This window comes from Bos javanicus, chromosome 10 (genome assembly GCF_032452875.1).
Source record: "Bos javanicus breed banteng chromosome 10, ARS-OSU_banteng_1.0, whole genome shotgun sequence".
NCBI classification, from domain to species: Eukaryota; Metazoa; Chordata; class Mammalia; order Artiodactyla; family Bovidae; genus Bos; species Bos javanicus.
The window spans coordinates 16,137,122-16,425,479 of record NC_083877.1 but is presented as its reverse complement, the minus strand read 5'-3'; the positions used below and the strand labels follow the sequence as shown (position 1 = coordinate 16,425,479).

The window sequence follows — 288,358 nt, the reverse complement described above, 5'->3', positions numbered from 1 at the left end:
TGTTAGTTTTTTGTAGGTCTTAGTTCTTTTTTGCTTAGCCATTTGATATCATTTGAATTGGCTTATGCTCCAAACTGGCTACCCAGGTTGTGCTAGGGGTAAAGAACCCACCTGCCAATGCAGGAGACAAAAGAGAAGTGGGTTCGACCCCTGGGTTGGGAAGATCCCCTAGAGGAAGGCATAGCAACCCACTCCATATTCTTGCCTGGAGAATCCCATGGACAGCGGAGCCTGGCAGGCTACAGTCCACAGGGTCACAAAGAGTCTGACACAACTGAAACGACTTATCATGCACCAAACTGGCCAAGTGATTAAATATGGACGTTTTTAAAATATATTTATTTATTTGGCTGCATTGTGTCTTAGTTGAGGCCTGTGGGATCTTTAGTTGCAGCTTACGAGATCTTGCCGCATGGGAACTCTTATTTGCAGCATGGGATCTAGTTCCCTGACCAGGTATAGACCTTGGGCACCCTGCATTGGGAGCGTGGACTCTTAGCCATTGGACCACCAGGGAAGTACCTCAATATGGGAATTATGGGATATTCCTCTCCTTCTCGGGTAAATTAGCAAACCATGCCCCCAAATACAGGCGACACTAAGGCCATGGGGTCAGCCTCACCCTACTGTTCTGGAGACCAAGCCTAAAATATGTAACACTATGCACAGCGGAGGCAGCTCCCACCTTCCCCCCCTTCTCCTGCCACAGCCCCACCTGGAATCTTTGTTCATACATTTCCACCTGCCCAATAGGCCCTTTCCCTGGCTAAATCCCCTTCAGACTCAGGACAGTTTCATTACACCTTGTCTTTGGGCTTCTACCACGCCTTGCACCTCCTTTTAGGACTAGTATTGATGGTCTTGCCTGTCTGTGTCTCCCACTAGACTTTGAACCTAGCTGGAAAGAACTGTGCCCTGTTCATCTTTTATCTTTGGTGCCAGCAAAATGCTTGACACACATAGAAGCTCAAAAAATATTAAAGTATAAGCAGATTAATACATGAAAAATAGGTGAGGAAGCTTCCATAAGTAAAGTCAGAAATTTTCCTGCAATTAATATATAAATTCAATGTAACTCTAACCTATATTCTAATGGGGTTTTAATTCCAAAGTTTGTCTAAAGAGTAAATTCATAAGAAAAAGCAAAATAAACTTGAAAACCTATTCTTCAAAACATCAAAATATGTTAAAAGGCTTTACCAATTAAAACAGTTGATTTTGGTAGAAGAGTGGGCAAGTGGATTGATGAACGTAACTCAAGAGTCCAGTTACTAATGTATGTTAGTTGCTCAGTTGTATCCGACTCTTTGCAACCCCATGAACTAGTGCCCACCAAGCTCTTCTGTCCATGGGATTACCCAGGCAAGAATACTGGAGTGGGTTGCCATTCCCTTCTCCAGGGGATCTTCCTGACCCAGGGATTGAACCTAGGTCTCCTGCATTGCAGGCAAATTCTTTACCAAGCCACCAGAGGGTTCATAGGTTCATGCTGCTGCTGCTAAGTCGCTTCAGTCATGTCCAACTCTGTGCGACCCCATAGATGGCAGCCCATCAGGCTCCCCTGTCCCTGGAGTTCTCCAGGCAAGAACACTGGAGTGGGTTCCCATTTCCTTCTCCAATGCATGAAAGTGAAAAGTGAAAGTGAAGTCGCTCAGTCGTGTCCGACTCTCAGCAACCCCATGGACTGCAGCCCACCAGGCTCCTCCGTCCATGGGATTTTCCAGACAAGAGTACTGGAGTGGGGTGCCATAGGTATATACTAAAATATATACCTATGAATATATGAGAATCGAGGAAGTGATAAGCATGGCATTTTATATCAGCAGGAAAAGATGGCCTATTTTTTAAAAATAGAAAATCAATAATCAGCTGTTCATATGAAAAAAAGCAAAGATATCAGCCACAATAGGCTATACTGCGTCATGGTAATACACTGCCTCAAAACCTCAATGACCTAACACACTGAAGGCTGAGGCATGGCTCGGGGCACATGTCTGTTCGCATGTTGGTAGGGTGGCTCTGCTCGTTAAAATAGCACAGGCACCAGCTGATGAAGCAGCCACCATCTCAAACGTTGCCATGGAAGGGCTGGGCATGGATTGGAAGGTCTTACATTAGCAATTAAGTGCTTGGTCCTGAAGTGACCCCATCGATTCTGCTCACAACTAGGGCTAGAGCTAGTCACACAGCCCCACCTGACCACAAGGAGTGCAGGAAGTGAAATCCTACCATATGCTGTGAAGAGAAGAGAACCGAAAGGGTGCTGTGGTGAAGAGCACAATGACTATGTACTGCCTTCCCCAGTTAATGCTTTGATCCCTCAAAAAAGTACTTTTAATTTTTTTAAAGCATTAGAAAAATACAGGATACTTTTTTTTTTCTTTTACTCTTGGAAAGGAAGATGACTTCCTATTCAAGGCATTAAATTCAGAAGCCATAAAAAAAAAAAAAAAACACTTTTGCATGTCAAAATATAAATGAAGATAAGGGATAAGTAATAGACCAGAGAAAATATTTGTACCATCATGCATAACTGACAAAGGGTATGTGTCCATAATATACAAAAAGTTCTTGAAAATCAATAAGAAGAATCAGTATGTAGAATAATAGGCACAGGGTAAATGGCCTTATTTAGAAGATTTGGAAAAATATACATGTTCATACACTTGTTAGAAGTAAAGTGATTTTTTTTTTCTTTTCCAAGAGTAGTTTGAAAGTACCTATGAACATGTCAAATGTACATACATTTCATGCAGTAATTCCTCCAAGTCCTCATACAAAATACTGTCTGTGAATGTGTAGTGCACAATGTTATCATACAAAATGTTATTTACAAATGTATTTAGACCCCGCTGATCATTACAGAATTACCAGCAATGGGAAAAAAGTATTAATTTTAAAACAAAATTTTTAAATTAATTCATGTATTGTTTTTGACTGTGCTGTGTCTTTGTTGTTGCATGGGCTTTTCTCTAGTTGCAGTGATCTGGGTCTACTCCTGAGTTGCGATGTGAGGGCTTCTCATTGCAGTGGCTTCTCTCGTTGCAGAGCACAGGCACTAGAGCTCACAGGCTTCAGTATTTGCAGCACATGGGCTCAGTAGCTGTGGAACATGGACTTAGTTGCTCCGAGACATATGGGATCTCCATGGACTTAGTTGTTCTGAGACATATGGGATCTCCCCAGACCTGGCAGCAAACCTGTGTCTCCTGCATTGACAGGTGGATTCTTCACCACTGAATCATCAGGGAAACCCCAAAAGCATTACCTTTAAAAGGACAAAAAGACAAATATACTGCTTTGAAACAAATGTGGTACCTGCATGCTTTGAAATACTATGCTGGCATTAAAAGTGTGAGGTAGTGTTATAAGTATGGGCATGAGAAAATGTTCATGATACACTTATCATGTGAGGTTTCTGGAACTCGCTGATCACCCCTCCTACCCTCCAATTTCTAGCATAGTTGTAAAGAATCCTAAGATCCAAGTAAGATCAGCTGTATCAACCATGATGTGGAGTGAGGGGACTCAGTGAAGTGTCCAGCCACATCCCATGAGCCCAGACCTGATTCTTTACAAATTAGAAATCAATTTTGGCTTTTTTCAAGAAGTCCCTATAATTACAATATTAGTTCTTCTGGAATTTTTAAACATAGAAAAGGGCTCCAGGGGCCACTTAGCCTTGGTGTAAAATGATATAATTAATTAGCCGACATAGGGTCACCCACCAGGTGAGGGGCAGACAGGGATTCAAATTCAGATCCGATCGTTGGACGCCTCAAAGCACTTTCTCATTTCTAGGTTCCTTGTGTTAAGACAAATCACCAGGAAGCTGCACTCCTGGGGTCAAGTCTTTGATATTCTTCCCCCAAACCAAATTCTGACCTTAACAGTGTGATTTGACCTTCATGACTATTACTTCTGCTTTTGCTCTAAAAACTGAATCCAAAGAGGTCCCTCCTGGTCAGCGTGCCCCTTGGGGAGATGGTGCTGGGCTCTTGGGTTGTCCCTTGCTCTAGCAGTGAGAACTGCCGTCCCCTGCTGGCGCCCCTCCCCTCCCCCACCAGCCTCCTCCCTTAGGAAGCACGGAATCATACGTTGCCTTTAACAGCAGAAGTCTCGTCAGAGTTACGGGATGCAGTTTTCTACACCCAACTACCTCCTTTTTCTCTGTATTTTGTTCTTCTGTCTGGTGAGCTCCAAGCCATGGTGCCTGTATTCTGTGACACTTCCATGTGGCCCAGATAGCCAGGAATGAAGCCCAGCTCCATGAGACCTAGGAAGGTTCAGTTCTTTTTGCCTCAGTTTCCCTGTCTGTGCAATAGGAGTGGTCGTCACAGTGTCTCCCATAGAGGTGAAAATCACTATTTTATTTTAAATGGTTGAATGTGGCAGTTTCATGTCACAAAAAAACCTAACTGCTTTTTTGACAAAAGTCAGCAGGCTATGAGGCTTCCCTGGTGGCTCAGCAGTAAGGACTCCACCCACCAGTGCAGGAGACATGGGTTCGGTCCCTGGGTCAGGAAGATCCCCTGGAGAAGGAAATGGCAACCCACTCCAGTATTCTTACCAGGGAAATCACATGGACAGAGGAGCCTGGTGGGCTATAGTCCACAGGGTCACAAGAGAGTCAGACAACTTAACGACTAAAAAACAACGAACCACAGCAGGCTGTAAATAAAGGCGGCGCACTTTCTCTTTTCTTGTGCAATTTTTATTTTCTATTGGAGTATAGTTGGTTTACAGTGTTGTATTAGTTTCGGGTGTACAGAAAATTGATTCAGTTATATCTGTGCTTTTTCAGTTTCTTTTCCTAGATGGTTATTAGCGTATTGAGCAGAGTTCCCTGTGCTATACGGTAGGTCCTTATTGATCATCTACTTTTATATATAGTAGTGTGGATATGTTAATCCCAACCTCCTAATTTGTGCCCCCTCCACTTTTCCCCTTGGGTAACTGCAAGTCTGTTCTCTAAGGCTATGAGTCTGTTTCTGTTTTGTGAATTTATCTGTATCATTTTTTAGATTTCATATGTTGGATACAATGCTATTTGTCTTTGGCTTACTTCACTTAGTATGAGCATCTCTAGGTCCGTCCATGTTGCTGCAAATGGCATTGTTTCATTATTTTTTATGTCTGAGTGATATTCCACTGTATTTGTGTACCATATCTTCTTAATCCATTCCTCTGTTGATGGACATTTAGCGTGTTTCCATGTCCTGGCTATTGTAAAGAGTACTGCAATAAACATCGGGGTGTATGGATGTTTTCGAATTTTCATTTTCCCCTGGGTATGTGCCCAGGCATGGGATTGCTGGGTCATGTAGTAGCTCTCCGTTTTTAGTTTTTTAAGGGTCATGCAGTATTGCTATTTTAGTTTTTTAAAGAGCTTCATACTGTTCTCCATAGTGGCTGTACTAATTTGTATTCCCATCAATAGTGTAGGAGGGTTCCCTTGTCTCCACGTCCTTTCCAATATTTATTGTTTATAGATTTTTTTAATGATGGCTCTTCTAACTGGTGTGAGATGATAGTTTGATATAGTTTTGATTTACATTTCTCTAATAATTAGCCATGTTAAGCATCTTTTCATGTGCTTTTTGGCCATCTGTAAGTCTTCTTTGGAGAAATGTCTATTTAGATGTTTTTTCTCCCATTCTGTGGGTTGTCTTTTCATTTTCCTTATGGTTTCCTTTGCTTGCAAAAGCTTTTGAATTTAATTCGTTTCCATTTGCTTATTTTTGTTTTTGTTTTCATTACTCTAGAAAGTGGATCCAAAAAGATATTCCTGTGACTTGCGTCTAAGAGTGTTCTGCCTAAGTACTCCTCTAAGACTTTTATAGTACCCAGTCTTACATTTAGGTCTTTAATCCATTTTGAGTTTATTTTTGTATATGGTGTTAGAAAAATGTTCTAATTTCATTCTTTTACATGTAGCTGTCCAGTTTTCCTAGCATCATGTATTGAAGAGACTCTTTTCTCCACTGTATATTCTTACCCGCTTTGTCACAGATTATTTGACCGTAACTGTGTGGGTTTATTTCTGGGCTTTCTGTCCCGTTCGTTGATCTCTAAGTCTGTCTTTGTGCCACGACCAGGCTGTTTTGTTTACTGTAGTTTTATAGCATGGTGTGAGGTCAGGGTGGAGAAGGCGATGGCACCCCACTCCAGTGCTCTTGCCTGGAAAACCCCATGGACGGAGGAGCCTGGTGGGCTGCAGTCCATGGGGTCACTAGGAGTCGGATGTGACTGAGCGACTTCACTTTCACTTTTCACTTTCATGCATTGGAGAAGGAAATGGCAACCCACTCCAGTGTTCTTGCCTGGAGAATCCCAGGGACAGGGGAGCCTGGTGAGCTGGCGTCTATGGGGTCGCACAGAGTCGAACACGACTGAAGCGACTTAGCAGCAGCAGCAGCAGTGAGGTCAGGGAGCCTGATTACTCCAGCTCCATTTTTCTTTCTCAAGATTGCTTCGGTTATTTGGCATCTCTTGTGTTTTCATTAAAACTTTAAGATTTTTTATTCTACATCTGCAAAACTTGCCATCGGTAATTTGTTAGGGATGGCATTGAATCTGTAGATTTCCTTGGGCAGTATAGTCATTTTAACAATATTGATTCTTTGAGTCTAAGGACACGGTATATCCTTCATCTATTTGTGTCATCTTTGATTTCTTTCATCAGCATCTTACAGTTTTCAGAGTATAGGTCTTTTGCTTGCTTAAATAGGTTTATTTCTAGGTATTTTATTCCTTTGAGGCAATGGTAAATGGGATTGTTTCCTTAATTTCTCTTTGTGATCTTTTGTGGTTAGTGTATGGAATTGCAACAGTTTTCTCTGTAGTGATTTTGTATCCTGCAACCTTGCTAAAGTCATTAATGAGCTCTAGTAGTTTTCCGCTGGCGTCTTTAGGATTCTTTATGTATAGTATAATGTCATCTGCAAACAGGGACAGTTTTACTTCTTTTCCCATTTGTATCCCTTTTGTTTTTCTTCTCTGATAACCATGGCTAGGACTTCTAAAACTATGTTGAATAAAAGTGGTGATTGTAGACATCCTTGCCTTATTCCTGATCTCAGAGGAAATGCTTTCAGCTTTTCACCATTGAGTATGATGTTATCTCTGGGCTTGTCATATATGGCCTTTATTATTTTAAGGTATGGTCCCTCTTTGTATAGTTTCTGGAGAGTTTTTTATCATAAACCAGTGTTGAACTTTGTCAAATGCTTTTTCTGCATCTGTTGAAATGATCAAAGGATTTTTATTCTTCAGTTTGCTAATGTGGAGTACCACACTGATTGATTTGAAGATACTGAAAAATCCATGTATCTCTAGCATGAATCCCACTTGATCATGGTGTATGACTCTTTTAATGTATTGTTGGATTCAGTTTGCTGGTATTTTGTTGAGAATTTTTGCATCTATGTTCATCAGTAATATTGGGCTGTAATTTTCTTTGTGTGTGTGTGGTATCTCTGCCTGGATTTGGTATTAGGGCGATAGTGGCCTCAAAGAACGAGTTTGGGAAGGTGATTCACCTCCTATCCCATCAGTCATTGTTGGACATAGATGGTTTTCTATTTGGTGACTTTGGAGGCCTGGCACACCTTGCAGTGACCTGGGGATAGGAAGGAGGGGCAGCCAGGGGGCAGTTGAGAACCTGAGGACAGGAGACAGGAGTCTCTGGAGGGACCCTGGGAAGCAGCAAAGGAAAACTTTCTCAGCTCGGATGTTGCCCCAGCACATCCTAAACCCTGAGCCTCTTCTGCTCCAGTTGTTCCCAAAGCCTGCCCAAATCCCAGCTGGTCTTCAAAAGGCAACTTACCAGGCCACATTCAGCCTTGCCACCCCCTGGATGTATGCCTCACTCCCCACACCCCCATAGCATGGCTTTGCAAGGGGCCAGGATCTCTACCCACTGACAAGTGTGCCCGCCTCCCCACGGATGGGGTACTAGGACGTGCAGACCCCTGTACCACCTGTGTAGCCCCCTAAGGCTTAGCTTGGTGACTGGAACAGAGCAAGGACTTAGAAAACAGTTGCTGAAATGAAACTTCACTGAGCTCACAGTTTTCCCTGGGGGCCAGTCCTATCGTCCTAGTGGGATACTGATCTTATAAAGCTGTTCCACTTGGGAGGAAGGGAGGGAGCAGGGAAGGGAGATAAAAGAACTCCTGTAGGCAGGCACCAGAGGCAGCTCAGAAATTTCTATCCAGAGAACTGAGGGGCACTCCCAGTTGGGAAGGGGTTTGCTTAGAACTTGTCTCAAAGCCACATGGACATAGCAAGCTGACTGCTTTAACTTAGATGGCATGTTTATTTGGGGTGGCTCAGAGGGCAGCTGGTAGAAACTGCAGCTGGAGCCAGCAACCCTTCCCCCAGCCATCCAGGCTCACAACCTGAAATGCATTCTTTAACGGCTAAATGTTAATGCAATCCTTTCCCTGGCAGGAACCCTCCAATGATTTTAGATAACAAGCGCCAGCCTCTGATGGTAAACCAGGCTTCATCTTGGCCTCATCCATGCCAGGTGACCTTGGCAAACCCACTTAACCCCTGGGACCTCAATTTCCCCAGCTGTAAATTGAGCTCAGCTTCTGTGGCCCTCCTTCTCTGCATCTTGAGCCAAGCCCAAGAATCCTGCAACCCACCTCCTTGGAAACCTCAGCACAAAAGGGAGCGATTTAGAACTGGAGCCCTGGTCTATGGTATCATGGATCTGAGACAGCATTCCACCCCTGTGAGAGGCATAGGCTGCAGCTGGGGGATTACAGAGCCGCCTCCGGAGGCCACCACCACCACCGGTGGCACCGCCAGCCCAAGAGGCCCCACTCTTGTCAGAATATTAACACCCTGGATGCATTTGTGTGTTACTCATGATTGCGACCACGGTTCCAAAAGGATTATGCAGCATGCATATTTATGAGACAAGCCCAGACAAAGACTACCACATTTTAAAAGATGCAATTATCTCTAAAAAGTTCAGCTTTATTTTCATGCTAATGAATACAATATTTTTAAGCAAACCTAATTGGTTTGCCTGGGCTCCCATAAAAGCTCTCAACTCATTAGAGCTCTGAGGTCCCCTTCAAAGGGGGCTTTAGAGGGAGCTGGGGGGCCAAGGAGGGGGCTGGCACCCAGGCAGCGTGTTTTCAGAACTTTTCAGCCCATGCATGCTGCAGACCCCCACCTCCTCCCCTTCCCAAACCCTCCCGCTGGGTGGATGGCTGGTGAGGCCTTTCAGGAGGGGCCACCCCAGGGGTCTGGACCCTGGGAATGTGGAGAGCCTGGGGGCAAAGGGAAATGTCCTCCCTTCTCTCTGCAGAGGGAGCCAGTGTCCCCATTTTTCCCCGCCACCCCCACAACACTCACCACTGTCACAAAACCTCTCGCTCCCTGGTGGATGCTGGAATTCCACCCAGAGATGGGGTCTTCCACCGGCCATTGGCTCAGTCCTCAGGCTCGGAGAGAGGCAGAAGGAGTGCTCCTCAGACCCTAAACCTCTGTCCCAGATACCCCTGTGCTGTGACATCAGATCATTAGTTTGTATTAGGTTGGCCAAAAAGCTCATTCGGGTTTTTCCATAAGATTGTACAAGAAACCAGAAGGATTTTTTGGCCAACCCAATACTTCTCGAGCACTTCCACACCTATTTTCTCATTACCTGCCCTTGTAAAGTACATGTTGTTTTCACCATCTTACAAATGAGGAACTTGAGCCCAGAAGTTGCAAGGTAAGTTTGTGCCCCCCTGCAGACTCCAGGTGCTCCCTATGACAAGCCGGATGCAGGGCTCTCTGAAAGAAAGGTTGTCTTGTCTTATTTCCTGCCTGAGTTCTTTCCAGCTTCTTTCCTTTTCTTAGCTACCTCCCTGCACTTGGGTTGGGTCTTTTCTTTACATGCGTATGTATCCCCACTGGTTTGCAAGGCACCATGTATAGCTGTGTGGGCTGTGCCGTGTGCAATGCCAGGGGACAGAATAGTCTATGAGTGGCGCCCCTTGGAGTTGTGTGGCACTGCTGCTGCTGCTAAGTCGCTTCAGTCGTGTCCGACTCTGTGTGAGCCCATAGACGGCAGCCCACCAGGCTGCTCCGTCTCTGGGATTCTCCAGGCAAGAACACTGGAGTGGGTTGCCATTTCCTTCTCCATGTGGCACTATGCCCTCCCTGAAATGCAGCCATGAAATTAAAAGACGGTTGCTCCTTTGAAGAAAAGCTATGACCAACCTAAACAACATATTTAAAAGCAGAGTCATTACTTTGCTGACAAAAGTCCATCTAGTCAAAGCTATAGTTTTTCCAGTAGTCATGTATGGATGTGAGAGTTGCACCATAAAGAAAGCTGAACACCGAAAAATTGATACTTTTGAACTGTGTTGGAGAAGACTCTTGAGAGTCCCTTGGACTGCCAGGAGATCCAACCAGTCAATCCTAAAGGAAATCAGTCCTGAATATTCACTGGAAAGGCTGGTGCTGAAGTTGAAGGTGCAACACTTTGGCCACCTGATGCAAAGAACTGATTCATTGGAAAAGACCCTGATGCTGGGAAAGATTGAAGGCAGGAGAAGGGGATGGCAGAGGATGAGATGGCTGGATGGCATCACCAACTCGATGGACATGAGTTTGAGCAAGCTCCGGGAGTTGGTGATGGACAGGGAAGCCTGGCATGCTGCAGTCCATGGGGTCTCAAAGAGTCAGACACGATTGAGCGACTGAACTGAACTGGACTGACTGTCCTCCTGTTGTAGCCATGTGTTCCAGGAAACAAACTCACTCAGAAGGACAATGCAGATAGTGGAGTGCAGTTTATTACACCGGCGGGCCCAAGGCAGAGTCTCCTCTTAGCCAAGGACCCCGACCAACATTTGTGAAAATCTTTTATACCCCATGTGTATGTGTCTGAGCCCACCACTCCAAATTCCTTGAGACTTACATAAACCAAGGAAAATACAATCCCAATAACCCATCATTCACGTGCTATGTGCTCATGTGCTCAAACAGTCAAACAATTAGCCAATAATCGATAAACCCGAGGTTACACTCCAATAGATACAGAAAAATTTATGGCCTGTCTAGAGAAAGGGGTGATTAGTGTATGTTTTCTCTTAGGCGATGAGTAACCTAGATACGATCTTCCAGGTTCCCCTGTCTTCAGGGGGTCTTATCCTTCTGTTGTTGTTTTCATAGGCACTAAACACAGAGTTCAGAGTCCATTGGAAAGGTGGCCGAGCATGATCAGCATGAACAGGCCTAAGATGGAGTCCAGGCCCTATGAATTCCTTCTTCACTCGCTACTCAGAGTCCTTACCTTCCACTGGCTTCCTGCTGGGCCATTTGGGGATCTTGGGCCTGTGAGTTGAACAGGAAATCCAGGCAGCTGGATTCCAGAGTATTGTTCAAGTAATGACAGGCTCAGGCTCAGGGGGCTCAGCAGGCTCAGCAAAGGGCAAAGAAGAATTGGAACAGAAGAGAAACAATGGAAAATACAGTCTGGGGTAAATTCTGGCCCAGAAGTGAAGAGATGAGGGAGTCAGGCCTGACCCCACCACTAAGTGGCTTCATGACTCCATTTCCCCCTCCGTGAATGAGAGTGTTGGGCCTGCTGATCTCTGAGAGCCCATCCAAGGGAAACATCTTTTTTTTTTAAATAATATTCATTTATTTATTTGGCTGTGTTGGGTTTTAGTTGAGCCACACAGGATCTTTCATTGCAGCCCAAAGGCTTACTTGCTCCATGCAATGTGAGATCTTAGTTCCCCAAACCAGGGATTGAACCCGCATCCCCTGCATTGGAAGACAAGTTCTTAACTACTGGACCACCAGGGAAGTCCCTAGAAGAGACATCTTCTGATTCTACAGCAGATTTTCCAGACAATCCCTGAAAGAAACAACAACATAAAACTAGAATGTTTTACGCCTTATAAATTAACCACGTGGAGTGTGATTCCATATACCCATCCCCACTCCTGGCTGGGAACACAATTCCAAGGTCAGGCTCAAGGTGCTCAGGGAGGTGGCCCAGGGGCCAGCAGAGCAAATAGGAGAAGCATCTAGAAAGGTGGGCATTGACTGAGCCTGAAAACCTAAGCCAGTTAACCCGAGAGGAGCAGGTAGGATGTTCCAGAGAGGGCTGCACGGCCCCAGCAACAAGGGGGATCCAGAAATGGTGGTAAGCTGAGTGGCCAGGCCGGGAAAGCTGACCAGCTGCTAAGCAAGGGGGCGAGAGCAGCAGGGAAGCCTCAGCGGGGGGCTGTGGTTTCCAAAGCCCCATAGTCATAATCTCCTGTGATGCTCACAACTGTCTGAGCAGGAAACTGCTGCTTCTTATTTTATAAGGGAGCACACGGAAGCCCACGGGGTCGAGAAGAGTCGGGCTTGGCTGATCTACCAACGCACACACGGATGGAAGGACAAAGAGGCAAAGGGGCCTGCGAGGATTCAGCACGGGCTGACCCCCAGTTTTGTGATCATTTGCCCTACATTACCAGGAGACCAGATTCGAAGGGTCTTGAATAATAAGATCAAGGTTTGGGATACAACAGAGGCTTATGGACAAATAGGGAGACCCTGAAAGTCTTTGAGGAGACAAATGCCCTGGTAACCCAGAGTTTAGGAATGAGCATGAATGGCTGGAAGGGTAGCAAGAAAAATGGAGGCAAGCCTGCTTAGGAGGAAAGTCGTTTGGGATTTAGTGAGAGATCTGTCCAAAGCCCTGTACGGTTTTGCCTTGGAGAAGCTGAGTTACGTGCTCTCCATTGGGCCTTCACGAGGTTCCCAGGGGCATGAAACTGAATTCTGGACCCAGGATGTCCCGTAGGGACCCAACCTAAGCTCAGAGCCAAACCCCACACCCTAGTTGCTATGCCGCCTAATTGGCTTAGATTTATCAAAGTAATTTTTAAGGGAGAATTTTATATGAAGGTAATTACGCTCAGCTGAACTAATTTTATTAAACAATGCTGCCTTAATGACAAACAAATCTGTTATTAATTTGTAACCAAGCAGCTATTTCATTCAATTTGTAGCCTCAGTAATGAGCCCTGTGGCCAGAACAGCCCATAAGCACCCGTTTCGAAACAAGGCAGCGTGGCCTGGAGGCCAGAGCCACAACCCAGCCCAGCTCGGCTGCGGACTGGGTGTAGCTCTCCCTGGCCCTCTCCTCTCTGGGCTGTCTCTCTGTAAAACCAGGGCTTGGAGAAGTTCCCAGAAGAAATTCCCACTTGCTGCTTCAGGGCCTGAGAGTCTGTTTGGATGGCCAGTACTTTCTGAGTGCCTCAGTCTCCTCATCTGTAAAGTGGGGAGAATGATAGTGCCCATCTCAGAGGCTAATTGTGAGGATTGATTTAGTCCATGTAAAGCGTTTCAGCCAGTGCCCAGGCATGTCGTTTTGTTGTTTAGTCGCTAAGTCGTGTCTGACTCTTTGCGACACCATAGACTGTAGTCCACCAGGCTCTTCTGTCCCTTAAATTCTCCAGGCAAGAATATTGGAGTGGGTTGCCATTTCCTTCTCCAGGGGATAATCCCGACCCAGGGATCAAAACTGCATATCTTGTGTCTCCTGCACTGGCAGGCAGATTCTTTACCCCTGAACCATTGGAAAGCCCAGACTCATTATATAAACATGTCTTATTTTTATTAATATTCCCAGAAGCGGGAATGTGGCCTGGGAAAGGCCCAGAGCCCACTGCCGTGGATGGCATGAGTGAGCGCTCCTGCTTCTCCTAATAGCTATCATCCCTTGATTCTGGGCTTCCTTAGCTCCAAGGCCTCCCACCTGCAGCTAGGAGGATGAGGACAGTGGAGACAGGTGAGGGAGTAAGGTTCCAGACTCTACCCTGCCTCAGGTGACCCTGGGCATTGCCTTGGCCTCTTTAGCTCTCTCATGTCAGTTGACTACCCTGCCTGCCCAATTGCTGAACCCTCCCAGGGCACAACAGGCTCTTCAGGTGGCACTTGAATGTGCAGAGTGTGTCAGGATAACCCAGAGCACTTATAGGAAAATGCGGATTCTTAGGCCTTGTCCCAAGAGTCTTGATGCCATGGATGTACCCCAGATCTATGCACCTGGTATGCCTTCTTGAGAACCACTTCTGACACCCTCCTGTAGGTCTGCAGGGCACTCCATACCCACTGCCTTGGGGTCTTACTGCCCACGTTCAGTTGAGGAAAGAGTAGCTTCTCGGAGTTAACTAACTTGCATAGATAAGGGTAAGTGGGGGGCAATACCCATCGCCAGATCCATGGGTTCCCCATCCTCCAGAAAGCACTGGAGTGGGAAATGGGCAGGAAGTTTGTGCAGATTTCAGTCACCTCGGGGCTATGCTAACATGACACCTCTGAGTCCACCTGCCTTACAGACCCACCGTCTTGGTGGCTGCAGAGCATGAACCACTTGAAAGTCAGCCTTTCAGTGAGTGGCTATTTCAGTACCATCCATGGACTGCCACAGTCTCCTATCCTGGGTCCCAAGAGCCCCCAGGCCATCACAGTGCCTGACCTTCTGCAGTTAGGGGAGGAATATTATCTCTATTCCATCCCAAGATATAAATGCACATATACCATTTAGCCCCGTAGCAATATCTGAATTTTGTCCAGAAACTTCTTCCTGAAGTTCATTGCCTAGAGCCGCACAGAGATGTAGAGCCAGCTTCACACAGCACCCTTTACCCAGATGGAAAGTGAACTCTGCTCAAGAGCATAGGCTGAGGTTGAGAGAGCAATAGAGACTCCCACTGACCCCTCTGCACTGGCGACAAGAAGCAGACCACGAGAGTTTGGGGGCATTTCACCTCAGCTGGGACCACTCTGTCATCAGAGAAGTTTCACACAAGGCCCTGGCAGTCTTTTCATCGGGTGCAATTGGCTGGAAATGAGGCAGGCAGATGCCTCCAGACCTTCCCTGGCAAAGGCAGACAGGAATTCTATGACTGGCTTGGACCAATCGTGCACCTTCCAAGCTCTGCCCTGAGAAAGGTGTTCGCTTACTTTGCTCTGATTTTGTCCCTTGGGGTGGCATGGTTTCAGATGCAGAGGGCCTGGCGTGGAGTCCCTGCTCTATTACATCAGCTACACGAGCCTGGACCACGGGGTTGCCTGTGCAACCCAGAGCAAGTTCAGTTATCCTCTTTGTGAGAATTCCAACTTCACAGCATTCTGAGGACTAGTTGAATGTGCTTTATAATCTGTTGAGTGCTAGTCCCATGTACATTCTGATCACTGCCATTTGCCCTGGGTTTTGGGTGAGGGGCCAGATACCACCAGAGGTTGTTTTGTCCCCTCTTTCTTCTCATCTCTAATTTCCAACACAGAGCACTCAGCCAAAAAGAGGAGAATTGGGCACAGAGGCCAAATCCCCAGCATAGAAACAGTAGTGCCATTGTAAATGCCTCCAGCAACGGCACCCCACCCAGCTGAGGGAGCCTCGTTCCCAACCCCGCTTAACAACGCACAGCCTGATTTAATACGAGCAGCTGATCTCATTGCTTCCATAGCAAGTTTAATTTGCTGGGAAAGCGAGTTGGTGAAGTTCTAATAATGCAGAGCTGCAAATAATACCGAAGAGAGTTTGCATTATGATAACTTTCCAATTAAAATGGATTAATGGAGGAGAAACGGCAGCAGTAGTGTCTAGACAACATATTACTAAATCCTTGGAGAGGGAGATGGAAAGGAGTTGGGGAAATGGGAGAAATAAACAGGGGAACTTCACGAGTTGGAGGCACCCTTGTGTGATGTGACAGGAGGTACCAGGAGTGGGTGCCTTGTCCCTGGTACCCTATCTGTTACAGAGCCTAGAGTTGCCATCAGATGGGAGAATCAGCCTTTCAGGAATCAAACAAAGGCCTTTGGTCTTTGGACATCCTTCATTAACATGCAAATAGCACCTAGTTTCCTTGGCTGGGCTGTCACTGGGATTAGACTGCTGCAGTGACCCGAGGGTGGTGTGTGACAGAGCAAAGGCGCTGACTGAGAGTCAGGGGGCCGGCCTAGACCAGAGGTGCACACCTGTGTCTGGGCTTCACCGTAGTAACTCCTCCTTGTGATGCTGACCCCTGACCACTGCTGAGTGACCCCAGAGGGTCCATTCAGGACCTCTCTCCCAGGGACCTGTATCTTAAACCTGAGAGATATGAGGCCTAGAAGGACCTGGAGGCAGGGCTTGGTCAGGTAGGGGCTTCCAGGAGATGAAGGGCCACAGCCAGCCACGTGTGGTTCTTGTGCAGCCTCGGGCCCCAGCCTTCTGGGCCAAGCCAGTCAACTCTCTTGCCATTCTGTAATATGCCCCAGGATTCACTTTCCTCCCCTTTGCTTAAGTTACCCAGTCATTTCTGTAGTCTGCAAACAAAAGAAATGTAACTTCTTATCTGTGGGACCTAGGGAAAGTCACTTAACCTCTCTGAGTCTCCATTTTCTCTTCTGTAAAATGGGGATACACACACACCTGCCTTACCAGCTTGCTTGCCCCCTGCTTTGGTTAAAATGTATTAGGGTTAGATCTCCATCTAGGTTCCTCTCAGGTCTGAAACTGGGAGGTTTTATAAGTGACTCCTTGAGGGACTGGAAAAGAGGTTGCCTGGAATCACAGGGACGAAGAAGCCCAGGAGCCCAGTTTAATCAGCATTACTACCTTACAGGGAAGAATCATGAGTGTCTCAACACTAGAACTGAGGTTCCTTCTAGAAATTTCCTTCCAGAAATCCTCACCCCTCCCCTGTGCCTGGGGAGTCTCTTGATTTCTTGCAAAGTCCATAGGCCCCTGAGCCAGTCCCTCATGGTGAAGGACTGGCCAGGTGCTGCCCTCTGCAGGCCTCCCTTTCTCATCAAATAAGCAAAGAAAAGGCCTATTGGATTAAACACAGTCGTGTGTGGAGGGTTTGGCATGCATTGTCATCCCCCATTTTATCTCATTCTCCCAAGTCCTTCACTGTCCACAGGTGGATATGAAACTACCACTGAAAACAAATAATTCTGAAGATAAGGGAAAATCAGTTCAGTCGCTCAGTCGTGTCCGACTCTTTGCGACCCCATGGACTGCAGCACACCAGGCTTCCCTGTCCCTCACCAACTCCTGGAGCTTGCCCAAACTCATGTCCATCGAGTCAGTCCATCTATCGATGCCATTCAACCATCTCATCCTCTGTCGTCCCCTTCTCCTCCTGCCTTCAATCTTTCCCAGCATCAGGGTGTTTTCCAATGAATCAGTTCTTTGCATCAGGTAGCCAAAGTACTGGAGTTTCAGCTTCAGCATCAGTCCTTCCAATGAATATTCAGGACTGATTTCCTTTAGGATTGACTGGTTGCATCTCCTTGCAGTCCAAGGGACTCTCAAGAGTCTTCTCCAACACCGCAGTTCAAAAACCTCAATTCTTCGGTGCTCAGCTTTCTTTATGGTGCAACTCTCACATCCATACATGACTACTGGAAAAGTCATAGCTTTGACTAAACGGACTTTTGTTAGCAAAGGTCTACTTTTTAATATGCTGTCTAGGTTGGTCATAGCTTTTGTTCCAAGGAGCAAGTGTCTTTTAATTTCATGGCTGCAGTCACCATCTGCAGTGATTTTGGAGCCCAAGAAAATAAAGTCTTTTACTGTTTCCATTGTTTCCCTGTTTGCCATGAAGTGATGGGATGGATGCCATGATCTTAGGTTTTTGAATGGTAAGATTTAAGCCAAATTTTTCACTCTCCTCTTTCACTTTCATCAAGAAGCTCTTTAGTTCTTCGGTTTCTGCCATAAGGGAGGTGTCATCTACATCTACATTTCTCCCGGCAATCTTGATTCCAGCTTGTGCTTCATCCAGCCTGGCACTTCGCCTGATATACTCTGCATTTAAGTTAAATAGGCAGGGTGACAATATACAGCCTTGACATACTCCTTTCCCAATTTGGAACCAGTCTGTTTTTCCATGTCCAGTTCTAACTATTGCTTCTTGACCTGCACACAGATTTCTGAGGAGGAAAGTAAGGTGGTGTGGTATTCCCATCTCTTTAAGAATTTTCCACAGTTTGTTGTGATCCACACAGTCAAGGGCTTTGGCTTTCTCATAAGGGAAAATATGAGACAAGAAATCCCGAGGGGACAAATATCACCACTTACTTCACATTTAAGTCACCCCACTATCCCACCTACACACACATACACACACTGAGTCAGAACTGGGTCCAGTGCAGCCTTGAGGGGGAGAGAGGGGTCACATTCATTGCACACCTGCTCTGAGTCATGCATGATATCCACCATCATCTCATTGTTGGCATGATTTTTCAAGACAGGTAACACCAATCCCCATTTTACAGATGTTGAAACTGAGGCTCAGAGCACTGAACTTGCCCTAGGTCAAGCAGTTCACAAACACATGATGTGTTTGAATTCAAAGACTTCCCTCTTCACCAAAGGTTTCCGACTTTTTAAATGTAGAGGCTGTGTTCTCAAATTAAATCTCAGGCCCAGTGCATAAAGAAATAATAAAAGCAGAACTCTCTAGTTGATTGGTTTGGTGGTTGTCTACAGAAGTGAAGAGGAGAGCTTATCCACCCCACCTGTCTCTCAGCCCTCCCCTCTCCTGTGTCCTTTGGGCTCATATGCTGGGTTCTGCTTCCCTTCCAGGCAGGTTTTGTTGGAGGTCCTAGATCAAACCAGCAAGGTTTTCCAATTAACCAAAAAGAAATCCAGCTTTGGGGATCTGGGTTGAAATTCTGGTTCTGCCACTTACTAGCTATGTAAGTTTCTCAGCTAACCTGAGTTTCCTCAGAATACTGTACTATCAATAGAAAGATAATATGAGCCATGTACATATAATATTAAATTTTCTAGTAGCTTCATTTTTTAAAAAGGCAAACAGGGATTTCCCTGACAGTCCAGTGGTTAGGGCTCTGTGCTCCCACTTTCCACTGGGGCACAGGTTTGATCCCTGGTCTAGAAACTAAGATCCCATAAGCTGTACTCCAAGGCCAAAAAAACAGCAAAAAGGTGAAATCAACATTAATAATATTTTTATTTAACCCAATATATTTAAAACATTATGTCAACATGTAACAGTACATAAAATTATGAGTGAGCTATTTCACACTTTCTCATACTAAGTCTTCAAAATTTGATACATGCTTTACCCAGTACATCTTAACTCACACTCTAAATCGGCATTGGAAGCCTTTGATCTGGACTTAGATTTTGTAAAATTTGTAGTGAAAGAAGTAAATTCAAGAAACCAAGTTGTTCCAAACATTTTTTAAAGTTTTCCAATAACTGGAGGAACTATTTGTTTTTAAATAGAAATTAAAATTTTTAAAAATTTGTTTGAGGCAAGAAACAGAGACCCTCTAAAAATGTCTTCCTACAATGGTCTGAGGGTGGGAAGGCTCCAGGAAGCTGCCATGGGGAACCAGGATAGGAGCTGAAGTCCAACTGAGCCTCCAATACCGCTGGTGAGGCCATGCTGAGTCAGCACTTCTGACTCTAGGGGCCCCGCCAGCTCCTCACATGTCTTTGACCCATCCCCAGAGGTCTCTAGACACTGCCTCCAGATTGCCCAGTTCCCCCAGTAAGTACTGCTGTCCTAGTCAACCAGTATGTTCACAATACCTGAAGAATATTGCAGAAAAGGCTCCACTTTTGAAGAATGGGCTCCTCTTCTGCTTGTTTTTTTTTTTTTCTCTCCAGTTTTTAAAAATTGTGGTAAAGTACACATAAAAGTCAGAGAAGGCAATGGCACCCCACTCCAGTACTCTTGCCTGGAAAATCCTGTGGACAGAGGAGCCTGGTAAGCTGCAGTCCATGGGATCGCTAAGAGTCGGACACGACTGAGCAACTTCGATTTCACTTTTCACTTTCATGCATTGGAGAAGGAAATGGCAACCCACTCCAGTATTCTTGCCTGGAGAATCCCAGGGACGGGGGAGCCTGGTGGGCTGCTGTCTATGGGGTCGCATGGAGTTGGACACAACTGAAGCGACTTAGCAGCGGCAGCAGCATACATAAAATTGGGCTTCCCCAGTGGCTCATCAGTAAAGAATCCGCAATGCAGGAGACACAGGAGATGTGGGTTCAATCCCTGCGTCAGGAAGACCCCCGGGAGGAGGGCATCTCAACCCACTCCAGTATTCTCGCCTGGAAAATCGCATGGACAGAGGAACCTGGAGGGCCATGGTCCATGGGTGGCAAAAAGTTGGACGTGACTGAAGTGACTGGGCACGCGTGGGCATGCATAAAATTGACCATTGCAACCGTTTTCAGGTGCACAGTTCTGTTTCATGAAGTACATTCACATTCTTGTGCAACCATCACCCTCTCCAAAATTCTTCCATCTTTCCCAATTGAAATGCCATATCCATTAAATTCAAATTCCCCTTCCTCCTCCTCCTAGCCCTTAGCAACCATCCATCTATTTCCTGTTTCTATGGATTTGACTCTTCTAAGTACCTCATACAATGGAATCATGCAATATTTGTCCTTATTTCACTTAGCATAATGTCTTGAAGATTCATCCATGGTGCATGGTGTAGTATGTGTCATAATTTCCTTCCTTTTAAAGGTTCAATAGTATTCCATTGTATGCATATGTTACAATTTGTATTTCCATTCATCCATCAGGGAATACTTGGATTTCTTCTACATTTTGACTAGTGTGATAGTGCTCCTATAAATATGTGTGTATAAATATCTCTTTGAGACCTTGTTTTCACTTCTTTGGGGTATATACCCAGAGTGAAATTGTTAGATCATGTGATAATTCTATGTTTAATTTATTGAGGACTTGCCATACTGCTTTTCACAATTGACACACCATTTTACATTCTCAAAAGCAATGCATGCTGCCGCTGCTAAGTCGCTTCAGTCGTGTCCAACTCTGTGTGACCCCATAGACGGCAGCCCACAAGGCTCCCCCGTCCCTGGGATTCTCCAGGCAAGAACACTGGAGTGGGTTGCCATTTCCTTGTCCAATGCATGAAAGTGAAAAGTGAAAGTGAAGTCGCTCAGTCATGTCCGATTCTTAGCCACCCCATGGACTGCAGCCTACCAGGCTCCTCCGTCCGTGGGATTTTCCAGGCAAGAGTACTGGAGTGGGGTGCCATTGCCTTCTCCAAAGCAATGCATCAGTTCAGTTCAGTCGCTCAGTCGTGTCTAACTCTTTGCAACCCCATGAATCACAGCACGCCAGGCCTCCCTGTCCATCACCAACTCCCGGAGTTCACTCAGACTCACATCCATCGAGTCAGTGATGCCATCCAGCCATCTCATCCTCTGTTGTCCCCTTCTCCTCCTGCCCCCAATCCCTCCCAGCATCAGAGCCTTTTCCAATGAGTCAACTCTTCGCATGAGGTGGCCAAAGTACTGGAGTTTCAGCTTTAGTACCATTCCTTCCAAAGAACACCCAGGGCTGATCTCCTTCAGAATGGTCTGGTTGGATCTCCTTGCAGTCCAAGGGACTCTCAAGAGTCTTCTCCAACACCACAGTTCAAAAGCATCAATTCAGTGCGAGCTCCGAGAGCGCGGGGCCGGGTCTGGGTCGTGGTCGCAGGCGGGCGGGTGTTCCCGGGCTGAAAAATTAAAAAAAAAAACAAAAACAAAAAAACAAAAGCATCAATTCTTCGGCGCTCAGCCTTCTTCACAGTCCAACTCTCACATCCATACGTGACCACAGGAAAAACCATAGCCTTGACTAGACGAACCTTTGTTGGCAAAGTAATGTCTCTGCTCTTGAATATGCTATCTAGGTTGGTCATAACTTTCCTTCCAAGGAGTAATCGTCTTTTAATTTCATGGCTACAGTCACCATCTTCAGTGATTTTTGGAGCCCAGAAAAATAAAGTCTGGCACTGTTTCCACTGTTTCCCCAACTATTTCCCATGAAGTGATGGGACCAGATGCCATGATCTTCATTTTCTGAATGTTGAGCTTTAAGCCAACTTTTTCACTCTCCATTTTCACTTTCATCAAGAGTCTTTTGAGTTCCTCTTCACTTTCTGCCATAAGGGTGGTGTCATCTGCATATCTGAGGTTATTGATATTTCTCCCAGCAATCTTGATTCCAGCTTGTGCTTCCTCCAGCCCAGCATTTCTCATGATGTACTCTGCATATAAGTTAAATAAGTAGGGTGACAATATACAGCCTTGATGTACTCCTTTTCCTATTTGGAACCAGTCTGTTGTTCCATGTCCAGTTCTAACTACTGCTTCCTGACCTGCCTACAAATTTCTCAAGAGGTAGATCAGGTGGTCTGGTATTCCCATGTCTTTCAGAATTTTCCACAGTTTATTGTGGTCCACACAGTCAAAGGCTTTGGCATAGTCAATAAAGCAGAAATAGATGTTTTTCTGGAACTCTCAAGGATTCCTATTTCCCCATATACTTGTCAACACTTATTTTCTCTCTCTCTCTCTCCTTTTTTTTTTTTTTAATAAAACTGCCATGGTCCACTGGAGAAGGGAATGGCAAACCACTTCAGTATTCTTGCCTTGAGAATCCCATGAAGAATATGAAAAGGCAGAAAGATATGACACTGAAAGATGAACTCCCCAGGTCAGTAGGTGGCCGATATGCTACTGGAGAACAGTGGAGAAATAGCTCCAGAAAGAATGAAGAGACAGAGAAAGAATGAAGAGACAGAGCCTAAGCGAAAACAACACCCAGTTGTGAATGTGACTGGTGATGGAAATAAAGTTCGATGCTATAAAAAACAATACTGCATAGGAACCTGGAATATTAGGTCCATGAATTAAGGTAAATTTAAAGTGATCAAACAGGAGATAGAAAGAGTGAACATCACCATTTTAGACATCAGTGCATGAAAATGGACTGGATGGGAGAATTGAATTCATATGACCATGATATCTACTACTGTGGGTAACGGTCTCTTAGAAGAAATGGAGTAGCCCTCATAGTCAACAAGAGTCCAAAATGCAGTACTTGGGTGCAATCTCAAAAATGACAGAATGATCTGTTTGTTTCCAAAGCAAATCATTCAGTATCACAGTAATCCAAGTCTATGCCCAGACAAGTAATGCCAAAGGGGCTGAAGTTGAATGTTTCTATGAAGACCTACAAGACATTCTAGAACTAACACCCCAAAAAGATGTCCTTTTCATCATAGGGGACTGGAATGCAAAAGTAGGAAGTCAAGAGATACCTGGAGTAACAGGCAAATTTGGCCTTGGAGTACAAAATGAAGCAGGGCAAAGGATAATAGAGTTTTGCCAAGAGAACACACTGGTCACAGCAAACATCCTATTCCTATATGTGGACATACACACAGACATCACCAGATGGTCGATACCGAAATCAGATTGATTATATTCTTGGCAGCCAAAGATGGAGAAGCTCTAAACGGTCAGCAAAAACAAGACCAAGAGCTGACTGTGGCTCAGATCATGAACTCCTTATTGCAAAATTTAGACTTACATTGAAGAAAGGGGGAAAACCATTAGACCATTCAGGGGTGACCTAAATCAAATCCCTTATGATTATACAGTGGAAGTGAGAAATAGATTTAAGGGACTAGATCTCATAGACAGAGTGCCTGATGAACTATGGTCGGAGGTTCATGACATTGTACAGGAGACAGGGATCAAGACCATCCCCAAGAAAAAGAATTGCAAAAAAAACAAAATGGCTGTCTGAGGAGGCCTTAAAAATAGCTGAGAAAAGAATAGAAGCTGATGGAAAGGAGAAAAGGAAAGATATACCAATCTGAATGCAAGAAGTCCAAAAAATGACAAGGAGAAGTAAGAAAGCCTTCCTCAGTGATCACTGCAAAGAAAAGAGGAAAACTATAAAATGGTAAAGACTAGAGATCTCTTCAAGAAAATTAGAGATACCAAGGGAACATTTCATGCAAAGATGGGCTCGATAAAGGACAGAAATGGTAGGGACCTAATAGAAGCAGAAGATATTAAGAGGAGGTGACAGGGATACACAGAACTATACAAAAAAGAGCTTCATGACCAAGATAATCATGATGGTGTGATCACTCACCTAGATTCAGACATCCTGGAGGGCGAAGTCAAGTGGGCCTTAGAAAGCATCACTATGAACAAAGCTAGTGGAGGTGATGGAATTCGAGTTGAACTATTTCAAATCCTGAAAGATGATGCTGTGAAAGTACTGCACTCAATATGCCAGCAAATTTGGAAAACTCAGCATTGGCCACAGGACTGGAAAAGTCAGTTTTCATCCCAATCCCAAAGAAAGACAATGCCAAAGAATGCTCAAACTACTGCACAGTTGCACTCATCTCACACGCTAGTCAAGTAATGCTCAAAATTCTCCAAGCCAGGCTTCAGCAATATATGAGCTATGAACTTCCAGATGTTCAAGCTGGTTTTAGAAAAGGTAGAGGAACCAGAGATCAAATTGCCTACATCCACTGGATCATGGAAAAAGCAAGAGAGTTCCAGAAATCATCTATTTCTGCTTTATTGACTATGCCAAAGCCTTTGACTGTGTGGATCACAATAAACTGTGGAAAATTCTTCAAGACATGGGAATACCAGACCACTTGACCTGCCTCTTGGGAAACCTATATGCAGGTCAGGAAGCAACAGTTAGAACTGGACATGGAACAACAGACTGGTTCCAAATAAGAAAAGGAGTACGTCAAGGCTGTATATTGTCACCCTACTTATTTAACTTATATGCAGAGTACATCATGAGAAACACTGGGCTGGAAGAAACACAAGCTGGAATCAAGATTGCCAGGAGAAATGTCAATAACCTCAGATATGCAGATGACACCACCCTTATGGCAGAAAGTGAAGAGGAACTCAAAAGACTCTTGATGAAAGTGAAAGTGGAGAGAGAAAAAGTTGGCTTAAAGCTCAACATTCAGAAAACTAGATCATGGCATCTTGTCCCATCACTTCATGGGAAATAGATGGGGAAACAGTGGAAACAATGTCAGACTTTATTTTTTTGGGCTCCAAAATCACTGCAGATGATGATTGCAGCTATGAAATTAAAAGACGATTACTCCTTGGAAGGAAAGTTATGACCAATCTAGATAGCATATTCAAGAGCAGAGACATTACTTTGCCAACAAAGGTCCATCTAGTCAAGGCTATGGTTTTTCCAGTGGTCATGTATGGATGTGAGAGTTGGATTACAAAGAAAGCTGAGTGCCGAAGAATTGATGCTTTTGAACTGCGGTGTTGGAGAAGACTCTTGAGAGTCCCTTGGACTGCAAGGCGATCCAACCAGTCCATTCTAAAGGAGATCAATTCTGGGTGTTCATTGGAAGGACTGATGTTGAAGCTGAAACTCCAATACCTTGGCCACCTCATGAGAAGAGTTGACTCATTGGAAAAAGCCCTAATGCTGGGAAGGATTGGGGACAGAAGGAGAAGGGGACGACAGAGGATTTGATGGCTGGATGGCATCACCGACTCGATGGACATGGGTTTGGGTAGACTCTGGGAGTTGGTGATGGACAGGGAGGCCTGGCGTGCTGCGATTCATGGGGTTGCAGAGTCGGACACAATTGAGCGACTGAACTGAACTGCACTAAGTTATTCCTGAGTAATTTTTATGCTTTCACTTTCAGTTTTTATGCTATTTTAAATAAATGGTTTTCTTGATTTTCTTTTCAGATTTTTCATTGTTAATGGGTAGAAATGCAAATGATTTTTGCATGTTAATTTTTATCCTGTAACTTTGCTGAATTTGTTTTTCCCTCTTTCTTTCTCATGCAGGGTGGTGGGTATATGGTTTTGCATGTCTGGAATATTTTATTAAAAAACAAATACCCTGAGCCCAAAATATGCTCCTGCTAATGTAACTTTCTTCCAACTACAATTGGAAGAGGGGTCAATCTTTGAGTTCTTATTGGCCCCATAGAGAGCCTATCACTTTTCTGTACCCTGGAAGATACCAACTTCCCAAAATGTAAAGAATGCTTCTTGAGGTTGAGCACCACCACCAGGGAACTGTCTAAAGAGGCAGAGGGGCCTCCTGACCAGAGTCAGATCTCTGAGTAGGAAGATGGGCTCCATCACTGATGGCTGTGGCGCCCTGACAAAGCCCTTACTGGGCCTTAGTTTCTGCCTCTGCCAAATAAGCAGTTAAGACTCAATGGTCTTTAGGGCCTTTTAACTATAAAGGAAGTTAGAGGTTGGGCAAATGGAGAGAGTGTGGGTGGAGTCACCAGGCTCTGGTGGCAGTGAGGTTCCTGTCCATAGCACTGCTCTGCAGGGTCCTCACTCACTGAAGGAAAATGCCCCACAATTTTCAGCAACTTGTCACTCCTTCATTCAATCTTTGTGGTTTTAAAACAACAATAAATTATTTGTACTATAATAATTATTATAAGATCCCCTTGCTGTGCAGTTTGTAAAGGACTTTCATATCCATTACTCATTTTACAAATGAGGAAACCAAATCCCAGAAAGGTGGTATCCCCTGCCCTAGCTGGACTGGTAAACAGCATACCTGACCTGGATCAAAACGAATCCTAGCTCAGCTGCCCAAAATGCTGTGTCAGTTCAGTCACTCAGTCATGTCTCTTTGCAACCCCATGGACTACAGCATACCAGGTTTCCCTGTCCATCACCAACACCCGGAGCTTGCTCAAACTCATGTCCATCGAGTTGATGATGCCATCCAACCACATCATCCTCTATCATCCCTTCTCCTGCCTTCAGTCTTTCCCAGCATCAGGGTCTTTTCTAAGGTGTCAGTTCTTCACATCAGGTGGCTAAAGTATTGGAGCTTCAGCTTCAGCATCAGTTCTTCCAACAAATATTCAGGACTGATTTCCTTTAGGATTGCCTGGTTTGATCTCCATGCAGTCCAAGGGACTCTCAAGAGTCTTCTCCAACACCACAGTTCATAAGTGTCAATTCTTTGGTGCTCAGCTTTCTTTATAGTCCAACCCTCACATCCATTCATGACTACTGGAAAAACCATAGCTTTGACTAGATGGACTTTTGTTAGCAAAGTAACATCTCTGCTTTTTAATATGCTGTCAGGGTTGGTCATAGCTTTTCCTCCAAGGAGCAAGTGTCTTTTAATTTCATGGCTACAGTCACCATCTGCAGTGATTTTGGAGCCCAAGAAAATAAAGTCCCCTACTGTTTCCATTGTTTCCCTCTCTATTTGCCATGAAGTGATGGGACTAGATGGGAATACCAGACCGCCTGACCTGCCTCTTGAGAAACCTATATGCAGGTCAGCAAGCAACAGTTAGAACTGGACATGGAACCATAGACTGGTTCCAAAGAGGAAAATGAGTACGTCAAGGCTGTATATAGTCACCCTGCTTATTGAACTTCCATGCAGAGTACATCACGAGAAACGCTGGGATGGAGGAAGCACAAGCTGGAATCAAGATTGCCGGGAGAAATGTCAATAACCTCAGATATGCAGATGACACCACCCTTATGGCAGAAACTGAAGAGGAACTAAAAAGTCTCTTGATGAAAGTGAAAGAAGAGAGTGAAAAGTTGGCTTAAAGCTCAACATTCAGAAAATGAAGATCATGGCATCTGGTCCCATCACTTCATGGGAAATAGATGGGGGAACAGTGGAGACAGTGTCAGATTTTATTTTTGGGGGCTCAAAAATCAATGCAGATGATGATGATAGCCATGAATTTAAAAGACGCTTACTCCTTGGAAGGAAAGTTATGACCAACCTAAATAGCATATTCAAAATCAGAGACATTACTTTGCCAACAAAGGTCCATCTAGTCAAGGCTATGGTTTTTCCAGTGGTCATGTATGGATGTGAGAGTTGGACTGTGAAGAAAGCTGAGCACTGAAGAATTGATGCTTTTGCATTGTGGTGTTGGAGAAAAGACTCTTGAGAGTCCCTTGGACTGCAAGGAGATCGAACCAGTCCATTCTGAAGGAGATCAGCCCTGGGATTTCTTTGGAAGGACTGATGCTAAAGCTGAAACTCCAATACTTTGGCCACCTCATGCGAAGAGTTGACTCATTGCAAAAGACTCTGATGCTGGGACAGATTGGGGGCAGGAGGAGAAGGGGACAACAGAGGATGAGATGGCTGGATGGCATCACTGACTCGATGGATGTGAGTCTGAGTGAACTCCGGGAGTTGGTGATGGACAGGGAGGCCTGGCGTGCTGCAATCCATGGGGTCGCAAAGAGTCGGACACGACTGAGCGACTGAACTGAACTGATGGGACTAGATGCCATGATCATACTTTTTGAATGTTGAGTTTTAAGCCAACTTTTTCACTCTCTTCTTTCACTTTCATCAAGAAGCTCTTTAGTTCTTCTTCACTTTCTGCCATAAGGCAGGTGTCATCTGTGTATCTGAGGTTATTGACATTTCTCCCGGCAATCTTGATTCCAGCTTGTGCTTCATCCAGCCCGACATTTTGCATGAGGTACTCTGCATATAAGTTAAATAAGCAGGATGACAATATACAGTCTTGAGGTACTCCTTTCCCAATTTGGAACCAGTCTGTTGTTCCATGTCCAGTTCTAACTGTTGCTTCTCGACCTGCATACAGATTTCTCAGGAGGCAGGTAAGGTGGTCTGGTATTCCCATCTCTTTAAGAATTTTCCAGTTTGTTGTGAAAGTCAAAGGCTTTGGCATAGTCAATAAAGAGAAATAGATGCTTTTCTGGAACTTTCTTGCTTTTTTGATGATCCAATGGATGTTGGCAATTTGATCTCTGGTTTCTCTGCCTTTTCTAAATCCAGCTTGAATATCTGGAAATTCATGGTTCACGAGCTATTGAAGCCTGGCTTGGAGAATTTTGAGCATTACTCTGCTAGCGGGTGAGAAGAGTGCAATTGTGCGGTAGTTTGAACATTCTTCAGCATTGCCTTTCTTTGAGATTGGAATGAAAACTGACCATTTCCAGTCCTGTGTCCACTGAGTTTTCCAAATTTGCTGGCATATTGAGTGTAGCACTTTCACAGTATCATCTTTTAGAATTTGAAATAGCTCAACTGAAATTCCATCACCTCCACTAGCTTTGTTCATAGTGATGCTTCCTAAGGCCCACTTGACTTCACCCTCCAGGATGTCTGAATCTAGGTGAGTGATCATTGCCATCATGGTTATCTGGGTCATGAAGATCTTTTTTGTATAGTTATTCTGTGTATCCTTGTCACCTCCTCTTAATATCTTCTGCTTCTATTAGGTCCATACCATTTCTGTCCTTTATTGTGCCCATCTTTGCCTGAAATGTTCCCTTGGTATCTCTAATTTTCTTGAAGAGATCTCTAGTCTTTCCCATTCTATAGTTTTCCTCTTTTCTTTTCAGTGATCACTGAGGAAGGCTTTCTTACTTCTCCTTGTCATTTTTTTGACCTTTCTGCATTCAGATTTGTATATCTTTCCTTTTCCCCTTTGCCATTAGCTTCTCTTCTTTTCTCATCTATTTGTAAGGCCTCTTCAGACAACCATTTTGCCTTTTTGCATTTCTTTTCCTTGAGGATGGTCTTGATCCCTGCCTTCTGTACAATGTCACAAACCTCTGTCCACAGTTCTTCAGGCACTCTGTCTATCAAATCTAATCCCTTGACTCTGTTTGTCACTTCCATTGTATAATCATAAGGGATTTGATTCGAGTCATACCTGAATGGTCTAATGGTTTTCCCCCTTTCTTCAATTTAAGTCTGAATTTTGCAATAAGGAGTTCATGATCTGAGCCACAGTCTGCTCCTGGTCTTGTTTTTGCTGACCGTTTAGAGCTTCTCCATCTTTGGCTGCCAAGAATATAATCAATCTGATTTCGGTATCGACCATCTGGTGATGTCCATGTATATATCCATGTATAGGAAGAGGATGTTTGCTGTGACCAGTGTGTTCTCTTGGAAAAACTCTATTATCCTTTGCTACTGCTGCTAAGTCGTTTCAGTCGTATCCGACTCTGTTCGAACCTATAGACGGCAGCCCACAAGGCTCCCCCATCCCTGGGATTCTCCAGGCAAGAACACTGGAGTGGGTTGCCATTTCCTTCTCCAATGCATGAAAGTGAAAAGTGAAAGTGAAGTCGCTCAGTCGTGTCCAACTCCTAGCGACCCCGTGGACTGCAGCCTACCAGGCCCCTCCGTCCATGGGATTTTCCAGGCAAGAGTACTGGAGTGGGGTGCCATTGCCTTCTCTGGCTGCTGACCTAACAAACCTATTATCCTTTGCCCTGCTTCATTTTGTACTCCAAGGCCAAATTTGCCTGTTACTTCAGGTATCTCTTGACTTCCTACTTTTGCATTCCAGTCCCCTATGATGAAAAGGACATCTTTTTGGGGTGTTAGTTCTAGAATGTCTTGTAGGTCTTCATAGAACCATTCAACTTCAGCCCCTTCAGCATTACTGGTCAGGGCATAGACTTGGATTACTGTGATACTGAATAGTGTGCCTTGGAAACAAACAGATCATTCTGTCATTTTTGAGATTGCACCCAAGTACTGCATTTCGGACTCTTGTTGACTATGAGGGCTACTCCATTTCTTCTAAGGGATTGTTACCCACAGCAGTAGATACAATGGTCATCTGAGTTAAATATACCCATTCCAGTCCATTTTCATTCACTGATTCCTAAAATGACGAATTTCACTCTTTCTATCTCCTGTTTGACCACTTTCAATTTACCTTAATTCATGGACCTAACATTCCAGGTTCCTATGCGGTATTGTTTTTCACAGCATCAGACTTTACTTCCATCACCAGTCACATCCACAACTGGGTGTTGTTTTTGATTTGGCTCTGTCTCTTCATTCTTTCTGAAGATACTTCTCCACTGTTCTCCAGTAGCATATTGGCCAACTACCGACCTGGGGAGTTCATCTTTCAGTGTCATATCTTTCTGCCTTTTCATACTGTTCATGGGATTCTCAAGGCAAGAATACTGAAGTGGTTTGCCACTCCCTTCTTCAGTGGACCACATTTTGTCAGAACTCTCCATCATGATCCACCCGTCTTTTGTGGCCCTACAAGGCATGGCTCATAGTTTCATTGAGTTAGACAAGGCTCTTATCCATGTGATCAGTTTGATTAGTTTTCTGTAATTGTGGTTTTCATTCTGTCTGTATGGCCATACCTGAATAATAGGTTGTTATAGGCAAGGGGAACAAGAGAGAATGAAGCAGGAAAGGAAAAAATTAAGAAACTCAAATCATCTATTGATTTAATACAGTTAATTTTCCATAGTGTATAAAAGAAATGGTAAATCAAGAGGTAGATTCAGAATGTAATGAAATAATACACATATATACACAGTAGTCCTGATCCAGTTTTAAAAGGAAAGACCAAGCCTACCCTCCTGTCCCACTCCAGCCCTGAGGCTGCTCCTCCTCTCTGTACCAGAGCACTTATCTGGTAAGGAATGGCAGGCCCCCTCCTTACATGGCATCTCTTCATTTGGCTGATCACTTCCCCCAGGGCACACCCCAATTCCATCACTTCCCTTCCACTTAAAATGCTAGAGTAGGAAGACAACAGGTAAGGAATGTAGGTAAGTAGACATATGTCTACAAGATAAGAGAACAGTGGAAACAGGGAGATCCTGTGAGAGAGACAGGGAGACAAAGAAGCACAAAGAGATTACTATTGACAGAATGTCTGACAAGCGTGCCAAGCTCGTTCAGTGGGGGAAAGAGCAGTCTCTTCAACAAAAGGTGCCAGGACAACTGGATATTCGTATGCAAAAGGGCGGAGTTAGAGCCTTACGTCACCATATTCATTGCTGCTGTTTAGTTGCTAAGTTGTGTCACACTCTGCGCAGTCCCATGCAGCCCGCCAGGCTCCTCTGTCCATGGGATTTCCCAGGCAAGAATACTGGAGTGGGGTTGCCACTTCCTTTTCCAGGGGTTCTTCCCCACCCAGGGATCAAACCCACGTCTCCTGCATTAGCAGGAGGATTCTTTACTGCTGAACCACAGGGCTTTCCACCTCACTCTATATTCAGAAATTAACTCAAATGGATGGACAACTTGAATATTAGAGTCAAAACTTTATAAAAAAAACAATTAGAAGAAAACGTAGGGGTAAATCTTTATGGAATTGGATTGGCAACAAATTTTAGACTTGACACTAAAAGCATGAATAGCAAAGTAAAAGATTGGTAAATTGGAGTCTCAAAATTTAAAAAATTTGTGCATAAAGGCATTATCAAAATGTGAAGAGACAACCCATAGGATGGGAGAAAGTATTTGTAAATCATATGCTTGATAAATATCCAGAATGTATAAAGAACACTTTGACACAAGGACAAGATAAGCAACCCAATTAATAAAAGAGCAAAAGGGACTTACCCAGTGGTCCAGTGGCTAGGACTCCATGCTCCCAATTCTGGAGGCCTGGGCTCTATCCCTCATCAGGGAACTAGATCCACATGCCAAAACGAAGATCCTGCATGCTGCAACTAAGACCTGGCACAGCCAAATAAATAATTTTTAAATGTGAAAACCATTACAAAATAAAAGGGCAAGATATTGGAATAGGCATTTTTCCAAAAAAGATATACAAATGGCCAACAATCACATGAAAAGATTTTTAACATCATTGGTCATTCAGAAAATGCAAATCAAAACCTCAATGAAATACCAAGTCAAACCCACTACTAGAATTTTTTTAAATGAGTATTTTTCAGTTAGTTAGGATGTGGAGAAATAGAAACCCTCACAACATCGCTTACACAGGGGGCTAGGGTTACAGAATGGCCCAGCTATTGCGGAAAACAGAATGGAATTTCCTTATAAAGTTAAACATAGAATTAATATGTGACCTAGCAATTCCACTCTTGTGTACCCAAGAAAAATGAAAACACATGTCCACATCTAACTTGTACATGAATGTTCACAGCAGCATTATTCATAATAACCCAAAAGTGGAAACGACCAAAGTATGCATCAGTAGATGAATTTAAACAAATTGTGGTACATCCATACAGTGGAATATTATTCAGCTATAAAGAGAAATGCAGTACTGACACGTTCTAAAATTTGGATGAACCTCAAAAACATGAGTGAAAGAAGCCAGACACAGAAGTTCCCAAGTTATATGATTCCTTTTATGGAAAATATCCAGAATAGGCAAATCCGTAGAGACAGAAAGTGGATTAGTGATCAACAGGAGATAGGAGAAGGAAGGAACAGGGTGTGATTACTTAATGGGCATGGGGTGTCCTACTGAGGGGGGGGGTGAAAATTTTTGAAACTAGAGAGAGCTGGGGTTACACAGCATGGTGAAGGCGTGAAGGCACTAAATGCCACTGAACTGCACACATTAAAATGTTTAAATGTAAGTTGTATGAATTTCACCACAGTTTTTCTAAGTGATGTAGAGATAGCTGGGCCAAGACAGAAGCAGGGATCTGGAGAGAGGGATGGAGAGAGAAGAGCTGGGGAAACCAGGACAAGCTGCGACCTGTTACAAGAAATTTATTAGTACCATTCTGTCAGCGGGTTGCCAGCTAAATTTAATATAGATCTATATACAAAGAAAATGCCTCTTTCTACATAATGAATATTTAATCATGCATGGGTCAGGCAATTCCACAGAAGTAATTAAAAGCAGTCTTTTGTTTATTGCTCAGAAATGATAGTGACCCGCTGACCGGAGCTGCAGACAGTGACATATTGAAAACGTTACCTACTGACACATGTTATTAAAGAGGAATTAAGGGTCACTTTCTTCCCCTCCCCTTAAAAGCTAATCTTTCCTAAGCCTTCTGTCTGCTTACATGGAGAGGACAGCTCCAAGGGGGCGTCCACCTCCCAGATGAGGCTGGAGAACTAGGCTGGCCCCCCTCCATCTACAACCTTCCCTCCACAACCATAAATTGAAACAGATGAGATGGTTATTGAGAAGACCATTGAGAGGAAATAGATGTGGAGTCTCTATGGAAAGTTCTCCCCACTGTCCTGCCATATCCAGCCAGTTGCAAAAACCTGTCAATCTGACCAATTCTCCTCCACTGATACTTTCTCACAGTGTCTCCTCTGTGCCCTTGAAGTTTTGTTCCTCCCTGTTCCAGTCTACTACTGACTCTTCCTGGATCTGTCAATCAAGGCACTACTTCACTCATGCACCTCCCATGGCTCCCCATTGTCCATACTCCTCCTCACCCTGGCATTAAAGGCCCCATGTCTGACCATGGCTCCAGCTGACCATTCTGCATCAGGGTTCTGGGTTGCCAACAGCAGAAAGTGACTGTGTCTGACTTAAGGCAGAAAGACCTTGTTTCCTGAGGACACTGGGGCACTCATAGAATCGATGGGAAACTGGGAGGTCAGCCAGCAAAGGGCAGAAATAAACTCACGTGGACCAGGGGGTGGTGCAACCAGGATGCCACTGCTGACACCACCCCTGCTGCCATCATCCAACATCCCTGCAGCCTCCATGACCACCCCTCAGCGTCTCCACCTCCTCATGTCAACCTCCAGACTCCCAGTCCTAGGTGGGAGTGTCCAACCAACAGAGCCTGGTCTCCTTCTGCAGCCTCATCACCACCATCCAGGGAGAAAGGAGCTGGTCCTCTTTGCTTCCACAGGGAGAGGCAAAGCCCTCACTTTCCAGACATCCTGCCTGTCCCGCAGCTAAATCAACATTTCCTTCCTACACCCCATCCTCTCAGTGCTCTCCCATCATCCCAACTCTGCTCTTGTCTTCTCTCCACATGGGATCCCTCAGCCTCACCTCCTCACAACCAGTTGGATCATTCTTCCAATAACATCAGCAAACATCACCTCCTTTAGGAAGCCTTCCCTGGTTGCCTCCACCATCCCCAATCCAGTTGTGATGCCATCTGGGTCTCTCCGGTGACACCGAAGTCTCTCCACTATGTTTTATAGCTTGTCACACTCCTGGGTGACCCTCACCTATGAGACTATATGTCCCCAGAAGGCAGGACTCATGACTTCTCTTAGCCCCAGAGCTCAGCACAGAGCCAGCCTGGTATGTGCTCAGATGCCTGGATGGGCCGAAATGAGGTCTGGCCCAGGATTTCTGTTGCATTCCTGGTCTGCAACAAATGCTTTGGATGTCCTTTATTTTCCAAGTGTGTTTTGGAAACTATACACTGTCAGGGCCCATGAGGATGGGGATAACATCTTTTCCTTAGATATCCCCTCAACTGATAGCACAGGGCTGGGTAGCACATAGTAGGTGCTTAATAAACACACGGTTCACTCTTCCCCTTTCTTGCCCCTAATGTGTTTTTTTGAGCTTTCTGAAGTGTGTCACCATTAAGTTGATACTGAATCAAATCAAACCTAGAAGAGCTTAATAGCAATCACGACCTTGCCAATTTTTTTTGCACATACCTTCTTCTAGCTCATGACAGAGAATGCCAGCTGTCAGTCAAAATCCATTTCCCCTCCTCCAGAGTATTAGCAGTATAGCCCAGCATACCATGACCTGGTTTCGACCACATTTCCCAGGCTCCTCTACACTTAGGTGTGACCATGTGTCCAAGTTCTTGACAAAGGAACATGAGAAAAAACTCCAAGTCTAGTACTCTCGCAGCCTGCCTTAAGGATTGCCCAAAACTATCTTAGTGAGAAATCCTATTAGAAGCCTGAGTCAAAATAGGAAGTTATATGACATTCAGCAAGTCACTTTGCCTCTCTGGGCCTCTGTTTCTCCATCAGACTCCCTTCCAGCTCTCACACTGGATGAGTCTAAGCTAAATCTGTAAGTTCCCTCCTCACCTTTTCCCTTTTCAACTGCCCCTACTCGCTGCCAGGCAGGTGGGCTAATATCGTGTTTGGGAAACAGCTGTCCCTGCATTCCCTTCTAAATCATCAAGTCCCAACTCTCTCTGACTTTTAAAGACCTACATGCCTCCCCTCATAATGTTTGAATTATAGTTCAGTTCTTTTGATTTCCTGGATAAATGTAGTTTTCTCATATAGTCTGCTGCAGACTGCCTCTCCCTAGAATAGAAAACCCCAGAAAGCCATCCCAGGTGAGCTCCCTCTCCATCACCTGTAGCCATGGCCAGTACCACCAAGCCTTCCACACAGAGCCCCACTGACCTACCTTTGGGCTAAGGGGAGGCCAATGTGGGAGCAAGGAGGAGCTATTCTTATATCCAGCATGAAGATGTGGCCCAAATATAGCAATGCAGCCATACCAGATAAAATATTGAGATGCTTCCCAGATGGTGCTAGTGGTGAAGAACCCACCTGCAATGCAGGAGACATAAGAGATACAGGTTCAATCCCTGGGTCGGGAAGATCCCCTGGAGGAGGGCATGGCAACCCACTCCAGTATCCTTGCGTGGAAAATTCCACGGACAGAGAGAGGAGCCTGGTGGGCTGCCGTCCATAGAGTCACAAAGAGTCAGACATGACTAAAGTGACTTAGCACACGTGCTAGGTTTGCCGTGGCTTTTGGGCTTCCCTGTAAAGAATTTGCCTGCAATGCAGGAAACGCAAGTTCAAGCCCTGGGTCAGGAAGATCCCTTGGAGAAGAAAATGGCAACCCACTCCAGTATCCTTGCCTGGGAAATCCCGTGGACAGAGGAGCCTGGTGGGCTGTAGTCCATGGGGTTGCAAAGAGTCATACACAACTGAATGACTAACACTTTCACTTTCCATGAATAACCACTGCCCCCAGGCCGCAATGAGTCCAAGGCATCACCAACTCAATGCACAGGAGTTTGAGCAAGCCCCAGGACATGGTGAAGGACAGGGAAGCCTGGTAGCATGTTGCAGTCCGTGGGGTCGCAAAGAGTTGGCCATAACTGAGCAACTGAACAACAATAGGCCTCCTCTGAATACCGCTAGGCTAGCCACCCCACCATCTCCCGTCCTCACCTGGTAAAGGACATCCGCACAGGGCAACAGTGTCCATATTAGTATTCTGGATTTTGTGATGCTTATGGTATTTGTCAACTTTTTTAGTTTTTGTTTTATTATAATTTATTCTCTTATTCTAAATAAACATTCGCTCTCGTATTCTTTTTATGAAACGGTCAGCCAGGTGTGGCCGCAAGATGAGACAGAGAAGAGGCTCAGGAAAACAGTTTATTGTTCTCCTGTGTCCTAGGGACAGGAGGCAGGGTTCACATGCAGGGCCACACGGGAAGCACCAGGCTCAGAAGACAGGAATGAGGGAGTGCTCACACCACGGCCTTTATTGAAGTTTCCATGGGAAAGGCGAGGCAGGGAAGGGTGAGCGGCTCAGGATTGGCAAGTGTAAGTAATTCTAGCAGGTTTGGGCCATAGATCTGTCCCTACCTACCTGACTGATTAAGGCAGAGAAATATCGCCTCTGGGATACAAGGGCCAGGCAGAGAAGGTCTGAGTCTGCATTGGTGAGTTCACATATCAAAGGCCTAAGAACTGGCTAGCCCCCAGGAATGGCAGTCTCTCCTCAGCCAGAAAGGTTTTGGAAGATGTCAAAACGTCATAAAATATAATAAACTATAGATAGATATAGGTACAGGTACAACTTTATACCTATTTTTGTATTCATAACTGTGTATTCTTTTTCTTAGAGAGAGCCCCCATGGGGAGGGAAGGATTGCAAGTTTGGGATGAGCAGATACAAACTGTTATATATGGGATGGATAAGCAACAAGGTGCTACTGTACAGAACACTGAGCTACATTCAATATCCGGTGATAAACCATAGTGGAAAAGTATGTAGAAGAGTGTGTATATGCATAACTGAATCACTTTGCTGCACGGTGGAAATTAACACATTATAAACCGATGGACGACAATAAAACTTAAAAAAAAAAAATACAGCCTCAAGCAGCATGGGCCTCAATCCCTACAAAATCCTGGCTACCCGCCCACCCCTCCACACACACCTTGGTGATCATTGGCCGCAGGGTGCAGATAATGGAGAGATACATACACCTGAGGGCAAAACATCCACCCACATTCCCTCCATCCATTTCGTGAGCTCCAACTGTTATGGGTCATAGATTAATCTATGTCCCCCCAAAAGATATGTTGAAGCTATACCTCAGAATGGGCTTCCCTGGTGATTCAGACGGTAAAGAATCTGTCTGCAACACAGGAGACCTGGGTTCAATCCCTGGGTCAGGAAAATTCCCTGGAGAAGGGAATGGCTACCACTCCAGTATTCTTGCCTGGAGAATCTCAGGGACAGAGGAGCCTGACGGGCTACAGTCCATAGGATCATAAAGAGTCCGACACGACTGAGTGAGTAACACTTTCACACCTCAGAATGGGACCTTATTTGGAAATAGAGTTGTTACACGGGCCACTGGTGGAGATGAAGTCATGCTGGAGTTGGGTGACCCTATTCCATAATCCAATACGATTGGTGTCCTTATAAGAAGAGGAAGGGAAACACAGGCCCAAGGGGAAAAGATAGTCAAGTGATGAGGGAGGCAGAGGTTGAAGGGCTGTAGCTGCAGGTCAAGGATCGCCTGCATCGCCAGAGCCTAAAGCAGATTAGGGACAGAATCTGGGACAGATTCTGCCTAGCTCTTCAAAGAAGTGGGGTCCTGCCGACACCTTGACCGTGAGAGAATCCGTTTGTTGTTGCAAGCCCTCTTGTTTGTGACGCTTTGTTACGGCAGCCCTAGAAAGCCAATACACTGCAACAGGAAGCCCCTTTCTAGGTGATATTCAGAGAACTTCTCTCTCCAACTATTACCAGCACAGATGACAAAACAGAACACAAAACAGATGGCAGACAGAACTAGGGCAGTGGGTTTGAGGAAGTAGCAAGGGGCTGGACAAGCCCTTTAGGCCCTCAGCTCAGAGCATGAGATGGGAGGAATCAGCAGAAGGGTTTGGCTGCAACAGGAGAGTGAACCCTGAAAATGGCCCACTGTACTCCGGGAGGCACCCAGTCCTTCCTCCAGACCAGGCTCCGAGGGGGTGCTGAGCCAAGTCCAAGGTCAAGTTGCTCCCGTTGGCAGCTGGAGCCACCTTTGTGAGCCCAAGATTTGAGTGATCTCTGCTTCCTAGGTGGCACAGTGGTAAAGAACCCATCTGCCACTGCAGGAGATGCAAGAGACCCAGGTTCAATCCCCAGGTTTGGAAGATATCCTGGAAAAGGGAAATGGCAACCCACTCAAGTATTCTTTCCTGGAGAATTCCATGGACAGGGGAGCCTCGTGGGCTACAGTTCATGGGGTCGCAAACAGTCAGACATGACTGAGCTTGCACACACATGTCACTAAGTGCCAGGAAGCACAGTGACCCAGGCAGCTGGAGCCCAGGGAGAAGCCCACACGCTGCTCATTCAGAGCCCACAGTCAGGGACCAGTGGATGGAGCGGCCGGGCCATTGAGTCAGAACTAACCAGGGGCACCACATGGCTGACCTTTCTGCTCACAGCTCTCCCAGCAGCCCAGCTGTACATAATTGAGGTCTGTGAACAAAGAAAGATGCCAGCTACATGAGCTGCAAAGGGACTTTAATACATGATACCAGAGTATTCAGGGTAGAGGAAGGGGTCACACTCACGACCGGCGGGACCTGCCCTTAGCCCAGTTGTCCTCAAGATGAAAATGAAAGAGATCAATTCAATTATCTCAAAGGTCCTTTCTGTTTCAGTTTTCTCAACTATGGTACCCCATGCCCTGCCAGGGGCCTTGCACCCTCATGCTCCCTCCTAGCTGCCCAGCCCTTCATCCATGTGTTGCAGATTTCATGTCCTTAAGCGCATCATTACAACCTGCCAGGCCCCCAGCCCAGCCCAGCCCAGGTTCTGCTCTGTTGCAGAAATTCTGCAACAGCCCAAAAGCCATTAAACTAATCAAGTCATGAAAGTGGGGTACAGGCAACCTCTCGATAAGGTTTTGCAATTAAAAAGGAGGCAGACTGGGGGACTTTCCTGGTGGTCCAGTGTTTAAGACTCCATGCTCCTATGCGGGGCACGGGTTCGATCCCTGTGGGGGATCCCATGGGACTTTCCAGGTAAGAGTACTGGAGTGGGTTGCCATTGCCTTCTCCGAGAGGCCTTCCTAGGACGCTTCAACTCAAACTGTTAAACACAGAGTCTTCTGTCTCCCCCAAAGTTGGAGATTAGTATTGAGCCCGTTAATGCTCCAGCCTCTCTCATCTCCCAAGCGGCCAAAAAGATGCTGCCCCAATGCCTGACATCAACCCAAAACAAGTGGTGAGGCTTGCGTGGTTGCACGCATTGCATATTTTCTCTACCATCTGGGGCTAGATACAAAACAATGAAAATGAAAAGAGGTGGGAAAGGTGACTTGTTGAAAGGAGAAATCAAAGAAGAACCAGCCATCAGCTTATGTTTAGCAATAAGCAGGATAATCACATAGGAAATTAAAAGCGAGTCTCCTTGAAGAAGAAGAAGGAGGGGGAAAAAAAAACTATAATTGGTTCCCTCTGTTCTGAAGTCACAGCACCTGCTCTCCATCTGCACCCAGAGAAGTGGCCAGAGGTCAAGGATTGGATCTGCCAAAACTCTTTCAGGCAGTCTCGAAATGCAAACACACACACATGCTGTCCATGTATGATTTAAAGTGCACAAAGCTGGACTTCTCTGGTGGTCCTGTGGTAGAGAATCCACCTGTCAGTGCAGGGGGCACGGGTTCAGTCTTTGGTCTGGGAAGATCCCACATATACTGTGGAGCCACCAAGCCCCGTGTACCACAGCAAGTGAGTCCCTGTGCCACGACCACTGAAGTCACGTGCCCTAGAGCCTGTGTGCCACGGCAAGAGAAGCCGCCACAATGAGAAGCCCACGCACCACAACAAAGGGTGGCTCCCACTGGCCGAAACTAGAGAAAGCTGGTGAACAGCAAAAAGACCCAGCACGACCAAAACACAAAATGTTTTCATTAAAAAATTAACTTTTGAAAAATGCACTAAGCTTCAGTACTTAGAGGCCAACATTAGGACCCATCCTCCCATCTTTTATTTTTTTCTAACCCTTCAATCACCTGGAAGGAGAATTTACAGGTTGAGGTATGGGGACTCTCTGATAGGCAGTTATGGGCTGTGAAGTATGGTGCAAATGATGTTACTGACAATTAGATGTCAAAGTTCAGGAATGACTTATTTAATTGCATAAATTGGAGAAGATTCGGAGTTAAAACTATAGCAACATCACTTTTTAAAATTTAAGTATAGTTGATTGCTGCATCATAAGGCAGTTCTATTTCACACTGAGGAAACCAGAATTGAAAGAGACACGTGTTCCCCAATGTTCATCGAAGCACTGTTTATAATAGCCAGGACATGGAAGCAACCTAGATGTCCATCGGCAGACGAATGGATAAGAAAGCTATGGTACATATACACAATGGAGTATTACTCAGCCATTAAAAAGAATACATTCAGTTCTAATGAGGTGGATGAAACTGGAAGAGTGAAGTAAGCCAGAAAGAAAAACACCAATATAGTATATTAACGCATATATATGGAATTTAGAAAGATGGTAACAATAACCCTGTATATGAGACAGCAAAAGAGACACTGATGTATAGAACAGTCTTTTGGACTCTGTGGGAGAGGGGGAAGGTGGAATGATTTGGGAAAATGGCATTGATTATATATAATATCATATACAAAATGAGTCACCAGTCCAGGTTTGATGCACGATACTGGATGCTTGGGGCTGGTGCACTGGGACGACCCAGAGGGATGGTATGCGGAGGGAGGAGGGAGGAGGGTTCAGGATGGGGAACACATGTATACCTGTGGCGGATTCATTTTGATATTTGGCAAAACCGATACAATATTGTAAAGATAAAAAAAAAAAGTATAGTTGGTTTACAACATTGTGTTAGTTTCAGGTATATAGAGAAGGCGATGGCACCCCACTCCACTGCTCTTGCCTGGAGAATCCCATGGATGGAGGAGCCTGGTGGGCTGTAGTCCATGGGGTCGCTAAGAGTCGGAACGACTGAGCAACTTCACTTTCACTTTTCACTTTCATGCATTGGAGAAGGAAATGGCAACCCCCTCCAGTGTTCTTGCCTGGAGAATCCCAGGGATGGGGGAGCCTGATGGGCTGCTGTCTATGGGGTCGCACAGAGTCGGACACGACTGAATCGACTTAGCAGCAGCAGCAGCAGCAGCAGCAGCAAAGTGAATCAGTTACATATAATTTTTTCAGATTATTTTTCCACCATAGGTTATTACAAGATATTGGATATAGTTCCCAACACAGTAAATCCTGTGGCTATTTATGTATAGTAGTTTATATCTGTTAATTCCATACTCTTATTTATCCCTCCCCCAAGCCTTCCCCCTTTGGTAACCATAACTTTGTTTTCTATGTCTGCAAGTCTGTCTCTTAATCACACATACGCCCTTCTGCTTTCTCCTAGGACAGGCAGGGGTGGAGTCGACAGGATGCCAAGAATGCGATTTACTGACAGGGGTGAGCAGTCCTCCTTGATGGTCTCAGCCATGGGTCTGTAGCGGGCAAAAGATGTATAGTCTCTAGTCCAGAATGTGGACCCCAGGAGGCAGGCAGAGTTGAAAACACTTCTGAGAGAGGGGAACTGGCCCATCAGCAACCAATTTTAATTAAGGACCTGGGGCCAGATGCCGGTGGAATCAGCTGATCTAAAAGTGAGCGAGGGCAGGTCAGAGGGAGATAGGGAGGGAGCCAGGTCCCTGTCGGCTACAGGCCTTTGTGAAGCTGTCCTGGCCTGCATTTCAACCCACCTTGCTTAAGCCAGTTCAGTAGAATCCTGTGACTTGCAAACAAAGGTGCCTCAGCCAAGGCCCATTCCTCCGCTCACCAGCTGCAGAGGGCTGGATAAGAGGGCTCTGTGGATCTCCCAGGGCCACAAGAAGTTAGGAGAACACGTGGAACCCCCTGGGCTGTGCAACTGAGCTCCCTTCTGGAGAATCCCAGGGTCGGGGGAGTCTGGTGGGCTGCCGTCTCTGGGGTCGCACAGAGTCGGACACGACTGAAGCGACTTAGCAGCAGCAGCAGCCACATCATGCGTGGCTGGTGATGCCAGTGCCGTATCTCTGCAGAAGGTGGCCCTGCTAGGCCCTCGCCCACAGCAGAGGAGGCCACTGGGATCCTTCGCAAGTGGAACCCCCAGGAGCAGCAGAACCACATTATCAGCCTCAGACTCAGAGAGCGACCCAGAACAAACGCTCCTTACAGAGAGGAGAGCCCTGTCATGGAGACCCATGCTGGGTGCCCCGAGGACACTGTGGACAGGGCAGAGTCTCAGGGCTTCTGTTGAGGAGGAACTTTCAAAGACCTGCTAAGCCAGCGCCCGTCTCACAGAATTAGAGGCCGGAGGCCCAGGGAGGGAAGGACTTGCCTAAGACCACACTGTGAGTAACTTGTCACCTGCCCCTCCTTCGGGATAGTGTCTCCTAAAGAGCCAGCTGGGTCTTTCTCTAGGTCACTGAGCCAAGTGTCCAAAGACTCAATTTCCTTCTTCCAAAAAGTTGCCGGTGAGATGTGGACGGAGGTGGGAGGGAGGTTTAAGATGGAGGGGACATATGTATACCTAAGGCTGATTCATGTTGATGCATGGTAGAAGCCATCACAATATTGTAATTATCCTCCAATTAAAATTAAATTTAAAAAAAACCACAAAGGGTTGACGAGCACTGTCAGCCCCCTTCCCCTCTAGCTTTGGGAATCTGTGATGTGAGGCCAGAGCCTGGTCCAGGATTGGCAGCTGGTCTGTCTCTACAGGACATCATGGGACAGTAGAAGGAATACGAGGATTGGTGTCCCAGACTGTCTTTTACGGGACTCTTCTGTGTAACCCCAAAGGCGTCACTTAGCCTCTGGTTTCCAGTCACCTTGTTTGTACAGTGGGTTGTACAGTCTGTTGCGCTGGTGTTGCAGGCCATGAAGATTAAGTAGGATGGAGTCTGCAGGCCAGCCACACCAGTGTCAAGGACGGGTGGTTACTCTCTCTCCCCAAGCAGAGCCCACAGCTCACCTGCCTGATGAGGCATTCCTGGTACCATACCCATCTCTTACAGAAATCACGTAAAGCAAATGCCTTCCCACATTGCCTGGCATAGGCCCTATACACCAATATTCAAAACAGCCCTATCTTGTTCTTATGGGATATGGGGACCAGGAACCATCTCAGCTGAGGCTTCTAAATATGGGATCCCATGCTGCCAGGGACCCATAAAACATGGCCCTGGTACCTCCAGCCTATTATCAAGTTTTCAAAGTCTTACAGAAGATACTTCCCTAGGTAAACTCAAGGGCAATTTACTTTGCTTTGAGCTAGACTTCCCTGGTGGCTCAGATGGTAAAGCGTCTGCCTACAATGCGGGAGACCTGGGTTCGATCCCTGGGTTGGGAAGATCCTCTGGAGAAGGAAATGGCAACCCACTCCAGTACTCTTGCCTGGGAAATCCTATGGATGGAAGAGCCTGGTAGGCTACAGTCCGTGGGGTCGCAAATTCAGACACGACTGAGCGACTTCACCTCACCCTTAGAATGTTCTTTCAAAGTGTAGTAATAACATCATTATCTCATGTTAGCCAGAAGCTCAGCTTGGTAATACAGATGTTTCCGATTAATGTAAATGTGCACCATTAACTAACTGTTATATGATACATGAGGTTTGTTTGGTAGGAAGACCTTTTTTTCAAAAAATTTACAATCCCCAGCAGTTCCACTTTCAGGTATTTCTACTAAGAAATAACTACAAATACATGCAATGATTTATGAACAAGGCTATCTGTTGATATATGGTGTACAAATATTTTTTAATTCAACAATTGATTAAAATTTATGGTGTCTTCAAATGATGGGACTATATGCAGTCACTAAAAATCACCTTATAGAAGAATATTTAATAACCCTGATGATTATAATTTGAATATTGTTGAGCAGAGGAGAAAAGCTTACAAAACAGTACATATAGTCTGATTTCAAATTTGTACATTAAAATGAAAGATTATACAAACCAATGTTAAAAACAGTTATGTGATCAAAAGTGACTTTTATTGTACTTTTCAAGTTTTTTACAAAACATATGAATGATTTTTATAATTTGGAAGGAAAGGCAGTAAATGTCCTTTTGAAAATCTCTGCAAAAATAAAGTCTCTAAAAGGGTCTTGAGAGCTGAGAGTTCAAGGAGACCCCAAGGGCAGGCACTGGGAAGCCTCCTCCCCAACTTGTAACATAACAGCTGGTTTTCAAAGCTTTCATACCACCATTTGTCAACATCACAAGCTTGAAACACCAAGCGTTAGTGAGGATGTGGATCTGTGATATCCTTTACACGTTGCACTGGAGTGTAAACTGGGGCAACCACTTTGCAAAACCCTTGACTTTTATCTCCTAAAGCTGAACACTCACATGCTTAACACTCGACAGGGAACGCGTGTTTGTCAGTAGACATTACAATAGTAACCCTGGAAAGACCCTTGTTCATCAACACACAAATGAATAATCTGCGGTGTGTTCCCACAATGTGCAGTGGTGTAAAATCAAGTTAACTGGTGTTTGAGAAAACAAGAAAGTTCTGGATTTGGATGGTGGTGATGGTTGTACTGCACCATGAATATACTTAAATGCCACTGAATTTGACATTTAAAATAGTTAAAAATAGTAAGTTTTACATTATATGTATTACCATAATAAAAAACAAATTATTATACATAGCTAACTTAATCATGATAGCCCACCAGGCTCCTCTGTCCAGGCAAGAATACTGGAGTGGGTTGCCATTTCCTCTTCCAGGGGATCTTCCTGACCCAGGGATTGAACCCACGTCTCCCACATTGCAGGCGGATTCTTTACTGCCAACCCACAGAGGAATCCCCCCCACAAAAAAATTACCATATATAATTAATCATGATGATACCAAGTAAAAAGTTGAAATTGCCAAAAATGACATACAACATGATGTCCTCTGTGCTCAGTCGCTCAGTTGTGTCTGACTCTTTGCGACCCTATGGACTGTAGCCCGCCAGACTCCTCTGTTCATTGGGATTCTTCGGGCAAGAATACTGGGGTGGGTTGCCATGCCCTCCTCCAGGGGATCTTCCCAAACCAGAGATCAAACCCAGGTCTCCCGCATTGCTGGCAGATTCTTTACCAGCTGAGCCACCAGGGAAGTCCTTTATAACATTAAAACAACTAAAATTTAAAATAGGCTTTTTGAGAAAGCAAATAAAACACAGTACAACAAAATAAGCAAAGCAAGAGAATGATGACACTTTTAAAAGTGGGCATTTAATTTCCATGGGGTTTTTTAAGTATCCTTGATATTAATTTCTCAGTTTGATATTAATTTCTCATTTAAATATTTTCTTCTCTGCAATCACCCTCTGTGTTTTTTCAGTCTTTTTACATTTGAGGCTTTCAGTGGCTGACTCAAATATCCCTCTTGGTAAATAACACATTGCACTTGAAAACATGTGGGTTGTTTTCAAATCTTTTGATATTGATTTCTAACATAATTTTACAGCGCTAAGAGAACAGATTCTATGATTTCAATACCTATAGACCATGAAATTTTTGCACCTTATTTTATATCCCTGGATATGTTCCAGTGTCTCCTAGTTTATAGTCTATGGGAATTTGAATAGAATTTCGTACCTTGCTGTGGTGTGAAAATTGTGTAAATCTTAATTATGTTGAATTGGTTCATAGTGCTTTTCAGGTCTACTATCCCCTTCTCAGATCAGATCAGATCAGCCGCTCAGTCGTGTCCGACTCTGCGACCCCATGAATCGCAGCACGCCAGGCCTCCCTGTCCATCACCAACTCCTGGAGTTCACCCAGACTCACGTCCATCGAGTCAGTGATGCCATCCAGCCATCTCATCCTCTGTCGTCCCCTTCTCCTCCTGCCCCCAATCCCTCCCAGCATCAGAGTCTTTTCCAATGAGTCAACTCTTCGCATGAGGTGGCCAAAGTACTGGAGTTTCAGCTTTAGCATCATTCCTTCCTCCCCTTCTACTTTCTATTAATTCTATTAATTTTTGAGAGCTTGACATTGAAACTCCAACTAAAAATCTTTATCTACTTAAAAAACAATTATAATATATAGTGGAACTATGAAACTTTGTTCTGTATTTTCCAAGTCTCCTGTAAATGTGTTATCATACTTTCATAATTTAAAAATTTAAAATAACAGAATCACAAACCTGGAAGTCCGGGTGGTTGTTATCTGGATTAGGGAGGGCAGCCTGATACAGGTTATTATTAAGATCCTGACATTTGCTGGGTAGTGGAGCCACAGGCGCTTTTTACATTAGAAGAAAGAAAATGAAGCTGTGTAGAGGAAGAGAGGATGGGAGGGAGGGAGGAGAGGAGGAGAGAAAAGTGTTGTACATGGGCCAGAGGTGAGGGTATGCCACGAAGCAAAGATTATGATTCATCCAATTCTGAGCACCTAGGGTCCTTTTAAAAAGCTAAATGAAAAACAGAACTATCATATGACCCAGTAATCCCACTACTGGACACATACCCAGAGAAAATCATAAGTCACAAAGTTACGTGTACCCTAATGTTCACCAGAGCACTATTTACAATAGTCAGGACATGGAAGCAACCTAAACATCCATCAACAGATGAATGGATCAAGAAGATGTGGTACATATATACAGTACAATATTACTCAGCCATAAAAAAGAATGAAATGGGGTCATTTGTAGAGATATGGATGGACCTAGAGTCTGTCATACAGAGTGAAGTAAGTCAGAGAGAGGAAAAATAAATATTGTCTATTGATGCGTATAATGGTACAGATGCACCTATTTTCAGGGCAGGAGTAGAGATGCAGATGTAGAGAATGGCCTTGTAGATGGGAGCTGGGAGAAGCGGGGACAGACTGAGACAGTGGCATTGGCATATGTACCCGTGCGTGTGCCTGCTAAGCTGCTTCAGTCGTGTCTGACTCTTTGCTACCCTGTGGACTGTAGCCCACCAGGTTCCTCTCTCCATGTGATTCTCTAAGCAAAAACACTCCATGTGTAAAACAGATAGCTAGTGGAAAGCTGCTGCATAGCACCGGGAGCTCAGTTTGGGGTGGGATAAGGAGGAAGTGAGAAGGAGGTCCAAGAGCGAGGGGATATATATACGCATACAGCTGATTTACGTTGTTGTACAGTAGAAATTAACACAACATTATAAAGCAGTTGTACTCCAACAAAAACAAAAATGCTAAACAGAGCATATCATGTACTGTTTAGTAATATATAAGTGAAAAGCATTTGTAAAAATTAAATGCATAACTTTGGGGGAAGGTGTTCTAGAATAGTGCCTGTGCACATAATAGGTGCTCAATAAATATTTGCTGTTTGTTGGAGAGGGAAAAAGTAAATGGTTGTTTAATACAACATTTAGCATAGTGATTGCTCTGAGATGAAGAGGAGGATATGTTTGGGGCTTCCCTGATCCTGGCATTCAGTATCTTAAACCCAGTCATGGATACACAATTGTTCATTATCATTCCTAAAACATACATAAGACTTTATATGCACTTTTTGTATGTATGATTTATTTCACAATTTAAAAAGTGAAAAAGGAGAAAGGAAGCATAAATTAATTAAATAGAATGCAAAGAAACAAGAGAATTTTTAGTGCTCTCTGAAAACACCAATAAATAATCAAAGCTCTGGAAAAATGGATCAAAAAAGAAATAGAGAAGGCACAGATATTCAGAATGAAAAAGAGGATAAAACTCCAGATACAGTACAGTTTTGTTTTTTTTTTTAAACTATTTAAAGTATACTAGGACCACTTCTGGGCTTCTAAAGAATCCACCTGCCAATGCAGGAGATGCAGGCTCAATACCTAAAGAAGGAAGACATCCCAGAAAAGGAAATGGCAACCTACTCCAGTATTCTTGCCCAGGAAATCCCATGGACACAGGAGCCTAGCGGGCTACAGTTCGTGGGGTCACAAAAGAGTCGGACATAACTTAGCAACCAAACAACAATTTATCTATGGGCAATAAGTTTTCAGTTCAGTTCAGTTGCTCAGTCATGTCCAACTCTTTGTGACCCCATGAGTCGCAGCACGCCAGGCCTCCCTGTCCATCACCAACTCCCGGAGTTCACCCAAACTCATGTCCATCCAGTCAGTGATGCCATCCAGCCATCTCATCCTCTGTCCCCTTCTCCTCCTGCCCCCAATCCCTCCCAGCATCAGAGTCTTTTCCAATGAGTCAACTCTTCGCATGAGGTGGCCAAAGTATTGGAGTTTCAGCTTTAGCATCAGTCCTTCCAAAGAACACCCAGGAATGGTCTCCTTTAGAATGGACTGGTTCGATCTCCTTGCAGTCCAAGGGACTCTTAAGAGTCTTCTCCAACACCACAGTTCAAAAGCATCAATTTCTTCGGCACTCAGCTTTCTTCACAGTCCAACTCTCACATCCATACATGACCACTGGAAAAACCATAGCCTTGACTAGACGGACTTTTGTTGGCAAAGTAATATCTCTGCTTTTCAATATGTTATCTAGGTTGGTCATAACTTTGCTTCCAAGGAGTAAGTGTCTTTTAATTTCATGGCAGCAATCACCATCTGCAGTGATTTGGGAGCCCCCAAAAATAAAGTCTGACATTGTTTCCACTGTTTCCCCATCTATTTCTCATGAAGTGATGGGACCAGATGCCATGATCTTCGTTTTCTGAATGTTGAGCTTTAAGCCAACTTTTCACTCTCCTCTCTCACTTTCATCAAGAGGCTTTTGAGTTCCTCTTCACTTTCTGCCATAAGGGTGGTGTCATCTGCACATCTGAGGTTATTGACATTTCTCCCGGCAATCTTGATTCCAGCTTGTGCTTCCTCCAGCCCAGCATTTCTCATGATGTACTCTGCATATAAGTTAAATAAGCAGGGTGACAATATACAGCCTTGACGTACTCCTTTTCCTATTTGGAACCAGTCTGTTGTTCCATGTCCAGTTCTAACTGTTGCTTCCTGACCTGCATATAGGTTTCCCAAGAGGCAGGTCAAGTGGTCTGGTATTCCCATGTCTTGAAGAATTTTCCACAGTTTATTGTGGTCCACACAGTCAAAGGCTTTGGCATAGTCAATAAAGCAGAAATAGATGTTTTTCTGGAACTCTCTTGCTTTTTCCATGATCCAGCGGATGTTGGCAATTTGATCTCTGGTTCCTCTGCCTTTTCTAAAACCAGCTTGAACATCAATAAGTTTTAAAACAGACTAAGCCATGCTCTAGAAAAGTGTAACAAGATATCAAAATGGGACTTTCTCCATCTCACCTTCAGCTGAGGGTCCTGGGACCAAGAACCAGATGCAGTTGCAAAATGCTTTCTCATTTCTAAACAAGATGCCAAACCACCTCACCTCTGTAGGGTGAGCAAAGGTTCTGTGAAACCAGTTCTGCCAGTACTGGTCTTCACCAGGTAGAGCTGTTTGTTGTTGTCGTTCAGTTACTCGGTCACTCAGTCACGTCCCTTCTTTGCAACCCCAGGGACTGCAGCACGCCAGCCTTCCTTGTCATTCACCATCTCCTGGAGCTTGCTCAAACTCGTGTCCATTGAGTCAGTAATGTGATCTGCTAAAAGGGTACAAATTGGAAAGGCCTGGCAGAAAGGAGGGTGTCTTTGGTGATGGGTGGGTAGGAGCTTCCTCTTAACCTCAAACCAAGTGAGCTTGACCAGGACCACTCAGAGGGCTTGAGGGGCTCCCAGGACGAAGAGTCATAAAGGCTTCTGTGTACCTGAAAATCCTAAAGCCAGCCATGGTGAGCTAGCATCAGAGGGAGTGTGAGGAGCAAGGACTGACTTGGGGAGCTGCACTCTGCCAACAGTGGGCAAGGAAGCAAAGGGTCAGAGGGGAGGACATGAAGGGAATGGAGTCTGTCCTCTGGGGGACAGGCTCAAACAAATAGGGTCTGGCAGAGAAAACCAGAGAGCCAGCTGGAGTCAAGATGTCACCATGCCATGGGCATCGCACCTGGAGGCCCAGTGGAGTAGATGGGGCTCCGAGACAATCCAAATAAAGAGCCTGCTTTAGACATCAGCAAGCCTAGAAAGTGCCAACCCCTCATAAAAGTACCTGTATGAGGTTCTTACAACAGTGCCCTTTCCCCCGTGGCCGCCCCCCAGGCAGTCCCACAGATTGAACGTAGTAACCTATCCATCCGCCTATTTATACGTCTATCATCTATCTATCCTGGCCAAGGGACGCTTATCCCGGAAATGCAAGGAAGGTTCAACTTCAGGAAAATATTTAACATAATTCACCATATTACTAGAAAGAGAGAAGAAAAGCTATATGAAAAAAACTTTGATGAAACTCAAACCTGTAAAGCAACTATACACAAATAAAAATTAAATGAAAAACAAAAAAGAAGAAAAGCTCTTAGGAGGCCATGTGAATCAGCTCCAGTACAACACTGGAAGGGTGCCTTCCTTATAACAATTTATTGAGCTGTACATTTATATATTTTTTGAATATTTTGAAGTTAAAAAGATAAATAAATTGCCCTGGATAAATGGCTGATTTTGGATTGGAATGGGAAATGTATAAAATGAGCCTAGAACATCTTTAATGTCAGAAAGTAAAGAAAAAAATTCAAACATACTTATACTTTAATTCAAAGCTTCATGTTAAAAACAAACTCCTAGAGCATTAGGGCCAGTGAGATCTTCCCTAACTTCCCAAAAAGGTATCCTTGGAAAACACGCAGCAGATATCTCAGTGGTGAAACATCAGATGTATTTTCTTTACAATGACAAATCATGTTATCTGGTGCTAAATCTAACAAATAAATGCTCAAGACCTATAAGGAGAAAAATGTAAAACTGTATTGAAGGAAAGAAATAAACAACAGAAATGACACTTGCGTGTGAAGTCGTTTCAGTCGTGTCCGACTCTTTACAACGCTACGGACTGTAGCCCACCAGGCTCCTCTGTCCATGGGATTCTCCAGGCAAGAACACTGGAGTGGGCTGCCATGTCCTTCTCCAGCAGAAAAGATAGAGCACCTCTATGGATGGAGGGACTCTACATCTTAAAAATAGTGCACTTCCCTACTTCTGTCTATAAATTCAATGCCATTCCCACTAAACTCTCAAAGGGTTTTATCACAGAACTTGATAAGATTATCTTAAAGTTAATGTGGAAGGAAAGAGAGCCAAGAAAATTTTGAAAGAACAAAATTGAGAGACTTACCTTGCCAGATATAAGGAATTATTATAAAGCTATTACAATTTAAAGTGGTGGTATTGCTCCAGGAATAAATAAATAAACCATGGAATAGAAGATAAAGCCCAGAAATAAACCCATAAATGTAGCTTATATGTAACAGAATTACAAATCAGAGTAATGAATTATTCTATAAATAATAGATGATTAGATGAATTATTCTATTAATGGTACTGGGAAAATTGGCCATTTGGAAAAAAGTAAAATTAGGCCTTTTCCTCACATTGTATACACACACACACACACACACACATGACAGGAACACACAATCCAAGGAGATTAAAGATCGAAATGTGAAAAAAAAATCTTTTTTTAAGTTTCAGAAAAGAAAAATATAGAAGGATATTTTATACCATCAGCATAAGATTTTTAATCAAATTTTTATCAAGATATATTAACTACAACTATAAAGGAAAGTTTTGTAATGTTGAAATACATTGAAATTTAAAACTTCTGTCTGACAAAGACTTTTGTAAATGATATTTGAAAGATAAGTTGCAGACTGAGAAAAGATTTTTTTTATTTTATTGAAGTACAGTTGATTTATAATGTATTCATTTCTACTGTACAACAAATGGACTCAGTTATACACACATGTATTCTTTCTTATTCTTTTCCATTATGATTTATCACAGAATACTGAATATAGTTCCTTGTGCTATACAGTTCAGCTCAATTCAGTCTCTTAGTCATGTCCGACTCTTTGTGACCCCATGAATCGCAGCACGCCAGGCCTCCCTGTCCACCACCAACTCCTGGAGTCCACCCAAACCCATGTCCATCAAGTCGGTGATGCCATCCAGACATCTCAGTAGGACATTGTTATTTATCCACCCAATACACACTAGTTTGCAGCTGCTAATCCTAAACCCCCTATCCTTCCCTCCCCTCCCCACTCCCCTGCTCTTAGCAACCACAAGTCTGTTCTCTATGTCTGTGAGTCTGTTTCTATTTCATAGGTAAGTCTGTGTCATATTTTAGATTCCACACATAAGGGATACCATATGGCATTGTCTTTCTCTTTCTGACTTACTTTGCTTAGTATGATCATCTCTAGGTCCATCCATGTTGCTGCAAATGGCATTGTTCATTCTTTTTGATGGCTGAGTAATATTCCATTGTGTATATATCACATCTTCTTCATTCATTCATCTGTCAATGGCTATTTAGGCTGTTTCCATATTCCAGCTATTGTGAATAGTGCTGCTATGAACACAGAGGTGCCTATATCTTATCAAATTATAGTTTTGTCTGGGTATATGCCCAGGAGGGTGACTGCTGGATCATGTGGTAGCTCTATTTTTAGTTTTTTGAGGAACCTCCATGCTGTTCTCCATGGTGGCTGTATCAATTAACATTCCCACCAACAGTGTAGAAGGGTTCACTTTGTTCCATACCCTCTCCAACATTCCTTATTTGCAGACTTTTTGATGACAGCCATTCTGACCAGTGTGCGGTGCTACTTCATTGTAGTTTTGATTTGCATTTCTTTAACAATTAGCAATGTTGAGCATCTTTTCATGTGCCTATTAATCATCTGTATGTCATCTTTGAGAAATGTCTATTTAGGCCTTCTGTCCATTTTTTGATTAGGTAGTTTGTTATTAAGTTGTACAAACTGTTTATATATTTTGGAAATTAAGCCCTTGTTGATCACATCATTTGCAAATAATTTCTCCCAGTCCATAGGTTGTCTTTCATTTTGCTTATGGTTTCTTTTATTGTACAAAAGCTTATAAGTTTAATTAGGTCCCATTTATTTTTGCTTTTAGAGAAAAGATATTTGCCCACCAAAAGATTAGTATCCAGAAAATATAAAGAATTCCAACAAATCAGTAAGCAAAAAACAACGTAGCAGAAGTGGGCCAAACATATGAACAGATAATTCACAGAAGAAACAGGGAGGTGAATAATCATATAAAAATATGCCTAACCTCACCAGGATTCACGAGAGCAAATTGCAACAACAGAGAGATTTTATTTCATACTGATTAGATTAGCCAAGTTATGCAAGTCTGATAACAGAGTTATAAGCAATGTGGGAAAGGAACTCCTATACTTGTTGATGGGAGAGTGTGTTGGTACAGTCACTTTGTGGAGGAATGTGAGACTATCTAGGGCTTCCCTGGTGGCTCAGAGGTTAAAGCGTCTGCCTCCAATGTGGTTTGATCCCTGGGTTGGGAAGATCCCCTGGAGAAGGAAATGGTAACCCACTCCAGTATTCTTGCCTGGAGAATCCCATGGACAGAGAAGCCTGGTAGGCTACAGTCCATGGGGTCGCAAAGAGGCAGACAAGACTGAGTGACTTCACTATCGTAGATCTTAAGATCATCAAGCCTAACAACACAGCAAAACCAAATCTGAGTAACCACTCTGAAGAGAATTTCAGACGCACAGAGAGACAGGTGTGAAAATGTTCACTGCAGACCTATTTGTAATAATGAGAAAGCAGAAATAACCATTAGGAAAATGGAAATCTAAAAATGTGGTTAATTCACTCAATGAAATATCATACAACAGTTAAAATGAAACTAGATGTATGTATATTACCTCTCACATTTGCTCCTTTCACTTTATAGATTCCACCTCTTTGATGTCTGTAAGATCTATTTCCTCGCTTCCACCACTCTGACAATCCCCTGCCTCTATTTTTGCTTAGATGATGCAACAGACACCTAACTGACCCCCATTCCCCACTGGCCCGGGGCAGCCATCCAGCAGCCAAGAGCATCTTTCTTAGGTGCCCATCTGACATTGTCATTTACCTGCTTTAAAACCTTCCAATGACTGTGGCCTAGATGACAAATGCAGATGCCTTAGCAGAGCTTACAAAAACCTCAACTTCCATCTCATCTACCCTTCTAATTCAGCCTCACAGGACTGTTTGTGGTTCACCAGACAGGCCAGCTGTTCTGCCACCTTGCCTGGATCACATGACATGCTCCGTCCACCAGAAGGGAGGTTTCCTTTAACTCAACACCTTCCTACCTGCACTGGTCCACTCAGCCTGCAAGCATCCATCTTCAAAATTCAGCTCAAGTATCTATGTGAAGAATTTGTCCACATATGCCCACAGACCCCTCTCCCCACTTTTTGTTCCCCCAGTGATCCCCTCAGCCACACTTGAAGGCATAAGACTGAACTCTCCTCACTGGGAACCAAGGCAAGTCATTTTCCACTCTGAGTCATCCATCATTCCTTCTAGCCTCTCTGTAGGCCAGTGCCTGCTAGAGAGCAGGGTGAGAGGCCAGTTCTCACCTGGATGCCGGGGTTCCTCCCCAGTCTTGTCAAATGACATCACTTTTCACTTTCCCTGGCTGTTTCCCTGTTTCCTTCTTTCTCATCCCTGCATCAAGTTCATAGTCTAGGACCCAACCTGAAGACCCAAAAGCTGAGCCCAAAGATCCAGGTGCTCATCACAGGAGAGCTTCAGTAGGGGCGAACCCCTGAGCCCCACCCCAGGAGGATTCCTGTGAGCAGATGCTCAAAGCTAAACTCCATGTCCTCCTCCACTTCCCACAAACATGGCCCAGAGAATTGGCTGAGGAGGAGGAGGAGGAGGAGAAGGAGCCTGGCTCAGAAGAAAGGAGGATAGCCAGCAGAGTAAAGTTGGACACGGCTAAGCTGGAAGGAACAGTGTCACATCCTAGCGCATGTTCTCCTAGACATCTGCCTGAAAGCACAGGCTCCAGCTGATGGACAAGGAATCAGAAGTATGTAGTATTGTCACCCCAGTCCTGCCCAAGCGGTGTTAGACTGTGGCCTTGTACAGTAAGCCCTTTAAATTTTATTTACTTAGTTTTGGTTGTGTTGGGTCTTTGTTGCTGTGCATGGGCTTTTTCTAGTTAGTGAGCAAGTGGGGGGCTACTTTTCGTGGTGGTGCACGGGCTTCTCATTGAAGGGGCTTCTGCTGCTGCACAGGCTCCAGAGCACAAGCTCAGTAGTCGTGGTGCGTGGGGCTCAGTTGCCTGGCAGCAGGTGGGATCTTCATGGACCAGGGATCAAACCCATGTCCCCTGCATTGGTGGGCAGATTTTAAACCACTGGACCACCAGGGAAGTACAGTAAAAACCTTTTTTAAAATCCTGTTGATGACACCTTCTGTCTATAGAAGGTTGGTCCTATTAAGTAGTTTTTTGCCTGGCAAGTACCCTGACAGGATTGATGCATACACTCTTGGCTGGAGCAGCTAAGTGCTAGAACTGCTCTGCAGAATAGAAGGAAATGAATTTGGACATCTAGGGAATGGAAGGGAGAAGGCAATGGCAACCCACTCCAGTACTCTTGCCTGGAAAATCCCATGGATAGAGGAGCCTGGCGGACCGCAGTCCATGGGGTCTCGAAGAGTCAGACACATCTGAGCGACTTCACTTTCACTTTTCACTTTTATGCATTGGAGAAGGAAATGGCAACCCACTCCAGTGTTCTTGCCTGGAGAATCCCAGGGATGGGGGATCCTGGTGGGCTGCCGTCTATGGGGTCGCATAGAGTTGGACACGACTGAAGCGACTTAGCAGCAGCAGCAATGGGGAATGGAGGGGAGGAGTGTCAGAAAAGGAGAGGAAGAAAACAGTAAGTGGGGGAGGTTGGGCAGTTGGGGTGAGAAGGTGAATCAGCATTTTAAAATAAGAAAGATCAGGGTGAAAAGATTCTAAACCCCCTGCTGTGGGATGCTCTGTGGGACCCCTCTCTGGAGGTGGGAGAGATCTGGAGGTATCACGTTCAAAGATCTTGGTGCAGGGATGGAGTGATGGATCATGTGGGGTGAAAGAGAGGGGTCTTGGATCTGTACCTTAAGAGCCTGGGGTCCGTTGGGGATCTGTAGAATTCTTCAGAGAGGTGGAAGGGGCTTCAGAATCAGATTTCAAGACAGTCTCATCTCAATCCTAAGTGCCTTCAGCTGACATCTGGATCACTCATTAATTGCACAGCATCTAATAAATTTAGAAAACACTATTCACCTTTCCCAAGTCCATCAGAGCCCTCTAACCCATCATTTCCTCAAGAATAAATGGATATAAATAAGAAGGATTTCCTTGATGGTACAGTGGATAAGAATCCACCTGCCAGTGCAGAGTACACAGGGTCAACCCCTGGTCTAGGAAGATTCCACATGCTGTGGAGCAGCTGAGGCCGTGTGCCTAGAGCCTGTGCTCTGCCACAAGAGAAGCCACCAGAATGAGAAGCCCACACACCGCACAAAGAGTAGGCCCTCCTTGCCGCAACTAGACAAAGCCCATGTACAGCCACCAAAGCCCAGTGCAGCCATAAATAAATAAATATATTTTTGAAAAATAAAGACAAAATAAAAGAATAAATGGATGTGTGCACATCTACCACGCCTGGTGTTTAACCCTCCTTCCTTGCACTTAGCCACAGATCACAAGTCATTCAGAGTTGTGGAGGCAGGAGAAATAAGCCTGGTGAAAGCCTGTTTAAAGACTGAGTACTGGAGACCCAGAGAGGAAGAGCAACTTTCTCAAGACCACACAGCTAATGGGGGAAGAGCTAGGGCTTAATTTTTTCTGCCCCCAGGTTTGAGCTCCCCACTCCCCTCCCTGAGGACTGCAGCTGCTGTGAGTTAGGATGGAGCCAATTTGGGTCTGAGAGCAATTCATTAGAATGTGTCCTGAGAGTCAGAGGCGGAGACAAGGAGGCCTTGTTTTCTAAGGGATTCTTCCCAGGGCTCCAAGCTCCAAGCAAACACATTCCTGAATCTTTGCCACCACATTTAAAACCAGAGGAGAAAAGTTATAAATGGGCTTTTTCTCTCTGTAGATAAGAGAACCACAGGATATCAGGTCTGTGAGAGACAGGATAGCGAGATGTCTCCCTGCCCAGACTCCCTTTGGCCTAAGAATCTGAATTCTCTCCGTGCACCTTTAGAGTTCCGTGGGCAGAGAGGTGTGTGTTTAGTAGCTTCTTCAATAAACACTGTAAATATACTTTTAATTTTTACTTCTTTTATCATAGAAAAACTATATATATTGAATAAATTACATTGAATATTTTTTCAAAATTCTGATTTACTTATCCTGGCAAATTTCTTGGGACCTGGATACACTGGAGGGAGGGTTATTGTACTATTCTCTTTATTTTTATGCATGTTTTCAAAATTTTGTAATAAAAAGTTAAAACTGCATGTGTATATTTTTTAAATCTGCTTCTTAAATGTCAGAAGTAAGAACTTCCATTGTAAATATTTTGCATGTTGGTTTAAAAAAAACACACACCAATTTGCTATCGACAAACTCCAGTCTGTCGACCTGTGCTTATATCGAAGTTCTCATTTTAAAGTTACAATTAAAGAAATTCCCCGGCAGTCCAGCAGTTAGGACTCTGCGCTCTCACTGCTGAGGGCCCGGGTTCAATCCCTGGGCGGGGAACTAAGATCCCACAAACCACGCAGCACAGCCAAATAAATAAAGGTACAATTAAAAGTGTTTCCTTTAAAGTGGCAATTTGGGGCACTATATAACCTATACCGTGAGGTGAGGCAGCAACTAAGTCTCATTTCTCCTGTCACAATCATTTCACACTTGTGGGCACACACACATGAAACATCGGCAGTGTGTGGATGGAGTCCACGTTGATCACTCACACTGCTGGGCTCTGTGTCTCCCAACAGAAGCAGGTACCCCTACAGCCCTGCATCTATCCTGCTAACCTGTACCTGCCACACGCACTTAGAATTCTTTATCGCTCATCTGCTCCCCAGCTACCTGCTGAGCTACATGAAGGCATGGATGAGGCTGGCCCCACTGTGGGTCCTGGGCTGGGACCCTGCCCCACACAGAGTGGGGACTCAATAAATAAATGTTAGATGATATAAAAGTCAAGCTGTGTATGATTCTGGGCTTGGACTAGAGAGTTGGGAGAAAAACAAGAGGGAGGTGACCTGGGACATGGAGCAAGATCGGGGCTCCTCATTTCACCTGATTATCTGTGGGGCCTCTGTCTTTCCATCAGCAAAATGGGAAAAAAATTATCTTTACTTTGCAGAGTCATGGTGAGGAAGAAAGATGATGGCTATGCGGTACCTGACACACAGTAGGTGCTACAGAAAAGGCTGCTGTACCTACAGTGATAATCCTGGGATGAAGATGACATCTGATGCAGAGCTTGGGACAGTGGTGAGTGCTTTAAGCACAGTCAATGAAGGGTTACCTGCACGCTCAGTCACTTCATGCACGTCTGACTCTTTACAACCCATGGACTGTAGCCTGCCAGGTTCCTCTGTCCATGGGATTCTCCAGGCAAGAATACTGGAGTGGGGTGCCATGCCCTTCTCCAGGGGATCTTCCCAACCCAGGGATTGAACCCTTGTCTCCTGTGTCTCTTGCACTGCAGCCAGATTCTTTACCCACGGAGCTACCTGGGAAGCCCTACTGAAGAGTTACCAGGCTGTAGTTAGCCAAAAACTCAAGATCTTTGAATAAAAGTCAGGGAGGAGAGAGCGAGTTCGCAGGTATTTATTGGTTTATATGCCATGACTTTGACTAATCCTCATATCAACCTGTGCAGTGTGTGGCTTGTGCCCAAGGCCGCGGGAGGGGAAGAGGAAGCATGAACACAGGCAGGTGCAGCCTCCCAGGGCGGGCAGGGCTGGAATTCCTGGCATTTGGAGCAGGAAGTGTTTCTGGGCTCCTAGTACTCTCCCTATTCTTTTTAAATCAAATCAAGTCCTGGAAGCAGCTCAAGGTTTACCCCCTTTGGGGCCCAGTCCCTGTACCTTTGTTTAACAACAAACACGGATTCATTCCAGGCTGGCCTAGTTTACGTTGACCTGGGCAGGGCTTTGCCTGAGAAGTAGACAGAGCCTCCCAGGCAACAGTCCAGTCCCCAGTCAGAGGACATGACCTGCTGTCTTCTCCATCTTTGGAACCCTGCTCGCCCTGGGTTCACCTCTGAGCACCTGACCCTGGGAAACCTCTTACCCCTTGAAACATGGAGTACAGAGCTTCCAGGGGCTCCAGCGACAGAGGGGGCCTAGCAGACACACCTTGAGCCAGGGATAGGACAAACCTGGGTGGACATCTGGTCCTCTACTCCCTGGCGTTGTGACATCTGGTTGAGTGACTTCACCCCTCTGTGCCTCAGGTACCTGCAAAATGGGTACAGCGTCGCCTGCCTCAAAGGTTGCTGTCAGTCTTTAAGATGACAGCGTGTAGAACACGCCTGGTGCACAGTAGGGACTCGATAAACGTCCATTTCCTGGTTTGTCATCCTGGAATAGCCCACGCTTCCATCATGGTGGCCTTTGCCATTTTTGTGCAACACCAATATGAGTCTCACTTTTTTCTATATTGATTCACTTTTTAAATATTTTTGTTTATTTGGCCGCCCTGGGTCTTAGTAGCAGCATGTAAGATCTTTGGTCTCTGTTGCAACATGCCGGATCTTAAGTTGCTGCACACAAACTCAGTTGCAGCATATGGGATCTAGTTCCCCGACCAGGGATCTAACCTGGGTCCCCAGCATTGGGACTGCAGAGTCTCAGCCACTGGACCACCAGGGAAGTCCAATGCATTGATTCACTTTGAAAACTCAGTCTCACCTCTGCAAATAGGAAACCAGCAGCACTTGGAAAGCATTCCTTCCTTTGTTTAGTCAATATTTGTTGAGGGCCAGTCATGTACCAGGTATTGTTCTGGATGCTCGGGGTGTCATAGTGAACCAGCCACTCCTCACCCTGATAGAGTGTGCATTCCAGTGGGGAAGACAGAAAATAAACAGAGATAGAGGGTGACAACTGGTAGCATTGCCCCATCAAGAAAAAGAAACCAAGGCACAGGGCTAGACTAGAGAGAAATGAGGGGAGAGGGAAGGGGGAACCCTATTTCATTTAATAGGGCTGGCAGAAATAGATTCACCTCGAAGCTAATAAAGCTTAAGCTTCAGGCTCTTGGTGTGCTCAGGTCCCCTCTTGTTCCCAATTCCAGAACTTCCCTACCAAACTTTGTATCCACAGTACTAAATTCTTTTTTCTAAAGAGCATTCTCAAAAATTAGGTAAGCTTCAGGCCCCACAACGTCTGGTCTGCCCCTGGTGATCAGGACAGGCCTCCCTGAGAAGGTGACATCTGAGGAGAGACCACAATAAATAGAAAGTTGCCATTAACATGAGCACAACAAAATCATTGGCCCTGTGGGAGCCAGTGATTCTAAAAAGGCCCCTAGTTTATCTGCTCCGCTGAGTTGAAAGGCTGCATTTGAAATTCCATCTCAGGCCAGGTCTCCAGAATAAGTTGAGCCTAAAAGTTTCCATGTCTCCCCAGATGCCACCCAGGCTACTGGCCTACACCAGGCGAGAGAAGCAGGGCAGAGTGGGTGGGAGAGTCTGGGAGAACGGGAGGCATTGACCGGCAGGCTTTCGGTCTCTGGGAATGACAGGGAATTGAGGCCAGTAGGAGGAGAAAGGAACCCAGACAGACAATATCAAGTGCTGATAAAACTATGGAGCAACTGAACCCTCGGACGCTCCTGGTGGGAATGAAGAGTGGTCCAACTACTCTGGAAAGCAGTGTCGCAGTTTCTTACAAAGTTAAACACCTACAGTTGACCTCTGAACAACTCGGGTTTAAAATACGTGCAGGGGTCCACTTATATGTGGATTTTTTCAATAGTAAATAATAAGTACTACACGATCCATGATCTATTTGTTGAATCCCTAAATGCAGAGGAACCTTGAGGTGCTGGCGCCCCAACCTCAACATTGTTCAAGAGTCAACTGTATACTTAGCATAATGACTCAGCAATACCCTCCTTGGTATTCACCCTAAAGAAATGAAAACTTCGGCTCACGCAAAACCCTGTACACGGACGTCATAGGAGCTTCATTCGGAATAGCCCAAAAGTCGAGAAAGGCCCCAAACAGCCCAAATGTCTGACAGGTAAAGGGATGTACCAATTGTAGTGAATTCATGCGATGGAATAGTCCTCAGCATCACAAAGGCACAGGCCACGGACACATCCAGCAATGTGCATGAACCTAACAGGCGTGCTGACTTCTGGAAGAAACGAGACGTGAAGGAGTCTATCTGTGGGGTTCCATTATATGCCATTCTAGACATAGGAACACAAAGCAGGGGAGATTAAAAGAATCTTGTGATCTATGCATTTGTCAAAATCACTGAACTGTGTGCTTAGAATGGGCACATTTTATCATACATAAGTTACAGCATAACTCAGATATAGCTTAGTAAAACTGCTTTAAAAATAAAAAATCATATCCCAGGCTGGTAAAGAATCCACCTGCAATGTGGGAAACCTGGGTTTGATCCCTGGGTTGGGAAGTTCTCCTGGAGAAGGGAAAGGCTACCCACTCCAGTATTCTGGCCTGGAGAATTCCACAGACTGTATAGTCAATGGGGTTGCAAAGAGTCAGACACGACTGAGCGACTTAAAAAAAAAAAAAAAATCACATTTCTACACGTTGTCCACTGGAAAAACCTTCCTTGAGGTCAACCATCCACTCCTTTCATTTTGCACGTCAGGAAACAGAGGCCTGGAGAGGAGGGTGACTCTTCTAAGTCACTTTCTAAGTGTCACATTGTGAGTCAGGACTATTGACAACACACGAGGGAATGAGTAACTGAGGCTCACAAGGTGCTTTCTCAGCCTCTGACCTAGCGCTCACTACGCTTTGTGAGGCAGCAGCTGTGCCATTATGCCCAGGTTACAGAGGAGCACAGTAAGCCCAGAAGGGTTGGAAGACTCGCCTGAGGTCACACAGCCAGCTTTACCATGACCTAGGTTATCAGGGCAGCTGCCAGCGCAAACTCAGGTCCTCAGCGCAGATCTACCCTCTTCCCCACACATCCGCCTCCTCGCATTGGGGGTGTGAGCTGGAGACCCTTCACTGCCCGGGGCCGGCAGAGGAGGGAAAAGAGAGCGTGGAGCACTTATGAGCTTTCCGTGGTGAGGCTGTGGGCTGGGCAACGGGAGCCACTTCTGTTCCCGGTGGGGCACACCCAGTGAGGCCATGGAGTAGGTGAGGAGACAGCCCTGGCTGTGCTCAGAAAAATCCAGTTTCCCCTGGATACTTTTTCCAGTGTGGTCTGCCAGGAGAGATTTCGATCGCAGAGAGCAACACGATGCTCTGGAGAAAGAGATTAGTGGGTTCCGGGGTGTTTGTGTCTCCAAGAAAGGCAGTTCGTTTGGGAATCGACTCCAAGTCACAGATGAAACTGTGCTAGGCCCCACTGGAGCTGACATAAGGGACGAGAAGGCCCCTTAGGCAAGGAGGCCAAGCACAACGGGCTGGGGCCTTCCCGAGAGATCCATGGAGGGGGCTCTGGGGTCTCCGATAAGCCTCGCTCCAGCGCCTCCTAAGGAGGAAGGGCTCCATCACAGCGGACCCCTGGGTTTGCCGAGAACATAGATGCCTTCACCCTGCAGAGCTAGCTTGAACCAGGAGGAACCTAGCTTGTTTTCTCCAGAGTGGGAGGGTCAAGACCCAGAGGGTGGGGAAGGGCTGGTCTCAAGAGAGAGAGAGGGAAGAATAGCCAATTAGCTTGGAAGCTGGCAGAACTTTTGAAAAACTGAAATGTGTAACATGAAACATTACTGAGGCTACCATCATATAGGGCACAATGAGATACTTCCTGGTGATCCAAGAACCTTCAGTAAGGTTTCTACTGCTTGAGTGACTTTAGAGTGAAAGATATAGGAGAATGACCCAGGCTCTGTGTTGGGGTAACTCCGGACAGAGAGAGAGAACAGCTGCAGGAAAATTAGATCCCGTGGAGGCAGGTGCTGGAGGCAGAGTGGATGGTGACAATTTGTAGGAATTTGCATCTTAGAGGGCTTTGGGTTCCCCAGGGGCTGGAATGAGGTTTCAGTCTGTCTCATTCAGACCTCCAGGAGCTGGGGACTCTGGGTGCCATCTGAGTTACACGCGCTCCTGCCAGCCACACAGGGCGGTGGGGGCGGGAGGAGACAGGAAAATGGAAGTGGCTTGCCTCGTGCCCTCAAGAGGCCCAGTGGAATTCAGCAGATAAGACAAAGCACACAGCCAGGGTATGGGAGTAGAAGAGGGCGCACACGGCGAGCAGAGAACGGTGGTGGAAGACAGGGTGGGGTGAGGAAGAGCCAGGGAGGCAGACTGACGCTTTTCTGGCCGAGACACGGTAACATAAGGAAGCCTTCTGGAGGACATCACATTTAGGCCAAACTGTTGAAAGGGTAGGATATGGCCCCGGGGATATGTGGCAGGGGCACTCCCTGCAAAGAGCACTGCCTAAGCAAAGGCCCAGAGGGACGAAAGCTGGGCGTTTGCAGAGCGCAGAGCAGCTGAAGCCGTGGCAGCACAACCGGGGACCGCTTGTCCCTGCTGGTCATGCCAGGAGCTTGCTTGAGGCTTGCAGTCTAGGGAAGTCAACACATATTAAATAACCTCACAAATAAATACAAGGTTATAAATAATGGTAGTGTTACAAAGACACAGTCTAAGGAGGCATTTCAGAGCCAATAACAGAGACTGCTGATTTACCCAGGCCCTGATGTCTGTGTTCAAAGTTGATGGATGAGCAGAGAGTTAAGGGGGTGAGAAGGCAGGTGGAGAAGAACACTCCAGGCCGAGGGAACAGCCCATTCAAAGACCTCAGAGGCAGGTGGGAGAATGCCCCACCCATCACCTGCAGTCCAGAGACTCCAAAGGAGTTTTCTCCTCCTACCTCCCGCTAGGCGCACAGAGAATGTTCTGGAATTCACACAACCCACCCCCCACCCCACCCCACCCCCGCCACGTTTATCCCTCCCAGCCACCTGTACTGATTGCTACCTGACACCAGTTTCCCATCCCCTTGACTTCATTCCTTACCCCTCTGGCCCCAAGGTCACCAGCTCCCCACAAGATTTGCTCCATTCTGTGAAGGTGCTGCCAGCCTGAGTCTGGCTTGGGTCCCCCTCACGCTCCCTCCTCATTCCTCCTGCCCCAGCCCTTCCCAGGATGCCTGGGGAGCTGAGTGGCATGAACATGCCATGGTAACCCCGGATCAATGGGGGATGAATAGATGGCATCCCTCCTTCCCCAACAGGATGTTCTGAGACTTGTTCTGTGGATTTTGCAGACGGCCCCGTGATACAGGGCAGAGGCAACACCAACTTACATTCAGTACTGGTTACCCCTGCCCTGCTCCACTCGCCCACCCTGCACTCTGCTTCCTGGGCATCACATTCCGAAAAAAAAACTCCTCCAATACAAGCTTCTAACTTGGGCTGTACTTTAGGGTGCCCAAGCTTAGACCCCTCCCCATCAGGATGAACCTGCATCTCTAAAGTGGAGTGGGAACATGACTGTCCCCATTTCCAGCAACATGTGCATTAGTAGGCATTTCAGATCCCTGGGTCCCAAGCCCCCAGCCTCTCTGCTCAGCTGCCACATCCCTGACTTGACCATGTTCAAATGCCCAGTCTCATCCGCATGCTGATTTCTCTAAATAGCCAGGCAGCATGTTTACCAAGAACACTTTGACACTTACTTTCCAGTGGCAGGGACAGCATGGTAGATTGCTTGTTGTCTGGAGGTTGCTTGCTCAAAGGCACAGTGACCAATTCCCCAAACTTATCTGGTGGCCTGTGTTTCCACAGGCTGCTCCAAAGCAAGCCTGAAGTCTTGCGGTAGAGCCCCGAGTCACTGCTTGGATGCCAGCAGCCTGGGCTGCCAGCCAGATTCTGCCACAGGCTCTCTGTGATCTCAGACAAGCCCTGAGTTCCTTTGTCTCTTCCTTGTGAACTACAGGAGAGACTTTCTCCAAGGTCCGTTGAGCTCCAACCAGAGAATCATGCTCCCTGCAGTGCCCAAAGAAGCTCAAGTTCAGGTCTGCCCTACACACCACGGCCCTGGTTACCATTTTTCCTGTAGATCATTCCTTTATAGAACCTGTGCGTCTTCAATACGATCCTTTCTGGCTGATAATTTTACATGGGAGGGAAAAAAGTAACTGTACATCGCCAAAATTTAATATAACTTTTTTTTTGGCCATGCCACATGGCTTGCAGGATCTCAGTTCCCTAACTAGGGATTGAACCCAGACCATGCCAGTAAAAGTGCCAAATCTAACCCATAGACCACCAGAGAACGCCCTAACACATTTTTTTAATGAGATAGGGTTCAAGAAAAGAATCAAGGTGCATTCCAAGTACAACTAGTAGAAGATTCGAATCAAGCTGTGTTTTGAAAAACATGAAAGTATCGAAGTGGATGGTGTCACTTGGCTGGCACTGGCACCGAGGCCAGATTCCTATGTACAGAGCAACTGCTTAGTTTTTCTTCTTGTTGTTTGCTTTTATTTTTAAAAAGGATTCTATAGTTCTGTTGGAAAGAAAATACATAAACACAAATAACAGCATATCAAGCCACGTGGTCTGGTTGAATGAAGATTGGATTTATCTGACAAAGCTTGTAGGGGGCACATTCTTTTTTTGTTGTTGAAGCACAGTTGATTTACAATGTGTTAGTTTCAGATGTACAGCAAGTAGTTCAGTTATTTATATATATAATATATATTATGCTTATATATGTTCTTTTTCAGATTATTTTCCATTATAGATTACAAGATATTGAATTTAGTTCCCTGTGCTATACAGTATATCCTTGTTGTCTATCTATTTTATAGAATAACTGCTTGTTAATGTCCCTACTGGAGAAGGCAATGGCACCCCACTCCAGCACTCTTGCTGGAAAATCCCATGGACGGAGGAGCCTGGCGGGCTGCAATCCATGGGGTTGCTAAGAGTCGGACATGACTGGGCGACTTCACTTTCACTTTTCACTTTCATGCATTGGACAAGGAAATGGCAACCCACTCCAGTGTTCTTGCCTGGAGAATCCCAGGGATGGCGGAGCCTGATGGGCTGCCGTCTAGCGGGTCGCACAGAGTCGGACATGACTGAAGTGACTTAGCAGCAGCAGCAGCAGCAGTGTCCCTATTAATTCTAGGTGACCAGGAAGCAGAGCTTTAAGCATCTTACAACCTAACCTGATCCTTTGTTACATATATAAGCATTTTGCAGCATTATAGTTAGACCTAGGAAATCAGTTAAGGGATTGGGGTTGACAGATAACAATATAATTTTCTCCTTTAAAAAAGAAAGGAAAGAAAATGAAAGGAAAGATGTTCCCAGAAGCCTTTCGCACAGAAGCTCTCATTTTCGGGACTAGATAACTGACATTAAACAGGAGATGACATACCGTCTTCCCAGTTCACACAGTAGTTGTATTCCTGGGAAACTCAGTGGACATTAAAATCTTGAAAATATACTTGGTGTTTATTATGTAAAGCCGAGTTTAGTTTTGACCTCAGATAATCATCTACATCAATGTCCTGAGAGACATTCAGAAGTCTTATAGAGGGTATATTTAAAAAAAAAAAAAAAAGGCAGCCTCCCTGGTGATCCAATGGCTAAGACTCCACACTCCCAATGCAGGGGGCCTAGGTTCGATCCCAGGGGGAACTAGATCATGCCACATGCCATAAGTAAGACCCAGTGCAGCCAAATAAATAAAAATAAATAAATATTAAAAAAAAAAAAAAGTCTTATGGAGGGGAAAGCAATTCTTCACCATGAGCTGGCCCAGGCATTGCAAAATGTCTAGCATCCCTGGCTCCTCATAGCCCCTCCCCTACCCAGCAGTGCTCTCCTCGACAGTGGAACCACCAGAAATACTCCCATTGTTTTCAGTGCCCCTCTGGGGCATTCCTGCTTGCAGGGAGAAATTAACCTTAAAAAAAAGGATAAGTGGTAATTTTAGTGTATTCACAAAGGTGTGCAGCTATCACCACTATCTAATTCCAGAGCACATTTATCAGCCCAAAAAAGAAACCCATCAGCTGTTGCTCTTCATCCTCTCCTCCCCAAGTCCTAGCAACAGCCAGTCCGCTTTCCATCTCTGTATATGCCTAGTCTGGACATGCCATACACATGGAATCATATAATATGTGGCTTTTTGTGTTTGGCTTTTTCACTTAATGTTTCAAGCTCATGTATGTCATAGCATGTATCAGTACATCATTCCTTTCAGTGGCGGAGTAATATTCCATTATATGGATAGACAACAATTTATTGATTCATCAGTTGAGTGGTTTCCTCCTTTTGGCTCTTATGGATGTTTAACTGTATGTTTTTTCCCTCTATTTTTACTGAGACATAAATGATACACACCACTGCATAGGTTTAAAGTATACAGCAGAATGATTTGACTTACGTACTTGAAGCGATTACCACAATAAGTTTAGTGAACATCCATCATCTCATAGAGACACCAAACTAAAGAAATAGAAAAAAATATTTTTCCTTGTGATGAGAACTCTTAGGACTTACTCTTTTAACAACTTTCATGAATACAATAAAGCCGTGTTAATTATATTTATCCTGTTGTACATTACATCCCTAGTATTAACTGGAATTTTGTATTTTTGACTGCCTTTATCCAATTCGCTCTCCTCCCATCCCTCATCATGTAAGTTTTTGAGTAGATATGTGTATTAAATTCTTTGGGGTATATATCTAGAAATTGCTGGGTCAAACGCTGGGCTGGAAGAAATACAAGCTGGAATCAAGATTGCCGGGAGAAATATCAATAACCTCAGATATGCAAATGACACCACCCTTATGGCAGAAAGTGAAGAGGAACTAAAAAGCCTCTTAATGAAGGTGAAAGAGGAGAGTGAAAAAGTTGGCTTAAAACTCAACATTCAGAAAACGAAGATCATGGCATCCGGTCCCATCACTTCATGGGAAATAGATGGGGAAACAGTGGACACAGTGTCAGACTTTATTTTTCTGGGCTCCAAAATCACTGCAGATGGTGACTACAGCCATGAAATTAAAAGACGCTTACTCCTTGGAAGAAAAGTTATGACCAACCTAGATAGCATATTGAAAAGCAGAGACATTACTTTGCCAACAAAGTTTCGTCTAGTCAAGGCTATGGTTTTTCCAGTGGTCATGTATGGATGTGAGAGTTGGACTGTGAAGAAAGCTGAGTGCCGAAGAATTGACGCTTTTGAACTGTAGTGTTGGAGAAGACTCTTGAGAGTCCCTTGGACTGCAAGGAGATCCAACCAGTCCATTCTAAAGGAGATCAGCCCTGGGATTTCTTTGGAAGGAATGATGCTAAAGCTGAAACTCCAGTACTTTGGCCACCTCATGCGAAGAGTTGACTCATTGGAAAAGACTCTGATGCTGGGAGGGATTGGGGGCAGGAGGAGAAGGGGAAGACAGAGGATGAGATGGCTGGATGGCATCACTGACTCGATGGACATGAGTCTGAGTGAACTCCGGGAGTTGGTGATGGACAGGGAGGCCTGGTGTGCTGCGATTCATGGCGTCGTAAAGAGTCAGACACGACTGAGCAACTGAACTGAACTGACGGTTAGAAAGTTAAGTCGCTCAGTCGTGTCTAACTCTTTGCGACCCCATGGACTGTAGCCTACCAGGCTCCTCTGTCCATGGGATTTTCCAGGCAAGAGTACTGGCGTGGGTTGCCATTGCCTTCTCCAATGGGTCATATGGTAGGATATGTGTTTTCAATTCTCTTGGGTGTATACCTAGAAATTGCTCGGTCATATGGTAACTCTATGCCTAACTTTTTTGAGGAACTGCCACACTTTTTCCAAACAGTGATTACACTATTTTAAGATTCCACCAATAATTCCACCAATTTCTCCACGTCCTCACCAGCACTCGCTATTATCTGCCTTCTTGGTAACAGCTGTCCTAGTGGCTGTAAGCCTCTCATTAAGGTTTTCATTTGCATTTTCCTAATGACCAATGACGTGGAGCATCTTTTCATGTGCTTACTGGTAATTTACACGTCTTCTTTGGAGAAATGTCTATTCAAGTCTTTTGTTCATTTTTGCTCGTATTAAATTGGGTCATTTGACTTTTTGTTGTTGAGCTGTAAAAGTTCTTTATATATTCTGGATACAAGTCCTTTATCAGACATATAATTTACAAAATTTCTCTCCCACTGTGTGGAATGTCTTCCCACTTTCTTGATGATGTCTTTTGAAACACAAAAGTTTTAAATTGTGATGAAATGTAGCTCACCTATTTTCCTTTGATTGCTGTATGCTTTAAACCTGTTGTCTTAGCCCCAACTCAAGGCCAAGGCCAGGAAATGGAGGCTGCTGTGACTGAGTGGAGGCAACATCCTTCCAGCTTCAAATGCTCCTCATGGGATTCCATAAATAATTTCTCTAGATTAAAGGCTCTATCTCTGCCAAGTTCAGCGCCCTCCAAATGGGTAGCACCAGCCCTCCTAGTCATGCATATCCTAGAGATATGAGTCCTAGAGTCTATCAGATGCTTTTCTAAGAGCAGACCATGCTAGTGGTGGAGAGAGAGTATGGAGACCTTGAACTCCACCACGTGGGTAGAGGAACACAGGAGAGGCAAGCTGGATGTGAAACCAAGGTCGCCTCTTGGGTGAGGGAAGTCACCACCCAGTGTCTCCTCCATAAGCATCAGCTAGGAGCCTCCCCATTCCCTAACCCGGGCCCATACTTTGGGTTTTGCAGCAAAGGACCCTGCTCCAACATCAGTGTTCGCAGGATGAGGACACAGTCCTAGATGGCTGGTGCTAGACTGGAAGGATCCTCCATGCTTATCTCCTGCAGCCCCTTCAACTGTGCATGGAGAAGTGGAGGCCCAGAGAGGGCAAGGGGCTTGCAGCAACTCCAGGGCAGGGCAGGGACCCCATTGCCCCTCAAGCTCCCAACTGCCCTCCGGCTAGCATGTTGGCCCAAATGGGATTCACAAGCCTCTGGGAAAAAGCAGTTCCCAGACACAAGCAGTATCCTTGGGGCACAGGTAGTTTACTTGGGCAGGAGGAGGCCCAGATAGGTCAGTGTCCCAGGGGTGTGAGCCCATGAGGGGCCACAGTAGGGGCACAGAGCAGCAGAGGACCTTGCGGGCCAGGGGTCTCACCTCTTTGGGACTACCCCATCAATTGTGTATCTCTTAGTAATAGCTGCAAAGCCCTGGATGCTCATGAGGTACCAGGTGCCATGCTAAGAAATGTACCCACCTCATTACTTTGATAGCCCCATGAAATAGGTTTTTTGTTTTTGATGAGGCCACTGAGGCTCCAAAGAGGTGAAGAGACTTGCCCAGGATCACATAACTAGAAAGAGCTGAGCAGACTTTCAAATCCAAGGCTGCCAGCATCAAAGTGAGTGCTCTCAATGCCCATTCTGACTGATTTCTGGAGACCCCTCGTGTTCTCAGTTCTCAGGTAGAAGATCCTCCCGGAGCCTAATGCAGCTGAGCTTTGCCCTGGGTCTGTTCCCAGGGAAGCTGCAGCCCTCTTTCTGTGTCACAGCACCCCCTGCTGCTCACTCCCACTCTCTTCTGAAGACCATTTAATGCCAAGGGGCTGCTGGTTAATAGACTCTGGTGCATTCGTATGTGTTCAGTCGTTCGTGTCCAACTCTTTGCGACCCCATAGACTGTAGCCCGCCAGGCTCCTCTGTCCATGGAATTTTCCAGGCAAGAATACCGGAGCGGGTAGCAATTCCTTCCTCCAGGGGATCTTCCTGACCCAGGGATCAAACCCAGTTCTCCTGCATTGCAGGCAGATTCTCTATCGTCTGAGCCAGCAAGGAAGCCTGGGGATTCCCCCAGAGAGGAACCCCAGTCTCTCATGAACTGTCTTCTTGAAAGTTCTTTAGGTTTGGGGCAAATCAGAGAGAAAAGTATGATGTTATTTCTGGGCTTTTAGGTCTGTACCTAAGGGGTCCAAAAAGCCCCATGTAGTCCTATCTTCCTGTTACATAGTAGGCAGAGAACTCTGGACATTGTGTTAGACCCTGGAAGTCAGAAACCCAACTCTTTATAGTCCTACAGATGTGTATAAACTGCGTGTCAGTTCCCAGATCTGCCAGTTGGTGACGAAAGTGCCCGCCTCTCTGCTGGGGGATGTCTAGAGTCTAATACACGGCAAGGCATCTCCTTTCTAAGCCTCGGTTTCCTCATCTGCTGATGTTTACTGGTCACCTGGCCTTCACCCACAATGCCTCACTCGATTATCGCAGCAATACATAAGGTAGAATAAGGAGAGCTCAGAGCAGTCAAGCAAGTTGTCCAAAGTCACACAGCTGGCAAGACATGAAACCAGCATCCCAACTCAAACAGCCTGGCTCCAGGTTCAAGGTTCGTAACTGCCTTGTTGCAGGGCCTTCCAGTAGTGGGATGCCTTATATACTATGAAATGTGCAGAGTCTGTGCAAAACTGCAGAGACGTGAAGCAGGAAAAAGTTAGAAAAAAAATAGTACTTAGAAAAACAAAGCCACAAAGGGAAGAGTCCAGCGGTTTGCATCTATCTTCCCCAGGAAAAAAGTCCCTGGCCTGGATATAAACTTTCCTGCCATTTCCCTTTGGCCAGCCCTACTGGATGTTCTTTCTGGTAACTCTTCTCTCAGCTGGGGCAAAGAGAAAGAAGAAAGACTTCCTTTCTCCCCACGTCCCAGCATCCAGAAGTGGTCAAATGGAGGTTACTTGGGGAATGAACCGGCCTTGCTTGGGGAAAAGGTGGATTATCTATGTCTCTGTCGCCCCCTCCTGCCCCAAAGGAGAACTTCACCAGACCACAGCCCTTGGGGAACACCCCAGGGCAGGGGGGAAAAGGGGTCCGAAGACATCCGTGAAGAAGGACAAAACTGTCATTTTCTTTCCGCTTTAAATCTGTCGTGGATCAATACTTCTTATTAAAATTCAATAAAAACAAATTACTTTTTAAAAATAAAATGCTGCTTGAATGATGTGGCAATGTCAAATTGCTATAAAAGTTTCTAAATGCTTCCTCTCAAGTTCTCAGTGAGTACCTCTGGTTCCTGTCTTCAAGTAACAACAGTCTGTGAGCCAGCAGAGTTCAGGGACCACACTTTGAGTGGCACTGGTCCAAATGGCCACTGGGCAAAAAGGTCTGCCTGAGGTCCTATGGCCAGGTATAAAGGAATCCATTCCCTGGGGCACTGACTCAGCAGAGGCGAGGACTCTGTCATGCTAAGACTTGGGTCCTGATGCTGACTCACGGTGTATCCTTGGATGGGCAGCTGGAGCAAAGGGATAGCTTAGGCCTTAGGGATCCCCGGGGCAGACCCCAAAGACAGTGCTTAGAAAGCAGATCTCTCCATCTGCAGGAGACCTGAGGCTGTCGGAGCCAAGGAGGCCAGTGGGGACACAGATCCTTCCCCTGGCAAGCTGGGAGGCATGGGGTGGGGGTCTTAATCTGATGTAGGGCAAAGGGGAGTTTGAGTCCAAAATTACATGGTCTATGACACACAGCGCAACCAAAAGAAAAAAAAAATGGCCTTACTCTTTGGGACTTCCATGGTGGTCCAGTGGTTAAGACTCCTCGGGTCACAAGGAGTCAGACATGGCTGAGCACACACGCACAGGAAAAACACTTCCAGTGCTGGGGGCACAGGTTCGTTCCCTGGTGGGGGAGACCACCAGTGAATGCTGTACACGAGGCCAAAAGCTAACTAGATGGTCACATCACCCTGCCACTCTGAGCTTCCTCTTCCACAAATGCTCTCTGAGATCCCTCCTAAACCTAACGTGCTGCTGGTCTGGGGAGACGGGCAGCAAGGCTATTCTGCTGCCAAGAGGAGAAACCAGACCGAGAGGAATGAAAACGGACAGTAGTCGTGCCTGGCAGGCTGACCCCAGAGGGCAAGGAGGATCCAGGGCTGGCGAGGCCAGGCAAGGCCTCTAGGCAGGGGATGCCCAGGGGATGCCTCGGAAGGGAAAGGTGCTTCAGATCAGCTGGGAAAGGCACTTGGTGGAACTGAAGGAGCACTCGAGGGAAGCAAGGCCAGCCCTCTCCACCTTAGCAGCAGTCGCCTACACACGGCCACACTCAGCTGGCCCCACTGTCTCTGGCCCCACCCCCACCTCTAAGGAAAGCAAACTCAACAGCTCGAAAGAAAGCAAACAGCTGCGGAGCGGAGCAGGGAGCAAGCTTCCCGCCCCTTCCCAGTCAAGGTGAACAGGCTGCGAGTTTGTTGACAGAGAAAAAAAGTCATCAATTTTTCATGAGCCAGCACAGGCAACAGAATGTCTCGGGATGTCAACAGTTTCCAGGCAACAAAGACAAACCAAATACACAGTCCCCTCGCCTGAAAAGATGTTTCCTTTACAAGCATCAGCTTGGATGGGGAACCGGAGAAGACGGGAGGTGGAGGCAGGTGAAACCCCTTGGCAGCAGCCCCAGCCCGCTCAGACGTTGGGGGTTTGTGGCTGTCTGCAATGACCCCATTAGCAGATCTTGTCAGACGATGACTCAAGGCCACACCAGTCTTCAGGGAGGATTCGGGCACTAGAGCAAGGCAAGAGGGATCAGGTGGCATGTCTTATTCATTCGTTTATTCAACAAACATTGTTGAGCGCTCTTAGGACCTATGCGTGGGCCCAGGGCCCAGTCTAGCTGGGGAGATGAGAGAGGAAACCACTTCCCCTCAACGACGGGTGGGAAAACCAAGAGCCAGAGAAAGGAAGCAACTGTCTCAGAATCACAGGGCCACCTAGACACCAAGCTGTACTTGAACCCCCAGCTCAGGTTCTTTGCAGCTGTGCCCAGAAGGAGGCTGGTACAGACATGGTCCCATCGAGAATGAACACGGCAAGCTTCCGAGAGCCCCTTAGCCTGAATTCAGTCGTTAAGTCGTGTCTGACTCTTTGAGACCCCATGGACTGCAGCACGGCAGGCTTCCCTGTCCTTCATTGTCTCCCAGAGTTTGCTCAAACTCATGTCCATTGAGTTGGTGATGCCATCCAACCATCTCATCTTCTGTAGCCCCCTTTTCCTTTTGCCTTCAATCTTTCCCAGCATCAGGGTCTTTTCCAATGACTCGGCTCTTGGCTTCAGGTGGCCAAAGTATTGGAGCTTCAGCTTTAGCATTAGTCTTTCCAATGAATATTCAGGATTGATTTCCTTTCGGAAGTGTCCAGATACTGAATCTAATAATGAAAAGGGGCGGAGTTCTTCCCTGGTGGTCCAGTGGTAAAGAATTTGCCTTCCAAGACAGGGATGCAGGTTCAAACCCTAATCAGGGAATAAGATTCCATGTGCCTCGGAACTAAGCCCACGTGCTGCAAATACTGAGCCCATGCACCATATGCCACAACGAAGATCCCACATGCCTCGACTAAGACCTGAGGCAATCAAAATAAAAAAATAATATTTTTTTTTAAAGGGAGATCATTAGAATGTCGTGGTGCAGTACATGATTGTTGTTTTTAACTCTCGAGATGGTTTTAACCAACACAGAAAGGATGGCCTTTTCCAGAGCACTCTGTCAGGCCTGGAGCTCCCAAGATGTCTCCTGTGTTTGCATTAACGTTTCCCAGTGAATGTCAACGGAGACTCAAGAATAAGTCAACACAGGTCCTCACAGTAAATGGCAAGGCTTGTTAGCAGAGTAAACCGTGTGCTTAGCCTGTCTTAAAAGAATCTTTGCTGAGTAAACAAAAGGAAGGCTTTACTTGAGAGTAAACAGAGCCAGGAGCTGAGGTGCGCCCGAGGGCTGGAAGGCAACTCTGCTGGCATAGGCTGCTCTGTGGGGCCCTGGGAAGGAGCTGGGATTGGCCGCTTGTGAGGCAGAAGCGTCTTTGCAAGCAATTGATGCAAGCTGTTCATGCCGGAGGGGCGTGGGGTGGGAGGATCAGAGAGGTCATGGGATTTACCGATTATCACACAGTCAGATGAAGCAGAAATAGACCACTCTTGCCCAACAGCCTCTGCTCCCCCACGGAGCCGGTGCTCTTGGTGAGGAGGCAAAAACCCAGACTCTGAAAGGACGCTTAGAAAGGAGAATCTGGAAGTCCATCTCATTTGCTGCTGCTGCTGCTAAGTCGCTTCAGTCGTGTCCAACTCTGTGCGACCCCATAGACGGAAGCCCACCAGGGTCCCCCATCCCTGGGATTCTCCAGGCAAGAACACTGGAGTCGGTTGCCATTTCCTTCTCCAATGCATGAAAGTGAAAAGTGAAAGTGAAGTCGCTCAGTCGTGTCCAACTCCTAGCGACCCCATGGACTGCAGCCCACCAGGCTCCTCCAGCCATGGGATTTTCCAGGCAAGAGTACTGGAGTGGGGTGCCATTGCCTTCTCCGTCTCATTTGCTCTGACATGTCAAAGAGCTGATGTCTTAACCTTCCCAGGACAATTTTTATACTTAGACACAACTTCAAGGAAGTGAAGCCCTAATGAAGACAGAAGTGGGAAAATACTTTTGGTCCAAATAGGTGACCAACTTTCTGTCTCCAAATATTAACACTGACTCAATATTATCCTTAATGGCAGTGGCTAAGGAAACAAACCTTAATAGCTTCTGGTCCTTTGCCCACACCTTATAACTTCCTTGACAGCCTTGTTTACATGAGCTTCTCATTTTCCCAAGTGGAAAAAAAAGAAATTGGGGTATGAAATCTTTGACCCATAAACTTGTCAGTCTCCAAAACCCAAGTGCAACCACTGACTTAAAATCGTCTCAAATAACTTTTCACACACACACATACACAAACCTCAACCAACTTGAATCATTCCACTTTTTGTTTAATTTTTTGACTCCTTTCCTTGTTCTTGAAAGGGTATGAGAACAGAGATCAAAGTATGCTGTGAAGTCATTACAAGAGCCACACAGACACACACAAAGTTTTTTTAATCAATACCAAGAAGAGGATGAGGAAGCAAGTCCATTATCCATTTAGGTCAATTCAATGGCCGAGGTTGGGCATCAAGCCTGGTGTGGTTTCTCAGGCACAGAAGTGAGTGTGATAAGTCACAGGGCTCTTTTATTATAAAGGAGGCATGGCTACCAATTCCCTGGAGGGTACAAACTTCCTCCTGGCCCTAAATGTAAAAGAATTCTTCACACAAGACCCTATTTGGGAGACAGTAACAGCACAACAGCCTCCATAAGTTTTATGGCAAAAGCAGAAGCTGTTTTCAAAAGGCTGTTTCTTCCAAGAACCTTGGAGGAAAGCCAAGCCTACACCAGCTTGCACAGCAGCTCAGTAATGTTCTTCCTTGTTTTTAGACAAGAAATGAACTTAAGCACACTAAGAGGAAAAGTCAAATGTGCTAGGGAAATTACACAGGAGGCAAAACCATATGAAAATGTGAGTGGTTTCCTCTTAACTGGGTCACTGGTGGGTACACAAGCATGCCTTTCCTTTCAGATGTGTGGACTGACTCAGTCCCCCTGGGCCAACAGCCCGAACCCCTACCTGCCTGCCTCATACCCCCCAGCCCACCCAAGCTCTCCTATCAAAGAGGCAAACTTATCCGTGTAGTTATTCCTATGATTGACCACATGGTAGCAGCAATGAGCAAGCATCTGGAAGAAAAAACTTCCAAAATTGCCTTTGTAAGCAAAGGCATCCAGCATGAATGCAATTCTACCCATCTTCTAATCCCATTAATCCTGATAATCCAATATACGACTGTTTCCATAAATATTTAAAGGGTGTAAAACTAAAACAGCCGCTTCAATATGAGGAATTATTTCTCAGATGCTCTTTTTAATTTTTTAAGTGTCAGCCCATCATATGAGATAGCAAAGAAATGCTAATATTTTTAAAACAGGAACTATGCTAAGTGTTGGACATGTGCCATCTCACTGAACCCCTCAAGAACTCTATGAGGTCGGTATCACCATCAACCCCATCAAGCATATGAAGAAACAGAGGCACAGAGAGGCTAGATGACTCACCTAAGGTCACACAGCACTGTTGAGAGGCAGAGTGGGATTTGAGTTAACACAAGTAGTCTGACATCGGAGCACTTAAGCTTGTATCCCAAAAGACCAATGGGATCTCATGGCTGGAAGAGGTATCAATCCACACTCATTCCCTAAACAGAGGTTGTCTTCTTTATATCAGCCTCAGACTAAATGCCCAGCAAAGTTTTTCCTTATTTTGATCTAAAACTCTCTCAAAATTGGTCACAGTTCTTCCCTCCAGGGCTCTTTGGAATAACATGAGTTTCTCTTCCATACTAAAGCCTCTTTAATTTTTGAAGAATTATTAATAGCATTCACTGTTGCTCCCTAGCCCTCAACCAGCCCTACAGCAAGAACAGGGTCATTATTTCCCATTTACAAATACATCCTAACCTGCTGGCTAATGAAAAGTGCTGGACAATCCTGACATAGAGGTTTCACAACAGATTAGCTGCCTTAAGCCACTCACTAGCACCATCGACCACATTACCGTTACTAAACCAGACTTGCTGCTGCTGCTGCTGCTGCTGCTAAGTCACCTCAGTCGTGTCCGACTCTGTGCGACCCCGTAGACGGCAGCCCACCAGGCTCTGCCGTTACTGGGATTCTCCAGGCAAGAACACTGGAGTGGGTTGCCATTTCCTTCTCCAATGCATGAAAGTGAAAAGAGCTATTAAAAGTAAAAGCAAGTAAAAGTAAGAGCTATTAAAAGTAAAGCTCTTTTTTAAAAGGCATTTTTAAATGCTCATGTTTTTTTAAATGCAAGCAATATGGAAAAGGATAAATTGAAATGGAAAAAAATCTCTCTCCTGCCCCATCCAATCTATCCTCTCAGAGGTAATCACTCCAGTTACTTTTGAATCTTTCCAGAAATTTTCTTTACACACATAAACATATGCATATGAAATTTTAGGGTCATATTATGTATAACACTCTGCAACTTGCCTTTTTTCACTTCAGGTATCATAGATATCTTTCAATAGCAGCTCTCCTGTTAATGACTACATAAAAACCTCCTCTTGTGCCCTTAAAAAAAAGCCTCCTCTTGCAAATAATGCTCCAGTGAGACTGTACATATGTTTTTGGATGGATTCCTGTAAGTGAAATTCCTGAGTGGAAGGTAAGGACACTTATTAACTCTGTGAGAGAGAACCCAATTACACTCCTTAAAAAGTTGTAGTCATTTTCACTTACAGCAACAGTCCGTTTTCCAAGTGCTGACAACATGGTTTATATTGTTAAATCTTCCTTCAGTGTCTGAAGATAGTTATTATTTGTCACTCTTTATTAATTTAATTTTTACTTTATATTGATTTACAATGTGTTAGTTTCAGGTGTACAGTCATTCCTTTAAACAAGGCTTATTACTAACCGTTTTCATGGCAGGCACTGCGTAGGAGCTGGGTTTGCCCTAATCCAGGAATTCCCAACCCTACTCGGGAAGCTGTTTAGTTGTTTGTTTCATTCAGGTTTTTTGTTTGGGGTCGTTTTAACAGCTTCCCAGATGACTCAGCGAATGATAAGCAGCCAAAAGTGGAGCAAATCTCGCTTCTTTCTCTGGCCAAAAAATGGAAACCATTTTCCTTGGTTTTCCTTGGTTTCCCTTCCTCTGGAAACCAAGGTGCTGGGAACAGTCAGGATTCACTTCCCCCAAAATAACAGAACAGGGAACTAACTCCGTTATGTTAACTAGTAATAACCAAACGCCAATATCTATTATTGCTCTGCTGCTGCTGCTGCTGCTGCTGCTAAGTCGCTTCAGTCGTGTCCGACTCTGTGCGACCCCATAGACAGCAGCCCACCAGGCTCTGCCGTCCCTGGGATTCTCCAGGCAAGAACACTGGAGTGGGTTGCCATTTCCTTCTCCTTTGCGTGAAAGTGAAGTCGCTCAGTCGCGACCGACTCGTGGCGACCCCATGGACTGTAGCCCACCAGGCTCCTCCATCCATGGGATTTTCTAGGCAAGAGTACTGGAGTGGCTTGCCATTACTCCCAACCCCTCAAAAATACAGCCTTTGGGCAGGAACAGGCTCATTGTTCCCATTTTACAAATATGCCCCATCCCATTCCTATTGGTTGGTGAAAGTGTAGGAATCTCCTGTTTCACAACAGATTACTTGCCTCGATCCAGTAACCAGAGCCCGCTACAGCGATACTGTCCTCAATCCAGGCTTTAAAAATTGTTCGTGGAATTGATGCTAATGGCCATGGGTCCCTTGTGGCTCAGCTGGTTAAGAATCCGCTTGCGATCCGGAACACCTGGGTTCGATCCCTGGATTGGGAAGATCCCCTGGAGAAGGGAAAGGCTATCCACTCCAGTATTCTGGCCTGGAGAATTCCACGGACTGTATATAGTCCACGGGGTCGCAAAGAGTCCGACACGACTGAGCGACTTTCAGACAGATCAGAAAAGCCCAGAGGAGGCATGCGCGCCCCTAGCGGTCAATAGGTCCCAGTGCAACTGAGGAGTTCGGCTTGCCTGGGCCACAAGCGGCTCCTATCCCCGCCTCCCGTCCCGCCCCTTCCTCCCAGCGCGAAGGTTGATTGGCAAGAGGCGAACTACAAGACCCTGAGCGCGGGTGTTCCAAGCCCAGCATCAGTTCCAGTTGAGGGAAAGGGATTTCTACCGAATATAAGGCTGAAGTGGGCTGAGAACACTTCACCCGGCCGCCTGGTCTCAGTCCGCAAGCTTTCCTGAATATTCTCCTTCATCGTAGGCGATGTGAACGCGACGGGGGAAGTGACAGGTCACCGTGTTCAGAAGGAAGTTTGAGGGCTGCCCGGCGCCACGCCTTGCTTCCGCTGTCCTACCTACTGAGAATTCCACGTTCATCAATGTGGGCTGGCCGGGCATCACCTGGGGGAATGACGAGATGCTCCCGCTTGAGTGGGAGAAACCGGGTCCTGCAGGTAAGGAATGTGTAAAGCCAGACCTGGCGTTAGCATCATCTGGGTCCCTGGGTTCCCACCTCAGGGCGTGAACATCCACACCTATACGTGGCAACCTGGAAGCTGAGCACTGAGTTGAGAATTGAATGAGGTTGGTGGTAGGGAGTAGGCCTGCTGCCGTGGAAAGGGCATTCACGGATCCAGAGACGGGTTCCAGTTCCAGTCACTGCTGCCGAGCAAGGTCCTTCTCCTGCCTGGGCCCTGATTACCTTCCGTGTGAAAGGAGAGAGCTGGGCTGTGATAAATAGTAAATGCCAACAATAAGCCAGGCGGCGTGATAAGTACTGGGGGTGCTGGTGAGCAACACAGACAGCCTGATCCTGGAACTCACTATGGGGGTAAGAAGATATTGAAGTCATAAATGCACAACACATTTACTTTTAAGAACTGGTATACAGGGAACTTAGAACAGGGATTTAATATAGCCTAGGGTGGGCTTCCTGAGTCTGGAAGGAGTAGAATTAACTGGGGTAGGCAGTGGATGGCCCAGGGAGATGGGGGACCCAGCAAGTACAAAGATCTGGAAGGTGAAAAACGTATTTTTTACCTTAATTGGACATCATAATAACCCTCAAAGTATACAAGTAAAGGGAGTAGAAGTTTCAGTGAGCTAAACTGAGTAGAACTTGACTTTTTGGAAGCCCATAACTATTTGAGCAATCCTGTACAACCATGGGATGGCCCCTGAGCCTGTGGACATGATGTGACAGGGGAGGTGACAGGTCACTATGTCCAGAAGGAAGCTTCAGTTCAGTCACTCAGTCGTGTCCAACTCTGCAACCCCATGGACTGCAGCACGCCAGGCCTCCCTGTTCATCAACTCGCAGAGTTTACTCAAACTCATGTCCATTGAGTCGGTGATGCCATCCAACCATCTCATCCTCTGTCGTCCTCTTCTCCTCCTGCCTTCAATCGTACCCAGCATCAGGGTCTCTTCCAATAAGTCAGTTCTTCCAATCAGGTGGCCAAAGCATTGAAGTTTCAGCTTCAACATCAGTTCTTCCAATGAATATTCAGGATTGATCTCCTTTAGGATGGACTGGTTGGATCTCCTTGCAGTCCAAGGGACTCTCAAGAGTCTTCTCCAACACCACAGTTCAAAAGCATCAATTCTTTGGTGCTCAGCTTTCTTTGTTGTCCAACTCTCACATCCATACATCTCACATACATACTACTGGAACACAGTAATATTCCAGAAGATTGTTGAATCTGGTGACAGCCCAAGTTCCATGAAGCATTCTCTGTGGTGTCTTTACAGGTTCTGACTTTGGGGGGCATCTTCTGGCTATTTCAGAACTAAAAACATCAATCTTCTCTTAAAAACAGCTCCCATCTCAAGCTTATGTGTCCAGGCTTGATTGCAAAGATAAGGAAATGAAAGAGAAGTGGCTTGTAAACTGACAGAGAAAAAAATCAAGTTGATTGCTGTACCTTGCAAAAGCACACGTGTGGAAGGGACACCAGGTCTGGTAGAACGGCTTATTTGAGACAATGAGGTGGCAGGCCCTGTATTAGCTGTGTGAACTTGACCAGGCACGCAAACTCTCCCAGGAACTGGTTCTTGATATATGAAAGTGAAAGTGAAGTCACTCAGTCGTGTAACTGACTCTTTGCAACCCCTTAGACTGTAGCCTACCAGGCTCCTCTGTCCATGGGATTTTCCAGGCAATAGTACTGGAGTGGATTGCCATTTCTTTCTCCAGGGTATCTTCCCAACCCAGGGCTCGAACCTGGGTCTCCCACATTGTAGACAGACACTTTACCGTCTGAGGGAAGTCCAATTTTTCATATGTATAGATCCTTGTAAGTATCGTAAGCAAGGCTAATTAAGTTCTTCTGACATGCAAAGTTCAGAATGGGAGAATGTGTGAATTATTTATAAAGTCCTACCCAACCAAATCAGCAATCACCTGGTCACAATGCTACCTCAGAATTTTACTGTATATACTCCTTCAAATTATGAGGAAGAAAGGATTTGATACATAATATTTAAATTTAGAGTAATATACCAAGTTGTTTTGTTGTATTTTTTGAATTCTTTCCTTTTTCCCTTTCCAAAAGGTGGTTTTAAAATCTCACATTTTACACATGAATCCTTTCCTCATCAATTTTTGTTGAGAAGACCACCACCACCAACAAAACATTATTAACAGCTGACAGAAAGGACCTTTAGATTTTTTTTTAAACCTATCCCATTGTGCAACACATTCAGTGAAAACATGGATTTTTTGTTTGTTTTCTTAGATGGTTTGTCAATGACCACGTTCGTTCCTAAAATTCTTCTAAACATGAGAATTACAGCCATATTGCTCCTTGGAAGAAAAGCTATGACAGACAGCATATTAAAAAGCAGAGACATTACTTTGCCAACCAAGGTCCATCTAGTCAAAGCTATGGTTTTTCCTGTAGTCATATACGGATGTGAGAGTTGGATCATAAAGAAAGCTGAGCGCCGAAGAATTGATGCTTTTGAACTGTGGTGTTGGAGAAAACTCTTGAGTCCCTTGGACTGCAAGACCAAACCTGTCAATCCTGAAGGAAATCAGTCCTAAATATTCATTAGAAGGACTGATGCTGAAGCTGAAACTCCAATACCTTGGCTACCTGATTGGAAGAACTGACTCATCAGCAGAGACCCTGATGCTGGAAAAGATTTAAAGCAGGAGAAGGGGACGACAGAGGATGAGATGTCTGGATGGCATCACCAACTCAACGGACATGAGTTTGAGCAAGCTCTGGGAGTTGGTGATGGACAGGGAGGCCTGGCATGCTGCAGTCCAGACTGAACAGTTCAGTTCAGTTCAGTAGCTCAGTCACGTCCAACTCTTTTTAACCCTATGGACTGCAGCACGCCAGGCCCCTCTGTCCATCACCAACTCCTAGAGCTTGCTCAAACTCATGTCCATTGTTGGTGATGCCATCCAGCCAACCCATCCTCTGTCATCTCCAACACCACAGTTCAAAAGCATCAATTTTTCTGTACTCAGCTTTCTTTATGGTCCAACTCTCACATCCATACATGACTACTGGGAAAACCATAGCTTTGACTAAACGGACCTTTGTCAGCAAAGTAACGTCTCTGCTTTTCAATATGCTGTCTAGGTTGGTCATGGCTTTTCTTCCAAGGACAAGTGCTTTTTAATTTCATGGCTGCAGTCACCATCTGCAGTGATTTGGGAGCCCAAGAAAATAGTCTGTCAGTTTCCGTTGTTTCCCCATCTATTTGCCATGAAGTGATGGGACAGGATGCCATGATCTTAGTTTTTTGAATGTTGAGTTTTAAGCCAGCTTTTTCACTTTCTCACTTTCATCAAGAGGCTCTTTAGTTCTTCTTCACTTTCTGCCATAAGGGTGGTGTCATCTGCATATCTGAGGTTATTAATATGTCTCCGAGGAATCTTGATTCCAGCTTGTGCTTCCTCCAGCCCAGCGTTTCTCATGATGTACTCTGCATATAAGTTAAACAAGCAGGGTGACAATATACAGCCTAAACATACTCCTTTCCCAATTTGGAACCAATACATTGTTCCATGTGCGGTTCTGTCGCTTCTTGACCTACTTACAGGTTTCTCAAGAGGCAGGTAAGGTGGTCTGGTATTCCGATCTCTAAGGATTTTCCTGTTTGTTGTGATCCACACAGTCAAAGGCTTTGGCATAGTCAATAAAGCAGAAGTAGACGTTTTTCTGGAACTCTCTTGCTTTTTCTATTGGCTTCCTGCTAATGCAGCATTAGAGGGGTGAGCGAGCTGTCTATGGACCTACACTTTCAGTGGCCACAGAAGTGAATAGAATTTTAACAATGCAACTGTTTATAAACAAACAAGTATGCTTGGTGAACAAGTACGACGTGTGACACTAGCTGAGACACCAAAACTGCTGCAGGATCCAGCAGGATCAGCAGGAAAGGGACTTGGGGAGCACAAGGCTTGCCTAGATTCAGGAAACCTGGGAAGCCAGCTGTGTTCTTTATACCTTATGCAGAAGGGAAGTAACATGCATGTGCCAGCAAGTGGTACTTGGTTCACTTTCCAATATGAAGTAGGTGATTCTCACTTTGCAAGGAAGTCAAGGCTCAGGGAACTGGAAGGTGGGTGGAACTGGGCAGTTCTTACTCAAATGAATGACTGCTATGGCCTCCTAATTTGATTATCAGGACATTCTTTGGAAAAACCTTTTTTAGCTTTACTATTAATAGATTTTTACTATATTAAGATTTCTTTTGGGTCTTCCCAGGTGGTCCAGTGGTTAAGAATCCACCTGCCAGTGCAGGGGACACAGGTGTGATCCCTGGCCTGGGAAGATCCCACACATCTCCCATAAGGCACGCGCACTTAAAAGCCTGTGCTCCACAAAAGCAGCCACTGCAAGCAGAAGCCAGCACACAACAGAGTCCCCATCCCTGCTTGCAGCAATTAAAGCCTGGGCAAAGGCAGCACAAACCACAAGTAATACATTTTAAATGTACTACTTCCTTCACTACATGAGAAAGCTGAGGCAGGGGCAGCAGGGGCAGGAGCATGGGGAACGATGCAGTTAAAGCAGGCTTCGGAGTCACTGCTTCCAATAGCTCAGTTGGTAAAGAATCGGCCTGCAATGATTTGAGTCCCAGTTTAATTCCTGGGTAGGGAAGATCCCCTGAAGAAGGGAAAGGCTACCCACTCCAGTATTTTGGCCTGGAGAACCCGAGTTGGACACAACTGAGCAGACTTTTACTTGGAGTCATTTCGTGGTTTTAATCCATGAACTTACTGTGCTAATTACTTATTAGCACAATGCTGGCCTTCTTTTAGGTTAGCCGTTATGCATTTTGTACATCTCCAAAATTTGAATGACATTTTCATCATTTTTCTCATTGTACCCTACCTGCCTCAAGGTCCTAAATTATTTACACCTTACAGTCCTCATCTGTGGTTTCCATTGACAGTCTGGGGCCACTTATTTTGTTTGAATGTTGTTGTTCAATCAAAATTCAGTCCTAGTCTTCAATGGACCATTGAGACTTGGACACAGTAATGTATACAAAGTGGTCCTGCTTCCCTGTTGGCTCAGAGGTCTGCCTCCAATGCGGGAGACCTGGGTTCGATCCCTGGGTCAGGAAGATCCCCTGGAGAAGGAAATGGCAACCCACTCCAGTATTCTTGCCTGGAGAATCTCATGGACGGAGGAGCCTGGTGGGCTATAGTCCACGGGGTCGCAAAGAGTCGGACACAACTGAGCGACTTCACCTCACCTCACACTGCAGTGAAGATGTTCAGGGCCATGGGCCAGAAAGTCCTACAACCTCAACCTCATTTCCCTATCAAATGCACAGATGTCCCAAGTGCCTAGCACCTAACAGATGCTCTGAATATACCTTTTATGTGAATCCAAGTTCTAGGATGGCCCTGGCATTTTGAAAAGTGAACCAATTTACCCTTCATACCATTGTTCAGTCACCTCTCCCCAGAGCTACTTCATCTTTCAAGTATCTGAGATCTGGATCACACACCCCCATGCCCAACAGTGACTCTTATTCAGTCTAGAGAACAAATCCTGTAATCATGAAGTCATGTGAGTAATCTGGACAAGGTGTCTGCTCTGAGCCTTTCTCCTCCAGCCTCCCCATGCAGTTCTCAATGTTGCTCCCAGCTCGTGTCATGGCAGAAAACACTGAAAGCCAAAGTTCATTTTCACACAACACACCCCCCAGAACTATCAGTTAAGACCGACAGCAGCAAACAGCTCAGCTTTTTATTCAATGTGTTACTAAAGAGATTTAGTCAAAAAGACCAAAGCCCATGTCATCATCAGACTCTTCAGATTCTTCTTTCTTTGCTTCTACTTTCTTCTCCTCAGCTAAAAACAAAGCAAAAAACAAGTCAGTTACCTCACTAAAACTCCAAAGAGCTCCAGGCCCTACAACTCACACAGTCAAAAATATCCTAGCTTTCCCTCATCAGATGATGCCTCTTAAGATTTCTACACATCTACTCTTAGCAAATGAAGAGCAATTTTGCCCCTAGTACCTCTAATCTCCACCCTCCTCCCTCCAATACCAAGTTTCCTACCTGGGGCAGCAGCAGTGGATGGGGCAGGACCTCCTGCTGGTGCAGCACCGGCCGCTGGGGCGGGTCCACCAGCCCCCACATTGCAGATGAGGCTCCCGATGTTGACATTGGCCAAAGCCTGCAACACATGTGCATATTCAGGTAAATGCTTAGTTCTGGCCTTCTGTTATAGCACCGAAATGCTGGCTTAACTTACAAGTACAGTTCATGTCTCCTCTTAATAGTGAATTCTATTTTTTTAGACTGCTATGTAATTCTATGTAATTTTCCCAAGGGAATTCACTAACAGATCAGTGTTTTAGAGATCACTAACAGAGAACAGGGTACAGTGTTTCCAATCTTAAGACTGAAGAACAGGAGGTGAATAGAGGCTATTAGTTTCACTTGCCAGAGATTAAGTAACCTACACTGTGGAAGGTGGCCACTGCTAAATTCCTTGGTCTTTTATATTCTGATACAGAATAAGCGATCAATAAAATGTCACCACCATGCTGGCAAGATTTACTTGGAACAGCATAGATAGTATATCTTGGATGACCCTTTTATATAATGAATGAATGACCTGGTAATATATTTTCCTCATGATTTTAGAACAGAAGGAAAGAGAAAGCAGGCTATGAGACCATGAGAAAAATACACCACAGAACAAAACCATAATTAGCTCCTAGAGATGGAAATATGAGGAAATACCCCTTCTATTTGGACAAGTCCAGTGAAACACGGGGCCTTCCAGCACTTTTGGAGGTTAGCACGAGCACGTGATTTAATAAATCAGTAGGTCTTCCTAAATTTGCTTCTCCAAACAAATCACCTTTTCACCATCACCTTACCTTTGCAAACAAACCTGGCCAGAAAGGCTCAACATTTACACCGGCTGCTTTAATGAGGGCATTGATCTTATCCTCCTAAAACAAATAAAACGGGCACCCCATCAGACGGCACTTTCGTAAACGTCTTCAAAATACTGCAAACTGAAAGCAAATAACTGATAACCGGGGTACAAAAGTACCGTTTACCAATCCGAGTACTCTATTGACATTGCATGTATACTAATCTAAGACGACTGTTTCTTCCACTTTTAAGGCAAAATAAATGCTTCCGCTCCCGCGTGCCAGGTACTTGGCAAGGCCTCGAGTTCATCGCTGCCATTTCACAGGCTGAGACCTGCCCAAGTTACATTGCTATTTTAAGCTGTGAGGCAATGCCAGAGGTGGAGCAGAGCGCAGTGTTCCCCTCCGCACCACACAGCCAGGCCCCACAAGACCTACTCAGAGGACCAAGGAAATCACACCCAAAGGAGATATAGTCGTGGGACACGTTATAGCTGCGCATGAGGCTACCCACGGGTTTCACACGTTTCTCTAAATAAAAAAGTTCTCAAAGTCGGCGCGCTCCGCTGTAAGTGAAACTCACTCACTCTAGGGCGGGCACATGGCCGATGCCCCAGAGAGCTCGCACATGGGCCCATCCGATGGGTGCCCGTCCCGCCTGTCCGCCCCTCCGCCCGGTGTCGATGGCCGCCACTCCCGCCGGAAGGGCCTGCCCCTAACGCCTGCGAGGGTGGGGAACCGGCCGCCCACAGAGGCCGCCACGCCGCCAGCCCAGGCCCGCACTCACCGTGACCGTCACCTCATCGTCGTGCAGAATGAGGGCAGAGTAGATACAAGCGAGCTCGGAGACGGAGGCCATGGTGCGAGCGAGTGCTAGGTGGGGGCTGCCGAGCGCGGTGCTAGTCGCCGGATGAAGTGAGGGCCTCACCCCAAAACGGCCTTAGCTTCCTCGGAAGAACCGAGCACCTTAGCGGCAGCGGAGGAAAGAGAACCGCGCGCCTGCGCGCAGCCTCTTATACCGGTCACGCGAACCAATCGGCTCCCGGGATTTCAGGAAGAGGCGGGGCCGGAAGAAGCGAGGATAGATCATACCGCGACTTCCCGCAGAAGACGCCTGCGCAAACCTGTAAGTAGTTCGCAGGTTCAAGTTGTCAGGCAGCTGTGAATGCTAACTTCTTTGGTTCGGGTTAAACTCTCAGGGTTTGTGAACAGTAGCAATACTTTTACGGAAAAGTTACCTAGGGAAGTAGGCGTCACTCCCACCTACTGTAGCCCGTATGACACTTCTTAAGCAGTCATTTAATGACGTTGTCAGCCCACTCCCCAATCCCCACCTTCGGCGAGCAGCGACCTGCTGGAGGGCAGCAACTAGGGTTTAGCCGGGAGGTCCCGGTGCCTAGAACAGCGTCTCTGATAAAATACTGAATATAGGAGAAAATGGGAAATCTACAGCGTTGCAATAGCAGAGCATGTGAGCGCCTACTATGTCTCAGGCACTGGGCCACAGTCTACAAAGATTCAGTTAAGCCTCACCCAGTGTAAGAGATAAGTACTATTATCTCCATTTTGTAATGGCAAAATTAAAATGCAGTCCTGGTTTCCCGAGATTCCGCGTTACCGCGAGACGGAACCTGGATTCGAAATCTGGGAACCTAAATTCAGTGCTTCCTGCTTCTGTTTGCAGAGAGGGATGGGTTTGGGGGTTATGAGTAAATTTTGGCCTTTTTTTTTTTTTCCTTCCCAAAGCATAAAAGATAATATTAGGAACATAGGGGAACTTTCCACTTCAACTTCATTTTTTTTTAAAAGGACCTTCTGGTTCGGTGTAAAAGCTTTGAAATTGCACTTGTGATGTTAAAAGACCTCTTGATGTAGCTGCTGTCTCGCTAGGTGCTTTACTGCTGTTTTGTGTCCTTTGAAGCTAAGAATTCTGGTGTTGGATTCATACTGAGAGGTTTTCTTTACAATTTTTTAAGTTGAATTGTAATTGACATTTGTTTCAGGTATACAGCATAAAAGATACTTGTTTATACCCCACTCCAGTACTCTTGCCTGGAAAATCCCGTGGACGGCGCATGGGGTCGGGAAGAATCGGACACGACCGAGCGACTTCACTTTCATTTTTCACTTTCATGCATTGGAGAAGGAAATGGCAACCCACTCCAGTGTTCTTGCCTGGAGAATCCCAGGGACGGGGGAGCCTGGTGGGCTGCCGTCTATGGGGTCGCACAGAGTCGGACACGACTGAAGCGACTTAGCAGCAGTAGCAGACCATAAGTCTAGTTAACATCCATCACTATACATAGACAACAGTTTTTTTTTTTCTTGTGATAAGGTCTACTCTATTAGCAACTTTTAAATATGTGATACAACATTATTAACTCTAGTCACCATGCTGTACCTTACATCCCCATGACTGACTTATTTTATAATGGGAAGTTTGTAGTTTTTGACTCCCCTTCGCCAATTTCTCTCACTCCCCTCCCCCCATCCTCACCTGTCAACCACCTGTTTTCTGTATCTATGAGCTTGTTTGGGGTTTTTGGGGGGTGGTTTAAGATTACACGTATATTGAGATCATATGGCATTCCTCTCTCTCTGTCAGACATTTCATTTAGCATACTGCTCTCACGGTCCATTTATGTTGTCTCAAATGGCTAGAGTTTATTCTTTTTTATGCTGAATAGCGTCACATCACATTTTCTTTATCCATTTACCCATTGGTGGGCACTAAGGTTGTTTCCACGTGTTGGATGTTGTACATAATGCTGCAAGGAACATGAGGGTGCAGGTATGTTTTCAAGTTACTGTTTTTCATTGTCTTCAAGTAAAAACTCAGAAGTAGAATTTTTGGATCTTATACTAATTTTAATTTTTGGAGGAAATTCCATACTGTTTTCCATAGTGCCTGCACCAGTTTACCTTCCCACCAGCAGTACGTCAGGGTTCCCATTTCTCCATATCTTCACCAACATTTGTTAACACTTCTTAACGATAGACATTCCTAACAGGTGTGAGTTGTGGTTTTAATTTGTGTTTCTCTGATGATTAGTGATGGTGCGCACCTTTTCCAGTACCTGTTTGGCCATATGTATGTCTTCTTTGGGAAAAAAACCTCTATTCAGATCTGCCCATTTTTAAAATTCAGTTGTTTGGGGGCTTTTTTGTTACTGAGTTGTATGAATTTGTGGTATGTTTGGATATTAACTCTTTATTAGACACATGATTGCAAGTGTATTTTCCCACTCACTAGGTTGCCTTTTCATTTTGTTGATGGTTTCACTTTCTGTGCACAAGCTTTTTAGTTTGATGATGTTGTTCAGTTGCTAAGTTGTGTCCACCTCTTTGCTACCCCATGAACTGCAGCACTCCAGGATCCTCTGTCCTCCACTGTCTCCTGAAGTTGGCTCAAATTCATGTCCATTGAGTCAGTGATGCCATCTAACCATCTCATCCTCTGCCGCCCCCTTCCCTTTGCCTCCGGTCTACTTCTTCACCTGTAAATGACAAATAACACCTTTACAGGGTATCAGAGACTGAGCACCCAATTAACTACAGCTATTCTTCGTAACTATTTTGAACTGTTTAAGCAAAACATCAATTGCTGATGCATTTCCCTTTCAGAGACTTACTGGACTCAACATACCCTTACTTCAGACAAATTCTACTACCCCATGTTCCCATATCATAGTAAAAACTTCCCGTTAAGATCTATTTCATGGAAATTCTAGCGTTTCCACTGTTAGAGACCCGGGTTCAATCCCTGATGGGGGAACTAAGATCCTAAACAGTGTAGTGAGGCAAAAAAAAAAAAAAGTGTTTCAAAAGACTAAGCAACGTGACATTTTAGAAAATTAAAAATAGTCAAGAATAGAGTAACAGCTATTGAGAGAGGTACTCTGAAGCATTCTAGAAACAAACATATGACTTGCCTACAAATAAGTGGATTTTGTCTTTTCACCTAATGTTTGGATATGCTTTTTGCTAGGAATAATATTACACCTTCACTATTAATAATAATAAAAAAAAATATTGGGTGGGAGGGAGTTTCAAGAGAGAGGGGACATATGTAGACCTATGTCTGATTCATCTTGATATATGGCAGAAACCAACACGGTATTGTAAAACAGTTATCCTTCAATTAAAATTAAATAAAATTTTAAAAAACAGATAAACTGTCATTTTGTAAGGGAGCAAGATGAGCACAATCCTTAGGAGGCAGCCATTGCTGTGCTCTTTATTCTGCTCCCTGTTACTGGGCGACAGGTCTTGCTCAGCCACTGCTCTGGTGCCTCAGTGGGCCCTGCCCTCTAGCAACCAGCTGTCAGTGAGCGACTGTTAGTGTCCTGCTCAGCTCTTGGTCAGCACCGCAGTGGGCCCTGCTCACAAGTAACTGTTGATGGGGGACCATTAGGGAACCGAGTTAGCCAAGGGTTGGTAGTGTGGTGGTCATCAGGTGGAGAGTGAATTAAGAGGCAGGTTCAGGCCTTCTCCTAGAGGCCCTCCAGCTTACCCAGCCTTGGGCCAGCAGGAGAGCTGGAGGGCCCAGGGAACAGACTGGGGACTACGTCCTGCAGAGCTCCAGAGCCCTCACTAAGGGCCTCCATTAGCCGTGGCCCAGACCTGGAGGCAGTGGTGAGCCTCTCCCCCAACCCTGTCACTGTGACCTTCTAGCCGTGGCCGTCTGCCTGGGCTGCAGTCTGTGAGACCCAGTGTCCCCCATTTGGGCAGCCTGAGGAGACAGGGCCAGTGTGGGTTGGGTGAACTCAGGGATGACAGCTGGGCAGGATGTGGAAACCTGGCCCTGAAGGAGCTGCCAACTGAGCTCTGCCTCCTCTTAGGCAGGATGGGGACCTTGGAGGGTGAAAGCTGTGCCTTGGGACTTTGCCCTTTCTGGTCAGGACAGAGAATAACATTCATCTGGTAGAGGTTTACAGGAACATCATTACCTGACCATGACCAGACTTCAAGAACAAAGGATCGGACACCAGGAAGTTTGCAGCAACTCACCATGCCCCTCCCTCACCTTTTGCTTTGAAAGGGGCTTGCTGAATAAAGGAGCTTGCTGAAAGCTTTCAGTACCTTTGGGCTTCTTAGGGCATAAGGTACCCATCTCCTTGTATGAATCTGTAATAAACTTTTCTGTTCCAGACTCTAATTAGTTTTGGTGTTGGTTGGCCTCACTGTGTGTCGTGTACACAAACTTGTGGTTTGGTAAAAATTTTAGTAATTAAAAAATCGGACTAAAAAAAAAAAAAAAACAGAAAAATGTATGTTCAGCTAAGAACAGCTGTGTCATCATGATGTTCCATAGTACTATTTCTGATTTTGTCCCAAAACCATGTTTTTTGTTGAAATGTCCAGAAGAGCATAGTTAATACATAGATATTCCGGGCTTCCCAGGTGGCACTGGTGGTAGACAACCTGCCTACACTGCAGGAGACCTGGGTTCGATTCCTGGGTGGGAAAGATCCCCTGGAGGAGGCCGTTGCAACCCACTCCAGTACTCTTGCCTGGAGAATCCCATGGACAGAGGAGCCTGGCAGGCTGTGGTCCACAGGGTCACACACAGTCAGACATGACTGAAGTGCTTTAGCACATATGGTTATCATGGAAATTCACTGAATTTGTCGGTTCGTGGCAAATTATATTATCTAGTGCTTTCTTTTTTCTTTTTACAATTCCAAGAATCTACTTTTCATTTTTTATTGAAATACATTTGACATGTAACATTGTCTAAATTTAAGGTGTACAACATCTTGTAATGTATAATTAGATCATTTATGTATTGTAATGATTGCCATTGTAGTAATAATTGGGCTTCCCAGGTGGCGCAGTGATAAAACAATCTGCCTGCCAATGCAGGAGATGCAAGAGATACGGATTCGGTCCCTGGGTGGGGAAGATTTCCCTGGAGAAGGATAAGGCAACCCACTGTAGTATTCTTGCCTGGAGAATTCCATGGATAGCGGAGCCTGACGGGCTGCAGTCCGTGGGGCTGCAAAGAATCAGACACGAATGAGCACACGTGCACATAGTAATAATTAGCACCTGTATCACATTTCAGAATTATTTCTTCTCACTAGTTGGAATAATCAAATTCTAGTCTCTTAGCAAGTTTGACTTTTATGATACAGAGTGTGCACGCTGCGTGCTCAGTCATGTCTGACTCTTTACGACTCTATGAACTGTAGCCCACCAGACTCCTCTGTCCATGGGATTTCCCAGACAAGAATACTGGAATGGGCTGCCATTTCCTTCTCCAGGGCATCTTCCCGACCCAGGGATTGAAACTATGTCTCCTACGTCCCCCGCATTGGCAGGTAAATTCTTTACCACTGAGCCACAGTGGGAAAGCTCCTTACAGTACAGTACTGTTGTCTATATTCACTGTTCAGTTCAGTTCAGTCGCTCAGTCATGTCCGACTCTTTGCGACCCCATGAATCGCAGCACGCCAGGCCTCCCTGTCCATCACCAACTCCTGGAGTTCACCCAGACTCACGTCCATCGAGTCAGTGATGCCATCCAGCCATCTCATCCTCTGTTGTCCCCTTCTCCTCCTGCCCCCAATCCCTCCCAGCATCAGAGTCTTTTCCAATGAGTCAACTCTTCACATGAGTTGGCCAAAGTACTGGAGTTTCAGCTTTAGCATCATTCCTTCCAAAGAAATCCCAGGGCTGATCTCCTTTAGAATGGACTGGTTGGATCGCCTTGCAGTCCAAGGGACTCTCAAGAGTCTTCTCCAATACCACAGTTCAAAAGCATCAATTCTTCGGCACTCAGCTTTCTTCACAGTCCAACTCTCACATCCATACATGACCACTGGAAAAACCATAGCCTTGACTAGACGGACCTTTGTTAGCAAAGTAATGTCTCTACTTTTGAATATGCTATCTAGGTTGGTCATAACTTTTCTTCCAAGGAGTAAGCATCTTTTAATTTCATGGCTGCAATCATCATCTGCAGTGATTTTGGAGCCCCCAAAATAAAATCTGACACTGTGTCCACTGTTTCCCCATCTATTTCCCATGAAGTGATGGGACCAGATGCCATGATCTTCGTTTTCTGAATGTTGAGTTTTAAGCCAGCTTTTTCACTCTCCTCTTTCACCTTACTCAAGAGGCTTTTTAGTTCCCCTTCACTTTCTGCCTTAAGGGTGGTGTCATTTGCATATCTGAGGTTATTGATATTTCTCCCGGCAATCTTGATTCCAGCTTGTGCTTCTTCCAGCCCAGCATTTCTCATGATGTACTCTGCATATAAGTTAAATAAGCAGGGTGACAATATACAGCCTTGACATACTCCTTTTCCTATTTGGAACCAGTCTGTTGTTCCATGTCCAGTTCAAATTGTTGCTTCCTGACCTGCATACAGATTTCTCAAGAGGCAGGTCAGGTGGTCTGGTATTCCCATCTCTTGAAGAATTTTCCACGGTTTATTGTGATCCACACAGTCAAAGGCTTTGGCATAGTCAATAAAGCAGAAATAGATGTTTTTCTGGAACTCTCTTGCTTTTTCCATGATCCAGCAGATGTTGGCAATTTGATCTCTGGTTCCTCTGCCTTTTCTAAAACCAGCTTGAACATCTGTAAGTTCACGGTTCATGTATTGCTGAAGCCTGGCTTGGAGAATTTTGAGCATTACTTTACTAGCGTGTGAGATGAGTGCAATTGTGTGGTAGTTTGAGCATTCTTTGGCATTGCCTTTCTTTGGGATTGGAATGAAAACTGACCTTTTCCAGTCCTGTGGCCAGTGCTGAGTTGTCCAAATTTGCTGGCATATTGAGTGCAGCACTTTCACAGCATCATCTTTCAGGATTTGAAATAGCTCAACTTGATCTCCATCACCTCCACTAGCTTTGTTCGTAGTGATGCTTTCTAAGGCCCACTTGACTTCACATTCCAGAATGTCTGGCTCTAGATGAGTGATCACACCATCATGATTATCTGGGTCATGAAGATCTTTTTGTGTATAGTTCTTCTGTGTATTCTTGCCACCTCTTCTTAATATCTTCTGCTCCTGTTAGGTCCATACCATTTCTGTCCTTTATCGAGCCCATCTTTGCATGAAATGTTCCCTTGGTATCTCTCATTTTCTTGAAGAGATCTCTAGTCTTTCCCATTCTGTTGTTTTCCTCTATTTCTTTGCATTGATTGCTAAGGAAGGCTTTCTTATCTCTCCTTGCTATTCTTTGGAACTCTGCATTCAGATGCTTATATCTTTCCTTTTTTCCTTTGCTTTTCACTGCTCTTCTTTTCACAGCTATTTGTAAGACCTCCCCAGACAGCCATTTTGCTTTTTTGCATTTCTTTTCCATGGGGATGGTCTTGATCCCTGTCTCCTGTACAATGTCACGAACCTCAGTCCATAGTTCATCAGGCACTCTATCTATCAGGTCTAGGCCCTTAAATCTATTTCTCACTTCCACTGTATAATCATAAGGGATTTGATTTAGGTCATACCTGAGTGGTCTAGTGGTTTACCCTACTTTGTTCAATTTAAGTCTGAATTTGGCAATAAGGAGTTCATGATCTGAGCCACAGTCAGTTCCTGGTCTTGTTTTTGTTGACTGTATAGAGCTTCTCCATCTTTGGCTGTGAAGAATATAATCAATCTTGATTTTGGTGTTGACCATATGGTGATGTCCATGTGTAGAGTCTTCTCTTGTGTTGTTGGAAGAGGGTGTTTGCTAGGACCAGTGCATTTTCTCAGCAAAACTCTATTAATCTTTGCCCTGCTTCATTCTGTATTCTAAGGCCGAATTTGCCTGTTACTCCAGGTGTTTCTTGATTTCTACTTTTGCATTCCAGTCCCCTATAATGAAAAGGACATCTTTTTTGTCCTTCACCATACTGTGCATTATGTCTCTAGGGCTTATTTATACTTGTTGCATGTAGTAAACTTAACATCTGTCAGGTCTTCCCAACTCCTAGGCCCAAGTAACCACCATAATACTCTTGAGTTTTACAAGTTTGGATTCAGTCACTCAGTCACGCTCAACTCTTTGCAACCCTATGGACTGCAGGACGCCAGGTTTCCCTGTTCTTCACCAACTCCCAGAGCTTGCTCAAACTCATGTCCATTGAGTTGGTGATACCATCCAACCATCTCATCCTCCGTCATCCCTTTCTCCTCCTGCCTTCAACCTTCCCCAGCATCAGGGTGTTTTCTAGTGAGTCACTTCTTTGAATCAGTAGCCAAAGTATTGGAGCATCAGCATCAGTCCTTCCAGTGAGTATTCAGGACTGATTTTCTTTAGGATTGACTGGTTTGATCTTCTTTCAGTCCAGGAGACTCTCAAGAGTTTTCTCCAACACTACAGTTCAAAAGTATCAATTCTTCAATGCTCAGCTTTCTTTATGGTCCAACTCTCACATCCACATATGACTACTGGAAAAACCATAGCTTTGACTGTATAGACCTTTGTCAGCAAAGTAATGTCTCTGCTTTTTAATATGCTGTCTAGGTTAGTCACAGCTTTTCTTCAAAGGAGCAAGCATCTTTTAATTTCACGGCTGCAGTCAGCATCTGCAGTGATTTGGGAGCCCAAGAAAATAAAGTCTCACTGTTTCCATTGTTTCCCTATCTATTTGCCATGAAGTGATGGGACCAGATGCCATGATCTTAGTTTTTTGATCGTTGAGTTTTAAGCCAGCGTTTTCACTCTCCTCTTTCAGTCTCATCAAGAGGTTCTTTAGTTACTCTCCATTTTCTGCCATAAGGATGGTGTCACCTGCATATCTGAGGTTATTGGTATTTCTCCTGGCAGTCTTGAGTCCAGCTTGTGCTTCATCCATCCTGGCATTTCTCATGATGTACTCTGTATAGGGTTAGATTAGTAGGGTGACAATATACAGCCTTGATGTACCCCTTTCCCAATTTGGAACCAGTCCATTGTTCCATGTCCGGTTCTAACGATTGCTTCTTGACCTGCACTCAGATTTCTCAGGAGGCAGGTCAGGTGGTCTGGTATTTCCATCTCTCTAAGAGTTTTCCACAGTTAGTTGTGATCCACATAGTCAAAGGCTTTACCATAGTCAATGAAGCAGAAGTAGATGTTTTTCTGGAATTCTCATGCTTTTTCTATGATCCAACAGATGCTGGCAATTTGATCTCTGGTTCCTCTGCCTTTTCTAAATCCAGCTTGAACATCTGGAAGTTCCTGGTTCATGTACTGTTGAAGCCTGGCTTGGATAATTTTGAGCATTACTTTGCTAGCTTGTGAGATGAGTGCAACTGTGTGGTAGTTTTAACATTCTTTGGCATTGCCTTTCTTTGGGATTGAAATGAAAACTGACCGTTTCCAGTCCTGTGGCCACTGCTGAGTTTTCCAGATTTGCTGGCATATTGAGTGCAGCACTTTAACAACAACATCTTTTAGGATTTGAAATAGCTCAGCTGGAATTCCATCACCTTCACTAGCTTTGTTCATAGTGATGCTTCCTAAGGCCCACCTGACTTTGCACTCCAGGTTGTCTGGTTCTAGGTGAGTGATCACACCATCGTGGTTATCTGGGTCATTAAGATCTTTTTTGTATAGTTCTGTGTATTCTTGCCACCCCTTCTTAATATCTTCTGCTTCTGTGAGGTCCATACCTCACAGGTATGGACCTTTTGTCCTTTATTGTGCCCGTCTTTGCATGAAATGTTCCCTTGGTATCTCTAATTTCCTCGAAGAGATCGCTATAGTCTTTCCCATTCTGTTATTTTCTTCTCTTTCCTTGCATTGTTCACTTAGGAAGGCTTTCTTATCTCTCCTTGCTGCTATTTGGAACTCTGCATTCAGATGGGTATATAAGTTAAATCAGACAGTACTTGTCTAACTTACCTCACTTAACAAAATGTGCTCAAGGTTTATCCATGTTGTCTCAAATGGCAGGATTTTATTACTTGTTAATAGTTGAGTAGTATCTCAGTGTGATTACATATAACGTGTTTTCTTTGTCCGTTCATTGGTTGGTGGACTCATGTCTTGGCTATTGTAAATAATGCTGCAGTGAACATGGGGGTTAGATATCTTTTCAAGGTAGTGTTTTCATTGTGTTCAGATAGATTTCTTTGTCTTGCCTAATTATTCTAGCTAGGGCTTCCAATACTATATTGAATAAGAATAATGAGAATAGACATCCCTGTCTTATTCCTGATCTTAGAAGAAAAGCTTTCTTTCTCCAGTGAAAGTATGTTAACTGTTTGTTACTCATGAGCTTCATTATGTTTAGGTATGTTCCTTCTGCACCCAATCTGCTAAGGTTTTTTATTATGAAAGGATGTTGTATTTTGTCGAACAGTTTTTCTGCATCTATTGAGATGGTCATGTGATTTTTATGTTTTATTAATGTGTGTGACATTTATTGATTTACATATGTTGAACCATTCTTACATACAAGGCATAAATCCCACTTGGTCATGGTATACAATTCTTAAGTGTTCTTGAATGCAGTTTGCTGATACTTTATTGAGATTTTCTGTTCCTATATTCAGCAGGGATACTGATCTGTCATTTTCATTTCTTGTTATATCCTTATCTGGCTTTGGTTTCAGGTTAATGCTGGTCTCATAGAATGAGTATGGAAGTATTCCCTTCTCAAATTTTTCTAAGAGTTGACTGTGTGGATCACAATAAACTGTGGAAAATTCTTCAAGAGATGGGAATACCAGACCACCTGACCTGCCTCTTGAGAAATCTGTATGCAGGTCAGGAAGCAACAGTTAGAACTGGACATGGAACAACAGACTGGTTCCAAATAGGAAAAGGAGTATGTCAAGGCTGTATATTGTCACCCTGCTTATTTAACTTATATGCAGAGTACATCATGAGAAACGCTGGACTGGAAGAAACACAAGCTGGAATCAAGATTGCCAGGAGAAATATCAATAACCTCAGATATGCAGATGACACCACCTTTATGGCAGAAAGTGAAGGGGAACTAAAAAGCCTCTTGAGTAAGGTGAAAGAGGAGAGTGAAAAAGTTGGCTTAAAACTCAACATTCAGAAAACGAAGATCATGGCATCTGGTCCCATCACCTCATGGGAAATAGATGGGGAAACAGTGGAAACAGTGTCAGACTTTATTTTTGGGGGCTCCAAAATCACTGCAGATGATGATTGCAGCCATGAAATTAAAAGATGCTTACTCCTTGGAAGAAAAGTTATGACCAACCTAGATAGCATATTGAAAAGCAGAGACATTACTTTGCCAACAAAGGTCCGTCTAGTCAAGGCTATGGTTTTTCCTGTGGTCATGTATGGATGTGAGAGTTGTGACTGTGAAGAAAGCTGAGCGCCAAAGAATTGATGCTTTTGAACTGTGGTATTGGAGAAGACTCTTGAGAGTCCCTTGGACTGCAAGGAGATCCAACCAGTCCATTCTAAAGGAGATCAGCCCTGGGATTTCTTTGGAAGGAATGATGCTGAAGCTGAAACTCCAGTACTTTGGCCACCTCATGTGAAGAGTTGATTCATTGGAAAAGACTCTGATGCTGGGAGGGATTGGGGGCAGGAGGAGAAGGGGACGACAGAGGATGGGATGGCTGGATGGCATGGCATCACTGACTCGATGGATGTGAGTCTGAGTGAACTCTGCAAGTTGGTGATGGACAGGAGGCCTGGCATGCTGCGATTCATGGGGTCGCAAGGAGTCGGACACGACTAAGCAACTGAACTGAACTGAACTGAGGATTGATGATGATGATCCTTTGAATGGTAGAATTCTTCAGTGTCGCCATCTTGTCCTGTGGTTTTCTCTGTTAGGTTTATGATTACTAATTCAGTCTCTTTGGTTATGGCCTGCTCATATTCTCTATTTCTTCCTGATTCAGCCCTCTTTTAAAATTTCTGTTTTATGTTGGAGTGTAGGTGATTAAGAACGTCATGCTGGTTTCAGGTGTACCCCAAAGTGGTTCAGTTCTGCATATACATGTATCTAGTTTTCAAATTCTTTTCCCGTTTAGATTATTATAGAGTATTGACCAGATTTCCCTGTGCTATACACAGTAGGTCTTTGTTGGTTATCTGTTTTAAATATAGAAGTGCATATGTCAGTCCCAAACTCCCAATCTATCCCTCCCCTTTGGTAACCATAATTTTTTTTTTCTAGTCTATGAGTCTGTCTGTTTTGTAAATGGGTTCATTTCTATAACATTTTTTATATTTTTGCTTCTGCCTATAAGTAACATAATGTGTTTGGAGTGATTATTGATAAGGACTCACTATTGCTCTCTTATCATTTGCCTTGTTTTTTATCTTTTTCCTGTTTCTACCTTTGTAAAGTGGTAGTTTTCCTTAGTGATTTGCTCAGTCTGCTCCTCCTTATTTTTTCTTCAAGATGCCATGATCTTAGTTTTTTGGATGTTGAGCTTCAAGCCAGCTTTTTCACTCACCTCTTTGTAGCTTTCAGAATACATCTCATAAGTAAAGTAGTCCTTCTCATGCTGATAGCGTCTTGTTTTCATTCTCCTGTAATGGCTCAACCCTTTTTATTCCTCCCCTTTTATACTTCCGATGTCACAGTTTACCTCTTTTTATGTGTATTTTCATTTCTGTGTCACTAGTTAGCACCGTTTTATTTCAACTTAAGAACTCCTTGTAGCATTTCCTGTAAGGCAGGTTTTGTGTGTCTGAGAAAGCCTTTATTTCTCCTTCATAGCTGAAGGTCAGCTTTGCTGGATAAAGTATTCTTGGCCAGCCATATTTATCTTCCACACTTTGAATATGTCGTTCCACTTTGTCCTGGCCTGTAGAATTTCTGCTGGGAAATTGCTATAACTGTTCCACTTTGTCCTGTGTCCTGTAGAACTTTCTGGCTTGGGAATCTGCGGATATTAGTCTCTTCTCATCACAGAAGGTTTTCACATCAAGTTGCTAATTCTTTCCCAAATTTCATCTGCCTAATTCCCTAAGCTTTCTACATATTCTTGATCTCATTCATTGAATTCTTCAGCTGAAGAATTTGGTTCTTTTTGAAAACTCAATATATTTGGTAAATAACTGCCTAAGCTTTCTTGTACTTTCATCACAGCTGTTTCTAATTTTTATCAGATACAGTATTCTGTGCCTGTGGATTCAGTTGCTGAAGAATTATTGTTTTTCTCTTTGGGATTCCATATCACTGTGATTTTTTTGTTTGGTAAAATGTGCCTCTGCCCACTGAGTTTGAAGTAGCACACCTCTTTCTTTCTAGTTGTTAGATGTTCCAGTTCAGCACTGACCATTAGAAACCTTTTTTTTGTTCTCCACAAGGTGGCGGCATAGCTCAATTTTTGGTTTCTCTACCTCAGCTGGCTCTAGGGCCATGCTACGGAGAGCCGGTTTAAAAAAAAGTCCGCCTAGAAAAAGCTGGCAGCAGAGTGGGGCAATGTGGGCTTAGCACCCCCTTTCCACAACAGGCAGGGGGAACCCTCCACTGCGGTAAGCCCCCCGGAGGGCCATGCACAGACCTCCCGCTGAAATCCAAGGCAGGCAGCAGGATGTGAGATCCTTCAGTGCTCTTTGTTCTCGTCTCCGTCTCCCCACTCCCACTAGTCACTCCTGAGGAATTAGTGCTGCTGGAAAGAAGCAGGTTCCTCCAGCAGTGCCCAGCCAGGCAGCGAGGCAGTCACTTTAAGACCTCTGAGGGAGGTGGCTGTGGTCCCTGGCAGTGGAAGCCCAGTGTGTTGCTGCTCCTCTTCGGCCTCCAAACTGGTTTCTGTCCCCTCGCCGTTTGCCTGGTTCCCCACAGATGCCCTCTCCCGCACCGTCAGCCCACACTCTCCGGTCTCTACACTCTCCCGTCTGGCTTCCCGCCCCTCCCCCCAGCAGGTGGGGGTGAGGCAGGCTCACGAACTCTTGGGTCCGCAGTGCTGCTAAGGTCTCCCCACCTATGTTCTGAAGCACTTTTTGGTAGAAATCTTTCGCATGTTCCAGTGTAGTGTACAGAGAAACTTCTGTTATGAATGACTCAGGGATGGAACCCAGGTCTCCTGCATTGCAGGCAGTCGTTACTGTCTGAGCCACCAGGGAAGCCCATCAACAAGCAGATAGTTGTAAATAAAAGGAGAAGAAAAGGAACAACTCACACTGTCATGCTGCTGCCATCACTTGCTCCTCTACTTTTTATCTGCACCTGCAAGTTAGGTATAATACCAATAATTTAAAATTTTCATACCTGGAGATTGAGTGCTATTCGTGAAACCCTAAGTTGAATGAAGTAAAAGGATTCCAGGTCAAACACAGTTTATGTACGAAGGATGGCCTGTGGACTGCAGTACACCATCGGGTTGTGTGGACTGGGAGGGTATTCCTGGTTTTCAGCAGAGTAAATAGCCCCTTTCAAACCTGTTTCTTTGCGTGCAGAAACAGGTATCCTCAGCATGGTGACAGCAGTTTCTAGTGCTTTTGTTTCATTCCCCCCACAGATGATTGCCAGCTAAATGACAAGCACGATGCCAGGTTCTGGGAGTGTGTTAAATTACCATCTCGTAACCTTATATTTCTTAGTGCTTTTATTTCATTTCTTTTGGCATATCTAAATGTCAGAAAGTACATACATACAAAATTCCAAACACCTTCCTAAAATGGTTTTAGTATTGGCGAGTCTGATATCTCAGGTTGAATTGTCCAATATGTCTAAAGTGCATTCTCGCAGCTAATCAATAGCAGCATTTGTTCTGTTTATAAATCCTTAAGAAATATTCAGACAGCAGGTGGAAAATCACAATAAAAAGCAAAGCGTGATCTAGATATATTTTTCCTTAATTATCCAAGACAAACACATGCATGAATTAGTTTATAAGTATACAAGAAATATACAAAAAATAGCAATATAAAAAAGTTCATACAGCAATGAGAAAGAGGGGTCTTTCTCTGCTACTAATATTAAATATGGCAAGGTGTATAATATAAAAAGTTTGTAGAATCCTAGATATCTTTGGAGCCACAGGGGAATCCCTGATGGAGGCCAGTGTGTGATGACATGAGGTCTGTGATTTTCAACAAAGCTGGAGTTTTATAAGATGGTTTTCAGAAGGCACTGCTTTGGAGAAATCACCAACACAAATGATGAAAATGTTCTTTTGTTATTGAAACTGTCAATTCATGGCTTCTTGCGCCTAAAATGAAAGCCAGCATTTAGTGTTGAGTTTTGCAATGAATCTCTAGGAGAGCTTTGAGAGAATTCCTGTTTTATCATGGGAAAAGTTATTCTAAAAAAGCAAATAAAATATGCTTATCCAGTATTTAGACTTCCCATCTTTATCTGATTTTCCAAATTGCCTAAGGAGTACATACATGTGTCAGAAGTAGACACATGGACCTGTATAGTTAGATACTTGAAAAAAGGGGGCTTAAAATAGTAAAAGAATGGGCCAGACTCTTGGCTATGTCTTTAATATGTGATTCCTTTCCCTACCAGATTTCACCATTCCGTTTTATTTTAATGAACACTTCTTGCTATAACAAGAGGCAGGTTAGGAAAGAATGAATTATGTGAGGAGCTGTCACCCCGACCCCAGCCTCCCCTCCTTAGAGGTGATCTCCCTTAGGCCTCTGAAAGCTTTATGAGCACTCGCAAACTAGGAACAAGAAAGAGTGAGTGTTCTTACAGCTCTAATTGCTATTATCCAACCCCCCAGGGTTCTCAGCACTGTTACTGCCTCCTGTAGTCTGCCAGTAGGGCCCAGATATTCCAGAGGGTAACCAAAAAACACATAGATCCTCTTAGGGAAAAAAAAAGGTGGATGCAGGGAGAAGGGATGGTGGGGAGGGAAGACAGAGAGAAAGGCCACACTTGGTCAGTACTCACTTGGGTTGTGCATGGTGCTGGTACCCAGGCCCCAGCTGAGAGCCCGCTCTCATCTCCACAGCCACAGAGCACTGGGGAGAAAACCACAGAGAGGAAAACTGTGAGGTAGGAGGGTCTTCAGAGACCATCCAGGTAATCTCATTTTCTATCAGAAAGAGTTCTTGAGAAAGTGAGTGGCAAAGGCTGGAGCCTGGCCCCCACCTTCCCACACTCTTTATTCAAATCTGTCCCCAGGAATAACAGTTCTGCTCCTGAGAGGACTCCCATCAGCTTGATGGACATTCTTGCTCTTCTAGGTGATGCTCTCTTACTTGATTTTTGGGCATAGACCCACTACACTAAAGACAGGGGCTTCGAACTGAAGAGCTCCATCCAGTAAGACCAGAGCAGAAATGCACCCCTACAAATATTTCACTCCTACCCTTGTTTCTACATCAGTCCATTCAGACTCTGTTCCATCTGGCTGGGCAGGTGCTACTGTAGATGATCTTCGTTTTCGACTACAGAAAAAGGGAACAACGCAACAGTTATTTTTTACATCTAAGAACAGAAAAAATATTAGAGAAATACCATATATACTCCTTCAAAGAATTAATGACACGTTTTTACAGGCTAGTCTGTTCCTCAAGAACGAGCAGCTAAGAAAATTACAGCCCTCTAAATAAAGCAATTTGATGCTCACTCACCTAGTTGGTGATTCTTGTTTTAAAGTCTCTATTTCAGTAAACTGGACGGATTGTCCACCACCCCTTGTTTTATAAACATCACCCTACAGCCAGGAGAAAAGATCACCATTACACTTTTATACATCCAAATGATAAACATACATATATATTTCAAACTGATTTTTTAAGACTTTTATGAAAACTCCCATCCACAAAACCAGATGGTGCTTGGACTGCTGGGTCAGTACCTTAAAATACTTTAAAGATTTGTGTGCATATGTCTCTATAAAAAAAGTCCAATGCAGTATAATTAATAGCATTCTTACTTGCAGAAAATAACATTCCTTTTTATTCAACCAGTAATTTAAAAACTACAGTAAAGATCAAGCAATCTATCAAATTTCTAAATGTTCTAAGGCAATATACTGTCCTCTTTGGATGTTCCCCTTCTCTCATACACACGTGACAGGACAGTCTTTTTATTTTTTTGGCCGTTATGTACAGCTCGCAAGATCTTAGTTCCCAGACCAGGAATTGAACCTGGGTCCTTGGCAGTGACAGCAGTCTTAACCACTGGACTGCCAAGGAATTCCCTCCAATGATAGTACTCTTAAGCAAAGGCAGGAGTTCTTTGTTTGATTTAAAACAAAATGCACATTAATTAAAAGTATATATCTGGAGTTCCTCTAACAAACACATTTAGCAGATTTAGTTCCAATTTAGCAGATTCAAACCCAAGGAGTAACTTGAGTTTTCTAACAACAAAAAAAGTTTTATCAAATACCCATTTCTCTTCTAGTTGACACTGTCTATGTGTCAAAGGAACAGAAGAGTAAATGGTTTCTTGTTTTTTGAATATTTCCTTCTCTTGTGTAAATTTTTACCTTAATTAGCTTAGTTTCAATCTCCCCATCGGAGGCTAGTTCCTGGTGTGTCAGCATGTACTTCTCACACTTAGCTAGTGCCTTTTCATTTGCAACAGACACAGTGATGGCACGGGGGACATGTGGCTGCATGACTGTCTCAGTTTGCAGGTTAGTGGCAGGCTTATGATCTACCCATCTGTCTCCCGCAGAGCGTGATCGTCTGTGTCGCAGACGAATTGGTGGTGCGTTCTGATCAGATTGAGAGAGGAATCAAGAAACAAGCATAACCCAGAATTAATTTCAGGGTACTATTAGAAGTGCAGCAGTTTTGGCTACTTTAGTTGGTGACAGTATGAAAACAAATGCATGAATCTTTGTATGTAGACACAAAACCAACAAACATCTTTAAATACCAGTTTATGTATGTAGTATATATTCTACTAGAGATCTTCCCTTTCAACAAAGAGTAGAAGGGAAAGTTCTGGTAATGCTGCTAGTCTTTCCTGTGTAGGTGATGTTTAGGACAAATAATTCATTTTTTCATTCTTGATCAAAAACCAGTATTTGTTCCCGCTATTGTGAAGTAATCTGTTAGGTCCACAGCTATGTTAAAAGCTTCAAAAAGATCAGTAAAAGCCCTAAACACATCATAGGCCTCTAAACAAAAGAGAAAATACTCCTATTAAAAAAACAGACCTCTCCCCCCAGCAAAAGCTGATGGAGCTGTATAGTAAATACATGCTAAAAAACAAAGTATTTTAAGAACCCTGTGTATAAAATGATTAAAAGAATGTAAATAAAGTACTTCTGCAAACTTTTAAAAATCCCAGAACATAACTTTATGAAAAGTTCACAAACATTTCCTAAAGGTTCCAAGAACCAGATAAAGAATTCACTATCAAATCAGTCTCTTATCATGCAATAAAAAACTAGATACTTCCAGTAAAACGTTATATAAATTTAGGAAAGTTAAATTTAGCACAGTCAACCTAAGGGTGGGGGGAAAAATCACATACAGAACATAGTTAATAGTTTCTTTGTAACTTTGCAAAGTTTTTGTTTGCAAAACTGAAAGCAAATGAAAGGGTCTGTCACAGGCCAAATCCTTCAAAACCAGTCAAGTATGGACACCTAATTTAAAATGTGTATATGGAGAACTGAAGTATCTCCCCTGTACAATTATAAGAAACAATGCATCAGTGACAAAATCATGACACCAAAACATGGGCAACAGCATTTGCCACTAAGGATACCCAGGCCTCACAACAAGCAGGAAACGTCCCATTCTTAAATGGCTTAATGCTGAATGAGGAAGAAAGAGGTTCTCATGACCTACCATTTAGCAAAGGTGATAGTTTTCTCAAACACATTTAGCAACAGAGACACTGTGAAACAAACTTTGGAAAGATGACTGTCCTTACTTACACTCTACTGTCATTTATGAAATACAAAATATTTAAGCTTTCTTCCTCACTGAAGAATATAAATTGAGTTCGCCTTGACATAATTTTTGACCAACAAACCTAGATGTGTATTCTGCTGCACTTCTAAAGAGATTTTGATTTCAAAAGAAGTTAAAGGATCTCTAGTAAATTCTCTTAAAATACCTCATAGCCACATTAGATACTATGTTAATGTTGACCAGGCATAAGTAGGCCTTGAATAGTTTTCCAGTCTATAAATTTGCATGAAATAAGGAGGATTTATTAGAGTTGATCAGAAAGACCAGTCACCATATAATTTGCTCCCCAAAAAGGTTTAAAGCAAAATCTGCAAAGTAAAGAAGCTTAAGCGACTTTAGACTTATCTGTTGCCTTTGGTAAATACCTTGTAATTCATCATTATCCCTTAATAATCAGGAATGCAGGCCACCTAAATGAAATATGTTCTGTACCCTAAATTATACAATAACAAAATCTAAAGCAAATATTTACTATAAATTAAATTAAAGAAAAATTCTTAGATATATTAAAATTTTACTAAATGTAGATTCACAATATTAACTTTGCCAACTTACTCAGATTCAGAGGAAAATTTTACCTTAATCTTTAAAAAGAAAATATAAACATGAATTTGTTTAAACAACCTTGAATGAGGCAGAGCCCTTCTAAATTGAGACAAAGGCCTTGAGATTAAAAGCAATTTATTGGACATGTAAATCTTCCTTTGGCAGTTATAAAACAACTGGCCTGGGCTCCTCAAAAAATAGTATCATGAAAATTTAAAAAAGGGGGAGGATGGACTATTTTATATTAAAAAGATTAAAGAGATAATAACCACATATAATGTATTCACTTTGATAGGACCAAGGTTTGAAAAATGAAAAGCCATTATTGGGACACCACTAACTTTCTCAGGTGTGATGAAGACTGTGGTTATGTGTGTAAGACACAAAGTTTATGACTTACTGTCAAAGGCTGAAGAAAAAAAAATATTTACATACCTATTTTTTTTAAATAAAAGTCCGGGAAAGCAGTTTTAAAAATGGAAATTAAAAAAAACGTAAAAACTCCAATTTGAGGAAGAAAAGCCACAAGAAAAGAATGGAAAATGTGTTTTAAGACACTCACTGATTCTGTGGATTTTGCTTATCAGTTCATGCAGCTGAAGAGCACGTGTTCACTGAACACGAGGCACTTTCTATGCCAAATGCAGCTAGGCTTTTTCAGATGAAGAGCTAGGCCTCAGTTTCAGGGTGATCTGATCTTTCAAACTAACAGAAAAATCAGACCTTGCTTATATATTAGAGCTCACCCATCATTCCAGTGAACTTTCAGAACCAAGTTATAAAAACACACAACATTAAAATCTATTGCTACAATGCTTTAAAATGATAACTGGCACTAACCCTGCTGCAGTGATCCTCTTCTACTTCTATCTCATTTCTGAACGAAGGAACCACCTCCCTGCCTTCATTCCAGTACATCCCTCGCCTTCTGTCTGACACGATACAAGTTTTACTTTGTCCTGGCTCCTGCTGCCTACGCCTCGCAATAGATGTGACATTGAGAGGTGTGTTGTACGGAGGTATTTTCTGCTCCCATTCCGAAATACAGGAAGCTACAGAAATGCTGCTGCAAGAGTTAGAGCGCCTATGTAGCTGTTGACTCATGAGTTGCTGGCCGTTGGAAATCTGAGCAATATAGTTACTAGAAAGCTAAAAAAATTGAAGAGAAATTAATGAGCGAGAGTTGAAAAACTGAGAAACAATTCATTACTTTGCTATAATTTTAGCTCATGAAGACATAATTTATAACTTGTCTTTTTTTAAGACAATTTTTGTTCTGAATTACTAATTTTACACTAAATTTGTGTTTATACTAAATTTTTAAGTATAAATAGAAATTTGAGAAATATAATAAATTTAAAACAAAAAAATTGATTCTCATAGTAATAGTCAGCTAGTTGATTCTCATAGAAATAGTCAGCTAATCTGAACAAATCTTCTCCAGTACTATGAAGTTACTACACAACACAACTACAAACAACTTACAGGTATGGGTGATGGAGAAACAGATCTCTGAGTCACTTTTTCTCGATCGCGCTCCCGAGAGGGCCTCTCTGGCTTTTCGGTTTTGGGCTCAGTAACGATAGCCTTCAGTTGTTTCAGTTTCTCATCTTTCACCCAGAGTTTATTTTGCATCTCCAGCTGTTTGGCTGCCACTCGACGCTCCTGAAGGTTTATGAATGGCAATAAGTAGTCTAATTCAGTTACACCAAACCAACTGCATCAGTTCACCTGAACATTTTATTTCCTAAAGATGACAGTTCTTCAAAATGCTAATTAATTTGCTGTGACTTGTAAGGGCAGAGAAAAAAGGTAAAGGGGACGGAGTAGTGGCTGCTGTTGCCACCACTAAAACACTCTGTGTCATTCAGTCGTGTCTGACTCTTTGAGACCCCGTGGACTGTAGCCTGCCAGGCTCCTCTGTCCATGAAATTCTCCAGGCAAGAATACTGGAGTGGGCTACCATTCCCTTCTCCAGGAAATCTTCCTGATCCAGGGACTGAACCCAGGTCTCCCGCACTGCAGGCAGATTCTTTACCAGCTGAGCCACCAGGGACCCCAGTGCAAGCCGTTCAGAACCCTACAGTTAGAAATCAGTCACCCATGAGACCGGGGCTGTGGGAGTGGCACTCACGCATTCTTTCTCCCACTTCATGGTGGTTTCCGTCACCATGCCTTGCAGCCTGGCTTCCAGTCTACGTTTGTCAGAAAACTGTCGCTGAAGTTTTTCATTCTGGGTTTCAAGCTCCTGTTGCAGATTGCGCTTATCTTCCTCATAGATGGTCGTTGTTTTCTCTAGAATCTCAACCTGGGAATGTAGACCATTAAGTTCAACATTTGATGTGTAAACATTTCAAGTAGCTTTAAAATAATCTCTCTCACAATCTGCCTATGCAAGCACAGTTATGGAAAGAAGAATCATGGAGAAAACCTTTTCCTCTAAAATTTCATCTGAATGCCCATCTCTGTTCCTAGAAATGAGAACTTTTAAACAAGCTCCTCACTGAAAGATGAAGTTATAATTGATTTCATGTGAAAATTACTGTTCCCTAACACTAAGGCCTAAAATTTTGTTTTTATAAAGGCCACTTTCAGAATAGAGAAACTGTATTGGTTGAGATTAGCTTCTCTTTAGAATGAATCATGCATCCCCTAAATTATCCTCAGTAGTAAGTCAAAAAGCAATTTATAATCAAAACTAAAACACCAGAACATTCTCTTCAATTGGTAAGGTCTGTGTCATAAAGAGTATTCTACCCTTTTATTGCCTTTCACTAACAGTTCCTCTATGGGGGGAATGGGATGAAGATTAGTAAATAACCAAGTGATAACTCCCAAGGAAGCAGCAGCTGCAGGTCCGTACAGCAGAATAGCTAAATCAAAGGCCAGTGTTAAATGTCCAGCACATACATCCATTACAATAACCCCAAAACCAACCTTATATTCTAAAGTTTTGTTTTTCTTCTCAAGTCGTTCTATTTCCAGTTTCTGTCCTGAGATCACCTTTTCTTTTTCATTTAGTTTTCCTTGAATATAGTTTTCTTTATTTAAAACAGCATTGTCAAATTCTTGTAACAAAGCCTTAAAAGTAATAGCTGAAACAAAAGCATGCAGGCAAGTTTACTCCAATTCCAAAGCAACTGGTGAAGTCAACTTTTATAACTGTCATTTATAATAAAATGAAGCTCTTCAGCAAATACCCCTTTGAAAGTCTATAATCAGAAAACAAGTCTGGAAGGAAATCAAGAGTTCCTCAAATCCACAAAAGAGATACTTTTGTTACTGAAAAAACACTTAAGTCTTTGATTTTGCACTATAGCATAAATAATTTGTTTCAGAACAAATGCAGAAACAAACAGAAGTAACACTAGCTTTAGGGACAGTTAGTTCAAGTTGAAATCCCCATGTACCATTCACTAGTCAGTGACGTGGGCAAGTTGTTTCTGAGCATGTTTCTTCATTTCAAAATGGAGATTTAAGTACCATTTAATCTCACATTTGTCTTATGATGGTGATAAGAATACATACATTCAGTGAGCACTTCCTATGTACCAGGATGTCATATGTGATTTTCATATATCACCTCTTACCCTTATATTTAACACACTCCCCCTCTGAGGCAGGAACAATTATAATCCCATTTTGCAGTCAGAAACTAGAAATAAAGGATTAAGTAATTTTCTCAAAGATACAGTTATTATGATGTAATAATACATGTTAAATGCCTTGCATATAAATAACTAGTAGGAGCTAAGAAGTAGCTCTTATCCCTTTCATCATGACTGTTAATTTTTAAAAGGGAGACATTCACATCCACTTTGATCTTCTGCTTTACGTTCTTAGGATATAAAATGATGCCTTGGGGGCTACTAAAGTTCAGAGGCAACCCTTCCTTGAAAGATGCTGTCCCAACACAAAACTCCCTGCAAGTTTCTCCTGTTAAGATGACTATAAACAGCTTGCCCTTACACTGCCTGTTAAACTCCTCAATCATCATCTGTCGTAGGTGATGTCGTCTCTCTAGTGCTTCGATCAGCCTGGGAAGAGTCTGCTCATCATTGACATCCAGAAGTTCGCAGGATGGCAAAGGTGGGAAACTCTGTAAAACCACTTCTGAAACCAGCGGTTCTGTATGGAGTTGTTTAAAAAATAAAGTTACACAGGAGAGAAAGAGTTATTCAAACAAGTTTAACACTGGTAAGAGCCCCAGTCCAATTAACAGTGTACTTTGTTGGGTCATCATATTTCCTTAAAAATGAGTTATATGAGTTGTAAAGAAGAAAAAATGAAAAAAATGTCAGTATATAATAAAAGAAATGTGATTTATACTTTGGTTCAGACTTTTTTTTGCACTTGTTTGTTGAGGGGAAAGAAAGTGAACAGTTTTCTTAAGTGAAATAGATTTAAAAAAGAGAGAGACAGACTCAGCAGCAGGCAGATGACGCACAGCAGCTCATACCGTCTCCAACAGGACCTGCCCGGGCCTGGTTTCTGTATCGCCTCCCCGGTGTTAAACCACATATGGCCTTGTCTGTTGGTCTGGCTACTTCAACTTCTTGGGTCACTTCTGCAAATCTCATTACTTGCTAAGATACAAAACAGGGTTTGATTTTGTTTTTATATATAAGCGTTTGCAGTCTTTCTTCAGAAATCAGTAAGACAGTAATAGATTGGTCATTAGTTCACTTCTGTAACCAGTGGTTCTGTATCAGTTTTTAAAATGTTCAAAATGTTATTCTTCACATGTAAATGGTTTTCTCTACAGAAACTCAGATTTCATAAAGGCATTAAAATTACCAAGCTTTCTTCATAATCTTCAGCCTTTGGATTCACACACACGATCAGGCGTACTTTCCCTTCCCCATCAAAGTAGTTCTTGAACAGATGGGTTAACTTTGAATCTCGATATGGAACCATCTATAAATATATTCAAACCCAAATACATCAGGCAGAAACTGCACACAAACAAAACTACACAAAGTATACAAACAACCAAAGGCTGCTGCTCACCTTGTTAGTACCATAAGTTTGGTTCTCTCTCAGGACCTCCATACATGTTCTCAGTGTCATTAGTGACTGGTTAATGTTACCTGATAGAAAAATGTACACAGAAGTCATTTGAAGACACCAATGGAGTAGCTAGAGCATGGTCTGTTTGTCTGTGAAATATCTACTTCATGGAACTCTTAGATAGAAATTACAAATGACAGATTTTAGTGGGCTCAGCTTAAAGAACTGTCCATATATGGCAATGTTGCAGGAGAGTGTAAGTACCAGGATTCTTATGTAAAGACTCTCCACTGAATGTAACATTATACTTCATGACCCGTAAGGTTTGTTTCAAATCTTAAATGCCATGAAAGAGGATATTGAGTACAGATGTTTAATATCCTCTAAACCATGCCCCTGTTTCAGGCTACAGTTTGCTCCATCCAGACATCGATGTCTCCCTTGCACCAGAAGGAGCTCCTGTTTCTACCAGTCAGGTGTCTCAAGAGCCAACTAAATCTGTTCCCTCTATATCTAAAGAAGGTTTCTTAGGCAGCATGCTTGTTAGTCCTGGCCACTCGTTTGAATTTCTGAGTTAGGGCAAGTCTGACAGATCTATCAAGCCAACAATACAGGAGATCTCACCTGCAGAAACCCTAAAAGTATTACAACACAGAAAAGTTTTTTCATTTTGAAACCATGCTTTCATTCTTGGCCACCTTTCAAAATACAGAGCTCATCTGTGCCTCCAAGATATTCCATGATTCATGCTTTCTCCCCCTTGACCCCAGCTCGCACTGTCCTTCCTCCGTTCTTCCATGTGTTCTTCAAAACCCATATCGCTGCTAGCAGACTTGCCATACCCTCAGACCTCTCACAGAATGATCCATTCCATCTCTTTCTCCAATGGCCACCTGTGATCTGGATGTAGTCCATGGGTACACTTCAGGGAGTGTGCATACATGGTTGGGAAGTAAATGCATCTTTTTTCTTACTAACCTCTGAAATTTAGCTATTTCTTCAATTATGAATGTAGGCCAAACACCTACGGTAATGGTAATAGTAGTACTTGTGCTTTTTAATCAACAGAAGTCACAGATAACTTTTATAACAGTTTATTGCCTATCTCAAGATACTTACATTCATTGCTACTTTGAAATTATGTAGTTATAGACATGCTGTCAGGTTTAAGGCATTAATAAAGCACATAAATTACTGTATGACAAAGGTTTTAAGAAAACTTTTAAAAACACATTTAAGTCTAATTGGTTTCTTTGTAATCCTGTATTTTATGGTATACATTCTAAAATATTCTGAATCATATCCACAGGCTTCACCCCACCCATGATGCAAAACCGTACAACCTTATTTTTATTTCCCAGAAGAGTGGTGCTTCTCCTGCAGCCTTGTGAATAAAAGTTGCCTACTTTCTAAAAGCATGACATATTAAAAGGATGGTGAGCAGCAGGCGGCCAGCCGCATTTTCCTAGTCCCTTGCTGTTGTTCTTCAAACACATTCCCCTTACATGCCAGCTCCTGGGTCAACTTCAGCATCTAACAGGAAGGTCACTCTAACATGACATCAGAGGGCCCAGACGGCAAGTCCAGGAAATCTTTCTCTAGCATTATAGCCACGCCCTGAACCTTGTCACTCAGAACTCCGAAACCTCTAGAAACCTGAGGTTGTCATGTGCCCCAGCCACAAACCAGCCCCAGTCTACTTTTAACTCCCTAACCGTGTCACCTCTTCCCCATCATGTCAACACTGATAAGGTTTCTGTTCTTGTCCCCAAAGCATCAGAATCCTCAGGTTTCTTCTTTCCTTCCAATCCAGCTAAACCTGCTTTTCCAAGGTCAGTCCTTCCTCTTGTGATATGGATTCTGGATGCTTTGTCTTTTCATATAGACGTATATACTGCGTGTGTGCTGTTAGTCCTGGGCAACTAAGCCCAGAGCTTCCTAGGTGGCTCAGTGGTAAGGAATTTGCCTGCCAATGCAGGAGACACAAGAGATGCAGGTTCAATCCCTGGGTTGGGAAAATCCCCTGGAAAAGGAAATGGCAACCCACTCCAGTATTCTTACCTGGAAAATCCCATGTACAGAGGAGCCTGGTGGGCTACAGTCCACCAGGTCACAAAGAATCAGACACGACTGAACACTCATGCAGAACAGCTAAGCCAGTGCACCACAGCTGCTGAGCCCATGCCCTGCAACTACTGAAGCCCGTGCACTCTAGAGCCCCTGCTTCTCAGCAAGAGAAGCCACCACAATGAGAAGCCTGCATGCTGCAACTGGAGAGTAGACCCCCTCACTGCAACCAGAGAAAACACACGCAGCAACAAAGACTCGGAATAGCAAAAAATAAAAAATTTTTTAAAAAGTGTGTGTTGAGTCACTTCATAACTCCAAGCCACCTGGCTATTACCCGCTACTGTCCTTCCCAGACTCAAGGATCTATTGTCCTCGAGGCCCTGCCCTCAGTGTTCCTCCTTTTACTCCATGAATAATCTTATCTTCCCCATCGCTTCAATCATGTCTTCACTGGCAAAACCTAAACCTATAATCCTCAAGTCAAATCTCTCTCCTTCCATATCTACCTACCTCTGCATCCAGTTGCTAGGCACCTACACTTGAATAAATTGAGTATGTGCAACATACAACTCTTAGCTGCCCACACCTGCACCTCAAACTACTTCTCCTCAATCAAGGTTTTCTTTGATTTATCCTCCTCTCTTCCTTCCTCTCCACATCCAGTTGGGCCTGCTTCCAAACTAGCTCTTAGTTTTGGCTGACCTTTGCCTCCAGGTGACAGGACTGCTCATCTGAATTACTGCAAAAGGTTCCCAACTGGTTTTCATCTCTCCAGACTTGCCTCTGATAATTAATCTACTACACTGGGAAAATCTTTTTAAAACTGATCCTTCACTGGCTGTGTAACAGCAGAAAGATAACAAGTTTTGGAAGTTCAACCAACCTGGGTTTGAACCAGGCTCTAACCTTGGGAAAATTACTTAACCTCTTCCAGTCTGACACAATGGGTATGATCCAATCCTGTAAAGTCAGAATCAAGAAATCAAGCCCATATACAGTAGCTGCTACTGCTGCTGCTGCTAAGTTGCTTCAGTTGTGTCCAACTCTGTGCGACCCCATAGACGGCAGCCCACCAGGCTCCCCCGTCCCTGGGATTCTCCAGGCAAGAACACTGGAGTGGGGTATCATCGCCTTCTCCGATATACAGTAGATTCTATGATAAATACTCAGCCCTTAATAATTGGTAGTCACCGTTATTCCTACAACAAGAAATTCACACTAATGTGATAGTCCAGGGTCTTCATGAACTTGCCTTGCCCTCCTGCCTCAGGGGCCACAGTTCACCAACCCACACCCTCCACTCCAGCTGCCCTGACCATGCCATGTTCTCCCAGGGATGATGGCTTTAATCCCATTGCTCTTCTAAGAGCTCATGCCTCATCAGCTACACGCATTCTTCGCCAAAGCCCCATCTCACATACAGCCCCAGAATGGATGGAACAGCCTGGCTCTGTATTCCCATAGCACCTGCTGCTCACCTCCCTCACGCTCTACTAGCTGTTTGCCTCTCTTGTACTAGGTATGTCTTCAATTCCTGTAACACAGTAGGTACTCCATGAATGTTATTAGCATAAATCATATCATAAATGGCTGTACTAAATGAAAAATTAAAAAAGAAAAACAGATTTCAGATGGCTTTTGTGTTCAAAGATTTTTCCTATCTCCGGAAGCCGATTTTTACCACTGTGAATGTTGGAGGAACTATTAAATCACTTAATTTTATGGACCACTCTAGCCATAGATATAACACTTTCAACAGGAATATAACTTACTTTATATTTAGTCACTTTTCCTCACTCTTAGGCTTCCCTGGTGGCTTAGTAAAGAATCTGCGTGCAAGGTAGGAGACCACCTGCAGCATGGAGACGCAGGTTCAATCCCTGAGTTGGAAAGATCCTCTAGAGAAGGAATTGGCAACCCACTCCAGTATTCTTGCATGGAAAATCTCACAGACAGAGGAGCCTGGAGGGCTACAGTCCATGGGGTCCCAAGAGTCAGACATGACTTTGCGACTAAACCACCACATCATTCTTAGAGAAATTAGTGTAACCGATCAACATGAAACCAGCGTAACTAAAGAAGAAGCACTAGTCACTTAGCCTCTAAATTTTTAGTCAAATTTCAGACAGTTAGGCTTAAACCATCAATAAGCAGGCAATAAACTGGCACTGCGAGTTTTTGAAAGTTGTAGCAATAAGTAAATACTATGCTTTGCTCACCAGCTTCACGTAATCTGTTCCCTTCTGCTTTTGTCCGGTTAGTTCTTTCACTTCCAGCAAGATCTACCAAGGACAACTGGCTAATAGTGATTTGTTCTTTTTCCTGAAGGGAAGATAATGCCAATCACATGAGTTTACAGTGTTCTTTAAATATGTTCAAGTGAAATTAAGTCTTACGAATATAAGGTTTACATAATACAAAATGCATAATAAGGGGGAAGGATACATGTTTGGGGGGAACAGTTTACTAAAAGCATATGATAAATATCCTCATGACATTACTTGCAGACTATGTTACACTGTAAGCTCCATAAAAACAGGAACTCTGTCTTTTAGCCACTTCATCTCCAGTACCGCAGTTTCAAGTACTCAGTAGGAGCTCAATAAATGTCTGCTAAATAGTCTAGAGCAAGACTAAACATTTGTATAATGAGATATTTAATAATCTTACAGCGTAATAATTTCATGATACTCTAATAACTTTTATAAGAAAGTCAAGAGACACATAACTGATATTACTAATACATTAGATGTGATTCAGAGGAAAGCAAGTGTATAGAGACTGAGAAGCATTTTCTAGCTAACATTTATCAAGTGCTGACTGTAAGCCAAGCAATGGCTTTACATGCATCACCTCATTTAATCCTCACAGCATTACAACTGGAATTTTGTTGTGAAAAAGGTTTACAAATCTTTATAAATATCTAATAGAGGGGATTAAATATGTTATGATTCATTGTTTTTCTCTGAAGACTCATTTTGTATGCAGAAATTGTTTATCACATAGAAATTATTTATTATGTAGAGGAGTTTATAACAACTAGGTAATTACAGCTAGTAAATGCATACAAACCAGAATTCAAATCCTGGTGGTCTTTAGTACCATGCCGTACCATCTACTGCCATCTGAAAACCTTTGTGATATACCACAATTTCACAGTATGTTTTGAATGGGATTACATTTTAATACCTTAAACTCATTAAATGATTTTTACATTCAGGCTCAGATGCTGTTACTAATTAATATAAGCCTTGCAGCATAAAAGGCCCAGCTTTAAACAGTGACCAGCAGCTGCAGGCTCCACTGGCCTGTCACCAAGAGAGAACAGTCTAAAACTGACCACTCCTGAAAAGTTTGTTGGTAACATTTTAAAACCAGGAACAATTTCTACATACAAAATGAGTCTTCAGAGAAAAACAATGAATCATATTTTGTCTCCTCTATTAGATATTTATAAAGATTTGTAAATCTTTTTCACAACAAAATTCCAGGTTCTATGATTTAATAGCCGGTTTCCTAGAACAAGAGTTTCCCTGGTGGCTCAGATGGTAAAGAATCTGCCTATAATGCGGGAGACTCAGGTTCTATCCCTGGGTCCGGAAGATCCCCTGGAGAAGGGAATGGTAACCCACTCCAGTATTCTTGCCTGGCGAATCCCATGGACAGAGGAGCCTGGCAGGCTACAGTCCATGGGGTCTCAAACAGTCGGACGACTGAGTCATGAGCAACTAACACTTCCCAGAACTATACTACCTAATTAATGGAACATTTTTTAAAAATGTCATCAGCTACACATAAGATAATTCTAGCACAGTATTCAGTGTAATGAAACCTTCATGATTTAACCCTAATTCCTAAATTAAGGATTCAGAACAGGAAAAACTCCACACATTAAACCTTTACCTGTAAGACGTTGTCTCCATCTGCATCCAAGGGAGCCTGAACTAATTTAATGTTGAACACACTATGGGAACGGCTCGACTCATGATTCAAATGTGTGTTAGCAATTCGTCGCTTTTTCTGGCCTACAGTGACAGAGAAATCATTGCTCATTTCAGTGTATATACTTTCTACCCAACTAAAAAGTATTGTCAGTAGAGTAGCAACTTTCAGGATTATATTTATCACTTTATATATTTGTACTTCTAACTCTGCTTCTAACCTCTCCAGAAAACTTCAAAAGCCTCCTCAGTAGATTTCACTTCTACTTCTGTACATCCTGCAACGTACATGTTATGGTTCTTGTCTTCACGAAGCAGTTTAGATTGTGGAGGTCTAGGGGAAAGAAAAAAACATTCGTTTCCTAAACTATCCCAGGACTTAAGGACTAAAATGTCAGGCAACATGATATCCATTCTTACAATGGGAATAAGCCTAAGCAAGACTCCAGAAGAATATTACACTTGGATAAGAATAAGGATACACAGTTAAGATTAGTTACATAACAGGAATCTATTTTGTTATAAAAGCTTTGCTCTAATTGATTCCTACAAAGCACATGAAACAACACTTACTAATCAGAGATCACAGTAGTGGTAAGCACCATCACATGCAAAGGTTAAGCATCAAAATCTAGCATTTTCTTAATTTTAAAAGATCAACAGATTGAGCTGGTTCTGTCAACAACAAAACAAATTCAGAAGGAGTTTGGTATATACCAGGAGTGGCAATCCTTTCAAAGTGGCTGGTCAAGTTTTACTCTTAAGGTAGGATGAAGATGGGGAAGATGCTGCCTGTTTGGCCTCAGTCGTGTGAATAGTTGGGGCAGAAACAGTCACCAGCCACCATTATTCAGCCAATGGCAGATTTCTCAGGAAGAAGGGACTTAGATAAGGTAGCAGCCGGCCCAGGACCAATGAAAAATCACCTACATGCGAACATGCCACAAATGCCAACCACTAGTATAACTGCACCCTTCTCCTTAAGAAAAGAGTCAACACATCACATACACAAAATCTGTGTTCCTCATGGGTGTGCTGCAACTGTTCCACCTACCAAAGGAATAAGGCAGACGTTACTGTTTCTACAGCAGCCATCTCATAACAACACATTCAGTCTAGAGTATGTGACAGTTACAATGAGTCATATCTTTAAAATTCTCCTTCATTGCATCAAAAACTAAACCTTAAATCAGCTCAAAAAAAAAAAAACAAAACAGGTTAAACACCACCCTAACAAAATGAATTCACTGCCAAATAAGCACCCTGTGAGTTCATTCAAGGTGTTACCAGGAAGGTTACAAGGCATACAGTCACATTTGTCAGTCATTTACATAATATAAACAAGATAGGCTTCTTAGAAAACAATCTCATTTGGAACAGATCAAACAGAAACTTGGTACATGTGCAGAGTGAAAGTGATTGGTAGCAACAAATGACATCAAAAAAGTTTAGGAAACTGGTACACACAACTGACACTTTGAAACAAGTAATTAGTCTGTGGTGGTTTAGTTGACAAGTCATGTCAACTCTTAGGACCCCACGGACTATAGCCTGCCAGGCTCCTCTGTCCATAGGATTTCCCGGGCAAGAATACTGGAGTGGGTTGCTATTTCCTTCTCCAGGGGATCCGTCCAACCCAGGGATCGAACCCAGGTCTCCTGCATTGCAGGCGGATTCTTTACCAAGTGAGCCACCAGGGAAGCCTGATAATAATTTCGTCTATAAACACTAAGTATTTAATATAAATACTAAGTTAAAAAGTAATTCATCTATAAAATAGTCTATAAACTCTTTAATATAAATATTATATTTATAATATAAAGTGGATATACTGACACCTCAGTGTAATGGTTTTCCAAATCTAGCTGTTCCTTCAATAATATCTGACTGAGTCATATACGCAAATGTTAAATATATAATACAGGTCTTCACATTATTCACGTCTTAAGAGGCCCTAACAGATAGCATTGAAGACAAGCATTTAGCTGAAGACTATGAACAAGGTACTGTTATTAGACGTGAGACTCTGGAGTCCACTCTGGCACAGAGGTAACATGTAATGCAGACTGTAGCTGGCCTTCAGTCTCAGCAGGGCAAGACCCAAGGAAATCTAAGGCACAGTCTTTTAACTCTGGTGCAATGACAATACGGATGTCGCTTCTTATTAATCAATGATGGAAGGTATGTGACTATGAGCTGTGCAGACAGCAGCTTTAGGCTCCATTCTGTGGAGATCACCAGGACACAGATTACAGGCTGCAAATTCCCAACATTAAGTGTTAGGTTCTTGAAAGGTAGCCCCAAGGCACATCTATAGGGACACTTATTTATACAATTAAGATCTTTCTCAAAATATAGCCTAGGGCCAAGAGTTTTTAAAAGTAAAGTGAAAGTGAAGTCGCTCAGTCATGACTCTTTGCGACCCTCTGGACTATAGCCCACCAGGCTCCTCCATCCATGGGATTCTCCAGGCAAGAATACTGGAGTGGGTTGCCATTTCCTTCTCCAAAAGTAAAGTCTAAAGCAAATATTCTCCTTAGATGCTTTAACCACTGGTTTTCCTAATACAACTAACTATATATCAAGTAAATAACAGAACTATTCACCACACACCAACTGCATGATATATGAGTTATATTTCATTTTTAAAACAGAAGTAAGCTTTATCCCCATTTATAGCTGAGGAAACTAAGGTCACTGATGTGAAGTGACTTCGTCAAGGTTAGTCAGCTAAGAAGGGACTCTCTCCACTACTTACTTAGGCTTTATGGGATCAAATGGCACCTCTTCCAATAGATCATATATATAATTATTATATATTTCAATATAAGAGACAAATACACCATAGACACTATCTTCATCAACCTCTTCTGCTTTGCAAAATTCTTGTACATTTATCATATCTGCAAACTCTGGATCTACTTGTCGTCTGAAAAAAGAAAAAAAAAGTCTCAATCTCATCTTACACATTATGAGAAATGACCTCTATTACAAGCAAGAATGCACAGAGCAACTTTATTCATACTCATGGCTGGGCCAACGTTCTCCCATGTCTTCCCAGATACACGGCACAGACTTTTACACCTTCTTTCACCCCGAGTGGCACCTTTTCCCTACACAGTGATTCAAGAGCAGTGCATTCAAAACCAAATAGAACATCTGAGCAAAAATAATTAAGAACATCCCTCAACTTTTATCTCACTAAAGTCAATTGTCAGACCAACTTCTCCACTTCTGACCTGACCAGACAGGGTTCCCATGAGGCCAGAATTAAAACATATAATTACTTACTTGCTAGAGGGGGTCTTTGGATTGGGTGTGGCTTCTCTCTTCTGCCGTTCTAATAAAGCATCAACTTCACATTGTATATCCATACTATTCCTATCATTAGATTTAAAAACCTTGAAGTGAGGGCAAAAATCAGACCATAATTTTTAGACTTTGTCATAAATAGTAAGAAATATATTTAAGAAACAAGACAGTTAACATTTAAACACATTTAAGGTTTTAAAAGGTATTCAGCGCCTTAGCTCTCCCTTAATAATTATATTCACAGGTATTTTAGCACCTATGTCTTTTAGTGAGAGTCACAATACAATTTAAAAAAAACCACACACACTTACATATCGTTTAGCTTGAAATGACCCTATACTGTTAAAGAGCATGTCCAAACAGCGAGGAAGCAGCCCTCCTTCCCCTGGAGAACCAGTCATAGTGTGAGTTTTTCCGCTTCCCGTCACACCATATGTAAAAAGGAGACCTACAACATAACAAGCCACAATTATATAGTGAAAGTCACAATGGGTTGTATCTTAAAAGTTCTTCACTTATAATATTTCTAATACTGTATTAGAAAACACTTAATATTAACTACTCGATACCTCAATAAATAAGGTAAATGCTGACAACACAAATGGAGAAATCACAGTAAAACAGTAATAGGGAGCCTCTGACAGCCCACTTACATCAGTGGACAGACCATCCACACAGAAAATCAATAAGGAAACACAGGCCTTATATGACACTTCTCACCAGAGACTTAACTGATATTTATAGAACATCCTGTCCAAAAGCAACAGAATACACATTCGTCGCAGGTGCGCATGAAACATTTTCCAGGATAGATTATATGCTGGATAACAAAATAAGTCTCAGTAAATTTAAGAAAATTGAAATCATATCAGACATCTTTTCTGACCACAACACTAGAAGATTAGAAATCGATCACAAGAAAAAAAACTGTCAAAAAAACCCAAACAAGTGGAGGCTAAACGATGCTACTAAACAACTGATAGATCACTGAAGAAATCAGAAAATCAAAGAATACCTGAAGATAAATGACAACAAAAACATAATAATTAAAAACCTATGTGATGCAGGAAAAGCAGTTCTAACAGGGAAGTTTATAGCAATACAGTCTTACCTCAGAAAACAAGAAAAATCTCAAACAACTTACCCTTACACCTAAAGCAACTTTGTTGCTCAGTCGGTAAAGAATCTGCCTGCAATGCAGGAGACCCAGGTTCAATTCCTGGGTCGGGAAGATCCCCTGGAGAAGGAAATGGCAACCCACTCCAGTATTCTTGCCTGGAGAATCCCATGGACAGAGGAGCCTGACAGGCTACAGTCCATGCGGTCACAAGAGTCAGACACGACTTAGCAACTAAACCACCACCATCACCACCAAAACAACTAGAAAAAGAACAACCAAAACCCAAATCAAGTAGAACAAAAGAATTTATAAAGATTAGAGCAGAATTAAATAGAGATGAAGAAAACAACAGAAAGGAGCAATGAAACTAAAATCTGGTTTGCTGACCAATCACAAGTACTAAAATTGAAACTGACTGGAAAAATCCCAAACAAAAAAGTCCAGAAACAGATGGCTTCACAGGCAAATATCAAACATTTAAAGAAGAGTTTGTATCTATCCCTCTGAAACTATCCCAAAAAAATTGCAGAAGAAATAATCCCATTCTATTAGGCCATTATAATCCTGATAAAAAAGTCAAGAATACCTCAAAAAAAAAATTACACAGATGAATACGCTGCTCATCTCTTGATAAACAAAGACACAAAAATCCTCAGCAAAGTACTAGCAAAGCAAACCTAACAATACATTAAAAGCATCACACACCATGATCAAGAGGGATTTATCCCAGGTATGCAATGATTTTTCAATATCCGCAGATCAGTCAGTGTGATACACTACATTAACAAACTGAATAAAAGCCATATATATGATCATCTCAATAGGTGCAGAAATGCCTTTGAAAAAATTCAGCAAGCATTTGATAAACTGTCCAGAAAGTGGGTACTAAGGGAACACAATAAAGGCCATATGTGAAAAACCTACAGCTAACGTCACTTACTCAATGGTGAAAAGCGGAATGAATTCCCATTAAGAAGCTCAGGAACAAGAAAAGGATGTCCACTATCACCAGTTTTATTCAACATAGTTTTGGAAGTCCTAACCACAGAAAACAGGGAAGAAGAAGAAATAAAAGGAATCCAAACTGGAAAAGAAGATCCAGCAATCCCACTACTGGGAATACACCTGGAGAAAACTGTAACTCAAAAAGATACATGCCCCTCAGTGTTTACTGCAGGACTATTTACAATAGCCAGGATGTGGAAACAACCTAAATGTCCATCAACAGAGGAAGAGATAAAGAAATTGTGGTATACAAACACATGGAATATTACTCAGCCATTAAAATGCATGAAATAATGCCATGTGCATAATATTGATGGGCCTGTAGATTATCAGACTAAGTGAAGCTAAGTCAAATATCACATGATATTGCTTATATGCAGAATCTAAAAAAAAATAAAAATGATAAATGTACCTACTTACAAAACAAACAAACTCACAGGCTTAGAAAACAAACTTAACAAGGTTACCAAAGGGAAGGGGTAAATTGGTATTTTGGGATTGACATATAAACACTGCTTATTTAAAATAGATAACCAACAAGGACCTACTATATAGCACAGGGAACTCTAGTCAGTATTATGTAATAACCTAAACTGGGAAAGAACCTGAAAAAGAACAGATACAAGTATACGCAGAAGTGAACCACTTTGCTGTACACTAACATGACATTCTTAATCAACTACACTCCAATATAAAATATAAACTTTAAAAAGAGGACTGAATCAGGAAGAAATAGAAAATATAAACAGACCAATAATAACCAAATAGATTAAATCAGTAATCATAAACCTTCCAACAGAGAAAACCCGAGGACAAGATGGTTACACTGAAGAATTCTACCAAACATTTAAAGAGTCACCAACATCAGTCCTTCTCGAGCTCTTCACAAAAATTTGAGAAGGGAACTTTCAAACTCATTCTATGAGGCCAGCATTAACCTGAAACCAAAGCCCGGTAATGACACCGCAGGAAATGAGAACTACAGACCCGACATCCCTGATGAATATAGGAACAGGAAGTCTCGACAAAGTATCAGCAAACTGAATTCAAGAACAGTTAAAAATAATTATACATAACAACCAAGTGGGATTTATGCCTTGAATGTAAGGATGGTTCAATGTAAGGAATTCAATAAACATATTAATAAAAGATAAAATCACATGATCATCTCAATAGATGCAGAAAAACAATTTGACAAAATACAACATTCTTTCATGATAAAAACCCTAAGCAGATTGGGTACAGAAGAAACATACCTAAACACAATGAAGTTTCTGAATAAAATTTTAAAACTACCTTGAAAAGATATTTACACCCCCCATTCATTTCAGAATTATTTACAATAGCCAAGACGTGGAAACAACCTAAGCATCCACAAACCAATGGACAAAGAAATATGTTATATAAACACAATGGAATATTATTCAGCTGTAATAAGGAAAGGGCTTCCCTGGTGGCTCAGCTGGAAAGAATGTGTGTGCAATGTAGGAGACCTGGGTTCGATCCCTGGATTGGGAAGATACCCTGGAGAAGGGAACAGCTACCACTCCAGTATTTTGGCCTGGAGAATTCCATAGACTGTATAGTCCATGGGGTCACAAAGAGTCGGACACAAGTGAGTGACTTTCACTTTCATAATAAGGAATAAAATCTTGCCATTTGAGACAACCTGGATAAACCTTGAGCACATTATGCTAAGTGAGCTAAGTCAAACAAGTACTCTGATGTCACTTATTTGTGGAATTTTATAAAGCCAAACTTGTAAAAATCAAGTAAAACAGGGGTTACTTGGGAACAGTAAGTGGGAGGAGAGAAGAGATGTTAAGTTTACTACTTACAACAAGGGTAAATAAGACCTAGAGATATAATGCACAGTACAGTGAATATAGACAACAGTACTATATTATAATGGAGATAGAAATAGCAACCCACTCCAGTATTCTTGCCTGAGAAATCCTGGCAAGAGGAGCCTGGCAGGCTACAGCCCATGGGTCACAAAGAGTTGGACACGACTTAGTGACTGCTGCTGCTGCTGCTAAGTCACTTCAGTTGTGTCTGACTCTGTGCAACCCCAGAGATGGCAGCCCACCAGGCTCTCCCGTCCCTGGGATTCTCCAGGCAAGAACACCGGAGTGGGTTGCCATTCCCTTCTCCAGTGCATGAAAGTGAAAAGTGAAAGGGAAGTCACTCAGTCGTGTCCAACTCTTAGCGACCCCATGGACTGCAGCTTACCAGGCTCCTCCGTCCATGGGATTTTCCAGGCAAGAGTACTGGAGTGGGGTGCCACTGCCTTCTCCGTAGTGACTAAACAACTGTATTACAAATATCCAACTAGCTAAGAGACTAGAACTTAATTATTCCAACTACTAAAAAGAAAGAATAATTATGAAATATGATAGAGGTGCTAATTATTGGTACAATGGCAATCACATTACAATATATAAATGATCTAATTATACATATAAGGTGCTGTAACCTTATAAATATATACAAATTATATTATCATTTAATATATTTATATTAATATATTAAATATTAATATTAATATATTAATATATTATCATTATATTTCAATTAAAAAGATAAGTAGCTTTTTGCAATTGTTAAAAAAAAAAGCACTAGAAAATACAAGAATAATCTCAAGTAAAGAACATAACCTGATATCAAAAGCAACTAGAGAAAGAACAAACAGAACTCAGAGTAGAAAGAAAGAGAAATCATAAAGGTTGGAGCAGAAATAAATGAAACAGAGATGAAGAAAACAACAGAAAAGAACAATGAAACTAAAGGTGGTTATTTGAAAAGGTATACAAAATTCACAAACCTATGGCCAGACTCCTCATGAAAAAAAGGGAGAGGGATCAAATCAAGAAAATTACAATTGAAATAGGAGACTAGAGAAATATATACAATCAGAAGAGACTACCACAATTAAGTGTTTGCCAATAAAATGGGTAACATAGAAGAAATGGACAAATTCTTAGAAAGGCATAATCTCCCAAGACTAACCAGGAAGAAACAGAAAATATGAAAAAACCAATCATAAGTACTGAAATTGAAACTGTGATTAAAACCTCCAGCAAACAAAAGTCCAGAACCGCACGGCCTCACTGGAAAATTCTATCACACATTAAGGGAAGTGTTAACACCTATCCTTCTGAAAATATTCCAAAAAAACTGCAGTTAGGAACACTCCCAAACTCATTCAACAAGGCCACCACTCACCCTGACATCAAAACTAGACAAGGATACCACAGAAAAAGAGAAAATTACAGGCCATTATCTTTGATGAATAAGGTCACAAAAATTCTCAACAAAATACTAGCAAACTGAAATCCGACAACATATTAAAAAAGTCATAGAGCATGATCAAGTTGGATTCATCCCAGGATTCCAAGAATGATTCAACATACATAAAATCAATGTGATACACATTAATAAAAGAAAGGACCAAAGCCACATGATTATCTCAATAGCTGCAGAAAAAGCATTTGACAAAATTCAATATCCATTCATGATAAAAATCCTTCTGAAACTGGGTACAGAGGGAACATATCTCAATATAATAAAAACTATTTATGACAAACCCACAGAAAATGGTGAAAAGCTGAATGAAAGCCTTCCCACTAAAATCTGGAATAAGACAAGGATGTCCACTCTCACCACTTCTCTTCAACATAGGATTGGAAGTGCTAGTCAAAGCAATCAGACAAGAAAAAGAAATAAAAAGCAATTACATTGGTTAGAAAGAGGTAAATTGTCATTATACACAGATGACATGATAACATATACAGAAAACCCTAAAGTGGTTTTTCCACACAAAACCACTAGAACTGATAAACAAATTCAGTAAGGTAGCTGCTGCTGCTGCTGCTGCTGCTGCTGCTGCTGAGTCGCTTCAGTCATGTCCGACTCTGTGCGACCCCATAGACAGCAGCCCACCAGGCTCCGCCATTCCTGGGATTCTCCAGGCAAGAACACTGGAGTGGGTGGCCATTGCCTTCTCCAGTGCATGAAAGTGAAAAGTGAAAGGGAAGTCGCTCAGTCATGTCCGACTCTTCACGACCCCATGGACTACAGCCTACCAGGCTCCTCCATCCATGGGATTTTCTAGGCAAGAGTACTGGAGTGGGTGGCCATTGCCTTCTCCAGAGTAAGGTAGCAGGATACAAGATTAATCTTGTATCCATACAGATATCAGTTGCATTTCTTTACACTAACAATGAAATAGCAAAAAGTGAATGTAAATAAACAAGAAATGGAGGGACTGGGAAGCCTGGCATGCTGTATATAGTCCATGGGGTTGTGAAGAGTTGGACATGACTTGGCATCTGAACAACAACAAATAAACAATCCCTTTTAACTCACACCAAAAAACAAAATGCTTAGGAATGAATATCACCAAGGAGGTGAAAGACATATGCTGAGAGCTATAAAACATTAATAAAGAAAACTAAAGATGATTCAAAGAAATAGAAAGATATATCCCATGGTCTTGGATTGGAAAAACTAATTTTTCTAAAAGAGCCAGACTACCCAAAGCAATCTACAGATTTAATGTGACTTCTATTAAACTACCAATGGTACTTTTCACAAAAATAGAACAAATAATACTAAAATTAACATGAAACCAAAAGACCCAGAATTGCCAAAGCAATCCTGAGGAAAAAGAACAAAGCAAGAGACATAACTCTCTCAGACTTCAGACAATACTACAAGGCTACAGTAATCAAAACAACAGGATATTGGCACGAAAACAGATCGGTGGATCAATGGAACAAAATAGAGAACCCCAAAGCAAACCCACACACCTATAAACAATTAATCTTTTTTTACCAACTAATCTTTGATAAAGGAAGCAAGAATATACAATGGAGAAAAGACAGTGTCTGTGGCAAGTGGTGTTGGGAAAGAGGACAGCCACATGTAAACTGATGAAGAAAGAACATACCCTTACACCATACACAAAAATAAACTTGAAATGGCTTAATAATATAACTAATAGTAAGACACTGGGAGTTCCCTAGTGGTCTACTGATTAGGATTTGGAGCTTTCACTGTGGTGGCCCAGGTTCAATCCCTGGTTGGAAAACTCCTGCATGCCACATGGAATGGCCAGAAAGCAAACAAAATAAGAGGATATCATAAAACTTCTAGAAGAGAACATAGGCAAGATGTTTTTGACATAAACAGTAACAAATGTTTTCTTGGGTTAGTCTCCCAAGGCAATAAAAATAAAAGCAAAAAGAAACAAATGGGACCTAACCAAACTTACAAGTTTTGCACGGAAAAGGAAACCATCAACAAAATGAAAAGACAACCAACAGACTGGGAGAAAACATTTGCAAAAATTGTGACCAACAAGGGATATATCTCCAAAATACAAACAACCCATGCACCCTGTTTATTTAACTTATATGCAGAGTATATCATGTGACGTGACAGGCTGGATGAAGCACAAGCTGGAATCAAGATTGCAGGGAGAAATATCAATAACCTCAGATATGCAGGTGACACCATCCTTATAACAGAAAGCAAAAAGGAACTAAAGAGCCTCTTGAAGGTGAAAGAGGAGTGAAAAAGCTGGCTTAAAACACAACAATCAAAAAAACTAAGATCATGGAATCTGATCCCATCACTTCATGGCGAACAGATAGGGAAACAATGGAAACAGTGAGAGACTTAATTTTCTTGGGCTCCAAAATCACTGTAGATGGTGACTGCAGCCATGAAATTAAAAGACGCTTGCTCCTTGGAAGAAAAGCTGTGACAAACCTAGACAGTGCATTAAAAAGCAGACATTACTTTGCCAAGAAAAGTCCATATAGTCAAAGCTATGGTTTTTCCAGTAGTCATGTATGGATGTGAGAGATGGACCATAAAGAAGGCTGAGCGCCAAAGAACTGATGCTCTTGAACTGTGGTGTGGGAGAAGACTCTTGAGAGTCCCTTGGACAGTAAGGAGATCCAACCAGTCCATCCTAAAGGAAATCAGTCCTGAATATTCATTGGAAGGACTGATGCTGAAGCTCCAATACTTTGCCCACATGATGCAAAGAGCCAACTTCACTGGAAAAGACCCTGATGCTGGGAAAGATTGAAGGCAGGAGGAGAAGGGGACGACAGAGGATGAGATGGTTGGATGGCATCACTGACTCAATGGACATGAGTCTGAGCAAGCTCCGGGAGATGGTGAAGGACAGGGAGGCCTGGCGTGCGGCAGTCCGTGGGGTCACAGAGCAGACACAACAGAGCAACTGAACAACATGCATCTCTTTTACAAAAACAACCAACCCAATCACAGAACGGACAGAAGACCTAAGTAGACATCTCCCCGAAGACGACATACAGATGGCCAAGAGGCACATGAAAAGATCATCAGCATCACTAGTCATTAGAGAAATGCAATTCAGAACTACAATAAGGTACCACGTCACACCAGTCAGAATGGCCCTCATCAAGAAGTCTACAAACAACAAATGCTGGAGAGGGTCTGGAGAAAAGAGAACCCTTCTATATTGTTGGTGGGTTTGTAAACTGGTATACCACTAAGGAGAACAGTATGGAGGTTACTTAAAAGCCTAAATTAGAGCCATTATAGGATGCAGCAATCCCATTCCTGGACATATATCTAAAGAAAACCGTGTTTTGAAAGGATACATGCACCCCAGTGTTCATGGTTTACAATAGCCAAGACATGGAAACAACATAAATGTTCACTGACAGATGAATAGATAAAGACATGGTGTACACACATACATACACAGAGATACTGGAATATCACTCAGCCACACACACACACAAAAAAGAATGAAACAATGCCACTGCAGCAACAAGGATGGATTTAGAGATGACCATACTAAGTCAGAAAAAGACAAATAACATGATAAAACTTACATGTGGAATTGAAATATGACACAGATCAACATATCTACAAAACAGAAACAGACTCACAGATATAGAGAACAGATTAGGGAAGGAGGAGGAGTTTGGAGTTAGCAGAGGCAAATTATTATACATAGGATGGATGAACAAGGTCCTATTATATAGCACAAGGAAATACATTTACTATCCTGGGACAAACCATAACTGAAAATATAAAAAAGAATATATATGTGTATAACTGAGTCACTCTGCAGTACAGAAGAAATTAACATAACATTGTAAATCAACTATACGTCATTTAAAAAAAAAAAAAGGCACTCCCAACAAACAAAAGTCCAAGACCAGACAGTTTCACAGGAGAATTCTATCAAATGTTTAGAGAATAGTTAACATCTATTCTTCTGAAACTCTTCTAAAACAACTGCTGAGAAAGGAACTCTCCCAGACTCATTCTATAAGGCCACTATCATTCTGATACCAAAATCAGAGAAGAATTATCACAAAAAAGAAAATTACAGGCAAAGATGACTGAGGAGTATAGATGCAAAAATTCTCAACCAAATACTAGCAAAGCACAACCAACAATACGTTATCAACTACAAACTGGCACTTGCCAAGAGCATTTGCCGCCTGAACCCTATGCTGCTTCAGGTGCCAACCTTCAACACCCTCTGAGGGGAATTCAGGGTGGACAGTGAGTCACTCTGTGCTCTAGGGAAACTGGTGGAAAAGGTCTTTAGATAGTTAGATATTTTCAGGAACTGATTTCATGATCCAAATCCTTGCCTCTCTTCATATCTAGAAAATCACTAAATCCCTTCATAGTGACATCAGCTGACAACTAGCAGAAAAGCTTTTGTAAAGTAAGCGCTATATTGCACTGAACTTCCTCTTCACCAAAATCTTTATGTTGACTTTCCCCCACTACCTCTTTAAACCGGTCTCTCAGAGCTATCTGAGGTGCTGTCTCCCGGGCTACAGTCCTCATTTTGCCCCAAATAAAATTTAACTCACAACTTTGAAAACTCATCTTTTCAGTCAACACATAAAAAGGATCTTAAACTATTTTCAAGTGGGATTTATCTCAAGGATACAGCATTTTTCAGTTTCCACAAATCAATCAATGTGATTCACCACATTAGCAAACTGAGAAATAAAAATCCTTTGATCATCTCAATAAATGCAAAAAATGCTTTTGTCAAAAACCTCTCCAGAAAGTGGGCATAGAGGGAACACACCTCAACATAATAAAGGCCATATATGACAAACCTGCAGTTTACGCCCGTACTCAATGGTGAAAAGCTGAAAGCATTCCCTCAGGTTAGGAATAAGATGAGGATGTTTACTAACCATTTTTACTTAACATGTGTTAGAAGTCCTAGCCACAATCCAAGAAGAAACGAAAAAGAAGTCCAGAAGGAAAAGAAGTAAAACTGTCACTGTTTGAAGATGATATGATGACACAGAAAATCCTAAAGATGCTACCAGAAAACTACTATAGCTCCTCAATGAATCTGGTAAAGTTGCAGGATACAAAATTAATACACAGAAATCTCTTGCATTCCTATACACTAACAATGAAAGACTAGAAAGAGAAATTAAGGAAATAATCCCATTTACTATCACATCAAAAAGAATAAACCTAGGACTGAACCTACCTTGGTAGGCAAAAGATCTGTACTTTGAAAACTGTAAGACACTGAAGAAAGAAATTGAAGATGACACAAATGGCAAGTTATACCCTGTTCTTGGATTGGAAGAATCAATATTGTCAAAATGACTATACTACCCAAGGCAATCTACAGATTCAATGCAGTTTCTCTCAAATTTCCAACGGCATTTTTCATAAAACTAAAACAAAAATTTTCTTTACATTTATACAGAAACACAAAACACCCCAATAGTCAAAGCAATCCTTTGAAAGAAAAACAAAGTGGGAGCAATCAGGCTCCCTGACTTCAGACTATACTACAAACCTACAGAAATCAAAATGGTACAATACTCGCACACACAAAAAAACACAATTATAGGTCAAAGGAACAGGAAAGAAAGCCTAGAAACACACACCTATGGTCAATTTGCGACAAAGGAGGCAAGAATGTATAATGGAGAAAAGGGTCTCTTCAATAAGTGGTGCTGAGAAAACTTGACAGCTACATGTAAAAAAAAAAAAAAATGAAATTAGAATATTCTCCAACACCATACACAAAAATAAACTCAAAATAGATTAAAGACCTAAATGTAAGGCCAAATGCTATAAAGCTCTTAGAGGAAAACATAAGCAGCACACACTCTGACATAAATCAGTGAGATAACTTTTGGACCCACCTTCAAGGGTAATAAAAACAAAAATAAATGGGACCTAGTTAAAATGTAAATCTTTTGCACAGTAAAGGAAACCATTTACAAATTGAAAAAACAACCAACAGACTGGGAGAAAACATTTGTAAATGATGTGACCAACAAGAGATTAATCTCCAAGATACAGTTCATGCAGCTCTACATCCAAAACAATCAAATAAAAAACGGGCAGAAGACCTAAATAGACATTTCCCCAAAGAAGATATACAGATGGCCAAGAGGCACATGAAAAGATGCTCAGCATTGCTCGTTATTAGAGAAATGCAAATCAAAACTACAATGAGATATCCCCTCAAACTGGTCAGAATGGCCATCATCAAACAGTCTATACACAATAAATGCTGGAGAGGGCGTGGAGATAAGGGAACCCTCCTGCAGTGTTGGTGGGAATGTAAATTGGTACACCACTAGGAGAACAGTATGGAGATTCCTTAAAAAACTAAAAATAGAGCTACCATAGGATGCAGCAATGCCACTACTGGGGCATATATTCAGAGTAAACTATGGTTTGAAAGGATACATGCACCCCAGTGTTCGCTGCAGCACTGTTTACAATAGCCAGGACATGGAAACAACCTCAAATGTCCATCAACAGATGAATGGATAAAGGCATGGTACATGTATCAAACGGAATATTACTCAGCCATAAAAAGAATGAAATAATGTCATTTGCAGCAACATAGATGGGCCTGGAGATTATCATACTAAGTGAATAAGTAAGTAAATCAGACAGAGAAAGACAAATATCACATGATATCCCTTAGATGTAGAATCTAAAAAAAAAAAAGTATACCAATAAACCTATTTATAAAACAGAAACAGTCTCACAGACTTAGAAAACAAACTTATGATTACCAAAGGTTACCAAAGGAGAGGGATAAATTGGGAGTTTGAGACTGACATACACACACTACTATATTTAAAATAGATAACCAACAAGTACCTACTGTATAGCACAGGGAAATCTACTCAGTATTCTGTAATAATCTATATGGGAAAAGAATCTGAAAAGAATGGATATATGCACAACTGAATCATTTAGCTGTACACCTGAGACTAATACAACAATGCAAATCAACTATGCTGCTGCTGCTGCTAAGTCACTTAAGTCGTGTCCAACTCTGTGTGACCCCATAGACGGCAGCCCACCAGGCTCTGCCGTCCCTGGGATTCTCCAGGCAAGAACACCGGAGTGGGTTGCCATTTCCTCCTCCAATGCATGAAAGTGAAAAGTGAAAGTGAAGTCGCTCAGTCGTGTCTGACTCCCAGCGACCCCATGGACTGCAGCCTACCAGGTTCCTCCATCCATGGGATTTTCCAGGCCAGAGTACTGGAGTGGGGTGCCATCGCCTTCTCCGTAAATCAACTATACTCCAATATGAAATTTAAAAAAAATAAGTGAATTAAAAAATAAAATCAACTGCTCAAAAAAGTAGGTTTAACACAATCCTGATAAATTAACTGAGTTCAAGGCCAAACACAAAGTAAATATGTAAGTATCAAAAAAGTTTTACCAGAAGAGAAAAAGTAAAATTCAGCAAAACTCCAGAATCATACCATTTTTGCCATGAATGAGGTCATCTACCAAGGGATTAGCCACAACATCAAAGAGCTCCTTTTGGGTGGTATGAATGCCAAATACTTGTTTAAATGAATACTGAGTCTGCGGAGAAGGAAAAAATAAAAAGGACATAAATGGAATCGCACTATATCTAGGATAGAAATACATCTGCTTAAACACATTCAGATGTTTCCTTATGAACATGAAAATTAAATCTAGACATGAAAAGAATTAAATCTAGACATGAAAAGAAAAGATATCAATAGACTTTAAACTTGGAACCTTTAAAAAGTCATGACATACTTAAATTATACCAATTATAAACTGGTAAATATTTATGGTTATAGTACTGAAGTATAGTATGGTCACAACTACTGAAGTGTTTTATATACATATATGTATAAAAGTATATAAGGAGAAAAGTCTTAAGTCTACTTATGCTTCATACACTAAGGCTGATTTTGTTTTAATTAAGTGACAAAGAAGATCAAAAGGTATTATAACAATTCAGTCACAGATTTGTGAAAATCCTCAAGCATTACTTCATATACTACTTCACTGCTTTCTTTTTTTTTTTAATAAAGGTGTCATTCTAAAATAGCATAACAGTAAAAAATGAAGAGTTTTGATGTATTACTTTTTTAAAACTAGAAAATAACTGTCAATATAATCTCATCTGAGTTTGTTTTTTTTTTTTTTTTGCCACACTGCAAGGCATGCAGGATCCTAGTTCCCTGATCAGGAATGGAATCCATGCCCTCTGCAGTGGAAGGATTGAGTCTTAACCACTGGACCTGGAGGGAAATCTCTGATCTGTGTTCTAATGTAAAATAAATTTTAAATAATTGTGACCTTTAAAGTACAGTAATACTTCAATTCTCAGATCTTTCAACATATGACATAAAGTATAGCTATACTATCGAAAATATTACCAAACTCCAACTGGAAAATAAGACTAGGGACTCGGGTAAACAAATACATTTCAAGGTAAACTAAAATGACCTAACTGTCCAAAGACTGGAATTCTCTTCTATTTTTATTATTTCCTAGTTTTAGTAGCTTGTAGACATTGCAACTGTTCCTGTAGGTTTCTTGAATTTCTTTGTTTTTGCTCCATGAACATCAATGCTGTTATTTGGTGTGTGAGTATTCACTAGAACTTATTATGGATTATAGCCTTTATCACATGGCCCCTTTTCCCTGTTTTATACCTTTTATCTTAAATTCAACCTGCTCAGATATCAACATCATAACCCTTATGAAAACTATTAGCAGTTTTTTCCCCCAAAAGGAGACCGTATAGATTAGGACTGAAATACATCATCATTATCATAACAATAGCTCACACTTAATACTAATCATGTCTCAAACACTGTCTAGCGTGGACGGAGGAACCTGGTAGGCTGCAGTCCTTAGGGTTGCTAAGAGTCGGACACGACTGAGTGGCTTCACTTTCCCTTTTCACGTTCATGCATTGGAGAAGGAAATGGCAACCCACTCCAGTGTTCTTGCCTGGAGAATCCCAGGGACGGCAGAGCCTGGTGGGCTGCCGTCTATGGGGTCGCACAGAGTCGGACACGACTGAAGCGACAGCAGCAAGCAGCACATCACACACTTACTTCAGCTAACACTCACCTTTGTCCTTATTCCAATGCTATAGAACAGCTTTGAAAATGAAAGTCATTCGGTCGTGTCTGACTCTTTATGATCCCATGAACCTTATAGTCCACGGAATTCTCCAGGCCAGAATACTGGAGTGGGTAGCCTTTCCCTTCTCCAGGGGATCTTCCCAACTCAGGGACTGAACTCAGGTCTCCCACATTGCAGGTGGATTCTTTACCAGCTGAGCCACAAGGGAAGCCCAAGAACACTGGAGTGGGTAGCTTATCACTTCTCCAGCAGATCTTCCCGACCCAGGAATTGAACTGGGGTCTCCTGCATTGCAGGTGGATCCTTTACCAACTGAGCTATGAGGAAAGCCCTTTAGAAAACAGCTTTAGAGTTCACAGAAAGAACAAAGAATCCTGGAACTGAAAGGATACACACAGGATAGTGTGACAGGTCAATGAGATGACCTCCAAGTCTTCATGAACAATACACACTCTCTTCCAGGTGAAGAAAACTGAGGCCAAGAAGGAACTTGCCCAAGCCAATGAAGCTAATTGCTGTCAAAGCCATTTCCATTCTAACATTTTTTCCATTATCCAGTGTTGCCTTCTGTCACAAAACACTGAGAACTTTTAATCCCCACCGAAGCTTTTGTACCATTTACACATACATGAAATTAACTAATAAAAGTAAAATTCAATAAGTCACTTCTCAACTATTTTACATTCTCAAAGCCCTACTCTTCCATGAGCCTTCCCAAACCATTCCTTCATGCTTACTCCATGTTTACTGAGTATCTGGCCAACTGGACACATAAGGTGCATATCCCCTAGAAGTGCATATTTCACCTGAGGAGAGAGACCATAAACAAGTAAATAAGTCTACAGATTGTGATAAGTACTATTAAGGAAGTATAGAGTACAGACCAGGACAGAAGGAGGAATGGTACTACTTCTGATGGGGGTGGTCTGGACAAACTCTTGGAGAAGGTGGTTTAAGCTAAACCTGAGGATGAGGAGCCATCCTGCTAAGAGCTAAGGCAAAAGGCCTGAGGCAGGATTCTGGCTTATCCAAGCAATTCGGGATTGGATGAGTACTAACAGGTGAGGTTAAATAGGATTTTCCCATTTTAAAACTTTATCCTTTAGAAGGCTTTAAAAAGAAAAATGGTGGGAGAGGGTATAAATTAAGAGTTTGGGATTAGGAGATACAAAGTACTAAAACCCTGATGCTGGGAAAGATTGAAGGCAGGAGGAGAAGGGGGCAACAGAGGATGAGCTGGTTGGATGGCATCACTGACTGAATGGACATGAGTTTGAGCAAACCCTGGGAGATAGTAGAGGACAGGGAAGCCTAGTGTACTGCAGTCTATGGGGTCACAAAGAGTCAGACACAACTTAGTGACTGAACAGCAACATATATAAAATAGATAAACATCAACATCCTTCTGTATAGTACAGGCAGGTGTATTCAGTATCTTGTAGTAAACTATAAAGGAAAAGAATATGAAAAAGAATATGTACATATATGTATAACTGAATCACTTTGCTGTATACCAGAAGCTAATACAACATGTAACTTAACTGTACTTCAATTAAAAAAAAAAGGAAAATAGTGAGGTCTGACTTCTGCTTTGACTGGCTGCTCTGTGGCAATAGATCAGAGAAGATTCAGAATGGAAGCAGGTGGTCCAATTGGCTTCAACATAGTCTTGTCAATGCCACTCAAAGTGTGGTCAGCAGGCAGGCCAGTGCCCCTCTGAAGGCTATCTGTCTTCTGTCCAGAGGAAGTAATTACAGAGATGGAGAGTAATTGCTCAGAACCTCTATAGTCATTTCACATGGCTGCAACATCCCAGCATGTGATCAGTGAGCTTACTCTGAACAGATTATAAACCAGTTTTCCTTTGTCTAACTCTGCCTAACAATTGTGTAACAGTTTCTTGTGGCAAAGCTGCATAAAAGTATCAGTCACAATGCACTGAAAATAAAAAAGTTGCTTCTTCACCATAGACAGTTTGAGAAGCACTAGTCTCCATAATTAAAACAGGCCTCAGACAAGGGTAGCAGCAGTAGAGATAGAAATAAAAGGACAGTTTCAAGAGTAAACTGATACGATCTACTGAGGAACTAGATATGAGGGGGTATAACAGAAAAGTGAAAGTGAAAGTTAGTCAACAGTCGTGTCTGACTCTTTATGACCCCATGGACTGTAGCCCACCTGGCTCCTCTGTCCATGGAATTCTCCAGGCAAGAGTACTGAAGTGGGTTGCCATTTCCTTCTCCAGGGGATCTTCCCGACCCAGGTATCAAACCCAGGTCTCCTGCACTGCAGGCAGATTCTTTACCAACTGAGCTACTAGGGAAGCCCCCAAGAAAAAGGTAGGGACAAGGTTTCTGGTTTGAGCAAATAGATGGTGGTGGTGTTATTTACTGACAAGAAAAATCAAGAGAAGTACTGATCTAGAGGGGAAAAAGACTCAAGAGTTCTTTTGGACATGCCACAGCATCCAAACAGTGGACGTTCCAGTTTAGAGAAAAGATGTAGGCTGAAGGTAAAAATTCCAAAATTATTACCATGTAATCAGTGTGTAAAGCTATGGATAAAAGACAGAACATGGAAAGTTCGAGGGGGAAGACAGAACAGTGCTGTTGACAAACAGATCATGATGAAGACAAAGAGGTGTCCATCACATCACATCACCAGAGAGGCCACTGGTAGGCGTCTGACCAACAATCTCCCAGGAGTAGTGTACATAAAAGAGTAAAGGCATCTACAAGAGCTGACAGCCTGAATTAATCTTTTTATCTGCATTCCCAGAGTCCATTTCTTTAAGCACATCTCTGTCTTACCTATGAGCATTACCTGCTTAGCGTCTGTGCTCCCAACTAAGTTGTAAGCTTCATAAAAGCAAGAATCATGTCTTATTCATTTTTAAAAGTCTCCTTCCACCCTCCAGCTTAGCACATGTTTACTGAACTCAACTCTTTGCTTGTTTACAAAAATAAAAACACTTCATAAGAAATCGATACAAGTACACAATGCCTGTTAAATGTTACTTCAATCCCACACATGGAACTATATATTTATATGTAACTGCCTAGCACAGATATCATTCCACATTAAACTATCCCTAACATATGCTCTAAAGAGCAATAAATATCCAGTATAAGAAATTATCATCTAAAAACAATCTTTTAACTTCAGTATACCAAAGGTGTGTTTATACAACCCAGAAATTAGACACTTTTAATATGGTAGGTAGTTAGACTGAAGTAAATAAGTCTTTCAGTAAAGTGGGAACACAGGAATTTTGTCATATTTAAAAAGTAGAAAACCATTCAAGAAAGAACCTATCAATTAAAAACAGTTGGTTCCAATCAGAATTACCTCCTTATAGTCTCCATTTCTGTTGAGTCTGTTACCCTCAGGAGTATGAAGCTGAACTGTTGTATTATTGATTACTTCTATGCAACACTCTTGCTCAGGAAGGCTCAGTGGGCGTACCCTACAGTACACCTGAAAATACAAGAAGGTGCTTAAACAACAAAGGCTGACTTTTTACCTGACTTTTCCTTCACTCATCTATTCATTCATCAACCAACATTTGGCATCTAAACTTGAGAGCTATATAAACTTAAGAGCTACCAAAGCCAAAAATCTGCTACCCAATTTGCTGACTGTCAAATGCAAACATATATATTAGATATGAGAAAATTTTAAATGCACATAAAATCAAAACTCTAAAAATCAAGAACATATCACACAATGAAAAATATCTGAAAAGCTTTTAGGATTGTTTGGAATTGGATGTCAGGTAAAACTTGCCAGCTTAACACAATATACTAAAGTGAGACATTCAAAACGTCATCTTCTTAATCAGTAATAGGGTTGGGAGAAAACTGTTCAGCTGTATATGCAAAGCATCTGGTTCCCACAACTCAGATCAAGAGATAACACTCCAGTGCCAATGAAGGCAAAAATTAAAACAAAAAAAAAAAAAAACAGAGCAAGCCAATGTTATTTGCCATTTGCTTTTAAAAGTTCCCAAGCCTGAAACTAGTGAAGTTCATAAAGTAGTCACAAGATAAATGAAACTGTTCTAAACCAGAGTCTATGAAACTTGGTCCCCAAAAGCATGGAGTTTGGGGCTTTACTCTTGAAGTATGCCACAAGTTACTATATAACTGTCATAAAGATAGGAGAGGATGTTCATCCAAGCACAAAATTTCTCCCCATCCCAGAGACTATGAAGAATATCTCCAACATAGTTGAAGAATATTTTTTCATTATCTAGCTTTTCAAATATAAGTAGTTATAGGAAATATGCAACTGACAACCAAAGGCTTCATTTTACCGGACTAATAAATCCTACATAGAAACAAAATTTCAAAGCTGGAATCAGCCTTAAGCAATTTAGTACAGTCCTTTTAGCTAAATATTGTTTGTTTCCACTTCCACATCTCTGTCCCTTTCAAGCATACAAAACATAAAGGGACTGAAGGAAGAACACACAAATTCACAGGCAGACCTTACCCCAACTGGGTCTTTAAGACTCGTTTGGGATCCTTTTTTCACTGGTGGTTTCCTGGGTGTCTTAGTCCTCCTGGTCATAGAAACAAAAAACACTTCAGTTCAACACTAACATATAAAAACCTAACCTATAATTCATATAGAGACAATCTTCCTAAGGGTTATAAAATTATTCTTTAGCAATTCCAAAACACTATGCCCCAAATAATATGAATACATACAAACTACCTTAGTAGGAGAGTGTTTGTGACATGCGAAAATTAAAAGCAATTAAAATTTGGCTTAGGAGACATCTGTGGCACCAAAAACAGAAATAACAGGCCCAAAATGGAGTTATTTGTGCTAAGTTCCATGTCACCAAATTGTGACTTAATACCTAACTTACAGTTCCAACCACTCCCAATAGAAGAATCTTAAACCAGTCAATCTGGAATTATCTGGTCAGCACTGGTAAAGTGATCTGTCTGATAGACCCCTGCCATAGAGTAAAGGAAGCTCACCTAGCTACTAACAATCCACTCGTTGCTAATATAATTCCTTTGTTCCACAACCCCCCCATAAAAATCTTCCATTTTATACAGCTCTTAGGAACACCTTTTTGCTAGATAGGATGCTGTCTGATTCATGAATCATTGAATAAAACTTATAAGATCTTTACAATTTACTCAGTCAAATTCTGGTTTTTTAAATATCTTCTTATAGTTCTGTATGTTAAGTGGTTTGCTTTCTTGACCAAAAATTTTACAGGCATTACAAATTTGAAAATTCAACAGATAATTGAGCAAGCTTATCTCAAAAGGCATTTCATAAAGCACACATGTTGTGTTTAGCCCATTGCCAAGGCAGACCAAGTGATTAATTTCTAGATTATAAAAATGCAGATGGAGAAATCCACTCTTTGATCAAGATTTATGTCTTTATTTTTAAAGAACAAGTGACCATTGAATTCTCAAAACTACCATCCTTTGTTCCCAGACAAAATGTGGTCCCTAAACTGCAATTTTGTGCTCTCTTAAGTGGGGGCAGTAGAAACAGATATTTTGGTTTATTTCACCACTTCTCTAGTATGACACTCCCCCTTCCCCCGCATTTATCTATAGACGAGATAAACATCTAACACTAAGTGAAATTACTGGCTTGGACTATACAGGTTGTTAAAATACTTTCTCAGCACTTTCCCAATGAAACAAAACAAATTCGTGTTTTAAGTGCAAAATATTAGGGTAGGTTTACTTAACTCAATATTTTTCCCCCCAAAGATAAAAATTTTGACTTTAGCCTCTTAAGAAAACAAGCTGGTTTTTTTTTTTTTTTGCAAACCACTAGCTTGGCACCCCACTCCAGTACTCTTGCCTGGAAAATCCCGTGGATGGGAAGAGCCTGGTAGGCTGCAGTCTATGGGGTCGCTAAGAGTCTGACACGACTGAGCGACTTCACTTTCACTTTTCACTTTCATGCATTGGAGAAGAAAATGGCAACCCACTCCAGTGTTCTTGCCTGGAGAATCCCAGGGACCGGGGAACCTGGTGGGCTGCCGTCTATGGGGTCGCACAGAGTCGGACACGACTGAAGCGACTTAGCAGTAGCAGCAGCAGCTACATCATGATGATGATTATAAAGTTAACCTTCTCTGCACAAGTATTTCGTCACCGAGTAGCGGTCAAGGAATTAGGCTGCGGCGCAAATGTCACCAACTTCGTGAGGAATGTGGGCGTTTGTGGCCGGAGGCGGGGTTGTCTGAGACCAAAGAACAGAGCAAAAGGAACTGGCCTACACCCGAGGGTCGCGGCCCCGAAGCTACCGAATTGGACTAGGAAAGGCAGGCAGTGCGCCCGGATGCCAAGGGCTCTTCAGCGGATGAAACCACCTAACCAACCCCAAACCCAGGACACAACACCAGGCCCACCCGTGAGACGACCCCCGACCCTCACTAATTGGGCAAAATGCAACCCGCGGTTGCGGGCGGCCAGGGAAGGAAAGGGGAATTAGAGAAAGGATTGGAGGCGTCGGTCCCGGCCCAAATCTCCCGCCCCTCCCAACGTGGGGCCGGGCCTTCGCGGCCGAGTGTAGCCAGGGCGGGGACCCAGACGCCCGACTCCGCGAGGCAGGGAGCTAGATGGGGTGGACGAGGACGGGTCTTCACGCCCGTCTCCCCCTGGGCAGTCCTGGTGGGGGGCTTGGTGGTCCCGAGCGGCACAGGGCTTGGAGCCCGCGGCGCGGCCGGGGGCCTGCCGCGGCGGAGGGAGACGCTGGCCCCAGTTTCGTGGCCCAGTACTCACGCTGGCTTCATGGTAGTAAGCTCCGAACTGCCCAGACGCGCGCGCGGGGATGCCGGACTCGGTCGGGGGTTGACGAGAACGGCGGGCCTCAGGGACCGGCCACAGGGACCGCGACTCGGCGGCTCAAGCGCGGCGCTTGAGGAATCTGGGAAACGCCGCTGAGGAGCCAGGTGAGCTCGCGCCCGGCGCATTTCAAACGGGCCAATCAGCGCCCGCCCACGGAAAGGGGCGTGGCCTCAGAAAAGGCGCCTGCTCAGTAGGATGTTGTGCTCGTCTCCTAGGCGACCGACGCAGACAGTGCACCGGCAGCCTGGTGTCTGGGCTCTAGGGCTGGAGTGGGAAGCTAGGATCAGATATTAGGAAATAAACCCCATCCGTATTCTCTGAGGACACTGAGAGTTTCTTTTCCCATATCCCAGTAAGTCCAATGGAAGGGCAAGTCCAGGATTGATTCAGAGATCAGCAGTGTCGTTCCGACCCAGGAGTGTCCAGTCCTTGGTCTGTACCCTATGCAGAGACAGACTCACTTTCTGGCTCCCAGATCATCACATCACCTTGGCTTTCTTTCTCTCTCTCCTTTGTCCTTCCAGGAATCTCCCTCTCTGGTTTCTCTAGCTCTTCCCGAACCACTCTTTTCTAAGATGAACTGATTCTCACTTCGACCTTTGCCCCTAAACCAGTGACTATCAAATACGCACTTACATCTTTGCTCTCATGGAACTGTAGTCCCATTCTCCTCAACTTTCTACAGGAACAGACACCAGTAAGAATAGACATAATATCCTCAACCCATAATATCCCACATAAAGATGGTTCCTGTCTTTGCTGTTACATAGTTACAGTGAATAAACTTGGAAATTCATCATTTTACAGAGAAGTACTGTGTTAAAGAGTATACTTGTCTTACATAATGTTTCACAGATATTGCTAAATTGTCCTCCATAAAGGTCCAAATGCACAATCCCACAAGGCATGTATGAGAGGACCTGTTTTTCCACATTTCTCAGACAGCAAAGTGTTACCCAAATTTTATGTGGATGTTGAGCTAATAGATGAAAAAAAAATCACAAATTTAAATTTTCTTTTATGGTAAATGAGATCGGGTGTCTGTGCCTGTGTTCAACAGCCATTTGTATTTCCTTCTCTAAGAATCGTGTTCATATCCTTTGCCTCCTTGTTCTGTTGGGTTGTTAGTTTTTTGTTGATTTGTAAAAGTGCTTCACATATTAAGGAAATTAGTCCTCATCCAAAATATGAGTTCAAATTTTTTATAGTTCATAATTTTGCTTATGTTGCTTTGTGACAGCTTAGGGAAAACTCAGTAGTGGCCACAGGACTGGAAAAGGTCAGTTTTCATTCCAATCCCAAAGAAAGGCAATGCCAAAGAATGCTCAAACTACCGCACAATTACACCCATCTCACATGCTAGTAAAGTAATGCTCAAAATTCTCCAAGCCAGGCTTCAGCAATATGTGAACCATGAACTTCCTGATGTTCAAGCTGGTTTTCGAAAAGGCAGAGGAACCAGAGATCAAATTGCCAACATCCGCTGGATCATGGAAAAAGCAAGAGAGTTCCAGAAAAACATCTATTTCTGCTTTCTTGACTATGCCAAAGCCTTTGACGGTGTGGATCACAATAAACTATGGAAAATTCTTCAAGAGATGGGAATACGAGACCACCTGACCTGCCTCTTGAGAAATCTGTATGCAGGTCAGGAAGCAACAGTTAGAACTGGACATGGAACAACAGACTGGTTCCAAATAGGAAAAGGAGTATGTCAAGGCTGTATATTGTCACCCTGCTTATTTAATTTATATGCAGAGAAATGCTGCATATAATCATCATGAGAAACACTGGACTGGAAGAAGCACAAGATGGAATCAAGATTGCCAGGAGAAATATCAATAACCTCAGATATGCAGATGACACCACCCTTATGGCAGAAAGTGAAGAAGAACTAAAAAGCCTCTTGATGAAGGTGAAAGTGGAGAGTGAAAAAGTTGGCTTAAAACTCAACATTCAGAAAATGAAGATCATGGCATCCGGTCCCATCACTTCATGGGAAATAGATGGGGAAACAGTGGAAACAGTGTCAGACTTTTTTTGAGGGGGCTCCAAAATCACTGCAGATGGTGACTGCAGCCATGAAATTAAAAGACGCTTGCTCCTTGGAAGGAAAGTTATGACCAACCTAGATAGCATATTCAAAAGCAGAGACATTACTTTGCCAACAAAGGTCCGTATAGTCAAGGCTATGGTTTTTTCTGTGGTCATGTATGGATGTGAGAGTTGGACTGTGAAGAAGGCTGAGCGCCAAAGAATTGATGCTTTTGAACTGTGGTGTTGGAGAAGACTCTTGAGAGTCCCTTGGACTGCAAGGAGATCCAACCAGTCCATTCTGAAGGACATCAGCCCTGGGATTTCTTTGGAAGGAATGATGCTGAAGCTGAAACTCCAGTACTTTGGCCACCTCATGCGAAGAGTTGACTCATTGGAAAAGACTCTGATGCTGGGGGGATTGGGGGCAGTAGGAGAAGCAGACGACAGAGGATGAGATGGCTGGATGGCATCACTGACTTGATGGACGTGAGTCTGAGTGAACTCCAGGAGTTGGTGATGGACAGGGAGGCCTGGCATGCTGCGGTTCATGGGGTGGCAAAGAGTCAGACACGACTGAGCAACTGAACTGAACTGAACTAAGGGAAAATTTTAAGGTAGGCATATTTATCAGCCTTCTCTTTTGTGGCTTCTGTTTTGTGTCACACCAGAAAAAAGTCTTTTGTACTCTAACATTAAAGCAATGTTTTTCATCTTATATTTTGCCTATTGCTTTTTTATGTTTAAGTCTTTGAACCATTGAACTTTGTTGTCAAGTGTGAGGTTGAGAAGTAAGAAGTGAAGTCACTCAGTCGTGTCCAACTATTTGCAACTCCACAGACTGTAACCTATCAGGCTCCTCCATCCATGGGATTTTCCAGGCAAGAATACTGGAGTGGGTTGCCATTTCCTTCTCCAGGGGATCTTCCCAACCCAGGGATCGAATCTGGGTCTCCTGCACTGCAGGTAGACTCTACCGTCTGAATCACCAGGGAAGCCTGGTGTGAGGTTGGGATCTTCGTTATTTAGGAATTGGCCTGGGCTGCTGGCCAATTACCTCTTAATTACATTGTAGCCTGGCTTTGGCTTCAGTCTTTCCATTGGAATTTTTCTCACCAAGATCAATGTTTCATTGATGCCAAAACTATTTGACCCTTACCTTACTTGACCTCTTAACAGATTAAAAAATATTTCCTCTCTTCTCATGTCTTTGTTTTTACTCCTAGTTTTCTAGCCCCTCTTTCCCAGCCTCATTTGTGAGTTCTTTTTTCTGCCTTAAATACTGTGGCTTAAGGTTTTCACCTGGTGTTCACTAGCTGTGCCCTCTCTGTAGGCACTCCCAGCCATTCCTGTGGCCTCACATACCACTCATATTTGCTCCTCTGAGTTCCAGAGCCATATGTCCAACAGTCTGGTGAATTCACTTGGGTGCCTCACAGGCACCTCACATTGAACACCATCCTAATCTTTTCTCCTGAACCTGTTCTCCCTCAAGCATCATCATCTATCCACCCACCCAAGTGCAAGGTACCACCTTTGACTTTTGCCTCTCCTTCTATTCCAACAATCAGTCACCAAATCTTGAAATTTCTATCAACTAAATAGCTTTTAAAACCCTCCTCTCCATCCCCTCGACCACTACCATCTCTTGTCTGGATGACTGAAACAGTATCCTAACAGGCTTCCCTGCTGCCATCTTTCAAACTTGGTTCCATTTTGCAGCCAGCTCACCACTAATCACAGATCTGATCATGGCATTTCCCTATTTGTAATACTACAGTAGTTCCCACTGCTGGACACCCTCAACAGGCCAGGCCCTGGGGTTCTTCCTCTCCAAGCTCATCACCTATCATTTCCCCTTGCTTCCCTCCAGCCATGACGCCTGAATACACTGGGCTCACACAGCTTTCCCTCTGCTGTCAAGCTCTCCTCCCTCCCTTCCTCTGACAATGCCTCCTTACCCTCAGTTCTCAGCAGATCTTCTGCCCACGACCCTGCTCTGGATGCTGAATCCCTGCTCTCTATCCATAGTCCTCTGCACACTACCTCCAAGTCATTCCCTCTGATTTGCTTCAGAGCTCGAATTCCAATTTGTGATTGCTACTCCCTCAGTGGTAAAGAATCCACCTGCAAATGCAAGAGATGCAGGTTCAATCCCTGGGTGGGGAAGATCCCCCGGAGGAGGAAATGGCAACCCACTCCAGTATCCTTGCCTGGAGAATCCCATGGACAGAGGAGCCTGGGGGACTGCAGTCCATAGGGTCGCAAAGAGTCAGACACAACTGAGCAACTACACCACCACCACCAGCTTATCCCCACATCCTGACTAGATGACACAATCATGTCCCCCATGCCCAGCAATGAAGATGCTCCATATGTGTTTGAAGGAATGAATGAGCCCATCCCTTCACAGAACATCCCATGGAAGACCCAATTATAATTTAAAACCCCTAGCTTTTCTTCTGGAGGAGGAAATGGCAACCCACTCCAGTGTTCTTGCCTGGAGAATCCCAGGGATGGGGGAGCCTGGTGGGCTGCCGTCTGTGGGGTCGCACAGAGTCGGACACGACTGAAGCGACTTAGCAGCAGTAGCAGCAGCTTTTCTTCAGGCCAGTTTCTTCTTTCTCACTCATTTATATTCTTATCAAAGTTCACTGACAATGCTTTAATGCCAATTCATTATATTATTTTTCTGTTCAAAAATGGTCAGGCACTCCCCATAGCTGGTTAAAAATTTGCATTTCCCCCTAGAATTAGAGCGCCAAGCAGGGGCGGAGTTAGGGACAGGCAGATAGAAGAAGGCTAGAGGCTAGAACTGGGAGGCTTTTTTAAAGATCAGGTTTGAGCTTCCCTCAGAAGAAATGGAGTAGCCATCATAGTCAACAAAAGAGTCTGAAATGCAGTACTTGGATGCAATCTCAAAAATGACAGAATGATCTCTGTTCATTTCCAAGGCAAACCATTCAATATCACAATAATCCAAGTCTATGCCCCAACCAGTAACGCTAAAGAAGCTGAAGTTGAACAGTTCTGTGAAGACCTACAAGACCTTCTAGAACTAACACCCAAAAAAGATGTCCTTTTCATTATAGGGGACTGGAATGCAAAAGTAGGAAGCCAAGAAACACCTGGAGTAACAGGTAAATTTGGCCTTGGAATACGGAATGAAGCAGGGCAAAGACTAATAGAGTTTTGCCAAGAAAATGCACTGGTCATAGCAAACATCCTCTTGTGTCCTACACATGGACATCACCGGATGGTCAACACCGAAATCAGATTGATTATATTCTTTGCAGCCAAAGATGGAGAAGCTCTATACAGTCAACAAAAACAAGACCAGGAACTGACTGTGGCTCAGATCATGAACTCCTTATTGCCAAATTCAGACTGAAATTGAAGAAAGTAGGGAAAACCACTAGACCATTCAGGTATGCCCTAAATCAAATCCCTTATGATTATACAGTGGAAGTGAGAAATAGATTTAGGGGCCTAGATCTGATAGATAGAGTGCCTGATGAACTATGGACTGAGGTTCTTGACATTGTACAGGAGACAGGGATCAAGACCATCCCCATGGGAAAAAAATGCAAAAAAGCAAAATGGCTGTCTGGGGAGGCCTTACAAATAGCTGTGAAAATAAGAGAAGTGAAAAGCAAAGGAGAAAAGGAAAGATATACCCATTTGAATGCAGAGTTCCAAAGAATAGCAAGAAGAGATAAGAAAGCCTTCCTCAGCGACCAATGCAAAGAAATACAGGAAAACAACAGAATGGGAAAGACTACAGATCTCTTCAAGAAAATGAGAGATACCAAGGGAACATTTCATGCAAAGATGGGCACGATAAAGGACAGAAATGGTATGGACTAACAGAAGCAGAAGATATTAAGAAGAGGTGGCAAGAGTACATAGAAGAACTGTACAAAAAAGATCTTCACGACCCAGATAATCACGATGGTGTGATCACTCATCTAGAGCCAGACATCCTGGAATGTGAAGTCAAGTGGGCCTTAGAAAGCATCACTATGAACAAAGCTAGTGGAGGTGATGGAGATCAAGTTGAGCTATTTCAAATCCTAAAAGATGATGCTGTGAAAGTGCTGCACTCAATATGCCAGCAAATTTGGACAACTCAGCAGTGGCCACAGGACTGGAAAAGGTCAGTTTTCATTCCAATCCCAAAGAAAGGCAATGCCAAAGAATGCTCAAACTACCGCACAATTACACTCATCTCACACGCTAGTAAAAGTAATGCTCAAAATTCTCCAAGCCAGGCTTCTGCAATACGTGAACTGTGAAGTTCCAGATGTTCAAGCTGGTTTTCGAAAAGGCAGAGGAACCAGAGATCAAATTGCCAACATCCACTGGATCATGGAAAAAGCAAGAGAGTTCCAGAAAAACATCTATTTCTGCTTTATTGACTATGCCAAAGCCTTTGACTGTGTGGATCACAATAAACTATGGAAAATTCTTCAAGAGATGGGAATACCAGACCACCTGACCTGCCTCTTGAGAAATCTGTATGCAGGTCAGGAAGCAACAGTTAGAACTGGACATGGAACAACAGACTGGTTCCAAATAGGAAAAGGAGTACGTCAAGGCTGTATATTGTCACCCTGCTTATTTAACTTATATGCAGAGTACATCATGAGAAACGCTGGACTGGAAGAAACACAAGCTGGAATCAAGATTGCCAGGAGAAATATCAATAACCTCAGATATGCAGATGACACCACCCTTATGGCAGAAAGTGAAGAGGAACTCAAAAGCCTCTTGATGAAGGTGAAAGTGGAGAATGAAAAAGTTGGCTTAAAGCTCAACATTCAGAAAACGAAGATCATGGCATCTGGTCCCATCACTTCATGGGAAATAGATGGGGAAACAGTGGAAACAGTGTCAGACTTTAGTTTTGGGGGCTCCAAAATCACTGCAGATGGTAACTGCAGCCATGAAATTAAAAGATGCTTACTCCTTGGAAGAAAAGTTATGACCAACCTAGATAGCATATTCAAAAGCAGAGACATTACTTTGCCAACAAAGGTCCATATGGTCAAGGCTATGGTTTTTCCTGTGGTCATGTATGGATGTGAGAGTTGGACTGTGAAGAAGGCTGAGTGCCGAAGGATTGATGCTTTTGAACTGTGGTATTGGAGAAGACTCTTGAGAGTCTCTTGGACTGCAAGGAGATCCAACCAGTCCATTCTGAAGGAGATCAGCCCTGGGTGTTCTTTGGAAGGAATGATGCTGAAGCTGAAACTCCAGTACTTTGGCCACCTCATGCGAAGAGTTGACTCTTTGGAAAAGACTCTGATGCTGGGATGGATTGGGGGCAGTAGGAGAAGGGGACGACAGAGGATGAGATGGATGGATGGCATCACTAACTCGATGGACATGAGTCTGAGTGAACTCCGGGAGTTGGTGATGGACAGGGAGGCCTGGCATGCTGCTGTTCATGGGGTCGCAAAGAGTCAGACACGACTGAGCGACTGAACTGAACTGAACTGAACTGAACAGTGGCTCAGTGGTAAAGAATCCTCCTGGCATTGCAGGAGACATGGTTTTGATCCCCAATCTGGGAAGATCCCACATGCTGCAGAGCAACTAAGCCCTTGCAACAACTATTGAGTGTGTGCTTTAGAGCTCGGGAACTGTAACTACTGAGCCCACGTGCTGCAACTACAGAAGCCCACACGTCCTGGAGGCTGTGCTCACCAACAAGAGAAGCCACTACAAGGAGAAGCCCATGCACCACAACTAGAGAAAGCCCAAGCATGGCAACGAAGAGCCAGCACAGCCAAAAATAAAGATAAATAAATAAAAATGTAGAAGATCAGCTTTATTGCAGTATACTTTCCCTATAATAAAAGTCACCTTTTTATTTGTACCATCTACATATTTGACAAACATACACCATCCTCTAATGACTGGCACAGTCCAATGTATAATATTCCCATCACACCAAAAATTCCTTGTGCTGCCCCTTTGCAGTCACCTTTCCCTATGCTCAGCCCTTGGCAACCACTTTTCTGATTTCTTTCCTTAGATCTGTCTTTTCCTGAATGTCTCTTCTTTAACTCAGCATAACCTTTTTGAGATTCATCCATGTGTTGCATCTATCACGAATATTTTCCCTTTTTATTGCTGATGAGTATTCCATTGTATGACAATCTACCCATTCACTGGCTGATGAACATTTAAGCTGTTTTCACTTTTTGAAACTGGCATAATTATTTGTGTAAAGTTATTTATGTAGACATAGATATTTTCACTTCTCTTGGGTGGGATTGCTGGTCCACTTGATAGGAAACTGCCAAACCGGACTGGGAGGGTTTTATGTAAATCACTGAAAAGGGGTTGATACTACAGACATTTGAAACCATAATTAATCCAAGCTCCTAGCTACACAAGTTCAGCTGTGGGAACCTACTAACCAGTTGCTGCTGCTGCTGCTGCTGCTGCTGCTAAGTCGCTTCAGTTGTGTCCAACCCTGTGCGACCCCATAGACAGCAGCCTACCAGGCTCCCCTGTCCCTGGGATTCTCCAGGCAACAACACTGGAGTGGGTTGCCATTTCCTTCTCCAATGCATGAAAGTGAAAAGTGAAAGTGAAGTCACTCAGTCGTGTCCGACTCTTAGTGACCCCATGGACGGCAGGCTCCTCTGTCCATGGGATTTTCCAGGCAAGAGTACTGGAGTGGGGTGCCATTGCCTTCTCCGTACTAACCAGTAAGCACCAGAAAATACCAAAGCCTGGAGTGTTTGATGAAAGGTGGTAAGGTGGAGACCAGGTCCCCTGAGCACCCAACACACAGCACACCCAAGGGTTCAGTGGCCTTGGCAACATAATCTCACATCCCCAGGCCATCTGTAAAATGAATGAGCGGGATGTTAATGTCTTACCTACTCAAAAAACAATAAAATCAACAAACTTGGGGGAAGGTGTAACATTGATACAAAAAACACAGATGATCTGAGCAGAACCACATTTCAAATGAATAACATACTCACACAGAAAGGGAGCTATCACTTACCCAAGTTGGACTATTTAGACTACAGTATATGCCCTCAGGCTCAAGGCAAAAAGAACTTGAAACATTGAATTCTAATTAGTTGGCCTTTTTGAAGATGTGGATTAGCAGTTCTGAAACAACATTAAATACATTGCAGATAAAGGGAGCCAAGTTTCTCACTGTTAGAGAGTAATATAAACACCAAAAGGGAGCAAGTAAAAAGTACCTAGGAATTCTTTTTACTATTTGGCAACATGTTTCTTAAATATGAAATTATGTCCAAAAGAGGGAGGGATAGTTGGACTATATCAGTGCTTCTTAAACTCTCTTAGAGTATTAAAAATCACTGGAGTTTTTGATAAAAACTTCAAAACTCCAGAACCATGCTCACATCCAGCATGCACTCTGGGTCTTCTGCATCTGTGCATCTGGACTCTGGAAATGTGCATTTTACATCATCAAACATATTTTTTTAAGGCTGGGTTAAATTATCTTTGAGGTTAGTGGTTCCATACTCTAAAGGAGGCAAAATGTAAAGCGAGATTTAGAAACCTGTTTCTTGACATGGAGAGAATGAGTGTGACAACTATTTGTTGAAGAACATTTATTATAGAGTTAAAGAATTTGTACAAATACCAAGGGGCCATTGAAAAGCCCCTTCGGCAATCTCCCAGGAGGAATGTTGAGGAGAAATTTCAGAATTCAAGTCAAATCTTGCCAATGTCTTCTGGGGTTATCTCAGGAATGAATGGCCTGATTTCTATTCTGCCAAAAAAGACAAACACCTTCTGGCCTTAGGGCCTTTGCACTTATAGCTCTCTGGACTTGAAATCCTTTCCCCCACCTGCTGCCAAAGTCAGCATCTTATAACCCATCAAAGAAGTGAAGTGTTAGTCACTAAGTCATGTCCTACTCTTGCCATCCCATGGACTGTAGCCCGCCAGGCTGCTCTGACCATGGCTTTCACAGGCAGGAACACTGGAGGGGGTTGCCATTCCCTTCTCCAGGGGATCTTCCCAACCAGGGATCAAACTCTGGTCTCCTGCATTGCAGATAGATTCTATACCATCTGAGCTACCAGGTAAGGCCTTAGTTCATTAAACTCAGTTCAGTTGCTCAATCTTCAGTCCAACTCTTTGCAATCCCATGGACTGCAACATGCCAGGCCTCCATGTCATCACCAACTCTTGGACCTTGCTCAAACTCATGTGCATTGAGTTGGTGATGCCATCCAACCATCTTGTCCTCTGTCATCTCCATCTCCTCCTGCCTTCAATCTTTCCCAGCATCAGGGTCTTTTCCAATGAGTCAATTCTTCCCATCAAGTGGCCAAAGTATTGAAGCCTCAGCTTCAGCATCCAGTCCTTCCAGTGAGTATTCAGGACAGATTTCCTTTAGGATTGACTGGTTTGATCTCCTTGCAGTCCAAGGGACTCCCAAGAGTCTTCTCCAATACCACAGTTCAAAAGCATCAATCCTTCAGTGTTCAGCTTTCTTTGAGATCCAACTCTCACATCCATATATGACTATTGAAAAAACCATAGCTTTGGCTATATGGACCTATGTCAGCAAAGTTAGTTTTAATATGCTGTCTAGGTTTGTCACAGCTTTTCTTCCAAGGGGCAGGCACCTTTTAATTTCATGGCTGCAATGCCATCTGCAGTGAATTTAGAGCCCAAGAAAATAAAGTCTGTCACTGTTTCCACTGTTTCACCATCTACTTGCCGTGAGGTGATGGGACTGGATGCCATGATCTTAGTTTTTTGACTGTTGAGTTTTAAGCCAGCTTTTTCACTCTCCTCTTTCACTTTCATCAAGAGGCTCTTTAGTTCCTCTTTGCTTTCTGCCATAAGGGGTTCTCACCTGCATATCTGAGGTTATTGATATTTCTCCCTGCAATCTTGATTCCAGCTTGTGCTTCATCCAGTCTGGCATTCACATGATGTACTCAGCATATAAGTTAAATAAGCAAGGTGACAATATACAGCCTTGACATACTCCTTTCCCAATTTGGAACCAGTCCAGTGTTAGGACTTCCAGGACTTCCCTGTAGCTCAGACAGTAAAGAATCTGCCTGCAACACAGAAGTTGGAGAAGGAACAGGCAACCCACTCCAGTGTTCTTGCCTGGAGAATCCCAGGAACAGGGGAGCCTGGTGGGCTGCCATCTATGGGGCTGCACAGAGTCAGAGACGACTGAAGCGACTTAGCAGCAGCAACACAGAAGACCTGGGTTCAATCCCTGGGTTGGAAAGATCCTCTGGAGAAGGAAATGGTGACCCACTCCAGTATTCTTGCCTGGAGAATCCCAGGGACAGAGGAGCCGTGTGGTCTACAGTCTATGGGGTTGCAAAGAGTCAGACACAACTGAGCAACTAACACCGGTGTTCCATGTCCGGTTCTAACTGTTGCTTCTTGACCTGCATACAGATTTCTCAGTAGGCAGGTAAGGTGGTCTGCTATTCCAAACTCTTGAAGAATTTTCCACAGTGTTTTGTGACCCACATAGTCAAAGGCTTTAGCACAGTCAACGAAGCAGATGTTTTTCTGGAATTCTCTTGCTTTTTCTATGATCCAACGGATGTTGGCAATTTGATCTCTGGTTCCCCTGCCTTTTCTAAATCCAGCTTGAACATCTAGAAGTTCTCAGTTCACAGACTGTTGAAGCCTAGCTTGGAAATCTTTGAGAATTACTTTGCTAGCATGTGAGACAACTGCAACTGTGCAGTAGCTTGGACATTCTTTGGCATTGCCTTTCTTTGGGACTGGAACTAAAGCTGACCGTTTCCAGTTCCATGGCCACGGCTTAGTTTTCCAAATTTGCTGGCATACTGAGTGCAGCACTTTCACAGCATGATCTTTTAGGATTTGAAATAGCTCAGCTGGAATTACATCACTGCCACTAGCTTTGTTCCTAGTGATGCTTCGAAAGGCCCACTTGACTTCACACTCCAGGATGTGTGGTTCTAGGTGAGTGATCCTGGTTATCTGGGTCATTAAGATCTTTTTTGTATAGTTCTTCTGTGTATTCTTGCCACCTTTTCTTAATATTTTGTGCTTCTGCGCTTTGCTGGAGCAGCCGTGAAGAGAGACCCCACATTGAAAGTAAGAGAAACCCAAGTAAGAGGGAGGCACTGAGAGATGGCATCAGAGGGCAGACAGATGGAAACCAAATCACAGACCACAGGCCAATATGATCACCGGACCACAGCCTGGTCTAACTCAATGAAACCAAGCCATGCTGTGTGGGGCCACCCAAGACAGACAGGTCATGCTAGAGAGGTCTGACAGAATGTGGTCCACTGGAGAAGGGAATGGCAAACCACTTCAGTATTCTTGCCTTGAGAACCGCATGAACAGTATGAAAAGGCAAAAAGAGAGGACACTGAAAGATGAACTCCCCAAGTCGGTAGGTGCCCAATATGCTACTGGAGATGAGTGGAGAAGTAACTCCAGAAAGACGGAAGGGATGGAACCAAAGCAAAAACAACATCCAGCTGTGGATGGGACTGGTGATAGAAGCAGGGTCCAATGCTGTAAAGAGCAATATTGCATAGGAACCTGGAATGTTAAGTCCATGAATCAAGGCAAATTGGAAGTGGTCAAACAGGAGATGACAAGAGTGAACATCAACATTCTAGGAATCAGCGAACTAAGATGGACTGAAATGGGTGAATTTAACTCAGATGACCATTATATCTACTACTGTGGGCAGGAATCCCTTAGAAGAAATGGAGTAGCCATCATGGTCAATGAAAGAGTCCAAAATGCAGTACTTGAATGCAATCTCAAAAGTGACAGAATGATCTCTGTTCGTTTCCAAGGCAAACCATTCAATATCATGGTAATCCAAGTCTATGCCCCAACCAGTAACACTGACGAAGCTGAAGTTGAACAGTTCTGTGAAGACCTACAAGACCTTCTAGAACTAACACCCCAAAAAGATGTCCTTTTCATTACAGGGGACTGGAATGCAAAAGTAGGAAGTCAAGAAACACCTGGAGTAACAGGCAAATTTGGCCTTGGATTACAGAATGAAGCAGGGCAAAGGCTAATAGAGTTGTGCCAAGAGAACGCACTGGTTATAGCAAACACCCTCTTCCAACAACACAAGAGAAGACTCTACACATGGACATCACCAGATGGTCAACACTGAAATAAGATTGATTATATTCTTTGCAGCCAAAGATGGAGAAGCTCTATACAGTCAACAAAAACAAGACTGGGAGCTGACTGTGGCTCAGATCATGAACTCCTTATTGCCAAATTCAGACTGAAATTGAAGTGGAGAAAACCACTAGACCATTCAGGTATGACCTAAATCAAATCCCTTATGACTATACAGTGGAAGTGAGAAATAGATTTAAGGGATTAGATCTGATAGATAGAGTGCCTGATGAACTATGGATGGAGGTTCATGACATTGTACAGGAGCCAGAAATCAAGACCATCCCCAAGAAAAAGAAATACAAAAAAGCAAAATGGCGGTCTGAGGAGGCCTTACCAATAGCTGTGAAAATAAGCGAAGCAAAAAGCAAAGGAGAAAAGGAAAGATATAAGCATCTGAATGCAGAGTTCCAAAGAATAGCAAGGAGAGATAAGAAAGCCTTCCTCAGGGATCAATGCAAAGAAATAGAGGAAAACAATAGAATGGGAAAGACTAGAGATCTCTTCAAGAAAATTAGAGACACCAAGGGAACATTTCGTGCAAAGATGGGCACAATAAAGGACAGAAATGGTATGGACCTAACAGAAGCAGAAGATATTAAGAAGAGGTGGCAAGAATACACAGAAGAACTGTACAAAAAAGATCTTCATGACCCAGATAATCACGATGGTGTGATCACTGACCTAGAGCCAGACATCCTGGAATGTGAAGTCAAGTGGGCCTTAGGAAGCATCACTATGAACAAAGCTAGTGGAGGTGATGGGATACCAGTTGAGCTGTTTCGAATCCTGAAAAATGATGCTGTGAAAGTGCTGTACTCAATATGCCAGCAAATTTGGACAACGCAGCAGTGGCCACAGGACTGGAAAAGGTCAGTTTTCATTCCAATCCCAAAGAAAGGCAATGCCAAAGAATGGTCAAACTATTGCACAATTGCACTCATCTCAAACGCTAGTAAAAGTAATGCTTAAAATTCTCCAATCCAGGCTTCAGCAATACGTGAACCATGAACTTCCCGATGTTCAAGCTGGTTTTCGAAAAGGCAGAGGAACCAGAGATCAAATTGCCAACATCTGCTGGATCATGGAAAAAGCAAGAGAGTTCCAGAAAAACATCTATTTCTGCTTTATTGACTATGACAAAGCCTTTGACTGTGTGGATCACAATAAACTTTGTGAAAGAGAAAATTCTGAAAGAGATGGGAATACCAGACTACCTAACCTGCCTCTTGAGAAATCTGTACGCAGGTCAGGAAGCAACAGTTAGAACTGGACATGGAACAACAGACTGGTTCCAAACAGGAAAAGGAGTATGTCAAGGCTGTATATTGTCACCCTGCTTATTTAATTTATATGCAGAGGACATCATGAGAAACGCTGGGCTGGAAGAAGCACATGCTGAAATCAAGGTTGCCGGGAGAAATATCAATAACCTCAGATATGCAGATAACACCACCCTTATGGCAGAAAGTGAAGAAGAACGAAAGAGCATCTTGATGAAAGTGAAAGAGGAGAGCGAAAAAGTTGGCTTAAAGCTCAACATTCAGAAAATGAAGATCATGGCATCCTGTCCCATCACTTCATGGCAAATAGATGGGGTAACAGGGGAAACAGTGGCTGACTTTATTTTGGAGGGCTCCAAAATCACTGCAGATAGTGATTGCAGCCATGAAATTAAAAGACGCTTACTCCTTGGAAGGAAAGTTATGACCAACCTAGATAGCATATTGAAAAGCAGAGACATTACTTTGCCAACAAAGGTCCATCTAGTCAAGGCTATGGTTTTTCCAGTAGTCATGTATGGATGTGAGAGTTGGACTATAAAGAAAGCTGAGCACTGAAGAATTGATGCTTTTGAACTGTGGTGTTGAAGAAGACTCTTGAGAGTCCCTTGGACTGCAAGGAGATCCAACCAGTCCATCCTAAAGGAGATCAGTCCTGGGTATTCATTGGAAGGACTGATCTTGAAGCTGAACCTCCAATACTTTGGCCACCTGATATGAAGAGCTGATTCATTTGAAAAGACCCTGATGTTGGGAAAGATTGAAGGCAGGAGGAAAAGGGGATGACAGAGGATGAGATGGCTGGATGGCATCACCGACTCGATGGATATGGATTTGGGTGAACTCAGGTAGTTGGTGATAGACAGGGAGGCCTGACCTGCCACAGTTCATGGGGTCGCAAAGAGTTGGACACAACTGAGTGACTGAACTGAACTGTGGTTCTATTAGGTCCATACTGTTTCTATACTTTATTGTGCCCATCTTTGCATGAAATATTCCTTTAGTATCTCCAATTTTCTCAAAGAGATCGCTAGTCTTTCACATTCTATTGTTTTCTCTATTTCTTTGATCATTTAGGAAGCCTTTCGTATCTCTCTTTGGTATTCTTTGGAACTCTGCATTCAGATGGATATATCTTTCCCTTTCTCCTTTACCTTTCATTTCTCTTTTCTCAGTGATTTGTAAGGGCTCCTCAAACAACCATTGTGCCTGTTTGCGTTTCTTCTTCTTGAGGACGGTTTCACCGCCTCCTCTACAGTGTTAGGAACCTCCATCCATAGTTCTTCAGGTACTCTATCAGATCTAATCCCTTGAATCTATTTGTCTCTTACACCATATAATCAGAAAGGATTTGATTTAGGTCATACCTGAATGGTCTAGTGCTCCATTAAGTTTCTCCTCAAATGTAGGGTTATCAGAGTGGCTATCCAATCTCAGCTGCCTCACCCCACCCCTTCCTATTCCCTCACCAGCCTTCTTTTTTTTTTTTTGGCCACACCAAGTGGGAGCAGGATCTTAGTTCCCTGGACCAGGGATCAAACTCCTGCAGTGGAAGTTCAGTTCAGTCACTCAGTCATGTCCAACTCTTTGCGACCCCATGAACTGCAGCACGCCAGGCCTCCCTGTCTATCACCAACTCCTGGAGTCTACCCAAACTCATGTCCATTGAGTCAGTGATGCCATCCAACCATCTCATCCTCTGTCGTCCCTTTCTCCTCCTGCCCTCAATCTTTCCCAGCATCGGGGTCTTTTCAAATGAGTCAATTCTTCGCATGAGGTGGCCAAAGTATTGGAGTTTCAGCTTCAATATCAGTACTTCCAATGAACACCCAGGACTGATTTTTAGGATGGACTGGTTGGATCTCCTTGCAGTTCAAAGGACTCTCAAGTGGAAGCATGGAGTCTAAATCATTGGACCACCAGGGAAGTCCCCAGGCTTATTTTCCTGATGTGCTGTGCTTAGTCACTCAGTCGACTCTTCGCAACCCCATGGACTGTATCCCCACAGGCTTCTCTGTACATGGGGATTCACAGGCAACAATATTGGAGTGGGTTGCCATGTCCTCCTCCAGGGATCTTCCCAACCCAGGGATCGAACCCAGGTCTCCCACACTGGATGCGGATTCTTTACCATCTAAGCCACCAGCACTTACCATTATCTGAATTTATCTGTATCTCCTGTCCTACTGGCTGACCAGGGTATCTTTTCCATGAGGGAAGGACAGTTTGGGTTTTCTTCACTTCTATATTCCCAACTCTTAGGACAGTGTTTGTTTTATATATACCTGGCAGTAAATAAACATTCAGTGAATGATTTCACAATCTATACATATACAGGAATCTATTTTTCATGATGAGTGAACATGTTTTCGGCATAGTAGGTGAAACATAACTAAGTCAAAGGAGAAACAGGACTTTACTATAATAAATAAATTTTATTTTTCCTACCATAATTTAAGAAAACCAGACATTAGCATAAGCTGGAAGAACATCTCTGAGTCTGGAAATAGGTCTCTGCCTTTTCATTCATAATGGATTGTCGACTGGAAAATCAGAGGCTGGCATTCAACAACATGTTACAAAATGCTGATATACAGGGTTAAGAGCCGTTTCATATATAAAGGGTACCATGGCCAAGCCAAATTCAGGACAAAGCAGATGGGAATGAAAGGTTTCTCTGATGAACCTGACAAAAGCATTCTTTTCCAGAACAGCATCCTGCCTTCCTCAGAATATCTCCTGGGAACTGAGTTCCTTCTCCAAAAAACACTTTGCGAAAGATTGCTGCAGACCAAATATCTAAATCACTTGTATTCAAAAGCCTTCTAAACATCCCACTTCTAATTCTAATCACCAAGGACCTGTTCTTGTCTTTTTAAAAAATATACTTTATTTATTTTGGGCTGCGTTGCGTCTTTGTTGCTGCGTGCGGGCTACCCTCCGGTCGTAATGCGCAGGCTTCTCACAGCAGTGGCTTCTCTTACTGTGGAGAAAGGGCCCCAGGGCACTCAGGCTCAGCAGTCCAGTAGTTACTACTCCTGGGCTCTTAGAGCTCAGGCTCAGCAGTTGTGGTGCACGGGCTTAATTGTCTGAGGCATGTGGGATCTTCCTGGACCAGAGATCACACTGTGTCCCCTACTTTGGCAGTGGATTGTCAACCACTGGACCACCAGGGAAGTCTGACAAATTCATGTCTTTAGGAAAGGAGGAGCGTTCCTCTCCAAAGACTGCGCAAGAAAAATTAAACTCTCCATTTGTGACTGAAGGAAGAGGCAAGTGACCAAATGGCCTCATCCAAGCATACCTGAGTTTTATCACAATGAAAATGATCAGTAAATTCTAGAGTAGTGTTTCTTGAGCCCAGGGAGGGGGAAGAGGTACATCCCTTCAGGAGTGTGCCCTCTCCCCTTGCCCCTTAGGAGACAGGGCCTTGGTGAGCAATCGCTACCAGGGGGAATATGGTATATCTCCAAAGTGTACTGAGATGTTAAAAAAAAAAAAAAAAAAAATTGAGAACTGCTACCTTAAAAGACAAGGCTTCCCAAGTGGCTCAGTGGTAAAGAACCCGCCTGCCAATGCAGGAGCCACATAAGACCTGGGTTCGTTCCTGGGTTGGGTTGGGAAGATCCCCTGGAGAAGGAAATGGCAACCCACTCCAGTATTCTTGCCTGGAAAATTTCATGGAGAGGAGCCTGGTGGGCCATAGTCCGTGGGGTTGCAGAGTCGGACACAGCTGAGCACACACACACATTAAAAGACATCCTCCCAGTGAGGTTTTCACCTGACCCACTGCCAGTCTTTTTAATTTCTGGAATGGCTTAGCAAAACTATATTTACATTAGACTTCATAATACTTAATGAAAATGAATATATTTGAACACATTCTCATTCATCATTATAAGTTTCCAAATCAGCGTACTGCAAACTGTTATAAAATTTAATTGTAACACTGTCCAAAAGTATACAATGGGACTAAGTTTACCAAATGTATAAAAACATTATGAAACACTTGGCCTTATTTTGTTGATTTAACATTCCATTTTCATCATTAAGCAATGCTGAAAAAGCAATGTAACCAAAGACTAAATGTTCTAAAAGTCCTTCAGATTAGTCACCTGTGATCTTTCAACTACTTCTGAGCTAAACAAAGAACCTTATGTTACTTTCTATAAACAAGAGAATTAAGAAGACTTCATGCCTTTGGCATTACTAAAATGGAGTACTTAAAGTTAGTACCTCTGTCTACCATAAAACTGAAGTTACAGTAAGATGAAATGGAAGCCCAGAACCCCTGCTGGAGTACAATTCCAGTAATAGTGTCAACCTCTTGCCAAAAAAACAAATTTTGTCGTGCAGCTTGCAATTAATGTACCAAAAATTTACCAGCCTATATAATTTTATCAGTCTACCTTCCCCAGAGGAAGTAAACAGACAATAAAACTAATGAAATCATATTTGTTGACCACTCATATCCGATATAAATTGCTACTTGTCTTCAGAGTATTAGCTGATGAGCTACTTACAAGGTCATTCAAACGTCTGGGCCAGTTAACCATAGAGGCAGTGTTCTAAGAAACTGGGGTGTTCCTGAGTCAGCAGAAGAGGCTCCTGCATTGCGATGGATGGTCCCTTAAGTCGTCAGCAAGTGCATGTCAGGGAGTGATGGGCCTCAGCATTTCTGTACTCTATGAAAACACCACGAAATACTGAACTTTTAATGACTAATGCAACAGGTGAGAAAATACTCAGTGTTTCAGTACTCCACAGAGTGGAAAGCAGAGGACACAGCCTTAGGTGGTGAGCTGCTGAAAGTTAGACCAATCAAAACACAGCTGATGGGCCCTGGGCATTCAGGAATTCGTGACACCGGCATTTCTGCAAGTTTGGCCCATGGCCCTCCTGACAATCACCTGGGGAACTTGTCCCAGTACAGACCTTCTGCAGGAAACCAACATTTTAAACTGGTAAAGCAGCGTCTCCTGATTCGCCTGGGGAATCTACATTTATCACAAGCTCACCAAGCGTTTCCATTCCTTTGGCAAAGTCTGTAGTATCCTCTGCACGTGAACGTTAAATTCTGCAGCACATATGAAATGCTGAAGCAACATTAAATGTAACCTCCCCAAACATTGTGATGTCATTGGTTAAAGGGTGATGGATGAGTACAACCAATTGGGATTAATTCAGTTAGTGCCCTCTGGGTAACACACTTCACCTGTGCTGCATAATACTTCACAGCATCAAGCTGGCAATAAGAAAACAGAGCAAAACAGAGCATATGACACCCCAGCCACAGGCTGTGAACTTTTAACAAAATCCAAGTCCATGATGGCATGGGAACCTTGCATGGTGAAGCAGAATGGACTTTCGGGGAAAGAGGGAGCTCTTTCATTTCCTTCACTAGGTGGGGAAAGGAAGAAGGTCCCTCCCCAAACCAGGTTTCTTCATTCTGGAATGCTTTCCCAGTCCCCACAGCTCCCGCAGACTCAGTTTCCCTTTTCTCAGGTTCCCTGACTGACCTTCCCAACTCATCCTCCTCCACTGTGGTAGGAGAGGCTTTGCTACATGAAACTCATCAGATGAAGCGTGTTCCATTTTCCAAGAGTAATACTTCAAGGGTAGTAAGGCTTAATCCAACTATTTAATAGTAAAGCTACAAGGGTGGTACGCCTAATCCAGCTGTTTAAATAGAATTGGAGAACATACTTTAAATAAATTAAAGCTAAATGAAATAATGATTTGCATGAATGAGGACTGACTTGAACCCATGTCCCCCTTTTAAAATCGTACTTACAGAATCCAACGCACATCTAGAGAAGTGTCCCCAGTTAAATACCTTATGGACCTGAACCCGCTCAAAAATGCCAAGATATCAAGCATTCTAAATATTTTAGGCCACTGCAAACTGGGACCATGCCATTGGCTTATGGTAGTTAGAATGTCGTAGCTTAATGCAGACATTTGGTACGAAAAGCTTATGGTATGAATCAGGTTTCCTTTTTATGTAATTCCGGCTCGGGAATCCTATACAGAGCAGCTGAGAAATAAACTATGTTGCTGAGGCTGAAGATGAGGCACAGAAGTATGGCTCCGGCTATCTGGGCGAACACCAGGGGCCTGCAGTGGGTCAGCAGCCATTCCTTCCTCAGAGTCTTGTCCAGAAGGATGGCTTCCATCTGCATGTGTGTGGCCAGGATCACACACACGTGAAACAGCTGGTGGCTGTGACCTAAAGCAAACACACAAAAGGCCACCAAAATCAGCAATAAAAAGGGAATGGACTACTGATAACATCCTATGGCTTGTGTGCTAAAAACACTGTGGAGTAAAAGAAGCTAGATGCAAGATACCCACTGTCCAGAAAAGGCAAATCCCTGAGACAGGGAGCTGGGATTAATAGTACGTGGGCAGGAAGGATCTTACTGGGGTGATGAAAATGTTCTAAAACTCATATATGGTGATAGTTATACAATGTGGTAAATTTGCTAAAATAAAAAAAAAAAGATTGAATTGTGCACTTGAAATCAGGGTATTATGTTATATATAACGTGTGTGTGTGTGTGTGTGTGTGTTCAGTCGCTCAGTTGTGTCTGACTCCTTGCGACCCCACAGACTGCAGTCTGCCAGGCTCCTCTGTCCATGGAATTTTCCAGGCATGAATAATGGAGTGGGTTTCCGTGCCTTCCTCCAGGGGATCGTCCCAACTCAGGGATGAAACCCGTGACTCCTGTGTCTCCCACATTGGCAGGTGGATTCTTTACCACTAGCGCCACCGGGGAAGCCCATGTGTGATACATACTTTAAAGTTTTTATTTTTAAAATATCATATGAGAAAAATAAAAAGGCCATCAGAGAAAACCAAATCCATTTTTAAAACAGCTTATCCACCAGTCCCGCCTTTCACGTGAGAAAGTTCTACTAAAGTTTACCTCTCGAGAGCTGTCACCAGTCAGTTCTGATCCTGACTTCAATACCAAAGGGGAAGCCAGCCAGACTTTCTGCTGACCACTTGTGAGATGCTCCTCCCCCTACTGCTGGTTAGTCCCAGACACAATGAGGGGCTCCTTCTCTCTGATAACTCACAGGACCCTGGTCAGCATGTATGCATCCCCAGAGGGTGGGAGCCCAGTGGAGGGTGGCTGCAGTGTGCAGGGAGGTACTGACTTGGTAGTTGGTGAGAAAAGGAGTCCATTGCCCAGGGCTGGGGATTGCCTGGGGGGACAGAAACCAGGAGTAAGATAAGAAGCCTGCATGTTTCATGGGCTGATTGTATCTCCCCCTCCCAAATTCACATGTTGAAAGTCTTAAATCCCAGTACCTGAGAATGTGACCATATTTGGAGATAAGGTTTTTAAAAGACAATTAAGTTAAAATGAGTTCACTAGCTAGGGACCCGCTCTGGTATCTTTATAAGAAGAGGAGATTAGGATGTACACATACACAGAGGAGAGATCATGTGAAAAGAAATGGAGATGGCCCCTGGCAAGCCAAGGAGAGAGGACTTGGAAGAAACCAACCCTGCCATCCCCTTGATCTTGGGCTTCTAACCTCTGGATTATGAGAAAATAAACTTTTGTATCAGCCATGCAGTCTGTGGTTCTTTGTTATGGCAGCACTAGCAGACTAATACAAGAGTTAAATAAGGACCCTCCTTCAGTTCAAAAAAAAAAAAAAGAATTCAGTGTTGTACCCCCAAGATTTATCCTATAGCAAGTATTCAATAAATGTGTCCACAGAAGGGACCAGACTGGCCATCTGCCCTAATGAGCCAGAGCCAAGTCGTGAATGAAGATGCAGGAAAGTTGAATGAGTGATCAATGACTTCCTTAGGGCAAGGAGCTGCCAGCACCCCAGCCTGCATCCCCCAGGGAGATACTGTGCCTGGAGGGGCCGCCCCTTCCTCACTCAAGACATACTACTGGGCTGTGTACAATTTCCAAATCTGTGTGTTTTGCAGCAGAAGTGGTTCCTTATCCAGCTGAGAACCGTACTCTCCAAGGACATACGGCCAAGCAGTAGGAAGTGACCAGCTGCGCCCACCAACTGAGGCACAAACCTGTCTCCATTAGGGCAGGAGACAAACAGATGGAAGAGTCAAGAGCACTGGACAGATGTGAAATGTGCCTGCAGGAAAAGTCAACAATCCCGTCTGGAAGGAAGAGGGAGGAGCTTCTGTGGGCACTGGGGAGGAAGCTCAAAATCTGGCTGACTGTTATTTAAGGACAGAGATCTTTCCAAAGCCCTTGTTTAAGATGGTGTCATTATCTGCCATCTCTGCCATGTCCCCCCACTGGAGTGTCTTTCTGCTCTAGGCCTAAAGGGACAGGATAGAGGTGAGTAAATAAAATGTTATTAAGAAGCCAGAGTTGGCAAAATAAGGCCCAGTGTCTCTTTATGTTTTTCCTGCTGACCCCAGACTTTGTACACGATCAGCTCTATTTCCTCTGGCTGGGCTGGGGCTAGGGAGGTGGACATGCTGGGCAGGCTCCTTGGGCAGGTTCCAATCCCCTGGCCCTCTCATCTCCCTCCTTTTTTGAAATCTGCCCTCTAACCATTTTGCTCATGTGATCCCTTCTGGCAGAGGAGAAGGAATAAAGGAGATGAAACTCTTGTCAAGGCAAAATGTGGCCATGTTTCTTGGGTAGAAGATGGAAACTCATGGACAAAATGGGCCTGGGGAGAACCGAGGTTCCTGCTCGCCACCCGGGGATGAGGACCTAGATCTCCATGGTGGCTTATCTGAGGAGCTCCCATCCCAGGACCCCTTAGCCTCACCAGAAGTGGCCAAGGCTCCCTCCTCCAGCCAGTCCCAGAGCCAGGGTGGAGGAGACACGTTGCACAGCGCTACCCACGTCCCTCGACAGAGGGGAAGGAACTCTGCCAGCAGGTATAAACCCCTGTAGCTCTGACGCCTCCTCTTCACCACATGGCCTCTCTGGCTTGAGCACGTTCAGGCTCACCTGGAGAAGCACTCAGCTTCTGAGAGAGTGCTGGGCCCACCCCAGCAGGATGTCTTGGGGGTGGGGGCTGAGATCCACATGCTCCCAGCTGAGGCTGAGACTACTCGTCCAGACTGGGAACTGCTGAGTCTGGGAACCACTGCTCTACCACGATTCCTGGCACCATCACACCCACCTGAATGAGACCCTCTTTCCTCTCCTTGGCACTGCCCGCCCCTCACCGGCTGGTACCCTCAGAGCCTTCTGTACCCTGTCTTTCCTCTTCCTCTTTACAGCTGCCTTCCATGGTCACTTAATAATGGGATTTCACGTTCGAGGTAATAATGGGACTCTCCTGTCCCCACACCCTCCAGAAATACTTTAGAATCCTAGACCCGCCTTCTCTGCATCCTCCACCGCCCTCCCTGGGCATCCACGGTCTGTGCACATCCTGACGTCTGTCACCTGACAGTTTCACTCACCTTGGCCTGGGCCTGGACAACTTCCTGGGGATTTGCTTCCCGCCCTGCCCCTGCCTCCCCTTGGCAACTACAGCACTGCTGTCAGGGATGGGAGCGCCCCCTGGGCAGCGGGGTCACCACGCGCTCACCGATGTAGTCGAAGCGTCCAGGGGCCAGGCGCTCCGGCAGATGCGCAGAGTAGAAGAAAGAGGCCAGGAGGGTCATGGCCACGTGCTTCTGGTGGTACACGGTGGCTTCGTTCTCCGCGCTCTCCCCGGGGAGCAGGAATACCTGCAGGTATTGAAAGAAACGCCAAGCCTTAACGTGGATAGCCTACAGGGACCTACTGTATAGCACAGGGGACTCTGCTCAACATGCTGCAAAAACCGAAACGGGAAAAGAGCTTGAAAAGGAATAGATACCTGTTTATGTATCCCTGAATCACTTTACTGTACGCCTGAAACTAACACAACACTGTAAATCAACTATACTCCAGCGCAAAATGAAAAGCTTAAAGACAGAAAGAAACATTAGGGCTCGAGAGGAGGTCTGTAGACCTCCCCACGCACACGAGTGGACTCTGTGCGCCAAGGCCGTTCCCTCCCGGTGTCTGTGCTTGAAAAGGGACCTCACAGGGCCTGTGTGGGCAGGCTTCCTGTTCTGAGTGTGAGTAACTGAGACCTAAGGTAACTGTATTTTAACCCCCTACATGCTCATGAGAGCCTTTGGGTTATTTAGTTACAAAAAAAAAAAAAAAAAACAAAGAAAGGAAGGAAGGGAAGGAAAACAACAGAAGTGAAGAGAAAAGGAAAGGGAAAAAAAAGTCCTGCTAATATATCACTACTCTGCCCTACCCCCACCCCTGGGGCTAAAATGTAAGTAAAAAAAAAAAAAAAATGGCCCATTCACACTTGAACTCACTTTTAACCAGCACATCCCTTGAACTGATGCTCTTAATTAAGGCTTTAAGGCCTAGGAATTCCTGGAAGGCCTTCTGAGTCATTAAAAACTATTAATTACGGACATTATCCTGGTTTGGAGTTTGGTACGGTTTTTGTACGATCGTTAAAAATAGCGGCAGCCACCACCTCCGAGGGCACCAGGCCAGGCCTTCTGTGTGCATCACTTCATCGGAGCCTCAACAATGACCACACGGCAGACTCCATTTCTCCCATTTTGCAGATGAGAGTACTGGGCTGGAAGGTGACTTGCCAACCACTAATTAGTAGAGAAGTCAGGCTGATTTGCAGAGCCTGAGTGCTCAGCCACAGCACCGTACAGGCTAAGATCCCTCCTCCCCCTCTGCCCGGAGTCTGACGCAGCTGAGTGCCAGGAGCGTCCAGCACTCATCCTGACAAGAAGCGGTGCTGTTTGCAGGGGTGGCCTGCGGGGCTGGCTTGTTCTCTCTGCGCTGGTTTCCTGGGTGTGGTCTGTGTCCTCCAGGGAGGATTCAACGGAGTGGGCTGCATCCCCTCTTCTGGTCTCCCCAGACCCACACGGACTGAGCACGGGGCACAGGCTCAGTGTCTCAGCTGGTGGAGCCAGCCTGACCCCTCTCCTTCAGCCCTGGGCGCTGCCATCTCGGCCTCATGCACCAGACTTTTACGCTGCCTCCACCCTCGGGGCCTGGGCCTGGAACTGCTGGGCCCATCAGGTCTGTTCATTTGATGACTCCTCTTCTACCCCCCTGTGAAGGAGGGGATATCAGCCTCATTTAAAGATAAGGAAACTGAGGCTCAGAGAGGTTTTGTTCACTGCCTAATGTCACACAGCCAGTGAGTAGTGGGACTGGGATTTGAACGCACGGCCATCTGAGAATGCGTGAATTTTCCCTCTTCTTATCTTCCCTCCTATACCCTCTTCCTTTGTGTTCACCATCTAATTCCCATCTATCCTTTAAGACCTTCAGTTATACACTTTCCTTCCCTACTACGTCTATGTTAATTGATGATAATATATAATAATGCGTTTATGGGACTCTCACCACCAGCTAGCACTGTACACATTATCTCATGTAATCCTCCCCATAGCCTGACACAAGGAGGTGTTATTACCAGGCCATTTTCCAGATGAGGGAAGTCGAGACACAGAGATGGTAGAAAACCTGCCCAAAGTCTTGCAGTGAGTGAATATTAGAGATTTGCCTCCAGAGCCCACTCTCCTGCTCACTCTACTAAACCCCAGGCTGCCTCTCCTGCCCAGCCCTCCGAGACTGCTCCTGAGCCTCCGGGTAGCACTGGCCACTGATGCATCTCCTGGCGCCACCTACCTAGTGCCCATGGTAGGTGCTGGCTGCCTATGCCCATCAGGGCCTCTGTCCGTGCCACCTGATTGGTCTGTGAATGCCAATAAGGGAGCACGTGGGGCTCTGCGTCCATGTGTTCTCCTGTGACCAGGACAGCGTCTGACCCCCAGAGCTCAGGACACAATCGATTCCCTGGTGTTGCCAACAGACAGAGAGGGGTCAGAGCAGGGCCCTTACCCTGAATAAGACGGGAAGGGAGTCCCAGGTATAGGGAAAAGCAAAGGCCAGGACACGAAGCATCTTACAGATCCCAGGCTTCTGTATCTCAAAAAACCTAAATCAGGAAAGGAAATGGGGGAGAAATGAGAATGAAAGGGAGTTTCAGTCAATAACACACACACTAAAAATAACCAAGGCCGAGTAACCCACAGAAAACCATCTGCGCACAAACTCCTCCCTCAGCCAGCAGCTTCCCCACCAGCCCTCTCCACTTCTCCCACCAGCCCCCCTGGGAAGGGCTCCATCTCAAATGTGAAAAGAGTTTGGAGGCGCCATCTCCCGGCACCATAAGAAGCAATGGTATCCAAAATCAGGGAGGAGGCACGGAGCAAAAAACCTTCGAAGGACAAGTTATCTAACTGCCACAGGGCCTTCTAGAAGTCAGACCAGTAGCCACCAGGAGAGGCAAACTGTGGGGCATGGGCAGGCCCAAACGCACAGGCTCCTGAGGCCAGCACCTCTGCGAAGGTTGAGATGCTTAACTAGTCAGAGTCGCCAGGTGAATCCCCTGCAAAAGCCCTGGGTACTATTAGATGTTTAACGACAAGAGATTTCTGGAATATTTAATAACACACACAGGAATCCTGGGCTGGGGAAACTGACCAAGCATGGGCCTTCCTTCTTTGAGTTGAAGGAGAGGCTCCATACAAAACTGCAGCCCTGAGCTGGGGCTCGGGCAAGGGAGAGCTCACACTCCCAGGCTGGGCCGGGTGGCAGGGCAGGTACCCGCTTCAATACATCATACTGTGGGGGCTGGGTTCTTCTCCCTGGGGACCCACAGGACTGTGAGGCCAGAGCCTCCCCCGGCAAAGGTGATATGCAGAGCTAGGGTGTTGAGGCTTGTAGGGTGGCTGTTATGGGGCAGCCTGTACGATGATGGGGGCACTGGGGCCCTCCAGCCCTTCTTGACAGTTCTGCCCCTCATCATGCTCTCTGGTGGGGTCTGCTCCTCACTTCTGTTCCCCAGGTGCCCTGTCCCAGCCCACTCGCCTGCCCCTTCTCCACCAAACAGGGTCTGCTGTTCCCCTAGCCCAGGTCCATCTCTTCCAGCAGGATCTTCACATCCTCTATGAGCCAGTGCAGTCACCTAACTGTGAGCCCCACTGTGTCCACATCCTCTGGCATAGAATACGGCAGAGACACCCTCATCTGCCTCCAGGGTGGTCAGGGAACCCTCCTCAAGGGTGGAGCTGGGTCTGCTCAGCTCTCCATCTCCAGCATCCAGCTCAGAAGTGTGCCCGAGGATGTGGGCATCTGCTTGGCAGCCCAGCCTGGGGACCCCTGTTCACCATGGACCCTGAGAAGCCCCATAAACCCCAGAGATGAGCTTCAACTTCACTCAAGCCCATGGGCATGTCCCTTCTTCTTTTCTGACCCTGTGGACACTGGGCAGAGAAGGAAGAGGAGCTCAAAGAGGAGGAGGAGATATAAGGGACCTCAACTCATCATCCCCCAGAACAGAACCCCAGCCTTGGAGGAAACCACAAACCCTGGGATAGGCACAGGGTCACGATCTGACAACGTGTTTGTCTTGGACACTCTGAGTCTGGTCCAGTCCCTGACTTTTGTGACCCTCTCATCCAGGGCGTGATGTAACCCTCCTGTGCCCCAGAATCCTCGTGTGTACCACGGGGATGACTACAGAATCCCTTATGGGCTTGTTGCAAGGGTTTAATCAAATGATGCTCACTAGGAGCTTACAGCTGTGCAGAGCACAGAGTAACACTCACGAAATAGCAGCATTTTTTAAAAAAAAGTGTTGTAGGACCCATCCTTTCCCTCTCCCCATCTTGTAGCCACGTGGTACAGAAAATAGAACAGGAGGGAACAGACGGGTTCTGGGTGATTTGCCTAAAATCAGCTGAGCTAAAAAGAGGCAAAGCTAGGATTTACAGCCAGGATGTTTGGTTGGCTTCCCACCCTCTCCCCTTGGGCAGGTCTCAGACCACTCCCCAGACTCTGCTCTTACAGACACCCCTCTGCCCCAGGAGGCGAACAGAACACACTTCCACTGCTCCAAGTCAGAACCCATCTTTCGTAGGACCTTCTCAGTCTACGCCGGCCGACCCTGCCCGACCATGCAAGCCTGCTCCCTCCCTCCCCATGCTCTGCCACCGCCTATCACCTCTGGGTGCGAAGAGACTTGCTCTTAAAGCACGCTCTCTCTGTGGCCACTTACACAGGAAGAAAGCTGGCTCTGGTTGGCGAGGGCCATCCCCCAAAACACGGATTTCCTGCGACTTGAGACATGGCGCCCGGCCTGATAAAGTACTTCCCCAAGGGCAAACGAACCAGCCTCTCCAGCTGCCAAGCCGAGTCTACAGAGGGAAAAAGGAGATAAAGCAGAACAGAAGAGAGCAACAGAGAACAAGAGGCAGAAGGGCCAGCAGCTACAAAGACGGTGGGCCTCCCACCACCAAAGTGCAATTCCAGATCAGGCCACAGGGTGTCGCCACAACCAGAAGGAGGGGAAGGAGCCATGGCATTCTCCAAAGCACACCACGCCCGAGTCTCCAAAGCCTCGCCTGGTAAGGCAATGCCTGTCCCCCAAGGCTGGGAGTCAGGGAGTCAGGCCTCCTCTGCCTAGAACCAGGTGGGCAGGAAACATTGGATTTCGGGAGAAGCCTCCACCAAGAAAGCGCTGATATAATACCAGTCTATTCTAAAACCCGATAAATCCTGTTGCAACAAAGCTGGGCAGATGTGCAAGTGAATTCCAGAACTATGCTCAAAACAAGTGGGCCTTTGGAAACATCATTCTATTGCCGAGGTGCGTGTGTGTGCGCGCAGAGGGGGCAGGGGGGTGGTATTATGGCTGTTTTGTTGTTGTATGGATGACATAACAGGAATGTGGACATTTCCACGTGCTGACCATTGGCCCCAGCAGCAGTCTATCATCTGGCTGAGCCCTCTGACCTCTGGATGTGTCTGGGAACCACTGTCTGCTAAGCCTCCCATCTCCACGTCTGACCTCCAAACCCTCTTCAAGGCCTGCCCCAGGCCGCTCTGAGCTGCCGCAGCACCACTGCCAAGGCACGGTGCTCACAGCACAGCTCACATCCCACCAGGGATGAAAACCCATCTCTCCCTCACAGCACTGACCACACGGCATTCCACAGAGCGAGCATGTGTCTGAAAAACCAACTGCTGGATACCCTGGATGGATGACTGGAAAAGTACCCACAGGGACTCGTGATGCGCAGCAAACACGTGGAACTACCATTCCTGAGCGAGTGGCGATGCTTCCTGGGCTTGCAGGTGGTCAGTAGGTACGCGCAGGCAGGGTCTCTGTCACACCCATCTGGCTCCAAGAGCCACAGAGAGGTCATATGTTCTGCCATTTCCCCCATAAACACTATGGAACAAGAAGGCGGTTTTCTGGAATGTGTTCCTTTGAAGTAAATTCCACGATTGTTGTTGCTTAGTCACTAAGTCGTGTCCGACTCTATGCACCCCCATGGACTGTAGCCCGCCAGGCCCCTCTGTCCATGGGATTCTCCAGACAAAAATACTGCAGTGGGTTGCCATTCCTTCTCCAGGGGATCTTCCTGACCCAGGGATCAAACCCGAATCTCCTGCATTGCAGGTGGATTCTTTATCACTGAGCCACATGGGAAGCTCCCAGCTCTCATGTGGAATTTACCTAAAGGACATGTATTATGTGGGAATGAAGGCCATTCGGACCACACTACTCTGGGAAGCATGTGGATAACTAAAGCACAACTCATGAGCTCCATGGTCTCTTTTGCGCTCAGGAAAAGAGGTGGTTCTTGGCCTCCTAGCCATTCCACAGACTGATACAGCAGGTGGGAGAGGCAGTGGTGGGCCTGGGGGATGCAGGGGAGAAGGCACGGAGAGGAACCTTGGAAAAGGCACTGAAGCTGGTATCATAGATGCCTAAACAGAAGGAACCCAGGGAACTTCGTCTCAGGGGCCCCTGCTTAAGGGCCAAGACTGGCCCAAGGCCACACAGCAAGCCTGTGAAGCTGGGCCTCCAGACAGGCCTCGCCTGCCTCCACTGCTTCCCCTGCAGTTAATCAGGACCAAGTCTCTCCCCACACACGCATGAGCCCTCCTCCTCAGACACCGAAGACAAAGACAGAGAATGAAAACAGAGGGGACGGGTCTTGTAAGAGCAGGGATCCACTGGCACGTGGGAAGGAGAGAAGACAAGACGCGAAGGAAGCTGGACGGGCCCACAGGGGGACGTCCCACTCTATCCTTGGCTCCAAGCATGTGGCATTTGCTTCTTTTTCCCTTCCTGTTCCCCGAGCCCCCATTGAGCCCCACAGGACACAGTGGCTGAGCCCACAGAACTGTCTTCCTGTGAAGTTTACTGTCCTTCCTGAGCACAAGGCCAGTCCTCTGAAGGACACACGAGGAGCCTCTGATCCCCCACCTCTGGATGGCTCTTCCAGCCTCTGTCCCCCTCCCCTGCCAGCTGCACAGGCTCTGGCGACTCTGAAGCTCCTTGCTGTCTCCCAGTGCCGTCCATCCTCGCCAGGCCCTCACCCCTGTTCAGGCTCTCGGCTCTGTCCAAAACGCCCTTCCCTCTTCTCCAACTAAAGTGTTCAACCTTCCTCAATGCTTGATTCTAAGGCTGCTTCACAGAACCCTGGCTATCCAAGCAGGTGTCGTTTCGTATTATCATTATTTGCGATGTTATATGCTATGTTATATGTTATGTTATGTAGCATGTAATGCTACATGCCTTTTTAAAAAAAAAAAAAAAAAAACCCTTTCCTCTGGCCCTTAAAGGAAATGTTGACTCAGTCTAGACATTTTGGAGGTCTGCAGTCTGCTGCTCATACTCCACGGGGCACTCTATGAGGACAAGGGCTGAACCGCACTCATCTCCACATTCCCCCAGAGAGGGTTTACCCCCCCTCACACCCCAGGCCTTCCCACCAGATGAAGCAACACAAAACCCAGTCTTGAGACTGAGCCTGCAAACGAGACTCACCCCATGGAAAGCAGCTCCACGCTGCCCACCTGCCTCAGGACAGGTGAGGGCAAGGCAAGTTGGGGCAAGCATTCCCGATGCTGTTTAAGGCTCCACTCTCTGACTTTTAAATAAAAGCAGCTTGTCAAGTTTGGAAAATCTGCCTACCTCTGGGTCCCACAAAACCCAGTGTCCCCCAAAGAAAGCTGGAGCCAAAATCACTGTGGGGGAGTTGCAGAAGCGTACCTCGCCACCCCGACCCCTGTGGTTTTCTCCTGGGGAGGGAAGAGCTACGGCTGCCAGGAGTAAGAATGCTGCAAGGCCAGGGCTCAGGAGAGGCACAGGCTGGGGGCATGGGTGGCCAGGACCGCCAGCCTTCCTTGGCGCTCTTGCTAACCCACCATGGAAGGCCCCCAGCGCCTGGCACTGTCTCCACAGAAATGTTACCCCAACGCTGTCATTCGAGAGGTTTCCGAAGTCATTTTGGGTAGTTTGTTTTTTTACCAAGAGCTGAATAATCTAGAGTAGTTATCCTAAAAAATGCCCGTTGTACTCACACCCCAGTGAGCTTCCTTGAGTGAAAGGAAAAAAAAAAAAAAATAGAATTAGAGCCAGTGAGCTGGGCATGATTCATGGCCATCATGCTTCCCCTGGGGATGTGTCAGACATTTGAATGTCGTCTGTCGTGCATCACACACACGCATATCTTGTTGTACTTTGCTTTATTGTGGCTTTTTGCAAATTGAAGGTTTGTGGTAACTCTGTGTTGACAGATGATAGCATTTTTTTTAGCAGTAGCGTATTTTTAAATTAAGATGTGTACACTGTTTCCTTAGACATAATGCTCTTGCACACTGAATAGACTATAGTGTAAATTCCACTTTTACACGCACTGGGAAACCAGAAAGTTCAGTGACTTGCCTACTGCGAAGTTGGTATCTTTGCAGTATCTCTGAGGTGTGTCTGTGTCCAGAGGCAGGCCCCTCTCAGCTCCTATTAGCAGACCACCTGTTTATGGAGTGCCTCCTCCGGGCCAGGCTTGTGCCAAGTGTTCTGGATATATTATGCCCATTTCACAGGATAGCTGTGTTGACCCCATTTTTATTTTTCTTTTTGGCCAAAGCCACATGGCTTGTAGAATCTTAGTTCTGCAACCAGGAATTGAGCCCAGTCCACAGAAGTGAAAGGGCCATGTTTTAGCCACTGAACTGCCAAGGAACTCCCTTGACCCCATTTTATAGATAAGCAAACTGAAGTTCAAGGAGGGTAAGTGACTCGTTCAGCAACAGTTTGCAGGGCAGAGTATGGGACCCCCTTGTTCAAAAATCATTAAGTATTTCAAAACAACAACAGCAGGGCATTAGACAAGTTTGAAGCCCTCTTGATCATGGGGCCCTGAGCACCTGCGCAGGCTGTGTGCCTGTGAAGCTGGTCCCGCCCGGCCACTGGAAGTCCATCCGGAACTGAGCCCCAGGCTCCCAAGCACCTCTCCCCCCGTCCCCTCCAGCAGTCCAGGGAGCCACGTGCTCCACCACCATCCGTCCCCTCGCCCCATCCCATCCGTGGCAGAGCAGCCGGGTACCTGGAGTAGCAGGAGAGCCAGATGCTAATGATGGTGTTCAGCACAGCCAGGGTCAGGTAGTAGTCATGGAAGGTGGTGCTCACCAGCGTGTCCGGGAAAACATAGGCAGAGTAGGCGATGGCACAGCCTGGAGGAGCAAAACCAGCCTTGGGCAAGAAGCCAGGACTCAGCACTGTCTGGACTCCCTGGGAAGACCACCCCGCCCTGCATCTGGCTGAGCCCCATCACCACACAGACCATGAGCAGTCCTGCACCCCACCCTCGCTATGCCATCATCCCTCCCAGCCTGTATGTCCCCGTCTCTCTTCTCTGCCCACCCAGATCCCACCCTGAGAATTGTTCTGGGAGCCCAGTGCTGCTCCAAGGGCTTGACAGGTATTAACTCACATAATGTTTACAGCCACCCTCGGACATCAGTCCTGCACTGAACCTCATTTTACAGATGAGGAAACAGAAGCACAGAGAGGTTTGGTAACCCACCCAGGGGCACACAGCTGGAAAGTAGCAAAGCCAAGCTTCAAACACAGGCCGTGTAGCACCAGTCCCTGCTTTTAACCACATGCTGTGGTCCACGATGACACCCCCGTGTGCTCAGCTTTGCCCTGAGATGATGATACGGGTATTCCTTGCGGAATAATCAACGGTGTGGGGGAGAAAGTGCGGGGAGGGAGAGCCCTTGCTGAGCGGAGGGCTGCCACATCAGGGGGCTGAGGGACAGGTCGGCAAAGAGGCCGAGCACTTGAGGCTAGCCTCGGCGTTTTGTGTGGTTTTAGGTTTTGGAGTTTGTGAGAGAAGGGTTACTGAAGGACCTTTTGGACACCTGGCTGCTGCAGCTTTTACCTGAAAGAACAGGGACCAGCATTGTCCTTTTTAAAGGGGACAGGTGTGTCCAGGGGCCAGGACCAGAGGGCCTCTCCAGGCCGAGGTCCCTCTGGGAGAAGCAGCCACAGATCTGTCAGCTTAGGGCCTAAGGTTAGGGCTAAGGTCACCTGTTATCCAAAGATAAAAAGAACTTGGAATCCGAGTTCAAAGCTGAAGCAGGCCTCAAACCACACAAGCTCAGCCTCTGCCTTTGCTCCTATTTGACCACTGAAATCTAGGGAAGCTGAGGGATGTGCCCAGGGTCCCACAGGCAGATAGGGCCAAGGATCGCCACGTCCTGGGACAGCGCTCCCACCTCTGCAGGTTGCCTGTGCGATTCCAGCTGGGAACTGCCCCCCAGGAGAACAGCCAGACCCTTCTCTCAGCTTGATACCGTGGGAAGGCTCCCACGTGGCCCAGGAGGCACGTGGTCTGTGTCCTGACCGGGCCCTTGGGTGACACAAGAGCGGGGGAGCCCCAGCGCCTGCCAGAACTGCAGTGGGAAGCAGAACTGATGAGAGCCTCCAGGCTCCAGGGTGAGGTGGGAGCTGAGGATGGTGGGTGTGTGGCAAAGGCGCTGGCCCTTTGGAGGTTCCGACAGGTGCTTGAGGGCAGAGGGGGCTCTCCAGGGAACAGGAGCAGGACACAGCATAAGATGCCAGACCAACGAAAGTGAACATCTCCTTTCAGGCAACGGGGGCCACCAAAGGATTTTAAGCAGGGGATTAAAATGGCCGGAGCCTAGTAAAAGCACACGTGCACGGGAGGGCTGAGCAGGAGGGGAGCAGCTGGACACCAGGGAGGAAGCTGAGCAAACGCCACCCTCTAGGGATTGGGGGTTTCCAGCGGGGTCACAGAGGAGGAGAGGTGGCTGCAGATGAGGAGTCCCAGGTGGGCCCCCAGCCTCTCTCAGCTGACTAGACCTTCCTCTCAGGTTTACTGAACACCTCCAAGTCAGACTCTCAGCTACGGACTGGAAAACCAGATGAGGAAGATGCACGAACTGTCCCTAGGGAGCTGTTCCCAGTGCGGAGTGGAAATGAGGGAATCACTGAGGGAGCTCCAAGGAGGTGGATCCAGGCCTGGGGACTTGAGGAAGCCACAGGCAGGGGCCCTGAGGCTCCCAGGCCCTGGCTCTCCCATTACAAGCTGCGTGATCTGGGTAACTCACCTCTACTGTCCTCATCTATAGCATGGGTATAATGATACTCCACAGCCCAGGGCCCTGCTGTCAGGGTGGGTGGCTGGAAGCCAGCCATGGTGGGAGTACATATACCATAGCTATCTGCCATCACCACAGACTGGGACTTCTGTCCCCAGGGAGCTGGTTGTTCAGTATTCGCCAGCACACCTCTGGACAAGTTTCTTTTAAAACCCTCATCAGGCACCTGGGCAGGGGTGACCCTTCTGCAAGCGCACCAGAGCCTGGCGGTGACCCCAGATCCCAGAGGAAGGGGCAGGTGGCTTGGTCGTGGGGGACAGAAGGCGAGAGCAGGGCCTCACGTACCCAGGCTGAAGAGGTTGACGGCGCCATAGTCCAGGAAGTAGCAGATGTGGCGGGCGTTCCTGGACATGGAGCTGAAGGTGTGTGCACAGCTGGATGCCAAGGGGAACAAGCAGCTGGCGCCCATGTACACGAGCAGAGGCCAGGAGTAGCTGTCATTCAGGATGTCCGTCACTTGCAGGGTGCTCACAAACCTCCACGAGAAGAACCTGGAACACAGGGGTGTACCCTCAACCTTCAGGGTGACGGCTCCTCTTACAGTCCTCACCTGAAAGTCGCCTACCTTCCCTTTCCCTGGGATGACCAGCCCCTATATGGTCCCATTTTGCTGACATGCCAGGAGCAAGGAAGAGTGAGTGGGGTCCTTTATTGTTTGGACATATACAGGAAGGGCAATGGTCCAGTCTGCATACTCTGCATGTGGTGACAGATCCCTCTTACAGCTTCTTGCCCAGGTGACTCTCTACTTTTGGTTTGCATGCTTCCAGGGCCAGGGAGCTCACCACCTCCCAAGACAGTTCTGAGTGTTTGGAAGTTTCACTGAGCTGGCATCTATCTCCCTGGAATTGCTCTCCACTGGATCAGTCCTAGTTCTCCCTATCAGCACCACAGACAACAAACTCATCAAATATCTCACAGCTGTCTTCATAATCCCTCCCCACCTCTCTGAACTTCACATTAAAGAACCTCAGTGCATTCAACCATTCCTCATAGGATCCAGCTTTGGCCTTATTCTCTCCATGGTTGGTCAGGCTTCCCTTGTGGGAAGACCCCTCAAAGAGAAACAACTCCTCTGCTGGAAAGTCTAGAAGGCAACGGGACTATTTTCTCCCCCTTCTTCCATGCTACTCTTCCACTAATATCACCATCTCTTTCACTGAGGGGCCTGGTCCCAAGGCTTGGTCTCAGCCAAGCCTAGACGTCCAGATTCGTCTCTTACAGAAACACAAAACAGATCCACGTCAGATCTGCCCAATCTATAACCCAGGTGAGGGGATCTTCCCTGCAGAAGCTGTTCACTTCCACGAACCACTCTTAGAGAGTCAGGCCCCTTTCCCACGAACTCCCCCAGGGAAGGGACTAAAAGCTTTTCATGGGGGAACGGCGGGAGCATCGCTCAATCCTCTGGCTACACTTGTGATCTGTGCCCACACTTGTGATCTGTTCCCTATGCTGTTCTTCAAAACATATCCTTTTATCAGCTCGGGATTATTCCCGAGTCCCACTGCCCTGGGGCATCTTTCTGCTGCTCCCCCAAGCCCTTCCTGCTGCTCCGTGTTGTGCTCTCAGGGCCCTGGCAGTGCAGGGGTGTCGGGCCCCGTGGGGCGCTCCAGCCAGCGTGGCTCAGCTGTAGAATGGCTACGAAGGCACGTACATACAGCAACGAAAGCCCCACCAACAGGGACGGTCAGGCTGGTCCTTTGTAGTGACACAAACTTCAAAACAGCCCAAGTCACCTCTGGTTTATCCAGAAAATGGAACACCGCACAGCTATATGAAAGCCAGAGAGGCTTGCATGGAGGTCAGACAGAGATCAGGAGGCAGAAACAACGGAGGAGCAGAGGGAGGAGAGAAGCAGGCGCTGGGTGCACACACACGTCACAGATGCTCCAGTCTCTAGAAAAGCATCCTGGGAGAATTACAAGCAGCAGGTCACCCCAGCCACTCCAGAGAGGACAAGAGGGGCCTCGGGAAGACACCAACTTTATTCCCTTCTGCAGTGCTACAGTGTATTAGCATTTAGACTTTTTACTTAAATTTTGTTGGTGTTTAGTCACTTCAGTCATGTCTGACTCTGTGTGACCCTATGGACTGTAGTCCGCCAGGCTCCTCTGTCCATGATGGGATTTCCCAGGCAAGAATCCTGGAGTGGATTGCCACGTCCTATTCCAGGGGATTTTCCCGACCCAGGGATCGAAACAGTGCTTCCTACATTGGCAAGCAGATTTTACCACTGAGCCTCCAGGAAGCCCTTAACGTAAGTTTGCTGCTGCTGCTGCTAAGTTGCTTCAGTCGTGTCCAACACTGTGCGACCCCAGAGACGGCAGCCCACCAGGCTCCCCCATCCCTGGGATTCTCCAGGCAAGAACACTGGAGTGGGTTGTCATTTCCTTCTCCAATGCATGAAAGTGAAAAGTGAAAGTGAAGTCTCTCAGTCGTGGCAGACTCTTAGCGACCCCATGGACTGCAGCCCACCAGGCTCCTTCATCCATGGGATTTTCCAGGCAAGAGTACTGGAGTGGGGTGCCATTGCCTTTACTTAAATTTAAAATGACAAAGAGCCTCCTTGAGCAGATCTTGCTGCCTCCCTGGCCAGGCTGCAGGCCCTAGGGCTTCTTTGCAGGTGGTCCCATCCCACAGCAAGCCTGAGCTCTCCCTTCTCTGCCCTTGATGCATCTGGCTCAAGCAGCCTTCTGCACATTTTGGCCTGGGTCTGACTGCTGGCTGGGCAGGCCTCCTTCCTCGGGCCCTTCTCCACCTGCAGCACACCCTGGGGTCCCTCCTACTCTCTCTGGTCCTCCATACAATCGGAAGGGGGAATCCAGAAACTAGCCTGTGCTAGAACTTGCCAAGAGATATAAGCAAGCCACACCCTTCTCTGGGCCACATCTGTGTCAGCCGGTGGCGGTGTGAGGGGGCTGGTGGCCTGTGTGACCTCTGAGGTCCTTCCAACTCTCACATATTACGATCCCATCTCTACCCGCCACTCACTATGCCCAGGCACCGGGTGTGCGAAGCTGGTCTTCGGCCCCCATCTTTCTAAACCAGGTCCCTCCTCAGCTCCCTGGCAGTTCCCATCTGTGCGCACGTGCTTGCCAGAGCATTTATTCTCTTGGCTGGCTGTTAAAGTGCTGTCTGACCAAGTGCCTCACAGCGGCTGTGGCCCCAGAATGACTATGAGCATCCACAGCTCTGTGCCCGATGCTTTTTCTCACATCTCCTCTGATAATCCTCGGGGCAACCCTGGGAAAAGTGGTGCCTATCGCTCCTGCTCTGCAGATGGGAACATGCAAAGCCCAGAGAGGTGACTTGTTCAAGCTAGGGAGTGTCAGCCAGGGCTTCTAGAAGACCCAGACTGAATAAGACAATGCTCTCAAATCAGGCCCTGGAGCAGGGAGCAGGGAAAGACTGGGGAGTTGCAGGAGTCCCTCAAATTCTATGGCAATCCATGCCCTAGAGCTCACCCACAACCTCCGGCTCCACACTCGCACCACGGCAGGAGTCGCCCACATTCCAGCACAGAACCTCAGCTTGCCCCACCCCAGCTGTGTTTAATGAAGCCCGGGTTCCCAGGCTCTGTGTGAAACAGCTGGACCAGGGGGCCAGGAGGTACCAGAAGGGCAGCAAGTGCGTCCAGATGTTGAGGGTCTCATTGGTCATTTGAAAAAGGCTGAGGAGGCAGGCAGTGGCGGAACTCTGTGGGTGTCGGTAGCCGAAGAGGATGCCCTGTTCATGGAACACCTGCAAGGGGAGGAGAAAGGGATGCTGAGGTTACACAAGAGGGTGGCCGGAAGGTCTCAGGGGAATGTCCCTGGTAGCATCCACCTTTCTCCCAGGCTGGGCACTTGTCCACTGGAGCCTGGAACACCTGACCCCGGGTCCTTGATCTGTCACGCGGCTTCCCGCTTCCTTCCCATGGTTTCCAAAATCTCGTGTCCTCCCAGGAGCCTGCAGTCAGCTGGAGGAGCAGATTCAAGGCCCCGACTTCCTCTGGGAATCCAGCCTGTCTGTCCATTCCCAGAGGCACTTACTTCTGTCATGAATGTTGCTTAAGAATCTGGTTTTGCACCCTCTGGCTGGGGCCTACAGCCTGGTCTTCGGATGGTTGACATATATGCTGCCTGTCCGAGCCGACAAGCCCTGCATGTCAGGGGCTGGTGGGATGATCTCTGCAGGAGATCCCCCCGGGGCCCAGGGTACATTCACCAGAGCGCTTCACAAAGGCCTTTTGATGAAGACTATGATGGCATCAGCCTGGGCTGCAGGTGGAGGAGAAGGCCCACACAAACACCCCCTGCCTCAGGCAGCCCACCTGGCAAGGCTCTTGGCAACCACCTCACCCTGGATGAGAAACTTGGACTGGCCAGATAAAATACGGGGTGTCAACCTGCTTGGAGGACCGCATTACAGCCATTTAAAATGGTAATTGTGAGGCCTTCCCTGGCAGTCTAGTAGTTAACAATCCGTCTTCCATTGCAGGGGATACGGGTTCAATTCCTGGTCAGGGAACTAAGATCCCACATGCCTGCTAAAGTCACTTGTTGTGTCTGACTCTGTGTGACCCTACAAACCGTAGCCCACCAAGATCCTGTGTCCATGGGATTCTCCAGGCAAGAATACTGGAGTGGGTTACCAAGCTCTCCTCCAGGGGATACTCCCGAACCAGGGATCAAACCCGCATCTCTTATGTCTCCTGCACTGGCAGGTGGGGTCTTTACCACCACACGCTGCGGTGCAACTACGCCCGTGTTCTGCCACTACAGAGCCCACTGCTCTGGAGCCAGCGCCATGACTAGAAAGAAGCTTGTGTGCCGCAACTGAGACCTGACGAAGCCCAAAATAAGTAAATAAATTAATAAGAAAAAAAAAAGGTAATTGTGAAGATGATGAGGCATGAGGAACAAAAGCTCAGGATGTAACATTAAGTGAAACAAAAGTGGAATGTCAACTGTATGCCTGCCATGATGCTAAGAACTACAGCAATTTAAGTGCACATGGTGGGATGGAGGCTGGGGAAACATGGGAAAGGAAAGAACTTCATTTGTTGAAGTAGCAGGATTTGCGTTATCAGATCAGGGTGTGATCAGATCAGGGTTTCTCAGTCTTGACAATGCTGACATTTGGGGCCAATTCTTTGTTGTTGCGGGGGGCTGTCATATGCATTGTCAGTAGTATCTGTGGCCTCTCCCTATGAGATGCCAAGAGTACCCACCACGCCCCCCTTCCAAGCTGTGACAACCAAACATATCTCCCAAACTTGCCATGTCCCCTGGGGCAAAACCTCCCCTAGTTAAGAACCATTGATTTAGCTGAATGTTGCTATAATCCTTGAAAGGTAAATAAAAATGAGTAGATTAATTGAGAAAAATAATAATAATATTAGTAATCATTAGAAAAGGCAGAGGAACCAGAAATCAAATTGCCAACATCTGCTGGATCATGGAAAAAGCAAGAGAGTTCCAGAAAAACATCTATTTCTGCTTTATTGACTATGCCAAAGCCTTTGACGGTGTGGATCACAATAAACTGTGGAAAATTCTTCAAGAGATGGGAATACCAGACCACCTGATCTGCCTCTTGAGAAATATGTATGCAGGTCAGGAAGCAACAATTAGAACTGGGCATGGAACAACAGACTGGTTCTAAATAGGAAAAGGAGTATGTCAAGGCTGCATATTGTCACCCTGCTTATTTAACTTATATGCAGAGTACATCATGAGAAATGCTGGGCTGGAAGAAGCACAAGCTGGAATCAAGATTGCTGGGAGAAATATCAATAACCTCAGATATGCAGATGACACCACCCTTATGGCAGAAAGTGAAGAGGAACTCAAAAGCCTCTTGATGAAAGTGAAAGAGGAGAGTGAAAAAGTTGGCTTAAAGCTCAACATTCAGAAAACGAAGATCATGGCATCCGGTCCCATCACTTCATGGCAAATATATGGGGAAACAGTGTCAGACTTTATGTTTTTGGGCTCCAAAATCACTGCAGATGGTGATTGCAGCTGTGAAATTAAAAGATGCTTACTCCTTGGAAGAAAAGTTATGACCAACCTAGATAGCATATTCAAAAGCAGAGACATTACTTTGCCAACAAAGGTCCGTCTAGTCAAGGCTATGGTTTTTCCTGTGGTCATGTATGGATGTGAGAGTTGGACTGTGAAGAAAGCTAAGTGCTGAAGAACTGATGTTTTTGAACTGTGGTGTTGGAGAAGACTCTTGAGAGTTCCTTGGACTGCAAGGAGATCCAACCAGTCCATTCTAAAGGAGATTAGCCCTGGGATTTCTTTGGAAGGAATGATGCTAAAGCTGAAACTCCAGTACTTTGGCCACCTCATGCAAAGAGTTGACTCATTGGAAAATACCCTGATGCTGGGAGGGATTCGGGGCAGGATGAGAAGGGGACGACAGAGGATGAGATGGCTGGATTGCATCACTGACTCGATGGACATGAGTTTGGGTAAACTCCAGGAATTGGTGATGGACAGGGAGGCCTGGAGTGCTGCCATTCATGGGGTGACAAAGAGTCAGACACGACTGAGTGACTGAACTGAACTGACTGAATGTAAATCATTTATATGACCAACCTAGACAGCATATTAAAAAGTAGAAACATTACTTTGCCAACAAAGGTCTGTCTAGTCAAGGCTATGGTTTTTCCAGTGGTCATGTATGGATGTGAGAGTTGGAGTGTGAAGAAAGCTGAGCACTGAAGAATTGATGCTTTTGAACTGTGGTGTTGGAGAAGCCTCTTGAGAATCTCTTGGACTGCAAGGAGATCCAACCAGTCCATCCTAAAGGAAATCAGTCCTGAATATTCATTGGAAGGACTGATGCTGAAGCTGAAACTCCAATACTTTAGCCACCTGATGCAAAGAATTGACTCATTTGAAAAGACCCTGATACGGGGAAACATTGAAGGCAGGAAGAGAAGGGGACGACAGAGAATGAGATGGTTCGATGGCATCACCGACTCAATGGAGATGAGTTTGAGTTGACTCCGGGAGTTGGTGATGAACAGGGAGACCTGGTGTGCTGCAGTTCACGGGGTCTCAAAGAGTCAGACATAACTGAGCAACTGAACTGAACCAACTGTAAATCAAGTCATGATAAATTTTAAAGGTTTCCATCTGGTTTTCTAGGGCTGTGGGAGGAATGGAAGGCTGGGAGAATTCCAACCTAGATATTGATTTCCCATCTGGGTTACCAACTTCTTAGTTTAAGAGAGAACTTTGATTCAAAAATATACAATACTTGTAATGACCTATAGTGGAAAAGAATATGGAAAAGAATACACATGTATGTAAATATAGATGTATGTTTCAGGTGTTCAGCAAAGTGCACACCTTGCTTTATACTCTGTTGTATACCTTTGCTTTATACTTGCTTATACAATTTGCTATACACCTGAAACACGACAACGCTGTAAATCAACTATACTTCTATTTTCCAAAATGGCTTAAAAAATAATAAAGAATTTTTTAAAAAATACAAGAACAAACAATGTATCATAACCTATACTACCTCTTGAGATTCTGAGTCAAGTGGTCTCTTGGAGGAGTGGAGAAAGCAGGGAGATATCCGTAAAGAGTCGAATCTGGGCCAGTGAGGTGCTAAATGACTTTAAGCTGGGCCACAGCTCTCAGCGTTCAGTGTCCTCATCTATGAAATGGGTGACATTAGCTTACCAGATGGCGAGGGCATTCCCATCTTGGTTCACTTCTGGGTGAAACTGGTCAACTAGGGAGAAGGGACAAACGAAGTTGGTTCAAGGTCCAGTGAAGAAGTACTGTTTGAATTAGGCTTGGGTTTTAGCTTATTTTTTGATTAGCTAAAGTAAAAAACTTTAGGTTTTGATTCACCGTGGTTTCTGCCGACATTCCCAGATTACAGTGGACAGCCTTCTCTAATGGGCAGCAGGAGTCTCAGCTTGCAGCGGTCTGCCCACCAGGGCTGCTGTTCAGTTCAGTTCAGTTCAGTTGCTCAGTTGTGTCTGACTCTTCGTGACCCCACGGACCACAGCGTGCCAGGCCTCCCTGTCCGTCACCAACTCCCGGAGTCTACTCAAACTCATCTCCATTGAGTCAGTGATGCCATCCAACCATCTCATCCTCTGCTGTCCCCTTCTCCTCCTCCCTTCAATCTTTCCCAGCATCAGGGTCTTTTCAAATGAGTCAGCTCTTCACATCAGGTGGCCAGAGTATTGGAGTTTCAGCTTAACTATCAGTCCTTCCAGTGAACACTCAGGACTGATCTCCTTTAGGATGGACTGCTTGGATCTCCTTACAGCCCAAGGGACTCTCAAGAGTCTTCTCCAGCACCACAGTTCAAAAGCATCAATTCTTTGGCGCTCAGCTTTCTTCATAGTCCAACTCTCACATCCATACATGACTACTGGAAAAACCATAGCCTTGACAAGATGGACCTTTGTTAGTAATGTCTCTGCTTTTGAATATGCTATCTAGGTTGGTCATAACTTTCCTTCCAAGGAGTAAGCGTCTTTTAATTTCATGGCTGCAGTCACCATCTGCAGTGATTTTGGAGCCCAGAAAAATAAAGTCTGACACTGTTTCCACTGTTGCCCCATCTATTTCCCATGAAGTGATAGGACCAGATGCCATGATCTTCGTTTTCTGAATGTTGAGCTTTAAACCAACCTTTTCACTCTCCTATTTCACTTTCATCAAGAGGCTCTTTAGTTCTTCACTTTCTGCCATGCGGGTAGTGTCATCTGCATATCTGAGGTTATTGATATTTCTCCCGGCAATCTTGATTCCAGCTTGTGTTTCTTCCAGCCCAGCATTTCTCATGACGTACTCTGCATATAACTTAAATAAGCAGGGTGACAATATACAGCCTAGATGTACTCCTTTTCCTATTTGGAACCAGTCTGTTCCATGTCCAGTTCTAACTGTTGCTTCCTGACCTACATACAGATTTCTCAACAGGCAGGTCAGGTGGTCTGGTATTCCCATCTCTTGAAGAATTTTCCATGGTTTATTGTGATCCACACAGTCAAAGGCTTTGTCATAGTCAATAAAGCAGAAATAGATGTTTTTCTGGAACTCTCTTGCTTTTTCCATGATCCAGTGGATGTTGGCAATTTGATCTCTGGTTCCTCTGCCTTTTCGAAAACCAGCTTGAACATCTGGAAGTTCACAGTTCACGTATTGCTGAAGCCTGGCTTGGAGAATTTTGAGCATTACTTTACTAGCATGTGAGATGAGTGCAATTGTGAGGTATTTTGAGCATTCTTTGGCGTTGCCCTTCTTTGCAACTGGAATGAAAACTGATCTTTTCCAGTCCTGTGGCCACTGCTGAGTTTTCCAAATTTGCTGACATATTGAGTGCAGCACTTTCACAGCATCATCTTTTAGGATTTGAAATTGCTCAGCTGGAATTCCATCACCTCCACTAGCTTTGTTTGTAGTGAGGCTTCCTAAGGCCCACTTGACTTCACATGCCAGGATGTCTGGCTCTAGGTGAGTGATCACACCATTGTGAAGATCTTTTTTTGTACAGTTCTGTGTATTCTTGTCACCTCTTCTTAATATCTTCTGCTTCTGTTAGGTCCCTACCATTTCTGTCCTTTATTGAGACCATCTTTGCATGAAATGTTCCCTTGGTGTCTCTTATTTTCTTGAAGAGATCTCCAGTCTTTCCCATTCTATTGTTTTCCTCTATTTCTTTGCACTGATCACTGAGGAAAGCTTTGTTATCTCTCCTTGCTATCCTTTGGAACTCTGCATTCAAATAGGTATATCTTTCCTTTTTTCCGTTGCTTTTTGCTTCTCTTCTTTTCACAGCTGTTTGTAAGGCCTCCCCAGACAGCCATGTTGCTTTTTTGCATTTCTTTTTCTTGGGGATGGTCTTGGTCCCTGTCTCCTGTACAGTGTTACGAACCTCCGACCATAGTTCATCAGGCACTCTGTCTATCAGATCTAGTCCTTAAATCTATTTCTCACTTCCACTGTATAGTCATAAGGGATTTGATTTAGGTCATACCTGAACGGTCTAGTGGTTTTCCCCACTTTCTTCAATTTCAGTCTGAATTTGGCAATAAGGAGTTCATGATCTGAGCCACAGTCAGCTCCCAGGCTTGTTTTTGCCGACTGTATAGAGCTTCTCTGGGAGAAGGCAATGGCAACCCACTCCAGTATTCTTGCCTGGAGAATCCCAGGGACGGGGGAGCCTGGTGGACTGCCATCTATGGGGTTGCACAGAGTTGGACGTGACTGAAGTGACTTAGCAGCAGCAGCAGCAGCATAGAGCTTCTCCATATTTGGCTGTAAAGAATATAATCAATCTGATTTCAGTGTTGGCCATCTGGTGATGTCCATGCTGACAAGGAGGCAAATGGGCCAATGGCCTCAGCCTTTGATCCATGTGGGGATGGCGCCCGCGTGGTGGGCGTGGAACGCTCCCAACAGAAACTATGGGTCTACCATTCTACTTCTCATGTTTCTTGCTTTCTTCCTTAATTTTTTTTTTTTTTAATTAAAGCATTGGCCACTTGTTGAAATACAAGGGCTCCAGAAAGGAGCAATTGATACTCATTACTCACTCCTTCATATGAGTAAGTTTAGCAGATCTCACACAGCAGGAGATCTTATGACAAGGGGCCTGCGGAACCTTGGGCAAGCGGGGATGGCGCACGGGGAGGAAGCAAGGCCGGTCTGCGAGACAGCTTAGACACAGTGATGGCTGCAGCTGGACGGTGGCTACGAGACCCAGAGGGGGAGGAAGCAAGGCAGGTCTGCGGGACAGCTTAGACACAGTGATGGCTGCAGCTGGACGGTGGCTACGAGACCCAGAGGGGAGGTCACCTATACTTTGTCCACAGTGACTCAGGGTACACTATTGTCCTTCTCTCTTTGGACCCTGCATTCTAGGAGGCAAGAGAGGATGCTGACAGAGTCAAAAGCCAGAGAGGAACAGAGGGGCTGGGAAATTCACACACTGGGCAACTTGACCGCATTTAAGCATCTGGCCCCAGACCTGGAGAAGATGCCTTACAGCAAGGCTAGGATTAGGCCCAGATTAAAAGAACCTGCTTCCCACTACTCATAAAAGCCAAAACATGGAGACAAGCTACATGTCCACTGGCAGATGAATGGAGAGCAGATAAAGAAGATGTGGCACAGACACACAACAGAGTATCACTCAGCCATAAGAAAGAACAAAATAATGCCAGAACCAGAGATTACCATACTGAGTGAGAAGTCAGAAGGAGAAAGATAAATACCATGTGATATTACTTATATGTGAAATCTAAACTATGACACAACTGACTCACAGACAGGAACAGACTTGTGGTTGCAAAGGGGAAGGGATGGGGAGAGGGATGGACTGGGAATCTGGGGTTGGTGGTTACAAATTATTACATTTAGAATGGATAAACAAGGTCCTACTGTATAGGACAGAGAACTATAATCTCCTGGGATAAACCATAATGGAAAAGAATATAAAAAATACATAAATGTGTATAGCTGAGTCACTTAGCTGTATAGCAGAGATTAGTGCAACACAGCAAATCAACTACACTGCAATTTTTAAAAAAGAAAAGGAAAAAAGCCTGCTTCCCTCTTACCATTCATGTAACCATACATGGATGAAAAGCCCATTAACCACACCACAGGGGTGGGATTGAAAGCAGATCTCAAGAAAAGAAAAAAAAGAAGTCCAAATGGATACAGGATGAAAAAAAGAAAGGAAGGGAGCCACTCTGTCAAAAAACAGCAACATCTGACCTGCCCTTCTGAACGCAGAGTTAAAAAGAATAGCAAGGAGAGGTAAGAAAGCCTTCCTAAGTGAACAGTGAGAAGAAATAGAGGAAAACAACAGAATGAAAAAGACTAGAGATCTCTTCAAGAAAATTAGAGATACCAAGGGAACATTTCACGCAAAGATGGGCACAATAAAAGACAGAAATGGTATGGACCTAACAGAAGCAGAAGATATTAAGAAAAGGTCACGAGAATACACAGAAGAACTATACAGAAAAGATCTTAATGACCCAGATAATCACAATGGTGTCATCACTCACCTACAGCCAGACATTCTGGAAAGCAAAGTCAAGTGGGCCTTAGGAAGCACCACTATGAACAAAGCTAGTGGAGGCGATGGAATTCCAGCTGAGCAATTTCAAATCCTAAAAGATGATGCTGTGAAAGTGCTGCACTCAATATGTCAGCAAATTTGGAAAACTCAGCAGTGGCCACAGGACTGGAAAAGATCAGTTTTCATTCCAATTGCAAAGAAGGGCAATGCCAAAGAAAGTTCAAACTACTACACAATTGCACTCATTTCACAAGCTAGCAAGGTAGTGCTCAAAATACTTCAAGCTAACAGTATGTGAACCGAGAATGTCCAGATGTTCAAGCTGGATTTAGAAAAGGCAGAGAAACCAGAGATCAAATTGCTGACATCCATTGGCATGATCCATTGGATCACAGAAAAAGCAAGAGAATTCCAGAAAAACATCTACTTCTGCTTCACTGACTATGCTAAAGCCTTTGACTGGTCATAATAAACTATGGAAAATTCTTAAAGAGATGAGGATATTAGACCACCTTACCTGCCTCCTTAGAAACCTGTATGCAGGTCAATAAGCAACAGTTAGAACCGGACATAGAACAATGGACCGGTTCCAAACTGGGAAAGGAGTACATCAAGGCTGTATATGTTGTTACCCTGCTTATTTTACCTTCTATGCAAAGTAGATCATGCGAAATACCAGGCTGGATAAAGCACAAGCTGGAATCAGGATTGCTGGGAGAAATATCAACAACCTCAGATATGCCGATGATATCACCCTTATGGCAGAAAGCAAAGAGGAACTAAAGAGCCTCTTGATGAAGGTGAAAGAGGAGAGCGTAAAAGCTGCCTTAAAACTCAACAGTCAAAAAACTAAGATCATGGCATCTGGTCCAATCACTTCATGGCAAATAGATAGGGAAACAATGGAAACAACGAGAGACTTTATTTTCTTGGGCTCCCAAATCATTGCAGATGATGACTGTAGCCATGAAATTAAAAGATGCTTGCTCCTTGGAAGAAAAGCTGTGACAAACCTAGACAGTGTATTGAAAAGCAGAGCCATTACTTTGCTGACATAGGTCCATATAATGAAAGCTATGGTTTTTCCAGGAGTCATGTACGGATGTAAGAGTTAGACCATAAAAAGGCTGAGTGTCGAAGAACTGATGCTTTCGAACTATGGTGCTGGAGAAGACTCTTGAGAGTCCCTTGGACTGCAAGGAGATAAAACCAGTTAATCCTAAAGAAAATCAGTCCTAAATACTCATTGGAAGGACTGATGCTGAAGCTGCAATACTTTGGCCACCATCATGCAAAGATCTGACTCCTTGGAAAAGACAGTGATGCTGGGAAAGAGTGGGGGCAGGAAAAGAAGGGGACGACAGAGAACGAGATGGTTGGATGGCATCACCGACTCAATGGACATGAGTTTGAGCAGACTCCAGGAGATGGTGAAGGACAAGTAAGCCTGGCGTGCTGCAGTCCACGGAGTCTCAAAGAGTTGGACACAACTGAGTGACTGAACAACCTGCCTCTGCCTCCCCAATTTGACCTTCCACCCACTAGGTGGCGCTGTTAGGTCCACTCCAGCTCTGAACCCCTCCAAGCACAGGGAGACAAGTTCTCTCCATAATCTGGCTCCAGCCTCAGCAAAGCACTTTGCATAGAGTAGATCCTCACAGAACAGATATCAGAAAGTCACATCTAACTCTTGTGAGCCCATGGACTGTAGCCCACAAGGCTCCTCTGTCCCTAGGATTTACATGCTACATAAATCTGAACAACAAAACATTTGAAAACAATTTTGCATTCGTGCCTAGTTTGACCCCCAAAGGCAAACCACAGTCATTGCCTTAATGCTCTGTAATGGGCCTCATTTCTAAGCAGCCCCGAGTTAGCAGACGCTGGCTTATTTGCACAGCAGAATTGATTCGACTCCACCTTGCCTCCCTGGTTGCAGGCCAACCAACTTAGAGTGAAATGAAATCAAATTGTGTGCAGCCTATAATTTAGGAGTGAGAACCCCCAGGCAGCCAGGTGGAAGGGCACGTCAGTGGGTTTTCCGCTTAGTGCCTGCCACACATTGGGCTTCCAAGAAAGGCCCTGTGCACCTGCCAGCTGATGCCTGAAATTCCACTGTGACTATTTCAAACCCTTGGTGTTTCCAGCTATTAAACTGCAAATCACCTGGGGAAAATAATCGAACCTGGCTAGCGGTAAATAAGAGTGGATTTTGATGGCAAAGCGGAGAAGCTGCCAGAGTGGGGTTATCAGGCCACGGGCCTCTGTGTGGTAATCTGAATTTTTCGTCTAGATCTCACTGAATCCTCATGGCCTAGTGAGGGACAGTTTTTTCCTGTCCCCATTTCACAGAAAAGGAAACTAAGGTCCAGGGAGGTGAAGGCATTTAATCAAGATCCCAGAATTAGTGGGGGCAAAGCTGAGACATTAGACCTTGTGTCCTGGTCTTTCACATGATCCTCCCTGCCACTCTGGAGGACTCACTGGAGATGAAGCTTTCCCCTCTCAGCCTGCAGTGTGATTGTGGACAGTCACACACTTCTCTGAACCTTAGCTGTTTCTCTTTAAAGTGTTATTGTTCTGAACTGCATCTCCCATAACACTAGACAGTGTGTTGAAAAGCAGAAATATTACTCTGTCGACAAAGGTCCATATAGTTAAGGCTATGGTCTTCCCAGTGGTCACATACGGTTGTGATAGCTGGAACATAAAGAAGGCAGAGTGCCAAAGAATTGATGCCTTTGAACTGTAGTGCTGGAGAAGACTCCTGAAAGTCCCCTGAACGGCAAGGGGATCAAACCAGTCAATCTTAAAGGAAATAGACCCCGAATAGTCACTGGAAGGACTGATGCTGAAGCTGAAGCTCCAGTATTTTGGTCATCTGATGGGAATAGATGACTCATTAGAAAAGTCCTTGATGCTGGGAAAGATGGAGGGCAGAAGGAGAAGAGGGCATCAGAGGATGAGACGGCTGGATGGCTGCTCCAATGCAATGAACACGAACTTGAGCAAGTTTCAGGAGATGATGAGGGACAGGGAGGCCTGGTGTGCTGCAGTCCATGGGGTCGCAAAGAGTCAGACACGACTGGGTGACTGAGCAATAACAACAACAAAATTCATATATTGAAGCCCTAACCTCTAGCACCTCAGAATGTAACTGTATTTGGAGATAGTGTTTTAAAATACTTATTTATTTTTATTTATTTGGCTGTACCAGGTCTTAGTTGCAGAATACAAACTTATCTGTGGCATGTGGGATCTAGTTCCCTCCCCACCAGGTATCAAACCCGTGTCCCTGCATAGCAAGGCGGATTCTTAACCTGCTGGACCACCATGAAAGTTCCATGGGGATAGTTTTAAAAGAGGTGATTATGAGGTGATCAAAAGCTTTCCAGACAAGCAAAAGATAAGGGAATTCAGCATCATCAAACCAGCTTTACAACGAATGCTAAAGGAACTTCTCTAGATAGAAAACAAGAGAAGGAAAAGACCCATCTATAGAAAATACCCCAAACAATTAAGAAAACGGTAATAGGATCATGTCATTGTTGTTGTTGCTCAGTCACCCAGTCGTGTCTGACTCTTTGCGACCCCATGGACTGCAGCACGCCAGGTCTCCCTGTCCCTCACCATCTCCCGAAGCTTGCCCAAGTGTATGTTCATTGCATCGGAGATGCCATCCAGCCATCTCATCCTCTGATGCCTTCTTCTCCTTCTGCCCTCAATCTTTCCCAGCATCAGGGACTTTTCCAATGAGTCTGTTCCCATCAGATGATCAAAATACTGGAGCTTTAGCTTCAGCACCAGTCCTTCCAGTGATTATTCAAGGTTGATTTTCATTAAGATTGACTGGTTTGATTTCCTTGCTGTCCAAGAGACTTTCAGGAATCTTCTCCAGCACTACAGTTCGAAGGCATCGATTCTTTGGCACTCTGCCTTCTTTATGGTCCAGCTCTCCCAACCGTATGTGACCACTGGGAAGACCATAGCCTTGACTACATGGACCTTTGTTGACAGAGTGATGTCTCTGCTTTTCAACACACTAAGTTTGTCATCGCTTTCCTGCCAAGAAGCAATCGTCTTCTGATTTCATGGCTGCAGTCACCATCTGCAGTGATTTTAGAGCCCAAGAAGAGGAAATCTGTCACCACTTCCACCTTGTCCCCTTCTATTTGCCATGAAGTAATGGGGCCAGATACCATGATCTTAGTTTTTTTAATATTTACTTTTTTTCTTTTTCTTTTTTTAAATATAAATATATTTATTTTAATTGGAGACTAATTACTTTACAATATTGTATTGGTTTTGCCATACATCAACATGAATCCGCCACGGGTTTACACGTGTTCCCCATCCTGAACCCCCTTCCCACCTCCCTCCCCATACCATCCCTCTGGGTCATCCCAGTGCACCAGCCCCAAGCATCCTGTATCATGCATCAAACCTGGACTGGCAATTCATTTCATATATGATATTATACATGTTTCAATGCCGTTCCCCCAAATCATGCCCCCTCCCAGAGTCCAAAAGACTGTTCTATACATCTGTGCCTCTTTTGCTGTCTTGCATACAGGGTTATTGTTACCATCTTTCTAAATTCCATATATATGCGTTAGTATAGTGTATTGGTGTTTTTCTTTCTGGCTTACTTCACTCTGTATAATAGGCTCCAGTTTCATCCACCTCATTAGAACTGATTCAAATGTATTCTTTTTAATGGCTGAGTAATACTCCATTGTGTATATGTACCACTGCTTTCTTATCCATTCATCTGCTGATGGACATCTAGGTTGCTTCCATGTCCTGGCTATTATAAACAGTGCTTCGATGAACATTGGGGTACACGTGTCTCTTTCAATTCTGGTTTCCTCAGTGTGTATGCCCAGCAGTGGGATTGCTGGGTCATAAGGCAGTTCTATTTCCAGTTTTTTAAGGAATCTCCACACTGTTCTCCATAGTGGCTGTACTAGTTTGCATTCCCACCAACAGTGTAAGAGGGTTCCCTTTTCTCCACAGCCTCTCCAGCATTTATTGTTTGTAGACTTTTGGATCACAGCCATTCTTACTGGTGTGAAATGGTACTTCATTGTGGTTTTGATTTGCATTTCTCTGATAATGGGTGATGTTGAGCATCTTTTCATGTGTTTGTTAGCCATCTGTATGTCTTCTTTGGAGAAATGTCTGTTTAGTTCTTTGGCCCATTTTTTGATTGGGTCATTTATTTTTCTGGAGTTGAGCTGCAGGAGTTGCTTGTATATTTTTGAGATTAGTTCTTTGTCAGTTGCTTCATTTGCTATTATTTTCTCCCATTCTGAACGCTGTCTTTTCACCTTGCTTAGAGTTTCCTTTGTTGTCCAGAAGCTTTTAATTTTAATTAGGTCCCATTTGTTTATTTTTGCTTTTATTTCCAATATTCTGGGAGGTGGGTCATAGAGGATCCTGCTGTGATGTATGTCAGAGAGTGTTTTGCCTATGTTCTCCTCTAGGAGTTTTATAGTTTCTGGTCTTACATTTAGATTTTTAATCCATTTTGAGTTTATTTTTGTGTATGGTGTTAGAAAGTGTTCTAGTTTCATTCTTTTACAAGTGGTTGACCAGTTTTCCCAGTACCACTTGTTAAAGAGATTGTCTTTTCTCCATTGTATATTCTTGCCTGCTTTGTCAAAGATAAGGTGTCCATAGGTGCATGGATTTATCTCTGGGCTTTCTATTTTGTTCCATTGATCTATATTTCTGTCTTTGTGCCAGTACCATACTGTCTTGATGACTGTGGCTTTGTAGTAGACCCTGAAGTCAGGCAGGTTGATTCCTCCAGTTCCATTCTTCTTTCTCAAGATTGCTTTGGCTATTTGAGGTTTTTTTTATTTCCATACAAATTGTGAAATTATTTGTTCTAGCTCTGTGAAAAATACCGTTGGTAGCTTGATAGGGCAGAGAAGGCGATGGCACCCCTCTCCAGTACTCTTGCCTGGAAAATCCCATGGATGGAGGAGCCTGGTTGGCTGCAGTCCATGGGGTCACTAAGAGTCAGACACGACTGAGCGACTTCACTTTGACTTTTCACTTTCATGCATTGGAGAAGGAAATGACAACCCACTCCAGTGTTCTTGCCTGGAGAATCCCAGGGACGGGGGAGCCTGGTGGGCTGCCGTCTATGGGGTCACACAGAGTCGGACACGACTGAAGTGACTTAGCAGCAGCAGCAGCAGCTTGATAGGAATTGCACTGAATCTATAGATTGCTTTGGGGAGTATACTCATTTTTACTATATTGATTCTTCTGATCCGTGAACTTGGTATATTTCTCCATCTATTAGTGTCCTCTTTGATTTCTTTCACCAGTGTTTTATAGTTTTCTATATATAGGTCTTTAGTTTCTTTAGGTAGATATATTCCTAAGTATTTTATTTTTTTCGTTGCAATGGTGTATGGAATTGTTTCCTTAATTTCTCTATTTTCTCATTATTAGTATATAGGAATGCAAGGGATTTCTGTGTGTTGATTTTATATCCTGCAACTTTACTATATTCATTGATTAGTTCTAGTAATTTTTTGGTGGAGTCTTTAGGGTTTTCTATGTAGAGGATCATGTCATCTGCAAACAGTAAGAGTTTACTTCTTCTTTTCCAATTTGGATTCCTTTTATTTCTTTTTCTGCTCTGATTGCTGTGGCTAAAACTTCCAAAACTATGTTGAATAGTAGTGGTGAAAGTGGGCACCCTTGTCTTGTTCCTGACTTTAGGGGAAATGCTTTCAATTTTTTACCATTGAAGATAATGTTTACTGTGGGTTTGTCATATATAGCTTTTATTATGTTGAGGTATGTTCCTTCTATTCCTGCTTTCTGGAGAGTTTTTATCATAAATGGACGTTGAATTTTGTCAATGGCTTTCTCTGCATCTATTGAAATGATCATATGGCTTTTATTTTTCAATTTGTTAATGTGATGTATTACATTGATTGATTTGCAGATATTGAAGAATCCTTGCATCCCTGGGATAAAGCCCACTTGGTCATGGTGTATGACCTTTTTAATGTGTTGTTGGATTCTGATTGCTAGAATTTTGTTAAGGATTTTTGCATCTATGTTCATCAGTGATATTGGCCTGTAGTTTTCTTTTTTTGTGGCATCTTTGTCAGGTTTTGGTATTAGGGTGATGGTGGCCTCATAGAATGAGTTTGAGGGTTTACCTTCCTCTCCAATTTTCTGGAAGAGTTTGAGTAGGATAGGTGTTAGCTCTTCTCTAAATTTTTGGTAGAATTCAGCTGTGAAGCCATCTGGACCTGGGCTTTTGTTTGCTGGAAGATTTCTGATTACAGTTTCAATTTCTGTGCTTGTGATGGGTCTGTTAAGATTTTCTATTTTTTCCTGGTTCAGTTTTGGGAAGTTGTACTTTTCTAAGAATTTGTCCATTTCTTCCAAGTTGTCCATTTTATTGGCATATAGTTGCTGATAATAGTCTCTTATGAGTTTTGTAATTCTGTATTGTCTATTGTGATCTCTCCATTTTCATTTCTAATTTTATTGATTTGATTTTTCTCCCTTTGTTTCTTGATGAGTCTGGCTAATGGTTTGTCAATTTTATTCATCCTTTCAAAGAACCAGCTTTTGGCTTTGTTGATTTTTGCTATGGTCTCTTTTGTTTCTTTTGCATTTATTTCTGCCCTAATTTTAAAGATTTCTTTCCTTCTAACCCTGGGGTTCTTCATTTCTTCCTTTTCTAGTTGCTTTAGGTGTAGAGTTAGGTTATTTATTTGACTTTTTTCTTGTTTCTTGAGGTAAGCCTGTATTGCTATGAACCTTCCCCTTAGCACTGCTTTTACAGTGTCCCGCAGGTTTTGGGTTGTTGTGTTTTCATTTTCATTCATTTCTGTGCATATTTTGATTTCTTCTGTGATTTGTTGGTTATTCAGCAGAATGTTGTTCAGCCTCCATATGTTGGAATTTTTAATAGTTTTTCTCCTGTAATTGATATCTAATCTTACTGCATTGTGGTCAGAAAAGATGCTTGAAATGATTTCAATTTTTTTGAATTTACGAAGGCTAGATTTATGGCCCAGGATGTGGTCTATCCTGAAGAAGGTTCCATGTGCACTTGAGAAAAAGGTGAAATTCATTGTTTTGGGGTGAAATGTACTGTAGATATCAATTAGGTCTAACTGGTCTATTGTATTGTTTAAAGTTTGTGTTTCCTTGTTAATTTTCTGTTTAGTTGATCTATCCATAGGTGTGAGTGGGGTATTAAAGTCTCCTACTATTATTGTGTTATTGTTAATTTCCCCTTTCATACTTGTTAGCATTTGTCTTACATATTGTGGTGCTCCTATGTTGGGTGAATATATATTTATAATTGTTATATCTTCTTCTTGGATTGATCCTTTGATCATTATGTAGTGTCCTTCTTTGTCTCTTTTCACAGCCTTTGTTTTAAAGTCTATTTTATCCAATATGAGTATTGCTACTCCTGCTTTCTTTTGGTCTCTATTTGTGTGGAATATCTTTTTCCAGCCCTTCACTTTCAGTCTGTATGTGTCCCCTGTTTTGAGGTGGGTCTCTTGTAGAAAACATATATAGGAGTCTTGTTTTTGTATCCATTCAGCCAGTCTTTATCTTTTGTTGGGGCATTCAACCCATTTACATTTAAGGTAATTATTGATAAGTATGATCCCATTGCCATTTACTTTATTGTTTTGGGTTCAAGTTTATACATCCTTTTTGTGTTTCCTGTCTAGAGAAGATCCTTTAGCATTTGTTGGAGAGCTGGTTTGGTGGTGCTGAATTCTCTCAGCTTTTGCTTGTCTGTAACGCTTTTGATTTCTCCTTTGTATTTGAATGAGATCCTTGCTGGGTACAGTAATCTGGGCTGTAGGTTATTTTCTTTCATCACTTTAAGTATGCCCTGCCATTCCCTCCTGGCCTCAAGAGTTTCTATTGAAAGATCAGCTGTTATCCTTATGGGAATCCCCTTGTGTGTTATTTGTTGTTTTTCCCTTGCTGCTTTTAATATTTGTTCTTTGTGTTTGATCTTTGTTAATGTGATTAATATGTGTCTTGGGGTGTTTTGCCTTGGGTTTATCCTGTTTGGGACTCTCTGGGTTTCTTGGACTTGGGTGATTATTTCCTTCCCCATTTTAGGGAAGTTTTCAACTATTATCTCCTCAAGTATTTTCTCATGGTCTTTCTTTTTGTCTTCTTCTTCCGGGACTCCTATGATTCGAATGTTGGGGCATTTAACATTGTCCTGGAGGTCTCTGAGATTGTCCTCATTTCTTTTAATTCATTTTTCTTTTTCCTCTCTGATTCATTTATTTCTACTATTCTATCTTCTACTTCACTAATCCTATCTTCTGCCTCCATTATTCTATTATTTGTTCCCTCCAGAGTGTTTTTGATCTCATTTATTGCATTATTCATTATATACTGACTCTTTTGTACTTCTTCTAGGTCCTTGTTAAACCTTTCTTGCATTCTCTCAATCCTTGTCTCCAGGCTATTTATCTGTGATTCCATTTTGATTTTAAGATTTTGGATCATTTTCACTATCATTATTTGGAATTCTTTATCAGGTAGATTCCCTATCTCTTCCTCTTTTATTTGGTTTGGTGGGCATTTATCCTGTTCCTTTACCTGCTGGGTACTCCTCTGTCTCTTCATTTGTTTATATTGCTGTGTTTGGGGTGGCCTTTCTGTATTCTGGCAGTTTGTGGAGTTTCCTTGCTGTGGGTGGGGTTGTATGTGTGGCTTGTCAAGGTTTCCTGGTTAGGGAAGCTTGTGTTAGTGTTCTGGTGGGTGGACCTGGATTTCCTCTCTCTGGAGTGCAATGAAGTGTCCAGTAATGAGTTATGAGATGTCAATGGGTTTGGAGTGACTTTGGGCAGCCTGTATATTGTAGCTCAGGGCTCTGTTCCTGTGTTGCTAGAGAATTTTCATGGTATGTCTTGCTCTGGAACTTGTTGGCCCTTGGGTGGTGCTTGGTTTCAGTGTCGGTATGGAGGCATTTGATGAGCTCCTGTCAATTAATGTTCCCTGGAGTCAGGAGTTCTCTGGTGTTCTCAGGATTTGGAGTTAAGCCTTCTGCTTCTGGTTTTCAGTCTTATTTTTACAGTAGCCTCAAGACTTCTCCATCTATACAGCACCATTGATAAAACATCTCCTTTCGAAGACAATGGGCTGCTTTTCTGGGTGCCTGATGTCCTCTGCTGGCATTCAGAAGTTGTTTTGTGGAATTTACTCATCATTTAAATGTTCTTTTGATGAATTTCTTGGGGAGAAAGTGGTCTCCCCATCCTATTCCTCTGCCATCTTAGGGCCGCCTCCTTAATATTTAGTCTTAAGCTGGCTCTTTCACTCTCCTTCTTCACCCTCATCAAGAGGCTCTCTAGTTCCTCTTTGCTTTCTGCCATTAGAGTGATATCATCCACATATCTAAGGTTGTTGATGTTTTTCCTGCCTATCTTGATTCTAGCTTATAACTCATCCAGCCCAGCATTTCTCATGATGTGCTCAGGGTATAGGTTAAACAAACAGGGTGACAGGATCATACATATTGATAATTACCTTAAATGTAAGTGGATTAAAAACGTCAACCCAAAGACATGGACTGGCTGAGCAGATGAAATGTGCATATATGCACTTCCACTTACCACATCACTCTGCTTGTGTATGTAATTGTTTTATATTGTTAGGTTAATCATGCTTCTATTATGCTTGCAATTATAATTATTTTTTATTTTTTGCCTGGCTATTGATTGTAAAAACTGATAAACATCATTTACTATTGTGATTATGTAGCTATTACTCACTTAATACCATTGTATCAGGATTGTTCAACAGAAAAATAACATAATTCTGTATCACCAAAACTACCATTTAACAGAAAAACCTGCAATCACTTTTTAAAATACAGATGCATATCAGAATTATCTTCGAATTTTCTAAAAAATACAAATGCCCAGGTACTGTTTTTTTTTCCTCCAAAGCTCCAGATATGTTTCTAATGAGCAGCCATGTTTAAAAACAACTGGACTATATGAGGATCTCTTACTTTTATCTAGTTTGTTTCACTTTTTCTATTTCATATTCAGTCTCCCATTTCACTTAGTTTATGTTTTCCGATTTCTCCAGCTCCTTTTTTTTAATGTTCTTTCTCAAGTCTTTATCAAGTATAGTAGAAAAGCTTCTGTATACTATATAGAAATAATATATATAATATATATTTTTAGAAAACTTCAGAATTTTATCCTAACTAAAACATTTATGGCATTTTGATTCCATTTGTTTGACTTAGTATGAATAGAATGCTAGATCTCTAATTTAAAAAATAGATATGCAACAAGCTACAAAGGTTTACTGTATAGCACAGGGAACAATAATCAATATTTTATAATAACCTATAATTGCAAGTATTTTCAAAAATAATATATGTGTATATGTATAACTGAATCACACAAATAAACAACAACCCAGGATTCTACTTTTTGAAACTTTGTAAGGTTTATCATTTAGCCAGTTTTTCTAATGTCCTATGGAAATCTAATAACAATGTATGAGATATAAAATTTTAAATACATTTGTATAGGATATAAAATTAATATAAATATAAAACTATCACATATAAATTATTAATGACATCACTCAAGATGCTTCTATTCTTATTTTTTCCACACTTGATAAAATATTCTCAGAGACCTATTAATATGTCTCACTATGACTATATATTTTTTCTTTTCCCTTATATTTTTTCTGATTTTTGCTTTATGCATCTTTGTTTCTTTGCTGTTAGGTATCTAATCATTTATGATGTCTATCTTTTTTGTGAATTTTACCTTTTATCATTAAAAATATTCATATTTGTTTCATTTAAAAAAATTTTAAGGGGGAAAAAAAGAGGTGATAAAGTCAAAACAAGAGGGATACTCTAATCTAATTTGTGTCCCTCACAAGAGGAGGAAGTCTGGACATGCAGGGAGGCCCCAGGGATATGCAGGCAGAGGGATGGCCAAGGGAGGTCACCAGAGGAAGGTGGCCCTCTGCAAGCTAAAGAGGGACCTCAGAGAAATCCAACCCTGCTGGCACCTTGATCTTGCACTTCCAGCCTCCAGAACTGTGAGAAAATAAATTTCTACTCACCAGAAATTTAAGCCACCCAGTCTGTGCTACTTTCTATGGCAGCTCAAGCTGACCAAGACAAACTGCGAGTGGTGAGGCTGAGTGACAAAGTCTCTAAGCCAGCGCCTCTCCACTGTCCTTCTGCAGGTGTCTGAGATCACCGGGGTGGTAGGTGGGGCTGGGGCATCTGCGTTTCCAACATGCTCCCAGGGCATGCAGACATCACTGCTATCTCTGGCCTCCAGCCCAGGCTCCTGGCTCAGCATCGTGCTGTCACTTCCCTGCCTGGAATCTAGTTCATCACAGAAGAGGAGGTGCCCTTTAGGTAAGTTAAGATGAAACCAAAGGCAGAGGCATGAAAAGTCAGGGAGGGGACAGTGAGGCACCAGCAAGGAATCTGGTGAGGTGTTGGTGGGCAGAGGCCTGGAGGGAATGGGGAGGGAAGAGAGCAGGCCACAAATTGCTGTGTCAAGTATAACCTGTCATTTAGTGAGTACTGCAAGGTGCCTGACACTGGGTCTGACATCAAGCCACTGTCTCATGCAGAATAGACCGTGGCTGGTCCTGGTAAAAGAAAACACTTAAGTTCTCAACCTAAAGAGCATAAAACATCACTGGTACACAACCCATGCACAATTACTAGAACTGTAAATCGACCAAATTAATAGCCAACCATTATCGGTATTAAGCAATTACAGGTAAAGGTCAATTTAGAACATTGGGGGCAATGTTCTTTAAAAAATGTGTTCAGTATTCAGTCAAGAATAAAGATGCTTGTCAAACATTCAATGCCATATTTATATAAAATGATGGTAAATTTCTTCTGACCAAACATGTAAGATGGAAACAAAGTAGTGAAAAGAAATGATCATTGTATCTAGGATGGAGGACCCAAAGGATATTAATACTTTAATGAACAATAAAGTGAAAAAAAAAAAAAAGACATATAGTACATTCTTAAAAAGTAAATGTTACTCAGTGCAGGTAGGGTGTACCAGGGTGAGAAGTCCCACTGAATGATGGGCATAATACAGAGTGCTGATCTACAGAAGAAGTGATGAAGTAGAAACAGTGGAGCATTTCGCCAGTATAATAACATATACTATATATATAATAATAACAGTATAATGATACATTCTATCAGTATAATATATAGTCTTTGATCTAAGAGCTAGAAAACCAATTTTAAATTCTAGGCATTGATTTAAAAATCTGCCATGGGCAAGCTTGTGATAGGCAAAACAATGTCTTCTCAAGAATGTCCGTGTCCTAACTGCCAGAACCTGTAAGTATGTTAGGTTACATGGCAAAGGGGAGTTAAGGTCATGGGTGGCATTCAAGTTGCTAATCAGCTGACCTTAAAATAGGGAGATTATCTGGACTATCCAGGTAGGCCTAATGTAATCATGAGGGTCCTTAAAAGTGGAGGAAAGAAGGAGATGTGGCTATGGAAGAGTGGTTGACAACTGCAACACTGCTGGCTTTGAAGATGGAGGAAGTGGGCCGGGAGCCAAGGAATGTGGGTGGTCGCCAGAAGCTGGAAAAGGCAAGAAAACAGATTCTCCCCACCAGGCCTCCACTGACACTTTGGTTTTAGCCTAGTGAGACCCGTGTGAGACTTCTAACCAACAGAACTGTAAGATAATCTATCCTCTTTTTAAGCTATCAAATTTACAGTAATTTGTTATGGTGACAAGAGAAAACTAATACAAGGTCGAATTTGTCCCCAAATCCAAAAACATTCTTAGAACTGGAGATGGTAGCACATGGTTTCGATTTCTTACTATGACAACTGATGCCTTGCTTTGAAATAATTCAAAGATTATATATGACATCCTCTGAAGCTTCCCCAATATGGGACATCTTGCTGAAACATATCAAATCTGACCATAAACTACTCTTATGCATGCAATGGGAATGCCAAATAAATGTCATTAAACACTTAGATAAAAAGATGACAAAGAAATCAGTGAAACAACAGAAAGGTCCTCAAATAGAGCAAATCCCACCTTTTTTGGGGAAATGACGTTAGTTTTGAACCTGAGCTGTCCACAGATATTGCTATGGGATGTGTTTAGCAAAAGCCTCCAAAAAACAGGTTTGGCTATTTCACTTTTAAAGGGATTTAAAATGTATATTTATTATTTTAAATATCTCTAGAACTTTTCTAAAGGAACCACACATGAAATATTCAACAAAAATGATATTTCAATAAAATAAAATTCAAATAAGGACACGAGAATGTCTGTGGACTATGAAAGAGAAGATTCACAAACAATCCTGAAATTGATTCCCACAGAAATTATTTTTCTGGATATTGTTGACTGAAGTATAATGTTAACTGAGCAAGATACTACTTTCAGTTTTTTTATAATAATTTTTTCTTGAAAAAAAGAAAAATCAAGTAACTACTATATAGATACAGATACTGTTTTAAGACAGTGAAAACAGCAACATAATATGATGATGAAATTAAAATATTTAATAATTCTAGCACTCAGTTATAATCATATGAAACTGCATTACAATGTTTGAAACTGATATGCAAAATTTATAGTAATTTCTGATTCTAAAGGTGGCTTTAAGAATATTTTTTGATAATTCCAGTTCCTCTGCCTCAGCAGAGTTGAGTAAAAACTCAACAGAAATTTCTCGCAAATGAAAGTTATTAAAATTAAAAAAAAAATCTAAGAACTATGATTCATGAATAATGATTTAATTTGGCATCACTGTTAATAGAACACAAATTATGTGATAATGTTGATTACAAAGTTATCTCATAATTTTGCTGAAATGAAGGCAAGAAAAATAAATTTTATAGAATAAACATGCAAATTTATGAATTATGTGTATTCAATTCAGTTCAGTCGCTCAGTCATGTCTGATTCTTTGCAACTCCATGAACCGCAGCACGCCAGGCCTCCCTGTCCATCACCAACTCCTGGAGTCCACACAAATCCATGTCCATTGAGTCGGTGATGCCATCCAACCATCTCATCCTCTGTCGTCCACTTTTCCTCCTGCCCCCAATGTTTCCCAGCATCAGGGTCTTTTCAAATGAGTCAGCCCTTCGCATCAGGTGGCCAAAGTATGGAGTTTCAGCTTCAACATCAGTCCTTCCAATGAACACCCAGGATTGATCTCCTTTAGGATGGACTGGTTGGATCTCCTTGCAGTCCAAGGGACTGCCAAGAGTCTTCTCCAACACCACAGTTCAAAAGCATCAATTCTTTGGCACTCAGCTTTCTCTATAGTCCAACTCTCACATCCATACATGACCACTGGAAAAACCATAGCCTTGACTAGACAGACCTTTGTTGACAGAGTAATGTCTCTGCTTTTTAATATGCTATTATACTCATCCAAACATCACTAATTCATCAACATCATATCCAGACATGTACAATAATAATTAAGTTCAGTTGTCTTTGGCATTCTATTGGCATTGTGCTAAGTTGCTTCAGTTGTGTCCAACTCTTTGCAACCCCATGGACTGTAGCCCACAAAGCTCTTCTGTCCATGGATTTCCCAGGCAAGAATAGTGGTATGGGTTGTCACGTCCTCCTCCAGGGGATCTTCCTGACCCAGGGATCGAACTCACATCCTTTAGGTCTCTTGCATTGGCAGGCAGGTTCTTTACCACTAGCACCACCTGGGAATCACAGTTTTACATGTTGTTATTTGTCATTATGAAGGGATGTTTGTCAAGGTAGAATTTATGTAACTATGAGCTTCATTTCGACTTTTATATATTTAGACGTATAGTCTGTGACCTGTATTTATTCTCCTGATTTAGATCCAGCACATGGCAGGGGAAAACCCAGTTTTATTTGCTCATCATGAAAGCACTGAAAGGTAATGACTGTCAAGCCCATTTTACAGATGAGGAAAGTGAAGTTCTATGAGATGGAATTTCCAAAGTCAGAAGAAATAGTAGAAGCAATATGAAAACCCTTGCTAGTTAGACTGAAAAGCCCAGGATGCTTCACTACATCCAGCCTAGTGGAGTCAAGGATTGCTACAAACATTTCATGGATATGCTAGATGTTATAAAAGTTTTCAGAAAGAAGGGATGGCTGGACCCTTGTGATGCAGAAAGGGCCTGGAAGAATAGCTGGGGAACTTCTGGTTCTGGTATAATGGTGAGTTATATGTCATGAAGATCCTTCAAAGAAAACAATTAAAATGCTACATGAAGCCTGAATCATGTACTGGATAAATGTATTAGCAAGATGGCACAAAGGAAGGAAGCCATAAACCCCTCAAACAAAGGAAATCAGGAACTTATGAGGTAAGCTGCTTTCACCATCAGAGTTTCTGCTGCCAAACTTTGCAAATAAAAGATGAAATCCGGGGTACTCTTTCTACCCCCTTCTGATGCCTATGTCAGAAGCTTTCTCTATCTCCTTTATACTTTAATAAAACTTTATTACACAAAGCTCTGAGCAATCAAGCCTCGTCTCTGGCCCCGGATTGAATTCTTCTTCTCCGGGGGCCAAGAATCCCGGTTTATTTGCTTGATTCAACAACAACCTTCAGGTACACCCATCTCCCACACTCCTAGACTGTCACAGAGCCCTGTTTGAGTTCCTGAGTCATACAGCAAATTCCCATTGGCTATCTCTTTACATATGGTGTTGCAAACTGCCATGTTGCTCTCTCCATGCATCTCATCCTCTTCCTCCTCCCCACTCCCTGTTGTCCATAGGTCTGTTCTCTATTTTAAGTGTTTACAAGGCAGGAACATCTACCTTTTCACTGCAGAGTCAGCGCCTAGCACAGTGTCCTAACTATGTATGTGCCAAGTCACTTCAGTCATGTCTGACTCTGCAACCCCATGGACTGTAGCCCACCAGGCTCCTCTGTCCATGGGATTCTCAGGCAAGAATATTGGAGTGGGTTCCCATGCTCTCCTCAGGAATCTTCCCAACCCAGGGACTGAACCCACATCTCATGTCTCCTGCATTGACAGGTGGGTTTTTTACTACCTGGGAAGCCCACCTAACTATAGTGAGTATGCAACAAAAATATGTTAATGAAGAAATATTCAGCTGGAAAATAGCTTACTGAAAGGAAGAAATGCAGATGTTATATTATCTTTAAATATTTACAGAGTAGTTTATAGTTATTCATTATGGCAACTCTGTAAGGCAAAATTTTAAGTTGAAATTTAAACGTAAAGCTACAAACTTTCTGGGCTTCCTGGTGGCTCAGTTTGTAAGAACCTGCCCACAGTGCGGAGACCTCGCTTGATCCTGAGTTGGGAAGATCCCTGAGGAAGGCATGGCAACCCACTCTAGTATTCTTGCCTGGAGAATCCCCGTGGGCGGGGGAGCCTGGTGGGCTACAGTCCATGGAGTCACGAGGATTTGGACATGACTGAAGCAACTAAGCACAGCACGGCACACAAACATTCCACAAGAGTGTTAATTCTATTCCTCAGATGCATGAAAGCTATGAACGTGAAAATACTGCAGCTCAAACTTGATCACCAAAAGAAATTTTTTAAGCCACAATATATCTGCACTTTTCCTCTTTAATGGAAGTTCCATATACTGAATTTTAAGCACACGTGAATTCTATTTTGGTAACCTTAAAATTTGAATTTTATCTAACCAAATAACTCAATTGGTTGATAGTTATTTTAAAAGGGTTACATCAAGATCAGAGGAATATAATGTTTTGGAATTAAAGAAAACTATAGCTTTAACAAAGCTTTGATGAAGATGGAGACAAATGAAGGTATAACAGAAGATCCAGAAAGAGGAACTCAAATTTTCTTGACATTTGTAAACTTTTGGGCAGAGGACCAAAACATGAACACACACACACTAAACACATACACTTATTTACACACACACACTTGTTTACACACACCTCTTCTTCTCCTCATGGCTCAGTCAGTAAAGAATCCATCTGCAATGCAGGAAGCCGGGTTTGATCCTGGATTGGGAAGATCTCTGAAGAAGTGAATGGCTACCCACCCAGTATTCTTGCCTGGAGAACTGCATGGACAGAGGAGCCTGGCTTGTGACCATAGGGTCACAAAGTCAAACACAACTGAGCAACTAACACTTTCACTTTCACACACTCCTCTTGAGATGCACACAAACAAATGTATCAGCATCAAGTCAGAACTAAAGAAGAAGAAAATAAAGTATCTAATAAGCACTGTGAATGCTAATTGCAAATTAACAGTATTGGATATTTTGACAGCCAAGACTGAATATCAATGAGTAATTACATAATAGAACTACAAATTACATAATAGAACTACAAACACATTATTAATATTGTCATTATTTGGTGTACTACTCTTTAAGGAAAAAAAAAAAAAGATGAAATCCAAGACCCATCAAAAGCAGGGAATCTAACAGGTGACTTCATCAATAAAACTAGGACTTTAAAGATAAGTGAATGCTGCTGCTGCTGCTGCTGCTAAGTCACTTCAGTCGTGTCCGACTCTGTGCGACCCCATAGACGGCAGCCCACCAGGCTCCCCCGTCCCTGGGATTCTCCAGGCAAGAACACTGGAGTGGGTTGCCATTTCCTTCTCCAATGCATGAAAGGGAAAAGTGAAAGTGAAGACTCTAGCGACCCCATGGACTGCAGCCTACCAGGCTCCTCTGTCCATGGGATTTTCCAGGCAAAAGTACTGGAGTGGGGTGCCATTGCCTTCTCTATAAGTGAATGCAAAATAAATCTTACCAGACAGAACAAGACAGTTACAAAAGTTGTCTCTCTGAAAAAAAAAAAAATTTCTTCCAAGAATTCAGGACCATCAGCTCATCTTTACAGGGGGTCTGTGGTCCAAATCCATACCACCACTGTGGTCCAAGAACTCTCAAGTGGAAAACTTACCATAGTTACAAACAGAAATCAAAGTTTTGTAGTTTCCTCAGGCAAGTAACAAAACAAATGCAAATCCTCTCTGAAGAATTTCTATTTTAATACAAGCATGCACACTCCTGGAAACAAAATGCCATGAATGAGAAACAGCAAAAACAGGAGACAGCAGAAAGACCAAAGAACAGATACTGAAATATAAAATAATTATGTTCAAGTATGTGTAAAGAACTGTGGTGTTGGAGAAGACTCTTGAGAGTCTCTTGGACTGCAAGGAGATCCAACCAGTCCATTCTGAAGGAGATCAGCCCTGGGATTTCTTTGGAAGGAATGATGCTAAAGCTGAAACTCCAGTACTTTGGCCACCTCATGCGAAGAGTTGACTCATTGGAAAAGACTCTGATGCTGGGAGGGATTGGGGGCAAGAGGAGAAGGGAGGACAGAGGATGAGATGGCTGGATGGCATCGCTGACTCAATGGACATGAGTTTGAGTGAACTCCAGGAGTTGGTGATGGACAGGGAGGCCTGGCGTGCTGCGATTCATGGGGTCGCAAAGAGTCCGACACGACTGAGCGACTGATCTGATCTGATGTTTAAAGAAAGAGCTAAACATATAAACAATAAACAAGATTTGAAAAGAAGATAATGCAACTTTAAGAAATTAAAAACAAGAACTGAAATAAAAAGTCATTGAAAGGATACTACACCAAGTTGACAGGGAAATCAGCCAACTGAAAGTACATTCAAAGAAACTATCCAGGATGCAGTCAGAGAGATTAAGAAATAGAAGATGTGAAAAAGCAAATAAGAGACATAGCAAAAATTTCTCTGGAAGGAGAAAATACAATGATTCTGATATGATATTTGAAGAGATAACTGGTAAATGTCCATAGCTGTTGTTCAGTCGCTAAGTCGAGTCCGACTCTTTGCAACCCCATAGACTGAAGCACACCAGGCTACCTTGTCTTTCACTATCTCCCAGAGTGTGCTCAAATTCATGTCCACTGAGTAGGTGATGCTATCTAACCATTTCATCCTCTGCCACCCCCTTCTCCTTTGGCTTTCAATCTTACCCAGCATCAGGGGCTTTTCCAATGAGTTGGTTCTTTGCATAGGTGGCCAGAGTATTGGAGTTTCAGCTTCAGCACCAGTCCTTCCAATGAATATTCAGGGTTGAATTCCTTTAGGATGGACTGGTTTGATCTCCTTGAAGTCCAAGAGACTCTCAAGAGTCTTCTTCAGCACCACAATTCAAAAGCACCACATGTCTAGGACTGTAAATGTCTAGAATTGCTGAAAGCCACTAGTCCTCAGATCCACGAAGCGGTGCAGAGTAAAGACAGTTGGTGCTCACCACATACTCTAAGTGCTTTCTTACACGTCTCAGACCTTCTTGTCGTTAGGTTGGGGCCAAGTTGACTGTATCTGGTTGCAATTGATTCCAGGCCAGGGCAGTGAAAGAATGATGCCTTCTTGTCATGGACTTGGGATGCAACCCTTCCACTCTTAAGAACTGAGCCACTCATCCCCCAGTGGAAATCACTTTTGGCTGAAAATGGCTACATTGCCCACTTTATGCTCACTGCTAAGGGGCAGCACACCCCCCAAACTAAGGATGGATACAAAGTCCTGGCTTTCTTTTCTCCTTGGGGACAATCCTGAAGGATCAACCCCACTCCAGAGCTCCCTGGGGGATCAGCTGAGGCCTGTGATGCAACTTCTCCTTCTACCCAAGCCTGCCTCCCCCTCTTACTTAAGTATTGCTCCTCATGAATTCCCCACATGCAGGTCTTTTGCCTCAGAGCCTGTTTCTGAGAAATCCAACCTAAGACATCTCTCTCTCTTCTCCTTCTGTGGTGATGTAGGCGGCCACATGTTCCTGACGGAGCAGCTAGAAGGTGGCCAACCTTTTATTCTCCCGGACACTTCACAGTTCCTCACTGACCACTTAGCTGTGTAATGTTAGCAAGAAATCAACCTTTGCTCTGTTAACACATTATTGACCAGAGACATATTAATACCATGTAAAGACAGCTGGAGTAACCACTAAACTGATAAATTCAGAGAATATATCTAGCATATTAATTATAAAACAAGGGAAGGGAAAAGAGCATGTTCAAAAGGAAAAAAGAAAAGAATGTAAAACTTAAAGAATGCAGGAAAGGGAGGACAACAGAGAAAACAGGACAAATGCACATAAGATGATCAAAATAAATGCAAATATTTCAATACTCATTATAAATATGAACAGACTAAACCATCCCTCTAAATGACACACGTTGCCAAGCAAGATAAAATCCAACTGTACTGTTTGCATGAGACACAATTCAAATATAAGGACAGGGAGAGATTATTAGTCAAAGTCAGGAAAGAAGTTAATCAGACACATAACAAAAACAATAAAGATGGAGTTACTATAGGACTATCAGACAGATGCTAAGACAAAAAGCATTACTAGATATAAAGAGAACCACTTTTAAAAAATAATAAGAACTTTACTTCACCAGGAAGATAAAATTAAGAACTTAGATGGATCTAAAAAACACAGGCTCAAAATATATAAAGCAAAAATTGACTTATCTACATGGAGTAATTCACAAATATGACACCACTGTGGAAGATTTTAACACATTTCAATTTTGGATAGCTTAAGCAAGCATAAGTTGCATAAGAAATCAAAATGGAAGTTAGAAATTAATTAGAACTGCATATGTGGACTGCAGTTAAAGCAATACTCAGGGAGAAATATATATATATATATATTTAATCGTTTATATTACGAGGTAAAGTGATTAACTTAAGAAGTTAGAGCGATAATAGCAAAACAAACCCAAAGTAGAAGGAAAATAATAAAAATAACAGAGACATCAGAGATATAAAATACATTATAGAGAGGATCTACCAAGCCCAAATCATCTTCTTTTCAATATTTTTTTTAAAAAGACAGACTGGCAAGATTAACCAAGAAGAGAGCATTAAAACAAAGACCACATATTCATGTCACTTGACATAGAAAAAGCATTTCACAAGATCCGATACCCTTTTGTGATCAGAAAATACTCAGTAAAATAATACAGAACTCCTTTAAACCTAAAAGGCCATCTATGAGAAACCCAGAGCTAACATACAATGGAATGCTTTCCTCCCACCATCAGGATGTCCGCTCTCACCACTTCTATTCAATATTGTAGTGGAGCATCTAGGTAAGTCAACTGGACAAGAGAAAAATAAAAACCATCTAAATTAAAATGTAGAAGCAAATCTATCTCCATTTGCAGATGATATAATTTTGACATATAGAAATTTGGAAAGGAGTCACCAAAATACTGTTAGAACTGTAAATACTGTTAATAAATTAATTCAGCAAGCATGTAGGATACAATATATACAAAACTTGGTTTTACTTCTATATCCTAGCAAAGAAAATCTGAAATAAATTTAAGGAAACAATTCCACTTACAACAGTATCAAAAACCACAAAACACTAGACATGAACTTAACAAATCATTTTAATGGTACAATTTTACATACTGAAAACTACAAAACATTGCTGAAAGAAATTAAAGAATACCTAAACAAATGAGAAACGCTGGGCTGGAAGAAGCACAGGCTGGAATCAAGGTTGCCGGGAGAAATATCAATAGCCTCAGATATGCAGATGACACCACCCTTATGGCAGAAAGTGAAGAGGAACTAAAGAGCCTCTTGATGAAGGTGAAAGAGGAAAGTGAAAAATTTGGCTTAAACCTCAACATTCAGAAAACTAAGATCATGGCATCTGGTCCCATCACTTCATGGGAAATAGATGGGGCAACAGTGGAAACAGTGTCAGACTTTATCTTTTTGGGCTCCAAAATCACTGCGGATGGTGACTGCAGCCATGAAATTAAAAGACGCTTACGCCTTGGAAGGAAAGTTGTGACCAACCTAGACAGCATATTGAAAAGCAGAGACATTACTTTGCCAACAAAGGTCCATCTAGTCAAGGCTATGGTTTTTCCAGTGGTCATGTATGGATGTGAGAGTTGGACTGTGAAGAAAGCTGAGCGCCGAAGAATTGATGCTTTTGAACTGTGGTGTTGGAGAAGACTCTTGAGAGTCCCTTGGACTGCAAGGAGATCCAACCAGTCCATTCTAAAGGAGATCAGTCCTGGGTGTCCTTTGGAAGGAATGATGCTAAAGCTGAAACTCCAATACTTTGGCCACCTCATGCGAAGAGTTGACTCATTGGAAAAGACTCTGATGCTGGGAGGGATTGGGGGCAGGAGGAGAAGGGGACGACAGAGGATGAGATGGCTGGCATCACCGACTCGATGGACGTGAGTTTGGGTGAACTCCGGGAGTTGGTGATGGACAGGGAGGCCTGGTGTGCTACGATTCATGGGGTTGCAAAGAGTTGGACACGACTGAGTGACTGAACTGAACTGAACTGAAACAAATGGAAAGGCAGCCCATGTTCACGGATTTAATTTACTTAATAATATTAAGATGGTAATGCTTCCCAAATTGATCAACAGATTCAAAGGAACCCCTATTAAAATCCTGTGTTTTTTTTTGGCAGAAACTGACAAATAGATCCTAAAATTCATAAGGAAATGCAAGGGACCCTGAACAGTCAAAACAACCTTGAAAAAGAAGATCAGCGTTAAAGGACTCATACTTCCCAATTTCAAAACTCACAACAAAGCACAGTAATCAAGACAATGAGGTACTGACATAAGAATAGACAAACAGATCAATGGAATAAAACTGAGAATCCAGAAATAAACCTTCACATTTACAGTCAATCAATTTTCAATAAAGATGTTAAGATAATTCCTGAAGAAATAATGAACAGTCTTTTCAACAAATGCTGTTGGGACTGCTTGATATCCCATACTAAAAAAAAAAAAAAAAAAAGAATAAAGCTGGACCTACAATAAATAACGCGAGTGGTAAAGAACCCATCTGCCGATGAAGGAGACGTGGAGACATGAGAGACAAGGGTTCAATCCCTGGGTTGGGCAGATCCCCTGGAGGAGCACATGGCAACCTACTCCAGTATTCTTGACTGGCGAATCCCATGGACAGAAGAGCCTGGTGGGCTACAGTCCATAGCATCACACAGAATCGGACACGACTGATGCAATTTGGCATGCAAGCACGATAACTAACACACACACACAGAATGGATCATAGACTTAAATTTTAGGGATAAAACTCTTCAAAGAAAATGTAGGAGTAAATCTTCATGACCTTGGATAAACCAAACGTTTTTTAGATATAACACCCAAAACATAAGCGACAGATGAAAGATAATATTTAGATAATATTAAATTTTAAAACTTTCATGTTTCCAGGGATACCATGAATAACAAGAAAATGCAACACACAGAATGGGAGAAAACATTTTCAAACCATGTATCTGATAAGGGACTTGTGTTCAAAAAAGAACTCACACAACTCAGCAACAAGGACAAATGACCCCACTTAAACATTGGCCAGAGACTCGAATGGACGTTTTCCTGAGAAAGTATACAAATGGCCAATAAGCACGTGAAAAGAGGCTCAATATCACTAATCTTTAGGAAAATTCAAATCAAAACTACAGTGAGATCTCACTTCATATCCGTCAGGATGGCTACTATCAAAAAAAAAAAACCAGAAAATACCAGTCATCTAAATTTAGGGACAGTCTACAAAAAGAAGGAAATTCTGATATACACAGACATCGTATAACGTCGATAAACCTGAAGACATTATCTCAGTAAAATAAGACAGTCACAAAAAGACAGATACTGTATAATTTCACTTGCACAAAGTACTTAAAGTAGTCAAACCATAAAGACAAAAAGTATTAATGGTAGTAGTCAGAGACTGGCCAGGGGAAAACGGGGAGTTCTTATTTAATGGGTACAGAGTTTCAGTCTTACAAGATAAAAAGGATTATGGAGATGAATGGTAGTGATGGCTGCAAAATGAGGTGAATGTATTTATCACCACAGAACCGTGCACTTAAAAATAGTTAAGATGGTACATTTATATTAAGCATATTTTGCCACAATAAAAATAAAAGTTACTCCTAGATTTATCATGCGGCCCAGCAGTCCCACTCCTAGGTGTGTACCTAGAGAATTGAAAATATGTCCACGCAAAAACTTGTACACAAATAACTCGTACATAGCATTACTCATAATAACCAAAAAAAAAATGGGAACCACCTAAGTGTTCACCAAGTGATGAATGAATAAACAAACTGGTATATCCATAAATGGAATACTATTCAGCCACAAAAACACATAAAGTACTAATCCATGCCACAGCACATATGAACCTTGAAAACACTATGCTGAGTGAAGAAGGCATTCGCAGAAGGCCACCTACTGCATGGTCCCATTTACATGAAATATCCAGAACAGGCACATCCACAGAGACAAAGTACATTAGTGGTTGCCATCGGCCTAGGAGTGGGGGCAGAGGGAAATGCCTGCTAATTGTACAGATTTTCTTACTAGGGTGATGAAAACATTCTAAAATTGACCGTGGTGATGGTTTTGTACAACATACTTTGTGTGTGTCAACATATTAAAACTCATTGAGCTGTATACTCTTACAGGGAGTATTTTATGGTAGTAGTAGTGCTAGTCACTCAGTCGTGTCCAGTTCTCTGCAACCCCACGGCCCGGGCTCCTCTGTCCATTGGATTCTCAAGGCAAGAATACTGGAGTGGGTTGCCGTTTCCTTCTCCAGGGGATCTTCCTGACCCAGGGATCGAACCTGGGTCTCCCACATTGCAGGCAGATTCTTTACCATCCGAGCCACCAGGAAGCCCCATAAATTATATTTTAACAAAACTGTTCAAAAAAAACTTTCAACAGAGAAAATTCAGCTGTAGCATCAAATTGTCCCTTGCACAGTTCCACCGTGTCATTCACACAGAGTAAGAGATAAATGATGCTCCCTTGAGGTGAGCAACATGATGGCCCTGATCAAACAGCTTTAGAGGTAAAGCCTACCAGGCAGTCAGGAACGCATAATTCCAATATTATACAATTTTTTCTATAGAATAAAATTGCAACACTCTCCAACTCATCTGTGGTTGGCATCATCTTAATCCCCAGTGCAGGCAAGGGCAGTATAAGAAAGAACAATTACAGGCCAACTCAGTAAATAGATTGAAGGATCCTAGTCAAAAATATCAGCTGGTTACAGCAACAGATTAAAAACATACTCCATCATGACCAAGTAATATTTAAATGCAATGTTGGTTTAACATTAGTAAGTTAATCAATGTAATTAGCCACATTAACAACTTTCAAATGAGTCATATATGACCATCTCAAAAGATATATGATAGAAAAAAGAACTTATTACTGATTAGAGGGGGAAAAATCCTAGGAAATAAGGGATAGAAAGGTATATCCTTAACATGATAAAGGTTATTTAAATATACACACCCAGAGTAAGAGCTAACATTAAGTAACAAAATGCTGAAAGCACTTCTTTGGATTAAAATGAAGAACAATACAAAAGTGCCTGCAATCACAATTCACTTTAATAAAGCTTCTGATTCCCACAGTGGTGATCTAGGCACCCACTTTGAGAAATCCTGGGCTGGAGAAACCAGTTGCTATGAGCTGACCCCTTGCTTCCAGGCGCCCAAGCCCACCCACCCAGCACCACTGATCTGGCTCTGCTTCTGCTCCTTCATAATTAGCCCAACACTCTATTTCATTTTTCTTGGATCGTCACAGTATATCTGTGAGACAGATATTATCTCCATTTCACAGACAAGGACACTGAGTCTTGTCCAAATTCCCACCATAGGTGGCAGAGTACAGTGCGAGGCTGAGAAAAGGTTTGCTTTTCCTCTCTAGAGCCAGCACCTCAGGAACCCTCCTGCCTGTGCCCCTAAATTAAGGCGTCCCGGACAATGTGGTGAGTTTACCTGTAGCCTGGGGGCCAGGGCTATCATTAACAAAAGGTCCTCAATATGACCCAAAATACTCTTGTTTCCTGGCCAAGGGTCATGCCATGTTCCACATGAACTTGCTGTCTAGACTTCCCTGTTTGTCTCTAGGTTGGGTTTGGGTAGGAATCAACACCTAGACATTTATTCCACTCTGAGCTCTGTGTTCACGTCTTTCAGAGCTCCCTCATGTACCCAGGTCTGTTTTTAGGCACCAGGGAGACAAAATTATGAGGCATGCACCCGAGTCACATCTCCTACACGAAGGGAGAACTGTCCTTTCCTGTAAATAAGCCCTTAGCAGGACTGTGCCGGAATCAAGGAAGCCAAGAGGTGGTGCCCCACCCCACACTGATGGGTGAGGCTCAGAGAGGGTAGGGAAGTGGCCTAGGCCACACAGCTGGCTAATATATGAAGGGAGAGGCAGCTGTACAGAGCAGCATGCAGAGGTGTCAACCAACAGCTGAAGGGAGAGGGCATCAGCAGCTCCAAGGAGTCAGAAAGGAGGATGGATGAAATGGAGGGGAGGAGATGGAGTAACCCTCTTCAAACAGAGCTCAAGAAAAGAGAATGTCCAATCCAGTGGGGAGACTAGAGAGAGCACCAGTGTGCCTGGAGAAGTGGATTTATGGGTAAAAAACAGTGGAGGAGGTGGATAGGGGTACAGCCAGGGAATACCAGCCAGGGAGCTGGGGAGGGAGTCTATGGGAGGGGCAGCTCAATGCCTCCTCCCAACATACTCCACCCCTCCAAGTGCGGAGGGCACAGGAGAGTTGATAATAACAGCCAACATTACTGACTTCATCACATGCCACGTACCTCCCATAGGGTGCCTCACTTAATTTTCACCACTACCCTAGGAAGCAGATTCTAGCACCACCCCATTTTACAGATGCAGAAACTGAGGTTGGGAGATTAAGGTCACTCTGTGGACCAAGTATTGGAACCCAAAGAGCCCACCAAAAGTAAGTTTAACATTTCTATGAAGTCTCTTATTTTAAATATTCATGCAAATTATGCATTTTCTCCTTAATATGCTTGCATCTGAATATTTTTAAGATGTCATTTCTCCTCCCCAACTAAATCCTCAAATAAAACCACCCTCCAGACAGGTAGAGCCACTGTGTTCCCCCTGGGGCCGCATGAACCTTGCACATGATGCTGGGAAGCCAAGTAGTGGATGTGGGAGCCAAAGGAAAGTTTTGAAGGAAACAGATGTGAGACAGGGTGTTGGCTCTGCCTCTGACTAATGCCATTGTACTGAAAAGAAAACTGTCACCTCCATCATTTATGGAAAACTGGACAGAAGACAGATCATCTTCAACCTCAGGGGCCATCTGGGTCCTTATCCTCAGAACCCCCATACATTCAGAACCCCAGCAGGTGACCCAAGGTCTCCTATGAGAACACTTTCTCTCTTGCATTTCTTTCCTGGGCACAGTCTTGAACCCAGCCTTGACCAAAACTCCCAGGAAGACATCCAAGAAGATACCTATAACCTCTGCCCCAAGAATCCCCACACTAGCCTCATGGTTTCCCAGCTCCAGGTCTTCACTCATACCATTCCTTCCACCTGGACTGCTCTCCCCACCCTCCCCTACCCATCCTCAAAATGCATCTTACAGCTCATCCCCTTCACGGAGCCTTCCCTGATCCCCTCCTCCCCCAAGCGACCAACCCCTCCTCTGAACAAATCTGCCCCTCTCTGAGCATACACCCTAACCTACTTGGCCGCGGAAATGCTCCTGAGCGGTTTTAAATCTTCCCAACCAACACAGAGCCCCTTAAGGGTCGGCTTGGTATGTGATTCTTCTCGGGGCTCCACACACAGTAACGCCTTGCACGGAGTAGGCAGTCAATAAAAATGTCAAGTGCGTGGATCAAAGGATCACTCTGTTCCCCTACTCATCACAGCCACTAGTTCTCTGTGGGTAGAACCAGCCAGGGAAACGCACCAGGAAGACACCCACAGCCTCGTGAGAGTGCAGGCAGGACCCCTGCTCGACAGCACTGTGGGGACCCGGCTTCATTTCCAGCGTGTCTCTTACCTGCTGCATCCTCAACTCTACCCTCCAAAAGCTCCACATCCTTTTGATTTCACCCCAATGCCTGCTGGCATCACCTAGCCTTGCAGGCTTTTAGGGAGAGGGTCTAGTGGTCTGTCTCCTCTTATTCTTCCACTCATGGTGCCAAGATTGTTTGGGACTTTGTTTTTTTTTGGGGGGGCAGGGGAGTCATAAGGGCTGGACAGTCAGCTGGGTGGAAAGGAGCTCTCACCCACCTTTCCCGTGACATCTTCCAGGTGAAACGTCTCACCATGAAATAACAGTTATTCTTTTTCAGTCAAAAAGGAAAGAAACATGGACACTTCCCTGGTGGTCCAGTGGTTAAGACTCTGTGCAGGGGACACGGGTTCAATTCCTGGTTCAGGAACTAAGATCCCACATGCCTCATCACCAAAACAAAAAAAAAAAAGGAAGGAAAAATGACACCAAAACAAGGGTGTAATGAGATGACATTACTTCGCAAGGGCAGGAGGAGAGGCACCACTGGCCACAGCCCGCAGGCAGCATGGCCTCACCTAAGTCTCACTAAAAACACAGACTGTCACTGCATTCCGGGTGTTTCAGGGTAGCTGCCCCCGAGCACTCAGGCAAAGGAGGTGCAACGACTCTCCCTGATTGCCTCAACTCACACCTGGCTCAGGCCTCCTGCAAGGAGGAGCAGCAGCAAAGCCACACTCAGGAGACTCCGCCCCTCGCCTGCTTCCAAGCACCCATGAGAGACAATACTTAAAAAGCTGCCATTCAGCCGGTGCTGCTGGCTTCATCTCTGCAGCCTGACTCTGTAGTCTCAATAATGGCTCTGTTTCAGGATAAAATACAGATGTCACAGGCAAGCGCTACAACTCAAATACAGTTTCAGGATCACTTCCATTTTCAGGTTTGGTGCAGGTGAGGGAAACAGGCAGCCTGAATTCCCCAAGGGAATCCGTGAGGGACTCCTTGCAGAGGGTGGGTCTACACAGAGAAGACTGGGTGGAGACACAGCAGCCCGCATGTTGCAGAGGCCAAGCCCTGGTCGCAGCCTGGAACTCAATCACTGGAACGAGAGCACATACCTGGGGCACCTGCTCCATGCTCAGCAGCCTGGGTAGCTTCAGGCTCAGCATCTTGAAGTCAGGCTGGGAAGACCGGTGGGTGACAGCCGGTCCCTGTCACCAGGACTTGCTCAAAGTTCTTACATGGCTCCGGGCGCCTCTGGCCAGCCGGATCTGAGCCGCTTCACTGAAAGAGGACAGCGGGAAGAACTCCAGTGAGTGTCAGCCTAACTCCAGCTGGGTCAAGACTGTTTAACTACAGAACAGACCTTTGCTTGTGATGGCAAAATAACCAGGCTGCCTTAAAAACAACAGAGAAACAGACTGCTGAGTCATTCACTCTGAGAGTGATGGAGGAAGGTAATTAAATCACAATAGGGCAATCATAAAATTATAGCAATGAAAAGGGCCACAGAGGTTACCCAGCGCCCTTGTGTTACACAAGAGGGTCAGAGGCATAGCGCAACCTCCCCAAGGCTACACAGCTTAGTGAGAGCTTGGGGCTGCTCACTCTCCCTGCATCAGGTGCTACCCCTGGACAGACAGTGTGATCCAGGTCTGGGCCACCGAGAGCTGTCCTCCAAATCACCCAAAGAGAGGCAGCTTTTCCAGAAGGCTCACGGGGGCGGGGCTGCCCTGAGACGCACAGAAGGACCAGGCCAGGCCAATCTAAGACACTTGGAGTCAAAGCAACAGGACTGTTTAAATGCAGGATTAACAGGTATGAGTAATGTAAACTAGAGGAACCCAAAGCCAAGGAAAAGGCCCAAGAAACTGATAAGTACTATTAGTAGCTCGGTTCAGCAAAAGAATGAGCAGAGCTAGGAATTTGCCACAGTCAATGCCTCACCTACTCCCATAATCACTGCGCCAGAATCTGCCGCCTCTTTAGAGCTCCCACGGGGTTCTGTCCCTGCCTCCAAAAGGCCTGAAGACCTGGCTTGTACCTCTCTTGTAGCACCAACCACATCTGACTGCAGGCGGAGCTACCGGCCGAGGCCTTGTCTCCCCTGCACACACCCAGCCCCTAGCGACCTGGGAGGATGATCCCGAGATGGCCGGAGTCTCAGGGTGTGTGCCTGGCTCATCCTGGGCCTTCAGCAAACGCTTTTTTAATGATGCAAAGTTGTTCACCCTTTGAACCTAAGGTGTGCTTTTGCCTCTGCACTTTGTTTATACTTTTGCTTCTTATTATAGTTCCTTATTGTTCTATGTGTTATTATCTGAAACTATGTAGCAAAGTACAGTGTAGTTCAGTTCAGCTGCTCAGTCGTGTCCGACTCTTTGCGACCCCACGAATCGCAGCATGCCAGGCCTCCCTGTCCATCACCAACTCACGGAGTTCACTGAGACTCACGTCCATCGAGTTGGTGATGCCATCCAGCCATCTCATCCTCTGTCGTCCCCTTTTCCTCCTGCCCCCAATCCCTCCCAGCATCAGAGTCTTTTCCAATGAGTATGAGGTGGCCAAAGTACTGGAGTTTCAGCTTTAGCATCATTCCTTCCAAAGAACACCCAGGGCTGATCTCCTTTAGAATGGACTGGTTGGATCTCCTTGCAGTCCAAGGGACTCTCAAGTTATGTTTCATCATAAATATGCCTTTATTAAAAACACTGGGGTAAGTAAGTATTCACCACAGTCAAAAGGTGGCAGTGAAAGGGATAGAGAAGAATAATTAAAATAGTTGGTTTCGAAACCTCACTACGGGATTAAAGACAAAGAGGGAATTTTAAGGCTGTTTGGGAAACTGTTGTAAGCTAGTGACCACTCAAGAAAGGAATCCAGTAACCTAGCAACAATCTACACTACCTTGAAAGAAGACGAGGTGCATCCAAGCGCATCTGGGCACACTCAAGCCACAAACCCTGACAGTTAAAATACAGGGCAATATGGGGTCTGAGTCTTGTTATGCGAAGTCAGGGAGCTAATGGTCCTTGAAGAGCAGAATCTCTGACTGTAGTCAAGAGAGGAAAATAAGTGAAAGCGGAAAGAAAGTAGGTGAAAGGGGACATTACACCAAAGCCCGAGATGAATTACCATATGGAGAATCCCAGGGACAGGGAAGCCTGGTGGGCTGCCGTCTCTGGGGTCGCACAGAGTTGGACACAACTGAAGTGACTTAGCAGCAGCAGCAGCAGTAATGTTACCATCCTTTTGCTAATATACATATGATTTAACAGGGCCATCACAGTCCTGGTTAGACCACACAGGGTCAAAGGAGGAATTAATGATGTAAACCTTGATGTCTGCCCAAGAATGAGGAAGGAGGTGGTCTTCTCCCCTCCTCACTTTTTCTCTGATTCTAAGATGTAGCTCTCTTTGTTCTAGGGGCTGAGCTCCCTTGCCTGCCCACTGTATCTCTTATAAGCATCCTATACTAATAAACTCACTGTTTGCCTATGGCTTTGCCTCATGCTGAATTCTTTTTGCAGTGAGACAAAAGAACCTCAGCTTGATAAGCCCTGACACCAGGCAAGTGGTTTCAATTAAAAGAGTGGGTTTGAGTCCCCTCCTAAATCAGTGATCATGGGTTCAAATCCCATCCAAGGAGTGTGGCTTCAGAAACAACTCAAGCACCCATCAGCTCGTGGATAGATAAATTAGCAAATAAACAAGATGCAGTCTACACATGCAATAGAATATTACTCAGTTTTAAAAAGGAATGAAGTTTTAATGCATGGATGAAACTTGAAAAAATTATACCAGGTAAAATAAGCCAGTCTCAAAAGGCCAAATATTGTATGATTCCAGTTATATGAGGGGCCTGGCATAGGGGAATTTACAGAGCCAGAAAAGAGGTTGGAGCTGTTGTTTAAGGGGTACCGAGTTTCTGTTTGGGAGGATTAAAAGTTCTCAAAAGGGATAGTGGTGATGGTTGCTCAATACTATAAATGTAAAATGCACTTAAAAATGATAAATTTTATGTTGTGTCTATTTTACCACGTTAAAAAAGTAGTTACAGAACATTTCTGAATGACAAAATAATAGAGAAAATAATTTTTTTTAATTGTTACATTTTACCTGGGTACATTTTGGCCAGGTTAAAAAAGAAGAGTTGATACTTTGCAAACAAATGAGCAGCAGCTGCGTAAGTGGACCTGGCAGGTTTTGGTTCTCCGGGATTTCCAGCCTCAATTACCAAGCCACTTTCACCCCCAGACACACCACTACCTTCCCTGGCAGCAGGAAGAGAGCTGACAGGCTCAGCTTGAGTCTCCAGGGGAATATCGCAAAAACCCCTAGCAATAATGGGGCCAAGGCTGCGTCTCCATGGGCCGGCCTACCTTGGTCCCCTGGTTCTCCCTGAATTTCAATGTCATGAGCAAGAAAAAGGAAAGAAACGGTCCCTACCCTCACAGCACACACCATCCAGGAAGACTGACCCAACGAAACATACAACAGGAGGGTAATACTAAGTAGCATGTGATTCATCCTCTTCTTCATTCAGCCAAGGTGTCTGGCATTTTTATCACGTAATGAATAAGAGTAAGGGCTCAATGTAAAGATGATTACATCCTGTGAACTGCAGCAGCTGGAGGGAAAAAATGAGGATTTAGCTGAAATAAAAATTGCATGGGTTTGTGACACACAGAATGGAGGAAAATAGATGTCCAGGAAAAATGAAGATGAAAAGACTGTCCTTGTCTCCAAGAAACGCATAAAGAAAAAGATAAGACAGATATGAACTCAACTAACCAGGACAAGTCACCCTTGAAGGCGAGGCCCTCCCACCCACTCTGCGTCAGGCCTGTGCTGCTCACCTTGCCCGCCCATCTGGTCTCTTTCACCCTCACCACCCTGGCTCATATCGCCAGGCAGAGCAGTTCAGGGCCTCCGGACTGGATTAAAGCCACATCGGTTCTAAGACCAGTTCGCCATTTCCTGTGCAATTCCAGGCAAGCAACGTAACTCCTTGTGCCTCAGTTTCCCCATCTGTGAAATGGAAAAAACAGTGGGTACTTTCTTCCTAGCGTGGTGGTTATGATTAAATGAGAGAAGAACCCATGCAAAGGGCCTGCCCTCAGGGAAAGGGCCAATAAGCACTTGCTCCTGTTACTAATTTTCAGGTAGGAAAATTAATTTTCTATTTTACAGGCAGGAAAACTAAGGTGTTGAAAAGTGAGGGGGCTTGCAGATCTCACAGATAGTAGAGCTATCATCTGATTTCTGGTTTGTGTGGATGGAGGTAGAGGAGGGTTGGGGTGTGGATGGTGATGCTTCTGGAGTTGTGTTATTTGATCTGAGGGCCACAGGCTGCATAAAGACTGGGGGCTTTGAAACGACACTCTGTGGGCCCCTAAGCTGCACTTCAGGGACCACTTTTTTTTGGGGGGTAGGGGGTTGTACCAGTAACTAGGAGAACAAGGAAGTGACTTCTCCCCTATTTTAACCAGAAGATGTCTTAGTTTTTTTCCGAATTATAGTGGAAACGTAAGTCCTCTCTTTGAGAAGAAAACATTAAGAAGCATAAGTTTCCTTTTAAAAAGAGAACTGAAGGACTTTCAACTGTGATCCCGTGGTTAAGAATCTGCCTTCCAAGGCAGGGATCACAGGTTTGATCCCTGATTGGGAAACTAAGATCCCTCACACTGTAGGTCAACTAAACCCTTCAAAAAATAAAATAAAATAAAAAAAGAGAAATTTATTTTGATTAAAGAGAGTCAAGTTTGGGCTTCCCTGGTGGCTCAGACAGTAAAAGAATCTGCCTGCAATGCAGGAGATGGGGGTTTGATCCCTGGGTCAGGAAGATCCCCTGGAGAAGGGAATGGCAGCCCACTCCAGTATTCTTGTCTGGAGAATTCCATGGACAGAGGAGCCTGGCAGCCTACAGTCCATGGGGTCGCATAGAGTCAGATGCCACTAAGCAACTAACACTTTAACTATCTGTCTCAGGCTAGTGCTCCATCCATATTCCTGGTCTCCCCACTCGCGCTCCCTCACTGCCCCCCACCCAGTAAACATTAGCCTACACACTGTATCCCAGGCCTGAAAGGACATGGCCAGCTAAACATCACCTCCCAAATATGTTTACATATTAGGTAGCTGAATATAAACAGATGACCTACTTCTCACACGAGAGTCCAAAAAAAAAAACCCACCAGGTGCCTCTGTCCATGGAATTCTCCAGGCAAGAATAATGAAGTGGGTTGCCATTCCCTTCTTCAGGGGATCTTCCCAACCCAGGGACTGAACCCTGGGTCTCCCATATTGTAGGCAGATTCAGGTCCCTGGGTCTCCTGTATTGCAGGCAGATTCTTTGCTACCTGAGCCACCAGGGAAGACTGATAACTTCTAGGGATGCAAATGAACTAGTAGTACATACTCTCTTTATTTAATTTTTTTTCTTTGCCATTTTTTTTTATTTCAATTGAAGGCTAATTACTTTACAATATTGTATTGGTTTTGCCATACATTGACATGAATCAGCCATGGGTGTACATGTGTTCCCCATTCTAAACCCCTCTCCCCCCTCCCTCCCCATCCCATCCCTCTGGGTCATCCCAGTGCACCAGCCCTGAGCACCCTGTCTCATGCATCGAATCTGGACTGGCGATCTGTTTCACATATGATAATATACATGTTTCAATGGTATTCTCTCAAATCATCCCACCCTCGCCTTCTCCCACAGAATCCAAAAGTCTGTTCTTTACATCTTTGTCTCTTTTGCCATCTTGCATATAGGGTCATCGTCACCATCTTTCTAAATTCCATATATATGTGTTAGTATACTGTATTGGTGTTTTTCTTTCTGACTTACTTCACTCTGTGTAACAGGCTCCAATTTCATCTACCTCATTAGAATTGATTCAAATGCATTCTTTTTAGTGGCTGAGTAATACTCCATTGTGTATATGTACCACAGCTTTCTTTATCCATTCATCTGCCAATGGACATCTAGGTTGCTTCCATTTCCTGGCTATTGTAAACAGTGCTGCGATGAACATTGGGGTACACGTGTCTCTTTCAATTCTGGTTTCCTTGGTGTGTATGCCCAGCAGTGGGATTGCTGGATCATATGGCAGTTCTATTTCCAGTTTTTTAAGGAATCTCCACACTGTTCTCCATAGTGGCTGTACTAGTTTGCATTCCCACCTTAAAAGGGTTCCATTTTCTCTGCACCCTCTCCAGAATTTATTGTTTGTAGACTTTTTGATAGCAGCCATTCTGACTGGTGTGAGATGGTATACCTCATTGTGGTTTTGATTTGCATTTCTCTGATAATGAGTACACACTCTCTTTATTACATTAATTTATTAATTTAGTTAGACATGCCTATTTAGAATCCCTTACCATATCCACTGCTAACTGCTAAGTCGCTTCAGTCGTGTCCGACTCTGTGCAACCCCAGAGACGGCAGCCCACCAGGCTCCCCCATCCCTGGGATTCTCCAGGCAAGAACACTAGAGTGGGTTGCCATTTCCTTCTCCAATGCATGAAAGTGAGAAGTGAAAGGGAAGTCGCTCAGTCGTGTCCGACTCGTGGCAACCCTACGGACTGCAGCCTACCAGGCTCCTCCGTCCATTAATTTTAAAATATTGTTTTTCCACTTCTAGTTCATAGAAATAAGTGTATTCATAATCTCCATATGCATCTTTGACCAAAGGATCTTCATTTAACACTTTTTGGAGTCACCTAACACAGTTAAAGTGAAAAATATTCTTATTTCCCTCCAAGTTATTTGAAAGCTACACTTTCGGGGGCTTCCCTAGCAGTCCAGTGGTTAAGACTCTGCCTTCCAATGCATGGGGTGTGGGTTTGATCCCTGGTTGGGGAACTAAAGTCCCATATGCCACAGGATGCAGCTGAAAATTTTAAAAAAGAAAGGAAAAAAGCTGTATTTTTTGAAGTTGTGTTTAATGCTCTTGCTAAAAATGTATCCCAAGTCACAAGTATTCATTTACTATTATGGCACTCTATGGCAAATTGCTTTCAAACACTTCACACAGACAGTGTGATGTGAAAATGTTAGTTTTAACCCATATCCCTGGGGTTGTGGTTCATTAGCATTTGAAAGACAAACCTTAAGCTCAAACTCCAGAGGCCACAACTTTGGTTCAGTTGTGGTTACTTTTGATCAACACCAGAGCGTTTGCTAATTAGCCGGATGGATGCTATCTCACTGGAAAAATGAGTGGAATTAGAGATGTGTACACTGATGAGAAGTGCTGCATAGGCACCTCCCCTCCTGCATGAGCAGAGGGTGCCCCAGAGTGGCTGTGCCTCTGCATGAGCCCAAATGAGCCCTTTCAGGATAATTCTGGGCTTGAACCCACGAGTTCAACTGACACGTAGCAGCAGACAACTGTCATATTAGCCTCATACGAACTTTCAAGAAAGGTGCGTAAGAGCCCCTCAGAGGGTAAGTTGCAGAGACTTCACCTGCTAACGAAACAGGTCATCTTAATTGTTTTGTGGGCTTCTCTGGTGGCTCAGTCAGGAATGAATCTGCTTGCTGGAAGCTATCTGTATAGGGGCGAGGGGAGGGAGCGGACCGGACACAGGACTCAGCCTGACACACTTACTCTGCTGCGCCACCTGGTGGTGGGGCTGGGGTCCTCCAGCCCTCATGGACCTGAAAGTACTGTATTTCCTGAGCGCCTGAGACGGTATTTCCAGAAACTTCAGATGTGCTCAGCTGGAAGTCACACCACTACTTTGCATACCACTAAGATAACACACACACACAAAAACTACCAACTATAATCAGGAGACAGAGCTGATTGGAAATGAATCCTGATTTCAGAGCTGTTTTAATGGTGTTTTTTTTTTAAGTACACATAGTAATTGATAACAAGTGATTGGCCCTAGTCAGCTTGCATAGCTACTCTCTCCAGATCCACTACGACTTTACAGGGATCATTAAAAGCTCCTTTACAACAAAACCAGTACTTGTAAATGGGAGACCAGATTTCTGGGAATAAATCTCAATCTGTATCACATTTTTGTCCCTCTCTCTTTTTAAATTGATCGTGTATATCAGGTGCCTTCTGAAAGGATCCCAAACAAACACCGATGGGGAAAGATTCGGGTGATCATGTCTTCCCCCAAACAGCCCGTCCACTGCTCAAAATAAAGGAACAGAGGGACTCTGAATAGGAAGAAGTCTGGATGGGCCAAACTCCCTCTTTTCTGAAAAATATCATGTTGGAAAACATAAAATTTCTCATTGGGCATACATAGCAAAGGCAAAGAATGCTGTTTGGTAGGAAATTTCTCCATAGCTTGCTTTTAGAAAAATTGGAAAAATGAGATCGGAAAGCTCGGAGAGGTCATCTGTCCAAAGTACCATGGGATGCATGATCACATTCATTGATCAAAAGAAGCGAGATTAATAACAGGAGTTCAGTTACCATGAGAAACCAGTGCAGAGTACCTGGAGAGGGAACCAGAGTCACCTTTCCCCCCACTCATCAGCCTGTCCTAGGCTGGGTGGGGCTCAGAGGTGTCTGAACACAGGTTGGTCCAGGTAAGGCCCCACATTCATGGGCATGGCAGGAAGCTGCTGGCTAAGGGGCTGCCGCTGGTGAGGCTTGGGGCCTGAGCTGGCTGAGGACAGAAGAGCAGTGTCAGAGTCACCCTTCTGATCCTCTGCCTCCTCCAGGGCTCTTGTCTATATGTCCTTCATGGTAAAGAGAAAACAGCCCAGCATTTGCATCCCATCACTGTGCCAGAGGATCACCAAAGTGCCCACTACCACAGAGGACTGAATTTGCACTTGGGGAAGACGGTGTGAGGCAGAGTCTAGGCGCAGCCCCACGACACCTTCAGACATGAAAATTAAAATCTTTTGAGCATCAAAGGACACTATCAAGAAAACAATGATAGCCCACAGAATGAGAGAAAAATATTTGCAAAAAATATGACCGATAAGAGATTCAGTTCAGTTCAGTGGCTCAGTCATGTCTGACTCTTCGACCCCATGGACTGCAGCATGCCAGGCTTCCCTGTCCATCACCAACTCCTGTAGCTTGCTCAGACTCGTGTCCATCAAGTCTGTGTTGCCATCCAACCATCTCATCATCTGTCGTCCCCTTTTCCTCCTGCCCTTAATCTTTCCCAGCATCAGGGTCTTTTCCAATGAGTCAGCTCTTCATGTCAGGTGGCCAAAGTATTGGAGCTTCATCTTGGAACCAGTCTCTTGTTCCATGTCTGGTTCTAACTGTTGCTTCTTGACCTGCACGCATATTTCTCAGAAGGCAGGTAAGGTGGTCTGGTATTCCCATCTCTTTCAGAATTGCCCATAGTTTGTTGTGATCCACACAGTCAAAGGTTTTGGTATAATCAATAAAGCAGAAGTAGATGCTTTTCTGGAACTCTCTTGCTTTTTTGATAATTCAACGGATGTTGGCAATTTGATCTCTGGTTCCTCTGCCTTTTCTAAATCCAGGTTGAACATCTGGAAGTTCTCAGTTCAGCTGAAGCCTCGCTTGAAGAATTTTGAGCATTACTTTACTAGCATGTGAGATGAGTGCAATTGTGCGGTATTTGAACACTTTTAGCATTGCCTTTCTTTGGGATTGGAATGAAAACTGACCTTTCCAGTCCTGTGGCCAGTGCTGAGTTTTCCAAATTTGCTGGCATATTGCATGCAGCACTTTAACAACATCATCTTTTAAAAAGTGAAATAGTTCAGCTGAAATTCCATCACCTCCACTAGCTTTGTTCGCAGTGATGCTTCCTAAGGCCCACTTGACTTGGGACTCCAGGATGTTTGGCTTTAGGTGAGTGATCACAGCATCGTGGTTATCTGGGTCATTTAGATCTTTTTTGTGTAGTTTTCTGTGTATTCTTGCCACCTCTTCTTAATATCTTCTGCTTCTGTTAGGTCCATACCATTTCTGTCCTTATTGTGCCCATCTTTGCATGAAATGTTCCCTTTGTATCTCTAATTTTCTTGAAGAGATCTCTAGTCTTTTTCATTCTATTGTTTCCCTCTATTTCTTTGCACTGATCACTTAGGAAGGCTTTCTTATCTCTCCTTGCTATTCTTTGGAACTCTGCATTCAGATGGGTATATCTTTCCTTTTCTCCTTTGCCTTTAGCGTCTCCTCTTTTCTCAGCTATTTGTAAGGCCTCATCCAACAACCATTTTGCCTTTTTCTTGGGGATGGTCTTGATCACTGCCTCCTGTACAATGTCACGAACCTCTGTCCATAGTTCTTCAGGCACTCTATCAGATCTAATCCCTTGAATCTATTTGTCACTTCCACTGTATAATCGTAAGGGATTTGATTTAGGTCATACCTGAATGGTCTAGTGGTTTTCCCTACTTTCTTCAAGTTAAGTCTGAATTTTGCAATAAGGACAAAATGTGGTCCACTAGAGAAGGGAATGGCAAACCACTTCAGTATTCTGGCCTTGAGAACCCTATGAATGGTATGAAAGGCCAGTCCTCATATATATACCCAAAAGAATTGACTGTGCAACCCCAGAGACGGCAGCCCACCAGGCTCCCCGTCCCTGGGATTCACCGGGCAAGAACACTGGAGTGGGTTGCCATTGCCTTCTCCAAAAGAACCGAAAGCAGGGAGTAAACAGATGCATGCACACCCGTGTTCATAACATCATTAGTCACAACAGCTAAAAGGTGGAGATGATCCAACTGTCCATCAGCAGATGAATGGGTAAACAAAACATGGAACATACATACAATGGAATATGATTCAGCCTCAAAAAAGAGTGACATTCTGACACATACAACCACCTGGCTGAACCTTGAAAGCATGCTAAGGGAAGTGAGCCAGACACCAAAGGACAAACATTGTTGATTTCACTTGTATCAGGTACAAATTCAAATCTATACAGAGAGAAAGTAGAATGGCGGTTGCCAGAGGTTAGGGGGAGGAAGAGATGGGGGTTACTGTTTACTGGGTACAGAGTTCTGTTTGGGATGACGAAGGAGTTCTGGAAATGGACAGTGGTGATGGCTGCACAACACACTGTCAATGCACTGCATGTTACTGAATACACTTAACAAGGGTTAAGATGCTAAATTTTATGTAGTATATATTTTACCCCAACAGAAAGAAGTATATACTAAAAAAGCATTGTTGAGTTTTATAGTTTGCTCCGTAAGTTAGCTATTCTTGTATTAATATAAAATTTCATTTTCTCCAAATCTTCCAGAAAAAAAGTATAGATCATAAATATATATATACACTGTCTTAGCCCCTACAGGTTGCTGTAACAAAACACCATAAACTGGATAGCTTATAAACAACAAATATTTATTCCTCATGGCTCTAGAGGCTGCAAGTCCAAGACTAAGCACCAGTATGGCTGGACCCTGGGGGAGGCTCTCTTCTGGGCTGCAGGCTGCCAACTTCCTGCTGGGCCCTCACATGGCAGGAACGGCAAAGGGGTCTCTCAGGCCTCTTCTATACAAGGGCACTAGTCCCATTCATGAAGGTTCTGCCTGATTACGTCCCAAATGCCCACCTCCTAACACCAATGCACTGACTGGCATTAGGACTTCAACATATGAACTCTGGGGCCGGGGATGCAAACACTCAGATGACAGCATGCGCATGCACACATATACACGTCAATCACATGCCACTTATTGCTGCAAAATCCCTCTTTCTTTCAGAAGCAAGACTAGTTCAACCCACCCCTATTCCTATTCTGTAGATGAAGACCTCAGATAGGAAACGACTTGTCTGAGGTCACTTAGTGGTGGCTTGACACAGTCAGAATGAACGAGATCTGTACTGAACAGTGGAAATATATGAATAGATGGGCAACAGGATTGAAAGACCAGTAGTCCCAGTGCCAGTCTGTAAACTTACCACAGGGAGAGAAGAACCAAAGCCCAGGAGAGTGAATGGGTCTCTCCTTAGCTGAATGACTTGCATCTGAACTCCAGCCTGCCCATGGCCAGGGTCAAACACCTACCTCAGCAAAATACACGTAATTTCCAGATAGCTCACCAGTAATTAAAACCACGATTACTGTGTCTGTTAATGCAGTGTTTTCCAAACTGCAGTTCACAATCTGTCAGCAGATCACAAAGTCAAATAGTGGATCATGACTAGCATTTAAAAACTGAATAGTTTGCAAAAGAACAGAAGGTATCCGTGTATTGCATAGAGTCCAGATAAGTATTGTTTTGTGATACTTGTTATGTATGTTACATATATTTGTTTTGCTACTCATGACCATATGTGTGTACTTGGTCACAACATAAAACGTATTTCTTTTTAAAACTATTTTTCTAGTTTTACTGAGGCATAATTAACAATTAAAAATTATATCTATTCAAGGTGTAGAATTTGATGATTCTCTGTACCTGCATGCTTAATCGCTCAGCTGTCTCTGACTATTTGCGACCCCATGGACCCCGCCAGGCTCTTCTGTCCATGGAATTCTCCAGGCAAGAATACTGGAGTGGGTTGCCAGTTGCTTCTCCAGAGGATCTTCCCAGCCCAGGGACTGAACCCGGGTCTCTCACACTGCAGGCCGATTCTTTACCATCTGAGCCACTAGAGAAGCTCCCTGAGGTGAAGACTCCCCTTGGCCATTTCCAAGGACTTTGCTGGACTGAGTAATTCCCCCGACTCTCACTTGTTAATTCCCACGGGGCCAGGGCTATGGGAAGCTAAAATGAGATCACGGATGTGAACATACTTCCTAACCACAAATTATAAGTAAAGATTAGTGAGTTTATTACTATTAGTAGTACCAGGCTGCTACTATTTACTATAAATATCACCACATTCAGGAGAGCGCGAGCATCAGCTGCAATTGCTGCTGGATGGTGCTGTTTAACCTGAGGTCCAAGAACATCCCCCAGCCTTCGGAAGTTCATAAAATTACAGGTAAAAGTGTGTGTGTGCACGCGTGTGTGTGTACAGGAACATATGCATATGTAAAGCGCTGGGGATAGGGATTCCAAGGCGTTCCACAGAATTCCAGTGAGTCAAGAAGGTTCAGAGCCACCAGCACCTGGGTTAAAGCCACACCCCCAGGGAACATGGAGCCCAGAGGACACCTCCCCCTCGCCACCCCGCAACTGCAGGCCGGGAGCGGACTCCCAGCTGGGGGAAACAGCGGGACCCTCGGGATCCTCTGGCTGTGTCTACCAGTCTGGGGAACGAGGGCAGTGTACTTTTCAGAAACCTGTTTCTGTGCCCTGGAAACTGGTCCCACAGGCTGGGCGGGGCAGCCCTTCAGGAGCAGCCGGCTCTGCAGCCTCTGACCGCGACCATCCACACCCACAGCCCCACCCCACAGAGGTGCCAAGTGTGGTTCTCAGGCAGACTCATCAGCTCTCCGGGGGCAGGGGGAGGGCTACAGGGGCCCAACAGGAAAGAGCTATCTGTGGGACACCCAGAGTGCCCCAGGCAGGAGTGGCAGCCACCCCAATGCCAGGCCTTGGACCTCCCGGAGCCTCTCCACGCTGGCCAGGCTCTGAGACCCCCTAGTATCCTCATGCTCTGCCTGCCTTGCAGGCCCAGCAGCCCTCCTCCAGGAAGACGTCTTCCCCAGGTACACCCTCCGCCCCTCGTTCCTTTCCCGGAGCACCTCTGGACGCAGTGAGGGGGTGAGGATCGTGGACTCTGGAGTCAGACAGACCTGGTCTGCAGTCCCAGCCCCTCTGCTCACTAGCACCCCTGGGTCAGGTCCCCTAACCTCAGCACTGGTCCCAGCCCTCGCTCGTGAGGGGAGGAGTGAGCAGAGCAATGTGCATGGGCTCTTTACATGAAGCCAGGCCTGCCCCAGGCACCTCAGTAAATGGCAATTACTATACCTGTTGGGTTATGTATCGTTCTCTGATTGTTTTAGGTGCGGTTGTTTCGGCAGCCGCCACTAGATTCCTTGAAGACAGGCCCTGGATCTGTTTTTATATAAGAGACTCAATAAAAGAACGTTGACTGTTCTGCTCAGAGGTGGTTCACTCATTCACATGTCTACCTATCACCGGCAAAGTGAGGCTACCAGACGCTGGCACTCCACCGAGAGCTGGGCACGTGGTGTCACCACAAGCTGTGCCTTGGGGGAGCCACAAGCAGAACAAACTGTTGTTGTCTTGTCACTCAGTCGTTTCCGACCCTTTGTGGCCCCATGGAGTGCAGCACGCCAGGCTTCCCTGTCTCTCTGAGTCTGCTCAAACTCATGTCCATTGAGTCGGTGATGCCATCCAACCATCTCATCCTCTGTTGCCCCCTGCTCCTCCTGCTCTCAATCTTTCCCAGCATCAGGGAAAAACCATAGCTTTGACTATACAGGACAAGGGAGTCGCATAAACAGGGGGCCCAGTGGGTTAGATACTGTGTGGATGACAGAAACGGTTCTATGGTGGCATCTGTGGGAAGGGGGTGCCCTCGGGTTTGAGGGGAAAGTTTAGGTCAACTTTACAGAGAAGGTGACACGTATTCGTTGCATAAGAGGTCAGAGAGGATCTGTTTGGAGAGGGCATGCAAAGGCCCAGAGGCACGTTACAGGAAGTCACCGCTCTGGGCACCTTCAGAAAGAGTGTGAGGTAAGTGTCCTCTTCTGCCTAACTAGGGGCAGAGTTGGGTGTGCCAGGAGGGAGCCCAGGATTACCACGGGGACTGGGGATCAGGAGGAAGGTCAGCCCCACTAGGGAGGTGTTCCTAACTTTTTTCCCCACACTTGCTCACTCATCCACTTTCCCACAGGAGGCAGCTGCTTGGGCGAGAGGGAAAGGGAAGATGTGGGGAGCAGGGGGCATCCTCAGGGGGTGGCTCCGACCCTGGGCTCTGGTGACCTCCACTCACTCCTGCTAAGGAGTCAAGCATCACACCACCCAGAGCCGGGTCTGTTCTCATTGCTCCCTTCCCTAAAACTGGACTGGGACTCCCCCATGGTCCAGAGGTTAAGAAATTACCTTGCAACGCAGGGGACACAAGTTTGATCCCTGGTCGGGAAACTAAGATCCCATATGCTGCAGGGCAACAAAGCCTGAGCACCATAACTAGAGAGTTTCCACAGCGAAATGGAAGATCCTGCATGACGCAACGAAGATCCCACGTGCCACAACGAAGACCCAATGCCACTAAATGGAGAAAGAAATATTTTAAAATGAATAAATACAACCAGACTTACTGGGACACCCCTTCTCCTCCACTCCTCAAAGCCACTGAAACTTGAGATTTGCCTTGTCTCTGTCCCTTGCCACCTGCCCTCTCCCTGTTAACTACCCCCGAAGCATCTTCCGTGGAAGCCCAAGACCTGGTCCATAAGCAAGCACTAACACAGGCTACAGCGAGTCCCCAGAGAATTCAAGTCCCTGGTGCTGGGGGCCTCTTAGACTTCTGAGCCTTCTCGGAGGGCCTCAAGGAGCTGACACTCTGATGCAGAGGTGAGAGGGACAGGAAACGGACCATGACCAGAGACAGGGCGCTCCAATGAGTCCAGAGACGCGAGAAAACAGGCACACAGGCCAGGTAGGGACGGTGCAAAGGGGTGCAGCGGGAGAAGAGCGTGGGAAGCAGACTTGAGCATGACAGTGGCGTGGCGAGTGCACGAGGCCGGCAGAATATTCAACACAGAGAGTGAACCCTGACATTGATGATGTTAATCATGTGTGAATGTGGTTCATCAGTTGTAACAGATGTGCCACGCTGATGCAAGATATTAATCACAGGGGAAGCTGTGAAAGGAGGGAAGGGGCAATGGGAACACCTATTTCCTGCACATTTTTTCCTAAAAACCTAAAACTGGGGGGCTTCCCTGGGGACTTCCTCTGCGCTTCCACTGCAGGGGGCACTGGTTCCACCCCTGGTCTGCGAACTAAAATTCCACATGCCATGTGATGCAGCCAAAAAAGGATCAAGGGACTTCCCATACAAACCTGGGCTCCAGTTTCTCTTGACAAATCTGAATATCTACAGACCTAGGCCAAATTCGCTCACAGCAGCAGCTGCTTGCCCCTCTCCATGGGGAAAATGAGGGAAGCCTCTGAGGTTCACACCAGCCCCCTGTTCCAGTCAGGCCTGGTCAGAAACTCTGCATTTGGGGACCTGGTGATAAAGGTTAGGTTTCTGATCACAGGGGTCTCAGAGCATCATCTCCCAAGGGCTGGGAAATGGTGACACCTGTGAAGAGAGAGAGGAAGACCCGGGCTGTTTTTGGTCAAGTTGGATTTGCACAGATTGTAATTTAAAAGCGTGACCACATTTTGGAGGAGAAGTCAAGGCTAGAGATCAATTTAGGAGGCAGAGAGAGGTGACTTTCAAAGTATCTGAAGTTTCTCAAGGGAGAGGAGCACAGACTGAGGAGCCCAAGGAATGAGAAAAGGTCCCAGGACTAATGGGCCAAAACTGACCAAGTTGGGATGTGCAGGGCGGTGGGCCAGCCGCGGTGATATAAATGATTCTCTGGGACCTCAGTTCCCCTGGCAAGGCAAGGGTAGGAAAAGCGGTGCCTGGGGCTTGAGGAGGATGGAGGTTAGCAGCAGGTGCTGAGGGGCAATGGTGGGGAATTGTCAAGAGGCAGAGAACCAGAGCAGCTCCCGGTGGGCAAGGTGCTCATACAATCTGCTTGCATTAAAGTCGTCCCTGGGGCTGGGAGCAGAAATGGAGAGTGAACAGGAAGATGCCTCGTCACTTGTTCGTTCCCTCGGCATACACTTACTGAATACCCACTCTGTGTCCAAGGCTATGGTAGGATATGGGGCTGGAGAGAGGAATACGATGAGCTCATGGTTTAGGAGATCGGCACTGACGGCTGACACATCTGATGGCCAAACTGCAGTTAGAACCAGATGCTCCCAGAGGAGCACAGAGGAGACACACTGGGGAGTCAGGAAAGACTTCTTGAGGAAACAAAGCTTGAGCTAAACCCTGAGTAGCCCGTTAGCCATGGAGGAGCAGGCCCTCAGCTGAGGGTACAGCGGGAGCCAAGGCACGGAGGGAGGGAGAGTTCCCCGCAGTGGTGGCGTAGGATGTGCAGTGGCAGGTGGCCAGGGTGGAGTCTGGAGACGGCCCAGGTGAAGACTCAGTGTGGGCCCCGTCTGATGCGGTGGGAGTGAATGCCCTAGAGAGCTGGGAGTCAGGACTGCAAGTCTCAGGGATGGTGACAGGAGACAGGGCGGCTGGTGACCCTAGGTTGGGTGAGGAGAATCACAAGGAGTGGATGCAGACCAATTTCAAACCCTGGCTTCATCATCTGCTGTCTGCTTTTGGGGAGATTACTTAATCTCTTCAGTTTGAACTCTCTTGTCAGCTAAATGAGGACTTCCCTTGTGGCTCAGCAGTAAAGAATGTGCCTGCCAATGCAAGAGATATGGGTTCGATCCCTGGGTTGAGAAGATCCCCTGGAGAAGGAAATGGCAACCCACTCCTGCATATTCTTGTCTGGGAAATCCCATGGACAGAGGAGCCTGGTGACCACGGGGTCTCCAAGAGTATGACACGACTGAGAAACGCAGCACACACATCAGCTAAATGAGGATAAGAAAAGTATCATCGATGACTTGTAAGAATGAAAAGCTATGGCATCTACTAGAGAATACAACTGCATCTTAAACCATCTCAATTTTGCATTAATGTTCTTGCATGCTTCTTCCATCTTGGTTTATAATTTTGCTTGAAAACAGATGGTTTCCCCTTATCTCTGACCCACCTCCCTGGCTGGAGCTGAGGCTAATGGGCATGCCACAAGCGAGGCGGGGTTGCCATGGTGACTTCCCTGCTTGGCTTTAGGACTCTGAGTGAAAGGAACCTTTCCTTTGTTCCAGCTATTCTAGATATTTACCACTAGGCAATTACTGCACATCTTAAAAAAAAAAAAAAAAAAGGGCAAATGATACTCTTTAGTATCTTTGTAGAGAAAAATTGGAAACAATCCAAATTTCTGGCAATAGAGAACTGTCTGCATAAGTTACTGTACATCCATGTAAAATTGTACCGTGGGCTATAAAAATGTTACAGATCTACAGTTATGGACAGGAAACGGTGTCATGACATGCTGTTAAATGAAAAAAGCAGGTTATGGAACAGCATAAATCTTGTAACGGCATCTATATAAAACTGTGTTCCAGTTAACTGCTTGTATTTATGGACAGAAAAGTGTTTGAAAGGCTGTTTCTCAAAGTGTTCACAGTAGTTCTCTCTAGACGGTAGGGTTTACGTCTTGAGGTCTGCTTTATTCTCTTCTTTCTACTTTTCCATAACACTAGAGTTTGTGTATTACACTAGAGCATCTGTATTACTATTTATGTATTCATTCATTCATTTTTTTTAAACCAAAGCAACAATGCTATTATAAGGAAATAAATGAAGAATGCTCCAACTGTTGGCCAGTCTTGGAGGAATTAGCTATGTGGGCCAGCCCACGGGTAGTACACATTGGCATTTCCTCATACACCCACCTGAGAAGCTCTTGTATCAAGCTCTAGTATCAGCCTGCCTGCTGGCCCAGGGCAACACTGGCTTTGCGTCCCCCACTCACAGCACTGGCATTCAGTTTCCAAAACCACACATTTTGGAGACGCCACTGCCTTTCCCCAAGTGGAAGGCCTAAGGGGGCTCCCTGTGTTCCAGGTGCGGTGAACAGGGTGGGGGACAGGGGTGTCCTGCACTGGGAGCACAGTAAGCTCATGGGCAGTAGACACAGTGAATCTGCTCTGTGTGCTGGGCGCTGGGTATATACAGTTCCAGGCTGATACAGGCCTGTCCCAGTGGGACTCCAGTCTAGAGGAGGCAGGAACCCAGGAAGGGCTGGGAAATTCAAATAACTCCTCAGAGTTCCTGCAAGGCTCCCTGACTCACAGTGTACCCTTTATGTTCCTACAACAAAACTCTGGGGTCCCTTCTGGAAGGTCCCAGAGGACCCCGCTCCTTAAAGACACACCCTCAAGCCAGCAGCAGCCTCACCTCTCAGCAGCCTTGCCACACCCGCGATGCCCCAGCACCCACCACTGTCCTTGAACGCACTGGACTTCCACACTCCCATGTTTTTGCACTTGCGGTTTACTCCGGGAGAGACACCCCTTCCTCCACCTTCTCTTTTTGATGAAATCCAGTAATGGCTCCAGGCTACCCCCAGTATCACCTGCAAGGGTTGTAGCGCTCCCTTTATAAACCTCACACTGAAATGCTTGTGCTCTGGCTCCCCTGAGTCAAGGCTGGTGGGGCCTGGCTTATTCACTGCTGTGTCTGAGGTGCCCCGCCCAGCACCGGGCACAGTGCCACTGTGGAATGAACACATGTTTACCGAACAACTGAACAATTCTCCCATCTACCACACTCTGAAACCTACAAGCAGGGTCTGGTCCCTTTGCCTAGAAACTTTCACCCAGTTGGTTGCATGCTCTCTTCATGAATCCTGCACTTCCAGCCCAAATGGTCTATTTCACTTGGTCTAAAATTTTCATTTCAAAATTTTTAAGATCTGAAATCTCAAACCAACTGTAAAAAAAAAATACATGTGACAACTGGGAAAATCTGAATGCCGATAAAAGAAATTCTTGATAACAAGAAACGATCAATTATTAAGATGTAATAATAGTATGATGGTTACATTTTTTTACAGGGCCCTTTTAACTTAGAGATATACACTGCAGTAATCACAGAGATGAGATGACGTCTGAATCGGCTTCAAGAGAAGCTGCAGGCGCAGGGTGCGTGGGTGTGGGCACCAGAGAAACAAGACTGGCCATGAGCTGATCACTGTTGAGGCCAAGCATGATAGTTCATTATACCAATCTCTCAAAATCTATGTTTTTAAAAGGAGATAATTACAACATTAAAAAAAATCCTGCTGAAATGTGAAACACGTCTTGAGTCCTTCTCAGGCGTTGCATGGAAGCAGACAAAGCAAAATGCTGTTGCAAGAATAATTAGTACTCTGTTCACAGACTTTCCTCACATGTGGAATATCAACATGACAGTTTTGAAACTGATACAGGAAGTGTTGCGTCAGAATTGCCATCTGAACAAGATAAAACTGAAGAACTGAAGGACAAACCGGAAACGCTTTAGAAGCAAAAACTATGGCTCCTTGTAAATAAAGGACTGCAGTCCCAGGAAAAAAAGCCCAAAGGCCTTGTCAGCGGAAAATATTTGAAGATATCTCACAGATACATCTTCCTACCATTCCTCAACTAAGGGAGGGTCAGGAAAAGCTTTCTCTAGAAAATTTTATAGCAAAAGATACTTGTGACCTAATGAGTCTGCCAACTTTGATGTTAAGATTCTGCTCTAGAAGGAATAAAATAATAGCTCGTCTTCCATTTTCTCATGACTAGATTTTGTGTTTTTAACATATACAGATTTCAATGTTTTGAATATGTCATTTTCGTTACCTGACAGGGTCTGTTTTTCTCTTTACATTTACTTGAGGTTCCAAAATATTACACATTTCTTGTCTTTAAAATTATTACATGTTTGTTTTTACTGATTTAAATTTTTAAATACCTTCTTATAAAATACAAAGATGTACTCTAGTATTAGGTGATATATACAAGACAGCCTCGGCTGTTTTCCTCAAGTGTGACTATTTCAAGTGTAACCATGTGTAACACACGGTTGAGCTGGACAGGTGGGTCTCAGGCATCCAGCCCAATGGTCCTCAGCTCTGGATACACCTTAAAACTACCTGAGTGTGCGTGCGTGCTCAGTTGTGTCTGACTCTGCGACCCCATGAACTGCAGGCTCCTCCGTCCATGGGATTCTCCAGGCAAGAATCCTGGAGTGGATCGCCATCTCCTTCTCCAGGGGATCTTCCCGACTCAGGGAACAAACCCATGTCTCCTGCATTGGCAGGTAGATTCTTTACCACTGAGCCACCTGAGAAGCCCTAAAACTACCCAGGGAGTTTTATGATGCACTGATGCCTGGACCCACTGCTCACTTAAGCAAAGCCCTCCGAAGGTCAGGGAGAGGAGGAGGAGCCCAGCTGACCCTACAGCATGGCCAGGGTGAGAATGCTCAGATTCTAGGCCAAGGTGAGAGCTGAGCTGGTCCACCACTGTGCCCTGGAGAATCAGGACCAGGGTGCCTAGTCCACACAGCTTGTTGGCTTCCAGGGTGAGTGCAGCAGGCGGGTCCGTTCCCCGAGGGTGGAAAAGGGTGAGTCCCTGCCGACCTGATGGCAGGTGAACTAGGCCCTGACTGCTGGGCTTCCCCTCACCCCAACAGGAAGTGTCAGGCTTCTGGGGACAGCACGATCCTATCTGCACTCTCCTCCCAGGCTACTAATCTGATCAGAAACTTGAAGTCTAAGATAAGGCTGTCAGCCTGTGGGATGGAGCCCAGATCACAGGAGGAAGGAAAGCAGGGAGACCCAGGGAGGACTCGGGGTGAGGAGGGGGCAGCCCTGGAAGCCTGTAAGAGGCCATGCAGCCCGCAAGGGCAGAAGCAAGGCACCCTCCCCCTGCCCACGGAGATGGAGCTCCTGGGAGGCAGGTGTCAGCTCCAGCCACAGAGGCACTGCTCTCCAGCAAGGGGGCTGCTCCATGCACACTGAGCTCCCCACGGGAAAATGTCCAGGTGGGGCCTGGGGTGCTCACGCTGGAGACGGGGTGAAGTTAGAGGCAGGAGCCTGGAAAAGCACTCTAGCGGTAAGTCCCAAACTCACCCGTGCACTCAAATAACCCAGGGGCTGTGAACACATGAACCTACTGGGTCAGTCCATCTCACGCTTTTTCAATCAGATGCCCCAGTAGGGGAACCTGGGTGGCATTCCCAGTATCAAGCCCCAGTGCGGAAGCCACTGCCTTGAGCTTCTGAGATCAGTCACCTCTACACGGCCCAGAATTCACCGCACACTGCAAGACTTTAGGTTGGAATCCACATCGCTTGGTGAGCAGGTGGTACAGGAAAGCATGGCCACCCTCACAGAGAAGAATCCCTTCTTTCTGCCCAGTAGTGAAACTGTGAAGGAGCCACGGAGGGTGGGAGGCAGACTTCTCTGAGTGGCCGCCGGCCTCCTGGACACACCCACCTGGGTGATTCCCAGGTGACTCCCCTCCACAACTGAGACATCATCCAACCAAACCACTCTGTACTTTGTACACACTGGTCCCTCTGCTCTGAGATGCCTCTGCCCTCCCTCCATGTCTGCCTGGAAAATTCCACCGCACCTTCAGTGTCCGCCCGAGCCCCACTCCATCCGGCTCCAGTGCCCCTGACCTGCCCTCTGTTCCCAGGTCCTCTGGGCCTCCCTGCTGCACTTCAAGCTGCATGAGTGCTCCGGGACTACATCTGACCCCACCTTGCTCCATGATGGGTGTCCAGAACCAAGCACTGCATCTGACATGTAGCGGAGCACTCGGAAAAGACCTGTGCTGTGACCGAGGAGTCCTGAGAAGGAGCCCAGAGCAAGGATGTGGGAGCAGTGAGAGAAGGCTCCCGGGGGAGGCAGCCCTGGAAGTGGGCCGCAAATGAGGGGGAGCACTTGCTTTGGCAGAGAGGAGGGAAGGGAGAGGAGCTTGCGAGCAAAGGCCCAGAGAGGGGAAATGGGCCGGCCACAGCAGGGAGGTTTGCTGCTGCTGAACTCAGAGACAAGAGATGGGAGGACAGCTGGGGGCGGGGGCAGAGCACAGGGAGCCCCCGGGTGCATCCCTCCTCCTGGTCACGGAGCTCAGCATTCCCTCCTGCCTCCCTCCTCAGATGATTTGCATTCTGAGCAGCTTTCCTTGGCAATCATTAACTCTGAGCTTCACCCATTGGGACTGGGGGGGAATTATTTACTGATCAAGCTGGCAAGTGAGCCATTTCATGTAATTATTACCCAGAGAACACAGCCCACAAGCAAGGGGAAACTGTCATGGGCAGCCAGGGAGGTGTAACTGGCAGGAGGAAGTCACATGGACCAGGCAGGGGACTGGCATGTGCCCAGACCTTCAACGGAGACTAGAGGACACTGGGGATCAGAGAAGGATATGGGGCCCAGGGGGGAGGGGAAGAACAGAGGGCCCATGTGACTTTACAGGTGGCCCCACAGACAATGAGAAGCTTAGATGGCAGGAACCTCTATAATATGCAATTATTCCCATCAGTGATGAAAGAGTCTGGGCCTTGGAGTCAGGGGGACCTGGCTTTGAGTCCTGAGATCTCTCTAGGCCCCACTTTCCTCCTCTGTAAATGGGGATGACGATGGTGATTTGAAATTCTACTTACTGAGTACTTGGTCTATTCCAAGACTTTTATGGGCATTTTACACTCCAATGAATTTTCACAATCAGCCTCCAGGTGTGTGTGTGTTAGTCACTCAGTTGTATCCAACTTTTATAGACTCCATGGACTGTCAACCACAAGGCTCTATCTGTGGAATTTTCCAGGCAAGAATATTAAAGCAGGGATCAGAAAGTCCCCTGGGGATTTCCTTCTCCAGGAGATCTTCCTGATCCAGCGATCGAACTTGGCTCTCCTACATTGCATAGGCTCTTTATAATCCTCAGAGTGATTATGTCATTGGCCTGTTTCAAGCATTAACAAGAGCCTGTGTTAAGGCCAAGGTGCACAGTAAGCGTCCATAAAGTCGCCTGCCTGTATGACATTATTATGACGGACGATGTTCCTGGCTGGGCTGTCGCAGGCTACAAGGGAAACCACAAAACAGATCCTCCTTCCTCCTCACAAGGACACTATTCTTCCTGCTAACCCAATGTCAAAAGCAACACATTTCACAATATTTGAATACAGCAGTAGATTAAGAGCCCCAGTGGCAAAATGTGACACAAGGTCATTATTCTAGTATTATTAAGCACAGGTTTTTTTTTTTTTTTTTAAGGACTGAGGAAAAATGAATTATTCAAAATACCAGGAAGAATGAAAACAATAATAGGTGCCTTCAAATCAGCCCCCAAGAAGGTGCAGCCAGAGCTGGGAAGGTGTAAATAGTTAAGCCTTGCCCTGCCTGACCTCTGCTGCCAGAGGCCCCCGCGGCTGCAGCCTGGCCTTGAGCCCTGTCTGGAGGCCGGCCTAGAACCCGGCAGGATCTGCTAGAGGCCAGTAGTGCTGGATCAGCCAGCTGGCGACAGTGGGTGCAGGTTCTGGCTGCAGCCATCCCCGGCCATCCCTGCCTGCCCCCAGAGTCCCGACAGCCTCTGCTTATTGTGGGCAGTGATGCACTTTGCCCAGGGGTGGAAAGCTGGGAAAGCCAAAGTCACTCAGCCATTCAGTCATGTCTAACCCTTTGCGACCCCATGGACTGTCGCCCACCAGGTTCCTCTGTTCATGGAATTCTCTAAGCAAGAATACTGGAGTGAGTAGCCATTCCCTTCTCCAGGGGATTTTCCCGACCCAGGGATTGAACCCAGGTCTCCTGCACTTCAAGCAGACTGAATGAAAAGTGAGAAAGGGAAAATCATGTCCAGGGTTAACATGCCTCTTCCTATCACATATCCCCACAGTGTCCCACAGAGTACTGGGAAGCAGGAAGGACCATCGAGGCGGAAACATGCCTGAAGATAGGTCCCTTATTTCTTGGCCTAGGAACGTCACACAGGGCTGGTATCTGTATAAGAAGGTGGTCACCTCTGCAGTGTGAATCAGGGGCTCCCTTCCATACTGCGAGGCTAGAAATTTCACCATTAGAGATTCACTTCTTTGAGCCTTTAAAGAAGGCCCTAAGGAACATGCTGATACTTTGGAGAGAGGAGAGGTGTCATGGGAGTAGCGGAAACCATTGGAGAAATTCTTTTCCCTCTTACTTTTCATGCCGAGTCCCAGGTCTTCCTTTCAGCACATAGAGAATTCATTTCCACAATAACTTATGTTGGCTGGGGGATACATCTGAGCAGGAGGGGTGGAGCACAGGGCAGGGAACCCAGCTCTGTTAAGGCCCATCATAAACAAAGGCCCATCTTTGTGGGAAGAGAGCACTGGGCAAGGAATCAGGGGACCTGGTCACGGCTGACTGAGTGGCCCTGCGAGGCCCGGGTGACCCCACGAGCTGCGTGACCATCTGCACCTCAGTCTGCACATCCTAGAGTGAGAACGCCGAGGAGGTGAGGCTTGCCGGCACCAGGAGGCGCTCAGAGACCAGCGCGGACACACGCTGGGCACCACTGGGTGTGCAAAACACTTCGGCCCTCTCAAAGCAGGGATCGTCTGCTTTGATCAACCCCCCAGAGACCCTGCCCAGCCTCTGTCCTCCCCACACCAGCAGGACACAGGAACTGAGCCCAGGAGCCTGAACAAAGCCAACTGGAATGGAACAAGGCCCACTTTATCAGGACAGGTGTTTTCTCTTTGAAAGTCAAATCTGAGGCCTTTGCACAAGGAAGGATGGTCACAGTACACCCAGGCTGGTAGGGTGGAGGCCCAGGCAGGGCAGAGACTGTGTCCCCCGACCCCTCCCTCCATTGACCGGCTGCCCCTGAGAGCTTGACCACTGGACTTCACTTCTTCAGACTCCCCTTCTGTTCTTTTCAGGCCCTGAAAGAAATCTGGAGGGTGATAAGCAGACTTGATCATTAACAGGAGACCATAAAGTACCCAAGGGGCTTCCCAAGAGGCATTAGTGTCTGGCTTGTCTCTTACATCTGCCTGCCAATGCAAGAGATGTAAGAGACACAGGTTCAATCCCGGGGTCGGGAAGATCTTCTGAAGGAGGGCATGGCAACCCGCTCCAGTATTCTTGTCTGGAGAATCCAGACAAGAGGAGCCTGGCTGGCTGTAGTCCATGTGGTCACATAGAGTTGGCTACGACTGAAGCTACTTAACAAGTGCGTGCACACACACACACACACACACACACACAAAACCCAAAGGACAAAACTGATGCTTCCAGAAGAGAATAAGGTATAAGCCAGAGATGTCAGGAGGCCTGCTCAAGGTCACCCAGCAAGCTGGTCTTAGGGTAAGCCCAGAAGCCCCCAGTCTTGCTAAGGGACAGCCTAGAAGTAAGATTCCAGCAACTGGGCATCTGCTGGACTCAAAGAACTGTCTCTGGGAGGACAGTGAAGATTAAAGCAAACCAGTCCCAGAGGGAGGAGGGACAAAGACAACAGCCACTTTCCCTTCCTCCCAAGTCCTCCCCCAGCCTCACGTTTAAGCCAAATGTTTCATCCTCCTTCACACAATTTCCTTTTTTTTAAAATTATTTACAATTTTTTTTTTCCAACCATTGAAAAAAATGGTGGTTTCAAACCATTGAAAATCTCTCAGGTTCTAGAAAGGATGCATACCAAAACTGTCAAAGAACTCAACTGCTGATGCCCCATATTTCAGAAACAGATGCCCTCCCTTCTTGGTGCCCTTCTCAGAGCCACTGCTCCCCAGCAATGCCCGTCATAAGAAAGGACCCCAGAGAGAAGCATTATTGGGCCCTGATCTGGGGAAACAAACACTTGTTTCCTGCCCCGAGGGCCAGTGAAGGATACTCGAGGGACAACAACTGCTCAATTGGAAGCATTTTCAAAGCCTCATCATCCCTCACAGAAGTGCAAAGCCACAGTTCATCCAGCTAGCAGCCCCCCAAGGCTCCCCTGCCTGTCAAAGAGGCTGAAACACTGTTGAGAGAGCCCACAGGGGCTCCCTGTCTCCTGCCCCAACCCTTGCCAACAGCTCACCTGTCACCGCCAAAGCAGCCATCACCATCTTCCTGCACCCCGGGGGGACCTGATGCACAAGCTCCCTTGGGACACCTGGTCTTGTGGGGCTCCCGCCCCTTCTTTCCCCTTTGAGGAGACCCACAGTCTGCTCGAGCTCTTCCTGTTTCTAGAAGTCGTCTCTGCCAACCACAGCCCAGCTGGCTTCCCTTCATTCTCTGCACTGGCGTCTAGGACGATCGAGCCTACTGGAGAAGGGGCACATGGTATCTTTGCTGGGGAAGCAGAACAGACGCGACAGACTTGTAAGACCTACGACACCCAGCCCAGGTCAGAGTTCAGGGCAGCAAGGTAAACATGAGCTGAAAGTGAGGTTATTTCCCCACAAATTCCACTCTCAAAAGGTCAATAACTCTCAAGGCAACAATAAGAGAAAAATTGCCAGGTAGCTTGAGTGATGGCCAAGTGTGAGCATGTGTTTGTGAACTTCCAGTGGATATACTGACTTGAAGCCCAGGTCTGGGAGGTGGACCAGCATGACTAGAATGGGCAAGTCCTCCCCCTGGTGCACACGCACACACACACACTCTGTGTGATCCGAGACACTGTGGACTGCAGCCCCCAGCTCCAATACAGCAGTGCTCTTCCTAATCCTTCTACCATTATTCCTCTCTTCTCCATGTTGTAAAGCCTTCTGGTCTTCAAGAATTCTTCTCTCAAATCCAATGCCCCTGGAAGAACCGGATGGGCTTCTGATCCCAGTGGAGGGAGGCTCTGGCAAGGATGAGGGGGCCTTCATGGGGTAGGCAGAAAGCACCAAGAGGGTGGGGGGACGAGAGACAGGAGGGTACACCTCTGCAGTGCAACAGGCAGAAAGGCAGGAGGAGGAGGGTGCCGGTGCCAGGAGGTGGTGGCAGCAAGTCTCAGGAGCGAAGGCGGATAGTTGAGTCCATCCAGGGACAGGCGTTTGCTAGCCTAGCACTAAAAGGCCAGAGGTGGACTCATGTCATGTCCAGGTCTCTCCTCATCCGCAGCTCCAGAGCCCTCCCCTGAACTCACAAAGGGAATCAACGTAAAGTCAGACTGCTCCTGGGAATTTAAAGACTGTCTTCCAAGAAGTAGCCTCAGGACTCAGCCTGCCTCTTTGGCTCCATGTCTCCCTCCTTCCCCACATGCATTCAGATTCACCTTCTCTATATATTGCCCTCAAGCCTCCTGGTTCTGATCACCCCCCACCCACCTGCACCTACACGGTTCCCTGTGCCTCCCTGTCTGTGTTCCTGCCCTTCCATGACGGCTATCCTCATCTCGAGACACCTCCTTTAGGAAGACCACACCGAGAGCCTGTTTGTTTAAGCACTCACACTGACGGCTCTGCAGGCTCCCCGGGACCTGCAGTTCACCCACCCTCAGACTCTGTCCTTCCAAGGGTCCCTCTTAACTGTACCCACAGGATTTTAATTTATGGTGTCTGCATGGCACATAGGGAGGCTAATGACATCAAAAGAACGCTCTACTTACATTTCCCAGCACATGGAACCACAGTGGAGCACCAGGCTTTGGTCAAGAGGCAGAAGCAGAAGCGAGGGGAAGGCCTGCCGCCAGAGCCTCTACTGGGGTTTCCATGGGAAAGGCAGGCAAGGCAGCTCAGGATTGGCTGGTTTGAATAGTTTCAGCAGACGTGGGGGCACTGGGGCTGTCTCTACTTGCCTGGGACCTGGCACTGGGTTGGTTTAGGGCAGGGGAAATATATGGTGCATGTGAGAGTAAGATAAGTAGGGGATTCAGAGTATGGAGTCTGATCACAGGGAAAACGCAACCTTGTTGGCCATCAGCTCGGCCCACTGATTAGCATGTGCCAAACAGAAAAGACACTATCTAAGGAAACACAGAATACCCATCCCCTCACTTCCCCTCATCCAGCTCAGGTTCCAGCATTTGTTCATCCACTCTTTGCTAATACAGTAGTTCTTCTGTTCTTTAATTTTTGGATACCTTGTTAACACAATCCCATGCCTCGGTGGACTCAAGACATCTGCCTTCTCTCTCCAAATTTGCTGCCACCAAGTTCCTGGCATCAGCACCCTCATCCCACCTGCCCTTCTGCCTGTTACACAGCAGAGATGTTTCCAGTCCTGGTCCTAATGTGGAACCTACTCCAACACTTCCTCAGGGACCCCTGAGCCAGGGACCACCCCCCCCCACCCCAGTGAACATCATAATTCTGAAAACATAGCAGCAAAAACAAAAAAACTTCCCTGATCAACTGTGTGTGTGTGTGTGGGGGGGGGGGCGGGTGGGAGGGTAGCGGAATGCTTGTATTTTATATTCCAGACAAAAGACTAGTTTCTCCAATACACAAGGATCACCTCTAATTCCATGAGAAGAGGACCAATAACCTCACAGAAAATGGGTAAAACATGCAAATAGACAGTTCATAGAAATGGAAATGCACATGGCTCTCATCTATGAAAACATGTTCAGCCTTATTCAGAGCAAGAAAAATGCAAATTAAAACGATGTCAAGAAACTATCTTTGTCTTCCAGATTGGCAAATATCAGTAAGCTGGTAACACTATGTTGGAGAGTATAGAAAAATGAGCATCCTCGTGTTCTACCGATAAGAGCGAACATTCTTATAAATTCTATGGATAGCAATCTGCTGATGGCTTTCAAAACACAAACCACACAAAGCTTCTGACTCATCAGTGCCACTTCTGAGACTTTTTCCCACATGTACCCACTAACACGGCAGAATGACTAAAGCACAAGAAGATTCAGAGGGACATTGTGATGTCCCCAAACAGGAGATTTGTTAACTAAACTACATGCCATTCATATCATGGAACATTACCTAGCTGTATAGGGGGATGACAAGCTCTCTATGAACTTATCTGGAAGCTTCTCAAAAGAGCTAAGTGGAGGATTTCCATAGTGGTAGTGGCTAAGAATCTGCCTACCAATGCAGGGGACTCGGGTTCAATCCCTGGTCCAGGAAGATCCCACAGGCCGGGGGATAACTAAGCCTGCAAGCTACAACTACTGAGCCCAAGCTCCTCGAGCCTGTGCTCTGCAATAAGAGAAGCCCACGCACCACAACGATGAGGAGCCTCCACTCACTGCAACTAGAGAAAGCCCATGTGCTGCATCAAAGACCCAGTGCAGCCAAAATTAAGAAATAAATAAGAAATAAATTTGTTTAAAAAACAGAGAGCAAGCTAAGTGGAAAAAGATCAAGGGACAGGAGAATGCACACAGTGTTGCTTCCCTTTTTAGGGACAGATCATGCATGCATTTACTGATCTGCGCATGAAATGTCTCTGGAAGAATATGTAAGAAACTGGTAGAGTTGCCTCTGAGGAGCAGAGGGAGCTGGGAAGCCAAAGGAGATGGGTGTGGAGACTTTTTCACTGTGAAATCTTTACAATTTTTGAATTCTGAACCATATACATTTTTCTTCTAAAAAAAAAAAAAAGGTGGGTATGGGGGCAAAACAAGCAAGATTCAATAAACAAACAAAACAAAAACCTCCCTATTGCACTTTCCTTCTGGTTTCTACGCTCTCTCCTCACCTTCTGATGACACGTTTGGAAAGGCTGTTTGCCAGCTGTCCCCGTCCCCTCCTGGCCCTTCCTCCGCGACCCCAGAATGACCAAGTCACTGGTCTCTAAATCCAGTGGCTGTGCCCCAGTCCTCACCTTACTTGAAGGCTCCAGCGACTCACTGCAGGCCAGGTCCCCTCTTCTTCATCATCCTCGGGCTCCCCCAGAACTCCACTCCCCAGGTCCCTGCTCTGTCTCTGGGCTGCCTCCCCAGGCCCAGTCTCTGAATGCCAGTACCCCTGGAGCTCACTTCTAGGCCCTCCTCTCTGCTCTGCTCTTTGTGGGCCACACTCCCCCTTGGGCACCTGGTCTACCCAAGGCTAAGCTTGTCATCTACATGTGTGTCATTCCCAAACATGCATCTCCAGCTGGACCTCTCTTCTGAGCTCAGGCCCCCATTTGTGTTGGTTTCCCACACAACAGGCCCCAAATGTAACTCACCAGCTTCCAGCCAGTTTCATCCTCCACACCTGGATGGCTTCCTTGCCTGTGTTCCCTCCTGCATAACCCTCGAACCTGGCCACTCTTCACCTCCTCCACTACCGTCCATCTAATGGAAGCTGTCCCACCTCAGGGCCTCTGCACTCCAGTTACCTCTGCCTTGAATATTCTCCTCCATTCCTCATCCCTGCTTTATCTTGATTCTTATCTATCTTCTAGAACTCAGATTAACACCACTTCCTCAAGAGACCTTTCCTAGTCCCTAGACCAATGACTCTTAAATGAGGGTGATTTTTTTTGACATTTGGCAATGTCTAGAGATGTTTTTGATGATCACAACTGGGGTTGGGGTATGTGGGGAGAGGCCAGTGATGCTGCTAAACATCCTACAACACTCCAGACGGTCCCCACAACAAAGAGATATCTGATCCAGAATGCTGGGAGTGGAGATGTGAGAGCTCCTGCCCTAGGTTAAATCACGTGTCCATGACATACTTTCATAGCATGCTCCATTTCTCTTGAAGAGCGCCTATCACCATCGTGTCAATATTTAACTGTGCAAAGGTATTGGCCAAATTTCATCTTCTAAGCCTTAAGAGATGAATAAATAAATTAAAGTCACTGGCTTGGGTTTATCGCTATATCTCCAATTCCCATGCCCAGCCTCAAGCTCAGAGCCTTGAGTTTGGTAGTGAAAACATATGGAGAGATATGAAATACTCAGGGCAGGGATGGGCAGTACTGCAGAGCACTCTCCCCATGTCTTGGCCTCCAACTTCGTGGGATCCTCTGTGCTACCTGATGGTGGTCCTCTCCCTGCCCTGGACCAGCCTCTGCCACTTTGCTGCAGCACCTAGCTCTGCATAGCTTTGCACACGCCTCAAATCCTGTCTCCACCCAGGTGGTTCCACAGGCCCCTTCAAGCCAATGGATATGCCCTCATCATCTTGTCAAACTGGTTGCTCCTCCTGTTAAGTTCACCCAGCAGCCTCACCACTACTCACCCAGCACAGACCCCGGTGCCCTGTGTAGCCCACCCACTCTCCAGACCTGCTCCTTCCACCCAACTCAGTCACCAGGCTCCAGTGCTTGCCTTAAGCCTCCTTCCCTGCCAGGCCCTCTGTGACATCACTTTCAGCTCTGCCTATCTCAGATAACAACACACCTGTATCACTTCCTGATTAAAACCCCCTTCAGTGCTTCTCACGGCCCACAGCATGGAGCCCAAGTTTCTTGCCTGGTCCCAGACCCTTCACCCTCCGCGGTCCGTATCCAGCCCCAGGCACAAACACCATTGCTCGTCTCCTGCCGCAGTTCAGGCCCTCCCCCCTCCCTTCCCTCTTCCCCTTCCTGTCCCCCTCCCTTCCTCTTCCTCTACTTAGATGCCTGAAAAGCTCATGTTCATCCTTAAGATCTAGTTCTAACTCTTCTTCCTCAATGGTATGGTGGTTCCTCAAAAAATGAAATGTACCATTTCCATTGAATCCAGCAATTCCACTTCTGGGGACACACCTCAAAGAACTAAAAGCAGGGACCCAAACAGATATTTGTCTATTTATGTTTATGGAAGCTGTACTGTCAAGAGCCTAAAGGTGGAAGAGACCCATGTCCTTTGATAAACAAAATATGGTATATTGAACACTGGAATCTCATTTTACCTTCAAAAGGAAAGAAAATCTGATGTATACCACACCAATAAACCTTAAAACACAATACTAAGTGAAAGAAGCCAGACACAGAAAGCCTTATGTTGTAAGATTCTGCTAAAAAAAAAAAAAAAAGACTCTACTTACATGAGGTACCCAGAAAGCAGCATGGTGGTTACCAGAGGCAGAGGGGGAGGAGGGAAAGGGTGGTTAGTGCTTACCGGGTACAGAGTTTTGATTTTGTAAAGTGAAAAGAGTAGGATGATGATGAGGATTGTACAACAATGTGAATGTCCTTAATGACACTGAAGCGCACACTTTGAAATGATTAAAATGGTAAATTAAGCTATATGTTGTGTACATTTTACCACACACAAAAAAGGCAAAAACCAAAACTCACACCCAAGCTCCTCTTGTTGAAATCCCCTGTACGCCACCATTAACTCCCCAAACCCAGGCACAGCCCCATCCAGCATCCCCGATCCCCTACCTCACACCCTGGGTGGAGCTGACCAGACCCTCCTCTGTGCACTGCAATTACAGACTGACCTCTGCCCTCCCAGACTGAAGGCTTCTGCTGAAGAGGGCTGTGTCTGACTCCCTGCTCCTTCTGCAGCATCTAGAGCAGTCTCTCATCCTTCAATGAGAATTAGAAGAATGAATAACCCAGACCGGTCATTCTGGGTTCATACTACCCCAAATTTCACAGCCTGTTGCCCTCAGAACAGCGATTTACGCTAAGGCTCATTGAGAAACTCCTCCCATTCCTAGAGAAGATAAATCTTCACCCTTCCATGAAGCAAAAAGGTCAGAAGGGGCTTCCATGGACGGTTAATAAACAACTAACTCAGGAGGAATAAACAAAATAAAACCAGGGCTGGGCTGGGGTAAGAGTGCACAGCCCTTCGGTCTGACACCCAGTGCTCTGCCTTCCCTCCTCTGCGTGGCGGGTGGCCGCTGATTCACTTCCTGTGACCCCTTCCAGGGCAGCAGGAAAGGGGACTGTGGAGGAGCCAACTTCTCAGGGCACGTAGAGATGATTAGTCACTGGCTGGAAGGCTGCTGACCTTAGTACCTGGGCCGACCATAGGCCTGCTTCTCCCACGCCTGCCTCCTTATGGAACCCAAGGTCTGGGAGGCAAAGAGACCTTTGCCTTGGATCCCAGCAAGAGGACCAGTGGGCCCAGCACTTTTCCTGTTCTCAGAGCTCACATGGCCCCCATAAGCCCTTGGAGATCCTACACACAGGTTCCTCACACACACACAGTCCTCACTTCCAAAACGGGGCTGAAAGAGAAAGGTGTCTTCCTGGTCCGGAGGGTAATCATTGGGAGGGTCTTCAGAGATCATCTAACCCCATGGTTCTCAATTAGAGGTGATTCTGCTGCCAGGGGTCAATCGGCAACATCTAGAGATATTTGTGTTTGTCAAGAAAGAAGCGAGAGGTGGTTACGGGCATCTAAAAGGCAGAGGCTGCTGTCAAAGCACGGGACAGCCTGGCAGCACAGAAGTATCTGGTCCACAGTGTCAACAGTCCCCAATCCCAGCCAAGCTGTCTCTTCTACAGATGAGGAAACGGGGGCCCAGAGAGGGACAGGGCCAAAACCATACTGTGAGTCAGATCGTGTCAGAATTAGAATTGCCAGGGCTCCCCACCAGCCACTCCAGCCTTCAGCTCCCAAGACTCCTGTGACTGACTCAAAGACTGGTGGCAAGCTGGCCAAGTAGAGGGACTCAGAACCCTGAGATCCAGACAATTCATGATGGCTGGGCTTGGTGCCTCTGGCAGGCTCCAATGCATCACACCAGGGCCAGCCTGACCACAGGGCTCCCACATAACCAAAGAGGAAGAATGTCTTAGGGGGCTACAGTGTGCCCAGGCAAAATGCCCATGTGAGGCTTAGGTAAAATTTACTGTATAAGTCCTCACAGAGCTCTTTGGGGTGGTCCTGGCCTGGGGTCAAGGCCAGAAGAGGGAACAACTCTGTAAGATAAACCCTGGGCAGAAGGACAGGGCATGGTGGAAACCATGCCTGGGATCACTGCTTTGAAGGAACGCTTTTTCCCTTGATGCCAAAAATGATCTCTCACACCTGTGAGCTCCTCCATGCCATTTCAGAATGACACCTAGAGTCACCCTTGCCCTTTTACCCCGGAAGCCAATATTATGTCTCCCACCACAGCCCAGACACCAGGGTGCAGGTCCACCCAACAGTACTGATGACGAAAACCCGTTACTCATAAAAGACTGACTCACACACATCATAACAGGCAAACTTTTCCACCCACTGTTGCTGAAAGTCACCAGACTTGTAGCGATGGTGGTGATAAAGAGGAGGCAAGGAACAGGAATGTCTCAGCTATGTCTCATGTCAGGGTCTCCCTTCTTCACAGGAAGAGAGCCATGAGGAGTGGCTGAGGAACAAGAATGGGGCAGGGGAACTGCAGAGGCCTCGGAAAGAGGAGTCACCATTACAGACTCATCTCTTCACAAAGTATTATCATTGTTCCCTCTACCTGCCCCGCTCCATTCCTCTCCAGTTTTACCAACGTGCTGGTAAACTCCTACACATCCTTCAAGGCCCAACTTCAGGAGTCCCTCTCCCAACATCAATTCCAACTCCTAATTTGGCAAATCACAATGCTAATGGGAGAAGACCTGGAGGTCAATAGCAGGGGAAACGCTGAAGTTCCCTATCGATCTAACATGGGGGCCTGCATAGGATCTGCTTCCCCTGTCTCCATGTGTGTGCACACCCCCCTGGCCTCCAGGCTCTCTGTCCTGTCTGTGTGGCCTATGTGGCTGACTGCAGTAGCATGGTATGGAGGCTGAGGCGTCAGTGTCTGGACCCAGACTAATTCTGCTACCCCTCTCCCTGCAACTGTCATCTTGGCCAAAGTTATAGCTCCTTGCTGAGGCTCAGTTTCCTCATCTATAAAATGGAGATGATATAGTTTCAACCTCATGGTTGTTGTAAGGATTACCTAGGACAAGCACCTAGAACACTTAGAACTAGTTGGGTGTCTGGCACCCAACTAGCATTCAGTGAATGCTTATTACTATTACTAAAAATGAAGCCCTGCTTGTCCAAGCAGTTAGAAAAGGCAGGGTCTACATTTCCAGTGAGTGTGAAGAGGAGAGACACCTCTAGGGACCTCATCTCCTGTTTCTGCAATAACCTCTTTGGGAGGGTTTCTTGCCATCAGTGTCTTTTCCTCCAATAAACACCACATGGCTTGAGTTTTAGACTTGAGTTTTCCCTTAGAACACAGACAAAAGTCCTTTGCAGAAACAACAGTGGCTGGAAGAATGAGGCGGGGCACGGGACATTTAAATTGCTCAGTGCTGGTGAATGTGTGGATGTATGTCCCATATTTTCTATCCCTTGAAAGTTCCAGCTTCTACCCTACCCACCCCACCCACACACACCCAAGCTTCTCCAACCTGCTTGTCCCGACACAGCATCCCGGAAATTCAAGTTCTTGGAGCCTCCAGTAAACCACTTATTGGATTCCTAAGGGAGGCCTTGGAGCCAGGCACCCTGAGCAGAACGATGTCCTCACTCTTCCGGGCCCACATGTCTGGTTGCACCTTCTCAGACTGGTCTGTGAGCCTTCCCCAGCAGACCTGAAGCTTTATATCTTTCCCCAGGGCCATCAGGGACTTGACTTTGGTCCTCTTGGGTTCTCCAGGGCCCCGGGGAATTTGAAAAGGTTACCTGGAGAGAGCACTGTTTTCATCACTAACAGAGGCATAGCCCACCTCTGGAGAGCAGCAGTTTCTTTTGGGGAATGAGGGTCTGATGGGGAGCGCTCCCCATCTGGCTCTCTCAAATCACTCTATGTGGATGGTGATATATTCGGCTAGGGGCTCCCCTCTGAGTAACTGGAGGCAGTTGGCCTGAAGGTTCTTGCTGAGGCAGCTCCTAAGCACCCCTAGCAACCTGGTGCCTGGGACAGAGACCCAACTTAGAATTGACTCGAATCCAACCAAGAAAAGCTCCACCTCTGCCTTCGAGAGGTCACTGCTTGTCCGTCAACAGAGGAGTGGATAAAGAAGATGTGGTACATACACACAATGGGATATTACTCAGACATAAAAAGGAACACAATTGTGCCATTTGCAGAGATGTGGATGAACCTAGAGACTATCGCACAGAGTGAAGTCAGGAAAACAAGCCACATATTAATGCATATATATAGAATTTAGGAAAATGGTATTAGACAATCTTATTTTGCAAAGCAGAAATAGAGACACAGATATAGAGAACAAAGGTATGGGAGAAAGGGGGAGGCTGGGATGAATTGGGAGATTGAGATTGACATTTATACACTACTGTGTATACAATGGGCTTCCCGGGCGGTACTCGTGGTGAAGAACCTGCCTGCCAGTGCAGGAGACATGGGGATTCGATCCCTGGGCGGGGAAGATCTCCTGGACGAGAGCATGGCAACCCACTGCAGTACTCTCGCCTGGAGAATCCCATGGACAGAGGAGCCTAGCAGGCTACAGTCCATGGGGTCACAAAGAGTCAGACACGGCTGAAGCGACTTAGCACACACACAGGTATAAAACAGATCAGTACTGAGAACCTACTGTGTAGTACAGGAAACTCTGCTCTGTGCTGACCTAAATGGGAAGGAGATCCAAAAAAGTGGGGATATATATAAAACTATAGCTGATTCACTTTGCTGTATGGCAGAAATTAACACAACACTGTAAGGCAACTATACTCCAATAAAAAATTAAAAAGAAAAAGAGGTCACTCATCTCTGGGCCTCAGTCTCCCCAGCTGTACAATGAGGAAGGGCAGCCTGGATGTGTCCATTTATTTAACATATATGAAATAAGCACCCGCTGCACACAGGGCACTGCTCTCGCTCCTGGAAATAGAGTAGTGAATAAAACAGCCTAAAAGGCCTGCCCTCGTGGAACTGATCATCTAACAGGGAAGACAGCTGATAAAAAGGTGAAATATACAGGATATCAAATCAGTCAATCCTAAAGGAAATCAACCCTGAACATTCATTGGAAGGACTGGTGCTGAAGTTCCAATACTTTGGCCACCTGATACAAAGAACTGACTCATTGGAAAAGACCCTGATGATGGGAAAGACTGAGGGCAAGAGGAGAAGGGGGTGATAGAGGATGAGACGGTTGGATGGCAGCACTGCCTCAATGGACGTGAGTTTTAGCAAACTCCGGGAGATAGTGAAGGACAGGGAAGCTTGAGGTGCTGCAGTTAATGGGGTCAGAAAGAGTCAGACACGACTTAGCAAACAACAATGAACAATATACAGGATATTAGACGGTAATAAGTGCTGTGGAAAGGAAAGCACAGAAGAGGTGTAAGACTGTGAAATCTAAGGCTTATTCCAACTGAGATATGCTGGGTCTCAAGCTCTTACTCCACTGGGTTCTCATTAAGAGCCAGGGATGGCAGTAGGAAGCCGGGCACGGCCTATGAGTGTAGGAACCACTGGTGTGTGTGCGTGAAGGGTGGGGGTGGGGTAGGTGGGGTGGGGGTGGAAGCCAAGTGCGGGGCCTTGAATCCCAGCTATGCTCTCAGTGGCCTTCTCCAAGTGGCCAGCTCTGGGTATTCTGGTCTGTTCTCAGGCCAAAGCAGACACCACGTCTGCTAAGGAATCCAAGGTTATAGGGTTCCTGGCAGAGCTTCAGATGTCTTCAGGGCACTCTCATAGAAAGTCTGCTACACCCTGCCTTTCCACTGGATGCTAGCCTTGGATCTCAGACCCCTCCTGTCCCTCCTAGACTCTCCCCTGTGTTGTAGAGTATCCCTTCTCCTTACATGGCTGGAGAGGGGTGATTTTTCACCAATTTTTAGCCATTTCTCTTCCTCTAGAGATTATTTTTGATTGATAAGTACTTCATGTGAACCTACTGTGTGCTCATTATGAGGAGTGCTCTTAGAGGGACATCAAGATGAGTGATCACTTCCTGGAAGGAATTTATAGCCCACCCAGGGAGGTCAGGCTAACAGACAAACATGTGAGGAAATGTTTCTCTGTTTGCTTTGCAGCTCACAGAGCCATTTGGACTACATACTCTTGCATGAAACCATGCAGAGTCTATTGTCCCCATTTTACAGATGAAGAAATTGAGTCCTCTTCCCTAAATCCATGGTTGCCCCATGGACTGGTAAGGAGAGGAAGAAGGGAATGAAGACTAGCATTTTCAAATAAGATTTCCTGGAGAAATGGGTAAGATTTGTATAGATGGGCCAAAGGCCCTCTGCCTCCGACCTAGAGCAAGGCCATATTGGACATGTATCCCACCACCTGCTACTTCTCCTAGCCTAACCAGAAGTGGACAGAGGGTGAAGTGAAAGCCCAGCTGTCTGGAAAGATGGATGGGATTATGGACATGCTCACTGGCTTAAAAAAAAACAAGTTGGGTAAAGATTTCAAGGGCCTTCAGGAATGGCATAGGACACCTTTCTGGTCTGACTTATCAGAATGCTCTTTCTGTTCCACAAGGGCAAAGATCCATCAGCTGGAAAAGAGTCTTTGCTATTTCAGGTTAATTCATTCCATTCTTGTGGGGCACTTTCAGGTATTACGGCTGTGTGTATGCTAAGTCACTTTAGTCGTGTCTGACTCTTTGTGACCCCATGGACTATAGCCCGCCAGATTCCTCTGTCCATGGGATTCTCCAGGCAAGAATACTGCAGTGGGTTGCCATGCCCTCCTCCAGGGGATCTTCCCGAACCAGGGATCCAGGCTTTCTTAAGTCTCCTGCACTGGGAGGGGCGTTCTTTACCACTAGCGCCACCCCGGCTATAGCTGTGAGCAAAACAAGTCTCTGCCTCCTGCAGACCTTGTAGCTTAGCAAGGAGCTTGCCCTCTCTTGGAAGGGCTTCCTGACCGGATTTTATTTCTTCTTGGAAGTGTGCTTCTCTGGGCCTACCCCTTTCAGGGGAAGAACCTCAAGGGAGGGAGAGAAGAAATGAACGCTTGCTGATCGGGGACCCAGCAAAATGGAGAACCGACAATCTGACTGTGGTTTGTGGTCCAAGTCCGCCACTTTTCTCCAGCAAATTACTTAAGCTCTTGGAGCCTCCCTTTTTGCTCATCTGACAATGGAAAAAGACCTACTTCCTCACTGGTTAATGCGGCGGGGAAGCGCCCATGAGAGTGCTGTTAGCTCCTCTCTGATCCTCTGACCTCCTCCACCTGTTCTCTCTGCCTTTGCATAGTTAGGACCATCTTTCACCCTCTTCCTCACACACAGCTGAGCGCTCCTCGAAACCTAAGCAAGAGGAAGCCCGTTCTGTTCAAATCGTCAAGGGTTATAGAGCTCGCTCTAATCCCTGCCTCTGCCCACCCTCTATCCCTCTGCCTACCCTCTCTCCTTAGTGATCATCTTGAGGAGCGGGGGAAGGGAGAGAAGGGGTGTGGAGGATGCCCAGCAGGGCTGTGGCCTGAGGGAGGCAAGATAGAAGCCCGGAACTCCTCGTGGCTGGGCACCCAGTTATTCAGGGCCCTGACGGTGAACCCCACCTCAACCGGGCAGAGGGCTGCCCCCTCACCCGCACCCGGTCTGGCTCAGCCGAGTCTCCTATCATACATCTTGGCCGGGGGAGGCGGGAAGCACAAACGTAAACATCCCTTAAGAAATCGCCAACTCTGCCGTTCCCATCTAAGGATATATATTTTTCTTAAGGAATCGAGGGACAAGGGGGAGGGACGCAAACGCTCAGAAGAGCGAGAGACGGGAAAAGCTAGAAAGCAAACTTCACTCGGATCTTAGCAGGGACCCTGTGCCAGGGTAGCGGCCGTCCCACCTTCGCATCGGCTCCTGGGCGGAGGAGTGGGGGCAAAAGAGGCTGCGTTTCACGGCCGCCTGGTGCAGGGCCGTCCCGGAGTAAACTTTGCAAGAGTCGCCCCGGGAGCCGCCGCCGGGCTCCAGGGAGCCTGAGGGGGCGGCGGCCGAAGTGGGGTGCGCGTGGACGGGGAGGCGGAAGGACGCGCGTCGTGGGGCAGTCCTGCCCTCGGTTACCTGGGCTCCGAGGGTCCCGGGCATCCGGCAGAAAGGGCGCAGGGACGCAGGACTCGCAGGAGGAGACCGGGACTCCTTGCTGCCGCGTGTGCCGCTGGACCGCCGGCTCGCTGCACCTGGCTGGGCGGTCGGCGCGCCTCCCCGCGGGCCCCGCCCATCCCGCCCGCGGGGGGCGGAGCCGGGCGGGCGGGGGCGGAGCCGGGCGGGCGGGGGCGGAGCCGGGCGGGCGGGGGCGGAGCCGGGCGGGCGGGGGCGGAGCCGGGCGGGCGGGGGCGGAGCCGAGGCGGGGCACCGCCGGCATCTCCCGGCCTGCACCTAAGAGAGAGCCACCCACGCCGGACTCCGTGACGTCCCAGGGGTCGCCCCGCCACTTGCCAGCCTGAGGTGCGAGCCAAGCCTGGCACCCAAGTGGAGTCGGAGGTGTCCATGGGCCCCATTTCCCCTGCAACTTCCACGCTCACCTCCATTTCTAGGAACAGAGGCCTGAGAGCCCCGAGGCCTCCTGGAGGGCAGAGCCACTGAGCCTGCCCTTCAGAAGAATGCATGGGGTGGAGCACAGGGAAAAAACAACTGGGCACCCGCAGCCCCACCCCACCAATGTCCTGTCCCCGCTGGGAGGGTTTCTTGGCCGTTCGCAGCCCCTGTGGTCAGTTCCACCCAGCTGTCTTTGGAGTGCCCCAGCGAGAGGGGAGTTGCCACCCTCTCCCTTTCCCCAGGCCCCTATTTCTCAGGTCTGGAAGGTGCTCGACCTGGACCTCTGCCACTCAGCGGACACAGTGAAAGGAGTCAAAGGGACACATAGGGCAAAGAAAACACACACACAGCCCACCCCCATGACCACCTTCACCACCCAGACTCCCTGGCTACTCCCAGGTTGCAGCCACTTCCGGCCTCAGCCCTCCTCCTCCCAGAGGAACTCTCAACTCCCAGACTAGCATAGAGGAGCATCCCACCGGTGGCCCAGGCTCTCTGAGCTCCTTCTGCTCCCTTCCTTGCCATGTTTGCTAGGTGTGCAAACAGCGGCAAGAGCACTGGACCTGGAGTCCAGAGACCTGGGCTCTAGCCTCCTTTTAGTTCTGTAACCTGGGGCAAATTGCTGTCCTTTCTGAGTCTCAGTTTACGGTGAGTGGGTTGCAGTTGATGATCTCTAAGGCCTTTTTTGTGCTTCGTCTCTCAGTAGTGTCTGACTCTTTGCGACCCCATGGACTGTAGCCCACCAGACTCCTCTGTCCATGGGGATTCTCTAGGCAAGAATACTGGAGTGGTTGCCATGCCCTCCTCCAGGAGATCTTCCCAACACAGGGATCGAACCTAAGTCTCTGGTACTGCAGGCAGATTCTTCACCATCTGAGCCACCAGGGAAGCCCAAGAATACTGGAGTGGGTAGCCTATTCCTTCTCCAGGGGAACTTCCCAACCCAGGAATGGAACTGAGGTCTCCTGAGGTGGATACTTTACCAACTGAGCTACCCGGGAAGCCCAAGGCCCGTTTTATGGATCCTCAACCACACTATTGATCATCTGGCTTATTAGGTTTTCCTGTGGCTACATACCTTGTAAGAGGGTGGGTGAGCGGGTGTGTACCAACTTGGCCTCTCAGACTTAAGTTCTTGAAGGGCAAGTGATGTGACTGTACAACCAGGCAGGCAGTCATCCTGTACAAACCAGAGCTTGACAAAGAGCCAGTCCTAGCTTTTGTTGAATTCAGAGTGGCCTCGAACAGGTCCCTTGTAAACAATCCTGGCTTTGCCTTACAAAGGGACCAGATGAGATATGAAGTTCTTTGAAGGGGGAAGGCAAAGGGTGTGTGCTATTTTTTTTGGATGGCCATGGCAGTAATGGGCTTCACAGACCGAATGGGTTATGAGGCATTTGAAGCCTAGAGCTGGCCTCATCCCCACCCTGTAAACACTGCAGCAGGCACAGGCACCCACCCCACCCCACCCCACCCCACCCCACAGTCATACACAGACAGCAGGAAGGGTGACCCCCCAGACTCCCAGTCACGGCAGGCCTCTGGTTTGCAGCTTGGGAAACTAAAGAGATTAGATATGATTAATAATAAGAGTTTACTAAGGTAAAGAGACATGGTCAGTGGATTACTGATTAATCAATCAGAATGTCTTGGCAGAACAGCTGGTCAGCAAGTGCCACAAATTCCCACCTCTGCTCTTAGGGAGATTAAGGTCTAGCTGAATGATTAAACAGGAGCCCTTTGGAGAAGGATGTGGAGGAATGAGAGGCTCCTGGGGATGGTGAGACTCTGGGAGAGCAGAGCAGGGGGAGAGGGGCTAGAAGGCTTAGACTTAGACCATATGAAGAACTTAGGAAATATTGGGTTCAACTCCCATTTCATAAGTGAGGAAATGGAGGCCCAGAGAGGGGAAGTAACCTGCCCAATGTCACACAGCAATGAGTTAGCAGAGCTGGAACTTGAACCAGGACCTCAGGACTCTGTACTGGGTTTGGGCCTCCCAAGGAAATGGGAAGCCTGGGAAGGACAGGGTCGTGCACTATGCCTAGGACAAGCGTTCTAGGCAGGAAGAGAAGCTGCGCCCAGGAGCAGAGGTGGGGACGAGCAGAGAGGAGGGGCTGCAAAGCCTGGCTGACACCTGGAGACCTTGAGGGTTTCGAGGGCACATCTGTTGGGCTATGTGAGCCATTCCTGGAGATCCACAGGCCCCCATTTACCCAGTGAGGCAGCAGGAGGGCGTGAGGGATCATGGAAAGAGCACAAGCAGGGAATTCCCTGGCAGTCCAGGGGTTAAGACTCTGCTTTCACCAACCAGTCAGGGAAAGGTCCCACAAGCCATGTGGCTTGACCCCCCATCTCCCCACCAAAAAACAAAAAAGAGAAAAAGAGCACCAGGAGTCAAGTGGCCTGAGCAGTTGCTTCTCTTCTCTGACTCTTGTCTTTTTATCTACAGAGCCAGGATCATAACCTCTTTCCTTTTTGGGTATTGTGGTGACCACAAGTACATTTGGAAGTGGTCTGTAACCTGCAGAATGTAGACTGAACATGATGTTTTGGGGTTTTTTGTTTCTTTTCAAGTGCCTCCATTTGTGGAATTGCCCAGGTTGGATCTGGCTCAGCATGTCTCTCTGTGGCAACAGGTGGATAAAAGGGAGACCAGGAAGAAAGGAGAGGACAGTCACAAATGTCACTTCTCTTTCAGACGCCTTGTAAACCATAACTCAAATCATCCTTTTTGGGAACCTAGCCCCGCCCCATCCATATGACCTGGAGTCTCCCTCTCTCCCTCTGTCCCTCTCTGGCACCTGCATTTTTAGGGTGCAGGCATAGGAACTTACTTTTCCCAACCAGATGCCTATTCCTCAGGGAGCCAGCTAGCTCCTCCTCGGTGGGCCCAGACCATCCTCTTTGTTCAAAAGGCTGTCCAATGGCTGAAGAGTGCAAAAGAGGTCATTTGTAGTGACAGGGATGGATCTAGACTCTGTCATACAGAGTGAAGTAAGTCAGAAAGAGAAAAACAAATATCCTATATTAATGCATATATATCAGTCAGTATGGAATCTAGAAAAATGGTACAGATGAACCTATTTGTAGGGCAGGAATGGAGATGCAGATGTAGAAAATGGAGTTGTGGACATAGCAGGGGAAGGAGAGGGTCAGATGACATACATATAGTACCACGCATAACATAGATAGCTGGTGGGAAGCTGCTGTATGGAACAGGGAGCTGTCACTCATGTTGTGAGTGACATAGATGGGTGGGATTGGCAGGGGTGGGAGGAGGATCCAAACGGGAGGGGATATATGTATACATATAGCTGATTCACATTGTTGTACAGTAGAAATGGACACAATATTGTAAAGCAATTATACTCCATTTAAAAATAAATAAAACCATTATAAAAAAAACACAGTGCAAAAGAAACTCTCACCTCCACTTAATAGCAGTACTCAGGGCCCCTGTATTCTCAGCTCTCTTGCACGCAACCCTAACTTAACCCATCAGAGCCCTCCGCCTTCTCCTCTCTCCTACAATGGCATTATGAGGGCAGGGCTTCCAGCTCCACTTTGAGAAAACTGAGGCCAGGAGAGGAGCCAGGACTCAGCCAGCCGTGGGGATCTGTAACAGCTCCTCCCCCACCCCACCAGAGCCGCCCTGCTGACAAGGCCCTTTTCCAGCCATCGTCTCATCAGGGCTGGAAACACTCGCCGCCTTTTACAGAGGCAGAAATGGCCACTCAGGGAGAGCGTGTGGTTGATGGGAACCTCTAAAAGAGCTTTCCTTTCAGACACTGTGTTCACACAAGTGGGCAGCCCCAGTATTAGTTTCCCGGGGCTGCTGTAACAAACCACCACAAAAAAACAGAAGCTTATTTTCCCACAGCCCTGGAGCCTGGAAGCCCTGAATTCAGGTGTTAGCAGAACCATGCTTCCTCTGAAGCATCCATGGGAGGTTGTGTCCACGTCCCTTCCAGCTTCTGGTGGCTCTCGGAGTTCTGGAGGCATCACTCCAGCCTCTGCCTGCATCTTCCCATGGCCCTCTCCTCCGTCACTGTGTCCTCTCCCCCTTGTGTAAGGACATCAGCCATTGCATTCAGGATGACTTCATCTTGAGAGATCCCTAATTACATATACAAAGACCCCTTTCCAAATAAAGTCACAGTCACAGTGACTGGAGGTTAGGATATGGACTCAGCTTTTTAGGGGACACAATTCAACCCACTTGAATTGTGTCTTTCCTCCCACTGCTGGCACCTGGTGGCCCCTTGAGATCAGTCTCTTTTCCTTCTTCCTTCAATTTCTCCCTCATCTCACTCCCTCCTACAGCATCTTCTCCGGTCTGCTCATGTTACAAGGAGAAAGGGGACTGAAGCCACATGGGGACCTTGCTGGGAGTATGCAGTTGGGGGCCTCACTTCCTTTTCACTTCCTCCCCACCACCTCTTAGTCTGACTGTGGTGTTTCAACAGCACCTTCTGAGCTGCTTCCTCTAACACCTTTTCATCACGGGGGACCTGTTCTCACCCAACCCTGTGCCCCAGCTCCTCTTCTGATACCCAGGAGCTGACAGCCCATTGCCAGGAAGCAACAAAACTTGGCATTCTGAGCAGAGAGCACAGACTCCCAGGCAGACCCCCCTGGGGTGGGGGGCACTGTCTCTCTGCAGGTATGGATCCTGTCTTCAGAGCAGGACTGAGGAGAGTGGAACATGAAAGGCTGAACCATGAAGAGTATGTGTGAAGCAGGTAAGAGAGGGAAGGGGACCCACCTTGTCTGGGACTCACCTTGGTCAAGGCTAGGTCAGAGAGCCTCCCTAGGGACAGCCATGTTGTCATTCAGTCACTCAGTCATGTCCAACTTATTGTGACCCCATGGACTGCAGCATGTCAGGCTTCCCTGTCCATCACCATCTCCAAGAGTTTGCTCAAACTCATGTCCACTGAGTCAGTGATGCCATCCAACCATCTTATCCTCTGTCGTCCCCTTCTCCTCTTGCCTTCAATCTTGCCCAGCATCAGGGTCTTTTCCAATGAGTCAGTTCTTTGCATCAGGTGACCAAAGTATTGGAGTTGCAGCTTTAGCTTCAGTCCTTCCAGTGAATATTCAGGGTTGATTTCCTTTAGGATTGACTACTTTGATCTCTTTACAGTCCAAGGGACTCTCAAGCATCTTCTCTAACACCACAGTTCAAAAGCATCAATTCTTTGGTGCTCAGCCTTCTTTATGGTCCAACTCTAAATCCATACACGACTACTGGAAAAACCATAGCTTTGACTAGATGGGCCTTTGTTGGCAAAGTAATGTCTCTGCTTTTTAATATGCTGTCTAGGTTGGTCATAGCTATTCTTTCAAAGAGCAAGCGTCTTTTAATTTCATGATTGCAGTCACTATCTGCAGTGGTTTTAGAGTCCAAGAAAATAAAATCTGTCACTGCTTCCATTGTTTCCTGTTGAGTTTTAAGCCAGCTTTTTGACTCTCCTCTTTCACCTTTATCAACAGGCTCTTGAGTTCTTCTTCACTTTCTGCCATAAGGGTGGTGTTATCTGCATATCTGAGGTTATCGATATTTTGCCCAGCAGTCTTGATTCGACTTCTGCTTCATTAAGTCTGGCATTTCACACCATGTACTCTGCATAGAAGTTAAATAAATAGGATGACAATATACAGCCTTGAAGTATTCTTTTCCCAATTCTGTAACAGTCTGTTATTCCATGTCTGGTTCTTATTGTTGCTTCTTGACCTGCATACAGGTTTCACAGGAGGCAGGTAAGCAGGTCTGGTATTCCATGTCTTTAAGAATTTTCCACAGTTTTTTGTGATCCACACAGTTAAAGGCTTTAGTGTAGTCAATGAAACAGAAGGAAATGTTGGTCTGGAATTCTCTTGCTTTTTCTGTGATCCAACGGATGTTAGCAATTTGGTCTCTGGTTCTTCTGCCTTTTCTAAATCCAGCTTGTAGATCTGAAAGTTCTTGGTTCATATACTGTTGAAGCCTAGCTTGAAGGATTTTGAGCATTACCTTGCTAGCATCTGAGTGCAATTGTGTGGTAGTTTGAACATTCTTTGGCATTGCCCTTCTTTGGGATTGGAATGAAAACTGATGAGTCTGTTATCCCAAGGACCTGAAGGAAGCCACAGGCCCACCCTGTGCCAGCTGGGCTCCTCGGGAGGACTGGTCTACATCAAGATTCAGAGAATCCAGAAAGGCCTTCATCATTTGACCCAAGTAAAGATGCTCAGATTGAACCAGAGATGTTGTGAGAGGGGTCAGCAGACTCGTGGTGTCCAGAAGCCACCTCTGCTGCGGATGCCAGCTTCCCAGGCCCAGGCAGTATCTTTACAGTAGCTGAAGGCCTCAATTATTCTACACACGGGGCTTCAGGGAGCCCCCTGCTTGCTAGGGGAGAGCTAGAGAACTGGTCTTCAAGCTTTGTTAGCAAAGAAGTGCACAGTTTTTGTTGAGTGGGGCTTTATTTGGGGTGACCTGGGGATGGGCAGTCAGGGATTATGAAAAGGGTTTAGCCCACTCTCCCCCTGCAGGCACCAAGTTACCTGTTTTCCCCACCTATCCTCAGAGGTTCTGACTGCATCCAAAAATGCCCTAGTAAGGAAATGTAACGTGTGGTCCAGTGGTTCTGAACCCTGGCCAGACAGAGATGAATAATATACTAGAAGGAATCAATAGCAGAATAACTGAGGCGGAAGCATGGATAAATAACCTGGAGGACAGAATGCAGAACAGAATACCGAAAAAAGAATGGAGAGAAAAAAAAAAAAAGACAGCCTAAGAGACCTCTGGGACAACATTAAACACACGGACATTTGCACTATAGGGTCCCAGAAAGAGGAGAGAAAAAGGACCTGAGAAAATATTTGAAGAGGTAATAGCTAAAAAGTTCTCTAACATGGAAAAGGAAATAGTCAAGTCCAGGAAGCACTGAGAGTCCTAGGCAGGATAACCCAAAGAGGAACACACTGAGACTCATAGTAATCCAACTGACAGAAGACAAAGATAAAATATTAAAACCAACAAGGGAAAAATGCCAAATAATATACAAGGGAACTCCCATCAGGTTATCAGCTGATTTCTCAACAGAAACTCCACAAACCAGAAGGGAATGGCACAATATATTTAAAATAATGAAAGGGAAGAACCCACAACCAAGAATACTCTACCCAGCGAGACTCTTATTCAGATTTGATGGAAAAATCAAAATCAAAGCTTTCCAGGCAAGCAAAAGTTAAGAGGATTCAGCACCACCAAACCAGCTCCACACCAAATGCTAAAGGAACTTCTCTAGGTAGGAATAGGAAACCCAAGAGAAGGGAAAGATCTACAGAAAATAAACCCACAATACTTAAGAAAATGGTAATAGGATCATACATATCAATGAAAGGTGAAAGTTTAAGTCACTCAGTAGTGTCTAATTCTTTGCAACCCCAGGGACTGTAGCTCACCAGGCTCCTCTGTCCATGGGATTCTCCAGGCCAGAATACTGGAGTGGGTTGCCATGCTCTCCTCCAGGGGATCTTCTCAACCCAGGGATCGAATCTAGGTCTCCCACATTGCAGGCGGATTCTTCCGCCTGAGCCACCAGGGAAGCCCGTACATATCAATAATTACTTTAAATATAAATGGATTAAATGCACCAACCAAAAGATATAGACTGGCTGGGCAGATGAAAACATGTGCATGAATGCACTTCCACTCACCACATCACTCTGCTCGACCCTCCAAATTGTATGTAATTATTTTATATTGTTACATTAATCATATTCCCATTATGGCTTGCAATTATAATTATCTTTAATTTTTTGTCTGATTATTGATTGTAAAGCTGACAAACAGTTTTTTACTATTGTGATTATGTAATTACTACTCACCTAATACCACTGTATCAGGAATGGTTAGCAGAAAAGTAATAGAATTCTATATCACCAAAACTACCATTTAATAAACAAACAAGCAAACAAACCTGTAATCATTTTAAAAAATCCAGATGTATATCAGAATTATCTTGGAATTTTTTTGAAAAATACAAATGTCTAGGTATTGCTTTTTCTTCTCCAAAGCTCCAGATATGTTTCTAATGAGCAGCCATGTTTAAAAACAACTGGACAAGATGATGATTTCTTACTTTTAACTAATTTGTTTCACTTTTTTTCATACTCAGTGCTCCCATTTCATTTAGTTTATGTTTTCCAATTTCTCCATCTCTTTTCTTTTTGATGTTCTTTCTCAAGCCTTTATCAAGCATAGTAGAAAAGCTTTTGTATACATATATATAGACAGTATGTATAATATATATATTTTAGAAACATGAATATTTGCCTAATGAAAAAATTTATGACATTTTGATTCTACATGTTTGACTTAGTATGAATAGAATGCTAAATTTCAAATTTTAAAAAATAGATATGCAATAAGCAACAAAAGTTTACTGTATAGCACAGGGAACAAGAGTCAACATATTGTAATGACCTAAAATGGAAAATAATGTTTAAAATAATGTATGTGTATATGTATAACTGAATCACTTTGCTGTGCACCTGAAACATTGTAAGTCAACTATACTTCAATAAAATATATATATTAACGCAAAATGTTGACTGCCCCAGTGAACCCAGAGACCCCATCCCTGACTCCTGCTCTCTCTCAGCCTACCAGGCACCAGCTGTCTGCAGGCTCAGGGCAAAACCTGGACTCAGCTCTCCTTCAAGATTCACACAAATATACATCACCTTTAACCCCGCAATCCCATACCTGAGAATGCATCCTAAGGGAATAAACCTCCAAGAATGAAAAAGCTCTTGAACAAAGTTTCTGCATTCTATCTAACAGCAGGAAATGAAGGAACCTACGAATCCAGCTCTTGAGCACTGGTAAGCAGCACACCCCTTTTAAGAGCTAATTGGGAAGATTGTTGCAACATGCGAAAGCCGTGTTGAACGCAAAATTGCACTGGGCAGGGGACCGGCTGTGAAAATGTTGTTTTATGTGCCTGTAGAGGGCTGGAGAGGAAGCGGGGGAAAAAAAGAAAACCGAAACACCCACTTACTAGGTTTGGGATTGTGGCTGATTCTTTTTCTGACTTCTAGTACTGTTGTAATATTGTTTGTGCAAAAAAATATGAGTATATAATAATAGTACTTCTTATTAGTCTTGAGTTCAGGAAAGGCTTCTGAAGGCGCTTATTCGAAGCAGGTGTAAATGAGCACAGGTCCTCACGTGGGCTGCCTCTGTGGCATATTTGCATTTGAAAGAAGCTGAAGTTTCAGGCAAACAGTAGTCTTCAGGCTGGGGCGGCAGAGCTATTTTACAGGCAGGGCAAGGCCCCACAGCCCTCACCTGTGAACGAACACCCACTCTCACAGGCAGGCAGCCTTCTCAGTCAGTGTGCCCCTTTATGGGGCAACGGAGAAGGGAGAACTGACAGGTTACTCAGCCTCTGAGCTTCACCTGCTCTGCACAACAAGAATAACTGTGGGGTTAAACAGAAACACCCTGACTAGGTTCAAAGCTAGTGGGAGAGCTGAGCCCAGGAGGCTCTCAGCCAAGGGCAAGGGCCTCCTCCCCTCCACTTTCAGGTCATCCCCCTGAGGAGGGGAGGGGACCCAGTGCTCTCTAGAGCCACCCCAGCAGCCTGGATGGCCAAGGACACCATAGGAATAGGACTGGGACAGAGTGCTGACCCGAGGGAGGAGGGGAGTTGGCACTGTGCCTGAGGCTTTCTTAAAGTCTGGATGTGGGCCTTTTGAAGTCTGTTCTCAGGAAAGGCCAGAGAAGCCTTGCTGTGTTCTCTGTCCCCACCCAACTCAGGAGCGGTGATAGGTGGGGGGAGAAAAGTTCCCCTGTGTTCTCCTGGGGCTTGAAGCTGGGCAGGGCGGCGCCAGACAGCTGATGAGCCCTATGAAGTACCCTGCCACTTTAGGCCTGGACATCCACATTTACACAAAACATTTAGCACAGCAAAAAGTCTTTACTTTGACAGGAGGACTTTTTTTTTTTTCCAAGTGTTTAGAATTTTTAATGATGTGAAATAATGATCATAAAATATTATCTTTAAGCAAACAGGTTGAAATAAATAATACTAACATAATCCCAACTTTCTAAATCAGTGTGTATGTCTGGTTATAAAAGAAATGTACTGCCATGTGTAAAACAGCCAGTGGGAAGTTGCTCTATAGCACAGGGAGATGAGCTCAGTCCTCTGTGATGACCCAGAGGGGAGGGATGGAGTTGGTGAGGGAGGGAGATTCAAGAGGGAGGGGAATATGACAGGAGGATTTCAAGAGACAGTCACAACCACTGTTTACCAAGCTCTTAATACAGACTAGGTACCCAGAGCTCTGTAGACATGGAACCTCATTTAGTGCTCACTAAGAACCATGACTATCTTTGTCCCCATTTCGTAGCCTGGAAAGTTAAGGTAGTGACTTATACAAGGTCACACAGCTGGGACTCAGGACTGGTCCAAAGTTTGTGCCATCAATTGCTGTGCTACACTGTCTTCCTTGAGGATCAGAGGGTACTTCCAGAAATGAAATATATGTACCATTTTTCCTGGAACGTGTCGGCTCTGAGGTTCACCACAGCATATACCCTACAGGTACACTGAAAATATGACTTATTCACACTAGCCAACCAGGCTTGAGGCTGTCACAGGATCAAGCCTTTGAGAAATGGTCCACTTACAGGAAACAGGGTGAACTTGTAGTCAGTTTCCTACATTAGAAAACAGGGGTCCAGGGATCTATTAACTGTGAGCTCCCAAGAGGGCAAGTTACTTCCATGAAATACGGGCTGAATCTGCATTAGATTGCCATCTGCCCTGCTGGCGTTTCTTCCTCCTCAGAGATTGTTGTGCAACTATTTTTGAGGTGGTTTCTGAATAAATACTAAAAGATCCGTTTGGGTCCAGCCTGTGTCAGACCTAGCCTGCATCGTTTGTTGCGTTTGCCTTTTAAAGGTTTAAGTGCAGCATCTTTTAACACGCCAATCTGGGAATCTGCTAAAAGCAAGTGGTCACCTTCGCTTGCACTCTCAAGTAACTTTCTGCACCACAGTTGGGTTTGCAAATACTTCTGGAACCCCTGCTCAATATTTTAGCATGGGAAGGGAGCTTCTAAAGAGAGGGAGAAGATAATTGAAGGCTGTGTAAATATTTAATTTAGCCCCAAACTGGTATCCTTAATTACAGAACATTGATGTGTTTGTCATAATATTCCCAAGTCTAGCTAATGACAAACAGTCCTTTCTCAGGCTCACTTCAAGCCCCTGGTCAGAAGACGCCAGGCAAAGCCACTTCCTGTTACTTGCATGCTCCGTCCCCTCCATCCTCCTAGCCCTGGCCCGTGATAACCTCCACCTTCCTGGCATGTCCTCCCCACCCAGGGCCAAATGAGATGGATTGAACCTCTGCTCACATATGGGGAAAGTGAGGCTTAAAGGCTCAGGGAAGCTGACAGAGCTCAGGTCTTCTCACCCAGATCCTGAGTTTCTTCTGCTCCTACATCAGGGGCCCATAGTGAGGCCCCCGAGACCCCTGGGGTCCCCACAACTCCTCCCCTCTCTGAGTTCCATTCCCTGTAATGAATGACTAAATCAAGTCAGCAAATTGCACAGAGAGAAAGGGCCCTGTAAGACCTAAAGCCTCACCCAGGACTGCCAGGGCTGGGGCCAGGGCCCTCTGGGTAAGTGCCAGGCAATCAGACAGTCAGCACCGGCCCGCCCCTGCAGCCCAGGCCCTGGTGGCAGCTCCCATCTCACACCCTCCACCCCTGTCCTCGCTCACCCCTCCAGGGCCTGGAACTTCATGCCTTACTGCTGGTTCTCTCATGACAGCCTGACAGCCCGACAACCTGGTAAGGCTGGCTTTGCCAGCCCACGGTGCAGATCAAGTCACTGGGGAGATGCAGAGTGGGGAGGTGCCTTGGTCAAGGTTACGCACTTGGCAAATGACTGAGTCAGGACTTGATCCCAAAGAGCATGTTCTGCAGACACCAAGCTCTCCAGATGGCCCCCAGTCTTCCTCTAATAGCCCTCCTTTGGATTGTGGGTCTGGTTTCCCCAGCATTTGGTGAGGGCGGCTGGCCAGGCTCCATCCTCAAATCTGAGCCTCCCCTGCCCAACATACACTGCACCTGTCCATCTCCAGGTGCTGCGAATCACTGTGAGGTCGCATCATCTTGGGACCAGGTCAGATGCTTTATTTATTCTTTCTTCAGATCCTTGCTGACCATCTGCTCTGGGACAAATGGTGTGGGAGGCTGAACAATGGTACCTCAAAGATGCTCCTGTCCTGATCCCAGATCCTACGGATGTGTTTACCTTGCACAGTGAAAAGGATTTTGCAGATGTGATTAAGTTAAGGATCTCAAGATGGGAAGATTGTCCTGGATTATCAGAGTGGGTCCCTTGTAATCACAAGGGGTCTTACGAGAGGAAGGCAGGAGGGTCAGAGGTCAGAGGAAGAGTGTGACAGTGAAACTAGAGGTCAGAGGGACTGCAGCCACAAGCCGAGGAATGTGAGCAGACTCTGAAAGCCAGAAAAGGCAAGGAAATTGATTTTTCTCTAGAGCCTCCAGAAAGAACACATCTGTACCAACACCTTGATCTTAGCCCAGGAGACTGCTTTTGGACTTCTGATCTCCAGAACCAGAAGACAATAAATCGGAATTGTTTTAAGCCTTTGTGTTTGCGGAGACTTGTTATAGCTGCCCTGTTGTTCCTATGTTTAGTCTCTCAGTTGTATTCAGCTCTTTGCGACCCTGTAGACTGTAGCCCACCAGGCTCCTTTGTTCATGGGGATTCTCCAGGCAAGAATACCGGATGGGGTCGCCGTCCCTCCTCCAGGGCATCTTCCTAACCCAAGGATCGAACCCAACTCTTCTGCTTGGCAGATAGATTCTTTACCATTGAGCCACCCAGGAAGCCCTATAGCTGCATTAGGAAACTAATATAAGTACCAAGCTAAATGAGATGTGGTCCCTTACCTCTAGGAGTCCTTTATGGGGCTGTGCAGAATCCCGTGCAGGGCTTGTTTTTGTTTGTTTTGTTTTGAGGCAGGAATAGTACTTTATTCAGAAAGTTGGGCATCTGAGAAGATGGTGGATTGGAGAAGGGTCAGACGGTAAAGAATCTGCCTGCATAGGAGGAGGCCTGGGTTCCTTCCCAGGATTCAATCCCTTGGTTGGGAAGATCCCCTGGAGAATGGAAAGGCAGCCCACTCCAGTATTCTTGCCTGGAGAATCCCATGGACAGAGAGGCCTGGTGGGCTATAGTCTACGCCATGGCAGAGTCGGACATGACTGAGTGACTTTCACTGGCACTTAGAGTCCTAGAGTGCCACCTAATCAGGGTCTGGATGCAGGTTTCTTTGATGGTACAGAGAGGCAGAGGAGGTAAGCAAGTAAAGTTGGAGGGCTTGTTAAACACAGTTCCTGGACCCTACTCACAGAGTTCCTGATTCAGTAGAAACCACTGAAGTCACCCCACTACACTGTGGGGCGTAGTGAGAGTCTGCACTCTGACAAGCTCCCAGGAGATGCTGAGGCCACCGGCTAGGGAAACACACTTTGAGGACCTCTGGTGTACAACAGACGTCCTCAAGTTTTAGTGTGCGTTCAGCTGTCCTGGGGACCTCGTTAACATTGCAGGTTCTGAAGTTAATTTGTTCGTTTGTTTGTTGCTGTGTTTATTGCCTGAACTCTTTAGAATGTCAGGTCTGTAAAAGCAGCACCTCTGCGGCTGCTGTCAGAGCAGGGCCTGCTAAGAGCTATGTGATAAGCATCTGCTGTTAGGATGGGTGGATGAGCACGGGTTCAGAGCTCACTGGAGCAGTCTAGGCCAGACATGGTGATGTAGGTGTCCTGGGTGCCCTGCTGTTGCCACGGGGTGAATGAAACTCCAGGGGGAGAGAATGAAGATCAGGAAGGAAAAGGGGGTGGGAGGGGTCTGTGAGGACCCCATCATAGAAGAGGGTAGCAGGAGGATCCACAGTGGCAGGGGAGTGCTGGAGGACAGGGGACTTCTTCCTTAGTGGTCCATTGCAAAGAATCAGCTTTGCAATGCAGGTGACGCGTGTTTGATCTGTGGTCAGGGTACTAAGATCCCATGTGCCGCGGAGCATTTAAGCCCACCTGCCCCACCTCCTGAGCCCCGGTGTTCCAGAGCTGGGGCACCGCAACTAGAGACTGTGTGGGCCACAACGAAAGATCCCACACTGCAGTAACGAAGATCCCGAGTCCCACAGCTAAGTCAAGTAAATAAATAAAACTGAAATCTCTTACCACTGTCATACTCAGAAATGAGCCCTATTCACATTTTTTTGCATTTCCATCTTTATCAAATACATGTACATAACACACACTTTTCCTTCACATTGGGATATAGACTGTATGTTTAAATCCTGTTTCTTTTACTTAATACATTGTCCCATAAGTATTTTCCATGTTATTTTGTTGTTTTTTTTAATTTTAATTAATTTTATTTTATTTTTAAACTTTACATAATTGTATTAGTTTTGCCAAATATCAAAATGAATCCGCCACAGGTATACATGTGTTCCCCATCCTGAACCCTCCTCCCTCCTCCCTCCCCATACCATCCCTCTGGGTCGTCCCAGTGCACTAGCCCCAAGCATCCAGTATCGTGCATCGAACCTGGACTGGCATCTCGTTTCATACATGATATTTTACATGTTTCAATGCCATTCTCCCAAATCTTCCCACCCTCTCCCTCTCCCACAGAGTCCATAAGACTGTTCTATACATCAGTGTCTCTTTTGCTGTCTCGTACACAGGGTTATTGTTACCATCTTTCTAAATTCCATATATATGTGTTAGTATACTGTATTGGTGTTTTTCCTTCTGGCTTACTTCACTCTGTATAATAGGTTCCAGTTTCATCTACCTCATTAGAACTGATTCAAATGTATTCTTTTTAATGGCTGAGTAATACTCCATTGTGTATATGTACCATAGCTTTCTTATCCATTCATCTGCTGATGGACATCTAGGTTGCTTCCATATTATTTTGAAGAGCAAAATATAATTTTGAAGAGTGGATAAAATCCCTTGGCACACATGCTCTGTAATCTAACCATATTCTTGTCTTTGAGTTTCTAAGTTGCTGCACTGTGGTTTGCATTTGAATCACCTTAAGGCAAACAAGGCTTAGCATCGTTCATGCGTTTATTTGCCTTATTTCTTCTTTGGCAAAGCGTCTGTTGAAATCTTTTGCCTGTTTTTGGATTGGATTATTTCTTTTCCTATTGTTGAAATATATCCTTTATATATTCTGAGCATAAGTCCTTTGTCACAGATGTGATTTGTAAATATTTCCTCCCAGTCTGTGTTTTCATTTTCAGTGTCTTTTGTAGAGTAATGGGTTTTTTTTTTAATTTTAAAAAATTAATTAATTTAAATTATTTTAATTTACAATATTGTGGTGGTTTCTGCCATACATTGACATGAATCAGCCAAGGGTGTACGTGTCCCCCATCCTGAACCTCCTCCTACCTCCCTCCCCATCACATCCCTCTGGGTTGTCCCAGCGCACTGGCTTTGAGTGCCCTGTTTCATGCATTAAACTTGGACTGGTCATCTATTTCACATATGGTAATATACACGTTTCAATGCTATTCTCTCAAATCATCCCATCCTCACCTTCTCCCACAGAGTCCAAAAGTCTGTTCTTTATATCTGTGTTTCTTTTGCTGTCTCGCATATAGGGTCATTGTTACCGTCTTTCTAAATTCCATATATATGCATTAATATACTGTATTGGTGTTTTTCTTTCTGACTTACTTCACTCTGTATAAGAGCAATGGGTTTTAATGATGAACTGATGAAGTTCAATTTATTGATTATTTTTTTTCTTTTAAAGATTATGCTTTTGATATCTGAGAACTCTTTACCTAACCCAAGGTCACAAATGTTTTCTCCTGTATCTTCTACAAGTTCTATAGGTTTGCATTTTACATTTAGAACTATGATTCATTTTGTAGTTAACTTTGTATATGATACAGAGTATGTGAGGTCTCTCTTCGCTTTTTATCTTGCCAATATATGTCGAATTGTCTCAATCACTCATGCGCTCATACAAAGCACATGAGTGTGCAACCTGGGGCTGACGTATTCCCATTTACACACAGCATGGGCACAGGAACTTGCCTTTGCCCCCCACTCCCACACCAGGGGAGACTGCTTCTCAAGAAGTGCCCTCGGCTTGGGATCAGATCTGTACTCTGTTTCCAGCCTCCCGACTCTGGAAAAGAAGTTACACCATCTCCCTGGGCCTGAGTTTCATCATCTGAACATGGTAGTAACAATCCTGACCTCACTGGGTGGTTGTGAGGCTGTGGAGGTGTGACTTGGAAGCAGGATTCTAGACACACACACACACACACACACACACACACACACACACAAACTGAGGAAATTTATCAGGCAAGAAGATGGGTCTGAGTGACACTTTGGGGTGGAGGGACAGGGTTGGCTTGAATGGACAGGTGTTCTTTTTTAAATCCATTTTTATGCATTTAAAAATTGAAATATAGTTAATCTACATGTGTTAGTTTCAAGTATGCAGCAAAGTGACTCAGTCTCACACGCACATATATTCTTTTTCAGATTCTTTTCCATTATTGGTTATGATACTGTTCCCTGTGCTATACAGTAGGTCCTTACTGTATCTGTTTTACATATAGTAGTGCCTATGTGTTAATCCCAACCTCCTAATTCCTCTCTCCCCTCACTCTATCCCCTTTGGTAACATAGTTTGTTTTCTATGTCTGTGAGTCTATTTTTGTTTTGTAAATAAGCTCACCTGTATCATTTTTAAAAGTCTCACATATAAGTGATAACATAGGATCTTTTTCTTTCTCCGTCTGACTTACTTCACTTAGTTGATTATCTTTAGGTCCATCCATGTTGCCGAAAATGACAATAGTTCATTTTTTTTATGCCCGAGTGCTATTCCATTATATGTCTGTACCACATCTTCTTTATCCATTCATCTGTCAGTGGACACTTCGGTTGGTTTCATGTCTTGGTTATTGTAAATAGTGATGCTATGAACATTGGGGTGCATATCTCTTTTTGAATTAGAGTTTTCTCCAGATATATGCTCAGGAGTGAGATTGCTGGATCATATGGTCGTTCTATCTTCAGTTTTTTAAGGAAATAGCACCCCACTCCAGTACTCTTGCCTGGAAAATCCCATGGACGGAGGAGCCTGGTAGGCTGAAGTCCATGGTGTTGCAAAGAGTTGGACACGACTGAGCGACTTCACTTTCACTTTTCACTTTCATGCATTGGAGAAGGAAATGGCAACCCACTCCAATGTTCTTGCCTGGAGAATCCCAGGGATGGGGGAGCCTGGTGGGCTGCCATCTATGGGGTCGCACAGAGTTGGACACGACTGAAGTGACTTAGCAGTAGCAGTAGCATACTGTTCTCCATAGTGGCTGTACCAATTTACATTCCCATCAATCATGTGGGACAAGAATTCTTGATAGATTTCTAATGAATCATATCTCGGCAAACCCTGAGAAGCAGCTACAAAGAACTGCCTGGAGTTTGCTCTTTTCTTTGTTTTCCTGTAGTGAAAAGGGCTTCCATTGCAGTCTGAGGGATTGAGGTTAGCCATCAGGAAGAATTTTCCCTCTAACAGAGGAAAAAGTGAAAATGGATAACTGAGTTAATGATGTGGAGAGTAGCAGGGTCTTTCCTGATTGCATCTGTCCAGACTTCCTTCCTTGTGGGATCCAGCTGGGCCTCTTCATGTTTGGGTCTTGCTCTGATGCAGGCAGTTTGCCGGAGAAAGGTCTTGCTGCCCTGCAGGTGGCGCCTTTGTGCTGGCCAAGCAGGTACCCAGCTCTGCTTCAGCTCAATTCAGTCACTCAGTCCTGTGCGACTCATTGTGATTCCAGGGACTGCAGCACGCCAGGCCTCCCTGTGCATCACCAACCCCTGGAGTTTACTCAAACTCATGTCCATTGAGTTGGTGATGCCATCCAACCATCTCATCCTCTGTCATCCCCTTTTCCTCCTGCCTTCAATCTTTCCCAGCATCAGGATCTTTTCAAATGAGTCAGTTCTTCACATCAGGTAGCCAAAGACCAGAGTTTCGCTTCAGCATCAGTCCTTCCAATGAATATTCAGGACTGATTTCCTTTAGGATGGACTGGTTGGATCCCCTTGCAGTCTGAGGGACTCTCAAGAGTCTTCTCCAGCACCACACTTCAGAAGCATCAATTCTTCAGCACTTAGCTTTCTTTATAGTCCAATTCTATATTGGACTATGTTGGTCCAATCCCACACTGGGGATTTGAGCATGTATGTATACACACTTAATATAAGTTAAGAGCATCTCTAATGAAAATGCAGTAGTTTGAGCATTCTTTGGCATTGCCTTTCTTTGGGATTGGAATGAAAACTGACCTTTTCCAGTCCTGTGGCGACTGCTGAGTTTTCCAAATTGGCTGGCATATTGAGTGCAGCACTTTCACAGCGTCATCTTTTAGGATTTGAAATAGCTCAACTGGAATTTCATCACCTCCACTAGCTTTGTTTGTAGTGATGCTTCCTAAGGCCCACTTGACTTCACATTTCAGGATGTCTGGCTCTAGGATGGTGATCACACCATCGTGATTATCTGGGTTGTGAAGATCTTTTTTGTATGTTCTTCTGTGTATTCTTGCCACCTCTTTTTAACATCTTCTGCTTCTGTTAGGTCCATACCATTTCTGTCCTTTACTGAGACCATCTTTGCATGAAATATTCCCTTGGTATCTCTAATTTTCTTGAAGAGATCTCTAGTCTTTCCCATTTTATTGTTTTACTCAATTTCTTTGCATTGATCACTGAGGAAGGCTTTCTTATCTCTCCTTGCTATTCTTTGGAACTCTGCATTCAGATGGGTATATCTGTCCTTTTCTCCTTTGCCTTTCACTTCTCTTCTATTCACAGCTTATTTGTAAGACCTCCTCAGACAATGATTTTGCCTTTTTGCATTTCTTTTCCTTGGGGATGGTCTTGATTCCTGCCTCCAGTACAATGTCACGACCTCTGTCCATAGTTCTTCAGGTACTCTATCGGATCTAATCCCTTGAATCTATTTGTCACTTCCACTGTATAATCATAAGGGATCTGATTTAGGTCATACGTGAATGGTCGGTTTTCCCTATTCTTCAATTTAAGTCTGAACTTGGCAGTAAGGCGGTCATGCACAAGGTCCACCATCTATCTGCCAGTGTGGTCCCCACCTTGTGCCCCACAGGGCCTCAGGCCTGAGTGAACCAGAAGTAGCTGCTGTGGCATCAAGGTGAAGAAGGAGAAAACTCTGGGTTTGGGGCTACTGATCTGCCCAAAACAGCTCAGGGGCCCCGTCCTGTGTGCCTCTCCTAGGGTGGCACACAGTGTGTGCTGAGCTGGGAAAACCCAGCACAGACCTTCACTCTGCCCCTCGCTGCCTGAGGACACTCGGATGCCCCCTTAGTTTCTGTTTCCTGCCCGAAGAGGTGAATGAGCCCTCCTCCTTCATTAGGCCGTCAGAACACCTAATAAGCACTTAACAGATGTTAGCAATATTGTTATTCAACAAACATGATGTATCAAAGCTTCAGGAAAGGTTATACTGCCAACTAGATGGATCCTGAATGATAGAATCACAGTGGTCTTATTTTTAGAAAATACTAAAGAAAATTTAATTACAATCTCAAAAAACTAAATTGAAAATTCCAGGTTTAAGTAACTTTGATTTTAAGTTTTGATATCCATTACTTATCATTTGCATTTGGCCTTTAAAATTTAATAGATATGTTTTAATATTTTAGAAAAAATAAATTTTTCACATACATTTTTTAAAAAGTTAATTTTTACAACTGACTTAATTTACATTTCTATGATGAAAATGTATTCAGATTTTATACTCTGGGTGTAATTCATCTTCTTTTTAATCCTTTGGATCATTGAGAAGGAGCGCAAATAGACATCATGATAGAAAGAGCAATTATGGAAGTGGAACTCAGACCCAAAAAGGCACAAAGAAACAGAAAAATCTTGAAAGAGACAGTCTGCTCAAAATGTAAAACACTGCCAAAAACAAGTGAGCAGATTTCACTGTACCCCTCCTCCCAACAAACCCACTTATAATACTAGAAATGAAAAAGGAGATGAATAAGCTGCCAACTGTGGATAGTTTTCAATAAAGATAATAAGAAAAAGGGATGGGATGTTCTTAAAAGAATAAACTTATGTGCTTATATTCAGCCAAACATCATGTTTTATTCGGGGTGGAGAAAGCCACTAATATATATAGAGACCAAAATAACAAAGCCTAGGTTTAGTAGAAATGACTAGAATCTTGATGCCAAAATAGACAGGTAAGATGGATTTTTAAAAAAACAAGGCAAAATAATTTCCTAGAACACCAAATTCAAAATGAAATCATTAACTTGGAGGGTAAGAAATGAAAAATGAAATTGAACATAATTTTTGGAAGTAATTATTACTCAGCTTTATTAGACTGTATCAGGGAAAAGGTCACGTTTGAATGGCTAACATTTACTGTGTGAGTTCTTTTTTCAGTATTGTTTATTTGGCTGTGTCGGGTCTCAGTGGCTGCAGACAGCATCTTCCCTGTGGCACACAGACGGTTTAGTTGTGGCTCATGGATTCCAGAGCATGAGGGCTTGAAAGTTGTGGTGTGTGGGCTTAGTTGCTCCATGGCACTTGGGATCTTAGTTCCCCGACCAGGGATCAAACCCACGTCCCTGCATTGCAAAGTGGATTCTTAATCACTGGACCACCAGAGAAGTCCCTATTATGTGAATTTTGAACTACAGCAAAACAAAACAAAGTAAAAATTAAGGAGAATTTCATTGATTTTACACCTTTTATAGAAAGACCACCAGGGAGTTCCCAAGAGTAAAGGTTTTGATTAAAGTAACAAACTGAATAAACTGCTTTCAAATTAGGCATGGTTTTTAAAAAATTGTCAAGGGTAAATCTACAATGACGCCACTGACATGATCATAAAGAAAAAAGGGGGTCTGAGCCAGAATTTTCACCCAAAATGTGAAGCAAGCTTTGTGTTATGTATAGCTCATGGTTTCAATTCATTGTAGGCGGTGTGGTTTCAACTGTGCCAGTGCATAGCATTCTTTGGACAATTCAACGATTACATATGACATTTTATGTATCTGTCCCAAGGCAGAACATCTTGATGAAACACCTATTTGACTCATAGACTTGGTGGGAATGCCAGCACGCTGTTTTTAAACCTGTCTTATAATCTGGACAAAATGCAGTGTCACTGGAAGAATTCAATGAAACACCAGATGATCCTCAAATAAACAGCAAACCATGGACTTTGGCAGAATATGAAGGTATCTTTAGAAGTTTGTTAATTATGTTCTTGCCACTAATAATGTTAGCAAAAGGTTATTTTTAAAAAACAAACAAATTTAAATTGGCTGTGTCATATTTTAAAGGACTAAAAATACTTTTAAATATTTAGAGAAAAAGTTTTTGTAAGTAGAACCTTCATATACAATATGAAATAAAACTAATAAAATGTAAGGAAGCTAGAAAGCAGAAATAAAACACTCATATGCCTGTAAAAGAGAAGATTCACATCCACAAAGTCCAGTTTATAGAGTCTATTTTCTGGCCATTGTGGATTAAGGCAGAATCTCAACTGCAAGATTTAGACAAATGAGCAAAATACTGGTATTTTGGGCTTTCTTATAATGTCCCAATGTTGAAAAATATAACAGAACTTAAGAAATACTGCATGGATTCCTCATGCTAATCAAGGAATGTAAATTAACATACTGCTGCCTTTATCAGAAACCTGTCTATGAAAAAATAACAGCGGAATTAAAGAATGTGCTTGGGCATAGTCTATCACAACCTCCCTGCCTCATCACAGGCCTGCAACAAATACTTTATGGTCTGGCATTTGGGGTAGCACCAATCTAGATACTGATTCAGGAGGTGTTGAAATGTATGTACATATTTTTTGACCATGTTGCATGGCATGTGGGATTTTAGTTCCCAACCAGGAATTGAACTGTGACCCCCTACATTGGAAGCTCTTAACCACTGGACAGTCAAGAAGTCCCCAAGAGATGTTGAAATCTATAATGAGAGAAATTTATAGGGGAAAATTAGAATATTATATAACATATTATTATCATCATTATTTCCTGTTATAATAGATAAGTGAAAAAGTTGGCTTAAAACTCAACATTCAGAAAACTAAGATCATGGCATCTAGTCCCATTACTTCATGGCAAATAGATGGGGAAACAATGGAAACAGTGAGAAACTTTAATTTTTTGGGCTCTAAGATTGCTGTAGATGGTAACTGCAGCCATGAAATTAAAAGACACTTGCTCCTTGGAAGAAAAGCTATGACCAACCTAGACAGCATATTAAAAAGCAGAGACATTACTTTACCAATGAAGGTCCATCTAGTCAAAGCTACAGTTTTTCCAGTGGTTATGTATGGATGTGAGAGCTGGACTATAAAGAAGGCTGAGTGTCAAAGAATTGATGCTTTTGAACTGTGGCGTTGGAGAAGACTCTTGAGAGTCCCTTGGACTGCAAGGAGATCCAACCAGTCAATCTTAAGGAAATCAGTCCTGAATATTCATTGGAAGGACTGATGCTGAAGCTGAAACTCCAGTACTTTGGCCACCTGATGCAAAGAACTGACTCATTTGAAAAGACCCTGATGCTGAGAAAGCTTGAAGGCAGGAGGAAAAGGGAACAACAGAGGATAAGATAGTTGGATGGCACCACCAACACAATGGACATGAATCTGAGTAGGCTCCGGGAGTTGGTGATGGACAGGGAACCCTGGCGTGCTGCAGTCCATGGGGTTGCAAAGAGTCAGACATGACTGAGTGACTGAACTGAACTGAATAAGCTTATTACATGATTTGAACATGTAAAATGTATGATTCACTTCTGAATCTAAGGAACACTTTAAGGAACATACAACTAATTCCAGTAGCTGTTGTCTCAGAAAATTGAAGTGTCTCCACACAGAACTTAAAGAAAAACGAAGAACTCAAGAAAGGTTGTCTAGCTTGTCATTTCTGGCAGTAGAACACAATTTTGTTACCAATTAGTTAACATACTGATTTTGTTGAAATAAAAGAAGGGAAAATTTATGCACTAAATGAATAACGTATTTGTTGTTGTTGTTCAGTCGCTCAGTCATGTCTGACCCTTTGCGACCCCATGGAGTGCAGCATGCCAGGCTTCCCTGTACTTCACCATCTCCCAGAGTTTGCTCAAACTCACGCCTATTGAGTCAATGATGCCATCCAACCATCTCACCCTCTGTTGCCCTCTTCTCCTCCTGCCCTCAACAGTCTTTCAAATATTATTAGCCCATTAACAGAACACTCAGATGTACATGTGTGCTAAGTTGCTTTACTTGTGTCTGACTCTTTGTGACCCTGTGGACCGTAGCCTGCCAGGCTCCCTGTCCATAAGATTCTCCAGGCAGAATACTGGGGTAGGTTGCCATTTCCTTCTCCAGGGGATCTTCCCAACCCAGGGACTAAATCAGCGTCTCTTACATCTTTTGCATTGCAGGCAGGTTTTTTTTTTACCACTGAGCCACCAGGGAAGCCCCAGATGTACATGATAATGATTAAATTCAGTCACCTTTGATATTTTACTAACTTTCAGCCATATAAAAACCAGGTTTCCCAGTACAATAGTTAATCAACTATACTCCAATATAAAATAAAAAGTTAAGAAATAAACAACCAGTTTTCAGTCCCATGAAAAACACTATTTTTCAATTTTGTCATTATTAAGGTATATTTGTTAAGGTAGGAATTGAAAACAATTTTCTTTAAAGAACGTGTGCGCCTGATTGAAGACTTTCAAATATTTAGTCATGTGATAGGTGGGCCTCCATTTGCACTCTTGTTCCAGGCCCCAGAAAGGTTAGGAGACCTCCTGAAGATCCTTCTTCAGAGAGGCTGCAAGGCATAACGGGGAACTCCTGAGTGCAGAACCAGAGGACCCACCTTACTGGACTTATTTTCATTCCTCGTTCATGAATCAGCAGCAACACGGCCTGCCTCACAGTGCTCTTTAGAAATCACGGGACATAATTATATGTGGAAGTGCTTCTTGACACGGAGACAATTCTCCAGGTGGAAACTCTTGCCCAAGAGCACGGCTTTCATGCCTTACCTCCTTCCTGTGGACTGGCTTGTCCCAGCAGTTGGCTCAGTGAAAGATGTAGGCCATGGTATTTTATACCACAGGCTTCCTCTTATGCCCAGTTGATCCAAGGGTGTTCAGGTGACCTACAACTTAAGAGTAGACAAAGATGAGCCGGATCAGAGAATATTTCCATTCTCCCATCAGTTCTCTCCCCTCCCCAGGACATCCTGTGTGCACTCAGCAACTCAGGAGAGCTGCTAATTCTCTCTACTCTGCCTCCTCTCTGGCCCCACCCTAACTCTCCATCTCATAAATGTAGTCTCATGGCATAAGCTAAGAAGTCGTTAGAGACTTGTAAGTCTTTTATCTAACACAGAGAAAAACTGAGATGGCTAAATTAGACAGGTTGTTATCTTCTACATGAAAGAACCAAATATTCCTGATCAAATTTAGAACAAAATTTGACCCTGGAAAGTGGACTTGGTAGAAATAAGGTCACAGAAGTGAACTTGCCATGACAGAATCTATCATCAGTGAAATCTAGTACTGACCAAATTGTGATCGATGAACCGAATTTCTGACATGAAACTTATGTGAAAAAGAATTAGTCCCCATGAAAATAGTTTCAGTCAACTCGAAATGAAAAAAGTGAAAAAATTGGAAATGGCTTAACTGGGCTTTATAGAAAATTGATCAAGGAATTAAATTGACTTAATGGAGTCCTTTCCGGAAAGCCCTTTCCCAAGGAAAATTCATCAAAGTCAGTGTACTTCCTAGCTACATCTTTGTATTTAAAATGTCTCCAGTGGATTCTCTGTGGAATTTTCATTTAGAGACTAGAACAGGTGGCCCACGGAGGTTGCACTTGAGAGGTCACAGCGTAGGTGTAGAGGGACTTGGAGAGTGTGGGCAGAGCCCTTTCTTCATAAGAATGTACTGCACTGGTATTAAGACAAATATAATCCAGACTGGATTTATTGCTTTATATTCACTATTATTCCATTAATTTTTTCTTCTGATATTAGAAGAAATTAACATTAAAGCACTTGTGTGGGTTCCTAAAAAGCACTGTGTGCCCTAGGCACTGTGGCTACTGGATAAGCTGGCTGTGGTAGGGGCCCTGGTCAAGGGTAAGCAGGAAAGTCTGGATGAACCTGGATGTAGGAGATGGAAGTTGCCAGTGTGACATCTCCTAGCCCAGCCTTCTTGCAGCTGCTCCGTTTTTCTCAAGGTTTGGTTTCCATTCACTTATCTCCACAGTGAATGTCTCATCTCTCTCCCTGGATTTCTGTTCTTGCAATCTTAAGAGCCCAACTAAACAATTCTAAGGCCCTCTCCCCACACTCACGAAGCCCCTCTCAGCAATCCATGTCGTGGTTGTCCCGCCCCAGCCGAACTGTCAGTGTGGAGGAAAGCCGGTATGCACGTGGTCCCTTCCCTGACTCAGCTGTGTGTTCCTGGGCTGAGACTGGCTCTTTCTCTTTAGACCCCCTTGAGTACTTGAGTACCTCCTGCCTGCCAGCCCCTGGGGCATAGACCTTCAGGCACAGCATTAAACAAGACACAGACCTGACCTCAAGCGGCTTATTCAGGGCCAGCTGAGGGCAGTTTTTCTCAACCTCAGGACTACTGACATCTGTGCTGGATAATTCTTTGTTGTGGGAGGCCATCCCATGTGTTGTAGGATGTTCAGTAAACTCCTAGCCTCTACCCACTAGGTGCCTCAAACTTTGGCCATGAAAATATCTTTGGCCCCCAAACTTTGGCCATGAAAATATCTACTGCCCAAACTTGGCCATGAAAATATCTACTGCCAGGTTCCTTGGTCGATGGGATTCTCCAGGCAAGAATACTGGAGTGGATTGCTATGCTCTCCTCCAGGGGATCTTCCCAACCCAGGAATCAAACTGGCATCTCTTATGTCTCCCGCATTGGCAGGCAGGTTCTTTACTACTAGCACCACCTGGGAAGCCCCAAATATCTCCAGACAATGCTAAATGTCCCCTAGGTGGCAGACATTGCCCTAATGAGAACCACTGGTTTAGAGAATGGGTGTTGACAACTGAGTCAAAGGGCTCAGGCATTACAATATAGCTCATCATGGGTTCCTTCAGAATGCCCACAGGAGCTGGAGGGGAGAGGGCTGCAGTTCAGGCTCTCAGAGATGCTTTATGGCTGAAGTGCGGCTTTAATTTGGATCTTGGAGCTGAGCAGAGCCTTGGAAGAACTGTCACAGCACAGAGAAGAACTGAGATAACTCTTATCATGTAAAATCAAGAAATGCTAATGCTCCAGTAGGAACAATGGGGGTTAGATAATGGGTAGATCTCATTATCAACTGGGGGTAAGGGCCTGTATAAATACCTAGGAAATCCTAAGATAATGCCAGGTTTGTTGTTATTGTTGCTAACTCGTGTCTAACTCTTTGTGACCCCCATGGACTGTAGCCCACCAGGGATTTCCCAGGCAAGAATACTGGAGTGGGTTGTCATTTTCTTCTCCAGGTGATCTTCCCCACCCAGGGATCAAACCAGTGTCTCCTGTATGGGCAGGAGGATTCTTTACCACTGAGCTACCAGGGAAGCCCAATACTTTCGGTCACCCATGAGTTAAATCTAGTTTAAAAATGTGTTCTGTTTGGTTCACCTAGTAAAAAATTAAGGTTTTTTTTTTTTTTTTTTTTTTTAATTATTTTTGGGCTGTGCTGGGTCTTTGTTGCTGCATGTGGGCTTCCTCTAGTTGCAGCAAGGTGGGGTTTATTCTCTGGTTGTGGCGT

At 44.7% G+C, this 288,358-nt stretch overlaps 3 protein-coding genes across 15 annotated transcripts; all 3 read right to left on the bottom strand.

Annotated features, from left to right (window-relative positions):
- Positions 1–86,394: 86,394 nt before the first annotated feature.
- Positions 86,395–88,565, bottom strand: RPLP1 (ribosomal protein lateral stalk subunit P1). Its single transcript, XM_061430214.1, has 4 exons — positions 88,361–88,565; positions 87,574–87,648; positions 86,744–86,861; positions 86,395–86,531 (listed from the first exon to the last, which is right to left on the bottom strand). Exons 1-4 carry the CDS (start codon positions 88,430–88,432, stop codon positions 86,452–86,454), a joined length of 345 nt encoding a protein of 114 aa, XP_061286198.1. The 5' UTR covers positions 88,433–88,565; the 3' UTR covers positions 86,395–86,451.
- Positions 88,566–90,084: 1,519 nt separating this feature from the next.
- Positions 90,085–162,741, bottom strand: KIF23 (kinesin family member 23). 9 transcript variants are annotated; one of them, XM_061430201.1, is made up of 25 exons: positions 143,576–143,781; positions 141,300–141,369; positions 140,154–140,282; positions 135,152–135,257; positions 122,536–122,672; positions 122,204–122,313; positions 121,671–121,841; positions 119,921–119,962; positions 119,134–119,246; positions 118,875–118,996; positions 117,191–117,293; positions 112,902–112,981; positions 112,689–112,808; positions 112,351–112,477; positions 111,861–112,019; positions 110,829–110,986; positions 110,026–110,199; positions 109,377–109,556; positions 108,732–109,040; positions 105,902–106,132; positions 105,039–105,121; positions 104,774–104,852; positions 104,353–104,423; positions 102,629–102,675; positions 90,085–91,070 (listed from the first exon to the last, which is right to left on the bottom strand). In XM_061430201.1, exons 1-24 carry the CDS (start codon positions 143,764–143,766, stop codon positions 102,666–102,668), a joined length of 3,075 nt encoding a protein of 1,024 aa, XP_061286185.1. In that variant the 5' UTR covers positions 143,767–143,781; the 3' UTR covers positions 90,085–91,070; positions 102,629–102,665. The 9 variants fall into 9 exon arrangements, with proteins under 9 accessions (XP_061286185.1, XP_061286187.1, XP_061286184.1 ...); XM_061430203.1 differs by lacking the exons at positions 90,085–91,070; positions 102,629–102,675; positions 143,576–143,781 and adding exons at positions 103,037–103,660; positions 162,654–162,741; XM_061430200.1 differs by lacking the exons at positions 90,085–91,070; positions 102,629–102,675 and adding an exon at positions 103,037–103,660.
- Positions 162,742–164,105: 1,364 nt separating this feature from the next.
- Positions 164,106–261,032, bottom strand: PAQR5 (progestin and adipoQ receptor family member 5). 5 transcript variants are annotated; one of them, XM_061430210.1, is made up of 8 exons: positions 260,905–261,032; positions 220,749–220,914; positions 182,278–182,405; positions 178,947–179,152; positions 176,579–176,705; positions 170,013–170,109; positions 167,680–167,821; positions 164,106–164,359 (listed from the first exon to the last, which is right to left on the bottom strand). In XM_061430210.1, exons 2-8 carry the CDS (start codon positions 220,797–220,799, stop codon positions 164,118–164,120), a joined length of 993 nt encoding a protein of 330 aa, XP_061286194.1. In that variant the 5' UTR covers positions 220,800–220,914; positions 260,905–261,032; the 3' UTR covers positions 164,106–164,117. The 5 variants fall into 5 exon arrangements, with proteins under 5 accessions (XP_061286194.1, XP_061286193.1, XP_061286195.1 ...); XM_061430209.1 differs by lacking the exon at positions 260,905–261,032 and adding an exon at positions 253,434–253,531; XM_061430211.1 differs by lacking the exon at positions 260,905–261,032 and adding an exon at positions 247,217–247,547.
- Between the last annotated feature and the right edge of the window lie 27,326 nt (positions 261,033–288,358).

Bases quoted from the DNA above. Each gene is read 5' to 3' on its own strand.
- RPLP1 (XM_061430214.1), bottom strand. From the start codon at position 88,432: ATGGCCTCCGTCTCCGAGCTCGCTTGTATCTACTCTGCCCTCATTCTG. The intron at 87,649-88,360 runs GTGAGTGCGGGC...TATTTGTTTTAG, and splicing joins ACGATGAGGTGACGGTCACG to GAGGATAAGATCAATGCCCT. The intron at 86,532-86,743 runs GTAGGAAACTTG...CTTTGTTTTTAG, and splicing joins ATCCACTGCTGCTGCCCCAG to CTGAGGAGAAGAAAGTAGAA.
- KIF23 (XM_061430200.1), bottom strand. From the start codon at position 143,766: ATGCGCCGGGCGCGAGCTCACCTGGCTCCTCAGCGGCGTTTCCCAGAT. The intron at 135,258-140,153 runs GTAATTCTGATT...CCTTCTCCGCAG, and splicing joins GAAATGGAGACTATAAGGAG to ACTCAGTATTCATTTAAACA. The intron at 109,041-109,376 runs GTAAGTTGTTTG...CAATTTTTTTAG, and splicing joins TTTCTCCATCACCCATACCT to CTTTCTAGTAACTATATTGC.
- PAQR5 (XM_061430210.1), bottom strand. From the start codon at position 220,799: ATGCTGAGCCTGAAGCTACCCAGGCTGCTGAGCATGGAGCAGGTGCCC. The intron at 182,406-220,748 runs GTATGTGCTCTC...CTCCCCTTGCAG, and splicing joins GCATGGAGCAGGTGCCCCAG to GTGTTCCATGAACAGGGCAT. The intron at 164,360-167,679 runs GTGAGCGCGTGG...TGTTTGCTTTAG, and splicing joins TGGACGCTTCGACTACATCG to GTCACAGCCACCAGCTGTTT.